Here is a 220,654-nt window from a genome sequence, read left to right as displayed (position 1 = left end):
CTGCATACAAGCTTGAAGTCATTCTTAGAGTACTAGTGTGCTTCTCCAATCTTGTCTGCTCTGCAAGATGCACACTGGGTTCATTGCCCTATAGCAAAGATGTAGACCTTCATTCAGCTAGGAGAGAAAAACCAGAGGTATAGTCAGCCTTTGGATTTGGTGTGGTGGATGTTTGGAGCTTTTGCTTTCTAGGGCTTTTTGAGAAATGCTATGTAAATTACAGAAATGCTATGTAGTGTCTCTTTTGAAGGTCATGCAATATGGAATGAAGGGTTAGTCTTAACTTTGAAGTTAGTCTGATCTGCCCTACATCCCCTGTTTTAGAAGTGCTCCATTGAGAATCATGAAAGCAGAATTAGCCTTCAACAATTCTGTATGGGAGGAAAGGGAGTTGATGATTTTTTTTACACTAATTTTTTGGAGACTGATTATAAATAATATTTATCTTGAATCATAAAATTTGAAACACACACTAAATCAAGCTCTTAAATTAAAAGTTTAATAGTGCAAAGAGAAACATACTTCCATGTTTTTCCCCTTCATGAGTGTATATAGCACAGGGGTGGGCAAACGTTTTGGCCCGAGGGCTGCATCTGGGAATAGAAATTGTATGGCGGGCCATGAATGCTACAGTATTGGGGCTGGGGTGTGTGGGGGGGGTCAGAATTGGGGCTGGGGTGTGGGAGGTTGTGGGTGTGGACTCCGGGGTGGGGCCAGAAATGAGTTTAGGATGCAGGAGGAAGCTCCGGGCTGGGGCGGAGGAGTGGGGTGCGGGAAGGGGTGCAGGCTCCGGTTGGGAGTGCGGGCTCTGGGGTGGGGCTGGAGATGAGGAGTTTGGGGTGCAGGAGGGTGCTCCAGGCTGGGACCAAGGGGTTTGGAGGCAGGAGGGGGATCAGGGCTGGGATTAGGGTGTGGGGGGGTGGCTCAGGGGTGTAGGCTCTGAACAGTGATTACCTCAAGCGGCTCCCAGAAGCAGCAGCATGTCCCTTCTCCAGCTCCCACACAGAGGTGTGGCCAAGCAGCTCTGCAGGCTGCCCTGTCCGCAGGCACCGCCCCTGCCGCTCTCATTGGCTGCAGTTCTCGGCCAATGGGAGCTGCAGGGGAGGCGTTTGGGGCGGGGGCAGCATGTGGAGTCCCAGATCCTTTAAATTGCCCCCTGGGGAAGCCGGGCTGCCCCCGTATGGCGCACTGGCTCTTGCCGGTACGCTGTACCGGCTTACTTTCACCTCTGCATACCAGTCCACCCCTAAAGATATCACATGTTCTCTGAGATAGGATGGTGACTCAGAAGTCTTAAACTGATATTTGGTGGTCTGTAATTGTTAACATGTTCTTGCATTAAATGATAAAACATTTCAAGACCTCTATTTATGTAAGAGAATAGTTTCCTCCTATTTAAAGGCTGCTGAGGGTAAAAATGGGTTTGTGAGGGTTTTTTATTTTAAAAAACTTATTTTGATGTAGAGAAAGTGTGAAATGGTTTTTTCATTTAAAAGAGAAAAAGGAATGGGGTTATGGTTTCTACTTGATTTTTCTTTACTGTATTAAGTCTTCTCTCCCTTTGATGACTAAGGGATTGTCTTTCTTTGAAAAATTACAGTAGGGTAACTACATCAATTTTTAATTTATCTATTAGACTGGGGTGCAAATGGTTAGTATAATACCTAGACCTTTTGCTTTACACAGTATCATTATCCACATTTTTCAGATGGGGAAACTGGGGCTGAGAGGTGAAGTAATTTGCCCAAGATCACCTAGTAGGCCAGAGGCAGAGTAGGGAATAGAACCCAGCTCCAGGGTCCTAGTCCAGCACCTAATCCAGTGGATCATGCTGCCTGTAGATGCATGTAACCATTTGAAATCAGTGAATCTGTTTAAGCATGATTTAAACTGGTTAAGTGCATCAACATTATTAAGGGTTTGAACTAATGTAACTAGATAGATTTTAAATCTATCTGGTTACACCAGTGCATACATCTAATCTAGTCCAGTCTTAAAAGAATTGCAGTGGAAGCCCTTGAAGGAGCAAGGATGCCAAGTCTCAGAGAAAGCTGTTATTTTAGCTGTTTGAGTTAAATAGATGCTAACATTAAGAAGTTAATCAGACTGAATTAAAATAATTTCCTGTTTCAACTAATCCAGTTCTTATTTCCTTTAAACCTGTGTTGTCATAAACCTACTATTTTTGCAGTCAGCCACCAAGCCTTTTATGAAATTAAGGTCAGACAAAACCTGAATTTCTGTAAGTGGAACAAATCTTTTTGGGGGTATGGAAAGGGCTTTAAGTTTGCTTGATTAATCACAGAGCAACAAAGGGTACAGAGCTATTTTGTTTCCTTTTCAGGTCATAGTTAACGACCTTATTTGTGTGACAAGCTCTATTGCCTTAAATGAAGACTACTCAACCCTACTGAAAATTCCAGCAACTCCTTTGTGATTATCCAGCTAATCTCTTTCTTCTGTGCCCTGTTTCTTTCAATCAGATACAGGTGTAGAAATCAGCAGTTGTTACCTTGTTCCTAACATACCTCTGAACCTCCCAAGACCCAAACTTGGGACACTATGTGACAAAGACTTGCAATATAATATTTATGCATGAAATTTAAAATGCTGTGGGATTTTTTTCTTTATTAAAATAACCTTTATTTTAATGTAAATTTTCTACAAATAAAGAGGACACCAAATCTGTGTGAAATATAGGAAATTGGGACTAAAATGAGTGCTATCACTCAAAATGAGGGACACTGGGGAAAGATGGTTCTCCAGTGAAAAATCTTCAAGGGACCTTCCTATTTGGGCCATTCGCAAGGGCTGCTGCATCAACCCCTAAAACTGATCATCACATGTCTTTCAGCATTCACAGAAGCCTGGCCTAATAGAGATTAATCTTCTGTGCGTTTGGGAGCCATAGATCTAGATCATGTTCTATTCCTTTTAACTACAGGTCAGTGTTCATGAAGCAGCATTGGTCCCTATGCTAAAGTTATAGAAATTTTTTCAGATATTTGACTTCTCCAGAAGGTGTGGAGTTCTCAAAGGGTGACAATAATTAAGTTTGACCACGAGGGTTGAGAATTGGCAGTATGGGGCCCAGCTTGAAGTTCTGCTGTGACAATATTTAGCTCAAGGGTGGTTAAGAAGAAGATTGGGGGCCAAATCTGGATGGACAGATGCTTTTGAATAGACCATGAAATCTTTTAATTTTTCTGAGTCTGGACCTTGACAAAAAAGAGATTACCCTTGATTTAGCTGATGGAACATAGTACTGCTCAACCTACTGTGGCATAAATAGCAATCATAGGGTGGGAAAATTTCAAACTATATTTTGTTTCTCTAGCACTGACTGCAACAAATTGCAGCAGAGGATTAAAATAAAGTAAGATAGGAAACTGGAAAGACCACAAAACCCTTCTTCACAATAAGTGAACCTATGGTCTTCAAGAATCTTGCATTCCTGGCTTTTAAATCGGTTAGACCCGACTAGCAAAATCCTACATCACAAACATGAGAGATCCCTTGTGTGCTGGAGGATTTGTGTGTGTGTGCGCGCATTTATTCAGATTACAACTTTTTAAAAAACCTCTCCTCTAATCACCCTAGCCCTTTAGTTATATAAATGACTCCCAATGGGAGAGCTCCCGATCCCCCAAGGACTGGTAGGTCCGCACGGTCCGTGCGTGGCTCGTGACTCAGCCGTCGTGGGGTCATTTCACGGACAGCGGAGAGGAGGAAAGGAGCCGAGGTGCCGGTCAGAAGGAAGGGATGCTAGGCCCTGGTTGGAGAGGTGAGGCCCTGCCCCGGGAGGAGGAGAGTGGGCCGGGTCTGCTCTCTCCCCTCCCACCTGCTCCCTCCCACTCATGCAGAACCGCTGCCTCCTTCCCTGGCTCAATCCCGCAGCTTCGCTCTGCCCAGTCGCTCCGTGCAGCCGCCGCAGCGCAGCGACCATGTACGTCTGGAGGGCTGCCTGGCAGGCGCTAGCCGCTCGCTTGGCCAGCGTGTCCTCCACGGCCACCCTTCTCAGGAAGCATGGTAAGAGCGCCGGGGAGCCGAGCGCATGGGGACGGGGCGCGGACGGGCTGAGCTGCGGGGCAGGTTGGGGTAGCGGTCAGACAACAGCGATTCATAGTCACGGCTCCGTTCGGTCATCTGCAGCCCCCGGCTGGGCGAGGAGGTGAAATCGTGTTGGGGAAGGGCGCCCCGCGCGTGCCTGTTGGTGAAATGCCCGGGGAGAGGAGAAGTGAAGGTCACAGGTGGGGAATGGAGCCCAGCCGGGGGTAAGTTACAGCTCAGCCCCGCCATCCTCCTGCCAGGTCCTGCAGAGGAGGAATGCCAGGCAGAGGTAGGAACGAAACAACCGGCTCCAGGCCTGGAAGCTGCTCCTTTGACATATCTAGGTGTCGCCCGCCTCTCCCTGTACCGTTGCTATTTGCCTGACCGAGAGGTGTCGTTCAGTCTTGAGCTACCGGATGCTTCTGCGCTGATTTTAATTTCTATGTCGTGCTGAACACTGAGGGTAGGGTGGGTTGGGCTATTTTTTGCTGAAGAAGAAAAGGGGGGACACGAGTCTATAAACATGCCAACTGAGCATTGTGAGGGTGTTGTGCAATTGAAGCCAGACGTCCTCAGTCTGCGACCTACAGGGATCCTCAGCGTAACCAGCTGACACAAATACAGGAGATTGCAAACAAGGTCCAACGATTTTGTGAATAATTTGGAGCTCTGAATGTGGCTGGGTTGGAATAACGAGCAAGAACAGAATTTTCATGTGGTTCAGCACCAAAACCTGCTGCCTCCAGCCAGCGTTGATCCATTTCATTTGTTGTTCCTGAAAATTTAGATGCATTGCAATAAGCTGTGTGTTTATCTGAGTGTGTGCACTTGCTATGTTAGGTTATATTTTGGCCTTATAACCTTATCTTTCCCCCATATGTCTCTAAAGTCCATGTAAAGTTATCTTGGAAGAACAAAACTTGTTTTAATTTTTTAAAGGTAATGATTAGCAACTCAGTGATGACACCTCAGTGCTTGCTTAGGGAAGGAGAATAAGTGATAAGGATAGAAATTTAAGATTCAAGTAGCCAAAGGTGATAGCAAAAGTTTGCTTTGAAAAATACATTCCCCTAGTCTTCTCTAGTAATGACAAATATTTTTTGTGGAGTAACTGCTGTGTTTAAAAACAACTGGTCTATTGAAGATGACCAAGTCTTCATAAAAAACAAAACAAAACTCAGTTTATTCTTGACTTTTTTCCTATAGTGCACTTCGCTGCTTGATCTTCTGAGTCAGTGGTTCAAATGTGTATTCCTCCTCTTCACTCAAAAGAAAATGCATTTATATATTTAGATTAGAATGGTTTTTGTTTGTTTTGTTGTAATTTGAATGAAAATAGTCAAGAAGAGGCTCTGAGTAGTGTCCAAACTTCAGCTTTTCTCTCTGAATATGACAATACAATTCAGTCTGGTACATAGCAGTGATACTTTTTGACACTTCCGGAAGTGTATAACCCGTAGCAATGCCTCTCAACGATACTGAATATTTTCATCCTAACTGTATACTTTCATACAAATAACACACAAGCCACACTGAGAATCCCTACCCACAGAACACTGCAGCAACCGCTTGCAACAGAGCTTCATCAATATTTATGCATCAGATTCCTGCACCAAGAGAAGAGTCAGAATAGCATGTGATGAGACAAATGCTGCTAGACATAATCTGGTACATGATGGTAATAGTTTATTATAGAATGAGGCTGTTGATTCTTCTTCCAGACACTGGTGTGTATACAGCTGCAGAAATGACTGGACAATATACATATATTTTGAATTGCAATAGACCCTGTGAATATATGATTATATTGCTTGAGTCCATTTTGGGGCTTGAGTCCATTTTGCCTCCCTAAATACCCTAGTTACAACTCTGACGACAGAACAGCTTTATATTTATTGAAAGATCGTTAAGGAACATAACACTTAATATGTATTATTAATTTGGGGTGCAGTTAGAGAGTGCAGTTAAAATCTTCATTAGGTCACAGTAGTATGTATGGTTTTTTCTAAGCTCTATTTGACATTTAAACTGATGTGCAATAGAATTTCTTGGCGGTGCCTGTTGGAGCTACATCTGGGTGAGCATCAAACCACCAGAACAGACAAAAACAAACCCAGCTAACAACGCTACTATTCCCCATAACAAAATAAATTTCAACCACTACTGATAACATGGTGTAATACCCCACCCTTTCTTAACCCTTCCCAAATGCCTGAGAGACAAGCCTTGTGGGATGTCCCAGACTAGGACTCTTGGAGTGACCTCCAAGTTTGAGCTATTGGGACCAGGAATATGTAAATCTAAAGCCAAGGACTCCTCCCAGAGGATGCCCAGCCAGTAATCCTTCCTCTTTAAAGTGACAGGGCCCAGTGCCTCTGTTGATTACAACTATGGCAGAGTCACAAAGGGACAGTCATTCTCACACATAGGTATGTTCCATTTAGGGCTTCATAGCTTAAATTAATAGACAGCCAGTGCACATCATGGACCACACGTGTAATGTTCTCATAGTGAGATACTCCTCTTAGCAAGTGTGAAGCTACATTTAGTTAAAGTACTTGCTTAATTTTCTTTGTTTTTGCCAGCTGACTTTGTTTCAACTTTCTACAGATTCATCACTCTGCATCTCAGGTTAGATATTTTCTGTTATTTTATTAGCACTTTATTTTAACATTATTTTAATGTTTTGTACAGCACCTCTTCGCCAGATGTCATCTGGCAGCGTCCCTGGCTCTTCTGGAGAGAATCTGATTTACTATCTGTTTGCTGGTGTGGCGTGCACTACTGGTGGATATTATGTAAGTGCCTTGTGTTGTAAGAGTATATGAAAGACGCAGTTAACATCAGTGGCATGTGGGGGAGATGTAGCGTGATCACGTAATCAAACATGGACTTAAAATATGAAAACAGAGCTCCTTGGTGAATCAAGCGCCTCTTCTCTTTCCATACCAGGGAAATGAGATGATGGGTTCTGGATAATTAAATTTCAAGTTGGCGGGGGGAAGGGAGGGAAATCCCTTATCCCAAAGTAAAGCTGAATTTCTCTTTTGGAGATTCTTGAAGTGGGAATTTCATACCAAATGATGCTGTTCTACATCGGCAGTGAGATAATGTAAAAGAGGTGTACAGAAACAGAGAGCAAGCTTTTTCCTCTTTCTGTGTTCTTGGCTAATAAAAAAAACAGGTATAAAGATTACAGGCATGTCTGAACGAACCATGTTTGGGCCCAGTTCAAGACCCATTCTCCTTTGAATAGATTGCTCCCTGAGGACATATTTTTTTTTGAAGCACCGATGTCAGACTATAACAGTCTTCTAAATACTTCAGTTCTGTAAATGTGTAGCATTTTCATGATGTGATGCATTTTTTTTTTATTCCCCCTTTTGCGAAGTCAGTCTCCTCCCGCCCCCTCAGTCTTTCACGCTTTTTTTCTTCCACTTCATCTCGCTAAATCCTTCATTTCTCAGTTTCTTCAGCCACTAATTGCTGCCTCCAAATATAACAGCTTCTGGTGGGTGAATGGAATCTATCACTCAATAAGTATTCAAAAATATACTCATTTTATTATTTTCATTAGGCTTTAATTTTCTACTTCAAGTGGTTTGTAATGATTTCTACTGCTGATTGACAAGTATTTTTTATTAAATGAAGACTGAGTCAATTTTGACCCCCACATTTAGCGTTTTTATAAAGCATAAAGATTAATAGAAATATTTCCTTGTTTTTAAATAGTCACCTCCAATTCCTAAACAATGCAGTATTGTGTGAACATGAGACTGACTAGTTTGTTTCCACTTTGCAAGGGGAGAAAAATGCAAAATTTAAAACTAAAAGTTTGTATGATTAACTATTTAAAGCAGATTTACTTTTTTTAAAAAATAATCTAAGGTGGCCTTTCAATATAGGGAAGAACACTTGGTTAAAGTATGATATATTTTTTTAACTTAGTAGTAGAGCTGTGGAAATAAGTGCAGGTATGTAATTTTATTTTCAGGCCTACAGAACAATCAAGTCAGACAAAAAGAGGTACAACGAACGTATCCATGCTATTCAGCAGAGTAATACAGCTGAGTGGAAACCAAAACCCTGGCCACCCCAGTGTAAGTTGTGGTGTTTTTGTTTTGTTTTAGTTTTTACCATGTTTCTTTCAGCACACAAGAATTCTGCAAGAAATGGAGCTTATTTCTAGACTAGACAGTCAGATCTCTACCAGACTCTGTCTCCTCCACAGTCTGTAGCTTTTTACTTGCTTTATCAGTTTAAATCATTCTGCTGCTGTTTAAATTGCAGAGAAAAAAAACTTAATGAGAAGACAGTGAATCTGGTAGGTACCCCATTAGAAAAAATCCATTTGAAAGGAAATGGTTAACAGAGGAACCAGTAATAGCAGACTGGGTGATAGAACTTGATGACTGAAAGCTTAATTAAAGTCGACTAAATGAATAATGCTGTCAAAACCAGTTCTGTCCTTTTGTTTGTTTGTGAAGCAAAATTATATCTTTGTCCTGGTCAACAGTTTGGCTCCAGGCCATACATTAGTGAACACAATTGCTGTACAGTCCAATCTCAGCAGGCTGGGGGGAGGGAAATTTGTTTAAGTTTTCAAAATACTGTGTATAAAACCCATTTCTTCCTCCTGCCTTCTCGCCTCCCAAGCATTGGCTTAATCTTAACATTAAACTAACTGACATAATTTAAATTTACAGCCAATTTAAGTGAACTAGAGGATTACAGAGGTCTGTTAGGTTGAGCAGAGACATCATTCTTCTTGTTCTTTAACATTATTATTGTACAGAAGTTTATAGTCTTTTTTCATTAATCAGTTAGTCTAATATAGATGGAAAACTGTTTTTCCCCGGGTGTGTACTTTGCCCATATTTATATGTGCTGTTTCAGATATTGGCCTATTTGTACATGCCCGGGTTCGCACAATGTATATTGCAACCTAATACTACTAAAATTAAAAAAAAAAGATGGTGGGGAGGGAAATTAGGCTAAAAATGACCCGAGGTTTTAAATGCAGTTCCATTATGAAAAGTAACTGTAAAATGGTATTGTAGGGATCCATATATATATATATATATATATATATATATATATATATTGCTTCAATTGCCAAATGGGCTCAGTTCACAAATAGAGAGATGGCACTTAGCTGGTATATGTGATTTTTGTGACTAAAGTTTGCTGAATACAACTGAATACATACAGAGAGCAGATTTCTGGAGTAAGAAAGCACCATCTTGAAAGTCCCATTTCAGAACAGAGGCATTCTTGAAACTGATTGCTTCTGTAAAGGTTGATTCCCCTCTTGAATTGTACTGGATTGCTATTACTTTGCGAGGGAAAGTTATATCCTACTTCCTTCACTAGTTCTAAAGTTTAAGAGTAAAGGATTTTAACACTACTCTTATAAATGATCAAATATGTATATTTCTTTCCTATTCTTAAACAACTGGAAATGGTAAGTTTTTAAATTTCCTCTCTAGGTGTTAGGACTTGTTAGTTTAAATACAAAAAGCAAACAAACATTGGCGGGCTCTTCCCAAAATGTAAGTCTTTATTTGATAAATGTGTGAGAATTTAAAATACTTCTGTGATGAGACCAAAAAAGATGTTGCCTTTTCCTGACAATATTGGGATGGTCTTAGAGTAATTTTATTCTGAAAAGCCTGATATCTCTACAGAGGGGTAGACAGTCTAGCAGTGGCAAGTAGAACTTCATAAGGTAGTTAACTGGATTCTTTCTCTGAAGATTTGATTTTACAAGGTGCTGAGGCTTGTGGTCCTAATCCAGCAGAGCATGCATGTGCTTAACTTTCAGCTTGAGTGTGATCCCACTAAAGTGAATGGGTCCACTTTAATGCTTAAAGTTAAGCATGTATTTGGATTGGGGTCAGAGTACTTTATACCATATAGGATCAAGCCTTGATTTTGTAACTATCTTCAAGATCCTTTCCCACAGCTTTAAATCTGTACTATATAATACCTAATATCTTTCATCTCCTGGATGTATTTCACAAAGATCTGATGAAGCGGTAAAGTGACCATCAATGGAGGATGCTCAGATACTTCTCTTCTATTTTTTGTCAGTTCACAACTGTCCTCTTCTTTAATGACCATGCCCATTAATAAATTAACTTACATTCTGAAACCTCTCTCCAACCTCTTTCCCAGAATCACACTCCTGACTCTGAATGTCAGCCTTGGGATTTTCACTTTTAATTCAGCATTCAAATAGCGGTAACTTCAATTTATAACACAAATCCACCGTTGAATCAGCTCTCGCATTTCTACCCTTTCTATAGCTTTTAAAATTGTTCCTCCCCTTCCATTCTCCAGGCCCCCCAAATTCTTCTCCCATGTTCCCTAAACTGGCTTCTGTTCCCTTCTATCTTAGAATCCCCTAGATTAACATTTTTCATTTTCTCAAATGTCTTTGCTCTCTCTCATTTTTTTCTTCTACGTGTAGTCCTAATCCTGTAGTTAGCATGTGTCTCATCACAGAGCAGTGCTACATGGCTTCCCCACCCTGCCTCCACAGAATCGGCGCCCACAACTTCGCCACCCTCACCTCCTTTGAGTGCAGTTAGTCATACTTATTTTTCACAGTGCTTGTTGTGGAAATAACTAATTAGAGAACTGGTGAACCTGCCACTCAGAATAACATAAAATCTAACCCTTTAAGCTAGATGATGCTACGGGTAGTGACTTATTTGAGAAATTTCTGCTTTTTCTGGGATGTTGGGGAACTGTACAAAACAGTGGACAGAGGTAAACACATCCCAGTACACTCTCTTAGCATGATACAAATAATAGTTATATTTACTTACTATTATTAATATAACATGGAGAGGGCAACCATGTGGCTAGAAGGACTGGAATTTACAACCAGGGAATGGATGGTTAGGTTAGAGGGAGAATTTCCTTCACTTTCTCCCAGGCATTTGTCTTTTCTTTTCCATAAAGTAACCAATGTCATTTTCCCTGTTAAATGTTTTTTTCCAAAAATACTCAATTCTCAGACGGCACACAGCCCTCCCAAAAAGAATTTGTACAAAAAAAACTACAAAATGGTCAAAAATATCAAATGCTTTTTTCAAGTTCATTTTTAATTTGTTTATTTGAAAACTTGAGAAATTGCAACCAGCTCTAATAACAAACCTTTTAAACTCCTATTGATCTATAAACCAAACTTCAACAAACACAGAGTGTAATAGTGGGTTTTAAAGTCTCTGGGAGGAGCATGAATAGAAATAATGGTGGAAAATCTTAGGGAATTAACTTATTGTGAAATGAATGTTTGCTGCAACAGAATACACTTCATTTTTTATCCTCTGAGTGCATGTATTTGCTTATGTGTCCTCCTTTCTTGTTCTAATGTGCCCCCCTCTTCAAACTTGTTTCTGATCTGCTTTTTAGTGGTAATTTTCTCTTAATTTAACTTTTAATTGTAAAAGCTGATTCAGCCTTTCTAATCATTACTCTACTTTTACACTTTCCAGAATAAAATACAAGGGAAATCTGTCTTTCCAAACCTGAGGATGTAAAATACAAACAAAGAGATAATCCTTCACCATTGCATACCTCGCAGCCTACCTTGGGATGACTTTATGCCTTCTACTGTAAAACTTCACACTTGTGAGACTTAAAAAATACTATCTTTACATGTGCAAGGCTCAACCATATTGAGCTACTGAATATATCCTGTAGAAGGCAACTTTGAGATTGTTAAGGAGCTGGCTGTTTTGAATGAATGCACTTGTATATTTGACTGTCCAATAAAGTGTTGAGCTTGCCTGTTACTCTGGTCTTTGTGTGATAAAGCTTAGTTTGTTGGAAAGATACTGAGGGACACTTAAAGGGACACAGTCAGGTAACTTGATCCTATTTATTGTGAAGGGGTTTTTTTGGTCTTGTTTTTTAACCAATGGAATCAAATTTTGTTTGAATTAAAACCCAAACAATGCCTCCCTGTGCAAGTGCATGAGAACCAGGGAGTGAAACTGACTGGTCAGTTTCATTCACCCCTTCCCCCCCACCTGTTCTCATTCTCCTATCTGAGTGAAATGCAAAGAGTAAGTAAATGACATAGGGTCCTCCCTTTTAATCCAAAGTACTAACATTTTTAGAAACAGGATTATTTTTTTAGCCAGACAATGTCTCTTTAAGCTTTTTTATTTTTTCTCTCTCTTCCTGCTCGTAACTATTATACAACTCTTTCAAGTTCTGTTCTGCACCTGATGAATTTGGTGTGAGGGTTAACTAACAATGAACACGTGGCATACTTTTTCATTTTGCCAACTTGTGTGATGTGTATGCATGTTTGTGTGGTTTTTGTGCATGTACATGTGTGTGTTCTCCTTTGCATGCCCTCCTACCTTGGATTGTATTCATCTGAATTATTTTTTTTAATCCCATTTGAGGCTGAACTAGTTCATTCTATGAGACAACATGGGGTTTCACTGCTTCTGAACAATTTTATACGCAGAGATGCTGGCAAACCTCAAACAGAGAGAGCTCAGGTTTGCAAACAAGAAAATGATCAGTTGTAAGTGGCTGCATGCATCTCCAGTGTCTCTGGATGATCAACTATGGTTTAGTGTTTACAAACTTTTCTCCATTTTACACACCTAGTTTTTTAATAAGTGTCTTTTGTTGTTTTTGTTTGTCCCATAGAGTGGGCTTTACTTTCCTTAATTATTTATGAATGCCATTCCTCTTGAACTGAAACTCTGAATGGTGCTAAACTGCGTAAGAGCTTCTAAGCAGGAAAGTTAATGTTGTATTTGATGTTTAGATAATTTCATCACTGGGTTCAACTGGAATGTGGACTCTGATCCTAATCCCAAAGAAGTCAATAACCATTTTCCTATTGAGTCCTTCAATGAGAACAAGTTTGGACCCATAAATCTTACATCCCTCTGGCATGGTTTCAGTTTGTGTGTGCACACTCATTCTATTATTTTCTTTGTTGTCAACCACTTGCTTTAAGCCATATTTTCCTTTTCATTATAGTGACATGGTAGTAAAGCTAAGCTAATGATTGAGAATATGGCTTAATGATATTTTAAACATTATCTGATGTGGGGACCATAACTTTGAGTTCCTTGACTTTTATATGGAAAATTTCAACCACAAAACAAACAAAATTTTTTCATTTTAAGTTTAAATAAGATGGTGAAAGCAATTGGTGAACTTGTTTTCTTGTTGCATGCATACACTTTACACTTGCTTTATTGTATTAAATAAATCCTTAAAAGGTGATGAACTGGAGACGGCTGAAGTCACTGAAGCAAGCGAGCAGGCCACAGAGGTACCTACAGAAGAGGCTGGAGGCCTAACTGCTGATGAATCAACAGAACAGAATGAAGGATCTATGGTATCCACTGAAGCTGAAGGGCAACAAGAATCACCAGTTGCAGATGCATCCTCTGCTGTGGAAGAAGCACGGCAGGAAGCCACTGCTAGCTTGGAGGCTGCCCAAATGCAAGGTTAATTCATTATTATTTTTTTAAAACAAAAACAAAAAAATATTTTACTGCAGGGAGTTCTGTACTGTTCACAACGAATAGTGTAGTATTCCTAGTGGAATTAACCTGCAGTGAAAACTAATTCCATCATCTGCTTGACAAATCACGAGCTTTGTTAATTGTACTCTCAAGTAGTGTACTGCAGTAATCTTTTTTTTTTTCTTCTAAAAGCATAGCACCTGGGGCACCAGAGTTGGTGCTTAAGACCATTAGAATGACTGGTCCTTACTACTTCTACATTCCATGTCTCTTCCACATGTTTTTAAAGTAACACTGGCAAATAGCGTGACAGGAATACAGATGTGTTAGCGCTCCCTCATAAGGAATTTAAATACTCCGTTGGTTACTATTTAGGCTTGCACACGAAGCATCTAATTCTTTTTATGTAAATAAATAACTATATTTTTACTACACTGCTTGTCATCCAAAAATAAACTTCTCCCTCATTGACTTAAAGAAAATACCACCTTAAAACATTCACAAGAAGACATACAACTGTCAGTTTGATGATCATATGTTACAGTGCAGTAAAAAATATCAGAATTAGGTATTTAATGACTTTTTGCTGCAGATGGCAAAAAACAGTTTGTTGGAGGCTATTTATCTAGTTAAGTTTCAAGTCTTCTGAAGCTTTTCCCTGTTTGGGACATAGTTATTCACTTAACACGTTTTATTTTCTTTATCATAAAGCAATACAAATGCAAACCAACAAGTACATTGTTGAAATGCAATGATTTTAAAATGAGACTTTATTTAAAAACTACAGAAATAATTTAAATTGATTTTAGTAACATAAATCTTGTGATTGGGCTGGAAATATAGAGCATCTATTTGTCCTGTTCTTCCATAAAGGAACAGCTAATATCAGTAGGGAGACATAAAGCAATCGTGATTTCATGGTGGATAGGAAAGTAACATCCATGTAAATCCAAGGTCTTTTGTAAAAAACAGACATATGCACTTGATCTGTTGTGCAGTGTCTCAGTTCCTGTCTTGAAGGGAAGAATTTTTTTTTTTAGTCTTTAGTGTGAATGTAACGTGGATGAAAAATACATCGATACAGCTTTCAATATGAATTGCAATGTAGTCTAGGAATATCTTGGGTGGATAGGAGAAGTGAGTATTATTTGTACTATTCCTGGAACTTATCTTGTACTGTTTTCAGAGTAGCAGCCGTGTTAGTCTGTATTCGCAAAATGAAAAGGAGTACTTGTGGCACCTTAGAGACTAACCAATTTATATGAGCATAAGCTTTCGTGAGCTACAGCTCACTTCATTGGATGCGATGTGGGTATGCATGGTACCTCTTCATCCAAACAAGCTAGCATCAGCCTAATGAAATACATTAAAGCAGATTTCAGAGGTTTTTTTAAATGACTGCCATGTTGTCAATTGTGGTGATTTGAAATGGACTTTTAGTAATGACTATGAAAAGCCCTCCATAAATTAGGTGTGTCGGCTAAGTCTTGCATTCACAATACTGAAGTGACTAGTATAAGACCAGGGCTACTTTCAGCTTTGCTATAAGCAGACACAACTTCATTTGACCTCGCAAGTTGCATCTGCTTACCCACTTTGGCTCATAGAGCATTTTTTACTGACAAACAGAATGCTGAGTTTGTGTGTGTTAACTGCCTATTACTAAATAAAGCAGGGAGGTACATTTTGCACAGGATTTCAAATTGCAGACTTCTGTAAAATCTCTGGATCTGTATGGATTTTTCTTTCATGTTTGAAGAGTGTCTACAGACAATTGTTTGCAAAGCAATCAGTTATGAAGTATATGTATAGAGTAATAAATGTAGTTTAAAACAAAAAAGCAGTTTTCTATTACTCATTCATCTTCAATTCAGTGGGGTAGTCAAGCTCTCAAAATAATAGTGTACTGTTAGATATTACCTGTGTCACTGAGATGTGGTGGCTTGTCTTTTTTTCATCTGATGAATGTCTGCAGTGGTTCTTACGTTCTGCATATGAAGTAGCAAGTTAAGGAAATCATAAAGCAGAATTAAAGAATAGCCGAGAATCTTTCAGAATCTCCATTGCTATACAATCCTAGCAGACTGGTATTCTAATTCCATGGGAAATACAGTCCAACCTATAATAACGTAGGCAGATTAGAGCTCGAGACACACAGGGTTCAGCAAAATATTTACATAGCTCTTCTTAGAAGTTGTATAACTTTTTTTCCCCCTTTTAGCATATGCCCTGTCCTGTTGCAGAAAAATTACAGAACTTCTCTTAAGTCTGTTCTGCTGTTTCCTTTATCTGGATGCAGTTCATACGTTTTCCTGTTTTACCTACCTATGTATAGCTGTAGACATCTTAAATCATGTGCATCTTACCTATGGTAAATGTAATTGCCACTGTATTATAGATGTGGAAACTAAGATCCAGGTACTTATCTGGGAGGCATTATTCTCTAGTGAATGGGGCGTGAGACTGGAATTTGATGGTCTAATTGTGGACGTAGTAATTTTGGATTCCTCATGGTGTGTTATGAGACATACTTAAATGTTTAAGTACTATGTAAGTGCAAATTATTATTGAAGTTGATCAGAGGCAGGTATAGTATTCTTGACTTGCAGCCCTATCTTTTTCAAGAGGCCTAAAGCGGAACGGTACCAATGCAAACCCAGCCTTCCAAATGTTTGATTAAGAGGGACTGAGATCTTGTTTAATTTTGGAAAAAAATGTAAAGCTTTTGCAAGGGTTTCAGAATTTGGGATGTGAAACTGCATGAACCAATCAAGGAAAAAAAAAAAGCCTTTCACCATTTTCAGCCCTCTCTCTGCTAAACTCTAGTCACAAAATATTACATGGTAGCTGAAGGTTTAGCTCACCACCATGTTCTTACACTCCCTATGAATAGTGTCATGCTCTCATAGAAGGGTATATCCTGTCCAGTGTAGCAACTGCCTGTCTCCTCTTGAATTTGATACATTATGATCTTTACCTTAACTATAATTTGGCACTGAATGCATCTCTAGAGACAAGTTTTATCTGCAGACTGTTAGATAATGCCAAACTCCACTGGTCACTATGTAGAGCGTCGGCCAATATAGCTGAACTATACACTGGATCATAAGGATATTCAGTGGTTAAATATTAGTTTCTTCTTTGAGTACATAACATGAAATTGAAATTGTATAAAAATTGCAATTCCCTCTTTCCTGGCAGAAGATACAGAAAACACTGATCCCTTATTTGAAATGTTACAAGGAGAAAGTTTTCTAACTCATGTTGATAGCTGTCAATTTCAAACAGATCTCTGATCAAGGACTGGGTAATGATGTTATTGCTCAAGGGACTTACCTGCAGTAAACAAACAGTTTGCATATTTTTAAATTTAATTTTTCTTTTGCTTTATCAAGCAAGTTCTGGTAACACCATCCTCTGCAGTGTTTTAATGTAGCCTCTTTATTTAAAAACAAACAACTTAGGTTTTGACAAGCTTTCGCTGAATCAGATATAGCAATAATTTCCTTTCAAATGTTTAGGTGTCTACTACTGATAATGAAAAGGCAGACTTACTAAAATACTTGCATATTAAAAAATTATTAGTAAGAAGTACCCTTTTCAAAGCTTGTGTTTGGTAGGTCGACATGCCTCTGCACAGTGTTGCAAGTATTTTTTCTAGGAGGTTAAATACAAACCAACTTTCACTACTTACCATGGGATAAATCAAGTTCTTCTGCCATATAATTGGAAATATAAAGAATCCAGTTTGTGAACATCCATCTTTTAGTCTAGGGTGTAAAAAGGGATATTTAAGGGGCTAGATTCAAGTGATTAGGATAATTACAATTTTACCAAGTAAATGAAAGCTAGTTACCAGTCAGAATTCTCTCCACACCCCCAACGTAACCCTTGAGTGGTACCTGTGATACATGGAGACTGGACAGTCAGTCTGTATATTTAACAAGATAACACTATGAAATATGTTGCCTCTAATTTCACATTGCAAGTTTTGCTTTCTCTGGCCCAGTCCTGCAAATGATTTTGGCCACAATGAAGAGCTGATTATGTTTGATTTAAATCAATGAGAGCAGGATGCGGGCCTTAGTTCCCCTGTAGTCAAGAGGAATCTTTTGGGGTCTGGGCCTAATGTTTTAGAGATGCCATGATCGCTCCTCCATGTTACTCTTCTGAGATTGAAAATTACTCTGAACTCCAGTTTTCTGCATAGTAATGGCTGATCATAGAAGTTGAGCTATCAAAGTGCCATATTGTTGTGTGAAACTTGTTAGTATCAGTCTATATTACAATCATGCATTAGGTGTTCAGAGGCCATTAAATAAGGTCCATTAGTCTTGCGGTATAGATATTAAACAATGCATGAACTGATAGGACACCATTTGTATTTAAAAAGGAGGACTTGTGGCACCTTAGAGACTAACAGCTTACTTCCGAAAGCTTATGCTCAAATAAATTTGTTAGTCTGTAAGGTGCCACAAGTACTCCTTTTCTTTTTGCAGATACAGACTAACACGGCTGCTACTCTGAAACCTGTCATTTGTACTAAGAGTCTCATTATTTATGAGAGCATTTGGACTGCTTTTATGCAATAAATATTTACTCCCACTCTGGTATTAATAGCACAGGAGCAGAAACATGTTTTGTTAACTCAGAATAGGCATTAGTTACTATGTATTTTAGGCTTTGACATACCTACTTCCTTCCCATTATTTATCTGTAGATTCAGAGTTTGATAACTAATGTTGGCACAGCTGCTTGTAGGCATACCCGTTTAGCACCACTTTTATTGACAGATAGTACAAAGCGCTTCCATATATTTATTGTGATGGTATAAAGAAAAATATTTACTCTTATCTAGCACTCTTCATCAGTGGATCTCTAAGCTTTATTTTTTTAATCAAAACCTGATTCTTAAACAGATTGAAAATCAACATAAACTGAAAGCCACGTAAACAGTGTGCTGGACTTTAAGATAACTTATTAAAGTAGCTAACTAAAAATGTACACTTGAGTACTTTCACAGTGAAACAAAAATGCAAAAAGTTGATGAATAAAAAGTGTTTTTTCTTGTACTTGGCTGCTGTTGCAGACCTACGTATAAGATCTCGTAACCTAACTTCCTGATCTTGCACAGAATTGTAATCCTGTGTTTCAGGCTTCTCAGTTTCTTACCATAGAAATGATTGTGATATCTGTAACTAAGTATTGTTAGGACAGCTCTCAATCTGGGATCAAGTGGGAGGACAAGATTAACTATGGGCTATGGGGCAGGAAATGCTTGAGAGCATACGTCTAAGAATTGGCAAAAGTGGCGAAGGTAAACTACAAAAGCTAAATGTTTTAATCTGAACCTACCTGTTAAGATTGAGCAGTGTTATGTTCTTCATGAAAGGTGAATACCCTAACAGTCTTAAATATCTTATGGGTTGCAGGCTTTGGCATATTTCAAAGTGCTTGAACTGGGTTGGGGGAGGCTTGTAGGTAGTTATCCTATACTTCCTCTTACTTTCATTGACTGAAAATAGGAGGAAAAATTCTAAAAATTGCTTATCATAATTATTTGTACAGCACCCAAAATATTTATGAAAGTACAAATGAAATAGGTACATCACACTTATGTTTCCTTCCAATCTGAGTACTGTTTAATGATAACTTACTGAAAATATTTCCCAACACGTCTTGTTTATACACTTTTTTTCTTGATCTCTATGTGCTTTGTGCTAATGACTGCAGCAACAAAACCATTTCCCCTGGAACAGGCATTTTGCAGAATTTTGTGAGTTCTAAAGCAGTAAATTAGACCAGTGGTTCTCAACCAGAGGCATGCGTACCCCATGGGGCATGCAGAGATCTTCCAGGGAATACATCAGCTCATCTAGATATTTGCCTAGTTTTACAACAGGCTATATAAAAAGCACTAGGGAAGTCAGTACAAACTAAAATTTCATACAATGACTTGTTTATACTGCTCCATATACTATACACTGAAACGTAAGCACAATATTTATATTCCAATTAATTTATTTTATATATGGTAAAAACGAGAAAGTAAGCAATCTGTGAGTAACAGTATGCTGTGACACTTTTGTATCTTTGTCTGAGCTCACGCTCAAATAAATTGGTTAGTCTCTAAGGTGCCACAAGTACTCCTTTTCTTTTTGTAAGCAAGTAGTTTTTAAGTGAGGTGAAACTTGGGGTTAGGCAAGACAGATCAGACTCCTGAAAGGGGTACAATAGTCTGGAAAAGTTGAGAGCCACTGAATTAGACAGTGGAAGTAATTTAATTTTCAATCTTGCAAATGTTTGAGTACAGACTCTCTTGTCAGTTTGGTGTTTCAAGTACTGTCCTTCATGAAGAGGTTTAGGGAGGGCGAGTAAAGTGGGTTTGGAGAGGATTAGTGTGGGAATGTGCCAGTGTTTTCCATGTTAAATGTTTGTGCACTGATTCCATTCAAAGCAACGGGGCTAGATTGCAGTAGACTGGAGAGTCACTTCTTTTTGTAATAAGGTTCAGCAAAATCTCTGTACACAATGGCCCAAAAAACCTATCTAAGTAAATGTTATCCTTTTGTCTGGTGTGATGTCAACCCCGTGTGCATGTCCACCTTTGTTTTAATGTCGACCCTAATAATGGGAGAAGGATAAACTGGCATTTGAGAACTGCTTGAAGAATATTAGTTGATGAAACTATTGATGTCTTTCATAGCAATTTAAAAAAAACCCTCAGTCTACTCAATAGAGTGAGGATGTGTCTTCCTAATCAGGTGAGTGTGACTTGGAGGGAAAACCCAGTTGCCTGCACTTTGGGATCTCTTCCACATTGGATGTTATGGTGAGGGGCAGAAAGGGCTCTGGACTGGACTCAGGAGACCTAGGGTCAATTCCTGCTATCTAACCTTGGGCAAGTCACTTCCTGTCTCTGTGCCTCTCTCTTTCCTCCCCCCAAAGGTCTTGCCTAGGCAGTTTCAAGCTGTTTCATGTGCCCCCTCTCTTCTCTTACCACCTCTGTACTTCATCTGTGCTACTGCAATACACTGACCACTGCTTACCTATTTCTTTTCTCTCTTTCCCTTGTAGTTGAGCCACTGAGTAATAGTGATTGTAGTATAACGAAGTTCCAAATCCTTGGGGGGAGGACTCTAGGGAAGGCTTTTTAAAACAGAGAGCTTGTTAGAATCTGAAGTTATAAGTTGGATGAATGGTGGCCCAGAACTGAACAGATCTCAGAAAAGGATGATCTAATCGAATGTGAGAAGGGTCAGAGAGAAGCAATAAAAATATTAGATGAATGGGGAAAACCATATGTGAGGAAATATTAAAAAGGCTAGAGCTTTCTGGTTTAAAGAGAAGACCAATAGGTACTACAATGATAGTGGTATAAAATCATGACTTGTACAGAGATGGTTGTTTGGGTGCTTCTATTTATCTTTTCTTATAAGAAAAGAACAAGGGGACAGGCAGTGAAATTAAAAGACGATAATTTCATTCAGATGAAATAGCTTTACAAAATGATTTAACATGTGAAACTCATGGCCATGAATCATACTGAGACAAATGGCTTATAATTAATGATAAAATCATAGAATCATAGAATATCAGGGTTGGAAGGGACCCCTGAAGGTCATCTAGTCCAACCCCCTGCTCGAAGCAGGACCAATTCCCAGTTAAATCATCCCAGCCAGGGCTTTGTCAAGCCTGACCTTAAAAACTTCCAAGGAAGGAGTTTCCACCACCTCCCTAGGCAACGCATTCCAGTGTTTCACCACCCTCTTAGTGAAAAAGTTTTTCCTAATATCCAATCTAAACCTCCCCCACTGCAACTTGAGACCATTACTCCTCGTTCTGTCATCTGCTACCATTGAGAACAGTCTAGAGCCATCCTCTTCGGAACCCCCTTTCAGGTAGTTGAAAGCAGCTATCAAATCCCCCCTCATTCTTCTCTTCTGCAGGCTAAACAATCCCAGCTCCCTCAGCCTCTCCTCATAAGTCATGTGTTCTAGACCCCTAATCATTTTTGTTGCCCTTCGCTGGACTCTCTCCAATTTATCCACATCCTTCTTGTAGTGTGGGGCCCAAAACTGGACACAGTACTCCAGATGAGGCCTCACCAATGTCGAATAGAGGGGGACGATCACGTCCCTCGATCTGCTCGCTATGCCCCTACTTATACATCCCAAAATGCCATTGGCCTTCTTGGCAACAAGGGCACACTGCTGACTCATATCCAGCTTCTCGTCCACTGTCACCCCTAGGTCCTTTTCCGCAGAACTGCTGCCTAGCCATTCGGTCCCTAGTCTGTAGCGGTGCATTGGGTTCTTCCGTCCTAAGTGGTCCTAATGATCATCTGCAGTTACATTATCTAGGCTAACAAAACTATAAAAGATATAGACATTCCTGCCAAGACTGAGCCTGGGATAACTGTACTATTTTAAAGAATAGAAAACAGTTTTATCCTGGATGAACCTAAACTCTGCTAATGTCTACCTTACACTGAACAGTACATGGGCTACATCTAGGGACGCTACTGCACTGCAGTGTTTGGGGAATATTAGTGATGCTACTCTTTGAACAATGTTAAAACCAATTCTTTTCTGCTCATTTCTAGTGGCTGTTCAAATGCAAGTTAAAATCCCATGATATTTCTTCTAAATAATTGGGGGGAAATATTTGAGGCCAACATTTCTCCTTGCAGTAAATGTTATTTTCAAAACTGCATGGGAGTTACTGTAACAAGTGCACATTGGTTGCTCCTTTGGAAACAGTCACCACATTAGTATAATTCAGTGGATTCACTTGTATATCTTGAGTCTGACTGGTACTATAGAAAATAAATGCATCTTGGTGGGAGAGGAAATATGGTATAAAAACTTTTGAAAGATTTCATAAATCCTATTATTTCTTACTGACCACTTTCAGATGTAAACTATGTAACATTAACTTGATTGTTAGAGCCACATGAATTTTAGTTACTAGTTTTAGATATTAAGTTGTCAGTAATAGATCAGAATAGACCACTATGGAAAACATTTTATTAAAACAAGAATAGTTAAGATGTGAGTTCTCTCATATTTCTATAAAACATAACAAACCTAAAAACCTGAGTTCCTAACAATGAAAATACTTCCTACTTTTACTAAATTTGTGATAATATGAATTTTCACCAATAACATTAAACTACACTTATCAAATTAATAAAGTATATCTTACAATGCTGTATCTTTGGGTTTTTAATTGCTCACTTGCTAACTCACAAAATTCACCAGTTTGCTATGGGTCTTCTAGTCATTCATGTGAATTAATGAGGGCTGTGTATGTGTGTAGGAGCTAATGACCTACCTTAGGGACTAATAACATGCAGGATGTTTGCTTGGAAAACCAATTTCATTGTTACACAGGGATTTAGAAATTGAAACTTTTAGAAATACAGACTCCTTGCTTGTTGTTTTTAAATGTACTTCTAAACTGTTGGAGTTAGGATCCAGAGATGGTTGTCTCTGGATGGAGCCTTTCCTCAAGTTTCTGTTCTGAGGGTTTATGGATGAATTATAAAAGAAAAGGCTGGCATTCTGAGTTATAGGGGCACAAAGGGTCAGGAATCCCAAGCCTTCTCCATTCTGGTTTCACTTCCTCAGAACCCCTTGGACATTAATTGAGCATTGTGCTCAGGATGAGTTATGAAGTTAGTGTGGTGCCAAAAGGAGGAGACTCCAAGTTTCAACTGTATCCAGAATTGGGAGGTGTTTGGGTTTTTTGGGGGTTTTTTTTGGGGGGGGTCCCTCTACCTAAACTACATCTGGCATATTTTTGGCAAGAAAAGTAGCTTACTCTGAAAATAAATACTCCAGGGTAGATGCAGCTAGGTCACCAGAAGAATGCTTTCATCAACCTAGTTATCACACAGGGAGGTGGAGTTCCTACAGAGATGGAAAAAACTCCTTCTGTCGCTGGAGTCTGCATCTACGCTATGGGGTTACAGCAGCATGACTATCTTGCTGTAGCACCCATAGTGTAGACATGGCATTACCCTTTAAAAAAAGAAAAAAAGTATATTTCAAGAAAGTTGATTACCATAAAATTTGCAGATCTTTACAATTCAAAGGGTGCACAAAAGTTTTCTTAATTTTTTTTGAAGGGATGGGGTGGGAAAACTTTCCCTTTTTTATGAGCTCTGCTGTAAATTTTATTTATAATAAATTTATATGTAGCTTTCATTCATAAATAGAAACTACCCTGAGGCTTTGCCCCTTTAATGTGTTCAGCAAACTCGTATTTAAGGCATGAGATTAGACTGAAGGATTGTTTTCTATGTTGCACTAGAATGTGACGGTTTTTAGCTACAGTGTTCAACAATTGTTAACAGAATATTTTATCTTCTGTTTTCATAAGTGTTTGTTATGAGAGAATCTTTTTCTTTTGCATTGCTCTGTGCAGCACGCACTGGATACACTGCAGATAGATTAAATCGTGAAAGACATTGCATTGCACTCCTGCTCTTGTTCACATGCATAGCTCCAGGCAGATTCCTGTTGTATAATGCTGGCCAACTTGTATTATTTTAGCTTCATAAGTTCTGCAAAGACTGTTTGCAGAACTATTTAAACATGACATTTTGCATTAGAAAGAGCAGACTTCTCTTGGTTGAAAAGTTAACTGATTAAATGGAAGATGTGGTTCTGAGTGAAGTAGTCAGTCTCTTTCATAGAGTTTCCTTTGCTTTTTAAACATTGCTTTAAATACCTATGCAGTGTAAATGCTTACTTCTGAAAAGATTCCTTTCCCCCTCTGTGTCCCCTGGTTTATTTCTAGCTTAACATCACTCTTTGAGTTTAACAGTTAAACCTTGCTTCCTATTAAGCAGGAAGAAAACCTAGGAAGAATTTACAAGTAATAGCAGAAAGAACTTGTGAACTGAAGTATGAGTTCTATTCCTGAATTATTTGCAGTCTTCCACTTCTGGCTGTTTGTGACTTCTCCCTATCTGCAAAAAAATTTCCCTCTCTTCTCTCTGGAGGGGGAAAAATGTGTGAATAAGCCCCAAGTTTTAAGGGGTGTGGGAGGAAGAAGAAAATACATAATAATCATGTTGTGAATATATTTACTCCTCAAACATTAAAACAGGCCAAATTGAAAAGCTTGCACTCCCGTAAGTAAGATACAAGAACACAATAACCAAGTTAAGTTAGATAGTTAGGCCTACTGCTCTTTTGTATCTGGCCCTAGAAAGCAATACTTTTAGCAACTTGTTTGCTTCTTTCAGCACCTACACTATTACTAAATTTCAACCAAAGCAATCCCCATGTGCTATAAACATGCTGAACTGCTACTGAGCTGGCAGAACGGTAAGTGCTGAACACTTTGTACACTATGACAATTCCAAATTCAATAGTCCTATTTTTACTTCCATCATTTTCCATCATTTTGCTGCAACTAATTGTGACACAACCTTCCCTGCCACCATCTTCCATCTTAAATGCTAAGAAGGAAAGGAATTAATTATTAATTCCACAGGTAAAGTGTCACCTTTATTTCTTTTTAAATTAAGGTCATGTTGTTATAGAAGAAAGTTGAAACCTTCAAGTATTTGCCTTTTTAGTTTTCCTTATAGCATAATCAGAATTTTTTTTTTTTTGAGTCGGGGTATTTGAACATGTACAGAGCCTCCCCGAAATACAGGTGCTGGTGTTGTTGAATAGTTGCTGCAAGGCTTAAAACAGTGCCTTAAATTAGCATCCTGGATACTTTTTAATTACAACATAGCTGTTGAAAACAGTTCACTTCCAGAACTGTCGAGCTCACCAATGTTCTGTTCTGTTCTGCTTAATGGATAAAGCTTCATTAAATGGCACAGTTGACCTTGAGCACTCGTATTCTTTGTGGTCTCTCAGGGCTTGTCTAAATGTGGACACTCAGGAAAGTTATTAATTAACTAAACCAAGTCCCTAACCGTTCTCAAATCCACCCAGTTCCAACAACATCCATTGAGAGTTTGTTCCACATGCTTGCCATGGCCTTCACTGTACCCATCCCCCTTCACCTGTTACTTAATAGACAATTCTATAACTCGCTGTTTCCCAGTAGGTAAAAGTCCCTTGCTGTCCTCACCACTTTTTTTAACGCTGTAGAATAAAGTTTTTATTCATGGATAGAAATTCCAGCCTGTTTCTAATGTCAAAAAACTTTCATAAATATTACAATTCACGTAACTACTTCAGAGGGACAAGTTAAAAAAATAAAGGGAGAAGTAGGAAAAACCTATTGGACGGTGTTGTTTCCTGAGAGAGAAGATTTTTCATAATCCTGTTCTTCTGTGACCTTAAGCAAGTCAATTCACCTCTCTGCCTCAAGTTCCCATCTGTAAAATGGGGGTAGTATCTAATCTTTTAAGAAAGGTGAGGCTTAATTCACTGCTGTTTGTAAAACAGTTTGAGATCCTCAGAGGAAAGATGCTATGTAAGTGTTATTAAAAGACTGACACAGGTTACTCAGGAAAGAAATCTTTGCCAGTTTAAAGTATGTCTGTAACCTGAAACATGGCTGTAAGGATGTTGTTGGTATGTATAAAAGCTGACAAAAATTTCCATATCTCATATTGTACTAATAAATTGGGTAAATCTATTTCCAAACGGCTAGCCCTCAAAACTCAACCTTGATTCTAAAAGTTAGTTTGGGTTCTTTCTCTCTCATGTGTCATCACCCATAATAAAGGTTCTGCAGGTCAGATTAGGCCCTCAGTTACACCTCTGCCTGCCATTCTGTTGCAATCATGGCCTGAGTCCCATTACTTTCAATAGGACTGCAATTGTGGCTGATGAAACAAATTAATTCTGTGGGTGCTACATAAGAATAGAGAATCCTGTTCTGTCACAGTTTTAACTGTGCTGGTGCTCAATGATTCTAGGAGTAAAAACGTCTTTAAATCCAGCAGATTTGATTCTTCATATATCCAGGGAGCAGATCGTCAATTGAGTAAGTAGGGGCATTTTTATAAACCCAGCTCTCAGGGTGGAAGCAGGCTTTAGATTCATACTATGTTCATTCCATTGGAACTAAGCTATTGGGAGCATCACAGTTCCCATCTCCTAAGCATTCAGTCATAATCTGCCATTTCCTTTTGTTCTCATAAGCAATTTCCTCTCCTCCACATAACTACCTACAGAATTTTGTGTTTATAACGAATAGTTTGATATCCCCTGCTTTGATAGCAGTCCAAGGGCACTGATGGCACTTGCTCAGTCACGTTTTGTGTTTGCAACCCTAGATCTATAAAATTAGCTTGGAAGGACATATTTCTTCCCAAAATAGTTGTCCTCTTATACCAAGAACAGGACAGAAATTAGTCAGCATGGACAATACTACAACAAAAAATGTGTGGTATAGAAAATATCTTCATTAGATGTCAGCAGTGTGATATGTAAGCAACTAGCGTAGTTTAAGCGTTTAGTTAAATTGTGAAAGACTGGAGAGGAACAGAGTAGATATCCCTTAAAAAAGTTTGAGCACTCTAATGGCCCTCAGTATCTTCTGTGTTTTAAAAGCCACTGGAACCCTGCCAGACTGAGCAGCTGTGTGTAGAAGTAGGTAGGCCTTGTTTGTCGTTAATAAACAGATACTTGGACCCCGCTGAGCCCTGTGGTTCCTTCAGATTATATTTCTGTTCTTTAAAGCACACAAGTCAATTGGGGACGAGGACAGGCCCCTACTCCAGGAATACAGTGAAACAAAGTGTGACTACAGGGGCCTAATAAGTAATGAAACTGAGAAGGAAACTGCAGCTGCTGGAACTGTGAGTTAACTGCTCACTCAGAGAAAAATTGAAATATCTGGCTGTTTGAGGGAAACGGGCTTCTTTGATAACTCAGTGGATGACTGGCCCAACTATACTGGAACACTATGATAGCTAATGAAATACCTGATGGGAAAACAGGTGACAATTCTATGGAGTGTAATGGGGGGGCTAAAATTTTACAATCTGCTGTGTAAACTAACGGGTCCTGCTAAGATCAAGGACAAAACATTTGCTGAGATTGTGGATTAGGGAAGTGGATTGGACTGAAGAATTTATGGATCTAAAGGCAGAGGAGGCCTCGGATTACTTTAAATCAAAGCTGCAGAAGCCATCGGAAGCCTGCATCCCAAGAAAGGGGAAAAAATTCCTAGGCAGGAGTTGTAGACCAAGCTGGATGAGCAAGCATCTCAGAGAGAGAGGTGATTAAGAAAAAGCAGAAAGCATACAGGGAGTGGAAGATGGGAGGGATCAGCAAGGAAAGCTACCTTATTGAGGTCAGAACATGTAGGGATAAAGTGAGACAGGCTAAAAGTCAAGTAGAGTTGGACCTTGCAAAGGGAATTAAAACCAATAGTAAAAGGTTCTATAGCCATATAAATAAGAAGAAAACAAAGAAAGAAGAAGTGGGACCGCTAAACACTGAGGATGGAGTGGAGGTCAAGGATAATCTAGGCATGGCCCCATATCTAAACAAATACTTTGCCTCAGTCTTTAATAAGACTAAAGACGATCTTAGGGATAATGGTAGCATGACAAATGAGGATATGGAGGTAGATATTACCATATCTGAGGTAGAAGCGAAACTCGAACAGCTTAATGGGACTAAATCGGGGGGGCCCAGGTAATCTTCATCCAAGAATATTAAAGGAATTGGCAAATGAAATTGCAAGCTCATTAGCAAGAATTTTTAATGAATCTGTAAACTCAGAGGTTGTACCGTATGATTGGAGAATTGCTAACATAGTTCCTATTTTTAAGAAAGGGAAAAAAAGTGATCCGGGTAATTATAGGCCTGTTAGTTTGACATCTGTAGTGTGCAAGGTCTTGGAAAAAATTTTGAAGGAGAAAGTAGTTAAGGACATTGAGGTCAATGGTAAATGGGACAAAATACAACATGGTTTTACAAAAGGTAGATCATGCCAAACCAACCTGATCTCCTTCTTTGAGAAAGTAACAGATTTTTTTAGACAAAGGAAATGCAGTGGATCTAATTTACCTAGATTTCAGTAAGGCGTTTGATACCGTACCACATGGGGGATCATTAGTTAAATTGGAAAAGATGTGGATCAATATGAAAATTGAAAGGTGGATAAGGAATTGGTTAACAGGGAGACTACAGCGGGTCGTACTGAAAGATGAACTGTCAGGCTGGAGGGAGGTTACCAGTGGAGTTCCTCAGGGATCAGTTTTGGGACCAATCTTATTTAATCTTTTTATTACTGACCTCGGCACAAAAAGTGGGAGTGTGCTAATAAAGTTTGTGGATGATACAAAGTTGGGAGTATTGCCAATTTAGAGAGAGACTGGGATATCATACAGGAGGATCTGGATGACCTTGTAAACTGGAGTAATAGTAATAGGATGAAATTTAATAGTGAGAGGTGTAAGGTTATGCATTTAGGGATTAATAACAAGAATTTTAGTTAAAAGCTGGGGAGGCATCAATTAGAAGTAACAGAGGAGGAGAAGGATCTTGGAATATTGGTTGATCACAGGATGACTATGAGCCGCCAATGTGATATGGCCATGAAAAAAGCTAATGCAGTCTTGGGATGCATTAGGCCAGGTATTTCCAGTAGAGATAAGGAGGTTTTAGTACCGTTATACAAGGCACTGGTGAGACCTCACCTGGAATACTGTGTGCAGTTCTGGTCTCCCATGTTTAAGAAGGATGAATTCAAACTGGAACAAGTACAGAGAAGGGCTACTAGGATGATCCGAGGAATGGAAAACCTGCCTTATGAAAGGAGGTTCAAGGAGCTTGGCTTGTTTAGCCTAACTAAAAGAAGGTTGAGGGGAGATATGATTGCTCTCTATAAATATATCCGAGGGATAAATACCGGAGAGGGAGAGGAATTATTTAAGCTCAGTACCAATGTGGACACAAGAACAAATGGATATAAACTGGTTATTGGGAAGTTTAGTCTTGAAATTTAGATGAAGGTTTCTAACCGTCAGAGGAGTGAAGTTTTGGAATAGCCTTCCAAGGGAAGCAGTGGGGGCAAAAGACCTATCTGGCTTTAAGATTAAACTCGATAAGTTTATGGAGGAGATGGTATGATGGGATAACATGATTTTGGTAATTAATTGCTCTTTAAATATTCATGGTAAATAGGCCCAATGGCCTGTGATGGGATGTTAGATGGGGTGGGATCTGAGTTACTACAGAGAATTCTTTTCTGGGTATCTGGCTGGTGAATCTTGCCCATATGCTCAGGGTTTAGCTGATTGCCATATTTGGGGTCAGGAAGGAATTTTCCTCCAGGGCAGATTGGAAGAGGCCCTGGAGGATTTTCGCCTTCCTCTGTAGCATGGGACACGGGTCACTTGCTGGAGGATTCTCTGCTCCCTGAAGTCTTTAAACCATGATTTGAGGACTTCAATAGCTCAGACATAGGTGAGAGGTTTTTCGCAGGAGTGGGTGGGTGAGATTCTGTGGCCTGCGTTGTGCAGGAGGTCGGACTAGATGATCATAATGGTCCCTTCTGACCTTAATATCTAGGAATCTATGAACCCCAAAGCCATGAGTGATTTCAGAGTGTTTTTCTGCTTTTATAAACTGATTCAAGAAGAAAATTAAACAATTTCTGAATCTGGGGTTGGATTAAGGAAACTAAAAAAGCACTGTCAGTTTGGAAAGACTGTAAATAATGAATTAAGGTAGCTGTTAGTATGTGATGTTCAACATGAAGAAATCCCAAAACACCAGTTGGCCAAGGCTAATTTGACTCTAAAACATACAAAAATTGTTGAAGACAGCTATCAAAGATGCCATGGAGCTGTAACAGCATCATGTTATATGTGCAACAAATAAACTGAGGGTCACACAGAAAGCACAACAGAAAATGCTCCAAGACTGTGGGCTTTCACTGTGGGAAACAGTCTCAAAATGAAAATGATTGTTAGTTTAAGGGCACAATCTGTAGAAACTGGAAGAAATTAGGATGCATGCAGAAAATGTGCAGGTTTTGGGAAAAGCATAATCACCTCCCCACAAGAGCAATATCAGAGGATTTCAAAGTCATCAGCTGGCAGATGACAATATAGAGCTGGGGTTCTCAACCTGGGGGTAGGGACCTCTTAGGGGGTCACAAGGTTATTACATGAGGGGTCGCGAGCTGTCAGCCTCCTCCGCAAACCCCGCTTTGCCGCCAGCATTTATAATGGTGTTAAGTATATAAAAAAGTGTATTTAATTTATAAGGGGGGGTCGCACTCAGAGGCTTGCTGTGTGAAAGGGTTCACCAGTACAAAAGTTAGAGAACCACTGATATAGAATCCACAGAGAATGTTACAGTGTCACTACAATTGGTAAGACAAATGAAGTGTCATTTGGATTTCATTACAAGTGGAATGAATAAGCTCCATTTTAAACCTTAACACAGGGTCTGCTGTTCCTGTAGGATTATCACAGGCTACTGAGAGGTAAAGTTGCAGAAAATCTCACTGCTACTAAAACATATACAGGGGAAATCCTTTCTTCCCTGGGTGTTATTACAGTAAAAGTATCACTTTTTATATTAAAGATGTGCTAAACCTTTATGTTGTGAAGTGAAGGGCTGAGAGAGATTCAGCTGGTCTAGAAACACCTGAATTGTCTGCCGGCTTAACAAAACCAAATCTAACTTTATAAACTTCAGCACAAAAGAAAAATTAGATGAACTTTTGGACAAGGCAGCTGATGTCTTTCAGTGTGGTATCAGAACCTTAAAACATATGAAAGCAAAAATTTCTGCTTGAAGAAGGAGCAATTCCTAAAACTCACCAAGCTTGTCCAGTACTTTTTGCAATATAGCCAAAAGTAGAGGTGGAGCATCAGCGTTTATAGGACTCTGGAACTATTTCCAAGGAGAGACTAGAACATCACTGTAGTACCAGTAATGAAAAAGAATGTGGCTGTCCCTACCAGTAGTGATTTCAAGGTTACCACTAACCCAGTGTTGCATGAGGATCAACATCCTTTATCGCAAATAGAAGATATATTTGCCTCATTAGCTGGTGGAAAGCATTTCTCCAAGATCAACCTAGCCCAACTCTATCTACAAATGGAGATTGAACACAGTGGTAAGTACAACCTTGTGATTAACACACACAAGGGCTTATTTCAATATAACAGGCTAGTGTGTGGCTTGCTTCCAAACCAACTATTTGGCAGTGACCCAGGGACCAGGTATTACAGGGGATTCCTGGCACTTCATGTTAACTTGGATGATATATTGCTCACAGAAGCTAATGATGAACACCTTGAGAATCTCCACTTGGAAGGATGAGTGTGGCCTTAAAGCAAATAAGGGAAAATGTGAATTTTTCAAAGATTGTTACATATTGTGGCTGTACCATTGACAAAGATGGTTTGCATGAATCGCAAGATAAAGCCAAAGGCACTCCTCCGGGCACTACAACTACAAAACATGTCATGATTATGTTCCTTCCTGTGAATGATTACCTATTACTATAGGCTCTTGCCTACCATTATAACAGCGTTACATTCTCTGAATGAACTGTTACACAATAGACAGAAATGGCGTTGGTCTGCGCCAAACCAAAGCTCTGGATGAAGCCAATAAGCTTTTAGCATCTGAAAGGGTTTTACGTACCACAGTGCATCTTTGCATAAAACGTTAGCTTGTTACATTTCCCAACGTGGAATAAATGCAATAGTTTCATATGACGGAAGGTTGTACAGAAAGGCCTATTGTCTTTGCTTCTAGATCTCTAACCTCTGTCAAATGTAACTATACTGAACTTGACAGAGAAGCTTTGAGTTTTGTCTGGGGAGTTAAAAAACTTCACCAATAACTGTATGGGAAAAATTTTACTCTGAGTGCAGCCAGAGCATAACTGCTGCTTTAAAATTTTAATCCAAAGAAAGGAGTACCGGCAATGGCTGCAGCACAGTTACAGAGCTAGGTGATACCTTGGGCATTCATTGTTACAATACTGAGTTCAAAGAACCAGTGCAGATTGCTTGTCACAGCTACCATTGGCAATAGCAGATAAGGATACTGAAGTGGAACCAGAGACAGTAGATATGACTTCTGTGGTACAAACTGAACCCTTGGCAGTGACAAAGGCCATGGTGCAACACAAAACAAAAAATGATCCACTGCTAGCTGAAGTATATGACATTACAATGAATGAATGGACATATGCCTACAAACAACTCTTCCAGCTTTATTTTCTTAAAAAGAATAGTAAAGTGTACATCATGGTTCCCTAAGTTGTGGCACCAGCATGATTACTTCTATGAATCTCAAGTCATAGGTATTCCAAGAGTTACATGAAAGCCATTTGGGAATTGTCAAAATGAAAGTCCTGGGCAGGAGTTTTGTGTGGTGGTCAGGGACTGATACACAAATAGAGGAAATGGTGAAAACACAGATGAGATTGTCAATACATGCCTAAACATGCTCCTTTGCACCTGTGATAAATGAAGTGGGGGGCGGGGGGGGGGGGAAGCTCCCTTTTATGGACACCCAGTGAGCCAGTTAGCTATAAAATCCCTCTTAGTAGCTGTTCTCTACTTGCTTTACCTGTTAAAAAGCCCACAGGTAAAAGGAAAGGAGTGGGCACCTGACCAAAAGAACCAATGGGAGGGCTAGAACTTTTTAAAATTGGGGAAAAAACTTCCCTTTGTCTGTTCTGCTGTCGCTCTCCAGAGGGGACAGAGCACAGACAGGGTTGGAACTATGCTGTAAAAAGCTTTTTGTCAGGTATGGAAATCATCAAATCATACCTAAAACCTATTCATAAATCAGAAAATGTCTAGAAAGATGCAATTAAGTTTTTCTGTTTATTTCTTATTGGCTTGTGAACTCCGCTGTGCTAACCCCAAATGCTTTTGTTTTGCTTGTAACCTTTAAGCTGGACCTCAAGAAGGTTATTCTTGATGTTAATTTTGTAAATGTGTTTTTTTTAATCTAGCAAAGCCTAAGTTTCAGATGTATTTTCTTTCTTTTTGTTTTTAATAAAATTTACCGTTGTAAAGAACAGGATTGGATTTTTGGTGTCCTAAGAGGTTTGTGCATATGTTGTTTAATTAGCTGGGGGCAATGACTAATTTCCTCTGTCTTCTTTCTCAGCTGTTCCCCAGACGGTGGGTGAAAGGGCTTGAGGGTACCCCACAGGAAGGAATTCCCAAGTACACCTTCCTGGGTCCTCAGGGGTTTTGCATTTGGGTGGTGGCAGCATCTACCCATCCAAGGTCAGAGAGAAGCTGTAACCTTGGGAGTTTAATAGAAGCCTGGAGTGGCCAGTATTAATTTTTAGAATCATTGCGGGCCCTCACCTTCTGCACTCCAACTGCCAGAGTTGGGAATCAGCCTTGACAGCACCCTATGCAGTGGCAATGAATCCACATAGCCAAGGCTGGACGGTTTTTGGGACATCTATGATTGCAATAGGTGCCCATTCTAAATGGCCGGAAGTCATTCAAAACCATTCAAAATGATCTGGACAAACTGGAGAAATGGTCTGAAGTAAGTAGGATGAAATTCAATAAGGACAAATGCAAAGTACTCCACTTAGGAAGGAACAATCAGTTGCACACATACAAAATGGCAAATGATTGCCTAGGAAGGAGTACTGCAGAAAGGGATCTGGGGGATCATAGTGGACCATAAGCTAAATATGAGTTAACAGTGTAACACTGTTGCAAAAAAAGCAAACATCATTCTGTGATGTATTAGCAGGAGTGTTGTAAGCAAGACGCGAGAAGTAATTCTTCTGCTCTAGTCTGCACTGATTAGACCTCAACTGGAGTATTTTTTCCATTTCAGGAAGGATGTGGACCAACTGGAGAGTCCAGAGAAGAGAGACAAAAATGATTGAAGGTCTAGAAAACATGACCTATGAGGGAAGATTGAAAAAACTGGGTTTGTTTAGTCTGGAAAAGAGAAGACTGAGAGGGGACAGAACAGTTTAAGTACATAAAAAGTTGTTACAAGGGGGAGGGAGAAGAATTTTTGTTCTTAACCTCTGAGGATAGGACAAGAAGCAGTGGGCTTAAATTGCAGCAAGGAAGGTTTAGGTTGGACGTTAGGAAAAACTTCCTGTCAGGGTGGTTAAGCACTGGAATATGTTGCCAAGGGAGGTTGTGGAATCTCCATCATTGGAGATTTTTAAGAGCAGGTTAGACAAACGCCTGTCAGGGAGGGTCTAGATAATACTTAGTCCTGCCATGAGTGCAGGGGACTGGACTAGATGACCTCTCGAGGTCCCTTCCGGTCCTATGCTTCTATGAGTCTAAGTATTCTGTCTGAATTCAACTAGATCAACATAGATGGTATAAGTATTAAGACTATTGTTTTCATGTGTGGGAGTTCCTGAACAGACTGTGACAATAGAATGCAATTCACATCTGAAGAGTTTCAATTGTTTGTCAAAAGAAATGGTATCAAATGTCTTACATCAGTTCCTTGCCATCTTACCACAAATGGATTACTGGAAAAGTTATCCAGACATACTCAAGCAAATGAACTGTGCTATAGCTCGGATAAAAGTACCTTACAACACGAGACTGTGAATTTTCTAGTGGCCTATAGGAATGCAGTACTTGCAATTACAAAGCCGATGCCAGTGATGTTTATGGGACATAAATTATGATCTTGCTTGAACTTGTTAAAGTCTTATCTACAAGGTGATGTTCTTAAGAAACAAATGTGATCAAATAGCCTCAAATAGTCACACCCAACTGCAGTTTCATGTGGGAGAAAAAAGTCTTAGTAAGAGACTAGGGAGGTAAGTCATGGAAACCTGGAATGGTTACATGTATTTTGTCATTCTGGGGATGAGCCCATAGGGAAGGGGATGGAGACGGAGGGGAAAAGACACAAGGCTCTTGAGCTTTAAACATACTTTACCTTTCAGCAAACTGGCATCCCCATTTTCCATAAGGAACCTTTTCATTTAAGGTGTCAATACAGTGAATTAAGGTGTTTCGGTTAGCTTATACTGTTAGCTTATACTGCTGAGTTTAATGGTGGGTCTTTTGCCTTTAGAGCTTATTTTGTTAAACATCTTGGTCTTGGTGTTTAAGTTTTGTAGTACGCACTGATGTACTGCTGTTTCAGACAGTAGGTCAAAGCACATGACAGAACTTTCAGTGCATGGCAGCAGGGTCCACATGGCGATTTAGTGCTTGACAGGCTGGTGTGCTGTACATTTACACCCTGGCTAGCCTTGAAGTAAGTCTCCCTGTGGACAAGCCCGAAAGAGGCAAAGGAATACAGCCCATCAAGGTTAAATAGCATTCATGCTATGGCAGATCTCAAACCAATCACCCAAGCATGCTGTTAAAAGGGCTAGTTTACAAAAAAAACTGCTCAACAGTATCTTCATTTTCCATAAAATATGGGAAAGTGGAAATACATCGTATATAATCCCCAAACAGTAGATTATCCAATCCCACCCAGTTTGCACTGAAGCTTCTTCACCCAAATTAAGTATCAGCATTGTGCAATGTGGGTTAGAAAAAATTGAAAATAAAATATAAAAATGACCCACCAGGAGACACTTTCTCAAAAGTACACACGTCAGGCTAGAAAAATATTATAAATAATTTAGCAAAATAGTTAATCAATGTTTATATTTCTCTGCCCTAAGGGTAGGCGGATTCAATGAAAAACAGTGGATAGTATCTTAAATTCCAGTCCTGCAAACACTTATGAACATGCTTAAACTTTAAGCACTTGAATAGTCTTATCTACTTCAACAGCTTATGCTTAAAATTAGAACCATGCTTACTGAATTGGGGCTCAAATGGGGCTTCATTTGTACTGGCAAATGGAGAAAAAAGAAAAGACAATTATCTCTCTAATTCACAGAAGTTGTGGGTGAAGGCTTGGATGTTGCAGCACCTTCTGCTCATGAGGACAATGTAGACGGTATTCAAGAAGGAACAGCCTCAGCAGCTCAAGAGATGCCTGACACATCCTCAAGGAACCAGGAGGCTGTTGAGGGTGAGTCTGGGCAGGATTCAGAAGGTACAGAGTATTGTCTAATCTAAAATGTTTTATTTTAAAAATAAAGTCATGGCTGTTTGCTTTGGGTTAGCTGCACTGTTGTCTAGAAAAATTAAGTGGAGCCATATATATGCTAACGAATATATCATACATTTTAAAATGTCTTTTGTAGGTCAATTTAATTTTTAAATCATCACCACATATTGAAAATAGCTTTTATTAAGTTCTGGCTAATAAGTTAAACCCCCAGAGCTTTTTGGGGGTAGCATACTGCAATTTCCTCATGACAGGTAGCAAAATTATTTGATGGAAAAGTTACTGCCTAAAGAAAACTTCGACTTTTGTCACATGCTGTGATAAAGAATTTTTAACCTAACTGAATTTGAAAGGAGAAATCTTCTGACATGAAGCTGATGAAAAGACCAATATGCTAAAGGGGTATTTTATTATTGTTTATAAGCAATGTAATGTTTAATACAGTCATGGTACCTTTAATTTCTCATTTATCTTAAACAGTAATATAACTAAACTAGAAGGAATGGGTCATGGTTGAGCAGTCTAGAGGGGTAAATACATCTTCCATTAAAATTAGAAACAAAATAAAGTTAATGACCAGTATGTGTCCAAATCCCCTAGATGTCTTTGAAAATTTTAATCCATGAATCCAAAGTACCTCTCTTATTTCTAAAACAGGGTTTGCTTTATTCTGTAGCTACACTGTTAAACCACTGAACAGAAATATTTCCAACTGTTTGTATTTTGTCTTCCAGCTTCTTCGGCAACAACGGGATCTCAAGAAATTCTTAAGGATTCTTAAAGGTATATTGAATATTCAAGCATGCCATTTTCATTTTAACCTCCAATTTCCAAACTTTCTCAGCTATTTGCAATCAGGCCATGTTGAAACTTTGCACATAGATATTGATTGTGAATTCACATTCCATCCCCCATAAAAGAAAATGGTAAAAAATAACTTAGTTGAAGTGTCTTGAATAGCTCAAGAATCACAGTGGTTCTATTGACATCTGATTGGAGCCAGAGGAAGCATAGCTTTATTACACTATCAATGGTCTCATAATTTTTTTATCTATTTATTTAGCAAGTTTTAACAGGTTTATAAATCATTGCTATGTATATGTCAGTGACAAAATGATATTTATTACAACAGTGAGTTTTTGTTTAGAGAAATACTATGCAGTAATTCAATCCATCAAATCTCCATTTAACATGGTGCTATCCTGTTACCGAATATGCATCATTACACTCCCCAGGAGATATTGCGTCTAGTGATTTTTATTAAAATGAGTGAAATTTCTGATAATACGTTTATCCGATTCAGCTCCCACTGACTTTCAAGGGAGTTCGATCAAGCTCGTAGGAGCTGGTGGAATCCTAATTTTGTTCAAGATAATGAGTTCTTTAGATGTTGATTTAAATGGGAACAGATATTGAACCCCTGGATTATTACCTTATCAAACTGAGCTCCTCTCTTGTTATAAACACAATCAGGCCCAATATGTTCCTTTTAAGTACAGTCATTGACCAGGATCAGCTTTTCAATTTTTAGGACTCTTCAACTTGCCTTTAATACAACTCCTGAGTTTGTCTGATATCTTTCTCAGACCCAGTTCAGCAAAGTTACTGAAGCACATACCTAACTTTAATAATGTGAGTAGTTCTATTGGAGACAATGGAACTACTCATGTAGTTTGAAGAGACAAGGTGGGTGAGGGAATATCTTTAATGGGATCAACTGCTGTTGGTGAGAGGGACAAGCTTTTGTGCCACACGGAGCTCTTTTTCACGGCATACAACATGTGGTTTAAACTTAGGTGTGTGCTTACGTACCTTGCTGAATTGGCTTTCCAGAAGAAAGTGTTACCATGCCATGTGATTTTATATAGACCTAAAGGAGCATGTAAGATAGTGAAATGAATCTGCAGAAAAAACTGTCCATTGCAAGATCTTTTCCATAAGGGTTTATAAGAAAAATGTAAATGATCATAAACAGAAAAACTCTCAGCTTAGGATTCAACTCTTCCCAAAGTCATTTTCTGTCTCCCTACTAGTTTCTCAAGCAACCTTCTTCTAGCACTTCCCTAGTGGACCTGTGAAAGAAGAGGGTGAAGTTGAATAGAAATGAATTGACTGTTTACCAGGGATCTGTCACTCTCTGTGTGTGTGTGTGTGTCCTCTATCCGTTTGCTAATTTGCTCAGTCCATTTCATGGCACTATGTAATATCACTCAATACCTGTCACCATCTTGTGATTAAAAGGGCAAATATTGTTTTGTATTGTACTAATAGAGAACATAATAATATGTTCTGGTTTTTCATCTGATATGTCCCGAAAACCATTTCTGGATCATCTGAAATGTCCTGTATTTTTCCTTTCATTGATCCAAACATTTTTTAATAACTACACAATGTTTGTTCAGGACATATTGCTGTTCCAAATAGAAATTGCTCTGTACTTACCAGGAATAAAATGGTGCAGTGGAACAGGTATTCTGTTTGATGCACATGTTGGGAGTGCAGAAAAAATCTGAATGAGTGTTGACACAGGCAAAGCCGTTCTTTTGTTCAAAGTGGACACAGTGTGTCATGACAAATTCATTGAGAATACGAACCTACTGGAATTTATCCTGCAAGCCGAGAAATGTGAACATATTGTTGAATCATGAGGCGACAGCAACAACACTAGTATAGATTAAAAAAGGAAATGTATTTTTGGTTTTTACATGAAGATTTTGCAATCCTAACTACTTGTTCCCATAAAGGTGTCCCAGGTTTTGATTTTGAAAACATAGTCACCTTAATGAATGTAGAGGTAGTAACAGTATTATTTCATTTGTTAAGGAATAATAAACACACACAACTGTAAATGATCCGTTTTTGAACTAACTGCAAATTTAAAGGAAAAATTATTCTGAGCAGTAAGGGAGAGTCTGTGCATGTGGTTGTTACCAACTAGAATATGGCTGCAAATATTACTCGTTAAAATGTGCTTCTACTCCAAAAAGCAACTTTTACAAAATAGCATCATGGGGTTCCAAATGACTCCATATATAATCCTGCTTAGTTTACAAATAAAAGGATGTATTTTTCTAACTGCCAGTGCTGCAAACACAGCATGAAATCTGAAAGGCAAGCTGGGTTTTTCTGCCCCACGCATCACTAGCAATAAAGATTCTCCACTCGGGACATAGTTAACAAGATGGTAAGCTTTTTATTTTAATTGATGAAGTCATTAGCTATGGCTCTGAATAGACACTGAAAGATGTAACTTTTACAGTTACTTTTCAAAGTAGAGCCATGCTTCAATATATGCCTGTTGGGTGAGAGTTTGGCCCCAAAGTAAAATCATTCAGGTGTGGAAGAGGCTTATATGAGGCCTGTTTTTTAAACAAAGTTTGGGGTTTGGAATACAGAGACCTCATCCTGCATGTTGTCTTGGCAAACACATTATTACAAACCTTTTAAACCTTTTATTAAAGATTCTGGGGAGGTTTGGAGAGGGGGAAAGAAAAACACTTCAAGCCTTCGAAATGTAAAGTATTAAGTAAGGCTTTAATTTTAAGAACATCCCCTGTTCCTTTTCCACTTAGCTGGAGACAGTCTTTAGAAGGAAAAATCCCCTGTGTTTGACCATCTTAAATGGTAATAACTATCTTTTTGGGGAAACGAGAAGAAGCCATTGAGATGGGCTGGAGTTGCTGTTGTTGTTAAAGTCCGATCCTGTTTCCTAGAAGACAAAACAAGACAAACACACTTAAAAGGAGGAGGGCAAAGAACTGCAAAGATAGCCGATGTGACTTCTGTCTCTGATGTTGACTCTCACTTGCAATCTGACTGCTGGAAAAACACAGGCACAGCACAGGCGTCTTATCAGCCACTCAGAGACCTGGCAAATTTGTACCAGCTTTGGGCTGTTTAGGGCATTGCATGTAGCAGCCTCTTTCTGGTAACAGGGTTTCAACAGTGTTGCACAATATACAGGCTTGACTGACTAAGCCAAACTCGTATTAGACAGAAGGAAAAAGGAGAGGGATAGGAAAGAGAAGAAATACGGTAGGGAAGGAAAAGAACACATGCGGGAGGTGTGTGTGTGCGTGAGACAAAGTCTCACATTCCAAGTGGTATTCAGGACTTTGCCACCTTCACTGGCTCTGACTATGTCATCTGGTTCCCTCTCCATGCTCTGGTCAGGACATCGTTCAGGAATAGGATGAAGAAGGTCAAGGGTCCAGGATGCAGTGGGGATGGCAGCCATCATGGTGGAGTTTGCTTCATCCTTTCTCCTCTTTGTCAGCCAGTTTTGCAGGAGTCAGTTTTCCCTGCAAAGTTTCTGAGGACCCTAAAAGGAAGTGATGTGTGGAATAGCTCATCTCCCTCATTATTTTGTTAACCAGTTAGGCCTAATGTCTGACTTATCAGTTTTGGGTCATTGATTTCCAGTATCACACTGTTCTGTTTTTTGTTATGGGGTATGATTTTAACACAGTGCTTGAGTTTTATCAGTAGGCCTTTTTGTTTGGACTAATTCAGCCTTTGTCTCTTTTCTACACCTTTTCCCATCAGCATTTATTATTATAAGTTATTGTGACAGTTTATGAACTTTCACTTTTTGCAATTGAACTCACAATCAGGGTTAATTTGTAGGCCCAATTATCACAACAGGCCCTTCACTCTGCTTAAGCCTTGTGGGTTGGATGGATCCATGCAGGACACCATTGGTGGAGAGGCTCTGGGGCAAGGCATGCATCCACAACCCCTCACACTGCAGAGGGAAATCTGTATTGTCTTCCAATAGGATGATGCCAAAGAGGGTGTAATGGAGAAGAGCCTGTGGCTCCACGCTCAGTGGTTCCAGTGGCCCAAAACTGTGCCTTGAGAGGTGGGGAAGAAGGGCAAGCACAGTGATGGGGTGGTGTTGCAGCACCACAGCCTATCTGGGGTCTGAGACTGAATCAGTCTCCCTAACCCTGTATAGGTCCTGGCACAAAGTCCCAATTACTTTAGCTTTGACAAGGGAAATGGTGCACCTCTCTCTTTTGGCCTTCACCAAGTGTCTCTCTTAAGTTAGTTGATGGTCCAACAAAAAGGGTGTCATAATATCTGCTTTATCTAGCTTTGCAGAAGCACATTATAGAGACACAGCAGAACAGTAGCTTCACAACTGATTTTATGTGTTAGAATCCACAAAGTTATTTTTTTAAAATAAAAATCTGGGGGGAGCGGTGTTGGGGGTAGTTACACTGGTCACTGACTGGCATCGCTGCACTGGGCTACTGCATAAGGCCCCCGTCCAGCAAACACTTACATATATGTAATTTTACCCCATCAATAGTCCCATTGAAGACAATAGGACTACTTAAATGCTTAATGTTGTGTGTATTGCAGGATCTGGGCTTAAGTGGCATGCCCATAGCGTGTATCAAAATACATGAATGTCTTATCAACTTAAACATTCCTTGAAGGTCTGGCAGTTTTAATTGTGCTAACGGTCAAAGTATTTGTAAACCAGCATGTAAGAGATCTATAGTATACAAATACTACTGCTGGATAAAATCCTCCCTATCAGATGATCTAAAACGGGGTTGACAGGAAGCGGTGGCTTGTAAATTCCGAAAACATATATGATGATTTGATTTAACACAATGCATACTGAATACCTGACTCTAGGCGTTGTTTACAACTTAATGACTATTATATAATATTTATATGTTTAACTAATTCATAAGATATTGTTATAAAAGGAAAGCTCAGTTATTAATGCATGGAGTTCATTTTTGACAGGAATTTTTAATATGTGCTTTCATATGAGTCTGAAATAACTTTGCTAGATTTATGCATCCTTTCAGAATCCAGTACTATTGCTAAAACTAACTGTTTGCTTTTCAAACATAAGAACATAGTCTGACCCAGTAGGGCCATTCTTAAGGTCCATCTAGCCCAGTATCCTGTCTGCCGACAGTGGCCAGTGCCAAGTGCCCCAGAGGGAATGAACAGAACAGATAATCATCAAGTGAGGGATAGCTCAGTGGTTTGAGCATTGGCCTGCTAAACCCAAGGTTATGAGTTCAGACCTTGAGGGGGCTATTTAGGGCTCTGGGGCAAAAACTGGGGATTGGTCCTGCTTTGAGCAGGGGGTTGGACTAGATGATCTCCTGAGGTCCCTTCCACCCCTGATATTCTATGATTCTATAATCCATCCCCTGTTGCTCATTCACAGCTTCTGGCAAACAGGCTAGGGACACCATTCGTGCCCATCCTGGCAAATAGCCATTGATGGACCTATCCTCGATGAATTTATCTAGTTCTTTTTTGAACCCTGTTATGGTCTTGGTCTTCACAACATCCTCTGGCAAGGAGTTCTACAGGTTGACAGTGTTGTGTGAAGAAATACTTCCTTTTATTTGTTCTAAACCTGCTGCCTATTAATTTCATTTGGTGACCCCTAGTTCTTGTGTTATGAGAAGTAGTAAACAGCACTTCCTTATCTACTTTCTCTACACCAGTCATGATTTTATAGACCTCAATCAAATCTCCCCTTAGCTGTCTCTTTTCCAAGCTGAAAAGTTCCAGTCTTATTAATCTCTCCTCATACAGAAGCCATTCCATACCCCTAATAATTTTTGTTGACCTTTTCTGAACTTTTTCCAATTCCAGTATATCATTTTTGAGATGGGGTGACCAGATCTGCACAGAGTATTCAAGATGTGGGCGTACCATGGATTTATATGGAGACAACATGATATTTTCTGTCCTATTATCTGTCCCTTTCTTAATTATTCCCTGCATTTTGTTCGCTTTTTTGATTGCTGGTGCACATTGAGTGGATGTTTTCAGAGAACTATCCACAATGACTCCAAGATCTTTCTTGAGTGGTAACAGCTAATTTAGACCTCATCATTTTATATGTATAGTTGGGATTATGCTTTCCAATGTGCATTACTTTGCATTTATCAACATTAAATTTCATCTGCCATTTTGTTGCCCAGTCACCCAGTTTTGAGAGATCCTTTTGTAGCTTTTCGCAGTCTGCCTGGGTCTTGACTATCTTTAGTAATTTTGTATCATCTGCAAATTTTGCCACCTCACTGTTTGTCCTTTTTCCAGATCATTTATGAATATGTTGAATAGGACTGGTCCCAGAACAGACCCCTGGGGGACACCACTATTTACCTCTCTCCATTCTGAAAACTGACCATTTATACCTACCCTTTGTTTCCTATCTTTTAACCAGTTACCAATCCATGAGAGCACCTTCCCTCTTATCCTGTGGCAGCTTACTTTGCGTAAGAGCCTTTGGTGTGGGACTTTGTCAAGGGTTTTCTGAAAATCTAAGTACACTATATCCACTGGGTCTCCTTGGTCCACATGCTTGTTGACCGCCTCAAAGAATTCTAGTAAATTGGTGAGGCATGATTTCCCTTTACTAAAACCATGTTGACTCTTCCTCAACAAATTATGTTCATCTATATGTCTGACAATAGTGTTCTTTATTATAGTTTCAACCAGTTTTCCCAGTACTGAAATCAGGCTTACAGGCCTGTAATTGCCGGGGTCACCTCTGGAGCCCTTTTTAAAAATTGGTGTTACATTAGCTATGCTCCCTCCAGTCATCTGGTACAGAAGCTGATTTAAATGATTGGTTACAGACTACAGTTAGTAGTTCTGCAATTTCACATTTGAGTTCCTTCAGAACTCTTGGGTGAATACCATCTGGTTCTGGTGACTTATTGCTGTTTAATTTATCAATTTGTTCTAAAACCTCCTCTAATGATACCTCCATCTGGGACAGTTCCTCAGATCTGTCACCTAAAAAGAATGGCTCAGGTTTGGGAATCTCCCTCACATCCTCAGCCGTGAACACTGATGCAAAGAATTCATTTAGTTTCTCCGCAATGGCTTTATCGTCCTTGAGTGCTCCTTTAGTTCAGTGCTCTCCAAACTTTTCTGATCGCGCACCCTTATCAGTAAAAAATGTTTGAGCACGCACCCCCAATATATGTATATTTATTTATGTATAAATTATATACCTGTACTACTGTACTAATATATTATGTACATTAAAAACATACACAAAAATAGAAATTAAAAAAGGATGAGAGATTAAATAAACAATATTTTTAAAATATTTTTTTATTTTATTAACAGTACAAAAAACCTTTTTGCTCTCACTAAAAAAATATTATTAATATTTTTAGTGAGAGCAATGTGATTGAATATGCTTCATTATTTTTGAAAATCTTGGTTTAACACTTTGTGATACAGCGATTCGAAGGTCTGGTTCTAAATTCAGTTTATTTCGCACCTTGGTTTTAATGGCTGTCATAGCTGAAAAAGATGCCTCACAAAGATACGTAGATCCAAATGGAAGAAGTGCATCATTTGCTGTGCTTACTAAATCATGATACTCATTTTTCAATCCCATCCACCAATTATGCAAAGGTTTTTGTTGAAATTCGGCTAGTAAATTTCCATCTTCCCTGATGTCAATCAGTTGTTCTTGCTAACTAATTGGAAGGTGTTACATTTTTATATTTTTAACAAATGGGTTCAAAACCCACTGAACCTCTTCATTTGGAAGATTTTTAAACAGGTTAGAAAATTCTGTTTCCAAGTTTTTTAAGTGTGCAGATATGAGAGGTTTTTATAGGTGACACACTTACATTGTTTTCGGCAACAAAATCACATAACGATGGAAACATTTCCAAACATCTGTTTTCAAAATTCTTTCTCCATAGCACGAGTTTCTTTTGAAAAGCAGTTACTTTCTCACTCATTGTTAAAACGTCCCCTTTACCTTGAAGGGACAGATTAAGTGTGTTTATTTTTTCGATAATATCTGCTAGGTAGCACACTACTGACAGCCACTTGTTATCACAGAAAAGGTCAGCAAATTTGGAACCCTTGTCTTTTTCTAAAAGAAAAATGCGTAACTCATCTTTAAGTTTGACAACTCTTTTAAGCACTTTGCCACGAGTTAACCAGCAAATGTCTGTGTGTGGTACAAATGTTTTCAAGATCACTCCCCATCTCATTACAAAGTATTGTAAAGATTCTACTATTTAAAGGTCTTGTTTTTATAAAATTAACCACATGGATGACATCCTATAGCACTTTGTGCACTTCTGGCTCCAACTTCTTTCCTGCAATAGCTTGCCTATGAACGATGCAGTGAATGAATTTCACGTGTGGTGCTATTTCTGTAACCTTACCCCGGAATCCTTTCTTTATTCCAGTCAAAGCAGCCGCTCCATCAGTGGTTACACTTACAATTTTTTCATAAAACATTGTTTTTTATTAAAGAAGTCATTTACATATCTTCTCTGGTACATCTTTCCTTTAATGGCTCACAAAAAAGTAGTTCTTCATGTGTTTCATTATTGAAACAGAATCGAGCAAATACCATAAGCTGAGACATGTTAGAAACATCTGTACTTTCATCCAACTGTATAGCAAACCTCCCACACTGCGTAATTTGTTCTAATACTTGTTTCTTCAAATCTTCAGCAATGTTTTCTATGTGTCTTCCAACAGTATTTGCTGACAAAGGAATGCATTTTAGTTTGTCGCCATATTGTTTTCTGTGTATTATTTCATCCATTTTTACCGCGGCAGGAAGAACAAGTGTTTCCCCAATGGTTTGTGGCTTTTTGTCTTTTGCTATTCAGTAAGAAACCTCAAAAGAGGCTTCTAAACATTTATCGTTAAGTTTAGTGAAATTTTGTAAAGTACTGGATTGAGTATCGCGTGACTTTAAACATCGCTGAAAAAATGGTAGAGGTTTGTCTTCATGTTCTGGAGGCTTAGTTTTTAAATATCTTGCTAATCGTGAGGGCTCCATCCTATCATTAGTTAATATCTCAAGGCACAATACACACTTAGGGCGAGGTTCATAGTTAATATAGTGGATGTAAATCCATATTTCAAATAGTCTTCTTGATAATTTCAAATTTTTTTGGCTGACTTCTTGTCAGATCTGATTAGATCGTCGTTGTTTTCACCTCATAATGTGGCTGACAAAGAGCTCGTACTAGGAGTAGGAGAACTGTCAGCTCTGCCATTTTCTTCTTGTTTGCTTGTGCTCGCATTATTAGTATTCTCTTCAATCCGCGGTTTCTTTGCAGGAATCTTTTTAAGCCACTTGTCCATTTTGTGAGGGTTAGTTTTAGTTAAAACTAAATAAATAATATAATCCGCAAATCCACTTAACCGGGCACATGTAAACTGCAATACATCGCAATACGCTGAAAGCCAATGAACAAGTGAGGGCGCCACTGTCAACCCCTCCGGTTGTGGAACTCCCACTCTTCCCTCAGGATACCTCGCAGGGCTGTCTCCAGGCACCAGCGTAGGACGCATGTGCCTGGGGTGGCACACTGTAAGGGGCGGCATTCCGGCCAATCTTAGGGTGGCGCTCCTCCGGCCGCCCCCCCCCCTTTTTTCTCCAGTGGTGCCCCTCCTGCCGCACCTTTTCTCCGGTGGCGCTCCTCCTGTCGTGCCCCCCAATGGATCGTCTTGCGCACCCCACTGTGGGGACCGCTGCTTTAGCACCTCGATCGTCCAGTCGCCCCACTGGTTGTTTAGCAAGCTTCCTGCTTCTGATGTATTTAAAAAAAATTTGCTATTACTTTTTGAGTCTTTAGCTAACTGTTCCTCAGATTCTTTTTTGGCCTTCCTAATTGTATTTTTACACTTCATTTGCCAGTGTTTATGCTCCTTCCTATTTTCCTCACTAGGATTTAACTTCCAGTTTATAAAGGATGCCTTTTTGCCTCTCACTGCTTCTTTTACTTTGCTGTTTAGCCATGGTGGCTCCTTTTTGGTTCTCTTACTATGTTTTTTAATTTGGGGTACACATTTAAGTTGAGCCTCTATTATGGTGTCTTTAAAAACTTTCCACACAGCTTGCAGAAATTTCACTTTTGGCACTATACTCTTTAATTTCTGTTTAACTAACCTTCTCATTTTTGTGTAGTTCTCCATTCTGAAATTAAATGCTACAATGTTGGGCTGCTGTGGTGTTTTTCCTGCAACAGTGATATTAAATTTAAGAATATTATGGTCACTATTACCAAGAGGTCCAGCTATATTCACCTCTTGGACCAGATCCTGATCCTTGATCCACTTAGGGCTAAATCAAGAATTGCCTCTCCTCTGGGGGGTTCCAGGACCAGCTGCTCCAAGAAGCAGTCATTTAAGGTGTCAAGAAACTTTATCTCTGCATCCTGTCCTGAGGTGACATGTACCCAGTCAATATGGGGATAACTGAAATCTCCCATTATTAATTACTATTATTATTATTGAGTTTTCTATTTTAATAGCCTCTCTAATCTCCCCGAGCATTTCACAGTCACTCTCACCATCCTGATCAGGTGGTCGGTAATTTATGCCTACTGCTATATTCTTATTAGAGTATGGAATTTCAATCCATAGAGATTCTATGGTACAATTTGATTCATTTAAAATTTTTACTTAATTTGATTCTACGCTTTCTTTCACATATAATACTACTCCCCCACCAGCACGACCTGTTCTGTCCTTCCGTTATATTTGGGACCCTGGTATTACTGTATCCCATTGATTATCCTCATTCCACCAAGTTTCTGTGATATCTATTATATTAATATCATCATTTAATATGGGGCACTCTAGTTCACCCATTTTATTATTTAGACTTCTAGCATTGGTATATAAGCACTATAAAAACTTGTCTCCTTTAGACTGTCTGCCATTACATGATGTAATTGAATGGGACTCTTTTTTTATTTGTCTATTTCTGATCAGACCCTGCCTGTATTTTATCATTTTCCATCCTCTCGTCCTCACTAGGACATAGAGATTCTCTCTTAACAGATCCTCCCCTAAGGGATGTCTGAACCATGTGCTTCTCCACACCTGTCGACTTTCCCCCAGCCTTTAGTTTAAAAACTGTTCTACGACCTTTTTAATGTTAAGTACCATCAATCTGGTTCCATTTTGGTTTAGGTGGAGCCCATCCATCCACCAAACTGTACACCTATTCTCTGCAAATCTTTAGTGTAGCTAGCTCCTGATTGATACATGAGGTCCCAAGATATCTTTAGTTATTGCTTAGTCAGTTAGCTTGCACAAGCTAACTCATGTTGATAAATGCAAAGTAATGTACACTGAAAAATATAATCCCAACTCTACATACAAAATTATGGGATCTAAATTAGATGCTACCACTCAAGAAAGAGATCTTAGAGTCATTGTGGATAGTTCTCTAAACACATCCACTCAATGTGCGGCAGCAGTCAAAGAAGCTAACAACGTTAGGAACCATTAGGAAAGAGATAGATAATAAGAAAGCAAATGTCATAATGCCACTATATAAATCCATGGTACGCCCACACTTGAATTCTGCATGCAGTTCTGGTTGCCCCATCTGCAAAAATATATATTAGAATTGGGAAAAGTACAGAAAAGGGCAACAAAAATATTAGGGGTATGGAACAACTTCCATATGAGGAGAGATTAAAAAGACTAGGACTTTTCAGTTTGAAAAAAAGATGACTAAGGGGGCATATGATAGAGGTATACAAAGTCATGACTGGTGTGGAGAAAGTGAATAAGGAAGTGTTATTTACTCCTTCACATAACACAAGAACCAGGGGTCATCCGATGAATTAATAGGCAGCAGGTTTTAAAACAAACATAAGGAAGTATTTCTTCACACAATGCACAGTCAACCTATGGAACTCATAGCCAGGGGATGTTGTGAAGGCCAAAACTATAACTGAGTTAAAAAAAAGAATTAGACGAGTTCATGGCGGAAAGGTCCATCAATGGTTATTAGCCAAGACGATCAGGATGCAACTCCATGCTCTGGGTGTCCCTAGCCTTTGACTGCCAGAAGCTGAGAGTGGATGACAGGGTATGGATCACGCAATAATTGCCCTATTCTGTTTGTTCCCTCTGAAGCACCTGGCACAGGCCACTGTCAGAAGACAGGATACTGGGCCAGATGGACCACTGGTCTGACCCACTATGGCTGTTCTTATGTTCTTAAGCCAGTTTAATTAAACATACAGTGGTACTTCTAATAGCAGCACAGGAAGTGATGGTGCATCAGGTTTATTACCATTAAACATAAGTTACTCTTCTCTCTAAAACGTCAGTGTATTTTTTTTCTCTTTTCCCAGTGAGCAACAGTGACGCCTTTGAAGAGTTTCACAGAAATATGTATGACAATCAACCAGCTGATGTTCTGAAACCTAATGTTATTCTTTGGAGATGTAAAACAAATCTTGCAGGTTGTTGCACCTAAAACTGCTTGTTAGGGCTAGCATTTGATATTTTGATCAGTATTCATTCCTTACAACAGATAACCTAACATGGTATAGTTTGTCCGAGAGCAATAGGCTTTTGCAGTGGATATGCTTCTTTCTGAATCAGAGACACAGCATACAGTAATATACGTCAAGGTACCACATAGTACACACTAAATCTATTTACCAAGAAAAACAGTAGATTTAATGACAGGTTTCAGAGTAGCAGCCAAAGAAAAGGAGGACTTGTGGCACCTTAGAGACAAACAAATTTATTTGAGCATAAGCTTTTGTGAGCTACAGCTCACTTCATCGGATGCATTCAGTGGAAAATACAGTGGGGAGATTTATATACACAGAGAACATGAAACAATGGGTGTTACCATACACACTGTAAGGAGAGTGATCAGGTAAGGTGAGGAGTTACCAGCAGGAAAGCCGGGGGGGTGGCGGAAGCCTTTTGTAGTAATAATCAAAAATCAATGTAGTGTAGTCTACATGTGGAATTCTTCCTTCTGATTACATACAAATGTATGCTCCCTCCCTGACATCCTGCAGCAAGTTATCATAGAATATCAGGGTTGGAAGGGACTTCAGGAGGTCATCTAGTCCAACCCCCTGCTCAAAGCAGGACCAATCCCCAATTTTTGCCCCACATCCCTAAATGGCCCCCTCAAGGATTGAACTCACAATGCTGGGTTTAGCAGGCCAATGCTCAAACCACTGAGTTATCACTCCCCCCCCCCCATATAATGACGTCAAGATGAATATATGGCCTCAGTCTCTGGACCCTGTATAATGCAGAGGCAGAATGGGGCTTCTGAACTTCAATAATCTATACCCCAAACTTTCACTTTAAAACAGTGCTATTCTGATTAGAAACAAATACTATTGTGGGAAGACGTGTTTTGAATAAAAGTCTTAATCTGATATTTCTGTGGCTGTGATCTGTACCCTAACTTACTTCAAATGTTAAACATGCTGTACCTATTTTTAAACATTAAAAATTAAAAAAAGACTTTATACTTTTATTTTTCAGGAAGTGCTGACTGTACTTCTCAAAAAGTCGGTGTTGGAGAATGCTCAGTTGCTTTCTGAAGCTGCTCTTTCACAAGAGTGAGAAGTCTGTCAGCCTTCAAGAAGAAAGGTCCTTAGAAGCAGGGCTCAATCCAGGACTTCTTTAGGGTTTCCAGAGGCTTTTTAACCAAACTAAAGAATCTAATCACTCCAGTGTAAATTGTACAGCTGCTTGTTGTCATAGCTCTTTTTTTGAAAATATGTCCACAGTGCTTCTGCAACCTATGTGACAAGAAATCCAGGGTTGTACTGTAAAGTCTTGCTGTGACTTGTGACTACATGTTAGCACAACATACAGTACTGCCTACCAAAACACCTGGATAGCTATGGATTTGACGTGTGATGGTATTTCATAGTATGTAGAGTGGTGCTCTATATAGAATAGCAAACTACAACATGTAAAGCACTTAAAAGAAGTTTCAGGATGTAAAGATAAAATGTATCCTTGTATATGATCACACCACTCTCTACAACAGCAAGAATAATAATTAGTGCTTATAATCTGAAGGTGGCAAAGTGCTTTACAAAGGATGGTAAATATAATTATCCCTGTTTTGTAGATTAGGAAAACAGAGACTGAGGTGGCTGAAGTAACTGAGGTGGTCAGAGTCACACAACAGCTTAATGGTAGAGCAGGGAGTAGAACACAGGTTTACCAATTCCTGCCCAGGTCCTCGTTGGTTTTGGATCATGTTGCCTCCAGATAAGATCCATACCTATTCTGAGTAAGTGGAGGGTGCTCATTAGTGTAGTATTTAGGCATCAAGCGAAGCCAGTTAAGGGCTTCTCTTAGCATATAGGTAGTTCTGGTTGCATGAAATTAGTTTTGGTCATAAGTATTACAGAATACATTTAGAGAAGAAGGAAGGGCTTTCATGAAAATGGTAATACCTGAGACTGAACAAATCTGAAAGGTGCAAAAAAGTTCTATTATGTCTGTAAACAGAACAGTTCACAAAATCTCATGATGCTCCCACAGCTGACTTTGGGAGTTTAGGATGACCTGTCTGGGCCCCCCTAATACACATAACTGAGCCATTTTAAAGAAAATGCTTCGTCTACTGTCAGAGAAGTGGGGCCCATACGCTTGTACTGGGGGCCTTGGCTAGCTGTCAGTATCTAATATTTTTATCAAGGGACAAATCTCCAAATAAGACAAGGGTCTGATGGCTACTAGACCCTCACTAAGCAGAGAACTGTGAGTATTCTGGTGGATTTATGCCTGTATCCCCCGCTCTCCAATCTTCTACCTGTTTATAGAATCTAAAGTGGCTAGCATTATTAATATATTAATACACAAAACTTCATTGGGAAGCAGGGTTGCTGTACACACAAAAGGCAGGAAATTAAAAGATAAGCTACTTAACAGTACATACCCTCTACTCCTCCACCCACAAGCACTCACTTTAAGTATCATTACAACTGTCATACACCACAAACCATGCACAGCAGCCGTAACACTGCTCCATTTTCACATTTCTGCACACATCCCTACCAGCTTATTTTCCCACAACACAAGTAGTTGTGGATGTTTGATGCAGTAGGTGATTACATTAAGAGAAGGTAGTTTGATGAAGGATTGCGTACAGACGGGCAGCTGAAGGGGGTAATTGAAGGCTGGCATCTCTAGGGGGCAGAATAATGGTTGCTGTCAAGTGGCTTAACTTTTCATGACCTCGATTTTGTGGGTTTGAATCAGTTGTGCTATGTATGGAGTAGCTGCCACGGTTATGTAAGGATGTGGGAGTGAGTCCAGAACCCTAAGGTTTTAGAACACGGACATCTGGAAGGCAGAGGGCAGACAGCCTGGCAGTCTGATGCCTATAGCTGGCTCAGATGGCTGTTAGGGAACATTTAAATAAAACTAACTTAACTATTAAGCTCTTTATGTCTTAATAAGAACAACACACCAGATATTGACGCTCAGTATGCTGTGTATTAATTTCCAAGGTTTTTTCTGTGCTTAATGGGGTGGGCAGTGGATGAGCAGAGAGGAGTGGGCCTGCGGGGCTACAAATGAAGTAGGAAAATATTTTATCTAGCATTAGCTCTGCCTGAACCCTCCCATACCAGCAGTTGTGCACACAAACCCTTTTCTGCTGTAGGACAAAAATCTGACAGAAAAGTCAGCTACTCCCGGAGATAGTTTTAAGTGTGTCTGGACTCTTGACCCCATTGGTTAGGGTTGCATGTGCCTGTTCTCCCTCACTCAAGCAGGTTTCTATGTCTCCCCTCACATCAATCAATAAGGTTTGGTTGTGCTTGCCCCCACTGCTGCCCCACCATCAGTCAGGATAGCATGTGCCCACCCCTAAACTCTCCTCTAATTAATCAGACTTTTGTATGTCCCCACACCAATCAATCAATCAATCAATCCTATTTTGTCTGCGTTCACTCCTTCCCAAATAACCAATCAGCTTTCTGTGTTCCTGCCTTACCCCATTAACCAAGCAGGGTTGTGTGAACGCCCCTTTCTGCCCTCCCCTCCTCAGAATAATCAGGCTTCCATGCCCCACCATCAATCAATCAATATTGTGCACATCCTCCCCCCACACCCTCACTGCCACAATCAATTGTGTTATCGTGTACTTGCACTCCATCGATCATGCTTGCGTGCACAGTACATATGAACTTTCAGTTACAATGTTAGTAGCAGCTAAAAATGACCCTAAATCCCACATTCGGTTAAAACATTTTCTGTGTTGCCCCGGTTCTCTGCAGGATCCACCTCTACCAAGTTTTTGTGTGGATAAACTATAAGTAGAACTGCCAAGGAGATCTTGAGCCAGAGCCCAAGTTTCAAACCCTTACCATTAAAAATACAAGAAACAAAACAAAAACTACATAGAAAATTCAAAGAGAAAAAACACTAACCCAATCTTAAATGTCACATTAACTGGCGATACACTTTTGGAGAAAAAACAGGAATTTATGCCCTATTTTTGAACATTACCCTAACTATGGAGTCTCCATAACCAGGCATTTCCACAATTCTAACAAATACATGAGATATTCTGTATACATCTGTGTATTTGGCTGTGTCAAGAAAGGATGAACTAGGCCTTGAAAAATGATGGATTATGAGAATTTGGAGTGTCTATAAAATTTCCTTACTTATACATGTGCAGATTACCATGGTGATGTGCTGTTGGTTGAATCATTAATATCTGGTGTCTATACTGGCTGAGCTGCTGTGTAAGAGATGACTTCCATTGATATGTCTTGATACATCAGTTACCAAAACCCCACAAACATAATTAACAATGAGATTTTGGAGAAACCTCAACTAAAGTGAAAGTTAATGTCAGAATCATTTAATGGTTGTCTTTGACCTCTCTATCAAAACAGTGCACTATTATTAATACCACAGTAATGCATCAAGGTTTCCCCCACCTATTTTTAAAAACACTTATAGGTGGAGCTGGTAGTACTGCCTATTATTAAGGTTATCTTTCTCATTGGAAGTGTTGGGTGTGCCTTCCCTGTAGGGTTAACCTGGACTCCTGCCTGGGCTTTAGCCCTGAGTCCCTGACTATTCACATATGAAAACTTTTTACTTGGGTTTGGAGGCGCTTTGAATGCGAGCTAACTTACCCAGCTGAGGGTATAGACTAGAGCCTGGGTTCTGCTTGAACTTGGGCTGTAACCCATGTACTTTGCAGTATGGATGCAGGCTGTAAACCAGTTATTTAACATGGGTACTGACAGTCTTCCAATGCCTTCCCACAATTCTCTTGGGCCATATTTTCCTGCCCTTCTACCTACTCCCTTCTTCTGCACTGGAAGTCACCTATCAGTTTATGTACACCAGTTTAGTATTTAAACCCACATTCCAAGTGTCTAGAAGTACTTCAGTTTACTGAGTTAACAGGCTAAGAGTCCTTCTACACAGGGGGAAGGCAAGCACAGACAAGTTCTCCCACAACACACTGTGAAACAATTCATAGAGTGGTGCAGCTTAGTGCAAAGCTAAGAACCATGGGATATGCCCCCAGAAGTCCTAACCTGGGTTAGGGCAGTGCCAGTAGGGATGTGACTACGCAGGAAGGACAGGTGGCTTAGCAGTGTGGACACTCAGACCCAGGCTTTGCTAAGCCAGGTTCCCTGACTGCCCAGACCTGAGTTAACTCTGGGTTTGTACTGCCATAGCATCTACAAGCCCCAGTCATAGACCAGGACCTCATTGTGGTAGGCGCTGTACAAACAGCAAACAAAAAGACAGACACTGCTGCAGAAAGCTTACAGTCTTTCTATGTAATACTCTGAGGCCCTGTTGTCAGTGGCTTTATATCTTTGTCAAACTGTAACCATTTGGGTTGAAACTTTCTGTTCCAGTTGTCTGCCTCCGGCTGATTATTTTTATTTATTTTTGGAAAATTTCAGCCAAAACAGTTCAACTGTTTCTGAGAGTGAGGTCAGGGGAAAACATGCTGTTTTGTCCATCTAAATAAACTCTGGTAAACTTTTATTTGAAAATCTCTAGCACCTCCATTGCTTGGAGCAAAGATCTGAAATTTGGCAGGGGGTGGCTTTTGTGTGACAGACGTGCCTTTGGCAGCCCCTGTCAAAACCCACCCAAATTTGGCCAAGTTCTAAGCCTTTAAAAAATCATAGTTTGCATATGCTCCGTAGAGACTCAGGCACCAATCCACAAAGTTACTTAGGCAGCTAAATCTTGGTCCCAGTCTTAGGCTCCACTGTGATCCGGGTGCTCCAGGTGCCTAAGTTTTCAGGGTAAATGTTCCCTAGGCATCTGTGTTTCTGCCACTGGGAGCATGCGCTGCTGCCTCACCCTAGGCATCTGGATGCCTATTTCCTGCCTAAGCCCCAAAGTGATCCACAAACTGGGGGGAAATAGGTGTTCACTCACTCGTCCATCTCCAGGCAGCAGCTGATCAGGTACATGTGCTCAGCAGTGGCAGTGGTGTCTTCCTATAACTTTTAGCTCAGTAGTTAGAGCACTCACCTTGGATGTGGGAGACCAAGGTTCAATTGCCCCCTCTGGCTGATGGGGGAGAAAGCATTTGAACAGGAGTCTCCCACCACTCAGGAGTGCTCTAACTATGGTGCTATAGGCTATTCTGATATGGGTCTCTCTCAATCTCTCCTGTGTAAGCTGCTCCACTGTGGATAAATAATGAAAGAGTGATTGGAGTAGGGGGCACTGGACCTTGGTCTCCCACCTCCTAGGTGCCTCTCTCTCTCTCGGCCCATTACTATTTAAGTATTTAGAGACAATGGAACAGCATTCCCCCTGTCATTGGCATCTCCCATTGACTAATTTAATGACTTGCTGGCTTTTGTTGATCACATTCTAAGGTGCCTATCTCTCCCCATTCATTGTATAGGGAGCCAAGGTGCCTAATTAGGTTTTGTGGATCACAGTGTTGTTCCTGTGATTTTCTAGGTGTCTAACAATTAAGCATTGTGACACTGAGCATTGCAACGCCTCTGTCCCTTTATGGATCCAGACCTTAGATTTTAGCAACTAAATTCTCTGGAGATTCCATCTGCTCTGGGCATGCTCCAGCATAGGGCTGAGCAGAACTTTCCCTGCAATAAAGCCCTGGATGCCAGGGGCTGATTGGATCCAGATTCAGATCCTGGCACAGGCACCTAAACTGAGAGTAGGGAGCCTGTCTCTCCTGTGTTTGAAATGACCCAGGCAGCATGGAGGAGAAACATGGAGATGGGACAAGAGTTTAGAGGAGGGAGTAGATTGGAATAAGGAGCCTGGCCAGATCTGGCAGCTTTCTAGAGCGTGGCAACATGGCCAATAGGAAGCACAGAATCTGCTGCCCTGAATCTCACCCAGCATCTTTCCCCCTAAGAAAGAATGGATGGGATTGTCTTTGTGGCTCATCAATGCTACTGTTTAACTGGAAGGGTTAGTGTTTAGTAACTTAAAACGCTCTCTGAAAGGGGCAGAGTGCATTTCCTTGCTTTATTCTGAGTTCTTTGGTGGTCAAGTGAGAATCAAATTTAGATCTCATGCATATCAATAGAAAAGACATTCAGCTAGGGTACAATGGCATGATTAGCAGATTTACAAGCAATAATGAGCTAGTACTTTGTACTGGGATTTGTATGAAATTATTTTCTCTTAACCATCACTTTTCCAATACCAACAGAATCAAATACTATATTGTAACTCTGTCTACTCTTTATGTTCAGGCATATATCAGCATCATTTTATTATTCCTTAAGGATCAATATAACATGAACACCAAGAATTGATCCATTTTGTGCCTATAAAAGGGGCTGCGGGCAGCAATTAGAATGAGGCCATCCAAGTTCTAATCCTTAAAATAGCCAAAAATATTAAAAAATAGCTGGGGGCATATTTTGGTGTGGGTTAATGCATTAGCTTTTCATCTCCTCAAAGTTAAAGTCAGGTCATCAGCCCAAATAAGTTTGGTGGTCTTATCTGGCCTTGATTTTTGTATGTCTTAAACACATCACTCATTGCAGTCTGGTGAGTGCCCTAATCACTAGGTTATAGGATATTCTGATGTGGGGCTCTCTCAATCTCTGTTGAAGTTGGTCCACTTAAATTAAACAACGGACTATCTAAACATTAATTGGGCTAAAGAAAGCATTTGAATGATTATCTAGCTTGGTGGTTAAGGCACCCATTTGAGAGGTAGATGATCCCTGTTCCAATCCCTTCTTCCCGCTCAGGAAGAGGGGGAACTTGGACCGGGAGTCTCCCACATCCTGGTAAGTACCCTCTCCACTAAGGATTACAAGGGAGTTCCTTCCTCCCCACTGCACCTGCTATTGTATAAGCTCACCTGAGAGGCCCAATACCGTAGGCAGCCTTTGAGCAAGCCTAGTGGATTGTGCCCCCCACCCACACGTGACTTGGGCAGCTGCACACCTATCTTGCCCGGTTTGTGTGGCAGGAGATAGGCATCTGGGCATCTAGTGAGACTGCAGTGCACATGCGCAGAGGCAAAAATTTAGACATCAAGCGAATTTAGGCACATACAGGGATAGGCAGCAGCCAGGAGGGAGTTTTGTGGATTATAGTGGGGCCAAAAACAGGACTTAGGTGTCTAAGTACCTTTGTGGATCCTATTCCTTGTGCCTCCCTATTCCTGGGTCCCTACCATGCCCCCCCGCTTCTCCTCCACCATTCTAATTTCTTTTATTTTTACCTGTCAACATTTTTAACATTGGGATGGTGAGGAGAGCTAATCTGGAGTATTATTATGCCAGAAACTGTTAATGGATCCCATGAACCAGTTCCTTGATCTACAGACACTTACAGATGTCGATGAAACTGCTTGGTCTGCTAACCCGACACAAGGAGCTGGTCCCATTTTCCCCATCTGTTTTTTTACCAAATTCAATAGGATTCTGCCCATTAATGCCTAGAACATTCCCTGAAATTTTGTAGTTGATCAGATTCAGTGTTCTAAAGTTACCATGTTACACACAGACAAACAGAAAAATATCATCAAGTTGCGTGTAGGACTTTGCTGTACTTGGCCAACTAATTATACTTTGCTGGACATAAACCCAAGGTATCAGCTTCATGTACAGATTAAGTGTTCCTAAATATCTCAAAGGGTTGGTAGTGTACTGGTGATTAGCTTTCCCCACTCCAAATACCTATGGCCTTCTTACCTCATGGTTATGATATAAACATGAACCCAGATGACCCACCAAGGAAAGTACTGTATATTGCCACTGCTTCATTGGCTCAGCTCAGTAGGTGGTATGAGTTGTAATTTGTCTCAGCAAAAATTCTGCAGTTCTGCAAACGAGTAAACAAAAGGAAACGACATAGGAATAAATTGGAGAGACCAAGTGGAAAAGGAGAAAGCCCAAACACTTGTCAAGTATGCAATATATAGCCAGCAAAGATTACTCCAAAAAAGGACATTTTCTGAAGGATTGTAATTACATTAAAAGAAAGGGACATACAGGCTTGCAATGATTTCATGGCTTTTTCCATAATAGAATTTTCTAGTGGAGCTTTTCTTCCTATGTCTAGTGCTCTTGTAGTTTTCAACTTCTAAAACATTTCAGCCTCTTTCCACTCCCTATAGTTTTTAGTAGCATTATCTCTGTTTAGGCTAAATGAAGACAACAAACCATTGGCTTCATGTGTAGTGACACTATCAAACAGAAGAGGGCACTAAATCAAAGGCATCAAGGTTGCTGAAAAGTACCACAGAGGATCCTTCCAGTACACAGAAAACCTGAAGCTGAACAATGCAGACAAAAATGAATAATTTATGGTTTTTACTGGAGAAAATTGGCTTGATTTTGAAGCTTAACTGCAGTTTGAAGGAAATGCAAATTATATTGTTTCTTTTCATTCTACAGTTGTAGAAGGCAATTATCTTCAATGCATCATCAGTGGGGTTCTAACTGTATATCCTTGTCTACACAATTAGCATTTCAATTATTTTTTAAAACATCATAAACAAATACATTGCACAATAATACAAGCACTGGAAACTCTCTTATGATTTCTAACAGAAAACTGGAATCTATGTCCCAAAAAATTTCTGAACTATTTTCCTGAATTCTTTACTGATTGCTATTATAATCTTTCTCTTTAAGACTGATCATAAAATTGAAAACTGATGTGGTCAGATTTTTAAAGTTACACACACACAACTGTGTATATGCATTTGATTGTGCTTAATTTATTCATTAAAATATTCAGTGTAAGTCTCCTGATCACGTATATGGAAGTGCACGCCTAGTTGAAGGACTAGCAGGCTAGTTGTAGATGCTAAGACCTAATTTTCCTGAGACAGTGTGTATATTTTACGAACAACTGTTAACCAAGTATATGCCTCAATAGTGGCGATTTCATGTAAATTGGCTGCATTACAGATGGGGCTGGTATCACCATCTAACATTAAAGTTGTTCCACACTGCCAGTTGTAAGATCGTGCTGTCTGTTGCTTATATCTTTGCCAAACTTTAAGCAGTGTGGAGGAGGAAACTGCTGGACTGGAATGTAGAGAGTCCAAGAGCTGGGACTGTGGGAGGTTAGTGATGATATGAGTTAGGGAAAAGGAGCGTGAGTGGTAGCAACTGGGACTGGAGGTTGGTAGGAATGAGGGAAACTGGAACTGGTAGCTGAAGTGGGGGGAGACTGGGACTGGCTAGGTAAAGAGACTGGGAGCTGGGAGTAGAGACTGGGACTGGGAGCCAGTCTGGCTGGCTGGGTAAGGAGACTGGAACTGAGAACCAGTGGGGTGGAGGAAGTAGTTATGGGGAAGAGACAGATCTGACAAGGAGTCAGGGTATGGGGAGAAAACTGGGACTGACCAGGCAACAAGACTGGGACAAAGAGCCAGGGGAGGGAGATTGGGAGAGGGAGCTACTGGGGTAGGGTGACTGGATGCCAGGGTTGGGGAGAAAGATGGATCAGATGAGGAGGTGAAAAGGAGAAGTGGGACTGTCTGGGCAAGGAGCTGAAGGTGAAAGGGACTGCGAATGGCTAGGCAAAAGGACCAGGAATCTGCAAAGGGAGACTAGGATTGTAGGGCAAGGAGACTGAGACTGGGATGAGCAGCCTGAGCAGTGTAGATTGGGACTGGCCAGGTGGGGAGAATAGGATTAGGACAAGGAGCCATGGAGGGGAAGGGACTAGTGGAAAACATAGTATGTGATCATGTAATTAAAGACTGTATCATAATGCAAACACAGGAGGCTGAATTAAGGTTGCACAGGCAATCTTAATAAAGTTCTTTTAACACAGTTTTGTGTGTGTAATCTGTACATAAATTTCTATTCTATTCAAGGTCTTAAATCACAGCCAACACCGTGGCATTTTAGCCTGGCTAAAGCTTAATATTTGCAAACAGAGGGTTCAATTTGGAGCGCACAGCTGTTTTATACCAGTGTAACTCATTGACATCAGCGGAGTTACTCCTGATACACACTAGTATGAAAGCAAAATCAGGCCAAGAATTGACATGCCACATCACTGAGGGGATGATAAATGTATTATACATTTGGATTATTTTAACAATCGTGTGGGTTTTTTATTTGTAGAAAACTTGAATGGACATTTCAAAACTGTCACTACATGTTATCTGTTAAGCCATTTTTAACATAACTGTTTTCAAAAGGAACTCTTATTACATGAGTTTGTGTTTACATTGTGTCTCCCTTCATTTTCAGAAATAAGCATACATTAGTTCTATATTTATTAACTTTTTATATTTTTTTCAGACGATTCAGAGATTTTTTGACAATATAAAAATGTTGACAGAGAAGATTTTGAAAGTATATAGCCTTATGTGCTGATTTCTTTTCATATGTCATTTCACTCGTTCTTTAAGACCTTTTCAAGTTTCTTTTCAAACTTTGGTCCTTAAAGTTACGCACCTAAATACATATTTAGATACTTAAATGAAAGTGGCCTGGTTTTCAGAAGTGCCAAGCTGCTGGTGCAGAGGCATGCTGCGGATCCTGAGAAACCTTCCGGCTTGGAGACAGTCCGACAACCTTTCCTTTGGATGAGGGGAATCCCCATTTCCTTGCCAGGATGACATGAGGGAGATCTCTGTGAGGGAATCACCACAAGGGTCTGAATGCAATAATTTTGTAATGTCATACTACTCCACTAAGATCTCATTTTTTCCCTTGGTTATTACATTGGAAATTATCCAGGGGAAAATCTGATCAATGTGCACCACAGCAAAAATGGAAAACTAACCACCAACTCAAGTTCTGTGAACTTGCTTTGAGAGGAAGAGGGGAGAGAAGAGAAAGTTGGGAATTTTTCAATATAAAATGTTGACCAACAAAACAACAAATCTCATTATTTTAGGTTGAATGCTAATCAAACTTGATAGAACCAAATGTGATTGTTATGTCATCTTATTGCAAACTGCCTAAGTGCCAATCCTACAAACATATGGAGGTGTTTATCTTGCCTAGTGCAAGTAGTCACTATTTGATTCAGCAATGTTTACAGAAACTGTCACTGAAAGTGTTCTTTTTATGATTTTCATTGTCACAAGCATGAATAGTAAGTGGACTGTTAATGTACAGTCTCTATTTTGCAAGTGACAGCTGCTCTTGCAACGAAGAATCATTGTTTTATTGTAGCAGAAATCAGTTTCTATAAATGTGTGGGTACCCAAACATCAGAGCTTTAAGCCCCATACAAGTCTTTCAGATTTTTTTCTTTTTACACTGATATCATTAAATTTACCAGTACATCTCCATTTCCATTAATATGACATTGTTTTGTATAGATGCCTTCTGTAACAAAGAAACAACAACACATGTTATAATATCACACATTACCAGAACAAAACATGTTTACTGATTTTTTTTTCAAAAATAGTTGGAAGGAAAAGCCAAAGTACTTCTTCAGCAAGACAATTTATATTTATGATAGGTACTCACTGAAATTTAAACATTTTTTTTTACTTCTGAAAAAGGAGGGCTATTAATCTGAGAGAGAAAATATATGACTAGAAACATCACCCAATATAAATAAAACCGAATAACTATGGAAATACAGAAAGAAAAAAATCCACAGCAAAATCTAATTTGAAAGTCACTTGAAAGTGAGACACTTTATTATGTTTTAACTGATACATCTGGTTAATGTAGATTATAAAATTATCAGAACAGAAATCATACCTAATTCTGGAAAAAGAAAAGGAGTACTGGTGGCACCTTAGAGACTAACCAATTTATTTGAGCATAAGCTTTCATGAGCTACAGCTCACTTCATCGGATGCATCTTCTGGGTAATCTTCAGGGGAAATCATGGACATCAATACACAGGCACTATCAATTAATCATAGCAATGAGGAAACCGCTCAAGCATACAACGGACACTGAATATTTGTATTCTAGTTTTTTTCCGTCAATCTAGATTCCTTCTGTTCCAGTAATGACAATCTAAATCCAATAAAATCATTTTATTATTCTTATATTCTCCCTCCTTTGCTCCTCCTTCCCTTAACCTACATCTGCTCACCCATCTCTGCATCCCATCGATCTCCTCCATCACCCCCATCCTCCAAAATCTGCCTCACTGTCCCCCACTCCCGTTCTCTCCTCTGCCACCCCCTCGGATCCCCGATCTGTTTCTCCCTCTCTCTCTCCCCCAGACCCCAGCTTTTTGCTCCATCACCAAAAGCTGCTCCAGCCTCCTCCGTCCCCCAACTCGATCTGTTCCTCCTCTCCTTCCGATCCACTTCTGCTCCCTAAACACCTACCCCGACCTCTTCCTTCATCCTTCCGGCCCCCTATTTCCTCCTTTGTCTCCTGATCCGTTCCTCTCCCCAGCCACTCACCCATCTGGCCGGACTCTGGTGAGCTGCTGGGTGCTCGCTGCTGCAGCCCGCTCCTGCCCGGCTCGCTGCGGGCGTTACCTTGGCCAGGGACAGGAGCCCGAGAGAGGCAAAGGGTGAGGGCAGCAGCCTCACGTCGCCAGTGGGCATGTGCGGAGGCTGTGCGCATGCCCACTGGGGCCCCGTCCGGCGTGCGAGCATGTGCAGAAGGGAACGGGGCACGTTCTGAGGCAGGGCAGGTTCTGCTGTTACACTGGCCAAGCCCCCTCCCACCCCCCGGGGCGGCTGCTACTGCTGGGGAGGCCCCGGCTCTCAGTCTCCGGGCGGCTGCGGGTTCTCGGCCTAGGGGAGACAGGGTGACGCGACGCCTGCCCCGACACACAAACGAGGTAGGCGAGAAGGGGTGTTGCTGCCGTCGCCGCCTCCTCCCCGTGTGCGCCAGGGGGCCGGACCCTGCCACCTCCGCTCCGCTCCTCTGGCGACAGCGACCCTGGCAGCAGCGACTCGGGGTGAGTCCGGCCTGGGTGCGGGCGGGCGAGTCCTTCTCCCCCGCTCTGCGTGGCGGGCCGGAGCGGGCTGATGGTGGGCGGGATGGAGGGGCCGGTTCAGGTGGCCGATTGGTGTCTGCCTGCGCCCAGCCGGTTCCCGGCGCGGTCTCGCTGTGGCCCTCTCCAGCGGGGCTGGGATGTTACCTCGCCCTCCCCGGGGGGAGGCTGGGATGTGCTTAGCCCCGCCGCTGTTTATCCGGAGGCTTCGGTAAATTCCCCCCCACTACGGACGTGTGTCCTGGGCAGGAACAAGGACTTGCCTGGGCAGCGCCCCCGCGGACAGCGGCGCGGCTTCCACCCTCAGCCGGAGCAATAGGAGACGGGGGGGGGGGGGCGGGAAGGGGGCAGGTGCTGTAGGTATTTACCACCGCGGAAGGGCAGTCAGGCGCTGGCGGGGGGAACTTGCCCCGCTCTCACTCGCGCAGTTTGGTGCTATGCAAACAAACAGGCTCGAGGGAGACGTCTCCGGAGAGCCGGAGTGATCTGCAAGGCAACAGCCTGCCCGCTCCGTGCTGGGGTTGACTGAGGCCATCGTGTTGCTTTGCAGCCGAGCGGACTGAAATGGAGCAGTTTGAATCGGTCCTTGGCGAATGAGCTGTCGGCGTTACACCAACACCATCCCCTCCCCCGCAGCCGCCTGCACTTTCAGTTTCATGTGTATTTACTCGCCCCCTTCCCTGCTCGGCGTTGCGTGTAACTCCTCGGGGAACCGTCACTCAGGCAGGGGGTTTGATAATCGCATTTGCCTTTCTTCGTGGCTGTGAGTAGCTGTGGATTGTGTGATACTAGTTCTGGGAGTCAGTTTTTAAACAGTGAGTGTGTGCGTGCGTGCTGGGCCGAGGACTTGGTGGCTTGGAAGTGTTTTTCACTTCTGTTGAGAACAGCAGCGTGAATCAGCCTGCAGTCCACACACGAATGTTTTCCAGGGTAGGAGCGCCGTAACTGAGACCATCTAGTCTGTGTTTTTCCCTATGATTTAGTTCCTATGCTGCTCTAGCTCTTTGATGTGTCTTGCTTGGTTTTATGGTGGTGCTGTTCATGGGGATTCCCGTCCTGTCGTTGATGACCTACTAAACACAGAAATGTTAGGGAGTCATCACCAGAGGGCTTATATCCTGGAAGGGGAGGGGAGATTCTCAGCCAGGCATGATGGCAGTTCTTAGCTGTCAGTATAAACATAGCCTCAGGAATCTTTGTATGTTTAGTTTCCTACTTTCATGAAAATACCTATTCCATGTTTCTTCATGTTACTTGCCAGTCCAGAAGCAGAACTTCAGATTGATAAATATGAACATCTACATGTTTGCATAGTAACTTGAAAGGGTATTAGAAAAATATTATAGAAACGTTCTCCTGTTTACACAGGATGGGCTAAGTAAGATGGCAGCCTTAGCTTGCTCTATGATGGCTGGTTAGCTAGTAGCCTTTTCCCAAGTTTACTTTTAAAAAACATTTATTTTCTGCCACCCTTCCTTTCCTAATCGCGTTCTCTTATTGTAACAGTAATTAAATATTGTTATTTTTAAACTTTCATGGCTCATTTCTAAGATTGTCCATTTATGTTCTTTTTGAACTCTTGCTTATATATAACTGTATATATTAATATTTTGTAAAATATATTAAGATCTATCAATTTTGTATTTGTTTTTACTTACTAGTCCCTTTAAAGTTTTCATTAAAATAATTTAATTCCTCATTTCTTCTTTCCTGTTCCCTACCTATGACTAGTCACTACCATGTCCTCCACAAACAGTATTTAACTATTTTATCTCTTTTACAAAGAACAGCAGCAACAACAACTTTTTAAAGTAGTCTAAAGAGCCTTATTTTGGTGAAATAATTTTTTCCAGAGGATATACTGTATTATGTCCTTGTCGTGCCATCTAAGAGTCAACTTCTTAAATGTATGCTGAGTTATTCAGAATTTAAATTTAGTATTCCCGCTATCAGTGCTACAGTAAATTTGGATCATAATATCAGACCTATGGTTATTAGGTATTTCTTGATGCACCCATAGTCTCAAAGTTCTATGCTGATATCATAATTAGTCGAGACAAAGGGCATGAAATCAGGATTCAGACACAAATTTAGGTGATATTCTGGTATGTGGACATCTGAAATGCAAGAAAACAGCTTTGAAACAACATTCTAATAATCAAGTATTTCTTTTGCTCTAAGCGATATAGGCCTAAATGCTATGATGTGGCCATTTTGTACCACACTGCAGATGCAAAAACAACTCTTAAGATCAGCATAAAAGGATATTGCTGAAGTGGGGGGGTCAGAGAAAGGTTTAGTCGATGCATGGAAAAACTCTTATGAAAATAAATGGAAAAGATTGGGATTATTTACCTTAGAGAGGAGATATGAGGGACTTGATAAAAGCATACAAAATAATGAATAGTACAGAAAAGGTAGGGTGAATCAAAGCTTCAGATCTATCTAAGAAAGTAAGAACCAGGGGACATTCAATGAAATTGAAAAGTGGCAAATTCAAAACAGTTAAAAGGAAATAACTTCACATAATTAACTTGTGGAACTTGCTGCCACACAACATAATGGAGGCCAAGAGTTTAGCAGGATTCAGAAAGAGATTAGTTTCAGAGTAGCAGCCGTGTTAGTCTGTATTCACAAAAAGAAAAGGAGTACTTGTGGCACCTTAGAGACTAACAAATTTATTTGAGCATAAGCTTTCGTGAGCTACAGCTCACTTCATCGGATGCATTCGATGAAGAAAGAGATTAGTCATTTGTATGGATAACAAAAATATCCAGTGATAATAGTAAATACTGACCAAAAAAAAGGTTTGACAGGGGATAGAAACCCTCATGGTTCACAGCTTGAGATGACCTCTAACTACTGAGATTTTGGAGGAAACTCTTTGCCTACACTGTAGGGTTTCCTCATCTTCCTCTGAAGGTGCTAGTACTTGCCGCAGTTGGTGACAGGTTACTAGATGAGACAGACTGGTAGTCTGATCCAGTATGGCAGTTCTTATGTAACTGGCCACAGAAAGATTACCCCAGTGCAGGGGGATCCATTGGTGGCGTAGAGCTTCTGGTGTGGGGGATGTGGCCAGGATTTTTTGCCTTGGTGATTCTTAGTTCTTGTATTAGCAAGTTGGAACTGGCAACTGGTATAATTTGGCAACTCATTGGGCTGTTCTGAATTCACTGAGGGACTGACTCAGAGGACAGATGGCCTTGGACTGGGGACTGCGAAGACCACTATTGCATCCCTTAACTTAAGCAGTAGTGGTGGGTGCTCAGCAGCTGTAACGGAAGATCTGTGCCTGAATCTAAGGCCTTGTCTACACTGCCACTTTACAGTGCTGAGACTTTCTTGCTTAGGGGTGTGAAAAACACCCCCCTGAGCGATGCAAATTTCAATGCTGTAAAGTGGCAGTGTAGACAGTGCACCAGTGCTGGGAGCTACTCCCCTTGTGGGGGTGGTTTTTTTACAGTGCTGGGAGAGCTCTCTCCCAGCGCTGATGACGCGACAACACATCTTCTCTTTCTGGGTAATGATTCTCTGAATTTCACAGCAAATGACAATGATCCAAATTTTCATCTGCAAATGCCAATTTTATTTTTTTTTAAACCAGAGTTTGAATATCATCTGGGGAAAAATCTCTCATAAGTACTTTAATTATAGCAGGTGTAGCAGAGAGTAATAGTGAAAATTTGCTGGGATACAGAAACCACTGTATTTGTTAAATTGGACCCCTGTGCAGATGTGAAATCTTGTTACAGGTAAAGAGACTCTTCAGGGGGTCTGGAATAGTGGATCCCAGTGCAGGATTTGGGTCTGAATTTGTAACTAATTTAGTTTCTTGGCTGACTGCCCCATCCTGTGAATTGCATCTGTGGAAGTTTTGCTGCTGTTTTGAAAAGTAGTATACTACATTGCTGCTGACTTCATCCATGTGGGCACCGATCAAAATCCATCTCCCACACTCTGGGTATAAAAGATGTTAATGTTTCAACTACCCAAAGTTCCTTCTGTCTCCTGCAGAAGTAGATGTCTGAGCACAGCTCAGTATCCTTAAAGCTTCCCTTGTTTAATTTATTTGTTGCTGCTGCTGTTCCTTTTCTGCCTTTCTAAGCAGTGTTTTTGTCTAGATTGTGTGGTTTGTGTTTGTTTTTAAACCCAACAACTCGGTTTTGAAGTACCTGTGTCATTCAGGGTCCATCCCTCTAATGCTCCTTTTTCTTTTTTCTGCTCTGTTGGGTTAATTGGGCCTTGTTAGTGGTCTGTTGCCAAATAGCATCATGGCTACCAGGATAGACTGAAAGCCTTGGGCTTCATGTGACCCAGTGATGATGGTCACTGATGATTCATTGACTTCAGTGACTGGGAGAAGACTAGTGTTTAGACTTGCTAAATTTCTTATCTTCTCCAACAGTATTCAAAATATTATTGGGGCTGTCTCAAATTCCTGTGGATAGATGCTCGGATACTATAGTGATGTGGGCCATAAATATATCTAGATAGGCCTAGTTGACTAAGTCTGGTACTTAGCATCTGACACCATCTGTGACAAGTAGCCTTTAGTCTTGGAAGACTTATCTCCTTGCCAGAAGTGGTTTTTTGGACCACCAAAAGCAACAAAGATCACAGTCTCGCCTTTGTGTATGAGGAGTGTAAAGGTCAGTGCCAGGAGCTCCTTGATGCTGAGCCCAGCTAAATGGACTTGCAACTCCAACGCAGTTTCTTGGCATCTAGACTCAGTATTTCATGGCAAGAGGGAGAAGCTGAAGAGGTACAGTGCGACAGGCAGGGCCATCCCAATGGGGGTGCATGGCCCCGGGCAGAAGTGATGGATTCGTCTCTTCTGGGACCGAGCATGCCAGCCAATCGCACTGGCCTGCGGGGCCCCCCAAAGCACGGGGCCTGGAGTGGTTGCCCATATTTGCCCTACCCAAGGGACGGCTCTGGTAACAGGTGTTTCTCCCCTCCCCATTTCTACTTATCTGTCACAGAAGACATGGTACCAAGTCACTCTCCGAGCTGCTTTCTGTTACCAAGGGGATGATGCCTCATTGTTGCTCCCGCAATGTTAGTATTCTTGATGCCAAGGGCTCTGGGAGCTTCAGTGTTGCTGGTACTCTGTAAACCAGGAAGATTGAAGAGATGATGCCGGTTGTGCCTTTGTTAATACTAGTTACAGTGGTTTTGTCATCTTCCTCCCCATAGACTCTAGCATGGATTTTCCCCTTTTTACTCCACTTTAAGCTTTGGCACACACACTTCTCTAGGGAGTAATTAAGCTTTGCCTTATCTTTCTGGCTGCACTGTGTCTGAATTCAACACAATTTTTATCCTGGACCAGCATTTACCCTGTCTGAACTGTATCTCTAGAGGTTCTTTGGAGTCTTATAAACCTTCTGCACCTTCTTTTCCTCATGGAGCCATGAGCCTTTGGCCTTGTTTGGCTTTTGTGACCTTCTCAGTCTTGGGGAATGAGAGCCAGGGGCCTGATCTCTAGAGAGGAATAGGCTGAGTTCTCCTCTATGTAGAAGCCTGTCCTTTAAAGCGGGGGTTCTCAGCCTTGGAGTTTTGAACAGGTATTAGGGCAGAGGTGGGCAGACTACGGCCCGTGGGACCATTCTTCCCTCCCTCGTTGTCCCCCTCCCTCGTAGCAACACCAGCAGCACGGCTTGCGCCCGCGCACCTCCCAGGCTTTCCAATAAGCCTGTTCTGCTGCTTTGAGTGGCATGATAAGGGGGTGGGGATTGGATAAGGGGAAGGAGGTCCCGGGGGGCAGTCAGGGGGCAATTGGATGGGGTGGAGGTTCGGGGAGGGGGGTGGTCAGGAGACAGGGAATGGGGGGTTGGTGTCCTGTGGAGTCTGGGGGTCCCGGAAGGGGGGAATAGGGAGCCGGGGGGGGGGGTTGGATAGGGGGTGGGGTTGGGGGGCCCCAGAAGGCGAGGGACAGGGAGCGGGGGGGGTTGGATAGGGGGTGGGGTCGGGGGGCCCCAGAAGGCGGGGGACAGGGAGCGGGGGGGGGGTTGGATAGGGGGTGGGGTCCCGTGGGGTCGGGGGGCCCCAGAAGGCGGGGGACAGGGAGCGGGGGGGGTTGGATAGGGGTGGGGTCCCGTGGGGTCGGGGGGCCCCAGAAGGCGGGGAACAGGGAGCGGGGGGGGGGGTTGGATAGGGGGTGGGGTCCTGGAGGCAGTTAGGAACAGGGGTCCTGGGGGGGTGGTCGGGGACAAGGAGTGGGGGGGGGGATTGGGGGTTAAATGGGACGGAGGTCCCGGGGGGCCTGTCATGGGGCGGGGGTGTGGATGGGGGTCGAGTCGGTCGGGGACAAGGAGGGGGGGAGGTTGGATGGGGGTGGGGTCTGGGGGGCAGTTAGGGGAGGGGGGTCCCAGGGGACAAGGAGCGGGGGGCGTTGGATAAGTCGGGGGTTCTGAGGGGGCAGCCAGGGGGTAGGAAGTGGGAGGGGGCACATAGGGGGCAAGGGCCAGGCTGTTTGGGAAAGCCCAGCCTTCCCTACCTGGCCCTCCATACCGTTTTGCAACCCCGAAGTGGCCCTTGGGCCAAAAAGTTTGCCGACCCGTGTGTTAGGGCATTGCAATCACCTTGCTTTCCCCATATTGTTAAGTGGGAAGTGGAATTATGGCTAGATGAGGAGGGTCCTGGGATTGAAAAGATTGAGAATCATTCTAAGAAAATGATCTAGCCTTTAATCTTATGCTCCCAATTTGGCATCTCCATAGCTGTAGTCTCAGACTGAGTGGTCAGTAATAGAGGAGATGGAATGTGTGGGCTCTTTATTGCCTCCTGTCTCAAAGAAGGCAAACTGTTAATATAAAGTTCCTTAGAAAGTTTTGAGTACTTTTACCCACATGTGACTCTAGGGTCTTTAGTAGCAGCCGTCCCCAGTGATTTTGATTTGGGAGGCAGATAATCACTATCTGATCACCTTGATAGTTCTCCATCAAGAGCAGAAATTATAATCTAGGGGATGAGTTTTCATAAATTAGTTGTTTGTTATATGTTCTGTAAATGGGGCAGGGCCTCAATTAGATTTGTAAACCAGCTAGGAAAATACCTAAATGCCCCCATCTTTGTTTCAGGGATAGGCAGGATCCAGCATCTCTAATGGGTGCCTTTCTCCTATGTGGAGGACAATAGTTGCTCTGCACATTCCCTCTGACCTTTATTGTTCAGAAAGCCAAACAGGACAGAGTTTTATGTTGTTAATATCCCTGTCCTGGGCTTGACAGTCTGAGTTCTCTAACTTTGTGGAACTTATATTGGAGCTTTAAGTCCTGCTTCCCAGTCTACCGGATCTTTTATCTCAGGGTTGGAATGAGATTCTATTCTTGGAGCCATAGTCGCAGGCTGACAGTTCAGTTTCTGAACTGGTGGGGTCACGAGACTGAGTGTTCTGTTGAGGTCCAAAAATTCTATTGAAAAGCAAGAAGTGTTCTACAAGAAAATTTGTCTTAATGAAATGGAAAAAATCTTCACCAGGGCAGCTCAGAAATGGATAGATATGCAACAGTCCTGTATTCTCTTAATTTTGGTCTTTCTACTTGATTTAAAACAGTCAGATCTGTTTATCAACCTGACTGTTCATTCACTATTCTCCCGACTGTTTCTCTGAAGATGGCATTCATCATACCTATAAATTAACCCAGCAAAGGGCTAGTGAGATCCAGGGCCTGATGTGTACACTGTGTTCAGTAAGAATAAGGTGGTCCTGTGTCTTCCCCTTGAATTTCTCATTGAGATGGAAACCAAAGACCATCACGCTCAGGCCATTGCCATTTCTTCCTGTTTCTCCTTCACCTCATTGACAGCCAGGTTAGGTGCATTTTAAGAAGGACCCTAGTTATTTAAATAGGACCAAACCAATCTAGAAGTCCCCCAGACTACTTGTGCCATAGAAGGAAAAGACTGGGGTCAGTATGTCAGTGTACATTGTCCAAATTTATCTATGTATTCCTGATTGCTAGAACTTGGCAGCTGTTCAGCCACCTTTGGGGGATTACAGTACCGTCAGCACTGGGGTTTTGGTCCATGACTGGGATTTCTAGGCACTATATTAATATAAATAACTAGATTTATGGCATGTCCTCATGGTGCATGTGTCATTTGAAATATGCAAAGTTTCTACTTGGTGCTCTGTATATACCTTTACATGGCATTACTTCCTCAATTTGGCCTTTTGATCTGATGCCCAGATCAATCAATTTCAAACTCAGACCCCTCCTTGAGGGTCGCTATTGCTTGTTAATCTCCCAAGTGTGGATCCATACAGGAAATTCTAGAAAAGCTAAAAATGGTTGTTTACCTGGTAAATGTGGCTCTCCTAGAGGACCGTGTTAATGGATCTACTCTTCATCCACTTTGGCCACTTTTTTTCAAAATTTTCAGTTAAGGATTTCTAAATAGTGAAGGAGCTGAAAGACATGTGAGGACATGGCACTTTTTATATTCACAGAACCTGGGTGGTGAAGAGATGTGCATGGCTCCAGTGGATACTGCTTATGTGTTGGAGGTTCACTTCTTCTTCACCAAAGAAAAGGCTGACTATCCAGGGAACCAGTGAAACTGACTATGCGCAGTGTGCTGTCAAATGTACAAATCAAACATTGAACATTTTAAAAAATTATAGTAATAGTAGGTATTGTTACTACAGTAGGTGAAAAAATTTGAGGCATGTTTTTTTTTTTTTTTTTTTCAAGTTCACTGTCCATTTAGGGAAAAATCCAGAAAGGAGGTCAGATGATCTGGTGGTTCCTTCTGTCTTTACATCTTCCCATCTACAATATTCCTGGAAACATATGTTAAGGCTAATGCATTAATTTATGTTTAGGAGTAATTTAGTATTTAACTGTATTAAAGCCAAAAAATGTTGTTAGTAGAAGTTAGTAAGTATATTTCTTCTTTCATACCTTATCAGGTGTTGACATGACCAAGTACTATACACCTGTTTGAGCACTGCATTTGTGTAAATTAATTTTTTCACAGCTAGGGACTAGTCTCTGATAAATATCAGTGAGAAGAACATAATTATATATAGAGAATTTTTTTTAAAAAAGCCCAGAACCAAAAAACCTGTCCTGATGATAAAGTTTGCAAAATTGGAAACATTTTTTAAAAAATTGAGATATCTGCCTTCCTGCTGAGTATCTCAGATAACTATCTAGACTCTAATATGTTATATATTTGCCTCTCCCCCGTATCAGTACTTGGTGAATATTAATGAGGCAAACCAGTGCTCCACTTATGTAGACCCACTCACTGGTGTCTTTACTTCTGTTATCATCTGGACCCTTTCTGAGCCTAGTTAGGTGACACAGTTCTAAAAACTCTGACCAGTTGAGACTAGTGCTTCTGTTGTTGCTAGTGATCTCTGCAGATGCATTGGCTCTAGAGCAACAACAGTAGAGTGAGCAAATCCTCCACATAGACATAACCTTAAATACTCAAAAATTGATGCAATCCATGTCAAATGACCTCTGAATCCTATTTTTAATCTAGTCACTTCTTCAGAGACACTTAAAAAAATTCTCATACTCCATTTGAGATGTAATTGCACCTGAATACCATGTTCCTTACCTATCATTAATTCCCTTAATTGCTCACTACCAATCTTTAAAAATGTTGTACTGATATTAATAAGTGGTGGGAGTTGGTAATTCCTTAATTTTAATGCTGTCAGATGTGTCTTCTGTGAGAGATTAAATGGTTTGATGACTTGGTAAGATCCATTTTCCTAACCAGGCAGTCTGTGTTCTTCCCATGTCAGAGAATTTTATTGATGTATTTAGTAAGGGTTTGATTATCACAATAATTTAAGGGAAACACACACACTAGACCGAGCTCTGTAGAGTGATAGGGCTTCTTTGTATCACTTGGGTAATACAAGGCAACACTAAATCCAGTGGCTCCATCCACTGGAGGATTCCAGCTGCATAAGAGAATTCCCAGGTGGAATAGAGTCATTCCTCCTTGTAGCCCCTGACATGGAGGAATTGCTAGTAAATGCTATTGGGAGCTGACACATGGTAAAATAAGTAGCCTGAATGCTATTCTACCTTGCACTGGGAAGTGGACCAGCCTCAGAATCTAGGGACTGTAAAAATGTCTTCAGACCACTTTGTTCATCTTGATTTATGATCAGCATAGGTTAGCCAAACCAGAGGATTTGGACCACGGTATTTACTGAAGTCATAAATCATCTCTTAAAACTTTCCAGAGCAATAGGATATATTTGCTTCCTTCCCAAAATCATGTAACAAAATCACAACATTTTCTACAAAATCAGTTCACCTTACGTCTTCCTTTCCTTCCTTCCCTATTGTATTGGGAAACAATAAAGAAAAAGAGTAATATAGAAAAATCTTATTAAATATTTGTTCTGACAGTTACTTGTCCCATAAATTAACTTTTTAAAACTATATTTGATTGGATGCATACAAGTAGCCCCAAAAGAATTGAACCTCTGGTTTTCAAGGAGAGAATGTTTCCGTTGTGCTAAGGACAGGGACAGTGACAGTGAACAGTTAAGAAGAACAGGAGTACTTGTGGCACCTTAGAGACTAACGAATTGATTAGAGCATAAACTTCCATGGGCTACAGCCCACTTCATCGGATGCATAGAAAGGAACATATAGTAAGAAGATATATGTATACATACGGAGAAGGCGGAAGTTGCCATACAAACTGTTAGAGGCTAATTAAGATGAGCTATTATCAGCAGGAGAAAAAAAACTTTTGTAGTGATGATCAAGATGGCCCATTTAGACAGTTGACAAGAAGGTGTGAGGATACTTAACATAGGGAAATAGATTCAATATGTGTAATGACCCAGCCACTCCCAGTCTCTATTCAAACCCAAGTTAATGGTATCTAGTTTGCATATTAATTCAAGCTCAGCAGTTTCTCGTTGGAGTCTGTTTTTGAAACTTTTCTGTTACAAAATTGCCACCCTTAAGTCTTTTACTGAGTGGCCAGAGAGGTTGATGTGTTCTCCTACTGGTTTTTGAATGTTATGATTCCTGATATCAGATTTGTGTCCATTTTATTCTTTTGCGTAGAGACTGTCCGGTTTGGCCAGTGTACATGGCAGAGGGGCATTGCTGGCACATGATGGCATATAGCTAAGGTAAATGTAAAACTATTTGTCAATTTCCAGGTAACTAAACTTTATTCCCTCAGCATTAAAAGCTGGTATGGAAATACTGTTGTGTGTGTGATGGTAAATGACTACTTGTTCAGAGTGTTGAACTATCAAGATCAGTGCATTGTGTCTGAAGTAGAGTGCTCGCTGGTGCTCTCTTGATGAAGAGAGTAGTAACAATTTAAAGGCACTGAATGTAAATTTAAACAATGCAAAACTGAGAATTTACAAAACTTGTATTTTCCTTTTTTATACCTTTCTCTCAAATCGTTTTGTTTTTCAGCATCTCTGATTAGCAGTACGAAAAACCTGGTGTTCTGGATACATGCTACTTGGATACTGAATTTAAGCCTCTGGTACCTCAAGTTTTCAGCATTACTGTCTTTGGGATCACTAACAACTTTCAAAGCTCCTCCAAGGAATGCACCATGACATCAGCAGTGGTTGACAGTGGAGGTTCTGGCCTGGAGTTTGACAACAGTGGAGTAGAAAATCAGGAGGTTAGAAAATCTGTATAGAACTTATTTGCCTACAAACTTCATATCACTCTGAATATAAAAAACAAGGGTTACTGTAAACTTGCTTTGTAAAATAGGTTAGTAGTTGCTGAAGAGTGCAGGATATCAGTCAATTTTAAAAGTAACCTTTATTAGATATTCTCTTATCACAGAGAAGAAATGGAGAGTTGTACTGTCTGCTAAACTGCAGAATTGTATATAAAATGCATTTTTAAAAGTTTAAACAGGGTTTTGGGTTCCAATTTGATATTTGTATAATATAAAGAGAGAAGACCAGGGCTTTTAAAATTAGCCAGCTCCAAAGACTTTTTAAATCATCATATTTTGTATTGTTAAGCAATGAGGTGTGTTACTGTCATATGGCTCGCAATAACTTTGTGTATAGTGTTCATAATTAATCAGATTTTCCACTCAGTTATACCTGTGCCCCACCACTAAGAAGAATTTGGCTCATTAAGTATGTTCGCAGGTTCAGGATTTAAGTATGTAACACTTCTATATGTTCCTACCTCTAAACATCTGAGTAGTTCAGTTGACTTCATTGTGACCACTCAGATGCATAAAGGTAAGCATGCGAATATGTGTTTGCAAGATAGGGACCAAAGACCCTGTGGTGTAACAAGTACATTACCAGAAAGGAAATATCGTGTCTAAAACTGATTCATGTAAATTATTTCATTGGAGAGAGAGAATTACTTCTCATATCTGAATTTTTTTACTGGAAAACGTAACACACTCTGCCAACATTCTCATGGAAAATAAATTTATTGTCACAATAGAAATATTTTAAAACTCTGCTGTTATCGTCTGGCTTTAAATATAAAACAAGTTATGATTTGGTAGTATCTCTTCTTTTACGATAAGTCCTTTATTTTTAATTTTGTTTTAAAAGTTTTACCTTAACTTCCACAAAAAATAACTTTTTACAAATATTTTGTATTGGTATTCCACAAAATATATATAAAAAAAAACAATAGAAAAGAAGGGGAAGGCATTAGTTTAGATTTGGTGGTTCAATATTTAAGACTTTTTCTCTCCCTATAGGAAAATAAGCCAGTCTCTGAATACCCAGCAGTGATTGTGGAACCAGTTCCTAGTGCGAGACTAGAGCAGGGTTATGCCGCTCAAGTCCTGGTTTATGATGATGAAACTTATCTGATGCAAGATGTAGCAGAGGAACAAGAAATTGAGACTGAAACTGTGGAAACAGGTAGACTTTTTTTTTTTTAAATGTTTTTAATGAACTTTTCTTCTCCCTCTCCTCCCATGAGTTCAGGGCGAGCACTCCCGGAAGAATGTGACTTTATATTCACCCACAAGAAGAGATCCTGACCTGGGGTCCTATGCAGTTCCCATTAAAGTCAATAGAAGTCTTTCCATTAACTTAAGAGGGAATAAACTTAGGACCCTGATGTTAAAGTAGTTCAGTAAAAGCAGAGTTACTTATACCCAGATGTGCAAAGATATTTACTCACTAACTTCCAGTGAAATCTGTAGGCGTTAGATACATAAATACCTTTTGAGAATCTGGGCCTTAGTTCCCTCAGGCAACTGCTCCAAAGGGCGCATCAGCCCATTAAAATGCATATAGGCCAATGATTGTAACTTGATGTTAATATTTACAATAGCTTCCTCAACATTTAATTCATGTAATTAAGTCAAGACATACAAGTTTAACAAAGTTATGTAAAGAAAATCTGTTAAGTATAGTTGTCATTTAATCTTTTCTGTTAGGCATATTACACATCCAATGTTAAGGTAAGTGTAGGTACTTCTTTCAGAATACTGGTGTGCAGGGCCTGGGAAACTTGCTGCAGTGGAAGAAGGGTAAACCAAAGGTGGTAACCTGTAAGAGTAACTAGTGAGATGCAGTAAGCTGTAACCTTGGGAATGTTTTTGTGCAGGGGATAGTATTTGGGGCTTTGAGTGGAAAATAGCTGCTTGCAGGAGTTGGTGACCGGTATTGTGTACAAAACTGAATGATAAAGCAGGCATCTAAATGATAAACACAATACATTAAATAACAAGGAAAGCACTTGTTAGACGACAGCAGCAGTTAGTCTATAATACTAATTTAAAGAGTAGAAGAAAGAGTACATGTTGGCTTCCCAAGGATCATGTGATTAAGTTATGCTGATGTACTTGAACCAGGAGTACAAATATTGTGGTTTGACTTTTCACACTAGACATAAAACTTCAGGTATTATAAATTGACAGAATAATTTAGCCTGAGCAGACTTCAAATAACTTAATGTTTCAAATGTATTTCTTACTAATGTGTGGAAATTATTTAAACTTCTCAAAGAAGACTGCTCAGTGATATGTTGACCATTAAATATACAGTAGTTCTTTGGATAAAATTAAACATAATGCTGTAGGAGTAAAGTTTAACAGAAATCACTTGTACAGCTTTGGAATCCACTGTATAATGAACTTGTTTTGTCATCTTACTAGTCAACTGTGGGTGTTGGTACTAGAGGATAGAAAATCAATATTTAAAATTCATACAGGCTTTAAAATTAAACATTGCATTAAGTTCACATTTCATTATACAACTGCACTACTGAATATTATATACTTGTCTGTAAGTATTTCTGTAGTACTCACTGTGGTATCTGAGTGCCTAATGTAATCAGTGGGCTAGATTCCAACCCACTGCAATTCATTGACTTCTGTAGGGTAACACAGGATGTAAATAGCACAGAATATCCTAAAAGCTCTGAACCACTTCGAAACTAATCTATTCACAAGCATATAATTAAAACACAAATTCCTTGTTTTCAGTGATATGGGACAATCTCCTTTTTACCAAATATAATGGGTTGGTTAAGGGTAAGGTTTACACAATGGACTTGTAACGTTGAGAGAGAATTTGAAGTTTATACCTTGTGTACCATGTAGTGAAGAATGGTTACAAGACAAAGGCTACAGGCATCAGATCTGCTTGTGTGGACCCTCGTGTCTGTCAGTGCAGCGCCAGTTGTACTATCACAGCCTGTGGTGCGGGCTTATTCTAGCAAAAAGTCATCAAGGACTGTGCTTTTGATGAATTTGAAGAATGTGATTCAAATAAGTACTGACTCGACTAAACAAAGCATAAGAATGGAAATCCGTAGTACTTAACTGTCAGTTAATGCTAGCAGTACGGGTTGGGTTTGTTTGTTTGTTTGTTTGTTTTTATTTTGGTCATACCAAGTTTCTTTAAACATCAGATACTAATTCTTATTGAGGATTCCATCCATGACCAGCATAAATCATCAGGGTATTAAAAAAAAAACAACAACCAAAAAAGCATCTTCATTTTTTTAAAAGGGCCATGGATTTCATACTCTTGAAAAATTTAAGAACAGCTCAAATGACATTTTTCTGAACATTCCAGAAATATCCACCAGTTGACTGAGAGTAGAAAAATTTCAGCCCTCAAGAACACCATAAGAAAGTAGCTGAGGGTTAAATTTTATGCACACATGGCATTTCCACTGAAGTCAGTGGGTGCTTTATGTAAGCTTCCAAAGCCAGAAAGTAGGGCTTAGATTGACTTAACTTATATTTACCATAGATGTGATGCCACTCTAGTGGAGGAACCTGGGAGCCTACAATCCAATTTCTTTAGACTCACAGGGTATGGCTTTGCTGCCACTGAGAGCATGCCTCCCAGTTCAGATAGATTGACACAAGCTAGCTCTGCTTGAGCTAGTGCGCTTAAAAACAGCAGCGTAGACATTGCAGGACATGCTTTAGCCACCCAGGTATGCTATTTTTAGCACACTGGTTCAAATAGATCTAGCGCAGGGGTTGGCAACCTTTCAGAAGTGGTGTGCCGAGTCTTCATTTATTCACTCTAATTTAAGGTTTCGCGGGCCAGTACTACATTTTAACGTTTTTAGAAGGTCTCTCTCTATGAGTCTATACATTATATAACTAAACTATTGTTGTATGTAAAGTAAACAAGGTTTTTAAAATGTTTAAGAAGCTTCTTTTAAAATTAAATTAAAATGCAGATCTTATCAGTTAAGAACCACTGCACTAAACCTCGGGTGCACGCACCCCCTGTGGGTGGTGCGAGATGCCCTTTCTGGGGGTGTGAGACATGCAAGATTTTTTTTTTTTTTTTTTTTTTGAAGGTAAATCATCAAAAACACAAATTAAGCACAGGCACATAAGTACAACTACTTTTGTGTCATCAAACCTATGTATTTATTAACATTATACATTTTTTTAACAATTACTGTAATATACAAAGTTTTTAAGTTTTCAAGTTTTTAAGATAATTGTAGTGTAATTTTTGATAAGGTCTGCAGAGCGCTGGGCTGGCTGCCGGTACCCCAAGCCAGCAGGAGGGCTGAGCAGGGCCGGAGGCCTGGACCCCGGTTGGCAGGGGGCCGGGTGGCTGGAACCCCAGACCAGCAGCGAGGTGAGCAGGGCCGGCAGACAGAACCCCAGACCAGCGGCAGTGGCTCAGCCCGCTGATGATCTGGGGTTCTGTCCACCGGCTCCTGCCAGCCGGGGTCCTGGCCGCTGGCCCCACTCAGTCTGCTGCCGGCCTGGGGTTCCGTTCACCCAGGCCAGCAATGGGCTGAGCGGAGCCGGCAGCTGGCACCACAGCTGGCAGCAGCGTACCAGTAAAAATCGGCTCGCGTGCCGCAGGTTGTCGACCCCTGATCTAGCGTGTCTCTCTACCCTTGGCTGGTAGGCACACTCCCAGCTGCAGTGTAGACATTGCTGTCTTAAAGTTTTGTTAAAATGCAGTGGTGGTTACTGTTAAACTGTATACCCTTCAGCAAAACCTTTGCAGTTCACCCTTAGTAGGAGCAGAAGGTGTTTCCATTTAAGAAAATGTAGCCACTCTCTGAAATAAAGTTTACCTAAATCTCTTTGCTGATTGTACATATATTTTGAATGTTGATAATTATATGGCTATGACTAAGTCTGAGACTTAGTAACAGTAGAACACCCAAACTTAATTTACCATTCTTGCATTGCTGAAGTAGGTTTATATTCATGTAACATCACTAAATTTCTTTTGGTATACTGGATGCTTGGTAAAATGCCACACTGTTATGACAGTCCTAAGTAAAGATAAAACACTAAAATAATGCTATTTCAAAAATACAACAACAGAAAATCTCTGGGAATACTTCAGGAAAGTTGCTTTATTATTTTGTTGAACCTTGTTTGATCATGCTAACATGAAAATATTGTCAGCACTGATTTGTTTGCTATTGCATGTTGAGTCTTCAGAAACCGTGTCAGGTTGTGTTTAAAATACCTTTTGCTGTGCAGTAAACTAAATAAGCTATTTTGAAAAATATTGCTCTAATGAATAAAGAAAATGTTTATTCTCAGTCCTTTTCAAAGACTAGGTAAACGAAGAACATATTGACAGGTTTCAGAGTAACAGCCATGTTAGTCTGTATTCGCAAAAAGAAAAGGCGTACTTGTGGCACCTTAGAGACTAACCAATTTATTTGAGCATAAGCTTTCGTGAGCTACAGATGAAGTGAGCTGTAGCTCACGAAAACTTATGCTCAAATAAATTGGTTAGTCTCTAAGGTGCCACAAGTACTCCTTTTCTTTTTAAGAACATGTTGATACTTAATATGTATCGTGTTTCAGGTAATTCAAGACAAAAATCTACTAATCAGTTGTATGCATGCAGTTTTTTTGTTTTTTGTTTGTTGTTTTTAAATGTGCGAAAATAAGCGAGTACAGGTTTGAGATTTTACAGAACAATCAGATCACAATCAAGAGGAAACCCAACTTTTTTTTTAAAGAGAAGTTGAGATTTCATTTGACTTCATTGTGAACTATGACAACTCCTTTTTGCTTTTGGCATTCCATCAGAAATCCTCCTTGTGGCAAAAAGTGAGTATCTGTTTTAATTTTAAAAATATTGTTGCCATGGGAGGTAGAAGACCTACCTGAAAAACTGGGATCTGCAAAGGAGCCGCTCCAAGATTACCATGTGATCAAAAATATTGAGCTAGAAAGACAACGATGCTGGTATGTTTGTTTATAATTTATTTAGAAATTAAGCTAGATAGGAAGATTAGTTATTTAAAGTTATCATATAAATGCTCATGGTTATCCTTAAAAAGTGTGGGGGGAATAGTAAACAGTGGAGTAAAGCTTAGAACTCCCCATCCCTTTATACAATATAATACATTAAACTGTTTATTTTAAAACAAATTCTCTCTCTCTCTCACAGATGAAATTTCAGATTACTACATACACTACTACTGCTGTGGGAACCAATTCTGTACATGCACTTCAAGTCTTTAATTGTTTTTACCTGTTTGTGTTCCTAGACCTTTTTCCATTTTAATTAAAAATGCTACTTTTGATCTTTCTGACTCTGAGCCTCCAAGCAGTATTACAGTGGTCTGGATATGTCTGCATTAGTTTTGATACATTGTATGCTTAGCACTGAACATTAAATTAGGTTTAAACCTTGTAGTTGGATTAGAATTGATTTTTTGGGGGAGGGGGAAGAAGAGGAGGAGACAAGATAAAACAGTACATTATCCTCCATTCTGTCCAGACATTTGATTAAGCTGTGTTACTAGCAGGACTCTAATGTGGACATCTGGCCTACATTTTCAGGAAACATTTGCTTCCTTAACCCTTTAGAATTAGTGGTTGAGATGTATCCCATTGACAGAATTCGGACAGAGTAGGAAAATACTGTTTCCTGGAATTGACTGAGAATAGTTTAAAAAATATACCGAGTGTTGCTTGTTGTGGAAGATCTAAGCGCTGACGAGGCTGTCCAGTTGTTAGCTCTACAAAATTGCTTAAGCACTCAGCTCTTTCGAGCAAAGTTAATATCAGTTACTACCCCTTCATCAGGGAGCAAAAATGTAGTACTTTACAAAACTTTTTCTGTTTATCTAAAAACTGTGGCTAAAAGATGGTATATCTATTTTAATGAATAAATCAAACTTTTATTATGTTTTAACGTAAGAGGGGATTAAGAACTAATTTTTGAAACTTGAATTTAAAAAAATATATTTTGAACACTTAATGCTCCAGCAGCACTGGCCTAAGTTCCCATTTTCCCAAACTGCACATCATATGTATATACTAGGGCTGTCGATTAATCACAGTTAACTCACGTGATTAACTCAAAAAAATTAATTGTAACTAATCGCACTGTTAAACAATAGAATACCAATTGAAATTTATTAAATATTTTGGATGTTTTTCTACATTTTCAATTATATTGATTTCTTTTACAACACAAATACAAAATGTACAGTAGTCACTTTATATTTTTTTATTACAAATATTTCCACTGTAAAAATGATAAACAAGAGAAATAGTATTTTTCAATTCACCTCATACAATTACTGTAGTGCAATCTTTTTATTGTGAAAGTGCAGCTTAAAAATGTAGATTTTTGTTGTTGTTACATAATTTGCACTCAAAAACAAAACAAAATGTAAAACTTTAGAGCCTACAAGTCCACTCAGTCCTACTTCTTGTTCAGCCAATTGCTAAGACAAACAAGTTTGTTTACATTTACGGGAGATACTGCTGCCTGCTTCTTATTTACACTGTCACCTGAAAGTGAGAACAGGCGTTCGCATGGCACTTTTATAGCCAGCATTGCAAGGTATTTAAGTGCCAGATACGAATGTTTAGCATATGCCCCTTCATGCTTTGGCCACCATTTCACAGGACATGCTTCTATGTTGATGATGCTCGTTAAAAAAAAAATGCATTAATTAAATTTGTGACTGAACTCATTGGGGGAGAATTGTATGTCTCCTGCTCTGTTTTACCCACATTCTGCCACATATTTCATGTTATAGCAGTCTCTGATGATGACCCAACACATGTTTGTTTTAAGAACACTTTCACTGCAGATTTGACAAAACACAAAGAAGGTTCCAATATCTGATTTCTAAAGATAGCTACAGCACTCAACCCAAGGTTTCAGAATCTGAAGTGCTGTCCAAAATCTGAAAGGGACGAGGTGTGGAGCATGCTTTCAGAAGTCTTAAAAGAGCAATACTCAGATGCGGAAACTACAGAACATGAACCACCAAAAAAGAAACTCCACCTTCTATTGGTGGCATCTGACTTAGATGATGAAAATGAACATGCTTTGGTCTGCTCTGCTTTGTATCGTTATCAAGCAGAACCCGTCATCAGCATGGATGCATGTCCTCTGGAATGGTGATTGAAGCATGAAGTGACATAAATCTTTAGCGCATCTGGCACGTAAATATCTTGCAATGCCACTACAACAGTGCCATGCGAACACCTGTTCTCACTTTCAGGTGACGTAAATAAAAAGCAGGCAGCATTATCTCCTGCAAATTGTAAGCAAACTTGTTTGTCTGAGCGATTTGGCTGAAGTAGGACTGAGTGGACTTGTAGGCGCTAAAGTTTTACATTGTTTTATTTTTGAATGCAGTTATTTTTTGGTACATATTTCTACATTTGTAAGTTCAACTTTCATGATAAAGAGATTGCAGTACAGTCCTTGTATTAGGTGAATTGAAAAATACTATTTTGTTTTTTTTACAGTGCAAATATTTGTAATAAAAAATGAATATAAAGTGAGCACTGTACAACTTTTATTCTGTTGTAACTGAAATCAATATATTTGAAAATATAGAAAACATCCAAAAATATGTAAATATTGTTTAAAAGCGTGATTAATTGCAATTGATTTTTTTAATTGCTTAACAACCCTAGTATATACACAAGTTATTTAGAACATAAATTCTATCTCTATATCTACAAATAAGAAAATGGGGATTAAATTGTTCATTCTACACCTTCAGTTATACTAACCAAAGAGTGATGGATGCACTGGTGAATTCTCTTTTCTCAGTTCATAAACAGCAGGCATCCCTTAAAACTGAAATCTTTGATGCCATCTTCTGCCATGCAACTCTGGTGTGTTTCCTTCCTTGAGAAAATAACAAGCAATAGTCTAGTAAGACATTGGGTGCCATAGTTATATCTGCACCTTTTCATCTCTTTGAAATGCACTTATAGGAGCAGTCCTGTAAGGGTTCTTTTTATCCCTTTTACAGGTCCGGGGTTTGTCTTTTGACCTGGCAACATGTGTCCGCAATGACTTGAAAAGCTAATTTCAGAAGTATTCAGGGATGGAAAATTAAACTATGTGCCATTCTATGGCTGAGAATATGATTTCTTGTAGTCTTTTCTACTAGGTCTGTATAGGTTTTGAAATGCTAGACCTTAAATTCAGATAATTCTAACTTGGAAGATATCCCCTCAACTCGCAAATTGAATTCAAACTGCTTAGAAGAAATGGAAAAGCCTGAAACTCCTGCATTCAAATGTCTGTTTGTGATAGGACTACTCAAATCATGTTGTAAATTAAAATGGGAGTTGAAGGGAGCAACATAACCAATGTAACTTTTAGATCTTGTTTCTATGTCAGGAAGAAGCAGCCCCGACAGTTGTCCTTGTGGTACTTCACCATTGTTAAACAGTCAACTTTTGGAATCTAAAGCCTACAAGGATACTCTAAGGAAGCTTTTGGAATAGAACATAACATGTCTGCCTTAGAGCTCTCTGTTAATAGTTCCTCTTGCTGAGCAGCGTCTTCCTGTTCAAATAGTCTTTCTCCAGCATAGAACTGCAAAAATAGCATTGTGGGGCAGTCAAAGTTTGGGGCATAAGCTTGTTGTTTAAATACTGAAGACTCCACTTGGGATCTGAAAAGTCAAGTTATGTTCTTTCTGGTTCAGGCAGTACTGCTACCTGTGTGTATTTAAAAAAAAATAAAATAAAATTCTGCAAGCCAAATTTTTACTATACCTATCCAATTTCATACTGTCTGTCCAAGTTGCATCCTATCCCTTGAGTCCCACAGTATTTCATAGGTGAACACACAGCAGCATTTTTTCTTTATTTGGAACTTATTTAACAATTGATGCATGAGTCAGAATAAAATCCAGTTCACTATCAAAGCTTGGTGGGCTCTGCAGTACTAAATGGACTTAAATAGTTAAACAGTTTACTTTAATCACTAAAGTCAGTAGATCTATAAAAATACATTTTAAATAATCATATTTCAGAGTTGAGCTGCATTTTAAGGCCATGATTAATAGCAAGCTGCAGGATCATAGTAAAGGTTTACATAACTATAGGGAGCAGAGTACCTATTCAGATATTACAGTAATGGATAGGGTATAACAGCCCATTCTTGTTTTAGTTATTACAAGGAAATCTTATTTTATGGAGTTACAAGGGACAGTGATCCATTTCCTTTAAGGAGCTAGTTCTTGGAAAGCAAGAATCAAATTAAATTAGTAGGCTGCTTGTTTAAAACAAGCAAAAGGAAGTATTTCTTCACACAATGTACAGTCAACCTGTGGAACTCTTTGCCAGATGTTGTAATGGTCAAGACTATAACAGAGTTCAAAAAAGAACTAGATAAATTAATTGAGGATAGGTCCATCAATGGCTATTAGCCAGGATGGGCAGGGATGGTGTCCCTAGCCTCTGTTTGCCAGAAGCTGGGAATAGGTGATGGGATAGATCACTTGATTATCTGTTCTGCTAATTCCCTCTGAAGCACCTGGCATTGGCTGCGGTTGGAAGACAGGATACTGGGGTAGATGGACTTTGGGTCTGACCCAGTATGGCCATTCTTATGTAAGACAGCTGAACTGGTGCTTAAATGCAATCTGTGAACCCTGTTTTCCCCTAGATCTAACTACATGAATACATCAGTGTTCTAAATGCTAACTGGACAAGTAGTGGAGAGAGAGTTTTGGTAAGCAGCCAGGCTGAGCTGAAATCACAGGGCTTTATTATGTGAAAGTTTTAGTCCATACCTGCTTGTGCCCCTACAAAGTCTTACTACATTGCATGATAATAGATGGGGCTATAATTTAGGCAGTGCATCTTCACAATACTCTTCTTTCTGAAGAGCTACTTTTCCTGTTTATGGATGACAGTATTCAGACACAGGATAATTGTATTCTCGTTGTGTAAGCACTACTTGCCACGTAACTTGCTGTAAATCCACCTTCCAGGAGCGGTCTGTTGTGGGTTCAAGCTTTAAAGTAGACATTTCTTCAAACTTGTAGTTTTGGCATAACTAGAATTTTACTTGTATGGACAGCGTATCGAACATGAAGTGTATCATTGGGCTGCTTCTGCTATATGCTCTGTACTGCTCTATTTACATGAGTATTGTTTCCCACATCTGCCCTGGATCTTTTCCTTCCACACAGGTGAGAAGGTGATGGCTCAGCTTCAGTAGAAAAAGGCTTAAAGCTAGAGGGACTTCTTTTACTAGAAGGTGGGACCTTGGCAGGGCTGCTAGCTCCTAGAGCATACCTAGAGGCTCAGGGTGGCATTCAGAGCTGTCATCTGGTGTTTGGTGGGCTGCTTGTATAAAAGTGGCCCTTAATCAAGAGGGCTGTACAGGTTTCTGGACCCAGCATAAGTGATGATTGTACAGGCGTATAAAAAGCACAAGGTCTCTACTTATTGGAAGAAAGATTATCTTGGTGAGATGATTTCCCAGCTTTCTACTACTCTGAAGTTCTTAAGAGTAAAATATTAATAATAATCTATTAATATACCTATAGCACATTGGGAATGTGAACTATTATTGACTTAGCTACTAAATAATTATTTCTTAAGAGTTGGTTATAGATGTGGACGTCACTAATTGAAGATGGAAGTTTCTGTAGGCATGCCCATTTTCCTGTTCTTCAGCACAGAAAGGTTCATAGAGTTGAGTTTAGCAGCAGCATGTAAACAGGTTAAATTGTTTTCCTCCCTAATACATATCCGAAAATTGAAAAAACAAGGCATGTAGGCTTTCCTGGTGGAGTGAGTGAGACACTAGAGTATGCAATATAATCCTCCCCTGTTGAGGCCTGCATCTCAACAAGTGTTTTATGGAGGACCATGTGGCTGTATTGCAGGTTGCTTGCTAAGGGGATGTGTCCACCTCAAATGCCCCTAATACATAGATAATCTATGTGCAGAAGAGAATCTGATTGCCTTGTGTGACTCATGTCATCCGATGGATGAACAAAAGGTCTTCAGTATCTAGATCCCTCACTGCCAGTATGCAAACTCTGAGGGGCTAACTCTCCTAAATACTTTAGCGTTTGGATTTTATTTTATTTTTTTTACTTTCCGTAAAAGGACAGAAAATATCATGTTGTCTCTATATAAATCTATGCTACGCCCACATCTTGAATACTTATGCAGGTGTGGTCACTCCCCTCTCAAAAAAGATATACTGGACTTTGAAAAGGTTCAGAAAAGTGCAACAAAAATTATTAGGGGTATGGAATGGCTTCCGGCTGAGGTGAGATTAATAAAACTGGGACTTTTCAGCTTGGAAAAGAAACAGCTAAGGGAAGATATGATTGAGGTCTATAAAATCATGACTGGTGTAGAGAAAGTAGATAAGGAAGTGTTGTTTACTACTTCTCATAACACAAGAACTAGGGGTCACCAAATGAAATTAATAGGCAGCAGGTTTAAAACAAATAAAAGGAAGTATTTTTTTTACACAAAGCATAGTCAACCTGTGGAACTCCTTGCCAGAGGATGTTGTGAAGGCCAAGACCATAACAGGGTTCAAAGAAGAACTAGATAAATTCATGGAGGATAGGTCTATCAATGGCTATTTGCCAAGATGGGCAGGAATGGTGTCCCTAGCCTCTGTTTGCCAGAAGCTAAGAATGAGTAATAGGGGATGTATCACTTGATGATTACCTGTTCTGTTCATTCCCTCTGGAGCACCTGGCACTGGGCATTGTCGGAAGACAGGATACTGGGCTAGATGGACCTTTGGTCTGACCCAGGAGGGCCGGTCTTGTGACTTTCTAGAGCTTTCTGGCTGATGTGACTGCTATATTTAAAAAAAAACAAACAAAAAAAAACTTGATAGAAGGAATAGAGACCCCTTCTAAAAAAGTTAAAGGAAGCCATAGGAGGACATTTACTCTACACATGATGGGGCCCTGTGTAGCTGGCAGATGTATGAAAGAAGCTGCTTTGAGCAAAACATACTGTCTTGATCAACGGTTTTTAACAGGGGGTCCATGAACCCTTTCTGGGGGACCATGGGCCCCCACAGCCAAAACCCAGAGCCTGAGCCCTAGCACTTCCCGTGGTGCTGAAGCTCCAATCCTAGGTATCCCCAGCGGGGCTGAATCCGGGAGCCCCAAGCCACAGTGCCCTCCATGGGGCAGAAGCCCTGAGCCCATGTGTAGAGTTGGGGGGCACAGGGACTGTTGCCCTCGCCCCCCAAAAAAACTACAGCACAAAGCATGGCAGTCCTGGGGCAGCTCCACACTTTTCCCGCCCCCTCCCCCCCCGTTGTCTCCTGGCACACATCCCCAGCCATCCCCCTCTTCCTGCACCCTGAGCTACCCTCCTGCCTGCACACAGCCCCTAGCTATCCCTCTCCTTGAACTTTTTTCAAACTTTTTGGGGTGAGCCCCCCACCTTTTGAGTTATAATTTTTGGTTGTGCCCTCCCCCTCCCACCCCACCAGACAGGCAGGTAGCCTGCTGAGGTGAGTCAGGAAGAAGAAGTGGCACTCCCTCCCCACATGCTGCTGTGCAGAGCTGGCCCCTGCCTACCCAAAATAGAAGTCTAACTATGCCTATGCCTGAGTCGTCCCTCCCCACAACCTGGCCAGGCCCTGGAATTCTTATAGCATGTTGTGGGGTGCCTCAGAAAGAAAAAGGTTGAGAACCCTTGGTCTAGATAAAGATTCCTTCTGAAAAGTCCCAGTGCACTGGATATAGTGCTTATACCCAGTTGGGTACTTTTTAAAGTCACAGTGAGACACTGTTGAAAAAACTTCAATATGTAGCATAATTTTGCTGATGTTGATAACTGCTCCCAGTACACACTGTTTCAGTTTCAGCTAGATTACAGTATAGTTTATAGGTGGACTCTTATCAGTAAACAAAGGATGGAAATTCTCTCAGTATTGCTTCTGTAGGTACTTCCTTTCATGTCAGGCAGTGGAAGGCTGGATTTTGCCACTAAGTAATCTGCTCTCTAGATATTAAAGAACAGTTATTCAGTTTTTAGAGTAGAATCACACTACTTAAAGTCAAAATGCTTATTGATATAGGATCAAGGTGCCTACAGTTGCTAATCTGATATAAGTACAGCTCATTTGCTATGAGGTTTAACCTGATTTGGTGGGAAGGGTTAAAATTTCCTAAGAAAGAGTCATGCCATTATTTGGTAGACAACTAGTAGCTAGACCTAACCGTGTTTGCACATGATCTTTCTCATAGAAAACTCAATGCACAGTGGCTGCCTTTCATTTGTCTAAATGGAGACCTGGAGTTTGCCTAGGACAAGACCTGGAACTTTTCACAATTCCTAGAGGGAAGGTTATAAAGCTGTTGGAGTCTTCCAGTTCTAAGACTGATGGAAGCTAGCAACCTCAGTGTATCTATGGTCTCTCTCAGTAATCAGAATCTTAAGTAGATGCTGTGATTGAATTATTGTCAGGTGGAGGAATTCTACATGCAGTGGGAGAAATGCTATACCTTGGCACATCTTCTATCAACACGTCTTAGAGATGGACTTCACAGAGCTAGCTGGTCCAGAAAAAATATTTCTGCCAAATCTGAATGAGTAACTCATTGTATTTATGAAGTGTGAGACTACAGTGAATTATAATATAATCCCAGTTCTCTTGAAATAATCAACTGTTGTGGCTGAGTTAAAGGTGAAGGTAAACAGAATTTAGCAGTTACGCTAGAGTTGAGGGACAGCTTAATTTTTTTTAATACATCCATGGCAGTAGCTAAGGCTCATCCAGAATTTGTTTGTGGAACTGAATCTCAACCTAATTTACCAATCTCTTGCAAAGTTTCTTTGTTAAACTACTTTGGAGTGGACACAGGCAACAACGCAGTGCTGGAAGAATGCATTTTAGCCTGCGGCTGACTTTCATAGGTCTTCCTGATTCTGGTCTGCGGACGTTTGGGAAGCCTTTCATGATCTCCAACTCCTCAGGGCCCGAGGGGCTTGTGCTCCAGGAGGAATGGGGAGACAGAGCCTGGACACCTAAGGGCACGAAGCTCCCTCCCTTTCATATAAAGGCTAGACTCCTCGGAGGAAGGTGCGTTGCATAAGCAAAGCCGCCTCGCTGACAGCACGGGTGAGGAGCCTACTGCCATTCTGCGCGATCCTTCCTGTCGGCCCCGGACTCGCTTCTCTCCGCACAGGGACCCGCCGTTGGCCCTCCTCCGGGCTGGCTCTCGCCTGCCGAGCAGGTGCCACCTCGCTGGCAGCGGGGACGTTTGAAGACAGTTGTCGCTCACCTGCCTGCTCCCGATTGAGCTGAGAAGGGCGGAGAGGATGCTCCGCAGTGCAATGGGCACGAGCCTCCGCTACCCACAGTCCGCAGACACCCAAGGCAGGGCCGCTGCGTTAGTGCGGAGTCCTGCCTACTGCACAGGGGCAACGGCGAGCTGTGCAGGGCTCCTCCGCTGCGACTGCAGCGTTAGTAAAGGGACTGCTGGGACCTGCCCCGGGCTGCCGGAGCCTGTCGAGGGGAACCGGGCACGGCATTAGCTACTCGGTGCAGCCAGCAGCGGTGCCACTCCCCTGCCTCCTCCCCAGCCGCAGGTGTCTGTTTCCTGGCCTGCCCTTGCCCCCTCCCGCGCCGCGGGCTCCGTCGCTTGCTCTCTGTTGCTGCTGTGAGTGGCAGCCCGCCACTTCCTGTCTGAGGCTGGCGGCGGAAGGATCGCGTGTGCTGTGCTGGAGGAAGCGCTCCCCAGCCGCCGCGTTGTGTTGTGGGGGTGACCCGCGCTGGGCTGGCTGGCGGGCCGCTCGGTGTGCGGAAGGATCCGCGCCGTGTGCCCGCCCCGCGTTGGGGCCGCGTGTGACCGAGCCCGCCCGCTCTGCGCTCCCTGCGAGTCAATGTGAAGCTGCTCCAGCCCCATAAACATGGCGACTTCTCTGCATGAGGGGCCCACGAACCAGCTCGACCTGCTCATCCGAGCCGGTAGGTACTCCGCACAAGTTTCCTCTCCGCCTCGGGGGTGCGCGCCGGGGGCTGCGAGGGTAGCTGCGCACCCTTTGGGCCGGGGGTGGCTGCAGTGCTGAAGCAATGGAGGACAAATCAGGAAGTGATCACCTTGGGTAGCAACCTGGTTGGCATGGGGCTGGGCAGCAGGCCGGCGGGCACCTGTGTCTGCGTAGGGGAGCCCCTGCCTTTGGGGAAGTTGTGGCGGGGCGGGTAGCGGAGTTTTGTGGGGTTTGTGCTGCTAGGGAGAGAACCAGGAAGTGTGTGGGTTTGTCCGACCTCCTCCCTCCCTCCCGTCCCTCCTCCCGCCGCTGCCGCCACGCTGTCTGAGCAGAGAGGCCGTGGGCAGCCGCTTCCCCGCGCAAACACTCGTCCCCTCCCTGCGTTGGTCGGGGTGGGGGCAGTTGCCCCGTTGTTCGGACTGGCGGGCTTCGTGCGGCCCGGCGGTGCTGTACCCTGAGCCCGTTGTTCCTGTGCCCTTTAAATTCCCCTCTCGCAGGGGCTGGGATCTGTGCTGCTGAGGCGGGGCAGGCTCGGGAGCTGCAGGGAGATTGCCCGGCCCACGTGTGTAGTGGGCCGTGCACGGGGGTGATAAAGGAAAGTCGGTCTCCCCCTCCCCCACAAAATCCCATAGCGGAAGCGCCGAGCACCCTCAGGGGCCCGAGTTCGGGGGGAGTGAGAGCCCCGCTCACCAATCAACTACCGGGGACGTTCGGAATCAGAACGCTAAGGTCTTTGGAGGCGGGGCTCGGCCCGGCCGGACCAATGCGAGCGGCGTAGGAGGGTGAGTGGCAGCTCCCCGTGGCGCTGACAATGCGCGTATGGAATTGGAGGGAAGAGGGTTGTAAACACGGAAGTTGGGGGGGTGGGGGGGTAAGAGGATGGCTGAGTGCTGCGGGGAGCGCGGTTGGGACGGGGCCGTCTCCCTGCTTGGCCGCGGGAGAAGTTCAGTGTCAAGCCGGCCAGAGGCGAGGGAAGCGGACAGTCTCCTCGTGGGGTCGGAGTGACTTTTGGCTGCTCCTCGCTTGGAGCTGTAGTGAGCGGGCCCAGCCCGGGTTTGGGTCCATGCACCCATGCTTCAGGCACTGGCTCTGCAGCGGGCAGCTCCGCTTCTCCACCAGCGCGCGTGGGGCTCCTGCCTCAACACCCTCCCCCTACGGCCCGGAAGGAAGACTCGACCTTCCCGCCACGCCCCCCAGCAGGGTATATGTGCGGCAGGGGCTACGGTGGTCTGTAGCAGACTGAACGTAATGGAAAGAGTTGGGCAGGGTGTGCTACACAGACGTAGAGAACACGCTTCTACAGTTACATTAACAGAGTAACCTGCAAACTTAAGTCTCTCTCTGTAGTCTAGCGCAGCTGAAAGCTGTCTCCTTAACATCCCTGTGATTAAAATATCACTTGAGTGGTTTTGCCGTCCTACCTGCAGGGATGGATTAAGGGGATCACATTCATTTCAACCAAAGGATCTTCTACAGTAAATCAAAATTCTCCAAGCATTACTGCCTTGCTGCCACTGCTGTCCTGCTTCCCACTTTTTATGGAGGACGGTTGTGGGTCCCCCCCTTGGATACAAATCTTGCGTTCTCCTGGCCCAGAACCATGTATTCTCACCTTTATTCACCCCTAGCTGTATAGAAGGCATAGGTTCTTGTGGCTCCTAAGCAAAAAAAAAAAAAAAAGATACTGGGAATGTAATGAAGTAGCATCTTCAGACCACTGAGAGAGGTAATCTTATGTAGCTCAACAATGATGCCTCCAGTCAACTAGACATATCCCAGGGAAAATCCATTTGGTCATCACTTATACACTGAAGCCACCATTCTGTATATTCAGTGTGGAGGTGGGGAGAATAGAGAAAAAAGTGGTTGGACCTGCATAGGGTGACAGAGGATCTGAATGAAATTATTACTTTTTGTTTGCAAATAATTATAAATATAGCAGTGTTATAATTTTTCAAAATAATGGGTTCTCAACTTGTCTGTGTATACGTATGTCTCAAACAGGTGTAACAGGGTTGTGACATTGCCCTTCCAATATTGCTAAATGAGAACGGGGTCCCAGGAAGATGGGTTGCAAGGGAAGCAAGGGGAAGGCAGTTTCCTTGTATAGAAAGAGTCCTAGAATTGGAAAAAAATTGAGAACCACTGTCCCAAGAAATTATCTGCACAACCAGCAGTAGGATGCTAATGTTCTTTCATTTATAAGTCTATAAAAATAAATTTTATTTGCATGTCTGTAGAGGTACAGTATTAACAATTTTCTTCTTCATTCCCATAACTTCTCCTTATCTGTAAAACCATGATGTATAGACAGAATCCACTGTTAGAGTATTGAGACTGGAGACTTCACACCTGTCTGGAATGCTGTTAAATGTATACAAAGTCAGGCATAAATCCACATAATGTGCCCTGTTTTTTTGATTAAAATGTAAATTGTACAAATTTTGACTTAAAATTAAAGTATTTTTAAGGTGTTGCATGCCTTTTGGAACATATTTCATGAATGACAACAAAATTATACCATACAAAAACATTCTGGAAATGTATTTAGAAATATTTGAAAACAAAGATTAATCTATGTTCATTAGCATTTTAAGAACGAACTAAAGCTGGGATACAGTATAAACATTTTACTGCTGATTTCATCATTAGGGCTGTGATGTCAGGTATAGAATCATAGAAGTGTTGGGTTGGATAGAACTTCGAGAAGTCATCAAGTCCAGCCCCTTGCACTGTGGCAGGACCAAGTAAATCTAGACCACCACTTCTCAGGTGTTTGTCCAACCTGTTTTTCAAAACTTCCATTGATGGGGATTTTGCAATCTCCCTTCAAAACATATTTCAAAGCTTAACTACCCTTACAGTTACAAAGATTTTCCTAATATTTAACCTCAATCTCCGTTGCTGCAGATTAAGCCTATTGTTTTATGTCCTGTCTTCAGTGAATCTTGTGAACAGTTGATCACAATTGTATAGCAGCACTTAATGTATTTGAAGAGCATTGTCAGGTTCCCCCTTAGTCTTTTGACTAAAATGCCCAGTTTTTAAATCTTTCCTCATAGGTCAGGTTCCCTAAACTTTTTATCATTTTTGTTGCTCATCTCTGGACTTTCCAGTTTGTATGGATTTTTCCTAAAGTATGCTGCCAAGAGTGGAGGACAGCTGAGGCCTCACCAATGCTGAATAGAGCTGAAAAATTACCTCCTGTGTTTTACATATGGCAGTCCTCTTAATACAGCCCAGAATATTAGCCTTTTTTGTAACCATATCACATTCCTGACTCATACTCAGTTTGTGATCCACTATGAACCCCAGATCTTTTTCAGCAGTACTGCTGCCTGGCCAGTTATTCCCCATTTTGTAGTTGTGAATTTGATTTTTCCTTCCTCATTGAATTTCATCTTGTTGATTTCAGATCAATTCTTCAATTTGTCCAGGTTGTTTTGAATTCTAATCCTGTCCTCCAAAGTGCTTGCAACCCCTCCAAGTTTGGTGTCTTCTGAAAATTGTATACACATATTCTACACTCCATTATCCAAGTCATTAATGAAAATATTGAATAGTACCAGGCCCAGGACTGACCCCTGTGGGACCCCACTAGATGTGCCCTCCCAGTTTGACAGCAAACCATTGATAACTACTCTTTGAGTGCGGTCTTTCAACAAGTTGTATATCCACCTAATTGTAATTTCCCTAGTTTGTCTATGAGAATGTCATATGGGACTGTGTCAAAAGCTTAATTAAAATCAAGACACATAACATCTGCTGCATCCCCCCACCCACTACTAGGCCATTAACCTTGTCAGAGAAGGCAATTGGGTTGATTTGGCATGCTTCTCTCTTCATTGTCCTTCCTTTACAACTTAGGGATACAATTCTGGAGTCCTTACTCATGAGTAGTCACATAGAAGGTTTCATAGAGGCCTAGTATTTAAAACTGGAGGCAATTGATGCGGGATGGATTGCAGGATGGAGTCAAGAAGTCTCTGGAATTTTGAGTTTGAATTAGACGCCACCATGTAGTTCAATCAGACTCTGACAAGTTGAATATTAATTTGATTTTTTTTTAAATGTTATTTAATAATTGTTACTGCTTACTTTGGGAGACAACTACAATGGACACATTTGATATGTAAATGCTCTGTTGTCTATCAGTGTACTAAAGGAATATTAAAATGTTTTTGGTAAAATCAGATCTCTTCTATTGTACACAGAACTCCCCGTCTCTCCTGTGCCCAACACACACCTCAAACTATTTAAGATGAGCTTGTTTATTTCATTTAATTTCTTAAAATTCAGATTTTTAAAAGAGCAATATTTGTGTTTGGATTTATAATAAAAAGCGCTGTCAATCAAAAGCAATAGACACTCCAATAGGAGTTAGAAGAAGAAGAAAATGCAGGAAAAAAAGCAGCTCACCTCCAACAGAACTTGCCCCTTGCTAACCAAAATATTCTGCATAAAATTACCTAAATTTGGTTAAATCCGAATGGTTACCACAGTTTTCACTAGTGGGGGAAAAAAAGAGTATGAAACTAGGAACAACTGAAGTCTGAATCATCTTAAGCATGCCAAGAGAATACAAAGAATAGTAGGGATAGGATTGCCTGATCAACACTAGTGGTGTATTTAAATTTAGTGTTCTTTTATCTTTTGTTCTTAATACTAGAGCTGTTAATGGTGTTAAATCATTTAGAAAGATGCAATTTGAAGATTAAATCGTTGTTGCCTTAGGCAAGTAGAGTAGGCCGAATGACTTCAGTGGGACTTACAAAGGTAAATAGGCAAAAAGAAAAGGACGGCTGTTACTCTGAAAGGTGAATAGGGTGAGCTGGTTGTGGCCCAAGACCTTGTCTTCACTAGAGAATTGAACTGTTTGTAACTGAATCAGTTTAAGCATAAACAGTGTGTTCACACTAGCCATACTGAATATAAATTTTGCCTCACATTGACAGAAGCCCTATCCTAAAGAGTTTATTTTTCAATTCCTGCTGGGTATTCATCCTAGCTGAGGTCCCAGAAGTAGTGCATTCTGGCAGGTTTCACAAAGCCACGAGGACAATAGTGGGAGCATTAGCTGAATGCTTTCAGTTTATGTGCATCCACAGTAGCAGCCAGATGATTTTGACTTGACTTTATTAAGCCTGCTAAAAAGTGTCTTAAACCAGTTATTAGATCTTGGTAGACTGTCTGGGGTATTTTTGTGTGTGGACATAGTGTTCTACAAATGTGCTGGGACCTTTCACTGGTTTAATTTCTTTAGAGTAGAATAGGCCTAGATGTTTGCAAGGTATTTCCTTACTTAGCAGAAGTGGTGGACACAACATCTGTCTTTATCTACCCTTTAACTAACTGATACTCATATTGCAGTCGTGGAAATGGCTATCTGTACAATTCTAGGTTTCAGAGTAACAGCCGTGTTAGTCTATATTCGCAAAAAGAAAAGGAGTACTTGTGGCACCTTAGAGACTAACCAATTTATTTGAGCATAAGCTTTCGTGAGCTATGTATGCATCCGATGAAGTGAGCTGTAGCTCACGAAAGCTTATGCTCAAATAAATTGGTTAGTCTCTAAAGTGCCACAAGTACTCCTTTTCTTTGTACAATTCTAGTATGCTCATCACCATAGTATATAGACACCATATTTATCTACTTATTTTAATGTATCTACATGATGTCAAATTGATTTAGGAAAACGAAGCCTTTATCCTAAGAAATTGTACTCTTTAGTGCTTTGGCTTTTCTGTTCAGGAGGTCTTCTAATACGTGTTTCTGAGAGCAAAAATTTCTAGCTAGTCTATGGTTACTATATGAAGGCCTGGGCAAAGACGCACCCCAAAAGTGGCAAGACTCAAGTTCATCCTGATCTTTGGTGGTATGAATTGATCTTAAAATTTTTTAAAAAAAAATTGTGGCCATAAGAGCAAAATATTTCTCTCGATGTTGGCCTGATAATTTGCTAATATCTGTACAAAAATTAGTGTTTGGAAACATTTATTCTTGTTTCTACTATTCAGTTTTGTTTTTCTGCAGTGATTTCATTATCACTCTGAAGTATTTTTCAGATGACAATCTTAAAGTAGTTAATTCAGATTACTAGAATTCAAAATGTTCTACAAATAAACTGCCCTTTTAGATTTCTGAACAAATTTCTATCAAGAACCACCGAATAGTCTAAAATTGCTGTCAGCAAGTGGGAATATTCTGTTCTGAAAGTTCCTGAGTATTAAATGAATACATCTAGACACAGTTTAGCTATTTAATTAAATTATCATTTAAATACTAACATTTAGTTTTTCTCTTTTATATGAAATATTGAAATAAAATAATGTTCTTCTGTAGAACTTTATGAAATCATTTAGAATACATTTGCCATTCATGTATTTGTCCATTTTCAATGCTTGGAATTATGATTTCTTCACTAAAGTATTGCTCTAGTTGCGACATGGTATTAAATAATAAGGTATTGTAAATCAGCTGCAGCAGTTAAATGTTGACCATGTAATGATAGCTATCAAGATAAAAAGACTGGAAGGGATCTGTTGCATAATTGTTGTTTTTTTAAACTAGCCTTAAAAAAAATCCAGGCTTTATTTCTATTTGCTTTAGCTCATTTTGTTACTATATATTATTTGTAACTGCTCTTAGTTTTAAAACTGGATACGTTGCCAGTATTCTGCTCTGTAATGCTGAAGCACAGCACTGTCAGACTTACTTACCAAGTTTGGTGTTTTGTAACAGCTGTTGAGAGCCTTGTATAATCTACTGTGCATAATGTTTGTTTAGAAAGATGGAAATGAAATAAGATGACATTTAGGTAATAGTGAACAGAAACTCTGACGTACTTACTACTTTTTAATAATTAAAACTCTCCTGATTTCTTTACTCTGTTAACTCTCCTAGTGGTGAGGGATTAGAAAGAGCCACTCGGCATGTTGGATTGTTCATAACTTCTTTTTTTAAGAGGAATTAATTTTTTTCTCCACAAAGCATTTCAGTAGATGCCATCATTTTATAAACTGTCTAAAAGGTGCCAGAAAATCAAGTTGTTTCATATATGTAGTAAGATAAAACTTGGTGTAAAGAATGGAATGTGAGCGTCATGTTAGTTTTTAACTATTCCAAATAGGTAAGTGTCATTTCCTGTGATTCTGTTACCCAGTTTTACAAAATTTATCTCCACATGAACGAATTATTTAGTCTCCTTTGGGCAGGTAGTAATTCATTCATAGGCGATTTTTTTAAGGTATCAGAGCTAGGTCTTTATTGAATTGATTAATCAGTACAGTTGATATTTATTACATTGAGTTTTTCAGACGTGCAAGTGAGTAGTATAGTTATAAAGATATTTCCGTTTGCCCTGAATAGGTACCTATGCATGTACGTTAAAAAATGTAAAGAAGTATTTTTTTCCTAATCAAATAAAAGGAGATTGTCTTACTATGGTGTCAGTGCTTATGTATTATAATGATAGGTGTTGAGAGAGAATTGAGGTTTCTAACATAATAAAAGTTGGCTACCCCAGACAGTCATTCAATATTGTTGAAAGGCATTTTGCTGTGTAGCACCTTCTGAATTATTTTTCCCTGTGAGAGTGTTCGTTTTGTTTATGACTGGTTTTGGATTTTATTGGGGCACCTGTTTTCCTCCCTTCTTTACCACTCTTACCTGGTGACATGATAAAAAAGGTGGTGGTGGTGGTGGTGAGGAGTGCAGTCTAATGACCTGCTCTGCTTTATCACCCAGATCTCTTGGTGTCTTCAAGGTCAGCCAACTGGCTTATTTGTCTCATCTGCTGTTTTGGCAGCAATGGCAGTGCTGGCAAAGGGAGTCTTCTCCCCAATTAAACTCCAGGATATCTCTTATAGTTCCCCTTTCTGTTACAAAGCTTCACCAGGTTCTGTTCCTGCCAGACACACACTACAATTTTGAGAATTAAAAAGACTTTCCAGAATAGACTTTGACAAAACTGGTCTAATGTAAAAGGGACTGGAGAGATGTAAAGGGGCTCTAAAATGGTTTCAGGAAGGGAAGGATTCCTCCAGCACAGGAACCGTGGAACATAGCCATAAAGCTGCCATCCTGGGACCTCTCACAAGCCTGTGCCAAAGAAGGGGTTGGAATGGGAGTGCTGCAGAGATTGAGACACATTACTGTAATTGAGACTGATCGTCAGAGCTATCTGAATTACCACAAGGGCTTCTCCAACTCCCCAGAAATGCCTGGGAGGAGGACAAAAAGCACCTCTCTTCCGCCTGGGCTGTGAGTTCTGGACTGTGCCTCTTAAGAGATCAAGCACAAATGTACATGTTTGGCATTAAGAAATGAAAATTACCATATAGGGTGATTTTTTTTTTCCTCCCTGCAATTGTGTGTGTTCAGTTATATTAACTTTGCATGTTTGAAAAGCCCTCTTAATGCTCTTTAGGCAGACTAACAGTTTTGAAGCTGTGTTAGGTGGCTGTGTTGAAGCCTAGGGAAGAGTATGGCTAGCTAACATGGCTTTAAAGGTGATGGCCTCTGTCTTAACGAATGTTTAAAAGGGCTTTTAGATCATCTTAAGATAACTTGATTAAACTAACATGATTGAAAAACACACCCTTTTTGTCCATCAAGATGGGGACATTGTAATGTTTGGTCTGATGCTTTTATATGGTTACTTAAGTACTTTACAGAATTTTACACACATAGTACGTATGCAGAGGTAGATGAGAGGAGTTTTAAAAAATAGTGTACTTAGGGTTGGCAGAATTCAGGGTTTTTTGTTTTTAATAATTTAAACTGATCAGTGTTAATTTTTAAGAATTTTTATATTTTTATCAATTTTCAGTTTGGGGAAATTATGGGGGGTGATCAGACAATGGGAGTGGACAGTTATTATTTAATGACAGTTGACATTGGGCTGAATCCAAAGCCTATGCCCCTGGGAGGTGGGGCTCAATCTTCATCATCAGCCCCTGGGATGGGGGCAACCCCGCCTGTAGGTCAGCCTCAGTGTCTTCTCACCCAACACTTGCTCCTTCTCCAGAGACGAGCATGCAAGGGTCACTCCAGTTTGCTTCTTCCCTGGGCCCAGTGTGTCTAACACCAGCCTTGCAGGTTACATAGCTCCATTTACCAGGTGTAAAGGATCTATTTCAGTGGGAGCAGGACAAGTTACACAGGACAGGGAAAATTGTTGTAAACGTAAACAGTATATATCAACTATGGATACATTTTTAATTTGACCATCAGCTTCAAAACAACAAAACCCACAGAGTGATAATACTGAACTTCCTTCAACATGTTCAGCTACCATAAGGGGTGAAGAACACAGAGGAGGTGGTGTGACTAAGAAACTTAAAGCTATTAGCCTTGCAAAATTTAGGAAATACAAAGACATCTATTTGAATTTTGGTTTTATTCTTGAAGTGGAGATGTACCTCAACCGCAGTGTGAAATTTGTGCACAAGTACTGTCCAATGAATGTTTGACGCCCTCCAAATTACAGAAACATTTAATTACAAAACATGAACTATATAAGGATAAGTGAAAGGCCAAGGAACTGCTTGGTACTAAAGCAGTAATGAAATCCATAACTACTGTGGATAAAAAGCTTTTAAGGTTATCCTTCATAGTAGCGCAGAAAATTGCTAAAACAAAAAAATCACAAACAGCTGCTGAGACTTTGATAATGTCGTGTGCTACTGAAATAACAAAGGAAGTGTTTGGAGAGGAGAAGGCCAAGGTACTGACAAAAATGCCAATGTCAAATGACACTGTCAAACAACGGATCACTTCTATGTCAGAAGACATAGTCTCACAGTGTATTGATTGGCTGCGTGACAATGATGTTGCTATACAACTAGATGAATCCACAGACATTTAGAAAATGTCCCATTTACTTGCCTGTGTTTGGGGTGTGTGTGGAATAAGGAAATGAAGATTTTTTGTTTTGCAAAGAGCTCAAGGCAACAACAAAGTCAGATGACATTTTCAGACTGTTAGATGACTTTATGATTTCAGCAAAATCAGTTGAACTAATTGCATTCAGGTCTGCACTGATGGAGCCACAGCAGTGACCAGAAAGCAGTCTGGTGTTATGCAAAAAATAAAAGCCTTTGTACCTTGCGCTATTTGGACACGCTGCTTTCTACACCAAGAGGTGCTTGCTGCAAAAGATATTGAACCAAGTCTTCACAGTGTTCTGAATGCAGCGGTAACTCATTAATTTTATTAAATCCAGAGCAACAAACTCCAGCTGTTTTGCTGCACTTTGTGAGGAAGTGGGTACAGAGCACCATTCCTTGGTCATGCATACAGAGGTGAGATGGCTATCTTGAGGCAGATTGCTTGCCCATATATTTAATCTCAAGGAAGAGTTACGTACTTTCTTAGATGATAAGAATCCTGAACTTGTTGAGATCACGTGTGGCTGGCAAAACTGGGTTACCTTACAGACGTATTCAATGAATAAGATGAATGAAACTATGCAAGATGGGAATATTAATTTTATTGCCCACCGTGAAAGAATTAAAGCATTCAAAAGAAAACTACAACTTTAGAAAGTTCATGTCTGGAAGGGCACTACTGATATGTTTGAGCTCATACATTCTTTTATTCAGGAATGAAACATTGACTTGGACATAATTAAACCTCAGCTAGCAGCGCCTCTGTCTAGTCTGCTTAACAAATTTAATGATTATTTTTCCGAACTCACAAAAGAAGAAACGGCTACACACATGTGGGCTACAATGAGAACATTGAAGATAAACTTCCATTCCCATGCCATCAGAACTGTTAGAAGAGCTCACTGACATTTTGTCAGACAGCTCCCTCAGAACCAGGTTCAAATACATGCTGCTGGAGACATTTTGATATGAGTGTTCTGATGTATTCATCAATGCTGCTTCTGCTGCGCTGAAAATTTTGATCCCCTTTAATACCATCTACTTATGCAAAGCCAGATTTTCAGCCATGACATCAATGAAAATGAAGTACCAAATCAGGATGAACATTGACCATGACCTGTGCATGTGCATGTCAAAGATACTCCCCCATGTCTTGACAGAATTGTTGATTAGCACCCTCAACAAGTTTCACAGAATTTAAAAAAAAAAATCAGTTTTTTAATTTTTGTGCCTCTGTTGTCCATTTTTTAAAATATATTGTTTGTGTGTGTTTAACTGTGTAACTAGCCGTTTAATACAGCTTTTAATTTACAGGATATGCAGAAAAACAGTTGTTTTGGTACAGGTGGGCTGTGGAGTTTTTATAGCATTTTTTTGGGGGGCGGGGGACTCAGAAAGAAAAAGGTTGAGAACCTCTGCTCTTACATACAGCTGGGACTATACTGGCACCCAAACAGCCTCAGTACTGGGGATGTGCAAAAGTGATTTGAAGCTATTTTTTGTGCCTCTGCTCCTGTGATAGGTCAAGTGCTCCTCAGCTGCAGAGCAGAACCCAGTACCACCTGTAAAAAATGACTAACAACTTCAGATGTGAAATTTATACAGATGTACACAATTTTATTAAATTAGAAGTAGTATAAATTAGTTTACTTAGAACTTAGATCCATCATAAATTGTTTTGTATTCATATAATGCATTTATGTACAGAACAATAAATCTTGAAAAGGTATAGGCTGCTAACTAGCAATACTGCAAACAATAATTCCTAAGACAAAGCAAATGAAAACAAAATGAAAATTTTCACAGCTGACCACAGGGGAAAGTATCAGAATAATTTTGAGATCTTGTTTGGAAGCTTTTTAGGGTCTATTTTATCTAAAATATAACTAGTATCCTGGGACCAACATTGCTGCAACATGCCATTAAATATAACTTTGCATTTTTAGTTTCCAGACTGGTGTGGAATTGAAATTGTATAATTAGTTGATTGAATAGCATTTCTACTTATGACAGGTTTCAGAGTAACAGCCATGTTAGTCTATATTTGCAAAAAGAAAAGGAGTACTTGTGGCACCTTAGAGACTAGCCAATTTATTTGAGCATAAGCTTTCGTGAGCTACAGCTCACTTCATCGGATGCATACTGTGGAAAGTACAGAAGATGTTTTTATACACACAAACCATGAAAAAATGGGTGATTATCACTACAAAAGGTTTTCTCTCCCCCCATCCCGCTCTCTTGCTGGTAATAGCTTATGTAAATTGATCAGTCTCCTTACAATGTGTATGATAATCAAGGTGGGCCATTTCCAGCACAAATCCAGGTTTTCTCCCCCCCCCAAACACCCCCACCCCAATATACACATTGTAAGGAGAGTGATCACTTTAGATAAGCTATTACCAACAGGAGAGTGTTTTTTTTGTTGGGGGGGGGAGAAGGCCCACCTTGATTATCATACACATTGTAAGGAGAGGTTTCAGAGTAACAGCCGTGTTAGTCTGTATTCGCAAAAAGAAAAGGAGTACTTGTGGCACCTTAGAGACTAACCAATTTATTTGAGCATGAGCTTTCGTGAGCTACAGGAGTGTGTAAGGAGAGTGATCACTTTACATAAGCTATTACCAGCAGGAGAGTGGGGTGGGGGGAGAGAAAACCTTTTGTAGTGATAATCACCCATTTTTTCATGGTTTGTGTGTATAAAAACGTCTTCTGTACTTTCCACAGTATGCATCTGATGAAGTGAGCTGTAGCTCACGAAAGCTTACACTCAAATAAATTGGTTAGTCTCTAAGGTGCCACAAGTCCTCCTTTTCTTATTTCTACTTATGACTGACTGGTGGAAAGTTTTACCTATTGAGTGTGGGGGCTGAGCCATCAACTTCTGTATAATGGAAGCTTTTACACAGAGGTTTGTTTTGCGTGTGTGGGGACAGTGACAGTGCAAAACTGGTCAATTTTCATTGCTGCTCTTCAGAATGCTGGGCACCAGTGAAACTGGCAGAATCATGTCAATTTCAAGTTGCTGCTGCTTGGGAAAATGTTAGCAGGAGCAGCAGCAGAGGCAGGAAGATCCAAAAATAGCAGCCATGGGAAGGTGGGGAGGGTATTGGAGAATTCCTTCCTCCTCTTCTTACAGCGGCTAAGGTTGAGGGAGGATGAGTAAGTAGTGGAGACTATTTCAACTCACAGCAATCTGGATGCTCTGGAGTGGGCTTTTTTTTCTTTCCGGCTGCTATAGAGTAGTGATGGAACATCAAATTTACCAGGCACCTACTACTGCAAAAAGATAAGCCCATAACTAGAGTCCAGGATCAGTTCCTTCTTAGAAATGTCAGTAGCCAGCTGTTTGGGGGGAGAGGTTTTTCATCAAGGCACTGCATTGTCCCAGGGCCTTGCTGATAATGCCCTTCTCATATGTGCTTCTGGACTAGTATGTTTAGTCCTTTGGCAAGTAGGTGTTCAGTATATTTCTCAGTACCTGCCTTTTAGTAACATTAACTGGAGACCATGCTAGAAAGACACCTTCTTCCCCCCATGTATCACATGACTTTGTATATATCTGAACAATTTATTTTTCCTGCACCAGATGTAATAGTTCATAGTTTGGGTATTTTCCCTACTTTTTAGTTAAATGATGTCAGGTTGTTCACCAGAATGTTTAGTAATTGGATAGGTGTCTTGAAGTTCCAGTAGGGTTACTAGTTGAATCCTCTTTAGTTCATTGACGCTGGAGATAGGTGACTCTGCTTACTCTAAAGATAGATTCGCTCAGACATTGGCTGCCTTGCAGGAACGATTTAGCTTTGAGCAGATTTCCATAAATGGAAAGAGTAACTGGAGAGGGACAGGGTACCTTGGTGAGAGTGTCAATGATGTGCAACAGGTGTTTATGGAGTTGCTGGTTTTAAAAACCTTGTCCAAGGGAGAGGAGTAGAGAATTGGCCTTGAATGTAATGATATTTTAAACTTAAAATTCAGCTTGCTTATTATTAGAAAAGAGGCTATTGCTGTGCTCATGTTAACACACGTGTCCTGTGTCAAGGTATAATTTGAAATGTATGCTACAGCTAGATTTAATTTTAAAACTTTTTGTTTAATAACTTGGTGTTTGCAAGATTTAAGTTGAAAGTGAAATATTCAGTACTTCGTTCTCTCTTCCCAGCTCTCACTTAAGAGCGTAAAGCTGCATAGTAGAAAACTGCTAACCCCCATCTCTGTGAAGTTGTAGTTAAGGTGAGGTAATAGAACATAGAACCAGATAGATCTGTTATGCAAACTAAATTTTTTGTTGTTTACCTGTTCTGCCCAAATGAACTGAAAACATTACTAGGTGACCCTTGGGCTTTAATGGGACAGTGCTTGGCTATGCATCTAAATAGTAACTCCTTGTGTAGACAATGGTTTATCTACAACCATCCTTATTAAAAATCAGTTTTGTCTGGTTTAAAATTAAGGCAGAAGTCAAATCTCAAAGGCCTATCTTGTAATCCCTTAGTTACCTACCAGGAACTGTATTCTCACTGACTAACCAAAATCCAGTTTAAGAAGTGGGGACATTGGTTTCTAGTTGTCTTTGATCTATCTAAAACATGTTTTATTGTTATTAGCATGAAGCCCTTGGTGTAATGACATCTGTCAGATTTCTCTTGGGTTTCACCTTGTACAGCACAATTCAAATGTATGTTGAATCATGTAAGGAGGTTGTATTACAGCACCTGTGACCCTCTTATCAATAACCTTGTATGATTATGTTTTGTATTATTTTGCAGTGGAAGCATCCGTTCATGGCAGCAATGTGCACTGCACAGATAAAACAATTGAAGCTGCAGAAGCTTTGCTTCATATGGAGTCTCCTACCTGCTTGAGAGATGCCAGGAGTCCTGGTATGTCAACCACAGTTGCATATTATATAAGATCTTTCTCCCTTCACTAATTTAATAACCAGATTTACAAGGAGCTTGCTTATATTGAGGACTGTAAGATGTAATACATTTGTTTTCTCATTTCAAAACAATTGTTTGATTTGTTTTAGTTCCCCAGGTTTGTGAGAGGTTTTATTTGGTGTCTCTGTCCTGAAAGGGATATACTCCTAACAATTTTCACCCTTCTGAGGCAGGATCTTGGCACATTAGTTAGTTTTAATGGTAGGATAGCTTTGAAAAGTCTTTGCCTAACGCTTATTTCCTTGCAAAGCAATAGGCACCGTGGCACTTTTACGAAGTGACAGTGAATTCTTCCTTCAGATGGACTGTCTCACTTCTAGAAACTTTCTCATCCTAGTGAGCTGAGGATCAAAAGCATTGAGGTAGTTCTAAAACCATTGTAAATAGTGCTTTCTGTTAGACATGGTCCATTCAGTGCCCATGACTCTTTAAATAGGTTATCCCTTCAGTCACACACAATGGAGATACATGATGATTTTTTTCCCTTTTATAAAGGCTAAAGTATGACATTTTTAGCTAGATTTATACATAAAACTTTTTTGGGTGTGAAAAATTGCAGACATGAAACTTACACCAGTCAGCTTTGTTTCATAAATTGTTCTAAGCCTGACCCCTAATTTGCCTGATAAAGAACCAAGTTACATTCCTACAAGAGAATTCCAGTCTAACTTTTCCATTTTATTACAAAGGAGATTAAATCATACACAGAAGGCGTGGGTCTAATTTTCAGAAGTGCTGGATATCTAAGACTCTTGTTGAACTCAGTGGGAACTGAGGGTTCTCAGCACCTCTGAAAAGTAGCTAATGATGTATCTTAGTATAATTACACAACCACACAAACTACATTAAAAGAACATTCGTGAGGCTGCAAAGTCAAGCACTCAAAAGTTAGGAAATGCCAGAATGAAAGTTGTCGGTGCCATATTAATTTGGACCCCTTGTGTGTATATGTTATGATACAGTCTTTATGTGGTCATATCATTACTATTTTTTTTGCACAGGATGGACCTACTCTGGAGATAAATCAGGGTTGTATAATGAAGGAGTCTGTTGTCTGTAGGACTCCTGCTTCAAGTTGAAGAAGTTGGAAGGTGTGTAGCTAGTGAGGCAGAGGATTGTAGGAGATGAAAGTATGATCTCATGGTTAAGGCAGTTGAATGCTGCCCTAGATAATTGGATTCTGTCCCTCCCTCTGTGATGCTAGGCAAATCACTTTAACCAAACGTTTCACAGGTATTCACTAATTGTGTGCTCCTTATTTTCTGGGTGCCTGACTTGCGACCCTTTGGTCTGATGTACAGAAGTATTGAGTGCCCACAGCTGCAACTCACATGTATAGAAGCTGTGCTTTGAATTTATAAAATGCTATATTATGCTAAGCACTCTGAAAAATCAGGTCCTAGGCATCTCACCTAGGGCACCCAAAATTAGTGGATACTTTTGACGTTAATCTTGCTGTGCCTCAGTTCCCCATCTATAAAATGTGGATAACCATACTTCCTCATGTCTACGGCGTGTTGTGAAAATAATTTAATATCTGTGAAGCACTCAGCATAATGATGAGTGCCATAGGAAAGCCCACGAAGATAATTCTGTCTTTGGAGTTGGGTTTGAATAGTGTATAGTAAGTAAGGCATGGGTCGCTCGTTTAAACAATACATTGAAACCAAAATATTGAATAGCTGCTTATTAAATGAGCACCATTCATTTGGTGAACTGAATGAGGCAGGGATCTTGTGGAAAAAATAGCATGTGGTCATAATTAAAGACTGTATCATAATCCCTATGCACATGGAGGCCTAATTAAGATTGCTCTCTCCCTGTCCCCAGGGTCCTGGTCTCAGTCTACTCCCCTCCTCTGGTTCTGGCTCTTGTCTCCTCTGCACTAGAAGAATAGGGCAGTTTCCTCCTCCATGCTGCCTGGGCCCAGCAGGTGGAGCACTGAGTGCACAGGAGAGACAGATTCTCTGACCTCTGTTCCAGTGGCAACTCAGCTGCAATTGCAGGGAAAGTCCTGCCGGAACCCAGGCTGGAGCATGCTCAGTGCAGGTGGAATCTTCAGGGAATTTAACTGTGAAGCTCTAGCAAGTCTCTACTGAGTTTTGTGAACCATGATTCTTGAGATTTATTACTTGGCCAAATTTGGGTGTATTTTCACAGGAATAGAAAAGGCACGTCCCTGACACAAAGTCCTCCCCCACCCCTTGCCAAATTTCAAGTCGCTTTTCCAAAGTGGATGAGCACAGGAGCTACGAAAACAAAAAAGTTGCCAGATTTTTTTTTTTATATGGGCAAAACAGCATATTTCCCCATAGCCTTATTTTTGGAAATGACTGAATTGTTGTGGCTGAAATATTCCAAAAAAATTCAGCCTGAGCTGGACACCTGGCATGAAAATTTCAGCCCAAACTGTTAAGAGTTTTGCAAAGTTATAAGCATCTGAAAACAGTTGGAAAGTGTGGGCAACCTTAATAATAGGCACTGCTCTGAGCCCCACCTGTAATAAAGACAAATGGGAATCTGTCACATTATAAAGTTTGGATACTTGGTGAATGTAGAAATCATTTGAATGCTTGAGAAAGAAGCCACTTTCAAAAGATGTGAGATGATTTTTTTTGTTCCCTCAATTTAGGCCATTCTAAAATCAACTAAAAATATTTAATACAACTTGGATTTTTGTTTAAATATGTATATATCAAAAGTATAACTCGTTAATTGCAACTTGACTTTGAATTTTGTTTTTGTGGTTGAAATCCAATCCATAATAACATATCCTGCAAAAACATAAGCATGTACTCAACTTTATGCATGTGATTAGCCCTGTTCCCTTCATTAGGGCTACTCATGTGTAATTGTGCATGAGTTTAAGTCTCTGTGGGATTGGGGCCATAGTTCTTAGTAGCTAAGTTTATCCCTTTTTCAAGTACTGTAATAATATTTAAGGATTATAAGTTTCTCATGAGTTTTGCTATATTTTAATGTTTGCTTGAGAAATTTTCCTATCGTGTAAATATATAACAAATGTATAGTTGCCCCCTAACTCTACTAGAGTCCTATTTACAACAGTTACGGCTCCTTGGCTGAATCTGTATTTATTAAAAAAAATGGATTTCCAACCAGGTAAACCATAATGGCTCCTTTGGAGACATTATGTACTATATAGTTTGTTGGGTGATATAATGTAGCATACAACCTGTGCTAAGGGGTGATACAAGTTATACATGAAAATCAGTTAATCAAGTGAGGACAATAGTTCATGTCCAGTAGCTGTAAAAAGGTAATCTGGCTACTTTTAATAAATAACAAAAAATACTTATAAGCCTTAATGTACGTTTTAGATGACCAGTCTTCAAAAATTCACCTAAAAACGATTTTTGAAATACATGGGCAAAAATACAACTAAAATTGTAAGCTAATCTCTTTTTTAATATGCTGAATAAACAGTTTCATAGTTTTAAGTGGGGACAAAGGGGACTCTCCTATATGCATATGTAACATTTTGATTAAACTTAATGGTGCGTAGAGTTCTATGGTAGAATTTGTAATCATGGATAAGTTATAAACTTATGAAAATAGGAGTATGATAGAACTGCTGGTGGGCCATTAACGTCAGTAAATATCAAAATGCCACATCTTAACTCCTACCCATTTTTGAAAAAATTAAATTTGGGCTTTAAAGAGGAACGTGGAAAGTTTCACTAGTACTTAAACATATCTGATTTAAAATGCAGCCATTTATCTTTCACTTATTTTTAATATTGTAGAATGCTTTCTTACTATGTTAAGAAAGAATGTTACTGACCTTGCAGCAAACAGTTTATTTAAGTCTCTAGTCTTATTTCTGCCCTTTAGACAAGTTGCTGCTCCCTCTGATGTGAATAGCAACATTCTTACTGACTTTAGTGAGACCTAGATTGGATTTTTAGATACCTGTCCTTGCCATATGTCTAATAACATTGACTTGTATATGCATGTTTTGGGGACTGGATTGAGCTCCTGAGTGACAAATTATGTAAAGTTTGCATGATTTGGTCCCTGAATCTTAGGTCCCTTTCAGGTTCTTTGCTGTAAATAATTTGATTTACGACATAATAAAGGAGCTGGGTAGAAACTTTATCTTGTGCATTTTATTTCTTTAGTGGAAGTCTTTGTCCCTCCCTGTGTGTCAACCCCAGAGTTTATCCATGCTGCGATGAGGCCAGATGTGATAACAGAGACTGTAGTGGAGGTGTCAACCGAGGAGTCTGAACCAATGGATATGTCTCCTGTTCCAACATCCCCTGATATCCGTGAGCCAATGAAAAAGAAAAAAGGTACACATGACTTTTATTTAAAATAAGAGATTTTAAGCATATTTTATCCCTAGTCCAAAGTATTGTATGCAAAGTTTCTGGTTCAGGTGGAGATAGTTTTGACAGTATCCCCACTCATATGCTAATGTGTACAAAGTGAACTCTGAGCTGTGAGCATGCAATAAAAGAAGGGGGAAAGCATAAGCAAAAGAATATGGTTTGTTAAATCATAAGAAAAAAGATTGAAAAAATAAGGATAAGAAAAGGAGGCAACACTGGAAAAAATTAAAGGATTCAAGACAGAATTTGTCTGTAAATATTCTCTGGAATATGTATAATTTCTTCCATAAGTCACAAGGAGTATCTCAAATATAAATAAAATTCTAAGTTTCTTGAAACATTTTAATAGTTGAAACCTGTGAAAATCTTGGTGTGTTAGACATTTTTGCTTATCTAAGGGCCCTTTTAAAGATACTGTTTTTAATATATGGTTGCCTTAAATTCCATTTCAAATCATTCCAAATGCCACATCAGAAACAAGTTCAGGCCACCATGAGAGGAAATGACATCTGTATAAATTATTGCCTGGGGTGGAGAGGGGGGTTTAAGAACTGTAGAATGCACATTAGCGCCAGGTGTTTCATTGAAAGTGTTTGTGGGTGGGTCCTTGTGACCAGTGACTTTATAGGCTGAAACATGCTCCTTTTCCTCCTCCTAGGGCTGAGGTTCACAGCTCACACTAGATGCTAAGGCCTGGTGTACAGTTCACAGTTAGGTTGATGTAAGGCAGCTTACATCAACCGTATCATGTCAGTGTCTACACTACAGCCAAGTTCTTCCAATGTAAGTGCCCCAGAACACTGAGATAATAACTCCACCTCCATGAGAGGCATAGGGCTTATGATGGTGTAGCTAGGGTGACACAGTGTCTGTGTAGACAGTCTGTTACTTACATGGGCTGTCAGCTCTCTTGTCATGGCTTTCATGGAGCTTTCATTTCTCCAGCAGAAATGGGATGGGAGTGTGAAATTGACAAGAAAGCTGGGCAGCTAGAGCACAACTGTTCCCCGCTTTCCTGGAGAGCTGGGTAGCCTGCTCACAGCTGGGAGCCAGGGCAAGAAGCACAGGAGGCTGGGTGCCTGCTCCTGGCTGTTGGCTGTCTTGTCAAATTGACAAGGCTGCCCGACTCCCAGAGGGGGAAGCGAGGGGCTGAGAAGCCGAGGCAGCTGGATCCCGCTCCTGGGGGCAAGAAGCCACGGGCGGCTTCCTCCCCACTTCCCCCCCCCCCAACCCCCCACTGCACTCCTAGCAGGGAATGGGGAGGTGAGAAGCCTCCCCGGGCGGCTTCCCCTGCTCCCAGTGGGGAATGAGGAGCTGAGGTGGGGTGCAGCCTGCCGGGAACCCAGTAGCCTGTGGGGAGCTGCCAGCAGAGCTGAGAGACTGGACTTTCAGCTCCTCACACTGCCTCTCTGAGGTTGGTGGAAGCACTGCCGGTGAGAACACGCATCACGGACCCAAGGAGGGTAGTGTGGCTGTACGTCGACCTAATATAGGTCAATTTAAGATTTTAGTGTAGACAACACCTAAGACACTGTAGTTGAACTTCCAGTAGTATCTCCATTTTGCCATCATTAGCTGTGGCTTATTTTCTGAATATAGTAGTAAGATTGTTCTTACTGTCAGCACCATGAGGAGAAAAATAACTTTGTCAAAATCCAAATGAGTTCTGCAGTAGCTACAATACTCTGTTCAGCCATTTTGATGCTTCAGATATCCAGTGAAAAATAAAATCTACAACCCTCCAAAATCTCTCTCTATCAAACAGTCAGATTTACCAGAGTTGGGTCATGTTACTAAGGCTGTCTTAGCAGTTAACCTTAAAGCAGGCCAAGTTTTTGGTGCCAGTAACTTGAATGTCTAATTGTTGGTCGGAAAGACTGAGGAATTGGCTACACTTGCTAGGTAGAGCTCATTAAAGCAGCCCTGGGCGCCCTAGCTCGCTACCCGTCCACACTGGCAAGGTACGTAGAGTGCTCTGACTCCACGGCTAGAGCGCTCCTGGTACTCCACCTCAGCGAGAAGATTAACACTTTTTGCGCCTTGGCTGAAACGCCCGGGCGTCAGTGTGAACGAGGTGTTGCATTACTGCGCTCTGATCAGCCTCCGGAAACGACCCATAATCCCCTTAAGTCAAGTGGCCACTCTTGTCATTGTTTTGAACTTGCTGTAGGAATGCGGATATGCCCTTTGAAAGCTCCGTTTCTGACAGGCGGCATGCTTATCTGCTCTGAGACATTAGTGTGGAATGCTGTGTGTGAGAGAGAGAGAGAGGCGGGGGACAGGGGTGTCTGCTGCTGTCTGAACTTACAAGGCAGCATGCTGACATACTCTCAGCCCCCCCCCACCCACTCTCTCTCCTCTCACATACACACAACACACTCCCTGTCACACTCCACCCCACCCACCCCTATTTGAAAAGCACGTTGCAGCCACTTGAATGCTGGGATAGCTACCACAATGCACTGCTCTCTCTGCCCGTTGCAAGATCTGCTAATATGGCCATGCCAGTATGCTTGTAGCTGTCAGTGTGGACAGATCGCAGCACTTTCCCTACTGCGCTCTACGAAGGCTGGTTTAACTCAAAGTGCTCTATATCTACAAGTGTAGCCATGCCCTTACACAACTGCAGTGCAGCCAATTGTGTGTGTGCGCCTTTTGGGACTTTCTTCTTTCCACAGAATGTCTCTGTCTCTTCTTTCCACTTTTTCATTTTTATTGTTTTATTTTTTTAAAAAAATCCTGCTTCCCCTCTGAATTTAGTAGTTTAGCTGTTGCCTCGTTTGAAGCAGGCATGACTAAACCATAGCCTCAGCAAAGTATTTTCCTTTAAAAGTTTGCCTTCAGTGGGCAGTAATCCTCCTCAGTATATGTCTTTTGTAAATATTCCGTTGTCACTATAAGCTTCAGGTCCATTATGTGACTAACTGGACTCTAATTTGTAAATTTTTTAACCATTGTATTAAATTACAAAATCCATAAATCACCAATTTTAAAAAATAAATACAAGAATTAAATTATTAAAGGAAGAAGTTACTTTCTTGCTTGTTTGCTTGACACCCATTGATGAAGGAAATGCTACTCAGCAGGGGAATACATGAATTTGGAGAGTTGTACAGTTTTAAGAAGAGTTTTGTATATTTTATTTAATAGAAAAATGTATGTAGCAAATGTAAATCATCTTAAAACACTGAAATTCTCCAAACTCATATGCATCTGCTAAGTGGCACTGCCTTCAGAGGACGGCAGCAGGCTAGTCTTCCCTGTGGCAATTAGTAAAATAAGCAGTTTTCATTGTGGCACCAGAATCATTCACATATATAGAGATGTTTCTGTATGACAGAGATTTGTAAAGATTTACAGACAAAAAGTACATTAAGATGGAGGACCCAGCAGTAGTTTAGGATAAAGTACAGTACAGGGATAAAGCGGTATAAATCCAAGGAGTTCATTATGGCTAACTTAACAGAAATGCAAACATGGTATGGAAATGCAGAATTAAGGCATCCAAACAACTGTAGCTCCTTCCTGAAGTGATCTTTATGATTAAGTAATTTTAATGTTTGTGGTCCCAGATGAGAGTAAACGGACTTTTTAAAAAACACTTTTCCCTAACCTACTATTGTGTCGCTACCAGACAGAGTTATAGTCAAAGAGTAAGTTCTTTGATTTTTGGGAGGGATATGCTCTATTTCTGTACATTACAAAGAGTTTGATTCCCTGCTGTAAGTGTAAAACTCAATTCTGCCTTAACTATGGAACTGCAACTGGCACCTCCATAAAAATACATGTCGTTAAATTTCAATGTTTGATGCACAATACTTTTCTTCAGGAGTAATTTGTGTTCATGTTACTAAGATATGAGCGGTATTGGTTGAAGTTTTCTTTAGCCTTGAACAGAAACACAGACTCTCTTCAGCTTGCTGACCTAAGGTGAGATCTTCACCCCTTGCTCTGGCCCCTTTATGCTGAGTTAAAGGGTCATAGAGTGGCTCTGAAAGCACCAAATCTGGCTGGGGAAGGATTCCCTTGGCACAAGAACCTGAGGAAATCAACTGTAAAGCTGCCTTCCTAGGCCCCCACTTCGCAAGCCCTCCTGTTGGGAGCATAACTGGGGGCAGGAAAGGCATGTCAGGGCATGGCCATAGCATGCACCACTGCAGAGATTTCAGGCAGGGAGATCATAGGCAGCCACAGAGAGGATGCTATAACTTAGGCCCCGAAGGCTGTCTAAATAATTCTGAGAGTCACAAAGGAAAGCAGCCCAGCATCAAGAAAGTAGAAAATTGGCTTACAATCACCTTAGCCCCCCCTCTACGTGCGCTGTGAGTTTGGTGCTGCGCCTCTTAGAAGTACAGCACAGACTCTCGCTCCTAGCCCTTTAACGGACAAAAGGTTAAAGAGAAATGAAGGGATGCAGTACTTCATGTTTTGACCTCTGCTTCAGTGGTGTCGTAATGTTCTTCTACTGTAAAATGTATTTCTGCTCCACAGTTGCATAGTAATGAAGGGATTTTTAATGTAAGAGCTGTTTTCCATATAGGTTTAAAAAAAAAAAAAGTACAATTTCAATGGTCAGATTTCTTAAAAAATTGTTTTCCTTATATTTATTAATCTTTTTATAAAACAAATTAGTTCTTCTGAAAGGAAGCATAAAATACAATGGACAAGATATTTAAATTAATATAGCAATAATTATTACTGACATCAGACCAAAGGAATGCAAACTTGTAAGTGTGTTAATTTTTATGTTTAGTGCATACCTTATATTTAACTCATCTGGAACTGAGTTACGTTGACTTACGAAATCCACAATCAAACTTAGTATTAGTTTGTGACTTAGTGTTGTGACTTGCAAAATAAATAATCTTACCTTATAATAATATAAGATTTTAAATTAGCCTACTTGATAAAGGCCTATTTGTCCGTACAATATAATAAGGGAAATAACATGAGAAACATGAATTACCACTCAGACATAAGATGTTAATTATTTCTATTATATGTATGTCTTACAATTTTCTTTTTAAATATCATATACAGCTGGCCGTAAACCAAAGACCCAACAGTCAGCCATTTCCAATGGTTCTCCAGATTTAGGTATAAAGAAGAAACCCAGAGAAGGCAAAGGTAATTTCTTCCATGTATTAAGTCTTAGAATAATGTAGTGCATTTTATCTAAAAATCCCAATACATCTTTCATGCACTGGTACTAAATACATATTGTAAAATACCAAGATTTGTAAATACCTTGCTGAAGTCAGCGGAGCCAGAATTCCACCCCATGTTTTAGTATGTGTTTTGTAAAGGGTCTAGTAAATTGAAGCCTTAATTGGGGCCTCTAGGTTTTACTGTAATATCAATATTTAATAATCATAACGACTGCCATTATGATTATTTTCATCTGAAATTCTGTTTGCACATATTGACTTCTCTTCATGCTGGGTGTTGTGCTCCCTGTTGGCTTGTTGCTGGACGCATGCTTTGTTACGCTGCCACTGGAGAGCCTGTGGTCAGGCAGAGCAAGCAAGACAGTGTGTCTGCACTTATGCTGTATAATAATACATTTATGGACTCCCTGTTGAATGTTCAGAGAAGCTTGTTGCATTAGTAGTGGATTCAGCCTCTGCAGTAGCTTAAATATACACAAGGAAGTACCCTGCCTTAGCAGTAGGTTCAGTGGTTGGCTTAACTAGGTGGAAAACTAATTATTATATATTTTCTTACATCACAAGACTTGGTTTTGTGTCCACAAGATGAGGCAGGAAGAGAATGCCTTTAGTGTGAAGTGTTTTGGCCCTGCGAGGCAATGCTTGTCAGTGCACGACCACCATCACCTATCTGTGTGTATGCATACGTGCCCCTGTGTTGCCAACTGTCACTACCTTAGAGCCTTCCAGTTGTTCTTTCTTGACCAATTGGTCAGAAGAGCCATGCTTTCACCATCAGTTCCACTGATGCATAGAGTATCCTTCCTTGCTGCCCCTTCCCTCCAGTCAGCAGAAAGGTGATGGTAGTAGGCATTCACAAGTTGCCTCAGAATCAGTATGTGATATATCAGATCTTCCTCCAGTGGAAGACACAAAACATGGATGCCTTTGCTGCTTACTAAACAAAAAGTGGTTTGGACTTCTGCTTGTGGCATAAGGAAAAGATCACCCTAAGTAAGGGATACTGTTTTCTGAAGCAAATTCTCACCAGCAACCACACCACACAACAGAACCACTAACCCAGGAACCTATCCTTGCAACAAAGCCCATTGCCAACTGTGTCCACATATCTATTCAGGGGACACCATCATAGGGCCTAATCACATCAGCCACACCATCAGAGGCTTGTTCACCTGCACATCTACCAGTGTGATATATGCCATCGTGTGCCAGCAATGCCCCTCTGCCATGTACTTTGGTCAAACTGGACAGTCTCTATGTAGAAGAATAAATGGACACAAATCAGACGTCAAGAATTATAACATTCAAAAACCAGTCGGAAAAAACACTTCAATCTCTCTGGTCACTCAATTACAGACCTAAAAGTGGCAATACTTCAGCAAAAAAAACTTCAAAAACAGACTCCAACGAGAGACTGCTGAATTGGAATTAATTTGCAAACTGGATACAATTAACTTAGGCTTGAATAGAGACTGGGAGTGGATGGGTCATTACACAAAGTAAAACTATTTCCCCATGTTTATCCTCCCCCCCCCCCCCCCCCATTTTTCCTCAGACGTTCTTGTCAACTGCTGGAAATGGCCCACCTTGATTATCACTACAAAAGGTCCCCCCTCCCCCAGCTCTCCTGCTGGTAATAGCTCACCTTAAGTGATCACTCTGGTTACAGTGTGTATGGTAACACCCATTGTTTCGTGTTCTCTATGTATATAAATCTCCCCACTGTATTTTCCACTGAATGCATCCGACGAAGTGAGCTGTAGCTCACGAAAGCTTATGCTCAAATAAATTTGTTAGTCTCTAAGGTGCCACAAGTACTCCTTTTCTTTTTGTTTCTTTATGTTGAAGAAGAGAAAAGGAGAGAAATTCCTGTACACCTGTCCGCTAGTACAATTGGTAGTAAAGGTCTTAACCAAACTCAAGAGAGACAAAGGTTTAGTGAACTTAATAGCAACATACAGGATGAGACATGTATGGTTTTCAGCTCTAGTGTAGTTGGTAGTGCAAAATCTCCTCCTTTGGAGAATGGGCATAGATACATGCTCTGTTCTAATCCAGGAGTCCCCTCCTGTTTACCTGGTTCCTTATCAGGGTAGAGCTCCAGAGGCCTGGTGTTTGCGAGCAGGTGTCTGGGGGAGAATGGGGGAGGAGTAGTGTGACCAAGGTAAGTCTGTTGTGAAAACCACTGTAAATAAATCATTTAACTTCTCTGCAGTGTCCTTATGCTCTTTAATTGCTCCCTTTACTTGTTGGTATTCCAGTGAACCCCATTGATTGTCACAGATTTTTGGTTGCCCTTAAAGAATACATTTGTGTTGTGTTTTTAGCACTTTGCATTTCAACATCCTCTTAGCCCTCTTAATTTCCATTAAAATTTAGCTGATATACTTTGTTCCTTTCTACTGGCTTCACTCGAGCTGGCTTTCCATTACTTGAAGAATACTTTAGGGAAGTGACCTAGTTCTAGGCCTTTTAGAGAACCTGTTTCTGAAGAATGTCTAAACTCCTGTCTCCTTGAGTGTTTTCTCCATTTGGGATCTCTTCTTCTTTAGTTGACCAATATTTTGAAAGTTTATTTTTCTGAGGACACTTTTCTTTGAGACTGACTCTGCTTGTGTCTCTAACCCCTTCTTTTATATTAAAAACAATTCATGTATCTTGCTGGGTATTGGCTAACTTAACATCTCTCAAAATATTTAGTCTCCAAGAACAAGAATTTGACAATCCTGGAATTTTTAAAGAAGAAGCAATTACTTAACGTGTAATTGTATTTATTTGACGGGGTCATCTCACAGGATTCTCAATTTCCAAGATTTATTGGGGAGAGTTCTCTCTCCTCCTGAGCCTGGCTAGATGTATATTTTGTTTATTGTCTGGGATGTATTGTGGGGTTGTTGTGTATTCAAGAGTTTCTTGCATGTTTATGGTTCGTTTTTACATTTGGCATCTTTTGGGGAACTCCTTACACAATTCAGCACTGACAGCAAGGTTCTCAGGGACTAGCGGAGTGACAGCAGATGGTGTGCAACCAGTTTCATATTGGACTACAACTGTCAAAGATTATATTATACATATAATATGCACACAAAGATGTAGACTGATTCACTGGTGCATGCCTGGTGCTTTGAGCTGCTGTGGTAGTGCAAAGTAGCTGTAAACGTGGCTTAATTGGTCCCCTGAAAGAAAAGGAGTACTTGTGGCACCTTAGAGACTAACCAATTTATTTGAGCATGAGCTAAGGTGCCACAAGTACTCCTTTTCTTTTTGCGAATACAGACTAACACGGCTGTTACTCTGAAAATTGGTCCCCTGAGGAGTCCTTATTGTGGGGGGGCGGGATCCCTAGGTGGTAAAGAATGACTTAGAGGTCGTTGGAAGTATTTTGATGAAACAGTTTTTCTTGAAAACGCTGATTTGTTGAAACTGAACCGTTTGTGTCCAACTCGGTTTTGACAAATCTTTCTTGAATCACAGATAGGGTTCTGAGTCATTAGAGCACGTTCATAGCTTTCCAGTGAGATACAGCATGTGTGTTAGCCCTGGAAGGACTTGCCCTATTGGGCTTTACCATTGTGACACTTCTGTGCAAAGAAAACCTAGTTTAGATCATTTAAAAAGGTTTTCAGGCATTATTTCCTCTTCCTCAGAGGTCTGTACGCTTGGATTCACTAAGGGATCCTGGCTTTGTAAGTGAAGGGATTAAAAATATCCCATTGAAATGTTTTAAAATTTATATTAAATATTAACAAAAACACTATTTTAGAAAATATGTAATAGCTACGGAATATGCAGTGGTATAATCTAGTTTTATTGGCACTCTTTTGGGATTAATATGGCTGTCCCAAACTCCTGCTGATGGAAATATACATATTTAGTTCAATGCAGACTATGAGGGAAGAGTGCCACCTACTGAATCACCAGTGCCACTTCTTGCAGCAAAATGAGGGCCATTTCCTTTGATCTGGCACTTTGTGGATCTAATGTGTTTTTGCACGGGAAACAACAAATGTTGAAATTCTTGTTCGCTTAACGCTGTGAGGTTTTCATTTTCTCAGTGCAGAAGCTATTGCAGAAAGGCAGATAGCATTGATAGCTGGGGTTTAGCATGTTGGTAATGAGCATTGGAGAAATCCTATCTGGGTGGACCAGAAGTCAATAATGGTTAAAAGAATTCCAAAGAATTTACGGCAAATTAACGGTTTAATTTTTTCTAGTAGGAGCAATTTATTGAATTGAAAACTCATTTTTGCTTTTTTTATCATGGCAGATAGAACAGCTATTAAGTATTATATCTAAAAAACAGCACTTAGTACTGGAACTTTGTTTCCATTTCATTTGGCAAGTCAGAATAAAATGATTAGATCTGGGAGTGTCTCGGAAGTGTGGTCTCTTGGTTAGAACTGAGAACTGGATTCCTAGATTGTGTTCCTGACTGTTACTCACTATGGGAATGATATGAATTTCATTGAAATCAGTGAGAAGTTTCACATTGATTTTAGCGCACTTTGGATCAGGACCTATATTGCTTTAGACAAGTCATTTAATCTCTGTAAAGTGGAAATATAAAGTGGAACTATAATAGCTTCCCCAGATAAGGGTTAGTAAATTTTAAGGAATTTTGAGGACTGTGGCACTCTTTAAACTACCTCTAAGGGAAGTAAATGTATTTTGCAGTGCTTTTATCATAGACTTTGTAATAGTCTAGCCTCAGTGATGCTGTCCCCAAGTTTCAGGAGCGAATGCTTGAGTATTTGTTAATTGATATGGCAGCATGTTGCACAAACAGATTTATTCTTTAATGGGCTTTTGTTTATTTACTTGGGCTCCTGCATTCCTCCAGGATTGAAAACTTGGTCAGGTCTCAAAATCTGGGGACTCTGACTGAGTGTCCCTTTAATAGGATGGTCAGATTTTAATCTGTACTCTCATTGAAGGGCTTCTTTTTATTTTATTTTTTTAGGTGTGAGAAAATCTCAAAATTGACAAACTGTTTTAACTGTGTTTCAGAATTCAACAGTCCTTCCCCTGCTCTCCCATCGCATGATTCTGCAGGTTCTCCTTTCTTTTTTTGACAGGTTTCAGAGTAGCAACCATGTAAGTCTGTATCCGCAAAAAGACAAGGAGTACTTGTGGCACCTTTGAGACTAACAAATTTATTTGAGCAGAAGCTTTCGTGAGCTACAGCCCAGTTGAGCCCACTGGGCTGTAGCTCATGAAAGCTTCTGCTCAAATAAATTTGTTAGTCTCGAAGGTGCCGCAGGTACTCCTTTTCTTTCTTTTTTTGATGATTTGTTCACATAATCACTTCCTTCCACCTGTAATAAACAGAATGTGGCCTGCGTTTTTCTGTTCCTAGCCCCCTTCTCCCAGATGGAAGTGGTCTAATTGGACCGTCCAAGCAGCTTCTCTGTTCAAATTTAGTGCAGTGCTGGGTCTTCTCTATTACATATGCTACAGCTCTGAAACCTGAGAGCATACACTTACTTTGATTGTAAGCTTTTTGGGGTAGAGACAGTCTTTTTCTTCTCTGTTTGTATACTGCATCGCATAATGGGGTGTTGATCTATGATGGCTGTGGGCTACTGCAGTACAAATAATATTACACAGTAGGGGAATGGCTTGGAGATTTAGAGGTGTTTTAGGCACTCTGATGTTACTGTTGGGAAGGTTTAGCGCAGCAATGGAGTCCAGTGAACAGGCTAAGACAGCTTGTGAACACTGAACTCCCAGTAATAAAGGTGAGGGATGGAGGCAGGTCAAAAAGAAGGCGGTTTCTAGGGGCTTCTGTATGGGGATATCTTTTCCCCCCGTCCTCTGCCAAAGAAAAAGTCTCCCTTTCCTTAAGTAATCTCTCTATTCTCTCTCCTTCTCTTCTCATCACCAGACTCCATCCGAGAATGTACAGCCTATGTTCTGGAACTGCTATCTGCGGTCTTAAGAGCTGAACAGAACTCCTTTCAGAGCATTGTTTATGTCCTCTAGGCAGCCAGGAAGTGTTGGTGGTGTAGGACTCCATCACTCCCTTTCTTATAGCAGTTGAAAGCTAATTTTGGTTTGACGAGTCTCCCACATCATGCGGCATAGCACAGTTCTAGTGCTAGCCCCTTTGAGTTTCAGAATGTAAATATTTATGAAATCTTTCCTAAATTTATCAGAGTGAACAAATACATTCACATTACAAGTGAAGGTTAGGCAGAGGATGGTATGTAATGTAGTCATTCAGAGTTTCTGTATCAGATAGTTGTCTAAGTGCACTTTTGTATGTCTATATATGGAGAGGTTTTTAATATCTTTAAGTGTAAGTTGTCTAATGTTCATATGCTTTCTGTTTTTGTAGGAAATACAACGTATTTGTGGGAGTTCCTTCTGGATCTTCTTCAGGACAAAAATACTTGTCCTCGATACATTAAGTGGACTCAGCGAGAGAAGGGCATCTTTAAACTTGTGGACTCCAAAGCAGTCTCCAAGCTATGGGGAAAGCACAAGAACAAACCTGACATGAACTATGAGACAATGGGAAGGGCCCTGAGGTAAATGAAGGAGAAGAATATTGGGGCTTTCCTTTAATTACAAAATAATCTGCAATTATATAATTAGTCATTTTAAATCGGAGACTTAAAAAAAACCCAAAAAAGTATGATCATAAACATCTGACCTAAATTTTTCTATAGCTACTAGATTTTAACTCTTTACAAGAGTTAAAATGCAACTGTATACTATAAATCATAATCTCTGCCATTTTCATGGCTTTTTCATATTCCCAGTGAATATATTTTATTTTTTAAATATTTTGTATAAACATGATTTAAAAAAAACCACAATCCAAACTTTTAAGCCATGATTGTTGAATAGTTATGCTTAGCCAGTATGTTTGATAGCTTTTTTTCCTATTATTGTAGAAATTAGTGTGTTTTTGATCTATGTCAACAAGCAAGTTTGAAATGTTGAGTCCCTATGTACATCCATCAGTGTTGTTTACTTCATAATTGTACTTTTCCTTGCAGATATTACTATCAAAGGGGAATTCTTGCAAAGGTTGAGGGGCAAAGGCTGGTATATCAGTTTAAGGAGATGCCAAAAAACATAGTGGTCATAGATGATGACAAAAGTGAATCCTGCAATGAAGATTTATCAATGTCTACAGATGAGAAGTCATTGGAACGAGTGTCATTGTCTGCAGAAAGCCTCTTGAAAGCAGCAGCATCTGCACGTGGTGGAAAAAATTCTTCTCTGTTAAATTGTACAAGAGCAGAGAAGGCAGTCACCAGAGTTGTGAATATTGCCTCTCCAGGGCATGAAACGTCATCTCGTCCTCCCACCACCACTACCACTGTTCCAGCAACAGCAGCTCCCAGGTTCGTGCCACACTATTTGTCATCTGCTGAACCCTTCAGTCAGGAAGCTGAGTTTTGTTGTAATATAGTGCCTACAGATAAGCTGGTGTCAGCCACCTTGCTAAAACAATACTTGTGGTAATGGGAGCCCAGCATAGGTGGTTGTAAACTGGTCTCCAGTCATGAAGCCCTTAGGCCAAGATTTTCAAAAATAGGATTTTGTGGCTCCCAAGGTCCATATTTAGGCTCCTAAATAAGTGGACTGATTCTTCAAAAGGGCTGAGCAGCCTGCAAGTCAGTGAGACTGACCTGCTAAGTACTCAGCTCGTGAAAAATGAGACCACTTATTTAGGAGTCAAACTTTAGACTCCCTTAATTTAGAAAGCTTTGGCCTTACTATTTAAACCAGTGGTCCCCAAACTTTTTCCATAACACCCCCCTTACCAATAATGGAACCTGTCCGCACCCCTCCTGGGGGCTATGGTTGGGAGCTGGGAACGGGGCCAGGATTAGAGCCACCGCTGTGGCCAAGAAACAGATTGCTCCTGGGGCCCGAGCTGTGACTGGGGGTGGGGCTGGGGCTGGAAAGGAGCTGGGGGCAGAGCAGGGCTGCGTGGCACTCCCTGTCTGCCCCCCATGTGGGCTGACACAGGCCTTGCTGTTCCCCCCTCCCCCCCCCCGAATGTTCTTCCATGCTGCCTTGGGGGGTGCTCCCCACAATTTGGGGACCACTGATTTAAACAGATTTTGTTTTTAAACATAAAATTTTTGAATTTTTTGAGATTATCAAAATAGCATTATTACCGGATAGAAACTGATTTACCAGTCTAGCTTCTGGGACTAGAGCCCATTGCAAGCATCTCATGATAATGTCTCATCATTAAAGCTATGTTTTAGTCATGGGTGTTTTTAGTAAATGTCATGGACAGGTCACGGGCTGTAAACAAAAGTCCATGGGCCCGTGACCTGTCCATGACTTTTACTAAGAATACCCACCGTGACTAAAACTTGGGCGGGGCGCTCTGCGGGGGAGCGGTCTGGGATGCTGCAGGTGCTGGGGGAGGTGACCTGGGACCCTTGCTGGTGCGGGGGAGGTGGGGCCCAGGCTGCAGCACACGCCGGGACCCCCGCTGGTGCTGGGGGAGGGCAGTGCGGGCTGCAGCACGTGTCCCCCGTTGGTACTGGGGGGGAAGGAGGGTTGGCGGGGCTCCCTACCCGGCTCTGTGCCCCTGCAGCTCCTAGGCAGTGGAGGTAGGGTCAGGGCAGGGGCTCCTCTGCTTGCTGCTCCTGCCACAAGCGCCGGCTGCCGCAGCTCCCATTGGCTGGGAACCACAGCCAATAGGAGTTGTGGGGATAGTGTCTGCGGGGCTGGTAGCATGCGGCGCGGAGACCCCCTCTCCCCCCCCTCCCCCCCGCTGCCTGGGAACTGAAGAGGGGGCCTCCAAACCCAGGTAGCGCCCCCTCCCCAAACCCCTGCCCCTAGCCCTAGCCCTGAGCACCATCCCACACACCCAAACTGCCCGACACGGGCAGTCCCTGGGCCAGCACCAGCCGCTATAGAGGTCACGGATTCCATGACCTCTGTGACAGATTCGCAGCCTTCTCATTGTGCTGCTGCTATCAGAATGCTTGCCACCAGACTCATTTTTTAAATAATCTGATGATTTATTTAACTGAAGAAAAAGGATGTGAATGCTTTTTCTGATTGCTGGGTGTATCAAAAATGGTACAGTTTTCTTTTGGCACAACTCCCTGTAAATCCTGGGATTTTTATCCCTTTTAATTTTTGTGGTGATCTGACAGCTGTTTTAACACAATGAATGTATATACATATATATTAATCTTTCAATAGGACTGTTCGTGTGGCGATGCAAGTGCCTGTCGTAATGACATCTCTGGGGCAGAAAATTTCAACTGTGGCAGTACAGTCAGTAAATGCAGGGTCACCATTAATAACCAGCACAAGTCCAACAACGGCAACAACCCCGAAGGTAGTAATCCAGACAATCCCTACCGTGATGCCAGCATCTGCTGAAAATGGAGATAAAATCACAATGCAGCCTGCCAAAATCATTACCATCCCTGCTACGCAACTCGCACAGTGTCAGTTGCAGACAAAAACAGGCCTGACTGGGTCAGGAAGTATTAACATAGTCGGAACCCCATTGGCTGTGAGAGCACTTACCCCTGTGTCTATAGCTCATGGGACACCAGTAATGAGACTATCAATGCCTGCCCAGCAGGCATCTGGCCAGACTCCTCCCAGAGTTATTAGTGCCGTCATAAAAGGGCCAGACGTGAAAACAGATACAGGGGCTTTAAAACAGGAACGTGAAATGAAAACACTGCAACTTGTGCAAGAAGAAAAGCCAGCAGATGGAAGCAAGACTGTGACGCATGTTGTAGTAGTTAGTACGCCCTCAGCCATTGCCCTTCCTGTAACAGTGAAAACAGAAGGAATAGTAACATGTGAGAAATGAAGAAAAGGCAGTTACCAACATGGATTTTCCTGACTTTTATTGATTGAGCTTTCTGACAGACTTGGGGTGGGGTGGGGGAATGGACATGATCAAGAAGTCAAAAATGAGAGTTTAAAAATGTAAACATACATGCGTATATCAGAGACTTACTGGAAATTAACTAACTGTCCCATGTTTCAGTGGGAATTGAACCACACATTCATATGCTGACAGAAAACTGCCTCTTTCAGTTGGGAAACAACTGAACCTATGAAGAAGGAAAACTATAGGGACTGGACTGAAAGGGACCAAACAGTTCACTACGATATCAAGTTACACTAAGACCTGGAACACTAAAATGAGTTCTGTGAGAGGCTTGTCTTGGTTTAATTTTCAGGGGGAGAGGAGTCTCATTGTTACAAATGGCAAATCTGATGCATTTTTGTATGCATACCAGCAATTACTACTGTGTGCGCACAGTACTCAACTGGTGCTATGTGAAAAACTCTGCTACTAGGTATACTAGAATGTGAATTAAAGGAGAGGATTAAGAGCTTCTAAAAGAAGACAAAGAGACCTAGAGGGATTTTGTATCATACAGCTTAGCAGATTTAAAATGAAAGCCTTAGACTGATTTTCAGTTATCTTTCTTGAAATAAGCTAATGGCTTGTTTGTGTAAAGCTTTTTTATTAAAACAAATTTTTTAAAAATCTTGTACCTAGCACAGTATTGTTATAGAATTACATGTAACATATTTTGTATGGTAGTTAAAGTCTGTCTAAATTTCTTAATTGTGGACAAAATAGCAGCAGGCTTTTGGCCTTTTGCTGTAACATGCCTATGTCACTCACTTAGCCTTGACATCTGTGCATACATTTCAGTTTCAGCTCCACTCTGTCACTTGAAAGGTCACGCTCAGCATGAATTTTTGTCAGGTAGTTCTAAACCTGTACAGTTTCTTAGTTGAAGTTAAGAGGGAAGTACCAGTGTTCAGAATGAACTATAATAGTTTGTATATTCAACATTTGAAGTATATTCTATTTTGTTGTACTCTTGTTTCAAAGTGTATTCAAGTAGGTTTTACTGAAATATAGAAATGAAATTTAATTGATTTTGGTGTGTTTGTTTTTCTTAAAAAAGGAAACAAGAAGATAACTTGTTTCCCCTCTGTCCAACTACTTACCTGTTTGTTTGATATACTCCAGTCACCAGGCTAAGAGGGCGGTGACACAGACAGGTAGTTTGGAGCTCCCTTACACTTTTGGTGGAAGAACTCTGCTCCCTTACACATAGTGTTGTGAGGCAGGTCGTCAGAATAATTGGCAATTTATTTTTTAACCTAATGACTGCTGATGGACATGTGCTGTGTAAAAACCGCTGTTGGCAGAGTACAGCTGATGTTACATTGATTCGATTGAACGGAACACTTTTGAGTAACAGCATTAAGTGGTAACACAGCAGTTATTATTTACTATTTTATGTAGTGTCCAAAGTATTACTAAGCACTTTTACACACTGATAAGACAGTTCCAGTTCTTAAGATCAGACACGAATGATAAAACTGAGATGAGACTGGGGACAACAAAGGTTACAAAAAGGAGAGCGTGGTTACTTTGGATAGTCATGTGCATGCCTTCAGGATTCTGTTCTATATAAATGAATTGCAAAGGTGTTTTGGAGGACCTGGTCTGTGGGGCAGTAGATGAGGCAAGGGAAGATGGAAAAGAGTGGGTTAGGATGTGAGTGGAAACAGGAGGGTGAATGATAAGGACATAACACAGGGACAAGTGGGGCTTAGTCATAATGTGAGAACTAGGAGTGGCTGAAGGAAAAGTTAAATTCCCTTAGGTTCATTGCAGGAGGTTGTGAAGAGTATAGATTAGTTAGTACGCCTTACTCACACTGCCCCCTCTACCACCTTTCTGGGCACTTTTTTTTCTCTGGATTAGAAACATAAAAAATAATAAGGAAATATTTCCTTTTATATGCCACTTTCATCTTTAGCTCTCCAAATGCTTTACCGAACCTAGATGAATGTTATCCTCATTTTACAGAGAGAGAAAACAGATTCAACACAGTAATAAGGAATAAAACACTCGATCAAGCCACCTGCCCATCCAGTGCAGTATTCTGTCTGTGATAGTAGCTAGTACTCTACACTTCAAAGGAAAACAGTGTAAGAATCACAGAGTGGCTGATTATGGAACAGCCTGACCCCAGGGGAGATTTCCTTCCTCATCCCCATCAGTCAATGGCTGGCATATGCCCTGAAATATGAGGATTTATATTCCTTATAAAGTTCTGTGGATGTTCATTATCCATATACATGTCTAACAGTGCCCATGAATTCTACCGGGTCCCTTATCTTTTATATCCATTTATATTATATACCTCTATCTTGTCCCTTTTATTCATCTAGGCTCTTTGCTGTAATCATTTGTCCTTGTCCTTCTATTTCTGTCTTTTATGAGATTAAGTTGTTAAATTCTGTTGTATATAGATTGTTACATTGCGCTCATCACTCTTATCTGAGCACCTTCCAGTAGTTCATTAGGCTATATGACTACAACTGTCACGTTTTGTTCTCTCATTCTCTCCTCAGGGGGAGAACTGTATGCAGTGGAGTGTCTTATTTTGTGGTTTTGTTTTTTGGTGACTTGCCCAACGTCACATGCAAGACAACAGGAGAGACTTGAATGGAATCTAAGTCTTCTGACTCCCAGTCAGGTCTCCTATACACTGGATCACATTGACTCGATTCTTTCAGTTGTTTATGAGGGAGAAGAAAATTGGGGTGACAATTTGTTTCAAATTTCCGAGGAGGTGGGTGGAAAACAAAATGATGTAATAAAATACATGGAAGCTTTACAAAAAAGAGATCTTAGGTTATTCTGATTAAATGCTATAGGTGATTCTGGGCTGCAGTCAGTCAATAACAAAAGGGAAAAGGTATTTTTCAACTCCCTTTGAATAACTGAGGATTTTGCCAACACAGGGCTGTCAATCATCTGATTCAAGCACAAGTCTGAGGATTTCAGGTAAGGTTTTTGTGTCTGAACAATCTATTTAAAATTTTTTTCTGTCACCTGTTTCCTTTGTGTGCTACTGGATGTATGAAATTCCAATGAACCTTTTTAAGTGAAAGCCCTCTTAGACCAGAACCAGAGAAAGAACCACTGCAGGGTGTGAGAAACAGCCTGTGATCATGAGCATCATTGATTTAGTGGAAGTAACTGTTCAGAGAGTCCTAATTTTGCCCCTCAATGTCAGTGGAACCACTGTGCACACACAAACAGTGAAATAATTTAGTGGCTCATTTCCCTTTTCCCCACAGAAGTCAGATAGTGGTGATCAGCTACAAAACCTGTTCTCTTAGCAGGGTGGAGAGACTGTATTTTCTGGTGACGGGGTTTGGGCAGGCAGAAGAAGTTCAGCAAAAAGCATTTATTAAAATTTGAGGCTTAAGCTTAACTTTGGGTTTTGGCATGTCTCACTGTCCACTTTGTTTGTTCAGCTGATGTTTTAAACTTTTGGTATTGGCAGGAATACGTAGCAGAGTTCTGTATCCATATGAGAATTAGACCGAAAACAGTGGTTAGAGGGGGATACTGCATGGTTATTACAGTTTGAGAGCAGAGGGCTGTACAGACTCTAGATTCACTTAAGCACAGTCTGAGTTTGTAGTCTAGAGAGCTTGTGGATCAATAAAGGAGATGTAAAGAGAGGAAAGCTGCACCTTAACTAAAAAGGCCAGCTAATCCGGGTTGCATGTCTGTAGGGGGAAGTAGTGAAGGAGAATGGGAGTTGTCAGGCCAGAACCAGGACCAAGTCAAGCCCTTCAGGCAGGAAGAGATGATACAGAACCCAGATTGGCTTCATACAGGTAAGCCAGTGGGTAGGAAGCATAAAGTCTGCTGTATAGTGAGCACCCTCTGAATATACTCACAGTAGAAGAGAGGTTTGAGAGGCAGAGAACTGACTCAGGGAAAGGGCGGGAGCAGCATTCAGTGTGGATGTCGGGCATCCTTTGTCCTAATGGTTAACCCTTAGAATCAGAGGTTCCTATAGGATGAAGAAGCTGAACCCTGCTGCTGGTGAAGTGCTGCAGTACCAGAGAGGAGGCCGGATTAAATGACAGCATCCTCACGTTGTATACAATGCCCTTGATCAGCTTATTTGTGTGAAGGGGATTGGGTAGGTGGTTGATAGGCTCGCCAACTAGTTCCTGAGGAGCTGCCATGTCAAGTGGGACTGTGTCCTCCTCTTGGCCTCTTCCACAGACTCCTATTTCGAGAACCTGGAGGTGCATGGAAGGGATTGGAAAGAAGGCACCCAGCCTACAGTCGCTACGTCTCGTGTATCTTGCCACTATGAAGGAGAGAATCAAAAACAAAAAGCTGCCCTTGCCAACTGGAGCCGGTAGGGTTGGAGTTGCCTAGAACCACTGTTGAGAGGCAGAGGTGAGAGAACCAGAGAACATGCAATGGAGAATGTCATATTTTTTAAAGAACACTTTTATAAGTCTTCCATATAAGCAATTGCTAACCAAAGGGATGTTGCATGACCATGCCTGAGAGAAGTTGACGTCACTCAGACAGTTAAGATATGGCCCACAGCATGAAACTTTATGAACCTTTGAATACATGGAGTTCAGAGGAACTCCCTTCCACCTAATGTACAACTCGAGTTAGAGTGAAGTTTCTATACACAAGTAAGGATCCAGACTTGATGACACTTACTAGACTGTAGTCAGGACTTCCTCTACCTCTTCCTCATGCAATCATGAAAATAAAAGGATAGAGAGCAGATGTAAGTTGTACTTCTGAGCCCAACAGCCTAAAGTTAAGTTCTGAGCTGCCACTATCTTGGCTGTCCCCTCTTTCCAGCAGTGAGGGTGGCACACTTGTGAATGCTGCTGCAGATCACTCATCAGAAGCACAGCAAATGCTGTTAAAATCTGAAAGCCTCCATGAGTATGCTATGGCTGAAATGGAAGGGATGCTTACTGTGCACTTCAAACATCCAGTCCCTTTGTCTAGTTCTTTTTAAACTTGCCTCTTAGAAGGGTAGGCAGGCTCTGGTCACTATCAAGGTACTGTATATCTGAGAGCTACGGGAGGAAGCTCTCTTAAGCTACCCTGAAATTAAGAAAGTTGCTCCTCAGAGCACCCACACAGTACTCTGCTCAGTTTGGCAGCTTAGGCTGGTGGTAGTTTGGAGAAGGGGGTAGCACTAACACTTAAACCCCTGAGTGACTAGAGCAACAGCAACCTCTCGATGATGGTTTTTACAGATCATGCTTGAAGGAAAGAAATTCTCACCCCTAACTGAAGCTCAAAATTTACTACTTCTACAATTCTCCTTCCCCACTCTCCACCATATTACTTAGTAAATTCCAGTTAATGACACCTGTACAACGTCATTGGAGGCAAGGAAGGGGTTGTTGAGGACATGATTTGAAGACAAGAGGGTTTAGGTTAGATTTTCAAAGTTATTTAGGTGTCTAAACATGCGTAAAAGTGCCTAATGGGATTTTCAAAAGCAGCTATGGCAATTAGGCATCTAGACCCCTTTGAAGATCCTGGTCCTTATCTGCATCTCTAAATACCTTTGGCCCTGTGTAACCGCAGTCCTGGTTTGGTCGGCGGAACTTCTTGAGCCTGCTGCTGCTCGAGGTAGAAAGAATCCAGGCTTGACTCAGAGCCCGGGGTGCCTGTGCTGGTCAAAAGAACATCTTTAGTTGTAAAATGAGCACATTTGATACAGAAGCCATTGAGACATGGTCCCCACATTGACATTAGTTCAAAGTCACTTCTCAAATGAGACCTGCATTTTATAGCAAAGATATTCTATTTCTGTGTAAGCCAGACTACCAGACCTAGGTCAAACATGAGTGGCAATAGAGGGCTGCCTTTCCTGTGTTGTGACCTTGAATAGAGAGCTGAATATCAGACTATTAATGCCTGTTGTGGCAGGGGCCTCGGTCTATCAATTACAAAACCGGAATCCTATGCCATCTGCTCAAAACTGTCTGTTCTCATGGCAACTGCTGCAAACTGTGAAACAGACAATCGGTTGTCATGTTACCTATCCTATTTCTCAGTTTGAGGAAGTCCACCTTCTTAGCATGAAACAGTCCAGAACAAGAGTTTACATTTTTCTAGCAGATAGTTGCCAGCATCTTACACTTAGCTTTGATTAAAGGGAGAGGAGTCAGTTGTTACTAGACTGATCCAAGGACTTCAACAATATTGAAAAGCTGCTTTGGAGGAAAAATTCCTCCCAACAAAAATTATGTTCTTTGTCACTTCCTCTGCTTGGTGAATAGCAGCAGAGATTGATTAGGGGTACAGTATAGTTAGTGGATAAAAGACAGTGTCATATATCAACTTGAATATTAAGAAAAAGTAAATTTACTGTATTGTGGGGACTGACATCTCAGTCCTTACTCACTGGAAGTTGGTTGAACGTAGATGCCCATTTCAAACAAAGATGATCATAGACAGAACAAGTTAAATTCAGTTTATGCCACATGTAAACTTATTAGTGGGTATTAGGGGTTTTTTGGGGGGGGGATGGGGGTGGGCAAGTGACATTACTTTGAATCCAATTGTTTAAGCTCTGTGTGTGTTGAAAGATGAACTTGCAGCAGGTTTTTGTTTTTTAAAAACTTTCAGACAATGAAATAACTTCATCATTACTTCCTCCAGTATAACTTTGGGGTGGGGACAAGGGCTCAGTGATGATAAAAGTTAACACAGCCTCTACCTAAGATTAAAACAGAGAATGTGACACTGGATATTGAGTAGTGTGTGTTCACAGAGCAGGCACAGTCCCAGAAGAACTTGGGTGGTGAAGACATTCGTACTTTAGAATCAGTCACGCTGTGGCATGGAGTCCTCCCCCCATCCCCCAAAACAACAACAACAAAGATCGTTGCTCTCCTGCTCATTCAGATAAATGACCAGTGACTATCAATACAAGAACAAAAGCACTTTCACCACTGCAAACTCTTCTTTTGCAGAATAGTAAGAGACCAAGGGCAATGTTTCATTTTAGTCTTCCTCAGGGCGGGTACCCACAAAACTTTAAGGCAGCAGCTGGGTTAAGAGGCTGAAGCTGACCTAGATTGCAGTGGTTCATTGCCAAATGCTGCCCAGCTTTAATAGGTACGCTGAGGGAGAATGCAACACATCTGCAACTACAGCAGTTGTAATCTCCTCTTGCAGGTCTACCAGGGAGCTGTGACTTTCTGGGCCTGTTAAATCAAGAATTAAGTGAGTTGCTTTCCAGCCCTCTGGCATCCGGTGCCCCGCCTCTTGCTTCCCTCTCATCATCAGTCTCCAAGGACATGCAACAGTTGCAGACGATCCCCGAAGGATCACCATATAAAGATTTGGCAGTGATGACAGTTGCACAGAAATCAGACCATCAAGCACAGAACAAATGGAGGTAACTTTTTTGTTGTTGTTAAAAATATGACAGTGGTTTTTAACTCTTATTTGAAAAACAAATTAAACTGTTGATGGTGAGATTCCAAACAAAACGGTAAAAGTATCCTTCGGATCTTCTGAAACACCCCCACCCCTCCTGGGTGAGAGGCAGTCCATCAATCAGTAAAGCCATTGTGGCCTATCCGCATGATAGTTTGGCTTCCTAGGTCCTGTTAGTAAACAAGACTTATTGCAGCCTCTGTGCTGTGGCTCAGTGCCCCAGGAGAGTTTGGGAATCACAGCGGAGGCATTTGTGAGCAAAGCCAGAGAATTTTTCCAGCAGCATGAACATACAAAAGAAGGGAAATGTTTATAACAAAAGTACAGGGGGTGGTGGTGGAGAAAAAGGATGGTTTGCAGCATTTTGGGACCTGGCTCAGAACGGAAGATCTATCATTTGTTTTCCAGTTGTGGCATGTGTGATAACATAGGGAACCTGTGCACAATTTGAGTTCTGTGTGAGATTATGAAATCTTTGCATCTTTCAGACTGCAAACTCTATTATGTATGCTGGGACTAGTTGTCATCTGTAGTGTCTATTTGCCTCCCTGTTGGACTGAAACTCCAAGTGGTAGTGATACAGGGCTGACAATAGAGGACATTAACTCAGGTTTTCCAGCTAAATACAAGCATCCGAGACAACAGGCTGGATTTCACACAAAAGAATTGGTTTGTCAGGGGCGGTGGATCATGTGGCAAAGGTCTGATCACTTGAGGCTAATCCAGGAGTCACCTGACAGACAGACAGGTTATAAAAGGGCAGGAGCTGCTGATCTATTTGAGGTCTTTACCCATTTTCACCAGCTCAAGCAGAGAGAAGTTGTTGCACGAGTCTGAGGCAGGGGAAATCCTGCATAGCTGAACTCAGCCCATGTCTCAAGGAAAGGGTGAGTTCGGGTGAGGGAGATTGCGCTCAGCATGTTTTCTATGTGATCTGAACACGCTGTGCTTTATTTGTTAAAGCAAGAGCAGTGGTGTTTAGAAGCCTGTGCAAAATGTCTGTGTGTTTTAAAAGTTACACTTAATACATGCCCCCTTTAAGAGGTAAACCAGAAGGCTCATACCTGCAATGGGATTCTGGGAAAAGTTGTGTTTAAGCTGCGGGGGAGGGGCTGCCAGATAGAGGAACTGCACCTTAAGGGCCTGCCTAGGATCCCCAAGTCAGGGGACAATGCTCAGACTCTATTCAGATTCCAGACGCTTAACACATGGGGATCAGCATCTGGATCCCCTCGAAGTAGCCTGGTGAGTAGCCAAGCGTGGGTGCTTGACTGGAGCTATGACAGCAAGTCACCCAGACTATGTAATATCACAGCTGAAAAGTTAGGCCAATACCTGATTGCAACAACTTCTACTTTTGGAATTGCAATTTGCTGGAAGATCCAGCAGGGAAGAATAGGCGCTTGGCTTCTGATGAGACTGGGGTGGTGTTTTTTTTTAAATTATTTTAATATTAAGAAATGAAAGATGAAATTTTGAAAGGATCCAATTTGTTACAGGTTTAAGTGTTAGATAAATAATCTCAGTTTTAATACTGTTTTTAGAAATACCCATCACTATTTCAGTCTATCCATAGACAGGTGTGTTGTCACACATTGACAGAGACCTTTTTCTGAAACAGCACTTTGGAGTGGAAACATGGAAGTGTTTCATACAGCAGCTTGCAAGGGGCAGGAGGAAACAGCTCTGAGGTTATTTGGTTGAGTTTTCACTGAGGAACTTCAAATTGCTGAGGTTGATGGCCCAAGTTTAAACGACCCGTGATTCATGAGTAAGTCTCCACAGTGAAAGTGAAGGGTCATACTACGTCTGTGATCTACACAATTCTGTTGACACCCAGGCATGTTTTGCACTGGGATTAAGGACACACAAAATTGTGGCTCAAGACACTAGCAGAAGAGTAGAACTTCAAAGACTTTTCAGAGAAGAATCAGACAAAGGCAGGGCAGAATGAGCTTCTGTGATTCTGGTAACACAGAGCAAGCAGGTAGTGGGGTAGGAATGTAAGACAAAGCAGTGGACAACTCAGTATCAGATTGGAGTGTTTACTCTCCCACTCCAACCATTCCTGTTTGGAATGGAGGGAGCTAGCCAGTGGGCACATATCTGCAGAAGAGGGCCCCTATTTCACTTAGCATCGCTAAGTGAAAATGCTCACCTCATGAGCAAGTAGCCACATTTGCTTTTTCAAATTGATAGAATGCAAATACCTGCTGTCATCTGGGAGGGGGGGAAAAAGACAGTTGTTTGCTCCAGCTCCATTGGCTTGCTAATGTGGAATTCGGTACGTCAATTAGGGTCGCTAAAAGAAGGATACAGCCATAGCCTATTGTAAGTTTTAGATGCATTTGGCTGTACTACCAGAGAAGGCAGTTCGCCAGCAAAAACAAATGCCAATTTCTCATGAGTCTTCTTTGTGGGTTCTGGATGCCTTTTTGTCCCTGCCTCACCAAATGAAGTCTATAGTTTTGTGGTGGTGGTAACACTAACATGAGGACTGGAAATGTCACCACCACAGACAATTTCTGAAAAATATGTCTAATAGAAAGTTGTGATACTTGGACACTTTAGCAAGAAGACATTGCGTTGACAATTATTTTTAAAAGACCATTTATTAATGTATCTGGAACACTTACAATTCATAATGGGCCAGTAATGTTACTTGAACTGAAATACTGCTTTAGCTTGGAATTGCCCTATGTGTGGTTCCTTTTCCCCCCAAACCCCCCGAAAGTCAGCCCCGTGGCTTCCCCACTCCAGCCACCATTCCCCCCCTTCCCACCCCTACTTTAACAAAAACCATCACTGCTGTATTCACAACCCATAGCTACAGGGCCTTCTTGGTGAAGAAAAGCACTCCCCAAGGCTGGCAAGAGCTGCTTATACTAATATTTTTCTCCCTCCCATAGTTCAAATGCATTGCTAGAGTTCCAGTTACCCACAGAAAAGAGCAACTCAGGACTGCTGCCAACCCTTTTTGTCCTGTGTTTTATAATGGCAGAGGCAGAGCCATCAGTCCCCCTCAGTACATTAAGTTTATCATTTTCTAAAAATGTCAGTGTTAAGTCTTCAAAATACAATGCTACATACACAAAAAAAGGCAGGGGGAGTGGGGCTTAACATGAAGATCAGACCTTTATCCAAACAGTTAGTAGAACTATGACAAGACTAAATAAGACTCTAAATTTAAACCGTTCAGCAATGTGTGGCACTAAACTGACAGGCAAAATATTCCTGGATTAAGTGTGTCCTTTGAAAGGAAGTGCAGGGAAGATAGTAGTTCCAGCTTTGTGTCTCTATAGGCCATATATGCATTGATGCAGGCATATTTTCTGCAGAACTGAAGGGGCTACTACATCATCCACTATGGTCACGTCTCCTCTCTTAGGCACTTCTACTGGAGTAGGCTTTGCATCACATTACATGCTCTATGGAAGCTCCTATCAGTTCTTAAACACAGATTAATTCTCCCATCTCAAAATCATTTCAGAATTACTAGGGCCTTCCTAGATCTGCTTGTGGTGTCTGAAATGTATTAAGTTTCCTACATTTAGACTTCACACAACTTGGTCAATTGCATTGCTTACACATCAATATAAAAATAAATAAAAACACTTATATAGTCAAGCGTCTTACCCTTGTGTGCGCACCAATGGGAAACATTAAAACTTGCCCTGACAGCATGCTAATTTTGTTTGTTTACATATTCACTGAATTCTTAGCTTGAAAACTTAAGGCCTGAACATTCATTTCAGGATTGATCCAGTCCTTAGACAAAGGAGTTAATGAAAGGAGAAAGAACGGAGTTTCCCCTCCAACTTTCAAAGTAAGATGTGGCAGAGCACACATTGAACAAAACCATCGCAACTCAAAAACTGGCAGTCAACTCCTTTCCCCTCCTTTGGAGGCTTCGAATTATAAGGTTTGAATATCAAAGTTACTTCCACGTACATGCCTGAAAATATATTAAGTCATCCATATACCCCCATCCTTAAGTAAATCCAACCTCATCAAAAGTTTCCTTAAAAATGGCAAGTTAAGACACTGCAATACCATATGGAGTTTAAACAAGTTATAAAAGCCTGTCAGGGTCTTGATTAAAGCTGAAGTCACACACCAAAGACAGGTGGTCTGAAGGGTAATTGAAGGATGGCAGCCTGTTGGGTCCAATTTGTTCTTCAGTCAGCAGGCCAAGAGCAGAGTTTACATTTAAGGCATGCTGGGAATACCAGATATAATCCAGTGTGTGCCTGCACTCTCCAGAGGGCCGGATCTTCCATGTAGTGTAAGGAGGCTCTGATTGCCCATCTACACTCAGCAGCTTGTAAGCACTATTCAGGTTGAGACTGGAAGTAGAGAATTCCTTGTAAACTTCTTCGGTGGGCTCTGCATTGAAGTCTCCACAAATTATTAGAGGGATCTCTGCTCCTTGGGTAATATTTTTTAGGTTCTGTAGAAGATCGCAGCCTTGTGCTGATCGAAATCTCTCCCAACCTGTACGGGCTTTCAGATGAGTGACTGCAATGCAGAACAGCTTCCCAGTTTCACTGCATCTCAGCGTCTGGGCTATGGCCACTTGGTTGGTTTTTAGCTTCATTGCAGTCAGACGGATATTAACACTGTTGGTCAATGTAAAGCGGTCCTTGAGAAAAAACAAGGCACAGCCATCTGGTCCGTTATTATGTTCCACATCTAAACAGGGGGACCATGGCTTAGGGAAGAAAGTACACTGGTAGCCTAGCCGACTAAGGAGTGGCTGAAAGGTATCAAAATAATGGTCCACTTCTTGCAAGCACAAAATGTCTGGTTGGTATGCAAGGATTTCCTCCAGAATGAGGCACTTCCTTTCTTCCCACTTGAGAGCTTCCATGGGGCACTGAATGAAGTTGTCCTTGCCTTCTCCAAGAGCTGGAATGAAAAATCCATCAGTACCTATTAATTGCCAGAGCAAACCAGCCTCTTCCTAACTTAGACTTGCATGGGCCTGTGAAAATAAGGGACTCCCTTGTAAACATACTGCCAGCTACGGGTAAGTAGTATGCAGATTTCTACTCAAAATCTGGACCTAACCCCAAATGGATTTAAGGGTTAAGTTAAAATTAAGTGTGATTTATAGGACCTATTGTCTTCCCTTTGCCATGAGAATTTATTACCTTGCTTTGTAGGATACATGTGTGCAAAAGTTGTGGCATACACCGAGGCCATGGATACCAGACTGGATTGGAGCTGTGGCTCCAAAATACCCAGTTACAAGTACTTGTGGTCACAATTTTCAGGAGTGACTACTGATTTTGGATGCCCAATCTGAGATGCCTTAAAGGGGTGTGATTTTCAGAAGTGCCTGGTAAGAAAAATATAAACAACCTCTACACACCGAGGCCCTTGTAAAGAAGTGTGTCACACAGGGCACCCCAAAAAATTACAAGTTGCTTTAAACTAGATTAGTACATGTGGCTGCTACGTCACCTTGTAGTGTTTCTTGTTAAGTCTCTTCCATGCTATTGCATTTACTCTATCATCTGGAAGGTGTTACAAGGCAGAAAGGACTCCAGATAGGAGAGCTATTTGACAATATTCTTAATCTCAATATAGTCTTTTCAAAAGTTTAAAAAAAAACCTGTGCAGAGAGAAGGGGAGATGAGGCCGATGTGCCCAGTTTAACCCTCGGCACTGAGTGCACAATGTGGAAAATACCACTATAAACATAATTATTCCTGTCAATTATTCCACTTCAAATGTGCTTTTCCAAGTAGCAATAATCAAGATAAATGAAAAAATTCCTGGAACTCTGAACCAAGTTTAACTAGTTTTTTTTGTGAATACATTGCCACAGGATGATCTGAATGTGTTAAGTCAACTTCAGAAGAAGAATTATAGAGGGCAAGTCTACTTTTTGGAGGTCACTAAGGATCCAATACTGGGGTGCATCTCAATGTAATAGGAGATGCCTTGTATTCACATAAAGATGGGGAGACAGGAGAAGTAGCTTCAGTTTTATAAGTACAAGAAAAGGAAATATTTGTGTGACTGTTGTGCAGGGAAGGTCACATGAATTCAGACCCAGAAGTTTTCTATTTTTGCTATTTCTTCCGAATTACACTTGCCTCTACCCTAACCCTCCCAATTCCATATATTTGTACTCTGTGCAAACACACTATATCTACATTAAAAAATATATATACAATTAATTTTTAACAGCATTTAGCTCCAAGGGGACTGCCTCAAGTTGGAGATTTATATGAGGTTCATACCTTGCGCAAGAATGTTCCACTGCATGACCCTAATGGGACGATGGGTGCTGGTAGAATCTGCCCTCAGGTCCACAAAGTCTCTCTGGAGTCGGGGAGGGCGTTTTTGAAGAACTGCTTGGCATTCCTGAAGCAGATCTTTAGGATCTATGGGATCCACCTGCTCAGAGTCTGACTGTTCCAAGTATTCCCGATGCTGGGAGGCAGCACTGCTATTCAACGTCTTAGCAAGAGCGCTATATAGCCTGCTCGTACTGTTTCCCATGGAACACGCTGGAAAGAAGGAAGTGACAGTTCAGCATCAGGTATGATGAACTCCCCCTCCCTATTTTCAAATACAGGGTCGATCTTTCACCTCCCAAACCAGAGTAGGCTAGTGAATCGATGGTAGTACTGCAAAAAGTCCAGAAACTTCTGACATTTGCCCCTCACTGTATGGGAATGTTTCAAAGGGCTGCAGCACATAATCAAAAAAGACAGCAAGGGTTCTCTCAAAGTTATGTTTTCTTACATCTTCATAGCATCTTAAGGGGAACTGACTAGGCACTATAATTTTTAAAAACTCCACAATGAATACTACGGCTAATAATTAGATTTAAGTTACAAATAAATGCATTCATAAACAAGGAATCCCACAGCACTTTAAGTTTCCTGCATAAATCATATTTTTTGTCCCTCATTGTAGATCTTTGTCACATAGTGGCCCATATCTGGGTCTTGCCAGGTTGCGAGGTATGTAACGAACAGGTCTGCTGGTTCCTGGGACTATTTATTCTTGGACAGAAACCAAGAGACCAGCAGAAACTGGCTTCAAGATCCTCCCTCCCCCTATTAGCATGATTCTCCAAAAATGTTTTGTCATGACAATTCTTTTCAGCTTTTGAACCAAATAGGACCAAATTAAATGATCTTCAATTTTTCCATCCATTTCCTTATGTAGCTTTGTCTAGAGGATTTTATTCACATTGCGCGGGCACAGTGTAAAAATCTGACAAATAGGGTTGACTCACTGTGTTGATCTCCATCGTAAACCAGCCACAGAAAAGTTGGGTGTGTGAACACACAACCCTATCATAGCTGTGCAAACTGCTAAGAGTATTCTCCATACTGTAGCCTTCCATCTCAGACAATTCAAGAAAATAGAGGCAATAGAATGAAGTATAGGAAATTTCTTAGAAGTGAAATGCTTTCGTCAGAAGATGCAGCAAGGACCAGTAGCTATGAAAGGTGCTGCTAACTTTGTGAAAGCAAAGTTCTGCCTTGTCTTGTACCTCATACATCAGTGGGATTGCCCAGGGTGTGAAAAAATGTAACATTTGCCCTAGTAATGTTCAGGAGAAAAGTTATGCTAACATGGCAACTGCTACAATCAGAAGTTATTTAAATTCTGGGATTCCCTCGGGAGGTAGAAGACATTCATAAATTTCCCAACTAACTTGTGTCATCATTAGAGCTGGCTGGAAGAAGACACTGCAACTTGAGGTTTAGAAGTGTATTTTCATTCCGCGATAGAAAAAAAACCAAAGCCTTTTGAACTGTTTTGCAAAAACTGAATTGTGCCAAAATGGTTGGTTTTGGAGCAAAACCAGCGCCTTTGATTTAGGTAGATGTTTTGGGGGTACCAGTCACTTCTGATGACACTCTCTCCCACTCTATAGCCTGGTGGCTGGGGTATTGGCCTGGTACGTGGGAACCCCAGACTCAAGTCACTGCTCTACCAGATTTAGAGCATCACTCTGAATGTTCCAGCCAGCTCCCTGTCACCACACCAATGCACTGTACAGACAGCATTGTTCACTTTGCAACACAAACCTCAGGGGAGAAGGTACATTTTAAACTTGAGCAAAAATAAAGTGGTTGCAGGGAAGGGACTGAAAACTTCAGAAGCTTGAAGAGCCTGAGTATGAGCTGCATATCCAACCTTCATCCTAGATATGGGCTAAAGAACCACCAAGCCTACTATGTTTCAGGGTTCCCTATGAAAATTCTTATAAATATTTTACATCATGTTTCTCCTACGTTGTACAGAGCTACTGAGTTTTGCTTTCCACTATCCTACTTATTCCATTTAAGGAACTGTTGCTCCCTTCCTGGAAACTTCGACAACAAAACCAGTGGAAGCCTCTAAATAAGTAGTCTCTGCTCTTCCCTCTGAGGAGGGGAGTACATGAGCATACGTTACATAACCTCTCTCTGCAATTATGGCTGTGGAAGTTTATCTGGAGAAGCAGATAAATTCATAGTTCCTCATATACTCTGAGATCTGAATTGCACAGCTTCAGGACAGCTTGTTTTAGGACTCCTGTCTCATAAATATTCTTTTGAGATATACCTCTAAAAAGTTCAGCTTCTCCAGAATTAAGAATGCATCTGACAAGCCCCTCACCACCTACATATCTTCCATTAGAGAAAAAAAATTCTTAGTAGATTTTAAAGTCAGATAAGTCAAATACTTTTCACCTAGGTATTTATATGGTGTCCTTTTATTTTAACGATGCAGCCAGTAGCAGCATCTTGCTCTACAGCAACGAAGAGGAAAGTTTCAGGGGCCAAACCTTCCAAAGTGGGTACTCAGGATTTACATGCACAATGTGCATGTTCGAAAGGTACTTCATTTTTGGAGCACCAGAACGGATGCTATTTGGAGGCCACAAGAAATTTGTATTCCAGTCTTTTACAACCAACTCTACATTGGTTATTTTAAAAGGACTCTACTATTAGTATACTACCACGTTATGTACTGTAAATTACTTTCAAGAATTTCCTACTACAGCTAAACCCACCTTGAAGAGGGTGAATATGCAGATGGATATTCCCTCCTCCAAAACCACACAAAAGAATGCCAATTCACCCATTCTAGCCTCAGACATAGATCAGAGAGATGGACCTTGCTTTATAGGCCCTGTACTTTCTGCTCATTAAACAGTTCATCTTCCCCTGCCCCTTCCAAGCACCGTATCAGCAACAGAATTTACATTTCTGGCTTCAGAACTTTATCAGGCGAGGTTACTTTATATCACAATAGCCCCGAAGACCCCAGCCAAGACTGAGGCCTGTTGTGCGGGGCACTGTAGAAGCAGCCCATCCCTGACCTAAAGGGCTTGCTGTCTAAACAAACAAGACAGACCGACGGTTGGTGGGGAAGAGACTCATCCAAGGTTGCACAGCAGGTCAGTGGCACAGTTAGGAACAGAACTCCGATCTCTTGACTCCCCAGCCAGTGCTGCTTCTCTGCAGTGACAGAACCTAAGCAGCAGGAGGTGGGAATCCTGTCAGATGTTGGCCCCCTGTTTTGCTTATTAACAGAGGGATAGTTGCAGGTTAGACAGCTACATTGTTCATTTTGGCTGAGGGAGAAAAGGGAAGAGTGTTATTCAGGGGTGTAGAGTTAGAATTTTTCCCCCATTACAGTCTGAGGTCATGGCGGAAATCCATTAACTGAGTTCTAGGGAATAAGCCCAGCAGATAAATTTCAGTCAGAGCTTATTTCATACATAGCACTGTACCTTTGACCAAGAGGGTGCTTATTATGCACTCTGCCTCGAGAACGAGGAGTAGGGTTACTTATTTACCCAGGCTAAAGCCTTCAGCGATCAGAGTAGGAGGTTAGACCCTAACTTGCTCTGAAATGCTGGGCAGCTAGGTGCTCTCATTGACTCTCTCTCCCTCTCCCACCCCTCCCCACCTTTGGTTCTTTTCCCCTCAAAGTCTGTCTGCCCAGTTACCCCCACATCGCTTCTGATTGTGAACATTTTACTTCTGCTCCCATAGCACTTCTCACTACCCCACCATAGGCCCCCAACAGCCGTCTAGCGCCAATGATTCCCACCCTACCGTACTCCACAATCCCTAGTAACGCGATCCCTGCAGGCAGCCTTTTCACCTGTACCCTGCAAAATCTGTGCCCCCCTTTTGCCCTGCAGTCCTCTTCTGCCCACATGTCCCACGGCTAGCCACAGCACTCCCTCCACCCATTCTTCTTCCACATGGCCCATGGAAGACCCTCCCCATCTTTGGTGCTCCTTTGGAGGTAGCTTTCTGGGCCCAGCTCTGCCCAGTGCAGGGACAGAAAGCAGAGACTGGAGCCTGCTGCCAAGAGGTCAGGATAGCAGGCATTCTGAACAGCGTGCCAGGTGCTCTGACTGGGGAGGCAGTACTCCCAGCACCTCCCCGTAGTGACAGGACCCAAACAAAGGTGTGTGAAGTCGTGTCAGAAGCCACCCGCATGCTGGAGTCCCACTGCCATTGTAAAACCACAATAAGTATGTTTAAAAGAGTGCCCAGGAACACAACGAGGGAACAATTACACTGGACATCTGACAGCATCTGGTGTCTAGGCAAACTGATCAACTTGCGGGGAAAAGTCACATATTATCCCCCATCTGAACTTACCCAGGGAGGAAAGAAAGCGAGAAAGGCCCAGGAAGAATGGGCAGAAGACCGTCACAGAGGATACTGAACGTGCTGGCATCACCTAGGAAGAAGTACCGCTAGTAGCGAGTGACCATAATCAACGGAGGAGCTGGACTGCCCAACGTGACAGCGGCACAAGAGGAACTAAGGTCTACGGTAATCTTAAATGTTACTTTTTTAAAAAAGACTAATTTCCCAAGATGACCATGTTCCTTTAAATCCTAATGAGTATTTTAGTTTAATCTAATCCAATATCTTTAGGTTGACTCCCAGGGCCATGTGGAACCAAACAAAATGGCTAGAGATGTTCACCCACTTTCTGTTCAGCTTGTTATAAAACCAGAGTGTCATGATGACTTGCTTGACTAGAGCCCTAGTTGCCATTCACCTCTCTGACTACCGTTTTTCATGTCAGATCTTACAAAGGGACCGCTTCATTACTTGCTAGAAAAAGTACTAAAATTGTGCTTCTACTCTTAAGAGTACATAAAAGTGCACCTTCTTACCCATGAGATCTGCTTCTTGTATAATCACACCTGCTGTCTTTCATGACAAAAAAAGTGTTAACTTTCTACTCATATTAGCCTTGCAGAGTCAAAACAGCTAAGAAGGTTCTGTTCTCTTTCACACCAACAGAATGGTTTTGGTCATTTCAGATAGTTATACCCATGGCTTTAATGGGCTTGCTATGGAATTGCAAGAGGTCACTAACAGCATAATTGTATCTGCAGAGCCTTTTACTCCTCGATGATGTGCAAGAAGGAAAGAAATCATCTTGATTCTGAAAGCCCAGGATTAGTCTGCAGGGCTGACAACTAAAAACTCCCACTTCCCCACCTTTTAGTTTATAAACTGATCGTATTTGATATGGAAACAGAGAGAAACATGGTACAATCTCCTACCCCTTCCATCCCCTCCCACCCAGTACCTTTGCAGAGCAGAAACTGTATTAAGCTTACTGGTCTGCAGTTTCCTGGATACAGTGGTGCATAGGCAACGCATGGGAGGGACATAAATGGGGGGCACCAGCTAAAGGGGGGGCTCATAACTCCCCCACGTGACTCCTCCCTGCCCCCTGCCCAGGGCCCCTGTGTTCTCCCCATCCCACGTTACCTGGGCTGGGGGGAATCTCTGTCCTCCCACTGCGCCGGATACAGACTTCGGAACTGCAGCGCTCTCCAGAACCGCAGCAGCGAAAGGAGCAGAACGTGGGGCCACCGGGTGGCCGCACACTAGCAGCTCCTCTGGTGCGGCTGTACCACCCCCAGTCCTTCCATGCAGCTGCGTCTCCTGTCTGAGGTCTGTACAGCCCCACAGAAGACAGGGTTGGGGGCTGGGGCAGTACAGCCGTGCCAAAGGAGCTGCTGGTGTGGGGCTGCCCGGAGGCCCCATGTTCTGCTCCTGTGTCTTTCCGGCATACCGGCAATAAATATCTTAATGGTACGGCATACTGTACCATACTGTCCTACTTGCACCACTGCCTGGATCATTCCTCAATACAACTTCCCCTTTTTGTTCTCTAAGAGTAGATATGATGTTTACCATTTTCCACTTTTTTTTGACCGTACCTTTCCTCTGTACTTTCTCTAGAATGACCACCAATGATTCTGGTGCTACTATTATTCTCTACTACAGTAGGTCCCACTGTACTAAGCACTGTATAAATATAGTACAATACAGTCCCTGATCCAAAAAGCTGACTATTTCAATAACTTTCTGCTTTAGTATTCCAGTGTAAATTTTAAATCATGTCTTGCCTATTTAAATACATTCCTGTTGTCTAGGTGTTTGGGTTTTTGTTGCTGTTTTTTAAATCTATTCTTTCCCAACTGTGCCTTTCCTCTACTTATAGTATTATTATCTGGATAGTGAAATACTTTTCTATAAAGGATTTCAGCCATTGCTTCTCCTGATCAAGCAGCAGATCTATACTTTCTTTTTTTATAATTAAAGTGGTCTGACCTTCTACACTGGAGGAAGCGGATGCCTCTCCCCCAACAGATTCTTTGGAGAACTGGCTCTCTCATTTTTTGTTTAGCATTGAGATAAATAAGATTACACAACATATTTTTTAAATTCTGATATTTAGTAGTAGTTTAGAAGGAATATAGCAGGTTGGGTACTTAAAGCTTCTGGTAGGACTTAAAGCCCCATACAGCTGTTAAAATTAACATCAAGTTTAAATATATTCAAAAATAACTGGTTATCTATATATGCTGTCCTTTCTCACAGAAATACATGGAGATGCTGTCTTACAGCTGTCAGATACCTGATTAACTATATAAAACATTTCCTAGTTTGTACATATGTGGAAGGTTCTAAATACTTCCAGTATTACCCAAGAACAGTGCTTAATTGGTGATGGGGCTTGCTAGGACTCAGACCCAGCACCTCTAAGCTGGCAGTTTGTAGCCCCGACCCGATGGGCTTCGCGTGTCAGTTATGAAAGTAAGAAAATTGCTTGAGTCCCGGCCCCTCTTTCATTACAAATTAAGCACTGCCAAGAGCTCAGCATTTAAGTTGAGCACAGGTTTTGCAATACTCCAACAGAATTCCAAAACAGTAAACAAAGAGAATAGTTATCTTGCGTACGCACCTGCTAAGCCGCTAGGAATCACCAGTGCCAATACAGTAAACAAAGTTAAATAGTGAAAGGTACATAAATATAAGCTCTAACATCACATGACCATTCTTTATTGAACAAACTAGTCAAGTAGGGACATCTAGTGGCCACTGGCAGAATTGCTTCAAACAATCAAGACTAGCGTGGAAAATATTTTTGGTTAAGTGGTTACAGTGAACTTTTATAGTAAAGAGCTAAGCTAAATAAACTATTACAGTGACCAATACACTGAGTCAAGAAAAAGATTCTTGAATGAAATTTTTTCTTATGCTTGTTAGTCAATATACAGGCTTTGTGGACAGCTTTAGTACCAAAAGATGAGCAACTTGAACATTCATCATGTTAGAAAGTATTCTTTATTATAACAGTGGCATAAAAAGAAAAGGAGCACTTGTGGCACCTTAGAGACTAACAAATTTATTTGAGGATAAGCTTTCGTGAGTTGCATCTGATGAAGTGAGCTGTAGCTCACGAAAGCTTATGCTCAAATACATTTGTGAGTATCTAAGGTGCCACAAGTCCTCCTTTTCTTTTTGCAGATACAGACTAACATGGCTGCTACTCTGAAAAAAGTGGCATAAAAATGACTTCAATAGAGATTACAGTGAATGAACTTTCATTATAACCTCAGAACATATATTCATACCTTTTTAGAAGTCACCTTAGGCTGAAAGTTTTTCAGGTTTTGTCTTGACCCAAAGTGAGTATTTTTTGGAGAGTTTGAGAAAACTTATTCAAAAGAGGTGAATAGATTTAAGAGGGCAAAAGAGATTTATTTTGTGTTCAAACCTAAAAAGTAGCTGAGATTAGATACTGTTCATGTGTCTAGTAAGAGATCTAGAATGTATACAGATTTTGTCTAGGATAATAAATTAAAATCTTACCAGTGAACAAATCTAACCCCGCAAACACATTGTATGCAGAATGATACCGCAACATCTTTAAGTTCTAAGTCATTTTTTCTAGAGGCAATATCAAAATATTTTGCTTGATGTTTATTCAGCATTTTAGGTCTCAACATAGTTCTTGCTGTACTTTGATCATGTCTTTCAAGAAAGTCTTTTAAATTGCAATGTAATGTTTTTGCCTTTGAACTGCCTGATAGTTTGAAAAAAGAAAAGGAGTACTTGTGGCACCTTAGAGACTAACCAATTTATTTGAGCATAAGCTTTCGTGAGCTACAGCTCACTTCATCGGATGCATGTAGCTCACAAAAGCTTATGCTCAAATAAATTGGTTAGTCTCTAAGGTGCCACAAGTACTCCTTTTCTTTTTGCGAATACAGACTAACACGGCTGTTACTCTGAAACCTGATAGTTTGAAGAGTTCCTTGGGGGAAGCCCAGACAGAAATAATACAGCAGAGCCGAAAAGAAAAGAAAAAGAGACATTCTGATTAATTGTTAAAGCATTTAATGGGACTGTCCTGTGAATTTTGGAAAAAAATGGTAAATAATCCTTGGTCTCAAATTTGAGAGCCAGAGCCATAATTTTACATATCTATCACTATCCTGACATCTACCCTGATGTGTTCTCCACAGTGATGCGATGCACAGATCATAACTTAGATTTTCCTCAGATCTTTGTCTTGTACATAACACACTGCCCACATTATCAGACCACAAGTAAAATATCCCTCAAGCATCCTGGAAAATTTTACCCCTAAATTGAACATGATGGACAATGTGTCATGTACAAGAAAAAGGTTTGAGGAGAATCTAAGTGGTTAAATTGGCACAGCTAAGCCAATAGGCTCTTAAGTCACTCAGGCCCTTTTGAAAACTTTAACCCTAAGCGCTGGACTTGAAAATATAGTCTGTGTCTCAGCCCACCGATCTAGTTCTCTGGGCAGTAAGACTGACAGAACACAGTAGAGCGCCCAGAGAAAAAACAGGTTATTCAACAGCACTTATGGTAAACGACCAGGGATTTGAATAGTTTCTTCCTTCTATTCCACTTGTTAATACAAAAGTCATTCCTGTACTGTAAGAGGCTGAGTTTAATTACTAGACCACCTCTTGGGGTGCAAACTGGCACAGGCAGCTAGTTATGCAAGACCAATTACACAAGTTATTATGGATAATTTGGAGATAAGAAACAGATTTTCTATTTGGAGTGAAACATGTTTAACTAAAGCAAATGTTTCTTTAAACTGAGAATACTAATTCACACAAGAAACCTTTGTTTCCACTTTAGACTCACAGCTCTCTCTAATGTCTCCCATCCCACAAGTAACTGGCTGCAGTTTCAGAAATCCTTTCCACCTATACCAAGTCTGTGCCGGTTTGCCTCAGAAATGACAAACCTGGGCAAAACTATTCAAAACATCAATCACGTTGCTGCTTTCTGTGCAAGGGTATGTGAGGAGATCGCAGCTGAAGTCACCTAAGCCATACATTATCTTTCAAGGTGTTGTCTTCATAGTGTCCATGTAACCCACACACCTCCTGGGTGTGGTGTTCTGTCCCCACTGAGACCACTTAGAGATTAATGAATCTGACAGCTTTAGCTAAAAGCCATGTGGCTTATGCAGTCAAAGGTCCCAGCTTCAATCCTGCTCACCAACGACCAGGGTCTGTCAGCATTACAAGTGGGGCTCGTGTGGGATATCAACTGGGAAGCCTTTGAAGCTTGGGACATGCTTCCTTTTTCTTCTAGTTCTTGTCAAAGTTTTCTCTTTTGTTTATTAGAGTGCTCCCTTTTAGTAGGTCTCACCTCAAAAAGGAGTGTGGTGTAAGAGACACTCTTTTCTACCACTACAATTAATCCCTTTTATTAAGGGTGTATTTAATAAGGATTCATCCCAACAACCACAGAAAAATTGATCTTGTATATAAGAGTCCAATTCAGTACCTTTACCTCAACCTGAGACCTCTGGAGCTTAGTATATGAGCCTCTACTGCATGAGCTAAAGCCACGTGGCTCTTAGCTAAGGCTGTAGCAGACTCATTAATCTCTAAGTGGTCTCAGTGCCACTAGAGGGGACATCATCATGCACCTCATCCCCAATTCAGCAACCCATGTAAATTAGGATAACTGAAGCCAATGGAGGTACACTAGTATAAGAGAAACAGTCAGGATCCAGGTCTTCAGCAAGAGAGCAATTATAGTGCTCTCCAACTATGCAATATAGTGTATTTCAGAACAGTCATAATGCAAATTCTGCTCCTACCAGGTGAAGTGAGGCACAATTTCTGTAGCAGATCTAGAAGGAAAAGCATACTTACCCCTGATAATCTGAATTTTCAAAAGGAGATCAGCTTTTCCTGTGAAAACTCTGGTAACTGTGGTTGCTAGAGATGGGCTCTTGTTTCTTCCAACAAGAGCATGGCACCACCGAAGCCAGGTTATTTGGCCTCTCCCAGACTTAAATTGAACCAACTGCTGCTCTGTGAATTACACAGTATGAGGAACTATGTATTGGCCACTTATTTACAGCAGGAAACAGTTAACTGCTCTAAAGTCCCACAGCCCTTGGATGCACAATACCAAATTTATTCTTCAGCTTCCATTGTGGATTGATTTAAGTCAAAGTGATTTAAATCATCAATTTAAATCAGCAAGCAGGAAATCTTATTTACATAATTGATTTTAATCATATCTTGCATTAGTACTTTTATTTTTCTAAAGAGAGGCTGATTCTCCATGCTTGGTAACCATTAAAACATGCTGATTTGTAAGTAAATATAGCCTTTGAACTAAATTTTGTGCTTTTTTTTTACAATCCAGGATACACTATATCTTAACACGTTTAAGTAATTATATCTCTATTTATTCAGATTCTCATTTTTTATGTTAGAAAATAGTGAATGATGCACTTCTTATTTATTAGATTATTTTCTTTCTTCTGATTTGTGTCAAGTTCTGCATGAATGGAAATTCAAATTCAATTTAAATGCTTAAACAGCATTTTAATTTTTTGTTATTAAAGAAAACTACCTTAAATGTGCTGGATACATAAGAAAAAGTATCAAAACATGTTTTGCATTTAAAAATAACTGATTTACTAAACAAAGGAAGTAGGAGCTGCAGTTAGTGAACTTAACTGGTTATTTCTATTCACCATGTCCTTCAAAATTTTAGAAATAGTAGATCTCATCCTCTCACACCCAGTTTTATTCTTACATTTGATTCTTAAAGCTTTCCTGTTTTTTCAGCTCACATTGGTTTCTTACCTTTGACTCAACTGGTCACAGAACTGAAATGAAGAAAATCTTCTTTCTGCATCTGCAGAAGAAGCTACTGCTGACAAAAGCTGGGTTACTAATTCAACGAACTCTAGCTCCAGATGCTTAGTCAGTTCTAGTACTTCCACTAGTTCAGTGCTTCAGCTTTCTTTAAAGTAATGGCAGCAAATATTCATAGATTCATAGATATTTAGGTCAGAAGGAACCATTATGATCATCTAGTCTGACCTCCTGCACAGCGCAGGCCACAGAATTTCACCCACCACTCCTGCAAAAAACCTCACATGTATATCTGTGCTATTGAAGTCCTCAAATCAGAGTTTAAAGACTTCAAGGAGCAGAGAATCCTCCAGCAAGTGACCCATGCCCCATGCTACAGAGGAAAGCAAAAAACCTCCAGGGCCTCTTCCAATCTGTCCCGGAGGAAAATTCCTTCCCGACCCCAAATATGGCAATCAGCTAAACCCTGAGCATATGGGCAAGATTCATCAGCCAGATACTACAGAAAATTCTTTCCTGGGTAACTCAGATCCCAACCCATCTAATATCCCATCACAGGCCATTGGGCCTATTTATCATGAATATTTAATTTCCAAAACCATGTTATCCCATCATACCATCTCCTCCATAAACTTATCGAGTTTAATCTTAAAGCCAAATAGATCTTTTGCCCCCACTGCTTCCCTTGGAAGGCTATTCCAAAACTTCACTCCTCTGATGGTTAGAAACCTTCGTCTAATTTCTAGTCTAAATTTCCTGGTGGCCAGTTTATATCCATTTGTTCTTGTGTCCACATTGGTACTGAGCTTAAATAATTCCTCTCCCTCTCCGGTATTTATCCCTCTGATATATTTATAGAGAACAATCATATCTCCCCTCAACCTTCTTTTAGTTAGGCTAAACAAGCCAAGCTCCTTGAGTCTCCTTTCATAAGACATGTTTTCCATTCCTTGGATCATCCTAGTAGCCCTTCTCTGTACCTGTTCCAGTTTGAATTCATCCTTCTTAAACATGGGAGACCAGAACTGCACACAATATTCCAGGTGAGGTCTCACCAGTGCCTAGTATAACGGTACTAAAACCTCCTTATCCCTACTGGAAATACCTCTCCTGATGCATCCCAAGACCACGTTAGCTTTTTTCACGGCCATATCACATTGGCAGCTCATAGTCATCCTATGATCAACCAATACTCCAAGGTCCTTTTCCTCCTCTGTTACTTCTAATTGATACGTCCCAAGCTTATAACTAAAATTCTTGTTATTAATCCCTAAATGCATGACCTTACACTTCTCACTATTAAATTTCATCCTATTACTATTACTCCAGTTTACAAGGTCATCCAGATCCTCCTGTAGGATATCCCTGTCCTTCGCTAAATTGGCAATACCTCCCAGCTTTGTATCATCCACAAACTTTATTAGCACACTCCCACATTTTGTACCAAAGTCAGTAATAAAAAGATTAAATAAGATTGGTCCCAAAACCAATCCTTGAGGAACTCCACTGGTAACCTCCCGCCAGCCTGACAGTTCATCTTTCAGTACGACCCGTTGTAGTCTCCTCTTTAACCAGTTCCTTATCCACCTTTCAATTTTCCTATTGATCCCCATCTTATCCAATTTAACTAATAATTCCCCATGTGGCACGGTATCAAATGCCTTACTAAAATCTAGGTAAATTAGATCCACTGCGTTTCCTTTGTCTAAAAAAATCTGTTACTTTCTCAAAGAAGGAGATCAGGTTCGTTTGGCACGATCTACCTTTTGTAAAACCATGTTGAATTTTGTCCCATTTACCATCGACTTCAATGTCCTTAACTACTTTTTCTTCAAAATTTTTTCCTCGACCTTGCATACTACAGATGTCAAACTAACAGGCCTATAATTACCCGGATCACTTTTTTTCCCTTTCTTAAAAATAGGAATTATGTTAGCAATTCTCCAATCATACGGTACAACCCCTGAGTTCACAGATTCATTAAAAATTCTTGCTAATGGGCTTGCAATTTCATGTGACAATTCCTTTAATATTCTTGGGTGAAGATTATCTGGCCCCCCCCCCCCCCATTTAGTCCCATTAAGCTGTTTGAGTTTCGCTTCTACCTCAAATACGGTAATGTCTACCTCCATATCCTCCTTCCCATTTGTCATGCTACCATTATCCCTAAGATCCTCTTTAGTCTTATTAAAGACTGAGGCAAAGTATTTGTTTAGATATTGGGCCATGCCTAGATTATCCTTGACCTCCACTCCATCCTCAGTGTTTAGTGGTCCCACTTCTTCTTTCTTTGTTTTCTTCTTATTTATATGACTATAGAACCTTTTACTATTGGTTTTAATTCCCTTTGCAAGGTCCAACTCTACTTGACTTTTAGCCTGTCTCACTTTATCCCTACATGTTCTGACCTCAATAAGGTAGCTTTCCTTGCTGATCCCTCCCTTCTTTCACTGCCTGTATGCTTTCTGCTTTTTCTTAATCACCTCTTCGAGATGCTTGTTCATCCAGCTTGGTCTACAACTCCTGCCTATGAATTTTTTCCCCTTTCTTGGGATACAGGCTTCCGATAGCTTCTGCAGCCTTGATTTAAAATAATCCCAGGCCTCCTCTACCTTTAGATCTATAAATTCTTCAGTCCAATCCACTTCCCTAACTAATTTCCTTAATTTTTGAAAGTCAGCCCTTTTGAAATCAAAAACCCTAGTTGCAGATTTATTTTTGTTAATCCTTCCGTTCAGTTTGAACTGAATTAGCTCATGATCGCTTGAGCCAAGACTATCCCCTACAACCATTTCTTCTATGAGGTCCTCACTACTCACCAAAACCAAATCTAAAATGGCATCCCCTCTAGTCAGTTCAGCAACTACTTGATGAAGGAATCCATCAGCTATCGCATCTAGGAAAATCTGACCCCTATTATTATTACTAGCACTCGTCCTCCAGTCTATATCTGGGAAGTTAAAGTCTCCCATGATCACACAGTTTCCATTAGTATTTACTTTATTAAAAACATTAAAAAGGGCTCTATCCATATCCAAATTAGATCCCGGCGGTCTATAGCACACCCCAAGCACTATCCCAGGGGAGGCTCTAATAGTTTTCTTCCCCAATGCAATTTTTGCCCAGACGGACTCAGTCATATCCATTTCATTGCTTCTTATTTCTTTACATTCTACCTCATCATCAATGTACAATGCTACTCCACCACCTTTACCTTTATTTCGGTCTTCCTAAACAGCACATACCCCTCAATACCTGTAGTCCAGTCATGACTACTATTCCACCATGTTTCTGTTATCCCTAGAATATCTGGTTTCACTTTCTGCACCGGTAGCTCTAGTTCCTCCATTTTGTTACCTAGGCTCCTCGCATTAGTATACAAACATCCTAATTTTTGCTGTTTGGCCTCACTCACATTCTGTACCCTATTAGGCATGGTCATTCTACAGCCAGTATAACCTATTAGACTGGTATCTACACTGCCCTTCCTCCTACCCATGACTGTATCCTTTCTTACTTCGTTTTTTTTCCTCTCAATGCTAAAATCCGGCGCGGAGATTACCTGGACATCTCCCCCAAATTCCTAGTTTAAAGCTCTCTTATATACTCTCAAATATATACTGCTTAATATTTTTTGTATTTAAATTATTAATAGATTATAAGTAGTTGAGGCCTTAGCATAAGCTGTCAATTTCAAATTTAATTTTAAATAGGTTTATTTTTTTAAAAATAAGCTTGTATTTAATTTAAAATAAAAATATATTTTTTTCATTAAAAAAACACATTGATTTTTATCCAACCTATCAGCTTCTAGTGCTGACCCTCTTGAATGGCCATATCCTAGTGAGGATCAAGACTTGACGTGTCTATTTTGGCAGAACTCAACCCTGTGCCCCCAATCCAAGATAATTCAAAATATTATTAATTTAACAGGGGGAAAGAATCAGGATATTTAGGTTTTTAATGTGTTATTGTCCATAGATTTATAGAACATCTTCAGGGCTCAGCAAAAGTAATAATATATGCCAAGTGCCACCATTAGCAAAGATTAAGACTCAATCCTTCAGTTTACTCCACTAATGGGGTTCCATTCAGGTGCACTGGTCCACTTGGGTAGAACCGGTTGTATGACTGGGGCACAAGTGAGACTGATACAACTGCCAGTGAAGTCAGTGGAAAGACACAGACTTAATCAGGAGTTGGATCAGTCTCCAAAACGAAATAGTCAGCATTGTTAGGATACACTTATTCAGGCTTGTCGGTAAAGGCCTGTACTAGAAGAATTTAGGTGTATTCTTATCACTTGGCTAGTTAGAGGTATAAAAGAAAGAATCAAAATCACTGTCTGCCAGTGTAAGGTCCTTCTCTTACTGTGACAGTCTGAGGCCCTGTTCTTAGATTAAGGCCTTTGGCTAAGCAACAGAGGCAGCCATAAACTGGGAAGTGAACGGTCACATCCTCACATGCCAAACTAGCACCTTATTTCAATGTGACTATTGGGCTGTTAGGAATACAATCCTGTCCTGATAGTGCCTATCACCTCCAAAGAAAGGGAAGTGCCTAGAAAATGTAAAAGGAAACTTAGTCTGATAGCATCCTGTCTGGCAAGAACTCACTTATCAATAGCTGGGATGTGAAATCCTCACTTCTGTATTGTTTTGTCATTATAGTTCCCACTTTGCTATTGTTTGTCTGTATAATCTCTCTCTGGTTCTGTGATTGTTTCTGTCTGCTGTATAATTAATTTTGCTGGGTGTAAACTAATCAAGGTGGTGGGATATAATTGGTTACATAATCATGTTACACTATGTTAGGATTGGTTAGTTAAATTTCAGGAAAATGATTGGTTAAGGTATAGCTAAGCTGAACTCAAGTTTTACTATATAGTCTGCAGTCAATCAGGAAGTGAGTGGGTGGGTGTGTGTGGGGAAAATGGGAATAGGGAATGGGGGTGGGGAAATTGGAATCATGTTTTGCTAAAGGGGGAAATGGGAACAGGGAATGGGGGTAAGGAAATTGGAATCATGTTTGGCTAAGGGCAGGAATGGGAACAGGGACACGGGTGTAAGACTCTGTGGTGTCAGAACTGGGAAGGGGGACACTAAGGAAGGAAACTGGAATCATGCTTGCTGGAAGTTCACCCCAATAAACATCGAATTGTTTGCACCTTTGGACTTCGGGTATTGTTGCTCTCTGTTCATGCGAGAAGGACCAGGGAAGTAAGTGGGTGAAGGAATAAGCCCCTTAACAAGCATACTATAAAAACTGATGAATTTAAGTATTGACAGCAATGATTCTCAACCCGCAGCCCAAGCAGCACACAACTGCAGCCCATATGACCTCCTGAGGGCTGGAACTAGGGGAGGGACACCTGCCGTGGGCGCAGAGCCGGCAGGGGTGGGGTGCCAAAATGGGGTGGCGCAGCATCAGCCCCTGGCAGGATTGGGCCCAGAAGTATCGGCTGGAGGGCTCAGCATCCCTTAATTCCACAGAATTGCAGGTTCAGTGACCCCAGCTGGAGTAGACTCCCCAGCACTAGGACCTCAGCAGCAGGTGGGCAGAGTGGGCTACATGGCTGAGCTATATGCAGCCAAGATAGAAGACCAATGAGCATGGGGATGGGGGCACAGAGGCATGGGAAGAGGGTGCAACCGGTGCATGTGCGACAGACTCTAGTTGGGGACTAGTGGCTGGGGGCAGTCCATGGATGGGGGGGGAGGGTTGAGTGCTGGGGGGCAAATCTTTGGGGGCATGGGGATAGTTGCTGGGTTGGGGGCCTGGATGCTGGAGGTGGCAGTTCCTGGTGGAACCGTTCTGCCCTGGACAGGGCACCGTGTCTTTGCAGGGCAGGCATGTGTGCCAGCCCAGTGTTGGGGGGCTGGATGCTGGGGGGACAGTCCCAGGAGGGTTGGGTGATAGGGGGTATTCCTTAGCTGGGGATGGGGGCAGTCTGGGGACTGTCATGGGCATGGGGGGCAGTGCTCCCCATCTTTGCAGGAAGGCTACGCAGCCACGCTCTCCGGGCGCTTAGCCCAGCCATGCTATCAGCATGGAAGTGAGGGTGACAATACATCATGCCATACCATGCCACCCTCACAGTAAATTAATTTGAATAGTGAATGTTTTGACTTATTTTGCTAGTTTAAAATGCTCTTTGTAGACATTTGCCAGTGTTTAAATGAAAGGTACTATATTGATTTGAATTGTATTGTTGTCATATAATAAATACTAAACCTTGTATGTTTTTTGTAGAGGTAGTGTGTGTGTGTGTGTGTGTGTGTGTGTGTGTGTGTGTGTGTGTGTGTGTGTGTGTGTGTGTGTGTGCGCGTGCGCGCGCGTGCGTGCGTGCGTGCGTGCATATATAGTATGGATGCGCCCCACAGTGGTAAACAAGTTGAGAACCTCTGATTTACAGTCCGAATATCATTCCTATAATTTGTTTCCTGATTAAACTTTATACCTCTGCAGCACAACTATACTAGGAGTTTCCACTGGAGTAACTTTAATTACACCAGCACAGTTATTAGTCTAAACAAAGCCTAATATTGCATGTAGAAACATGTTTTGTTTTTGCTTTTTACAGGATGCTAACTGCAAAAAAGCTAGATCAAAGTCTTATATGTATATTCATTCAAGTGAGCAAATTCAGACATAGGGCATTCAGTCTGATCTTCTCTTTCACCGCTTGTGTACAAGAATTATCAGGTTTGAGAACAGATCATTTATGTTTTTAACCATATTGTGACACAATACCCAGGCATGAAGTGGGTGAGGATGTACCAAGAAGTTTTAACTCTAAATATCTTGAGTTTTATAAGTGTGACTCAGATGTTAAAGAGCAGCACTGGCCGGAAATTTAAAGTTGCAAGAAGTACGATTCTAGCAAGACCAAGAAACATAAGTCTCTGTGGATCTTTTAAAAATTCCTTTTTTAAACATAACAGTTTGAAAGATTTATAAATTCTGCTACAGTGTTTTCAACTAAAAATCATATTAGCACCTGGCTCAAACATGGACAGCCATAAAGGGAAATTAGCTAAAAAACTAAGAAAAAATTATTTTAATCAACCGGGCAAAATTGTGGAAAATAAAAAAAATCAACGATCAGTATGAAAAGTAAATTTGATTTAAAAGGTTTCAGAGTAACAGCCGTGTTAGTCTGCATTCTCAAAAAGAAAAGGAGTACTTGTGGCACTTTAGAGACTAACCAATTTATTTGAGCATAAGCTTTCGTGAGCTACAGCTCACTTCATCGTATGCATACTGTGGAAAATACAGAAGATGTTTATATACATACAAACCATGAAAAAATGGGTGTTTACCACTACAAAAGGTTTTCTCTCCCTCTACCCCACTCTCCTGCTGGTAATAGCTTATCTAAAGTGATCACTCTCCTTACAATGTGTATAATCAAGGTGCGCCATTTCCAGTACAAAACCAGACTCCAGCGAGAGACTGTAGAATTGGAACTCATTTGCAAATTGGATACAATTAGAGACTGGGAGTGGCTAAGTCATTATGCCAGTTAATTGTATCCAATTTGCAAATGAGTTCCAATTCTACAGTCTCTCGCTGGAGTCTGGTTTTGAAGTTTTTCTGTTGTAATATCGCAACTTTCATGTCTGTAATTGCGTGACCAGAGAGATTGAAGTGTTCTCCGACTGGTTTATGAATGTTATAATTCTTGACGTCTGATTTGTGTCCATTTATTCTTTTACGTAGAGACTGTCCCGTTTGACCAATGTACATGGCAGAGAGGCATTGCTGGCACATATCACATTGGTGGATGTGCAGGTGAACGAGCCTCTGATAGTGTGGCTGATGTGATTAGGCCCTATGATGGTGTCCCCTGAATAGGTATGTGGACACAGTAGGCAACGGGCTTTGTTGCAAGGATAGGTTCCTGGGTTAGTGGTTCTGTTGTGTGGTATGTGGTTGCTGGTGAGTATTTGCTTCAGGTTGGGGGGCTGTCTGTAGGCAAGGCCTGGCCTGTCTCCCAAGATTTGTGAGAGTGTTGGGTCATCCTTCAGGATAGGTTGTAGATCCTTGATAATGCGTTGGAGGGGTTTTAGTTGGGGGCTGAAGGTGACGGCTAGTGGCGTTCTGTTATTTTCTTTGTTAGGCCTGTCCTGTAGTAGGTGACTTCTGGGAACTCTTCTGGCTCTATCAGTCTGTTTCTTCACTTCCACAGGTGGGTATTGTAGTTGTAAGAATGCTTGATAGAGATCTTGTAGGTGTTTGTCTCTGTCTGAGGAGTTGGAGTAAATGTGGGTGTATCGCAGAGCTTGGCTGTAGACAATGGATCGTGTGGTGTGGTCAGGGTGAAAGCTGGAGGCATGTAGGCAGGAATAGCGGACAGTAGACAGCCCCCCAACCTGAAGCGAACCTCAGACGTTCTTGTTAAACCCTGGATTTGTGCTGGAAATGGCCCACCTTGCTTATCATACACTTTGTAAGGAGAGCGATTGCTTTAGATAAGCTATTACCAGCAGGAGAGTGGGGTAGGGGGAGAGAAAACCTTTTGTAGTGGTAAACACCCATTTTTTCATGGTTTGTATGTATATAAACATCTTCTGTATTTTCCACAGTATGCATAGGATGAAGTGAGCTGGAGCTCACGAAAGCTTATGCTCACATAAATTGGTTAGTCTCTAAGGTGCCACAAGTATTCCTTTTCTTTTTGATTTAAAAAACACACTTTTTTTTTTTAATCTTTCAGAGAAAAATTAGGTTTTTGTTTAAATCCACTCCGTATTCCTTTAAAACCAGCCTACGTTGGCCGGGATTAGAACGTTCTAATGCCCACATTCCATCCACGGAAGCTTCAGACCCCGAACATTCCAAACACTCACCTGCTCGGGAACTCGCAACACCTGGACCTACCGCTGCAGAGCACTGGCCGGCCGAGGCCCCTTGGTGACAGCAACCACAGCGAGGCGCGGCAGAGGAGGAAGAGCCCAGGAGGGCAGGCGGGGAAAGCGCTCTCTTCACCGGAACAGGAGATCGGAGCAGCAGCAGGGACGACGAGGAGGAGGAGGTGGGGGTGGTGCAAGGGGCACAGCAGAGAGTGGACAGGGCCGAACACAGGGACCTAGCAGGGCTCTGATACATAATCCCGCTGTCCCCCAGAAAAGCTAGACGAGGGCACCAAAAAGCTGGTGAGGGTGGAAGGCTTGCCGGCGCGGCGTGCGGGGTTAGCTCACCTGCGGCTGCCGCGAGCTCCTCCTCTAGCGTTAGCTGCCGCTCAGATGTTACTGGGAAGCCACATACGTACACATGGGGGAGAAGGAGCCGGCGCTGCGCTGCGCAGAAACGGCAGGAACAAAGGCCGCCCCCAGCCACGCAGTAGCTAGTTCCCGTTATCACCCGCGCCTCCAGCTCCCACCCACCGCGGCGGGGACTCCAAGGAACCAGCTCGGCTCCCAGCGCCTCCGACACATCCGGCAGCTGCCAGCGCTCAGCCCAGGGGCGGGGAACGCTCCACGCAGACTCCGCTCCCCTGCAACGAGCCTGGACTCGACGGGCTGGGACTCCTCTCGTGTGGCCCGGTGTTACCGGGCTTCAGGCGGCCTTTGGCTGGAGAGGAGGGGGGCTGGTGAGCCTGCCTGGAGCTGGGCAATTTCCAGTCCACCCCCTCTGCCGTTTGATGACGTGGGCTTGCTCGCAAAGGGTTTCCGAAACCATGCTCTGCAGTTGACATCACACAGAAAACCACACAGAAAGAGGAAGCTGATGGCCCGGCGGGGAATGACTGGCTGGGAGGGATGTAGGGTAAAGGTGGGAGCATAAATAGCCTGCGGCGGGGGCGCTACAGCAGACTAGATGGAAAGGAAGAGAAATGGTGTCTCACCCTGGAAATTCGCTGACTTTGAAAAGTCAACTCTTCCAAATGTTCTGTTACAACAAAGCCCTCTCTCCTGTGTATGCCCTGACTTGGATCCCTTCCCATATTGATCAGTATCCTTCTATAGTGCTGGCATCTAAGTTTGCCAGATCCCTTTTCAGTAGTACTACCTTGTGGATAATCTAAGCACTATACCCAGATGTACAGACTCTCTTTCCTCGCCCTATGTATTACATACTTTTTTTAACATTAGCTTTAATACATTTTTTAAGGATTTTGGTAATTCACATTTGGATGATTTCCCTCCTTTGTAAAAAGTAACATAAAATAGTCCTTTGAAGTTTTTCAGTGAAGTGACATGCACACTTTATGGTACTTGTGTGTGTCCATCCATAGTAATAATAAGTGCTTCCATGGGCAGAGTTGGGGGGGGGGCATGGGAGGGCGTTTTCCCCCAAGCCTCAGGCAGGCAGCCTGAGCCTGCAATGTAAGGAGTTCTGCAGAGAAGACAGGAGATTTTCTGCTCCCAGATGGCACCCTGAGGCAGAAAGTCAGAATTTTGTTTATAAACAGAGTGATTAACAAATGATTAAGATAAGAAAGGGCTTATCTTAATAGGTCGATTCCTGAAGTTAAATGATCAGTTCCAAGCTTGGTGAATTGTAAACAGTAAGTAGCCTAAATGGTAGAGAGTAATTGTAGATTTTTCTACAAATTTTTTCAAGTGTTGTATTCAAGAGATGTTAACAAAGTTGCTAATATCTTTCTTTGAGAGGATAACTGATTTTTTAGACAAAGGAAATGCAGTAGGTCTAATCTACCTGGACGTCAGTAAGGACTTGATACATTTCCATACGAGAAATTATTAGTTAATTTGGAGAAAATGAGGATTAATATGAGAATTTAAAAAGTGGATAAGGAACTGGTTAAAGGGAAAATTGCAGTGGGTCATCCTGAAAGGTGAACTGTCAGGCTAGAGGGAGGTTACTCGTGGAGTTCCTCAGGGATCAGTCTTGGGACCAACTTTATTTAACATTTTTATTACTGACCGTGGCACAAAAAATGGGTGTGCTAATAACACTTGCAGATGACACAAAATTGGGAAGTATTGCCAATACCGAGGAGTACCAGAATATCATACAAGAAGATCTGGATGATCTTGTAAACTGGAGTAATAGAAATGGGATGATATTTAATAGTGTAAAGTGCCAGGTCATGCATTTAGGGACTAACAAGAATTTTTGCTATAAACTAGGGATTTATCGATTGGAAGTGACCAGTGGAGGAGAAAGAGCTGGTTGTATTGGTTGATCACAGAATGACTATGAGCCATCGATGTGATGCAGAGCGGCCATGAAAAAGGCTAATGCAGTCCTAGGATGTATCAGGCAAAATATTTCCAGTAGAGACAGGGAAGTGTTGGTACCATTATACAAGGCACTGGTGAGATCTCATCTGGAGTATTGTTTGCAATTCTGGTCTCCCATGTTTAAGAAAGATGAATTCAAACAGGAATAGTTGCAGAGAAGAGCTACTAGGATGATCTGAGGAATGGAAAACCTACCTTATGAGAAGAGACTCAAAGAGCTTTACTTGTTTAATCTAAGCAATAGAAGGGTGAGGGGAGATATGATTACTCTGAATAAATACATCAGAGGGATAAATACCAGGGAAGGAAAATAGTTATTTAAGTTAAGCATCAATGTGGACCACAGAACAAATACATATAAATTGATCATCAACAAGTTTAGGCTTGAAATTAGGTGAAAGATTTCTAACCATCAGAAGAGTGAAGTTCTGGAGCAGCTTCCTGAGGGGGCAAAAAACATAACTGACTTCCAGACTTGATAAGTTTCTGGAGGGGTAGTAAGACGAGACTGCCTACAATGGTGTGTGGTCCATCGGCTGGAGATGGGACACTAGATGAGGAGGGCTCTGAATTACTACAGAGAATTCTTTCCCAAGTGTCTGCCTGGTGGGTCTGGCCCACATGCTTAGGCCCACATGATCATCATATTTGAGGAAGGAATTTTCCCCTGGGTCAGATTGGCAGAGACCCTGGGGGTTTTCACCTTCTGCAGCATGGGGCATGGGGTCACTTGCAGGTTTAAACTAGTGTAAATGGTGAATTCTCTGTAACTTGAAGTCTCTAAACCATGATTTGGGGTCTTCAGTAACTTAGCGAGAGGTTAGGGGTCTATTACAGGAGTGGGTGGGTAAGGTTCTGTGGCCTGCAACGTGCAGGAGATCAGACTAGATGATCACGATGGTCCCTTCTGACTCTAATAAGCATATCTGAGTAAGAATATATATTACAATTTTAAACCTAACCAGTGTTCCATAAGTGACTTGCCACAAGATGTCAGAACATGTTAGTATTAGAGCTGAGTGGGTCTAATAGTTATTTAATTTTCTTTCTTGATATAGGAATTAGATACAATGCTCCAGTCAGATATTTTGAAGTTATTATCTGCAAAAACACTAGAGTTTTCATTTGTCTAAGTACCTCCTGGAATCACTTTAAAATTGCGTGCCCCCCGCCCCCATCTGAAATGGTGCCCCTATGGGCAACCACAGAATTTGTGTCCCCCTCACTCCCCTCAATGTATGCAGCCCCGTTGGCCTGACTGGAGCTGCCTCTCCAAATATAGAAGTCAAACTACCCCTATGCTTCTGACAGAATTCACCCTGGGGTCAGAAGTCAGCACTGGTGGTGGTGGGGTCCTCACATTTATAGGATTTGATTTTTGTTTGCAGATGCAGTGGTATTCAGTGTAAAACTGCATGAGGTGTTTTTTGTTTTCATTTTGTTTTTTAATCTTGGTAACATTGCAGTCAGGAAGCCAGGGGCGGCTCTACCAATATTGCCACACTGAGCAGTCGCCACCGAATTGCCGCCGCCGCAATAGCAGCGGCGGGAAGAGCTGCAGAGCTGCCGCCCAAAGGCCGCGGCGGTGGGAAGAGCTGCAGAGCTGCCGCCCAAAGACTGCGGCGGCGGGAAGAGCTGCGTCTGTCACCCCATTCTCAATGCCGCCCCAAGCACCTGCTTGGAAAGTTGGTGCCTGGATCCGGCCCTGCAGGAAGCACTCCAAAGGCTGAAGTACTTCCAGAGATTTTAATAATTGACATTTTCTTTCTTCATATGGACAGGAGTGTATTTTCTGCCAAGTCTAGTGTTGCCCATATAAAGTAATAAAATGAAAATATAACTTTACATAATGATCAGATTGGAAAGATAAAATAAATCTCATCAACATTTTATTTTTTGCCTTTTTAGTTAAAGAAAATATAACTGATAGCAAATCCTTATCTCCCCTTCCCACATCTAATAATGCTTACACCCCGGTAAAAATTTACAAGAATTTAAAAAAATGTAAATTTCTTTTCTAAAACCTTGTTGCACCTGATCTAATCAGGCGTGTAACTGTTACTAAAAGCTGAACGGAAAACAAGAAGTTGACAGTGAGTCAAGCTATCTGATAGGCTAATGTACAAAGTGTTGTCTAGAACAGGGAAATGGAAATTAGAGATCATGATCTCTATTCTTAGATCTGCCACTCATTCACGGGGTCACTTTGGGTGAGTCACAGGCTAAATTTACACATTTGGATGCCTAAAATTAAGCATCTACAATCCCAGTCCCACAATGAGCTCAGCATGGGTGGACCCCCATTGAAGTCAGTGGGGACTCCATGTGGGCACAGACATTTGCCTCTATGGAGCTCATTGCAGGATCTGGGTCTAAATCCTTATGTATGCATGATAACCCGGTAGCATCCTAAAAATAAGTGCAAGATAAAGCTCATTTAAAAAAAATTTCCACAGAAAATTTTGACTTTTTGTTGAAAATCTGAAAGTTTCAGATTCTTGATAAAAATGTGAAGGTTCCTACAGAAAGCAGACACTTTCTGTGAAAACTTTTGTTTAGATGAAAACACAATTTTCTACTGAAAAACAGTTTAGAAGGAACATTTTCAACTGGCTCTAGTGCGAGAGCTGAGCCCAAAGATGCAGTGTAAAATATTTACTAATAACTCATCCAGGCAGATGATCATGCTAGCTCCAAGCAGGATACAATAAGAAGCCTCCCTGCCTTCATTAGGAAGAAGCTACAACCAAAATTCACCCTGGAAAATTCAGACTCCACATTACTTTCTGGAAACTTCACCCAACAAGGAAGTCTAGAAATAGAAAAGCGAATAAAGCACAACCACCACTGTCTGCCTACTGCTGGTGTCAGAGTGCCTTCTTCTATCTCCCCATGGTCTGCAGATGATCTACGACAGGCAAAAAGGGAAGGAAGAAGACTTCAGCTTTGCTGGAGGACACCACAGTTCATTCCAGACAGCATTTGCCACAAGACATTTTTACAAACCTGTGCTGCAACTATGAAGAAGGGGAAAAAAGCTTGTTTCTCCTTTACCATGGAGGCAAAAAAGTCATGCCCCTCAGAACTGTTCTGTAACATTTTTCACTTTATATCATTTTGTAAATCTGGAATGACTCCACTCAACCTCAAAACCTATCATAGGTGCTGGAAGTAGGAGTGCTGGGGGTGCTGCAGCATGCCCTGGATTGAAGTGGTTTCCATTATATACAAGCTTTACAGTCCCGTTCAATGGCTCTCAGCACCCCCACAATAAAAATTGTTCCAGCACCCCTGAAACCTACCATCTCTCATTACAAGGAATTATCATTTCTCCCATCACTCACTGCAAGGAGATCATCCGTGTACAGAATGGCCTTGCAAGATCCAACCTACAATGCCTTTCTTTCAAAAATTCAGCCCAATGAGTGACACAAGAAATAGTCATGGAAGCATTGACCTCAGTTAAGACCACCACGTGTGATTCTGACAGCCGTTCTTTCAGGCTGGAAAAAGAGAGTAGAGTATATTCAAGATCCCTACTAAAAGAGACTGTCAGCACTTCCTTTGAAGACAGGAGTCTACCTTCCATTCCAAAGCATGCAAGAGCTCAACTAGTACTAAGAAAGCCATCATTTGCTGTTGGTAATCTTGACAATTACCACACAACACCAAAACTTCCTTTCCTAAGCAAGTTAATTGAGAAGTTAGCAAAAATAGCTTTCAACCCCACTGTCAGTTGTCAGTATCCTGGATTTTTCTGTGAGTTCAGATCAGTGCATGGTACTTATACAGCTCTTGTTGGTCTAGCGAATGACCTTCTCTTATTCATAGGCAGGGAAGTTACATCCTTACTCATTTTGCTGGACTTGTGCCTGGCATAAAGCAGGAATGATCACCAAATACTCATGGCCTGCCTCCAAGCAGCTGCATGTATGAATGGAAATCCCCATAAATAATTCAGGCTCTTTCTCCAAACAGAACCAACTGGTTGAGGAAGAGTTGCTCATGACTGTCTCCAAAGCCCTCCCCTTTAGTGGCCCACAAGATTCAGCCCTTTCCCTTCATATTGCTGAAAATGTACATGAAGCCATGGAGAGCTAGTTAGACAATGTATGCTGAAATGCCAGCAATATGTAGACACCTCTTTAATGTTTTTACAACAGATGTAAATAGTACCATCTCTCAGATCGCCCAGTGACTAGCAGAGCTCAGCACCTGAAGGGAGAGTAGCTGGCTGAAGCTGAACCTCCACAAGGCTGAGCTGATACTGGTAAGAAGAGGAAAGTAAGTGCTTCAAAGAGCTCACCTCCTCCATGATATGCTCCTCTGCTGAAGGCCCCTGGCCATTCTTAGTTTTGTAACCTTGAGGTCCTCTTGGCACCCTCGGTGCTTTTGAATGTCTCAAGAACCGGGGATGTGAAAATCGCCCATTTCCATTTGTGTCTGCTAGAAGATTTCTCCATCCTAATGGCTGTGAACATGGCCACAGTTATACATACATTTGGAGCCTGGAGGTCTATACTACAACTCATCTAGGAATGAAACCACATACCCTCAAAAAGGTCCAGCTGGTACAAAACACAGCAGCTGATGTACTAAGCAACACAGATTGCTGTGAACACATCATCCTAGTGCTCTGCTCTCGACACTGGCTTTTCATTTTAAAAAAAGCATGTAAGTTTGAATTTATATTCAACAGCCAAATTATAAACCAGGCTGCTGAAAGTTAGGCACCTAACTATAGATTTAGGAGCCTAATTATAAGTGGCCTGATATATCAAAGATGCTGTGTACCTGGATTTATGGGTGCTCAGTGCTTGTAAATATAAGTGCTTTGATTTTCAGATGTCTCACTGGAATGCTGTGACAATGAATGTTTGTAAGGTGTTTTGGGAGCCTCAGGCAAAAGACACTGCTATATAAATGTAAAGTCTGTATACAGTACCGTGTAAATCAAGGCCTGACTATATAACCATTGAAATTGCATCATTCCTTTAAAAAACAATCCTGTGCCTATTTGGGAGTAGAAGTGGCCTTTCTAATCAATGGGTTGCATACTCCAACCTTTTATTTAAAATAATAATTCACAAACATTAATCCTTTGTAATTCCTTTGAAGTAAATAATTATTATCCTCATTAACCTCTCTTCAGTTTCTATATCTATAAAATGATTTGTCTAAGGTCACACAGCAAGTCATCAGTACCAGAGCCAGCCTTAGAACTCAGAATTTTCTACTTCCTAACTTCATGCTCAGTCCACTAGACCATGCTGCTTCTCTGTAACGTGCGCTATTTCTCATGTATCTCCTGGTCATCTCTCCTCCACATCATCACTAGCCCTGCATCTGGCTACTTCTGGGCCTGCCAGTCTCTTCCTCTCCCCTGTTTCTCCCACTCCATGAAATCCTTGCCCCACTGGTCTCTAGGCTGCCTGCATCTGATCCTTCATCCCATTGCTTCCAATCTGTTGCTCCTGCATCCGCCTAGCTTTTACTGAGCCCCCACAGCTGCCACTCCATCTAACCCTCCTGCTCTACCTCCTATCTACCACTCCAACCCAGTCTAGTGTCTCATATGAGATTTAATTTTTCATCAAATAATTAATGATTAAATGTTAAACATTTGATTACTATGCAATTTATTCACTACAGGGTGGCAGTTGGAAATGGGCCAAACTATCTCAATATGAGTTTTCTGAGCTTCCTACTACTTTCTTTGTATTAAATGTGTTATTCTATGCAGTTAGGGTTGTTAAGCTGTACATGAACAAATCAGTAGGACAGCATCTATCGTTATTCAAAGAAACAAAAGCTTTTTGGCATGTACCAAATTATCTTCCACACCTACCACTTCCTCTGATAGAGACAGGAGGAACTATGATTTAGTTCCAAAAGATGAGTCCGCATTTGGTTGACACATAGAGGGATGCTTTTAAAGCAATAATATTATTTAGCAAAAATGGATTCCTACATGCCAGTATAAAAGACCCCTTTAACTATGGAAATATTTGACCTAGCTTGCCCAAAAAAACTCTTTCTTCTCCTTACACCTGGCCAGCAGAGGTACAACTGAACAATATTCAGACTAGCCTGGAACAATGAATATTTGCCCTGAGTAAGGCTGGTTTTCAGGCTGGTTAAATGGATAAACTATGTGAAATGTCTTTCTTGGGTAACTTGCATTTAAACAGCCATTCTAAGATGAACAGAACGTTGGGAGATGATTCGATCAGTGTGGCTAACATAACAGGGGTCCTACCTCTCTTGCAATGCCATGTAAATACCACATCTGTGAAACTGTGCTACCCACTTACAAAAAATCTCTATACCCATTTCCCCTCAGTATACAACAGAATTAATTATCTCCCCACACTGTGTATCCTTGGGACTAAATACTGGCTGGGGTTAATGATCCTTACTGCTCCTTGATCAATTAGTTCCTCCTAGCCAGTCGTTACCTTGAATCTCATTAATTATTGCTATGGTAGCAAGTCTGTCACCACTTGTGTGCCAGTTGTGGGAGAACATGACTTTTTTTTTTAATAAACTATTTATGTTGTTTCTATGACCCTTACATGGGAGGCAGTAATCACTGAAATAATGTAAATTGTGGATTAAAAGAAAAAGATTGCTGCCCTTTGTCTCCATTCTGCAGAGAGAACTGTGCTTTTCCTGACCCCTGGTGACCAGAATTCTTAGCAGCTCTGTAAGTAATTCCAGCTGTGACTCCTGGAGGTTGCCAGATGTATGCACTGACTAGAGCAGGTTTGTAGGTAGCTGCCCCTTTGGGATGAAACCTTATGCTCAGGATGTCCCTGAACCTCTAACTGCCAGAAACTGAGACTGGACAACAGGGAATGGATCACTCAGTAATTGCTCTGTTCTGTTCATTCCCTCTGTGACAGGACATGCTTGCCCTGCACTGGTACTGTAAGGATTAACTCCACCCTTTGGGCTGAGGAGGCCACGCCCCCTCGGCCCCGCTGGGCATGCTCCAGCTGGAGACCAGGCATAAAAAGGAGCATCTCGCCCCATTTGGGACTGACTGCTGAGGAAGTAGGATGCATTCTGTAGGCTCCAGCCCGGGAACTACTGAGGCTCCTGGTGGCGGAAGCTGAAGACGCCGAGACCCAGGAAAATGCCCGAGCTTCTGCATATGCCCAAGGAGCGATGGAGCTGCCGAGAGCCGCAGAGGCCGAGGAGCCCAAAGACCTTGGAGACGCCCAAAGACCTTGGAGACTCCAGGACTACTGCACCAGGGACAGGGTAGGAAGTAGCTAAGGGGGAATTAGTCAATATGCTGGGTGGTGTCATTGTGTTTCAGACTGATGCCTAGCTGACCCAATCGTGAACACACTTGCCAGTGCTGGGGCTCTGAGCTGGGATCCAGTGGAGCTGGGAGGACCCGGGTCCCACTACCTGGCTGCCATTCACACATAGGTGGTGGCCCACCCCCTTGACTGGTTCCAGGGCCCTGAGGAAGAGGGAAGTTGTATTCACTCTGGCCATTGAGCCCTGAGGGAGAGGGCAGCCATATTTGATGCTGGCTATTTAGCCACAGAGCCCTAAGAAAGGGCAGTCATATTGACCTTTGCCCCTAGGCCATGCTATCCCAAGACAAGGGGTGATTGTACAGACTCAGCTGTGGGGAAATAACCCTCACCCTGCCCCATGAGGGGATGGGGCATGCTTGCCCTTTGACACCCTCTGAAGCATCTGGCATTGGCCACTGTTGGAAGACAGGATACTGGGCTAGATGGACTGCTGATCTGACCCAATATGGCTGTTCTTATGTTCTTAGTTGGCTCGCCTGATGGCAGAGAGTGGAGCAGAGGATAGTTGTCTAACATCTAAAGTATAGATAGTAATAGGCTGACTATAGATCATGATGAGTACAAATTTCAAAAGCATCTAAGTCCTATTTCAAAAGTGACTTAGTCACTCTTTAGGATGGGTGGAGCCCTTTGGGAAGAGGAAGTTAGGCTTCATGGGAAAGGAAGTGCCTGGCCTGAATTTTATATAATAATGTTTTTTGTTAAAACAAATCCTAAGATGTGTTGAGTTTGCACACCTTATAGTGAGTGTCAGAACTCTTAAATGTACCATATTTCACAGAATGTTCTAAACAGCAGCAGTCATCCTCCCTGTCCCACTACAGGGGCTGTTCCATTCACTCAGGGCTGCTTCAGCCTGGTATGCAGGGAGGAGGAGATCCTCTCCTGCTATTGTGACCCCTCATACTTTTCTTTCTCTCCCCTCCAAGGTGAAGAGAGAGGCCTCTGACTGAAGGAGCCCAGTTGACCAGATAGCTTTTGGGTAGGAGAGGAGAGAGGGAACAGAGCAGGCCCTGATCAGCTGTGCTCTTATCACAATGATCCTAAAAATGGGCTGAGATTCTTTGCTGCCAGAATGGCACCATGGTGGAGCGAGGGCAAAGGTAGTTTTAACCCTTCTTTGGATCCATTTGGATCTGGGCTGCTCTACTTCATGGCAGCACCTTTAGGGCCAGCATTCGCATAGTGGTGTATGTTACAAGGACTTCCCTCTCACCCTCACCCCTGCCACGAGCCTTTGAAGGACAGCTAGCACAAATGGCATATAGGGGCTGCATTGCAGAAGGGAGAATCCCTACCTTTTTTTTTTTTTTTTTTTTTTAAATGTAAAGTTAAACATTATAACAAAAGGCAATTCTGGTGTCCTGTGCCCCAAAACCCAGATGTTGCACATCTTTCCACATGTTTTGGTTTGTTTGGATCACACATCAGCAGGCTTGAAGGCTGAAAGGTATGATAAATATATAGTAGTTAGGAGCTGTTTGGCTCACAACCCTATTAACAATTCCTGGAGTCATCCAGTCTCTTGTCACTATAAATTCCAATTAACTAGAAAAAGCAATTTTCCAATGCTAGGGCACAATACTTACTTTCACCTATTTACAACTGTTATAAATCAGAGTCCTAAATAGTTCTTGTCTGAATAAATAACACTCATAATATGCAAAGCAGCTTCTAAGGTATATTTTTAGATCAGACTAATTCACTAGTGCATACACTCTCAATGAATAGTGACACAATGGATGTTGGCCAAGAGTTTTGTCTTGAGCTATAGAAGTTTGAAAACATCTTGCCCTGATATTACTCAGCCACAATAATATTAAAAGTGCATGGTATGAAATCATGATGATGGGTGCTCCAGGATGATGAAAAGTTGTAAGAAAATCTATGTGGTTTTTAAATCTTTTGGCTTCTTGGTAAAAATATTGGCAAGCCACATAAACACACTTCACAACAACTTGGATTATAAATCATGATACTATCCATGGCACATTCTCAGTGAATTGCTGGACAGGGCATTGTGATCTTTGGTCTTCAGGGAGAAAATCAAATCCCTCAGGACTGTGTGCCAGAAGTGAGGTCCCACTCACTGAATCCTCTCTTCTTCTAGCTTCTTGGAGATGGCCTTGCAGAACTGCAGATTTTGGGTACATCTCCCTCCAAATTGTGGGCCTTACTGTTTTCACACTAAAGATCCACCAGAAAGTTGGTGTCAACATCTGGCCAGCTGGCAGAAAACTGGGAGGATGTGGATATTAAATGCCAACCTGATGTTTCTAAATACATAGAAGACTTCTGATGCAAAAGAAGGGAGTAGGTAGAGGGCAAGAAAATAAGGCCCTGAGGGAACTGTGGTAAGGTACTGGAGGACTGTCAGCACCTGAGGTAGCCTGTGTCCACAGTGCAAAGTGGATGAGTTACCAGCCTTTTGTCTCGGTCTCCAGCCATGCCAGCTAGTTTAGGTTTAAAGCAACGACTTGGGTCAGAGTCACTGTGGTACTGGCTTTGGATACTTGGCTTCTGTCTTGTAGAATGCAGTAGGCCACTGATATTTTCAGAGAAATATATATGAATGGAAGCACTCTTGTCCATATGTTCGAAACAAAATAATGTAGTAGGCCTAAAGAGTGAAATTCCCTATCCACCTAATTGGTAGTGTGGTAGGTAGCAGCAAAGAAACCTTCTCCAGACTGCCCCACTAATGTGCCTCAATCTTGATGTTGAGGAATAAATAACCTCTCAAGATCAAGTCTCTATTCCCACTTAATCTTTCTCTGCTGATAGCCTTCAGAATCATCACTTATTGGCTGCTTCTGTGATGTGTGTCCTTGTCTGGAACTGGACTGAGTGTCATGTCTTCTCTATAAGCTCTTCTTGAGCAACATGACTGATACTACACTGGGGGGCTGACCATGACTCAGGGGGGAGCTGACCAGAAAGGATTACAGAATGCTGGCTCACTCACTGAGAGACGCCTGGCTGGAGCCACGGGGCTGAGTTGGGCTACTGAGCTGGACAGTCAAAACTCGCCACTGAGCTGAGAGATGCCAGTAACAGTGATCCCAGGATGAGGCTACTGGCCTAAGACAGGTTGCAGTAGGAAGTGGTCCAGGGAGGGCAGCAAGTGGTCAGTAGAGTCAGGTCTTGACTGCATATTAAAAGTTCTGTAAACTGGATCCCAGAGGAAAGGGAGGGCCTGGGTTCCCTCACTGGTGCACTGAGGAAGATGGGGCAGAAACCTCTGGACACAAAGAGTGCTGACTTTTGAAGCCCCCTAATACGAGGGGTAAGGACTAGTGAGTCTGGAATTGGGCCAAAGGCTCATTGTGAGATTTGTGGGACTATTGTTTACCCTGGAAAGGGTGGGACTATATGTGACTCAGCACTCCAGCTAGATCACAAGAAGCAACAGACCACTGGAGGCCAGATGTGGCTGTCAGCGGGGGAGAGGGGAGAAGGACAAGGGCCACACCCAGCCACTAGGAGGCACATCTGTCCAGAGTGTAACATCTGTCATGTGTTATATGTTCTCTCATCTTCTCTGCAGTGGGAGGTATACGGGCAGTGGAGTGTCTCTTTTCTTTCATGTTGCTATGTATTTATGTTGGAGAAGGCAAGGTCAAAGGACTGCACCTTCCACTTGGAGAAGAAGGTGGTAATGACTCTGAATTGTTACTGCCTTGTGCTGGATTTGAACAAGTGACCTGGAGGGCAAGGTCCATGTCTCATCATTAATTCCTGAACCAGTCAGCATTTCGATTCAATGGTCCAAAGTCTAGCAAAATAAGCATCTGATTCTAATCCAAATCAGCAGTTTTAGAATACCCTGACTCAGGCTGTATAAGTTACTTATTATGCTATCTTTGATCATCTGAGGACATACATTCTAGACAGTTTGAGGTTAGGTCCACTGTTCACCTTGTATTCAGAAAAAGCCTCCTGGAGTGAATAAACATACTTACAAGGACAAACACAAAGATAAATATGAGGTACTGTTAACTTACCAAGAGGCTAATCTTCCCAGACTGAAAAACGGTAACTGTGGGTGGCAGGAATCCTCTAAAAATACAAAATTGACTCTTCTGCTAAACTTTGGAAAACTAGTATTTGATATTAATAAATGGGCATTTTTACATTGTGGATTGCAGTGGCTGGCTTTCTCCAGGGGGAAATGAAGCCCCATCAGATGGGATATTTAAATGGCAGGAAGATGGACTAGAAGACCCAATAGTTCTTGTCCATCTTTAATTTCAATGAGACAAATCACCCCTCTTTCTCTGTGGCTAGAGGGGCTGAAGGCCCATAGGATATCCAGATGTTGTTGTACTGATCTCAAGGGCCAAAAGAGTTAAATGTGTTTTAGAAACTCTTTTGCTGTCCAACTTTAAAACAGAGATGTGACGCTGGCAGATCAGGGCCACAGGCCAATTTATTTGTGTATCACTATAGATCAAAATAGTGGTTAGATGTACGAATGTATTGGGTGTTTAAACTTCATGAAAACTAATGGGATGTTATTTGTAGTGTTTTAACTTATCTGTTCCTGTTATAATGTAACAGCAAACATTTACATTATGTATACTCCTGTAACTAAATAAGTCAAAGAAATCTTCTGAAATGCAAATGAAGACCTTAAACAGAAAAGGCTAATTTCAAAGCAAGTGGCCATTATGTATGATGGTCAGAGGTTAAAAGACTAAGTGCATTCCTCACTCATGGTCATCAAAGGAAAAGCCTGTATGGGTAGAGACACTGTTAGCTTGCTTTTTGTGTGAAGACACTAAATATAGATTCAAAGAAAGATACTTTATCTCTGACTGTTTGAACTCTTACAGGGAAGTGTACCAGATACAAGAGATCCCCAGAGACAATCTGGGTACCCTGAAAAGATTTTTGGGAGCCTGGCAGTTTATTACATCACTGCCATCATTGGGAATTACAAACTGTGATTCACCTGTTGTATATTACCTGCTTTAACTGCTCAATAACTCTCATTTCCTTTTCTTAGTTAATAAACCTATAGATAGTTTACTATAAAATTGGCTGCCAATGTTGTTGTCTTTGGTGTAAGATCTGGAGTATTGGTTGATCTGAGGTAAGTGTTGGGTCTCTTGATCAAACTCAGGAAATTAAAACAAGCACTTATATTGAAATGGACATTGAGTGATTATGCAAAACAAACACTCAAAACCTTTAAAGTGTATTTCCTTTTGGAGGCAAAATGTTAGTCTTATTTTCATTAACACCCTTTCTTTGATGAAAAGGATTAATTTTACTTTCAGCTGTGCTTCGTGAAGGGTATTCACTTCTGTTTCTAACCAACAGACACAAGAACAAGGAGGAGAGAGGATAGAAAAGTGTGTGTGCAGGGGAAATATGGCTTTTGTTGATGTCTTTGGAACACTGGTTGGCTAGTCAGTCACGAATGGATGCTTTGGGCTTGCAGGTCAACCACAACATCTGTTGCTTGGACCCTGGTTCACATTCCATCATCTGGTTGGGTCGTTCCTCCTTAGACAAGGCAGGATTGTGGCCATCTCATCTTGCTGTGCCAATGCAGTGAGGTCGATTTCAGGATTCGATGAAAAGCTAAGAGAGTAAGAGATGGTAGCTAGGGTGCAGAAAGTAACAGAACCAGGGAAAGGAGACTAGAACAGGATTTTGCATGCCTCCCCAGTGCTGGCAATTAGCTATCCCTGCTGATGGGATATAATGATGATTTTCAAGATTCATGGGTGAAAAACAAAGTTCCTTAAATAAGAGCAAGGCCTGATTGCCTTTCCATTCAGGAATAAAATCCTTCAGTCTGGTCTGCTCCCTCTGTCTTGTGGTCAGGGAAGATGAGATTTTTTCCCTCCCTCAAGTCTCTTTTTAAGAACTCCAAAAAGGAGAAAAGTGGATGACATGGTTCATCCCCTCATTATTTTGTCTACCAGTTAGACCTAATATCACCAATTTTGGTTCATTAATTTCCAGCATCTCACTTTTCTTGTTGATCAATATGATCTTAACACAGTCTTTGAGTTGTATTATTTGGGCCTCTCATTCACTGCTGTTCCGACAGGTCCTCTGGTTGTTCTAGGGATTAGCTCAAGGCCAACACCCCTGTCCACAGTCTTCATCCCCTCACTCTGTCTCCTCAGTCCGCCTGCAACCCCTCTTGCAATGTCAGGAACTGCAGATCCTCTTTGTGGTGTGGCCCTCCGGCCGTTTCACTATCTATGTCCCCCCTTTCCAGGGGAGCATAGCTCCTAGTCCAGCCACTTCCCCAGTGGCAAAAGTGGGTGGGGGTGTGGGATGGAGGAACCAGACCCACTCACTAATTCAAGTCCCAGCCCAGGGACCCTCAAAACTAGTGTCACTTGCTGCACTCCTTTGCCTCTACTATCGCTGCATTTCCCTGGGCCACTTTCCTGCAGCCACAACACCCTCCTCAGTTTCAACAGCTCCTTCTCTTTTCCCTGGGTTCCTGCCCGCACTAAGCTGTCCATGATACTACAGAGTTGTAGCCTACTCCAGACAGTTCTCCTTCCTCAAGCTCTAGGCAGCTACTGACCCTGATCGCCCCCTGAGGCTCTTTTTATATGGGCCTGCTGGGCCTTGATTGGCTGCTCCTCACAGCCCCTCTGACTGGCTGCTTTTCATGCTGTCTCCTTAACACTCTATTAAATCTGTCTCTGCCAGTAGGGGGCAAGCACCCCATCCCAGGCCTTTTTGTTTAGACTCCTTTATTTTTTCTGTCTCTTTCATACCTTTTCCCATTAGGTTATTGTGACATGAACTTTCACATACTTTGTACAGTTGTGCTCACAACTAAAGTAAATCTGTAGGCCCAATTATCACAACAGGTGGTACAGAAAGGGGTCAGGTGCCTCTTTAGCACCCTACTCTCTTGCCCTGACCATGCAATGAGACCTGCAGGAAGAAGCAGCAGGTTGTGCAGAGTTCCCTTTCGCTCAGAAACCAGTGGCAACTGAGTGAGAAGTGACCACAGCCTGAGGCGAAATTAAAGGGACACTCTTCCCCTATAAACACAGCAATGAAACTGAATAGATAGCAGGCAGGAAAATAGAGAGAGAAAGGGGGGAAAGGATTGGGCCTGAGCAGGTTTGGTTTTACTCTTGGGCCCACCATTTTCTCCTGTGTACTTCACAGCAAGCTGGACCTAATTCTATAGCACTCTGTTGAGGCAGATGGTACATTCTGCAGCAGCTTCATTTACATTTTAAAAATTTGGGTTTTTAATCAAATTAATTATGAATATTCTGATTACAGTAGTGCCTGTTTATTTGTATATTACATTTATGCTGTCCCCACAATTTCATTCTTCAGTGTGCTGGAGATATTTGTGCTGACAATGCAGAACTGCATTGAAGAGGAGGCTGGAGGGTGGAATTGGAGTTTTTGGCAGCTGGATAGGGACAGCTGGGGCTTTTGGCCCATGGGAGAGTTCAAGGTTGAGATAAAAATGTTGATTCTGATTCTTGGGCATGGCCAAACTGTATTCAGTACAGGATCCAAAAGGGGGAAAAGATGACTTTATATCATCTTAGTCCTAATTTTGGGATTGCCTAAGTATCAGTTCAGCCCCACAGCATAAGTTAGAGCAGTCTTAGGGCTGTTTTAACTTATGCCTGTCTTCTTATGGCCTTTGGGTCAATACCACCATTCAGGAATATCTGGGAAACAAAGACAATTAAGCCTCTACCCCCTTTTCCCGGCTCCACCTCCTACAGGGGAGCTAAGATTTGTAAAGGATGGATAGCAGAGATACTCTACTCTCTGTCCTCTTGGGTTCATCCACTTTGCACCAGCAGAGAGATGCATAGGAGCCATCACAGACATGAGAACAAGGCCCGTGAGCTGGATATTACTTCTAAAATAATCAGCAGTGAAAGAGTTAATGATATTTTTAGCTTTCAAAACCCACTGAGATGAATAGGGCAGTTCAGACAACTTGAAACAATAGCTCCCAGAGGGGTGAAGAGTCAGGAAGATGGCATTGCCCTGGTTTGCATTTTCAAAGTTACCCTCTCAACCATGAAGGCTAGAAACATTTGTTTGTGGGTCTTTTTTGTTTCATTTTAAATGAAAGCTGAGAATCCAGAAAATAGTTCTGCAATAACAGGTGCATGCCATGGTAAATTCCATAGCTGCGGAATGTATGAAGCTCTGCTTATTAGAAGGAGCCATGCAAAGAGCCTTATAACATTTCTTAAGAGATTTTTAAAAATTTCTTTTTTCTGCACATGTCATTTATAGGGGCACTCTATTAGAAAGCTGAACTATTGAAACCTCAGGTTGACAGGGTCTCTTTCCTCAATGCTTAGCCCCCATCACCTTTAGGAAAGGGTCTAAAGGGCAGGTGCTGGTAGGAGAATCCCTGTCAGCCCAGCTGAGAAGAAGAGAGGAGAAGGAGGCCTCTATGCACATGGCTGTGGCCATCAGCAACACTCCTGTATCCATGCTGATTTCTGGAAATCTACTGAACCCCCCTGCTCATTCCATGGGAGGGAATTGAGTCTCTCTCTCCTCATTGAGCCATCTGCTGGGAACGATGGATTAGGAACTGTGTGGGCTCAATTGTGGGTTTTTCTGCATAAGGGAGGGATCTAGGACTGTGTGATTTCTCTAGCACTCAAAATCTTTGAAGCAGAACACCTCTCTTGCCTCCACCCACACAACCCTGCCAAGCAAAGAAGAAAATCATGGACCTTGCTCAGCGATCTGTCTGAGTATGAGAAGTGTCCCCAAGTGTTCACAATTCTGAAGTCTATGGAACTGTTCTCCCTCACTGCTATTGCTTGTGTTATGTAGGAGGTCAGACTATATGGTCACAGTGATCCTTCTGGGCTGCTCTTAAGATATTTGAGTTAATCAATTTGCCTTTGTTTTTCAGCTAATGCTGGTATAGCAGCACACTCAACAAACACTTCATTCATGAGCGCTGCATCCACCATTAGGGCTGAATCCTGCTCCCATCGGAGCTTTACTATTGATGTCAGGAGGAGAAGACCTGAGCCCTACAGACCAAATTTGCATAAGAATTCAGGTCCTACTTAAGCACCAGAGTAAGCTGCCAGGTTTTCATGAGAGCTCAGCATGTGGGGTGCTGAGCCTTTTTGAAAATCTGCCCTCAGTTATGGGTGTTGAGCTCTTAAAAATCTGGCTCTAAGCTCTTTTGAAGAATCTGGCCCTATGTGAACAGCCAATGATTTAACTGTTCTGTTCAGTCCCACACTTTCAAATATTTATAACTTGATTACTTGAGAGATTTTTTTGAACTTGCCAGAGCTGCAGCTGCTCATTAAGAATGGTTATATATGTTAGGGCAGTGGTTTGCAAACTTTTTGAGCTGAGCCCCTCCCCCCCTTTGACTTACAATTTTTGGTTGCACCTCCTCAACCCAGACAAACATAGACACACACAAAAGTATGCTTGATAGCCTTCTCATCAACCTAACAGAGACCCTAACACAGCTAAGTAAATTATGTACACCTGGAAGTTTCAAATACATAGATACTTACAAGGGTACAGCCAAGCCTTCCTCAGCAGCAGGCTGCTTCTACCTGCACTGCTGAAAGGGCCAAATACCTGCCCCTCCTCCCCCATCGGGTTTTCAGGGTTGGGGGAGGCACAGGTGGCGGTCTCTAGGGGCAGAGCCAGTGTTGGGAACAAAGGGTGTTGGGAGCAGAAATCAGCACAGCCACGGCAGATGTTGACACTGACCCACAACCTGGGTGGCCTGCTGAGGTGAGTCAGGGGGTGGAGGTGGCGCTCCCTTCCTGCCCCTGGTGGTGGCTGGCCTAGGCCCTGCCATGTGGGCCTGGCATGAGCCACCTGGCATCTCTGCTCGCTCCCCCCGAACATTTGAAAGCCTCTGTATTGGGTTTAAAGCAGCTGTCTTTAGGGATACTGTATACCTCAGGGTATTGAAGAGTAGAAAAGGAAGTTACTGTTACTATTTTTATGATAACAATATTCCATACTCATAACTCCAGAATAGCCTATATGACTTTTTGGTCAAACTTACAAAAACAAACACGCACACACGCCTTTGGACAGACAAAGCACAAAACACTTCTGCCCCAAAGGTCAAAGCTTCACAGTGTTATGAGCATTTGGAAAAAACAGGGTCAAAATGGAAACATTTTGCAACTTTAACTATAGCGCCTGCAACCTCTGTAATGTAAACAACAGACAAATAAGGTCCTGGTTTTGCAGGGAGAGCTGTTCAGGGAAAGCCTGGCACTCAGACACACCATTATTGAGTTCAATGGGGCTTACTGCAGGATCAGGGCTTAAAGAACAAGTCCATTTTGTATACTTATCCTTGCTTTTAAAGTTATTTACAGGTTAATAAAATTCAGTAACTTGCAATCAGGCTCCTCATAATTAGTGGGAATAAGTGAGGTCTGCTGTACTGTTAGCATGATGTTATTAATCCTATTATTTTGCTAGTATATTATAATCTAAATTCTTCTATTTCCAAACCTCCATCTTTGTCTTTTGCATGTGCAATTCATTTTACTTCTCTGCAAGGAATTCAGTTTTCATTCACTAGATGTCACTCTACATACAAAAGAATTTCAGAAGCCAGTGGATCGGGTAATTTAATTAAAAAGGAAGGCTATTTGGAGAGTGCATAAATGGCTGCAAAAACACATTTTCAATTACTTCCAAATAAGAACCTTTCCCCCCCTCTACAGTTTGCAAGAGAGACATTCATTAGTGCTTCGGTAAAATGAAACCCTTCAAAACCCATTAAAAGAAAGAAGAGTAAAGACCATGGCAATCTTTCCTTTGTCCATCCCCTTTGGCAGTGGGGAGTTAGACAGGTGTGCAGCTGGATTGCAAAACATATTTTCCTGGTTATCTTCTTCTCCTTTCTGCAGAATACAGGTGGTGGGCTTGATTATATTTTAATTGTATTTCTCTTGAGGCACGGAGCAATAAATAAATAATAAAAGCTCCCTCTGACTGCAATGAAAGAATACTGACATAATTTCCCTCTATTTTCTTGATTTTTAATGTTTCCTCATCTCCCCCATTATAAGCAAAATGTTATAAACCATTTAATTAAGATGACAGTGTGAGTGAAATACAAAATATTACCACAGAGGACAGACAGTTCTGAAAGGCTGTACTAGCTTTTGATTTTATGTTGTCTAAAGGAAAAGAATAAACAATCTTTTATTTTATGGCTTCCTGTAATTTTTTTTTTTTAAATCAGTCTTAAAGAAGCACCAAACGGTTAGTTGTGACATAAATAAATAGCACTTTAGACAGAATTGATTACAAGGTAAGTCTGTCTTTTGTTACTGTTTACCTTCTCATGTGGGATTTAGCACCGAAGATGGCCCCTAAAAATTACAGAATTTATATCCTTACAAGTTCAAATTTCTAAGAGGGAGTAGAGAACAGTGGAGAGCTCTGCTGAGAATATTGCTTCATTTCAGTTTGGCGAGGCCTGAGGCGTGTAAACCTATTATCTGTGTTTTTATTTTAGCTTGTGTTTTTTAAATTTAAAAAGACAAAATGAAAACACTTATGTGCATTACAGTGATGTCTCATGTTGTTGGATCATATTAAAGAAGTTCTGTATTAAAATCACAAATGAGTTTGATTCCCCAGAGTTTAAATTCCAGGGTATTACTAATTAAGAGGTCTCTTGGTTTTTGGTACTGTTTCTCTCCCTCTATGTGTGAAACTTGCAAGCTGCTAATTGTGTTAGTACATTCTAAGACAGAGTCTGTTCTCAAAGCAATTCACACAGAGAGGGACTCAAAGCAATACTCTGTAACAACAGAAACAGCACCCAGAGACTCCCCACCCTTTTGTTGTATTAACAATTGTGATTAAAACAGAGATAGAGGATGTATGTGGATGGATGCTTGGTGTGGATAATAACTGAATGATCAGGGAGGTGCCAGCCTAAGAATCCAGTGTCCATCGGCTGAAGAAGGCATCAAGTGGAAATAACCAGAGGACCCCCGGAGGGCAGACTGGAATCCACCCAACAGCCTCAAGAATGGGAGAACCAAAGAACAAGATAACATCTAGCAGCACGGAGCAGTCAGGAATGTGCCATCTGCTGATTGATTCAGCAACAGCATGATGAAGCAATTCCCATAGACTGGCATAGAAAGAAATTCCTATAAAAATAGACTCTAGAAAGTGAGAACTTTGGGGTCTGATTCTGCAAACCAACTTCCAGGAGCATCAGATGAGCATCTGACAAGGCCCTGCTCCCTCCTCATGTCCAGGCCACCTGGCCAGTGGCTTGGCATGAGCAACTCTAAGGCTGGTAACTAGATAACAATCTTGCAGAACCTGTGTGTGTGTGTTTGTATGAATGAATGTGTGAATAAATATGAGATTGAATGGAATGTTATAGCTATAACTAACTGCTTACTATGATTCTTTCTGTATTCACAATAAATGTGGTATTTTGCCTTTTTCCCTTTAATAAGATCCTGCTGGTTTTTAATTTATTGGTATAACAATGTAAGAATGTGGTAAAAAGGCAGATCTTGCCCAAAAAGTGAAGTGATACATTGAAACTTGCCAGGAAGCTGAAGGCTGCACCAAACTAGTATGACAGAAAACAGACTGCAGCTGCTTGCATCTTCATCATGTCTACTCAGATCATGATGGGATGTTGCATGGTGAAGCATTGCCTGTACTTGCTGTTGGCTGCACTTCTTTACTGAAGATAACTGTGCACATGCACTGTAGAACCCTTTACACTCATTTGTCCCACAGCCTGTATACTGACATCCCTGGTCTATGTTGTCTATTTTGCTGAGTTCAGGTCAGATAGTAAAATACCTATTTTGTTTGGCCCACTATTTTCTAGCAGTTTTGCAAGTTACTATTACACACTGCTGAAACCAAATCAACCCCACCCCCAATTTTGGGGATTTGTTTGAAATTGGAATCTGGATCCAAATTTTGCAAAAGGTCCTTATCTTTATAACACACTGGACTGGGTTTCAAGAGACCTGTTAGATTCCCAGCTCTGCTACTGGTGTGCCACTGACCTTGGGCATGTCCCTTCGCTTCTGAGATCCTAAGTTTCCTCTTCTATAAAACAGAGGTAGTGATATTGACTACATTCATAGTGTTTTAAGATCTCCTGATGAAAAGCACTATTTAAGAGCTAGGTATTATTATTATTTATTATAATGGACTGAAAGAAAACCCCAGACTCAACCCAAACTAGGGTGACCAGATGTCCCAATTTTATAGGGACAGTCCGGAATTTTGGGGCTTTTTCTTATATAGGTACCTATTACCTCCCCACCGCCTGTCCCGATTTTTCACACTTGCTATCTGGTCATCCTAACCCAAACACGCCTGACACTTGAGGTGTATGACATCTGGATCTGAGTTTAATTGCTAGAGTCCATATCTACTCTCATATTAGCAATTTAGCAAGAAATATATTTTAATACCAAGACTTAATTACTAGTGATAAGGCAAAACTGGTAAACAGATTCTCATCAGTATAAGACCCTACAGAATGAACTTGGAGAGTTCTGATTAACACTAGGCCCTATGCATGCACTACTACATTATAAATTGGAGAGAGTCCAGCGAAGGGCAACAAAAATGATTAGGGGTCTAGAACACATGACTTATGAGGAGAGGCTGAGGGAGCTGGGATTGTTTAGCCTGCAGAAGAGAAGAATGAGGGGGGATTTGATAGCTGCTTTCAACTACCTGAAAGGGGGTTCCAACGAGGATGGCTCTAGACTGTTCTCAATGGTAGCAGATGACAGAACGATGAGTAATGGCCTCAAGTTGCAGTGGGGGAGGTTTAGATTGGATATTAGGAAAAACTTTTTCACTAAGAGGGTGGTGAAACACTGGAATGCGTTGCCTAGGGAGGTGGTGGAATCTCCTTCCTTGGAAGTTTTTAAGGTCAGGCTTGACAAAGCCCTGGCTGGGATGATTTAACTGGGAATTGGTCCTGCTTCGAGCAGGGGGTTGGACTAGATGACCTTCAGGGGTCCCTTCCAACCCTGATATTCTATGATTCTATGATTCTACGATTCTACTGTTTCCTGAATATTTCATTGTAATTACTACTTCTCAACAAATAAATTTGTAATGACACTTTACCAAATAAGCAATTTTGCACTTTTTTAGTGTAGATAAGAGTAGTGGAGTTCAGGGTTATAATCAGAGTAGGAGAGATGTGGTAAATAAACAGATACCTGGATAGTGTCTGTCTGGCAGCCATCTTCTGTGTTATATTAACGGCCATGATAAACAGAGACCTGAAACTATTGGTAGACATCCAATAGGAGAAAAGTGACAATGTGGTAACATTAGCAATTAATGTTTAGTCTTTAAAAAAAATATTATGGGCCAAACTCCTCCCTGATATAAATCCACTGATTTCTTCTCCATGGGGTATTAATTCTGAACAATAATAAGTATTGAAAGTCGACATTGCAGTGTTGCCAACCCCAAACTTTCAGAAAGCAAGAGTCAGGGCTCAAAAAATCAAAAGTTTAAATAAATAAGGGCTCTTTTTATCTGGTTTCTGATTTTTGGCCTTCAGGGTGTGCTCAGGTCATGTGTCAAGCTTTTCCTTGCAACCACGAGCACTAGACACTTACATTTATTTTTGTTTTATTTTAAATGAAAGCTGTAATCAGTTGAAGTCATTGGGGCCAGATGATCTAGTTCCCTTTGATGTTTTCAGTTCAATCATGCCACGTAATAACTTGTCTCCATGAGCTGGAGCTCTAAGTAAAACGCCAAGGCCTGGTTTGCACTTGAAAAATTGTATTGGCATAACTTTTGTTGTTTAGGGGTGTAATTTTTTACCAGTAGAGCTATCCTGGTATAAGCCCTAGTGGGGTTGCAGTTCTACTGGTATAAAGATACCTTATACCTGTCTAGCTTATTTGGCTTTGGTGGGTTGATGCTACAGACATCTGCCAATTTAGCTACGTTGGTCAGTAGTGTAAAGAGGTGTGATCCCTGACTGACATAGCTGTGCTGGCTGAAGCCCTAGGGGAGGTACAGTTATCTGGCTAAAAACTAAGTTTTGCTGGCATAGCTTGTTTTGCTCATGGAGGGTAGTTTTACTAGATCTGTACAAAATGGAGCTTTGCCAATATAGCTGCCTCTACACTAGGAACATTTTGCTGGTATAGTATATAGTATAGTCTATTCTAGCACTGAGCTCCTAGTGTAGACCTAGCATTCCTAAAACATGGGTATAGTTTTTTCTGGAAGTACTCTTATACCACTATAACTGCATCCACACTGCATATGTATACTGGTATAGTTGATAAGGCAACAGAACTTTCCAGTGTAGCCAAGTCCCAAATCACACAGGAGTTTGGCAGTATGGCAAATCATTATTAAGAATTTTGCTGAAGATCATTTTAGCAGAAACATCCTCCTGGGTTGTTGATGGAGCTTGAATAGAGTACCACCATTTCCCCCTCTTCATCCCAGCGTAATCCCTGGATAGCAACAACGCTCATTTCTGAGTGGTGAGCTACCAGTCTGGAAATAGCAATGAAGAGGAATAGGCCAGTTCTAGATGGTGCTCCCCCTATGCAGAAACTCCTGTTTACAAGGTCAGGCCAAAATTTCCTTATCTGAGTTGGCCAAGAGTACACTTAATCAAAGCATAGTGAATAGTAAGCGTGAAAGTGATACATTCCCTTTCCCGCTCGCAGAATCATTGAGCCATAACACCTCTGAACTCCTATCTTCTTTTCTGTTTACTTTTAATATGATCCTTGAACACTGGCTGTGCACTAGAATGATGTGCTTTATGTGAAGGGGAAGCTGCATGGAAACTGGCTAGAAGTAAACCTGACAAGCATCTACTCTGTGTTTTTTGCAATATTTTCACTAACAGATTTCTCATGTACAGTAGAAAGAAAAATTGGGGAACATGTGAAACACAGCAGCCTAAGATCTTCTTGCCACTTTCCTTTGGTCTATTAAACTGAAAAAAATTGGAAAGAGCAGCTCCATGTGGGATGAACATCCGCTAATATTTTCATGAAACATCCAGAAAGGCCTTACATATAAATGGTGTGTAACAAAGTAATACTGTACAATATTAATTTTGTTTGGAATTTTTCATCAGAAGGAAAAATTTCCGCCTGCTTTAAAATAAAACCTTGCTTGGTTTTCTTTCTGGGGGTTTGTTCCTACACTAGCGAAGAGGGAGGAATAGGAAAAATGGAGGGGGGAGGACAAAAGAACTTAAAAAAATCACTTTAAATGAAGAAACATTTAAAATCTTTCGTATTGTTCCAAAAAGTCAATGTTCATTGAAAAAACTTTTAAATAAAAAATGTTGACCAGCTCCAGTACAGAGACAAGCCATTTCTTTTTAGTGTTTTCTTCAGTATCACAGGGACTTGGTGGTGCTGCAGTAGGACCACCAAAGAGAGGGGAAAGATGGTCTAATGGTTAAGGCACAGAACTGGGGTCTGGGAAGTCTGGGTGCTATTCTTGGCTCTGCCATAGACTTGCTGTACGACTTTGAAAACACTTGGGCCAGATGATCCCATGCCCATTTACTTCTTCAATTGGACCAGGATCAGGCTTCTATTTGCTCTGTTCTCCAATTTCCTCATCTGAGAAATGGGGACAATAATTCTTTCTTACTTCCTAGGGGATTTGGAAAGTTTGAGATTTTTTTTGTTTTTATTTTTTTAAAGTTAAAACCAAAATAGCATTTAGAATTTCTCTCCATTTGAACTGTTCAATTTGGGGTAGAGGAAAGGTGAGCTGAAAAACAGGAGCAGCTAGAGGTGCGTGAGACTATCTGGTTTTGAATGAGAAAGTGAGAATATTTCACTTGGGAACATCAGCTGCCTTTATAGCTATTGCTTCCTTTTGTAATCCAATCAATGAAAAGAAATTGAGATAAAAACAGGAGAAATAGAGGAGTTTTTTGTTTCTTTTGTCCTTTTTGATGAGTTTACCATTGGTGGGATAGGGTGTTTTTTGCAGTGCCTTCTGGCTCCATATACTGACATCTTGAGTTCCTTTGAAGGAGGGAATCCTGCTGAGGACTCTTTTATGAAGAGGAAATCTAGTAAATGTTTTGCTTTTCTGTCTATGAACTAGAAAAGAGCAGAGAGGCACAGCAGAGGTAAACGGATGTCAGTCAGTGCATGTGTATACTCATATCATGTTCACATCCTGATAAATGCTGTGCTCTTTTCTGTTAGCGTAGAGTCAGAGACTCTGCTGGCATTACGATAGCCCTTCATCTCTATGCATGTTTTTTAAAGCTCATCTGTAGAATCAGCTGGACCTTGGCAACTAATAAAGGAGGAGAAATACTGAACTTTGCAGTCCCTTTAAATGAGAAGAAATGCCTGTGATATCAAAGAGAAGTCACCCCCACCCCCAAACTTCTTGACATTGCCACTCATGGAAGGTGAAAAGGTGTAATTACCATACTTACATAAAACAGTTCTTCTAATCTTGCTCATTGCTTTGTGAATAGAGGAGGTGACATTTTTTCCTAGCCTATTTCTGTATATAAGGGAAGCCTCGCATGGGTGTCTTCTGTTTTCTGATGTATGGAATGGAGACTAATAAAAGCCATTAACTTTTTTTCTCTTCATTTGACTTCAAGTGGCTGTCACGAGCTGTGCTAGACTGACAGAACATTATACAAATAACCCTCAATCCTGGCAGATCATTCGAAACAGCTTAAGTGGCAATAGGAAAGCAGACGGCATTTTTTTTCAGTGACAGGATATAATCAAAGAATTGATAAGGTTATCACACCCTGCTTACCTTGACCCTCAGCCAACAAAAGCAGCTGAGAAAGAGGGTGATGGAGAATGGTGCTGGTGGTGCCTGTTGGGGATTTTTGCTGTTGCTAAAAGCTGCCAACTATCCACATAGTGAAGTGTTTAAAAACCAAAGAGAAAATAACAGGACGGTGGTTGATAAACAATTGTGGGTCAATAAATTATTCATTTTAACAGTGCTTCTCATGTTTGCCAGGAGACAGAAGACTATTTATCTGTCTCTAGCTCCATATGTACTATTGTCCAGGCTGTGCCAACAGAGTCCAAAGGTACTCTGGTGTTTGCTCAGCAGAGGGCGCTTGTGTTACACCCAGCAGAGGTGAAAGCTGTTCTGTCAGGAGAAAGTCAGGGTGTGGGTTGGTTAAAATAAAATCTGAGTTATTACAGGCAGTTCAAATGTAACCCTACAGTTTTTCAATAGCTCTTTTATTTTCCTTGCCTAGGAAATTATTTATTTATTTTAATGCTGCAGAATGACAGATTCAGGGCAGACTTAGCAAGGGATGTTTAGATGTTTGAAAATTAAAAGGACTGAGTCTGTCTTGGAAACATGACCCTTAAGGATTAATACAGGCCTCTAGGGCCTTCTCCCCTTCAGTCAGCAAGCAAAAGTCCTCTCCAGCTGCTGCACTCCTCATGCTTCCTGTAATAAAGACTGACTGAATTTTTAGCATGTCCTTCATGGAAATAGTTCCTTAATATCAATCAAGCTCTCTCTAGATCTCCTGGTGCTTGTCTAGAGCCTTATCTTGTTTATGAAACTGTATTATGTGAGACAAAACTCATTTGCTGGCAGATAAGGAACATTGTACTCAGTGGGATATTTGCGATGTACTTAAGGCTCTGAGGTACGTACAATTTATCCTCTGCAATAATAAAGACTCCAAAATGAATGGGTCTTTATTTATAATAATATTGCAGGTAGTCCCTGTGGGAGGTGTCATCTCATTTGTAATCGGCCCCAGTGTGATGCTTTAGTTGCAACACAATCACACTTTGCATTAAGTGATGAATTGGGTTAGTCGTCTTATTCTGATTGTCATTTTCCTTCTCTGAAGATGCATTGCTTCCGTTACAAGGTCCTTATAGCTGAGCATCAAATAGTCACACACAATTAAAAGAAAGAGGGGGAGATCCAGTGTGTACCCTTCTAACACCCCACCCTCCAAAACAAAAACAACAAAAAATCCCCTAATAAAAACAGCCAAACCCGAAAATAGGTACGCAGCCTTGTATGGGAAATAACACATTCAAAATAATTGATTGGTTGCAGCATGAGCTATGCTTGTGGTGAGGTAAGCATTGATTTATTTGGCTGAAATGGGTCATTATTGAACAACCATTGTATTTCTGGATTGATTTCAGCTAGGAACTTGATGACAGTGTGGATATTTTACTGCCAAAGAAACAGACCATCCCTGCGACCAAACAAGCTAGATATATTTTAAAAGAGACATTCTCACTTGATATGCTGGTAAAACAACAAGAAAACCTCTATTAAGGAGCTGAATTTGGGCGCTATAGAGATGCAATCAATATTTCCTGTGTCATAAATGTTAGGTTGTTACCTTCAAGAAGGCAAACTTGCTCATTTCTCAGTAGCTCATGAGTGAACTGCTAGTGAAAAATATAGCATCTTTCTTAAGGCTGCCTATACAAAATGCAGCTGCATGTTGTATTTAAAGGCAGATTTAGGGATGTCCAGTGACTGTCCTGAAGGGGGCGTCCAAGCTTTGTGTCAACAAGGTACAGGAGCATGAAGATGAAATGTGTTCAGCCCCTAAAATGGGGAGGCAGCATCTTTCATTGACTTCAGCTGACTTAAATCTGGCTGCTACTCTGAGTGAGGTTCATTCACTATAAAGGGGACCACATCCAGTTCTCCTCAGCTGTACTGGGGGTGCTTTTGTGGGGAAGTTAGAGGTTCCTGGAGGATTCCTCCCAAAATCAAAAGGAAGGCATGGCTAAATGGACACTGAGTCTGAGCTATGCCATCACCCCTAGAGGTCCCATTGTTGTGGCCCATTGCTGGGACAGTGAAAGCAGGGGTGGTTGTAAAGGTGGCATAATTGACATTTGTCAGCTGGATCCCTGAAACACTCCAGCCCTTTTATCTGAGAGGCAGTTTGGAAACATTGTAAACAGTTTGGGAACCTCCTCCTCTGGGTGATCCCTCCAAAGCTGTCCTGACTCCCAGGCTTTGAGGGAGTTGAAGCTCCTTCTACAGTAATGCTCCTTGTCCATTGTGGGGCGGGGGGAAGGAATTGAGGCTCTTGCAATGTAGTTTCCAACCCTGGGCCCCACGCTAGACCTGGCGTGTGGAGGGAGCAAGTTCCTCAGAGGGCTGTACCCCTTTCCAGGCCTGGAGAGCCATGCTCAAATGATGGTGGAAAAAGATAGGGGGGGTCTTTAATGAAAAAATAAAACGTTATTTTTAGAACATGAGCAAGTGTTGGGACTGTTCGCTGGATTGAGGGCTCCTGGGTCAATCCCCTCATCAATTTACCAAAGAAGAGCACATTTCTAGGAGTTTAGCACTAGTCTTGATACTGTTTCACATAGCACAATAAAAGATTCCCAGCAAACACCACCCCTGAGTCTCCCTCTGGATCAGAACTGACATAGACACACTGACTTAAACTTGGGGAGGGGAAAATGGGCTGCTCCTTTTTCAAGCAAAGGGCATTTTCTGAGCATTTAAAAGGCTTAAAACCAACTTGCCCCTCCTGATTTCACTGGGGCTGCTGGACATCTGTCTCCAGGGCTTTATCCTCTCCCCTCCTCCAGGGCAGCTTTTGATGATGAAACTTTAAGACGGTGCAGGAGGGATTGTTAGAAAGAGACAAGACATGAAAAGTTTGAGTCTTATAAGGGTGGGTGGATTAATCCTGGGGAAAGTATAAGGGGCACTAAGGCAAGGAATATGCAGCCAGGCAGGGAATGTGCCTGTTATCAGAGCCTTTGGTACAAACAGTGGAGAGAGACTAACAGTGGCAGGATATATTTGCCTCTAGGCTTTGGATCCATCACTCTACAAGGGCTTATGGTTCCAGGTCTGAGTTAACAGAGCAGCCCAGTAGCAGCAGAGTGTAAATGGCCTTCGATGGATCCTGAAACAGCCCTCTGTTTCTCCCCCTGCACTGCTCTGGCGCATGGGAGCGGGTAGTGGGCATCCAACCCATCTGTCCCTTACCTTAGCACAGAGGCAATCAGCAGCAGGAGCAGGGGGGAGATGGCCACCATGCCCTACAGCTCCATGAAGAGCAAGGCTGCAGCAGCAGCCCAAGGGCAATAGTAGTCTCCTGAGCACAAATGGGCATTGCTGCTAGCTTCCTGAGCTCAGACACAGGGAGGTGGGCTGGCTTTCGGGCAGCTAGCCCAAGCTGCCATCCATGCTACAGCCACAGCCATACCACCCACACAGCTGAGCAGCACTACACCACTGGTAAGAAGTCAGTGGGCCAAAAGATGCCTCCCCTGCAGCGCCTTTGAATAAGACAGAAATGAGGTAGCCCCTAAAACAGGGGTGGGTAAGCTTTTTTGCCCGAGGGCCACATCTGCGTATGGAAATTGTATGACCAGCCATGAATGCTCACAAAATTGGGGGTTGGGGTGCAGGAGTGCGCGAGGGCTCCGGCTGGGGGTGCAGGCTCTGGGGTGGGGCTGGGGATGAGGAGTTGGGGGTGTAGGAGGGTGCTCCAGGCTGGGACTGAGAGGTTCAGAGGGTGGGAGGGGGATCAGGGCTGGGGTTGGGAGTTGGGGCACGGAAGAAGGTCAGGTGGGAAAGCTCCAGGCAGCACTTACCTCAAGCAGCTCCCAGAAACAGCGGTATGTCCCCACTCCGGCTCCTATGCGGAGGTGCAGCCAGGCGGGTCTGCGCGCTGCCCTGTGCGCAGGTGCCGCCCCTGCAGCTCCCATTGGCTGCAGTTCCCAGCCAATGGGAGCTGTGGGAGCAGTGCTTGGGGTGGGGGCAGCGTATGGAACCCCCAGCTGCCCTTACATGTAGGAGCTGGAGTGGGATGTGCCACTGCTTCCGGGAGTTGTGCAGATTGGGGCAAGACCCCGACCCTGCTCCCCGGCTGGAGGATTAGACCGGGGCAAGCTCCGGACCCCGCTTCCTGGCGGGAGCTCGAGAGCCGGATTAAAACATTGGAGAATCAGATGTGGCCCCTGGGCCGTAGTTTGCCCATCTCTGCCCTAAAAGTAGCAAGGGGGCCTGGCCTCCTCTGCCTCCTCTGTAATTTGAGCACTGCTGGAGGGGTGTGATGATCTTGTTTGTGGCACCCTGCTATCCAAGCAGCAGAGGTGATGGTGCCATCTCTCTCTGAGTGGCAGACTGGGTGCATGTGGTGCAGATGAGATAGAATGATGTATGAATGGGAAAGGGATGAGGTGAGAGTGCGGCTGCCCATGAGAGTGTACACAAGGAAGGAGAGATCGAGAGAGGGAGATTGGGGATTGAGGGAAGGAATAGGGCTCTGAGACACAAAATGGGATGGGGGAATAAGAAGGGTGGTCTCCACCCCCAAAACCTAATCTCCAAGTCTTATCCCTTTCTCTTCTCCAAACCCCAGGCTCAATGTTATTGTTGCCTACCTGCCCTCCCACTCCCATTCATTTATCTGCTGGGCCTTTATCTTAAATCTGTCCCTGAGTGTGGGAAGGGTTGTGCTGTCACTGTCTTTTCTGGGTCTGTTCTTTGGATAAATAGACTGATGATCTGGAACTTTTCACTAACACTAGATTCACTTAAAGGTGACCAGCAAAGGAAACAATACTGTGTGTATCCCTCTTTTCGCTTCCTTATGATGTGTAAAGAAGCCCTGGAAATGTCCCCTCCCTTCCTCCTGCTTTCCTGGTATTTTTTATTTTTATAAATTACAGGGATATACAATCTAGTCTCCACTGATTTTCTTGGGTGGGATTTGATAGCTGCTTTCAACTACCTGAAAGGGGGTTCCAAAGAGGATGGATCTAGACTGTTCTCAATGGTAGCAGATGACAGAACGAGGAGTAATGGTCTCAAGTTGCAGTGGGGGAGGTTTAGGTTGGATATTAGGAAAAACTTTTTCACTAGGAGGGTGGTGAAACACTGGAATGCGTTACCTAGGGAGGTGGTGGAATCTCCTTCCTTTGAGGTTTGAGATTTTTATGGTCAGTCTTGACAAAGCTCTGGCTGGCATGATTTAGTTGGGGATTGGTCCTACTTTGAGCAGGGGGTTGGACTAGATAACCTCCTGTGGTCCCTTCCAACCCTGATATTCTATGATTCTATGATTGTATCAGCAATGTGCAGCATGGACTTTCTCAGCCCTTAAGGGTCACAGGGATGTTGAATCTTTAATAAAGACACCTCTTCTCTTAAGGGGTAGGGACCATCTTTTGGTTCTGTGTTTGTACAGTGCTTGGCACAGTGGGGTCCTGATCTATGATTAGAGTCCCCAGGTGCTATGGTAATACAAATAATAAATAATATTTCTCAGGTTTTTGAGTTAATATCTATTTAACAAAAACAAACAAAATACCCAAATTGTGTTAAACATTCTGAATAAAAATCACTTTCCCAGTCAGTTAACCAGCTTTCATTTGCAGGGGATCTCTGATGTCCTCATCCCACTAGTTCTTCAGTTGGCCATAAAGTCTTTCAAGAAAAACAGGGTAAACAAGATCTGCATAAAAAAGAAGCAGAAAAATACCCCTAGTTTTGTAAATGCCTTTCAGGTATTCTGTTATTCACGAGAAAGGAACAAAAAAGACAGCCCTGTTTTTTTCCTTTGCAGGCCGCTTTTGCAATGAATTAAAAATGTGAAGCGTTGCTTTATTCTCACAGGTTGATTTATACATAGATTTTACTGCTACATCCAATTTCCAATCAACATGTCTGACACCATTATTCTCCATTTTCACTCGATATTTATACTGAAACTTCTTTACACCACTACTTTTTGGTGATACTTATTAGAAGCAGCTAGTCCTGGCAAATCTCATATTCTTGGTACAGACACTAAGTGATCCAAGGAACAGTGTATTTTTTTTCTCTTCCATCTCAGGGTAGTGACCTGCCTTTGCTGCTGAGATCAGTCAATAAGCCAGCATGATAAAGGTCCATAAAATCACTTGTTCCTCTGATGTTGAAGTTTCCCCTGGAACTGAGAGTTAGTCTTCAGGTACAGTGGATTAGTGGTCTAACAACATATGTAGGACTTTCAACTACTTTTACAGACCTCAGATTCAATTGCAGCTTTGCGCTGTTTTGGATTACAAATTTAGGTGGATTTGAAGTTTGTATATTATTTTGTTACCAATTTTTCAAAATCACCTTTCCTCCCCACCACCCTTTATTTTTAAAGCAACCTCAAGATCCTTCTTGCATTGACAACAGTGTAACCAGGGCTAATCCCACCACAGTCAGTGGAGTTACAATGGTGCAAACCAGAAAGCAGGATCAGGCACACTAATTTTTCTTTGTTCACTTAAATTATATTGTCATGTTAAGGCCTTGATCCTGCAGTGTGCTCAGCGCAACTTGCCACGTTCTGACTGCGTTCGTGGCCATATATTCAGCCCTAAGGCAGAAGGCATGCAACACCTTGCATGATCGGGCTGTAATTTAGTAAATCCTGACCAGACTGAAGTGACAATGGTTGGAAATAGAGGAGCAAACCGAGCAGCTAGCCAAGACATTGCATCTCAACCTCCATTAAACACTTATGCTCTCTACATCAAAGTAGTACAAAGGCTCGAGCTCTTACCGGACTCATCACTAATCCTGGATACTCAGACAGCAAAAGTGGTGAGAAATTCCTTCTTCTACTTTTCCCTTTCTACAAAACTGCATCCCTTCCTCTCTGCTGAGGATCTAGCCACAGTGATCTCTGCATTGTTAATGCACAAAGCTGGGAGGCAAGTGGTCTTGAGTTTTTATTTCTACATCATACCTTGACTAATCTTAATTCTTTGCACGTATCAAGCCATATTTAATGTACTCTCACCCCCACTCCCAATGCTTGAAAATAATAGAGCTGGTTGAAAATTAGAATTTCCATCCCATGAGAAATTCTGATATTTCAAAATTTTGTTTTCATCCTGAGTTGGGACAAAAAGTCAAAACCTTAAAGTTTTTTCATGGAAAGGCAAGTTCCAAAAAATTTGGTTTTGAAATGTGAAATTGAAATGTTTTGACACTCCCAATTTTTTTTTTTTTTTTTTTAGTTTCACCTTCATTCAATATTAAACTGCTGTGGGAACTTATAGGAGCTTTGGTTCAAGTACTTCATGCCAGCTTGCCTTTTTTTATACCATGCTTCCCGGCTAGACTCCATCTCCTATGATGCACTGTGGTCCCGGAACTCCCATGATGAATTGCATTACTTTGACCAGAAATGTTTTGATTTGGTTCAACAAACCAAAATGTTTAGATTTTGGTTGACATGATCTGAAATGAGAGATTTAATTTTGATTTTCTGATGGAAAATCCACCCTCCCCACCTGAACAGAATGTCCAGTGGAAATGTTCTATTCTGTAGAAACTGCATTTTTCTATGAAAAAAGCATTTGACAGAAAATTCCTGACCAACTCTGAAGACAGGCAACATGAAAATACAAATTATTTCACTTCTATATTAAATCTAATCAAATAAGAACACATACACTGTTAATACAATAATATGTATCATGTATTTCCAAGGGAAACTGCTTGTGAGATAATACAATAATAGTTTACTCTTCAGAGATTTATCTGTTGCCAAGGGAAAACAAAAATATCCCGTTGAATGTATAATGCATCAGTGCTAATATAATTATTCAAATCCATACCTTTAGGAAGAAAATTTATGTAAAATTTGTAAGCTGAAAGAGATGTAGTTAGTCATTATGGGAAGGAAATTTGTTTAAATTTACAAAGAATTAAACTATATTATGAGATGCTTTGTGTGTATCTAAGGTTGTAGGATAATTGTATGATATAGCAGTATATGATTGTGTAATTAAAGACTTATTTGTAATGTGTAGGCACAAAGGGATAGATTTAAGGTTGCACACTTAACATAGATTTTTGGGTATCCTAACTTTTGTGTGCTTAACTGGGTAACCTTAGGAACCAACCCTAAGCCCACTGAAATCAGTGGGTATCCTTCCATTTACTCCAATGAGCTTTGGATCAAGCCTACATGTTATTTTGTATCTTTCTGTCTATAGCCTACACAGAAAAGTATATGATATATATAGTCAATAATACATATATATTCTATATAAGAACAGCCATACTGGTTCAGACCAAAGGTCCCTCTAGCCCAGTATCCTGTCTTCTGAGAGTGGCCAATGCCAGGTACCCCAGAGGGAAAGAACAGAACAGGACCATTCCCTGCATTCAAGACATCCATTCCCTGTCTCCCATTCCCAGCTTCTGGCAAACAGAGGTTAGGGACACCATCCCTGCCCATCCTGGCTAGGAGCCATTGATGGACCTATCCTCCATGAATTTATCTAGTTCTTTTTGAACCCCATTAATAAGTAATTGTCTTGGCCTTCACAACATTCTCTAGCAAAGAGTTCCACAGGTTGATGGTGCATTGTGTCAAGAAATACTCCCTTTTGTTGTTTTAAACCTGCTGCCTATTAATTTAATCTGGTGATCTCTAGTTCTTGTGTCATAAGAAGGAGTAAATAACACTTCCTTTTTTACTTTCTCCACACTAGTCATGATTTTATAGACCTCTCTCATATCTCCGCTTAGTTATCTCTTTTCCAATCTGAAAAGTTCCAGTTTTATCAATCTTTCCTTATATGGAAGCTGTTCCATACCCCTTATCATTTTTGTTGCCCTTTGCTAAACCTTTTCCAATACCAATATATCTTGTTTGAGATGGGGCGACCACATCTGCATGCAGTATTCAAGATGTGGGAATACCATGGATTTGATATTTTCTGTTTTATTATCTGTCCCTTTCTTAATGATTCCCAACATTCTGTTCACTTTTTTGACTGCTGCTTCACATTGAGTGGATGTATTCAGAGAACTATCTACAATGACTCCAAGATCTCTTTCTTGAGTTGTAACAGCTAACTTAGACCCCATCATTTTATATGCATAGTTGGGATTATGTTTTCCAACGTGCACTACTTTGCATTTATCAACATTGAATTTCACCTGCCATTTTGTTACCCAGTCACCCAGTTTTGAGAGATCCTTTTGTAGCTCTTCGCAGTCTGCCTGGGACTTAACGATCTTGAGTAGTTTTGTATCATCTGAAAATTTTGCCACCTCACTGCTTACCCTTTTTTCCAGATCTCTTATGAATATGTTGAATAGGACTGGTCCCAGTACAGACCCTGGTGGGACACCACTATTTACCTCTTGTCCGGGTTCCCTCCCCACTCTGAACTCTAGGGTACAGATGTGGGGACCCGCATGAAAGACCCCCTAAGCTTACTTCTACCAGCTTAGGTTAAAACTTTGAAAATATCTTCTTTCCCCATTGGTCCTTTTGGTCAGGTGCTAACCAGGTTATTTGAACTTCTTAACCCCTTACAGGTAAGCAGGAATTCTAGGCTACCCTTAGCTGTATGGTTATGACACCTCTCCATTCTGAAAACTGATAATTTATTCCTACCCTTTGTTTCCTGTATTTTAACCAGTTACCAATCCTTGAGAGGTCCTTCCGTCTTATCCCATGACAGCTAGGTTACTTTACTTAAGAGCCTTTGGTGAGGGACCTTGTCAAAGGTTTACTGAAAATCTAAGTACACTATATCCACTGGTTCCCTCTTGTCCACATGCTTGTTGACCTCCCACTCAAGAATTATAGCAGATTGGTGAGGCATGATTTCCCTTTACAAAAACCATGCTGACTCTTCCCCAACAAATTATGTTCATCTGTGTAGCTGACAATTTTGTTCTTTACGGAAGTCGGGCTTACTGGCCTATAGTTGCCGGGATCAGCTCTGGAGCCCTTTTAAAAAATAGGCATCACATTAGCTATCCTCCAGTCCTTTGGTACAGAAGCTGATTTAAATGATAGGTTACAGACTACAGTTATTAGTTTTGCAATTTCACATTTGAGTTCCTTCAGAACTCTTGGGTGAATACCATCTGGTTCTGGTGACTTATTACTGTTTAGCTTATCAATTTGTCCCAAAACCTCCTCTAATGACACCTCAATCTGGGATAGTTCCTCGGATTTGTCACCTGAAAAGAATGGCTCAGGTTTGGGAATCTCCCTCACATCCTCAGCTGTGAAGACCGATGCAAAGAGTTCATTTAGTTTCCCTGCAATGGCCTTCTTGTCCTTGAGTGCTTCTTCAGCATCTCGATCATCCAATGGCCCACTGGTTGTTTAGCAGGCTTCCTGCTTCTGATATACCGTACTTAAAATTGATGTTGCTATTACTTTTTGAGTCTTTGGCTAGCTGTTCTTCAAATTCTTTTTTGGCTTTCCTAATTATATTTTCACACTTCACTTGCCAGAGTTTATGCTCCTTTCTATTTTCCTCACTAGGATTTAGCTTCCACTTTTAAAGGATGCCTTTTTGCCTCTCACTGTTTCTTTTATTTTGTTGTTTAGCCACGGTGGCACTTTTTTGGTTCTCTTACTATGTTTTTTAATTTGGGGTATATATTTAAGTTGAACCTCTATTATGGTGTCTTTAAAAAGTATGTGTACTCTATATGTTTGTATAAATTAAAATTGATATGGCAGATGTACCAAATCCATAACATTCTGATCCAGATTTCAAATACCCCCTAAATTTTGTTGGTATTTGGAGTCTATGTTTAATGCTTCTATAGATTCACTATACCTCCTTATTTTGGTCATCTGCATGTGTAATTCAACATCATAAAATGCTGCTCTTATAGAAACCACACAGCCATATTGTATAACCCTGTAAACTGCATATGGCAATCAGGCAATCACAGTAATTCTATCCTTTGTTACCTATTAGATGATGATGCTTAAGTCAAGAAATGTTTAATTAGGAAAAAATAACTTAAGTTTGTCATAATCACTAAGTTGTAAATCATCTATCTACGTCCAGTTCTAGAACTAACTTTCATACCCAGTCAGATGATTCCTGGCCTGATCCCTATTCTCATGCAGAGATGAAAAACAGCTTCTCAGCCTGTCTTCCTTGCTATTAATGGACTCATCTAACTGCTTTTTCCATTGCTGAGGTGGAATAGGGATTAATACTGCTAAACCTGTTTGAAAAGCCAGAGAAGTCTTGCTGATGGCTCCATTGTATAGACACCTGTCCTGCAGCCTTGACAAGGACACATTTCTCTTTCTTATTGATGAGTCTTGTAGAGAAGGCAGAGTTCTCTGCAAGACACTTAGGCTTTAAACAGGGGGAAAAAACAATAAAATCAATCTGTAGTAAAATTGCAGGTGCTCTGGGGACAGATGCTCAACTCAGCATCAACCTGCCCATCATGAACGTCATTCTCCATTTCTACTTACACCATTACAATCAAGTTTGGAATATGCTGTAGGTATGGAATGTAATTCATTTGATCATTTTCCAAAACACATCACATTTTCACTCTGCTGCCCTGTTTTATGTAGCCACCTCTGATATAGGCTATTAAATCCTCACTTATAACTACAGTATATTATGCCACATTGCCTACACCCTTGACCTAAAGACCTTGCTATTACATACAAAATTCTTGTTTCTCAAAATCAATCTTTTGAAGAAAGGGGGCTAAAATTGGTTAAAATTTGGTGACCATCTTGAACCTTCTTTCCTACTCTCTGAAATGGAAAACCAAAACTGTGGTATTTTAGTTAAATATTTAAATATGGATAATTAAACTTAATTGTTGAACATATCCTTGTTTAAATTTTGCTTCTAGTAACAAGTTTTCATTTAAGTCTAGGGGTCTACATGGACTTTCAGAGAAATCACTCTGTGTGCTTTAGCTACTCTCCCCAAATGTCTTCCAGTCTGTCATACCCAACACTGGAGTTTCACTAAATCCTTGGCTTACCAAGACCACCAAATTATATTATATAGGAAATGCCTAATGACTGATCAAATAATGCACAAATAAACATTTGCTTGAGGGTTTTGTGCTTAGCTGGTAGGGGTAGTTGAGGAAAACACTGTGTAAGAGCATGGGCTAAAACTACTGTATGGACATATCATAAGTTTCGACCACACTCTGAACTCTCATCTTAGGGTTAACTAGTGCATAATTAACCATGAAAAAATATTTATTTCCTGCCTGAAATGTAGTATGTGATAAGTGTGCAATACTGTTAGAAGACCTATGGCAATTCAGAGATCACAAAATTTGTGAGATGTCTCCAAGGCTAAAGCTCATGCTAAGGAAAAATAATAGAGATGGGGATTTTCAATACAGTCCAAGGAAATTAGACATTCAAATCCCCGTGAACCCCAATCACATTTGGGCACCTAACTCCCTTGGACTCATTTGAAAACCACAGCCTAGATCGGGGTGGGTAAACTTTTTGGCCCAAGGGCCACATTGGGGTTGCGAAATGGTATGGAGGGCCAGGTAGGGAAGGCTGTGCCTCTGCAAACAGCCTGGCCCCCATCCTCTGTCCACTCCCTCCCCCTTCCCGCCCCCTGACTGCCCCCCTCAGAATCCCTGATCCATTCAACACCCCCTGCTCCTTGTCTCCTGACCGCCCCCTCCCAGGACCTCCTGCCCCTGACTGCCCCCCCCCCGGGACCTCACCCGCTATCCAACCTCCCCCTGCTCCCTGTCCCCTGATTGCCTTGACCCCATCCACACCCCCTGACAGGCCCCCCGGGATGCCTGACCCATCCACCTCCCTCTACTCCTTGTCCCCCAACCGCCCCCTCCTGGGACCCCCATTTCTAACTGCCCTCCCAGGACCCCACCTCCTATCCACCCCCCCCCCGTCTCCTGACCGCCCCCCTTCCCCGAACCTCCACCCCATCCAACCGCCCCCTGTCCCCTGACTCCTGCCCCTTATCCAATCTCCACCTCCTCCCGCCCCCTTACCATGCCGCTCAGAGCAGCAGGAGAGGCTTATTGGAAAGCCTGGGAGGTGGGTGGGTGCAAAGTTGTGCTGCCCACGCGGCAGCGTAGCTGCGGGGGAGGAGGGTCAGGGGAAGGGGCCGGGGACTAGCCTCCCCAGCCAGAAGCTCAGGGGCTGGGCAGGACGGTCCCGCGGGCTGGATGTGGCCCGCAGGTCATAGTTTGCCCACCTCTGGCCTAGATGAATAATTGAATATTGGCAGGAAGAGGTATGTGGAAAAGCAAAATGTGTGATAAGCACTCTTTTAAGTAAGTCCTTTAAGAATGCTGTGCACAGGAATAAGTCACTAGTTCTTATTAATAGCTAATTAGCACTGAGAACAATGACTACTCATAGGACTGGCTCTTACTACTGGGGATTTTTCCTTCTGAATGTTTGTTTTATGATCTAAAAGCTGGCCTTACCTGCAGAATAGCTAAGTCCTTCTCTATGACACTTTGCTTTGTCATCAGGGGATTTGCTAATGGCCAAGCTGTATTTTGAACAGAGATTTATGATCACCTTCCCAGTCAATTAAAATTCCAGATACTACTAAGGCAGAATTCAATTAAGGTTAATTGAAGCTTCTGAAAACTGCTTTTCCAAAGGGAAACAACTCTGGGATTGTGGATCCTAGAGGGTTTCTATCAATTTTAAATAACTTCCAGTACTGTTCTTTTCTGATGCTGATAGAATCCTCCCTCAGACCCCTATGCTCTTGCTATTATCATGCAATTCAAATGTTGGGTTTTTTTCTGTCATAATTTATCACTTTGACTTATTTGTTCTTTTAACATCTTCTTCTAGAAGGAACAAAAGATGCAAACAAACCTGCAAATGGATTTTTATTTCAGTCCCAGTAGTTTGACATGAAAGAAATATAGCCACTTCTAAGAATTTGACAACATTTCAGTAACAATTATCCAGATAGGTAAAATAACAACTTCCTTTTCTTTTGCTGTTGAAAGGGATGCTAAGAATGTAATGGATAGTCAATAAAAATTTAAAAAGTATAAAATAAAGAGTGGAGAAAACAGGTGCAAATGAAAATCCATTAAAATGCAACTCAGGTTTACCATTCTACCCTAAATTTTATTTTCTTGGCATCAAGGACTATTGTGACAGTTCTTAGCACACTTGATTGAACTGGGAAAACACATGGGACTGTATCTTAGTCACAGAATGCAGAACATGTAGTCCTTGGCTCACAGAGTAATCTCATGAAGGAATGAATAATCATTTCAGCAGTTTATTTTGTCAGAATTTGCAACCCATTGTTTACTGTGTGGGGACTAATAACAAAATACCAACAAGGAATTAAGAAAAAAAAGAGAAACCAATAGAGAAAGGATTGCAGCTTCCTGAGGGCTCTGTTACTTCTTACACCAGTAGCTGTGTGTTTGTCACTAGCTGATTGGAATGTTTTGCTGAATATTATTTCTCTCGCTCTGCGTCCTCTTTGTTTTATTTTAAGAAAAACCACACAAAATTGAAACCTATACCCTGGACATGTATGTTTCAGGGTTTCTTTCTCTTCATGAGACGTACAGGAAAAAGCCACAGTCAAACATTACACAGAAGTTAAAGAGAAAAGTTTCTGTGATAAGAAATGATTGTGTAATTATACAATAGCCATAGGAAAAGAATATGTAGGTGGAAGAACTCTCCACTGTGTGATTATTAATGAATTCTCTGTATTCCTCATGGAAAAGAGCCACATTTATAAAATTAAAAAGTCAATGCCTCTTTGATGAGAGGATTTGCAGCCACTGATGTCCTTTATCAAATACAGAATGCTTTGAAAGAAAAGCAATTGAATCTCAACTTTCAGTCAAGGACATCAGAATGGAGGAAATTCTTCACTATGCCTTTTCTCGGTTACTTGTTTACACTGCACAGTAAAAACATAATCATTTCATAAGGGAAAGATGATGGTTAGGGATGCTGGGGGATGGGTGGGTGATAGTTATCACTGGTACCATATGGCAGCTGGGGAGAAGACACTAGATTCAGTGTCACATTTGGGTGCATGAATTAGCAGTGAGTGACAGATATGGAAGCTTTAAAAGCATCCTTGCTTAGAAAGGTGAAAAGTGCCATGTGACTAGTTAGTGAAGCATGCATTCTACTTCATAGTCTAGGGAGCACTAGAACGTATCTCTGCATCTCCTTTCCTTGCTTCTTCCCCTCTACCAAAACGAAATACTCATACATTTTAACTTCTGAAAGAACTCCTTTTAGCTTTCTTTCTGTGGTCTTAAGATTCACAGCATCTCTTTCTAGAATACTAAAAATCTTTCTTGTTTATCTTTTAATGTCTAATTTAGGACAGGGGTTCCCAAACTTGGTTCATGGCTTGTTCAGGTAAACCAGGCAGGCCACGAGACACTTTGTTTACCTGAGTGTCCGCAGGTACAGTGGCTCGCAGCTCCCAGTGGCCGCAGTTCGCCACTTCCTGCAGCTTCCGTTGGCGAGGAATGGCGAACTGCGGCCACTGGGAGCTGCAAGCGGCCATGCCTGAGGATGCTCAGGTAAACAAAGCATCTTATGGCCCACCAGGGGCTTACCCTGAACAAGCCACAAACCAAGCTTGGGAACCCCTGATTAGGATATGCAGTGTTGGTGGTGTAGCCGTGTCAGTCCCAGGACATTAGAAAGAAAAGGTGGGGAGGTAATCTTTTATTGGACCAACTTCTGTTGGTGAGAGAGAGAGACAAGCTTTCAAGCTTACACAGAGCTCTTCTTCAGGTCCTCAAGCATGACAGCTTGTCTCTCTCACCAAAAAGAAGTTGGTCCAATAAAAGAGATTACCTCACACACCTTGTCTCTCTAATTTAGGATGGTGCCACCAGAGGTGATTACCACTTCCCAGCTCCAACCATGTGCTGCCATGCCCCATTTCAGTCAAAGAGGTTTATTTTTTATAACAAAGAGCAGACAGTCTTAACTCAATACCTGGCCACCAGGCTTCAGGGCCACCCCTCCCAGAGGTCTCTAGCACTCCAGCTCCTGGCAGCTTCCTCACCTCCACCATCTCTGCTCCCCCCTTGGAGCTATATCTGTGGGGCTGCTTTCTTGAACCCGTGGGCCTCACGCCAAGCACTAACTCCACTCCAGCATAACTTTGCACCCTAGATCTCAGCCTGTCTCACTCCTTCTTCCCTCCAGCTGCCTACTAGCAGCCCTTTATAGGCCCAAGTGTAGCCCAGTCCTCTTTAATTAGCTGGATTAGGCTCACCTGCTCCAGTCCAGAGGTGCTAGGCTCAGTCATTCTACAGAGACCAGCTGCCCTGTGACAGATATGTATACACTGGGGTTAGGGTGTGTGATGGCAACATGCATAGACTTGGATGCCACTAACAGTGAAGCCACGGTAGTACAAACTTTGGTACAGGCTGTACAATCCTGCCTGGGAACATGGGTATGTATCTGGGCAGCTGTCTTGTGATGAAGCTTACCTAAGACTCACTTCTCTGCTGTTGGTATCCAAGTTATCTAGATCAAAACTGGCTCTAGTATGTCTATATGTGCTACAATCACATATCTGACTACAGTGCAGACATACCCTAAGACAATGAAATTTGAGAACACAGGCTTTGTCGTGCATTGTCGTACACAGGGAGCATTGCCAATATGTGCAAAGGCTGTCTAAAGCCAGAGCTGAGTTTGAATTTCAAGTTTGGAACCAGGCCACGTCTTGGTACTTGGTAAAATGGATAATGTCTGCTGGGAGGAAGAGGAAAGGCTGTGCCTCTAGTGTGTTATTTCAAAGTAACAGTAACGGGCTAGACTGTGAAACTCCTATTGGTGAGCAAGAGAGGTTCACCATTTGGTCCCATGGGAGTGTGGTTCTTAAAGGGCAATAAACTCTTAATGGCTGGTATACACACAAAATAATTGCATGCAAAGTATAATGCTGACTGCAGAGGGCACGGTGAAAAAGCATAGTATTTCTCTGTAGGGATCATTTTGTGTGTAGGCATCTCAGGTGAGGAGATACTGTTTAGACCAAATTATCTGAAAGATGCCATCTAAAATGGAAGAAGAAAATAGCAACAGAATAGTGAGAAAGCGATTTTTTTAACCTCTGGGTTATGCAGCCCCAAAGGAGGTCATCAGCAGCTGCTAGTATAGGGGTGGAAGAAGGAGAGGGAAATGTGGTTCCCATTCCCTGTTGCTTTCTGAGCCATTTATGACTGATCTCCTTAGATGGCAGAAGCCCCACATAAACCACTGTTTATGTAATCTCTCAGTGAGTCTTTTGAAGCACCAGAGGAACAGGCACAAAAGATTAGGATTCTGCGGTATGTCTGAAGGTTGTGAGAAGCTGAGGTTTTAACTGCAAGAAAAAAGCTGAGAACGTGGCAATAAGGGATGATAATTACAAAATCCAGAAATTATTCTACCCTTATCTTTGTAGGAGCTTCTCCTAACCCTTCTTAAAATAATGTAGGTAAATACAAAGAAGTCCACTTATAATGAATTCAGACACAGTACTAAGATTCTGCTTCTAGTGAAAAAGGGAGTCTAAAGTGAACAGTTAACTGACCTTAAGGCCTTTTGCTGAGCCTTGAATGCAGCTAAGAAGGGATTTGGGTGCAACTACTTAGGCAGGGTGTTCTGTGAACTGAAAAGGCTCCATTTCCAGCTCAGTCCAACTGGAATGTGGGGACATGGAGTAAAGATGAGCCAGCTGCTCTCCATGGAGGAACTTAGGGGCAAGACTGTTCCTCAGGTACCTGAGGGCTAGGTTATAGAAATCTGTCTCTGTGGAGTCATTGGAAATGTTTAAATGGATGTAAACAACTATTAGTCCTCACGTTTGGTATTCTAAAAGAGTGTATGTGGGGGAGATCTTGAAATATTCCAAGGACTGAATAACCAATTGACACTGAAGACTGAATGGACAGATTTCCCTGGAGCATGGGTGAAGGTAAGGCGGTACGGGCCGGTACGGCGTACCGGTAAAAAGTGGCTGCCGGTACCGGCCCCTAACGCCTTACTTTAAAGCGCTGCCGTGGCAGCACTTTAAGTACCCTGCTGCGGCAGCGCTTTAACGTCGCTGCTGCTTTTGCACCCCCAGTTGGCGGCCCTGCCAGGTCCCTAGCAGCAGGGCCACCGATGGGAGGGGGGCACAAAAGGGGCAGCGACGACCCAGAAGAGCCGATGAAGGGGAGTGCAAAAGGAGCAGAGCTTTATTGTCACTGCCCCTTTTGCCCCCGCAGGCTGCCAGTGGGGGTGGGGGCAAAAGGAGCAGCTGCCCTGGGGCCGGCGATTTAAAAGGGCCTGGGGCTCCGGCCGCTGGCAGTAGTGGCTGGAGCCCTGGGCCCTTTAAATAGCCACTGGAGCCCCAGGCCAGGCAGCCTGGAAGGGCTGGCTGGGGGATGCTGACCCCCATCCCTTCCACCTAAGGCTCCGCCCCCTCTGGGGAAGCCAGCCCCGTACCGATAAGTTTTCAATTTTACTTTCACCCGTGCCCTGGTGTGACAATATAAAGAAAACATGCAACTGAGAAAATATCCTGTGATCTTTGAAAGGAATAGAGTACAGGCTGGAGCTGAGGATCAGTCTTTGCAAGACTAGGAATCTGAAGTCTTTTTCTTTCCCTCTTGATTTTTTCAGACTGTAAATGTTTTTTTCATGGAGGTTTGGAACAGAGTGGCTCAGTAACGCTTCTGTCATTTTAATGCATTTGTCTTGGATCACTCAGGATGCATCTTCATATAGCACAGATTCTTACTATAAATGGAAAATTTAGACACATTTTATTATCTGTATAGTACATTAACGATTTCAAGAAAATCCAGCCAGTTGATCATACAGCAGGTTGTTCTTGAAAGAGACTTTAGTCTATCCAGTACATTCATCAGTGTGACAACTCAAGGCATTAGATTTCACACCCATGTTGTGATGTTCACTCTGTTAGCCTGGAAAGGGTTAAACAATCTGATAGGCCACACCTGAGGGAGTGGTAGGCTTGATGAGCAAGCACTAAGTGAGGATGGAGACCAGCTGGACAGGAAGGAGGGGGGAAACTGGCATATAGCCAGAAAATGCGGGCAGAAGAAGGTTGTAGTGGGGAAGCTTGTCTCTGGGCTTAGAGATGGAAAAGAGAAAATTCTGGGAGAGAATAGAAGGCATAAGGTTCTGAAGGAAAAGTTTACTCAGAAGCATAGTGGAGTAGAAGCCTGATAGAGGTGGAGTAGCAAAAGGCACAGAGAAACAGCAGCAAGGTATGGGATGGTGTAGATCTTGACTACTGATTTGAATGGTCCCTGAGCTGGAATTTGGAGGAGTGGGAGGCTTGAGTTACTCTACAAGCCACTGGGGAAGTGGCATAGCCTTGAAGTGTAGGGTTGCCTGGAATGATTCCTAGCCAGCGAATCCAGGGAGACTTTGATACCCCAGAAGGGGAAAACTATAGTGACTTGGCTGGAGGGCCAAATCATAAAGAAGGAGCATCCTGAGTCACAAACAAGAAACACTGCAACCTCTGGAGTGTGAGAGGAGGTGACCGCACAAGCAAGAGACAGAAAGGGGTGTCAGACTGGGTGGAGTTATTCCCCAGATTCAGCCACAAGGAGGTGCCCCAGTAGTGATTCCTATGACACACATTCATATCTAGTTCAAACCAATGTTTATAATCTTATTCATTTATAGTTAAGGGGCTATGATTGTGTCATGAAGGTTATGGAATCTGTGACTTCCATTGACCTCTGTGACATTTTCTGCTCTGGGGCTGCAGTTCTCAGCCCCTCTCCTGGGGGTAGGGGGACTCCCTGCAGCTGCCTAGCTGGGTGGGTGCTGAACTCGCTTATCCTTTTTGTCAAGGATATTTTTAGTGCAAGTCAGGGACAGGTCACTGGCTTCTGTGAACTTTTGTTTATTGCCTGTGATCTGTCCATTACTTCTACTAAAAATATCTGACAAAAATTTAGCCTTATTTATAATCCTCTCACCTCTAGTATTGCGTATGTACTTTTGCATGTCTTTATCTCTACAATTACCAAATGGTTATAAATGTTCCCATGGTAGGCCTGATCTTCTGAAAAGGCTAGAGCAATGGTCTCCTGAAGACTATAACAGTGTCACATCAGCAACAAAGTATGCGATAGTGTAATTCTAGTTTAATATTTTGGGATATTCCATAAAATGTCCCATTTCCCTACTCCTATGTCTTCCAATTTCAGTTTTTGTCATAATTAAAATGTCTCTCTTTTTAGGAAAAAAATGATATAATTACTCATAGCTGCATGTGGCCAGGAGTAATGTAAAACCCCTGGAATTTAAGGGCCATATTTTTACAGAAGGCTATAGGTCTGTGGGTAAAATGCATACATAAGTTTGAGCTTAAATTTGTGAGCATAAGAATCATGATTGCGCTCCCATAGCAAGAGGAATATGCAAATTGTCATTGGGTCAGCTAAATGACTATTTACATACACAAATATAACCAATTGTGGTAGTTAAATGTATAAATATTGCCAGGGAGTTATATGCTAACATTGGGTTGTCTTTGTAACCAATGAGCCCTAAAACCCATAGATATCTTGGCCCCTTGGCCTAGTGGTGGTAATTTGCATGACATTGCAAGATACCCTGTTATAGCTGCTTTATCTTGGTCGGGAAAATTTCTGTGTGTGTGTGGTATGTGGGTTTTTTTTTTTTAAATAATAATAAAAAAAGGGGCTAGAAGGAGCCATTAGATCATCTAGTCTCACCTCCTGCATAGCTCAAGGTGTGTCTACCCTTGGAGCAGGGGTGTGCTTCCTAGCTTGAGAAGACATACTTGTGCTAGCTCTCATTGAGCTAGCATGCTAAAAATAGAGCGTAGCCGGAGGGACTAACTCAGGGATTTTCACACTGGGGGTTGGGACCCCTAAGGGGTTCGCGAGGTTATTACATGGGGGGTCATGAGCTGTCAACCTCCACCCCAAACCCTGCTTTGCCTCCAGCATTTATAATGGTGTTAAATATATAAAAAGTGTTTTTAATTTATAAAGGGGGTCACACTCAGAGGGTTGCTATGTGAAAGGGGTCACCAGTAAAAAAGTCTGAGAGCCACTGGACTAGCTGCTGTGAGTATACACGTGTCTGAGACCCTAGGTATGCACTTGGAGACGCTAGCTTGTCTTGCTTCTCATGCTGCAGTGATGACACTCTATTTTTAGCATGCAAAATCAATGAGAGCTAATGGGAACAGGTCTCCTCTAACTGGGGATCACACACACAGCGTGAAGTGTGTAGACATAGCAACAGAATTTCATCCACTTACTGAGTACTAATACTTTCACCTGAAAGTCATTCTATTGGAGACAAAACAACATTTTGGCGATGGGCCTAATTATTAATAAAAAAAGAAAAAAAAAAGTAAAACACAACTTTGATTAACAGATATCTGTTAAAAGTGAGTATACAAAGTGGTGCAAATACACTGAACAGACTTTCTCTTTAGCTTACCCAAATATTCACTCATAATTTTTCACACTCTTCATCCAACTGTGTGGGTGATGACAAATATTTAGTTAGTTGCTGTTTGTGATGCTACAGTTGAAACATTATTATAGAGATGAGAAGTGAGTCTACTAGCTGGAACTATTCAGTCACCTGGGCAAGACCATGGCTCACCCTATGGACCTTCAGCCGGGGTAAGGGACAGTAAGGTGCCCCTTTACTTCTGTGTGTGGGCTGCCTGCATAGCAGCTCACTCTAGAACATACTCCAGGGTTCTGTTCTGTTCTACATAGGATCTTATACTGTTTTCCTCACTATTAAGCAATGGGCCAACCCAAGTGGCTGCTACTCCATTCACGCACAGGTGGTATGGAGTAGGCAAGCAAGTGTACTGTATGCGCAGAGTCCTGACTCTCCTTCCCTATTATGTGCTAGTCAGCATAGCTGAGCCAGTAATGACAGAGACATAATCTGCTACTGGTATATATCGGTAGCAGATTCCTTCTCCCTGAAGTAAGAGGGAGGTCAGGTCACAATTCTCTCCCTACTCTGCTCCTAGGGTAGTGCAACTATCAGCTGCCCAGTACTCAAGGCAGGTTATAAACTGACAGTCTAGCCCTGAGTTTTATAGTTCACCTTTGCCAAATCTCCAGTGCTTTTCCATTTTTGAGGCAAATGACACAGGCAATGATGCTTTCATCACTTCCCCAGAGAGGCTGTTCTACAGTCTAATTGTTAGGAAATGTTTCTCGATAGTCAATTTAAATTTCCTTTTTTCTTTTTCTCCCCATTGCATCCATTTTGTCACTCCAACCACCTTGGACCATCCCATACAATTCCTCTCCATTCTGGGAGTTACACTTAATCATCTATACAATAGATCATTATGATTTGACCTAGGCACATGCAGGTACAAGCTGACGGAGGTGTGAGATCTGCCTTGTGACCATCTTTTTTTTTTTTTTATATATAATTTAGTTTGCTCTGGGAGGGGAAGATTATAAACCTTAGTTAGAGCATCTGCATTCCTATGTTAGAAAACACTTAGGGTTCAGTGTTTCATGGGTCAAAAGCTTATGTATGCTTTAAGTATGCACTTAAAAATAAGACCATGTAGGAATACCAGGAAAAGACAAGCCACAGGTTTAAAAAAGAATAGCTGGAAAGGGAAAATGATTCCAATAGCAAAGTTTTACGAGTCAGACTGTGATTTCTTGATCATTAACCTTGATTAGTAATGTAAATGAATGTGCTCTAAAATTCTCAGGAAAGCTCGTATCTTTCTATCCACCACATACACTAAGAGTAAAACTATAGCTGCTGTCTTCAGAAGATTCTACTGAACACATGATGACTCCCCTTCCCCAGCCACATTTAGCCAGCAAATGTGTCTGCAAGCAGTTAAAAATAATATACTGACAAGGCCAAAACACAGGAACAGGAAGCTGTATAGGCCTCAATTCAAAAAACTTTAAATTTTTTAAAAATGAAAGCAGAGATGCCTCTTTGTGTTTCTAGGACCCCAAATTTGGGGTGGGGTGGGATGTTTGGCAAAGGGTTTTGCCACCCCTAAATTCCACCTTTTTGGAGAAGATTCAAGGGCTTAGGCTGTTCAAGAAACAAATGTTTCCAAGGCTCCTGGATTCATTCTTAGCGAATTCCTGTTTTAAGGAAATGGGTTTCTTTAATCATTTAAATCACTCCTTTCTAGATATCTTCAGAGAATTAAACTATTCTTTATGCAAGATGACATGGATCACTGGGCTGGGAGGGGAAGAAAAAGGTCAGAAAAGGGCTAGAGAATTATAGCCTTGTAGTTTACCTAATCTTACCCCCTTCTGATTTTTTCTCATTTGTCTTGTGTCTATTTCCATGGTATTACTTGGATTGTAAGTTCTTTGTAGTCAGGAGTGTCGTTGTGTTTCTACATTGCCAATGAAAAGTGGGGTCTGGTCCTTGACTCGGGCTCCTAGGTGATACAATATTAAGAAGTGTATTTGATAAAGTTTCTTCCCATAGCCAATTGGTTACTATATAAATATTGGACTTAAAATGGTTTTCATTTGTTACCCCTCTCTTAGGCAATGTAAAGCATGTTGCTATCAATAACTTGCTTTTTGGGCATCATCTGGGGATAAGAGACAGGATATTTGGGTTCCACTCCCTACTATGTCACTTCCCAAATGCCCTTAGACAAATCTCTTCACCTCACTTTGCCTTGTTTCCCTCCCTGTAAAGTGTGGATAATGATACTTGCCTATGTCACAAGGGTGTCATGATTGTGAAGTTACTGATGTCTTTCAAGCACACTGAGATCCTCAGAGGGGAGATGCCACAAAAACAAATTATTGTTAGTCACAAACTTAGCATTCATTTCCGCAATTAAGAGTTAGCAGATAGCAATTACTTGCTTGTAGAACATATTTCTAAGAGCTGATTGTGAGTATCTTCCTTCAGTTAGTAATTTGTTCACCTCAAAGATAAATCAAACCTTTTCAACTCACCAGACCTCTTCTTATCTGTTTTGTTCTGCAATACACTGTGCTGTTCTGGGCTAAGTCCTTCCCACACACCTGTGCGACTCCCAGTCAATGCAACTGTAATTGAGAACAGAATTTGGCCATTATCTGTATGCTTCAAGATGATGCTGATGAGACAGTGACTGGGGAAAAAACACACAGTACACTTCAGACTTCTCCTTTCAGAATCTCATGAACATATTGGCAATCTGTTGTAAATGCAGCACAGTTTTGTGATTTACAAATAAGCTTTTGCTGGTTTGGTATGTTAAAAAGATGCTCAATATCCATTCTGAGACTGCCTTAAGGGGCTGTTCTTCCTGCCAACCTGGCTCATCTTTTCCAAACAGCCTGTGTGGAAAAGACTTTGTGGGTTTTATAAAGAAGTGCCACTAGATGGCACAAAAGGCTTTTGCAAAGCAGATTGTTTGTCATATAGGGATCCTTGTGGAAGAGAGATCTTGATCATAAATCCCATATGCAATAACAGGTTCATAATGCACCCTACAGACTATATGTTGTATTTTTCCCTAAGATATAAAGTTTCATTTTCAATAGAGGAAGCTGTGTGGTGGTTTTATTTATTTGTTTATTTATTTAATTTTTTTTTTTAACATCTAGCATGTTCCCAACGTTAGGTTTCCTTTCCAAGAAGTGGACAAGCTAAGCCTTTAATGTGCATTGACCAAGACATCTGTGTGATGTTTGCAGTAAAATGCAGGACTGATAGCATGAGGGAATGAAAACGCATAAGCCACAGTCTTGGCAGGCTGGATATAGAGAGTTATTCTTTGTCTTAAAAAATGAACGTATAGGCGTGTCACAGATGTTGTCATGCTGATCCATTATGACAGAACATCCAGGTAAGAGGGAAAGGTTTGCAGAGAACCTGCCTCATTATGGGAGTATAGCTAAGGAGAAAACTAAAACTCAACTTTTTTTGTCTTGTTTTGTCATTGTCGTTATTAGATGGGAGTTTAGATATAAAAACCAGTGAAGGACAGAAACAGATTCTTGCTTTTTTGCCACTCTTTCACATTATGTGCTCCCATGGTAGTAGTAATGTGATATAAAAAAATTAGTAATGTTGATAATGGAGATAAAAGTAAGGCCTATACCAACCACATTTCAGTTTTCTCTTGGCATTAATATTGCTCTGAGCATATTGCTCTTAGCAGCAGTAGTAATAATAGTAACAGTTGAAAGCCATTGCTGATATATCCTCCTGCAGTATTCCTGGTGAGTGGTGTTAAACACCGAATGTTACACACAATTTGCTGGAAACAGACCTGCTAAAAATTGTTTTTTTATAATCTGGGGTTCTTCTGAGCTAAAGTTCATTAGGTGATTTCTGATTCTTAAGGTGATTCCTTGATTCAGTGCTGATAAAATTGGTGAAGCAGTGAAGTCACTGTCTGAATGAATATTAATGAACAAATCTGATGAGAAAAATCTAAAAGGTTTGGACAGCCACCCAGAAGTTCTGATTTTTGTCCAAACTTCTTAGATCTAAAGCCAGTCTAGAAATCTCATCAAAACAGGCTGTTTTAAAAGCTTCCTGATACCTTGTATTTTTGGTTAAGGTGGAAATATTGAGATGAGCATTCTGGCACTTATTTTTCCAGTCCTGGCCAGAACTCCAGAGAGCAGAAATATATAGATGTCCCTCTGCACTGTGAAGTTATTGCCTGAATGGTTGATGTTTTGGTGTTGGGGTGACCCAAGACTAGAGCTGGGTGAAATGTTTCCAACAAAAAAAGTATATAAAATATTTTGTGAACAAAAGACAGATTTGGGTTGACTGAAATACTCTGTGAATCTGGTGTTGAATTTGCCGCATTGTTTTTGTAGAAAACTAACAAAAAATTTCAACCTCCCCTCAAATAAAAAAAACACACTAGATTTTTACGATTCCAAATGACTTCATTTTGAAATTTGCCTCAATTTTATTATCCCCTTTGTTTAAAGCAAACTAGAAAATGAAACAAAAGACTTCATTTGACACCACCCCAATTTTTCTTTCTTTTTTGGGTTTGCCAAAAAATTCAGTTGGATTAACACTAAATGATTAAAAAAATTTTTTTTGATCAGCCGTGATCTGAAAAATCAGTTGTTAGCACAGTCTACTCAAGGCTGACAGTGCTTGGTGACTTCAGCGTTTACGCTGATGATGATTCTTCTGCGGCAGCTCAGTATTTGCTATGGACTGTCACAGAACCTAGCGAGTGTCTCCTCCTGGTCACCCACTAGGACTGCTCTGAGGGGAATCCAAGCCTCTGCTGCTCTGGATTCCTGGGTATTCCAAGCTTCTGGAGCCTCAGCAGGCTGCAGCACTGGTTCCTTCATTGGCCCCTGGCACATTATCTGGGCCGGCCACCCCTTCTCAGAAATGGAGCTCCTTGGCCCCCAGGACCAATGCTAACTCCTCCCCGGCCAGGGTACCCCAGTTACTTAAACACCCTCTCCCAGAACTCCACCCAAATGGTATGAAGCTTTACGGAGTATTTACATGCTTCAGATACTTCTGACATTTATCGATCTGGGTGCAGGCTTGTGTATGGCTCAAAGACTGTACTGGTGACTTTACTAGAGGGTGTCTTGACAGGGAATGAAGATCAGGGTTAGAATCCTGGCCACACTGAAGTCAATGGAAGTTTTTATCTTTGACTTTGGTGGAATTATTAGCTGCTGTTGATATGGTTGATTATGAGGTGGTATTGACTCAACTGCTGTCAGGATTGTCTATGAAGACCTTGGGAAGACTCTCCTTAGCTGGTCTGAATTAGCTGACTTTCAGGCATGGCTGTAAAGCTCTCTCTCTCTCTCTCTCTCTCTCTGTGCGTGTGTGTGTGGGCACACGCACATGACTAGGACATACATACTGGAGGTTGACGGGCTTTCTTTTTCTTTCTTGAATGTAGGGGATTTATTTGCATTGGTATGTGTATTTCCGATATGTGACAGTGTTTACAGCCCTGGATAGCCCTGTTTCCATGTAGCATTTGTATAAATCCTAATAAATAAAAATGAAATCTAATGAGTAAAAAGGTTCTTCAAAATACAAACATTTTGGGAGTGAGTGTGAGGTGAAGGTTGAAAAGAAGGAGTGTGGTGTCTGTTTTGATTTGCCGTTCCCTAATATCTCTTCAGGATCAGGAAAAAAAGCTGACTCTGGCTAGCTAGTGGGCCAGAAGTTGTCTTGTTTGCCAGAGAGGTTCATGAATTATCTGCTTTTGGAATCAGGTTTGTTGTCTGGTATTCCATCACCTCCAGAGTGAATGATATAAGCAAAGGGCCAAATTCTAACCCCAGCTACTTCTGTACATCCCCATTAACATCAATACGTGGAGATAACTGAATTTGCCCTTTCAGACCTTTGCTCTAATATTGACTTTGATTATCTGATCTCCTTTTCCTTCTCTGGATAAAATCAAACGTAATACTTTCCCACTCTTTTTTTTTTTGTCTCCTCCCTACCTCCAATCACCCAACCCTTTTATCTTTCTTAGTATAATACTGGCCCCTAATTTCTTTTATCCCCAAAATGGGCTCAGTGTTTGCCACGTCCTGAAAAAATCAGATGTTCCAGATGTAAAGATTCCTTCTTTTTCTATATTTTTAGTACATACTTTATCATTTTCTGCAATTGTGCATACTGCACTCTCTGGATAGCACCTACCCTCACTGCCTGCAGGCCAACTGGTACTGTAGAACATTACTTTTCTGCTATCTGAATTTATGATTGACAGATGCGTTAGCACCTTTTGGCATCTGACACACACTTTGTCCCCAAACCATTTGTGCTATTCTGATAAACAATTTCATTCTTTTCTTCTCTTTAGACTCTGAAAACGTTTCCATGTGATGGAGCTGAAATGGAACAGAGGATTGCAAGAATGTTTCTCCTCTGGAGTTGTATGGTTTGGTCTTTGACCTTGTAGCAGAAGGTGGTTGATAATGGATCACTAATAAAAAATTTATTGTGTAATTTGTTAGGGTGTTTTTCACGTGTGTGTGTGTGTGTGTGTGTGTGTCACAAGCTTGCTGTGAATGGCTAGTGCTCCCTAGGTTACATATTGTAAAGTATTACCAGATTTTGCAAGGGTTGCATTATCCTCACATTTTGGTTTTATAGTTTTGATTTTATTAGATTAATTTTTGTATTGAGGTACATGCTGTTACAGATACTATACCTAGAGAAAAACACAAAGCATTTGACAGGAAAGGTTCTGTGACTATGGATACCGAGTCCTCATGATTCCTATAAACATGGATTTATTAGTGTGCAGAATAATGAATTTTAACTTCTGTGATATTTCAGTGTTTTTATATTTGTGCCCAGGGCCAGTTCGGAACGTAGAAAATGTACTTTCAATTAAATGTTTGTGAGGTGGGTGGGTTTCACAACACACACATTCTAACTTTTGATAATGTGAAAGCATCTTGTTTGAAATAAATTCTGAAACTCAACACTGCCAAAAAATTGAGGCTTGTGCTCAGAAATGGGATCCTGATGAGTTAATTTTGGAGGGAGGGGAAAAAAAATTCTGGAGGCCACTTCAGTCACTTCTATGAAATGCAAATCTTCAAATGTCAACATTTTTCAATTTCATTATGAATATTTTTTACAAGCCTTCATAGAATATAAGCAAATTCCTTCACCCTACTATACATAAACACTTATGCTCTCTCCTTGAAAACTAGTCCTTAGTGAAATTCATTTGTCATTCAGTTGTAACCTATCAAAAAGCTACTTTTCAATAGGGACTTATTTCACTCTGCTCACATACTCTTTTGCACACAGCTGAAGCATGGAGCTCAATTCACTTAACACTATTAGGGGATATTGCTCTTTTGGAATGTGACTGAAGGAAGTTAGTGACTGGGCATAAAATGGAGGCTCTTACACAGTGCATGAACTGTACCAGTTCTGTGTATAAACAAAGTACTTCAGCTTTCAGCATGGTCAGTTGCTTAACCTTTCAATCACACATGTACACAGAAAGGGAAAGCAAATCCAGAAATTTACCCAGTAGCTTCCTTTTGGATTCTCTGTCTACTCAAGCTTATCTCTTATAGTATATTGTGTACTTCAACTTTATAGTCAGATACAAGCCCAACAGTCTACCCCCCTGCTCACTAGAAGCTCAATCTTGCAAGGTGCTGAGCACCCCTGACTTGATCCAGCAAAGCACTTAAGTCGTTGCTTAACACACGAGTAATCCCAATAACTTCAGTGCTCAGCACCTTGCAGGATTGACCCTGGGAGCTCTGTTTGTAGTCTTATTTTTAGACAAAGCTAGATAACAGGCCTGTGCTGCAGAGTATGCAAAAGAGAGAGAACCAGGTCTTCAGATTCGACTTGCCTGGGTTCCATTGTGTTTCCACGATTCCCAGCATCCTGCTGTTGTCCCCTGTGAAATGAAAAAATAACATGGAAGGTACAGCAAACTCTTTCCCTGAATTGCAGATGGTCTTACTGAAAATAATGTCTGGAATGTTTCTTCCTTTGATCTGAAAAATAAAATGAAGTAAACAATGTTTCTGTGACACAGTAAGAGAGCTGGTATGAGAAAATGCCTCCGGAGACCTTGATGCATTCTCAGGCATCAGCCAGAGGCATTTTACGCACTGTGGCAGCAGTTTTTGCAATACCTCTCACTACTCTTTGTGCCCTTAGAGGACCCAATCCTGCAAACACTTATGCAGGGAATAACTTTGTTCATGAGTAGCTGCACTGAGGGAACTCAGTAGAACTGCTCACTTAAGCAGTGTCGCTTCTGTGTATCATTGTTTGCAGGATCAGGCCCACTATGGGGTGAAATGGAATCTTTTGTTATGTGTGTACACACACACAAATAAATCTCCATGCTGTAGCAGCTACAAACATCTCAACTGACTTAGTCATTGGACATCACAGATGTCAAACAAAACCTGTGGGGTTTTTAAAGGTTTGTTTTGGATGAGATAAAGGATGAAAAAACAACCGCCCTTGACTTGTTTCCCTCCATGTACCCAGCTGTGTCTATGCATCTCAAGGAAATCTTTATCAAATATACCTGCCCCAGGATAATTTATTTTCCTTTCTTGCTTCTAGTTACTTCTATCAGTTCTGTACATTCTACCTTTCATCCATGTTCCCTCAGGCTCAGACACTGCACCTATAATTTGATTGCCCTTTGCCTGGTCAGACATTCTGCAATGCTTCCACACCTCAAAAAACGTGTTCATTAATACTTTACAGTGTGCTCATATCTAGGAAGCACCAGGATCCCTGAGCAGAGAATAAAGGCTATGGTGGATAGTACCAGTGGCAGGGCCCTACAGAGAGTGGGATTAAAAATTGGATTGGATGGGATGAGATCAGTGACATGTGACAACAATTGACTCAGGTAATTATTTTTTAAAAATATTTTGCACTTGAATAGTGCTTAATCCCCCAAATCTCTAACTTTCACCACATATCTCTGGGATAGATATTAATATTATACATTTGATACATGGGCACAGATTAAAAGTACCTTGCTACAACGGGTCCTACTGAAAGGTGAACTGTCAAGTTGGAGGGAGGTTACCAGTGGAGTTCCTCAGGGATCGGTTTTGGGACCAATCTTATTTAATCTTTTTATTACTGACCTGGGCACAAAAAGTGGGAGTGTGCTACTAAAGTTTGCAGATGATACAAAGCTGGGAGGTATTGCTAATTTAGAGAAGGACAGGGATACCCTACAGGAGGATCTGGATGACCTTGTAAACTGGAGTAATAGGAATAGGATGAAATTTAATAGTGAGAAGTGTAAGGTCATGCATTTAGGGATTAATAACAAGAATTTTAGTTATAAGCTAGGGACGCATCAACTAGAAGTAACAGAGGAGGAAAAGGACCTTGGAGTATTGGTTGATCATAGGATGACTATGAGCTGCCAATGTGATATGGCTGTGAAAAAAGCTAATGTCGTCTTGGGATGCATCAGGAGAGGTATTTCCAGTAGGGATAAGGAGGTTTTAGTACCGTTATATAAGGCACTGGTGAGACCTCACCTGGAGTACTGTGTGCAGTTCTGGTCTCCCATGTTTAAGAAGGATGAATTCAAACTGGAACAGGTACAGAGAAGGGCTACTAGGATGATCCGAGGAATGGAAAACTTGTCTTATGAAAGGAGACTCAGGGAACTTGGCTTGTTTAGCCTAACTAAAAGAAGGCTGAGGGGAGATATGATTGCCCTCTATAAATATATCAGAGGGATAAATACCAGAGAGGGAGAGGAATTATTTAAACTCAGTACCAATGTGGACACAAGAACAAATGGATATAAACTGGCCACTAGGAAATTTAGATTAGAAATTAGACGAAGGTTTCTAACCATCAGAGGAGTGAAGTTTTGGAATAGCCTTCCGAGGGAAGTAGTGGGGGCAAAAGATCTATCTTGCTTTAAGATTAAACTCGATAAGTTTATGGAGGAGATGGTATGATGGGATAACATGGTTTTGGTAATTAAATATTCACGGTAAATAGGCCCAATGGCCTGTGATGGGTTTTAGATGGGGTAAGATCCAAGTTACCTGGGAAAGAATTTTCTGGGAAAGAATTTTCTGTAGTATCTGGCTGATGAATCTTGCCCATATGCTCAGGGTTTAGCTGATCGCCATATTTGGGGTCGGGAAGGAATTTTCCTCCAGGGCAGATTGGAAGAGGCCCTGGAGGTTTTTCGCCTTCCTCTGTAGCATGGGGCACGGGTCACTTGCTGGAGGATTCTCTGCTCCTTGAGGTCTTTAAACTACAATTTGAGGACTTCAATAGCACAGATATAGGTGTGAGGTTTTTTTGTAGGAGTGGTGGGTGAAATTCTGTGGCCTGCGTTGTGCAGGAGGTCAGACTAGATGATCATAATGGTCCCTTCTGACCTAAATATCTATGAATCTATGAATCTATGAAAGGTCTCAGCTTCTCTACCCAGTTCTACCTCTATAAGACCTGACACACTCCCCCTGCTCTGCTTACTTGACCATGCATGTAGGAAAGAAAGGGTAGCTGAGCAGGAAGAGGGATGTACTTTAGATTGATTCCAAAGTACATCAGCCATGAGTTCAAGTTGGATCATCTGAGTGGGAGAATTGGAGATTAATTATGCTAGGTTCAGTTTTTGGAGAGGCAGATCACGAATGTAAATCGGTCAGCAGGATGATTAGAAGAGACCAGATGGAATGCGGTTGTGGTAGGTGAAAGGCAGTAAATAGAAAGTCAAAGAACTAAGATTGGGTCTTTAGTTTGAGCTTTGTCTCCCAGGTTTCTTGAGGGGAAGGGGTACACAGTGTCAGGGGTGCGAATTTCAGCTTCAGAAATTCATTAGGGTGTAAGGTTTTGGTGACCTGTCTAGTCACATGGAATCCTGTTTTTTCAGGGTGCCCACACTACTCACTCCTAGCCTAGGGCCAGACTACCCCCTGCGGTTCCCAGTCTGTGTTCCTGTCTGTCTGGTAGTAAAAGATTGACAGAAATCGAATTCTCTAAATGCCTTAAATTGTGCTTTGGTTCCACCTCCCTGTGCTCGAGCACGTGAACACAGATGTGAGGGATCACCAGACAGCAAAACGTCACAAACAGGGGTGTGTGTAGATTCACCACAGACTGGGAGGGGTTGCAAAATAGGAGGGAGGTAGACAGGGGGATTTTGTGTGTACATGGAGATTAGGATCTGGTCATGGGGTGAGGGAAAGGACAGGTGGGGCCCTATGTATGTTTCTTCACATAGGATCCATAAAACCTAGAGCTGGCTATGGCTGGTATTATAGGGAATGAAGTGCAGTAGTTCTAACTTAGTGTTTTAAATGGTGAAACAAGATGTCTCTCTGGCTGTGATTACTGCTATTTTTAACCTAGAGTCTCTAAAAATGAGATTTAGAAACAAACACAATTTTTTTTTATCCTGGTAAATTCAGTAAACTGAACTGAGTTGGTATTTGAAGTGGCAGCCAATTGGAGCCTGGGATTTGGCAACAATTACTTATCAGCTCCCAAGAATAGCTTCACTGTGTGATAAGTGGATAGTAGCTTTCCATTCTGATTGGCCAGGAAGGTCCACTTCTAGTACAAGAGGAAGATAATCAATCATGTTACTAGCTTTTGTCTTGGCAAAGGTATTTAGATTTCAGCCAGCTGGTTAGCTGCCTCAAGACCACCTGCTTGACTGAATAAGAGAGAATCAGTTCCTTTTTTTTTTTTGCAAAGGGAGGGAATATTGACTTGTGTGATCATTTCAGGTGGATGATTAAATTTGGCCTCTCAGGCCCCAGATGAAAATTCAATTCAGATGACTAGTTTTCTTTTCATACACTGTTGAGCAATCCTGTGTTCTGCCATCACTAATGTTCCCGATGTTGATTGTCCCTTCACTTTAACAAAGCACAGAATACCCAGCCTTCTCTCTATTTCTTATACCTTTGGGCTATTGAAACATAATGAGGAGACTGTGCTCACTTAAGGATACGGCATCTGCACTTATCAGACTGTCTTGTGTACTCCATAAAGTAATACATTGATGTTGTGCTGGGTGAATTGTCAAGTCAAAATTGTCATAACTTTTCTGCTGACTTGGTGGTTTTCAAGCTTTGAGCTGCCCATGTCTTGAACACATATTTCATGGGGAAAAAAATTGTCCTGAACTTTTGTGCTGTAACTAACCGCATAAATGATAGAACTGCGGGATAATACCCTCTCTATACAGGTGCAGATGAAGTAGAGCATAAGCAAGGAAAGGCAGACAAGTGG

At 41.4% G+C, this 220,654-nt stretch overlaps 3 protein-coding genes and 1 long non-coding RNA gene across 19 annotated transcripts; 2 read left to right on the top strand and 2 right to left on the bottom strand.

The window, feature by feature from the left end:
• The first annotated feature begins 3,860 nt into the window (after positions 1-3,860).
• MGARP (mitochondria localized glutamic acid rich protein) lies at positions 3,861-51,007 on the top strand. 6 transcript variants are annotated; one of them, XM_077815247.1, is made up of 8 exons: positions 3,861-4,029; positions 6,745-6,848; positions 8,045-8,150; positions 13,314-13,544; positions 34,346-34,399; positions 36,392-36,526; positions 37,300-37,348; positions 50,873-51,007. In XM_077815247.1, the coding sequence occupies exons 1-7, from the start codon at positions 3,945-3,947 to the stop codon at positions 37,344-37,346; spliced, it is 762 nt and encodes a 253-aa protein (XP_077671373.1). In that variant the 5' UTR covers positions 3,861-3,944; the 3' UTR covers positions 37,347-37,348; positions 50,873-51,007. The 6 variants fall into 6 exon arrangements, with proteins under 6 accessions (XP_077671373.1, XP_077671370.1, XP_077671372.1 ...); XM_077815244.1 differs by having other exon boundaries at positions 36,392-36,550; XM_077815246.1 differs by lacking the exon at positions 50,873-51,007 and adding an exon at positions 49,708-50,763.
• Positions 39,883-63,292, bottom strand: LOC144264024 (uncharacterized). Of its 3 annotated transcripts, XR_013345922.1 has the most exons (4): positions 63,204-63,292; positions 61,273-62,805; positions 58,543-58,672; positions 50,995-51,132 (listed from the first exon to the last, which is right to left on the bottom strand). It is a non-coding gene; the product is annotated as an uncharacterized LOC144264024 (long non-coding RNA). The 3 variants fall into 3 exon arrangements; XR_013345923.1 differs by lacking the exons at positions 50,995-51,132; positions 63,204-63,292 and adding an exon at positions 39,883-40,274 and having other exon boundaries at positions 61,273-62,904; XR_013345921.1 differs by lacking the exon at positions 63,204-63,292 and having other exon boundaries at positions 61,273-62,904.
• Positions 63,293-63,412: 120 nt separating this feature from the next.
• ELF2 (E74 like ETS transcription factor 2) lies at positions 63,413-126,690 on the top strand. Of its 7 annotated transcripts, none has more exons than XM_077815238.1 (11): positions 64,366-64,508; positions 72,204-72,340; positions 74,806-74,873; positions 75,172-75,388; positions 76,451-76,616; positions 106,092-106,205; positions 110,405-110,578; positions 115,658-115,744; positions 122,123-122,315; positions 122,790-123,140; positions 124,972-126,690. In XM_077815238.1, exons 4-11 carry the CDS (start codon positions 75,317-75,319, stop codon positions 125,597-125,599), a joined length of 1,785 nt encoding a protein of 594 aa, XP_077671364.1. In that variant the 5' UTR covers positions 64,366-64,508; positions 72,204-72,340; positions 74,806-74,873; positions 75,172-75,316; the 3' UTR covers positions 125,600-126,690. The 7 variants fall into 7 exon arrangements, with proteins under 7 accessions (XP_077671367.1, XP_077671363.1, XP_077671364.1 ...); XM_077815239.1 differs by having other exon boundaries at positions 72,204-72,382; XM_077815241.1 differs by lacking the exons at positions 64,366-64,508; positions 72,204-72,340 and adding an exon at positions 63,413-63,589.
• A 9,168-nt stretch (positions 126,691-135,858) lies between these two features.
• On the bottom strand, positions 135,859-160,114 carry NOCT (nocturnin). 3 transcript variants are annotated; one of them, XM_077815232.1, is made up of 3 exons: positions 159,395-160,114; positions 139,324-139,593; positions 135,859-137,980 (listed from the first exon to the last, which is right to left on the bottom strand). In XM_077815232.1, exons 1-3 carry the CDS (start codon positions 159,651-159,653, stop codon positions 137,145-137,147), a joined length of 1,365 nt encoding a protein of 454 aa, XP_077671358.1. In that variant the 5' UTR covers positions 159,654-160,114; the 3' UTR covers positions 135,859-137,144. The 3 variants fall into 3 exon arrangements, with proteins under 3 accessions (XP_077671358.1, XP_077671360.1, XP_077671359.1); XM_077815234.1 differs by having other exon boundaries at positions 159,746-160,110; XM_077815233.1 differs by lacking the exon at positions 159,395-160,114 and adding an exon at positions 143,713-143,982.
• Between the last annotated feature and the right edge of the window lie 60,540 nt (positions 160,115-220,654).

This window comes from Eretmochelys imbricata, chromosome 4, assembly GCF_965152235.1.
Source record: "Eretmochelys imbricata isolate rEreImb1 chromosome 4, rEreImb1.hap1, whole genome shotgun sequence".
NCBI classification, from domain to species: Eukaryota; Metazoa; Chordata; order Testudines; family Cheloniidae; genus Eretmochelys; species Eretmochelys imbricata.
This window is presented reverse-complemented; position numbering and strand designations above follow the sequence as displayed.

Excerpts from the sequence above, each read along its gene's own strand:
- MGARP (XM_077815244.1), top strand. The coding sequence starts at position 3,945 with ATGTACGTCTGGAGGGCTGCCTGGCAGGCGCTAGCCGCTCGCTTGGCC. Across the intron at positions 4,030-6,744 it reads CACCCTTCTCAGGAAGCATG|CACCTCTTCGCCAGATGTCA; the intron begins GTAAGAGCGCCG and ends TGTTTTGTACAG. Across the intron at positions 34,400-36,391 it reads AGAGACAAAAATGATTGAAG|AAGTTGTGGGTGAAGGCTTG; the intron begins GTCTAGAAAACA and ends TCTAATTCACAG.
- ELF2 (XM_077815241.1), top strand. The coding sequence starts at position 75,317 with ATGACATCAGCAGTGGTTGACAGTGGAGGTTCTGGCCTGGAGTTTGAC. Across the intron at positions 75,389-76,450 it reads GTGGAGTAGAAAATCAGGAG|GAAAATAAGCCAGTCTCTGA; the intron begins GTTAGAAAATCT and ends CTCTCCCTATAG. Across the intron at positions 106,206-110,404 it reads GAGAGATGCCAGGAGTCCTG|TGGAAGTCTTTGTCCCTCCC; the intron begins GTATGTCAACCA and ends TTATTTCTTTAG.
- NOCT (XM_077815232.1), bottom strand. The coding sequence starts at position 159,653 with ATGTATCAGAGCCCTGCTAGGTCCCTGTGTTCGGCCCTGTCCACTCTC. Across the intron at positions 139,594-159,394 it reads TGTTGCGAGTTCCCGAGCAG|CGTGTTCCATGGGAAACAGT; the intron begins GTGAGTGTTTGG and ends CCTTCTTTCCAG. Across the intron at positions 137,981-139,323 it reads GTGGAACATTCTTGCGCAAG|CTCTTGGAGAAGGCAAGGAC; the intron begins GTATGAACCTCA and ends TTTTCATTCCAG.